At 38.4% G+C, this 288358-nt stretch overlaps 3 protein-coding genes and 2 long non-coding RNA genes across 12 annotated transcripts; 3 read left to right on the forward strand and 2 right to left on the reverse strand.

The window, feature by feature from the left end:
* The first annotated feature begins 18248 nt into the window (after positions 1-18248).
* Positions 18249-87960, forward strand: SCEL (sciellin). Of its 6 annotated transcripts, none has more exons than XM_010409900.4 (19): positions 18249-18483; positions 39722-39910; positions 46020-46095; positions 49756-49873; positions 50493-50555; positions 50863-50931; positions 56238-56306; positions 58025-58090; positions 59285-59350; positions 61383-61415; positions 62668-62739; positions 73995-74054; positions 75669-75725; positions 76730-76789; positions 78355-78444; positions 81841-81915; positions 82764-82872; positions 85141-85243; positions 86294-87960. In XM_010409900.4, exons 3-19 carry the CDS (start codon positions 46053-46055, stop codon positions 86308-86310), a joined length of 1170 nt encoding a protein of 389 aa, XP_010408202.3. In that variant the 5' UTR covers positions 18249-18483; positions 39722-39910; positions 46020-46052; the 3' UTR covers positions 86311-87960. The 6 variants fall into 6 exon arrangements, with proteins under 6 accessions (XP_010408202.3, XP_019147708.3, XP_019147709.3 ...); XM_019292162.3 differs by having other exon boundaries at positions 18250-18483; positions 50860-50931; XM_010409897.4 differs by having other exon boundaries at positions 18250-18483; positions 39800-39910; positions 50860-50931.
* Positions 87961-98369: 10409 nt separating this feature from the next.
* On the forward strand, positions 98370-150087 carry SLAIN1 (SLAIN motif family member 1). The gene is given in 8 exon segments (XM_039551720.1): positions 98370-98819; positions 98822-98900; positions 101979-102118; positions 130460-130609; positions 132687-133025; positions 142606-142770; positions 144709-145000; positions 148989-150087. Coding segments are annotated over 8 exon segments (1611 nt in total). The 5' UTR covers positions 98370-98449; the 3' UTR covers positions 149065-150087.
* Positions 150088-156799: 6712 nt separating this feature from the next.
* On the reverse strand, positions 156800-178845 carry LOC120410042. Of its 3 annotated transcripts, none has more exons than XR_005601964.1 (3): positions 178622-178845; positions 167914-168002; positions 156800-157547 (listed from the first exon to the last, which is right to left on the reverse strand). It is a non-coding gene; the product is annotated as an uncharacterized LOC120410042 (long non-coding RNA). The 3 variants fall into 3 exon arrangements; XR_005601969.1 differs by lacking the exons at positions 156800-157547; positions 167914-168002 and adding exons at positions 172922-173668; positions 173785-177686; XR_005601967.1 differs by lacking the exon at positions 178622-178845 and having other exon boundaries at positions 167914-168088.
* A 3872-nt stretch (positions 178846-182717) lies between these two features.
* On the forward strand, positions 182718-204263 carry LOC120410032. The gene is made up of 2 exons (XR_005601959.1): positions 182718-196064; positions 203235-204263. It is a non-coding gene; the product is annotated as an uncharacterized LOC120410032 (long non-coding RNA).
* Positions 204264-207080: 2817 nt separating this feature from the next.
* EDNRB (endothelin receptor type B) lies at positions 207081-225043 on the reverse strand. The gene is made up of 8 exons (XM_039551794.1): positions 224801-225043; positions 224080-224553; positions 214518-214630; positions 214147-214351; positions 213653-213802; positions 212609-212742; positions 211943-212051; positions 207081-210433 (listed from the first exon to the last, which is right to left on the reverse strand). The coding sequence occupies exons 2-8, from the start codon at positions 224506-224508 to the stop codon at positions 210302-210304; spliced, it is 1272 nt and encodes a 423-aa protein (XP_039407728.1). The 5' UTR covers positions 224509-224553; positions 224801-225043; the 3' UTR covers positions 207081-210301.
* Between the last annotated feature and the right edge of the window lie 63315 nt (positions 225044-288358).

Here is a 288358-nt window from a genome sequence, read left to right on the forward strand (position 1 = left end):
TAAAACTGTTACAATCACTACCCCATTTGGTTTCAGTGTCACAACTCAGTGTTACAGCTCGAGAGAGAGAGTCCAAGGAATGATGATTTACAAAGCTGAAAATTCATTTGAATGTTCACCAAAAATTACTTTGTAGCCTTTTCACTTGCTGCTTTCCTGTTTCAGATTCTGTTTTAGGGTACAATCCAACCTGAATGCATTAAGGACAGACTATTTTCCCCACTCAATTCACCTTTTCAAATTTTGAGCACAGACTCCACTCCAGAAATGAGCAGCCCAACCGTATTTTTCACTAATCTAAGAAAAGGCAATGCCTGAAGCAGCTGCAAAGATCAATGAGGGAGCTTTGGAGAGATAACTAACATAAAAATTTCAGCTATGGAAAGGAATGAAGCTATTGAAGAGGGAAAAACTCAGACTAAGGAACCAGAGACCTCTAAAACAAAGGTTCAGCTCCAATTCCATTGAAAATACATTAAAGTAATCATGATTTTTCTGTAGGCTACAAAGAAAGCTTAGGTTTCAGTCTGCTACTTTGTAGATAAAAGTCACTCCTCCATATATAAATAATCAAATATCTTAAGAAAGGTGAATATTTTGCAATATTTTGGCATTCTCCCTCCTCCATGTGTAGATTGATTTTTCCCACCTTTTTTTGACCCATCACCTGATAGTGTCTCGTTTTATCCATTGGATGGATAAGAGATAATACTGCTGTGATGGTTAATCACTTGCAGTCAAGGATAAAAATATTACAGTGGAGCTGGATGAGTTAAATTTAATGGGTGTGTAACTGACAGGCATGTACAGGACAAGCACTTTTATTACGAACTTCTCAGTGCCACTCAGTTCACAGTGTGCTCCACAAATATTGGCAAGGAAATATGTCATGTGCCAGGGAATGAGTAATAGAGATTTGTGTGAAATATGGATGCCAGAGAATGTCTAATTATAGCTCATGAAAGACAAAACAATAACCAATAACAAACCCCAACACACTCATTCCCTCAAACCAAAAGTGGATTAATGATTTTTGCAGACAAGTGACAATACTAATAGTCACCGCAATTCCTATGTGGTCAAGAACCCATGGGTAAAGAAGTGGCCTAAATCTGTGGAAAAGAGGTTCTTGTCATGACAGAATGCAGGATGAAATCATCTTTACTTGTGCAAAAGGCATTCCAGCATCTTAAATATAAAACTGTGTGTTAAGCTATGTTGGAATCCGGGAAGGAGCAGCTTTTCCCCAACTAAAAAAAAAAAATCTGACTTGTACTTCCAACGTTCAAAATAAGGCAGCAGATGGAGTTGCTAGGAGACAGAAGGCAAAGAACAAGAGCCTGAATGTGCTCTAGTGTCTCTACACAATAGCAAAGAGTATATGAAATGAGCTGGAGCTTTAGATCTCACCATCAGCTAGGACTGTTACAAGTGATGAAATGCAGTCGTTGCACTAACCAGGTAAATGTTAAATCTGAACAATTTTAATAAGAGGATCTATGAGAATTATATTATGTGATATTTAATGCTGCTCTGCAGGCAATCCTTGTAACCACCGAATTACAGTATCATTCAGGTAGGAGGGACCTTGGGAGATCTAGCTCAACCTCCTGCTTAAATCATGACCAGCTCTGAGGTCAGACCAGGATGCTCAGGGATTTATCCAGTCATCTCTTCCATGAATGGAGATGGCATAACCCCTCTGCACAACCTGCTCCTCCTGACAGCACTCATGGGAGGAAAGGCTTTCCTCATATCCTCTCTGAACCACTCTGGTATTAATTTGTGCCTGCTGCCTCTCAGCCTCACACCTCTCACCATGGCTCCCTCTCTTTACCGACAACCCTGCAGATACTGGTGGCTTCTGTCATGTCCCTCCAGAGACATCTCTTCTCCTCACTGAACAAGCCCCAATCCCACAGACTCTCTTCATGGGACAAATGGTCCAGTCACAATCATCCTGGCTGCCTCTGCTGAACTTATCCCTGTTTTACTGCTGCTTCCTGTGATGCCATGAAGATTTTTTGCCTTTTCTTCTATACCCCTGTTATACCTTTTTACAACTTCTGTATTCCTAGTGCTTTTTCCCTACATTCTTGGACTTGTTTGTCAAGCTGAGAGACTAAACATTTTAGAAGCTTCGTAGCTAGGGATCAGTGTGCCCCAGACACCAAGGTCCCCTCCAGAACACATTCTGTAAACTAAGATAGAACCATCCAGGGGAAGGCTCCTTGGGGAGGGGGGCTCACCTGAGCCTCTCATTGGGGAATCTTTGATAGATATGTTAATTAGTAAGACCTGTAATGTTATAACTGATGTTGGGGGGGGGGGGGGAACACACAGAGATAGACTCAGTGGGGTGCATCTCGATGCATATGACCTGGACGTGTACACCTAAGGATCCTTAAAATAAATACCGAGGTAAAATCCCTTTTCCCCTTCTAACCATGTATGACTCTTGATTTTAAGACCAGGAAAAGGCATCACCTCTACTGAAGGCCTGAAACTGGACACTATTATTCATGTGACCTAAGAAATGCTGGCTCTTCTCTTGTTAATACAATTTTGGATGATGTCAGCCATCTTTGGCATCTTTTGCCAAGGTGCACCACTGGCTTGTGTGTGACTCATGCCTAATTTTGAACCCACCAATACAGGAGGTCAGCAATAGCCTTCTGCCACTCCAAGGATTTTTGTTGACTAGACAATATAGGTGCAAGGTAATAGTGCAAGGTAGAAAGAGTAATAGGGTCATGTGCAGTGTTGAAGAAATGTGAAGGGAAAGTAAGGGCTGGCTGAGAAGTTGTCTCGGGAAAGATGAAATGGATGAGGAATGAAAGAAGTGTCAGTAGACTTTGATTGTAGGACACTTCAAGCAAGAAAGATTTAGTAATAAATAATTTTCTTGTAGAAGAATCCCAGGTAGTTTGACCACCACTGGATAAGAAACCGTCATGAAATGGGCTTTGTAAAATAGATTAGAGAACGAGTTTAGAACAAAGATATTAAAATATCCATTGAATGCTTGAGTTCTTCATCTACTTCTTTATGATAATTATAATAATTGTTGAAAAAAAAGAAAAAAATCTATCCAGTTATAGAAAAATACTTATATTTAATAATATAAGAAGAAAAGAGTTTATCAATTATAGTATTATGAGGTCATCAGATTTTGAGACAGATGTCTGTAGAACAAAGAAATATGGTGAGCAATACCTAAGTCAGTACTTAATTGGTTCTATGAGTGGAGAAAAATTGCTAAAGAAAAATGTTTGCTGGAAAAAAACACTGGGTAAAAGGAATAAAGTAGTATAGTTCTATGTGAATTTCAATAAACTACTTGAATAACTATCATTTATTGCTTTAAATATTTATTCCAAAAACAATTTGCAATGAATTGTCACTTAACTTGGAAAATAACTCATGGAACTACAAAGACTGACACTTTTGAGCAATTTATTGAATGTACATGTCTACTAGTCCTCCACAGAGTTCAGAGTTATCATCTAATCATAGTTGTTAACAATCAAAAAAATTTCCCAAACCTTAAACTATATGCTTGTGTTCTTATGCAATAGGGTGTTGCACATAATCACAGAGCTGACATAAAGAAGGGCAAAACCCCCACCCTAATTAAAAATAAAAGCAGATAAAAATAACAGAATTGTTTACAGATCCTAAAAAATGCAGGTAATAAGGCATTTGGACAGAACCACAAGAAGGACAGAAAATAGAAACAGGCACTGGGGTGAAAGTACACAATGAATCAGGGAGGAGTCACCAAACAAGAAAAAGTTGGCTGTACATGCAGGAGTCTGTACAGAGCATGAAGCCCTGGGGCAATGCTGGTTAACCAAACCTGATCTACAGCATTCAGCACAGGCTCTATCAGTGGTTAAAATAAAAGAAACAGACAACACCTCCCACAAAAAATAGGCAAGTAAGTAAAGTAAGTAGGGCATTCAGTGCATGATTGGCTGATACTAATTCTCAAGCTGAGACTTAGTAGGAAATGAGCTTCAAATAAGCTTCAGTAGTTGGCATAATCAGACTTTTATCAGTTGCAACTTCTCTGGGTTTGGCTTGCACACAACCGCTGTCTGAAAGGATCCAACAGGGAAAGGATGATTGTATCTGTTCTGGTCCCACCACCTGCTCTAAGGATGGATTCCCACTTCTCCAGTCAGCGAATTGTGTTCTACAACTTGATGCATGCCCCCTCGAGCAGCCTGGCCCTATCTATAGCACTTGGATATCACAGATGCAGCAGTTATCCCTTGCAGCCACTTACTCCCAGGCATCTTAAACACTGGTGTATTTGTGCAGGATGCCAAGGGTGTGTTTGCATAAGGAGTTATGTATTATGACAGCTCGCTGCCTGCTAGGAAGGAGTTTGAAGGCTGGGCCAGGTGTAGGTGATGGGAACTGGCTTGCTTCTGCCCATAATGCTTATTGGAGCAGGCCATGAGATGGTTTTATCATTGAGTCAGTTCCAGGTTTTAGCTGGGTGGATACTAAGTCGCTCCATGAAGGATCCAGCATGTGCACGTGGGCAATAGGAGCAGGCCCAACTGACAGCTCAGATGTACCCAGAACTCATATTTGCCAGGTACTTTAACTCAGTCTTACCACATGGCAACCCTTCAGAGTGAAAACAGGCACATCTCATCGAGGAAAACAAATGTTCACAGTCTTCACTGCAGTATGGAAACCTTCTTTCTCCTAATTTTCAAGTCTCCTCATCTCATCCAGAGTACTATAAATATTTACAAGGTTTTCCCATGTGCCTACAGAATGTAAATACTGAACTCGCAGAGAAATAATTTAACAAGATTCAGACCCAGGACATGCCTTTTTAATATCAGTATAAAAATAGCTGATAATATTCCCAATCTTATTATCCAGGGACATTATATCTGTGGCAGAATTTCTAGGATGAAATTAGATAAGAAAAAACATGAACTGAGTGGTGAGACCACTCTGCAGTGTCAGCATGCTTTGTGGACAGAACAAGCTCCCTGAGTGCTCAACACTCAGGTTGAAGGTTCACCAAGTTAGATCTGAGGGGAAGAACAAGGCTCTGCACCTTCTTTGTGTCTTGGCTGAAGGAAAGGAAGGAGGGAGCAGAATGCAAAGGATGGACTAAAACTTCCCTCAGTGCACTGCGGTTCAAGAGTTCCTTGATGCCTTTGCAGCTGTGCAAAGGTGGTGTAGGTTTTCCATTACTCTCCTGAGGGTAACAGTGGTTCTCTGCAATGAGCTGGCATTTAAAGCCAGACTGACTGGCACTTCATGGTATGGCACCACCAAGCCATGTACAGCATCTGAATTGGCACAGTGTGTGCTCTGTGAGACTTTCTGTGCCTTGCTTCTTTTTACAAAGCCTTTTTCTACTTGTGATACACTGCTAAAAGTCTCTTCCTGAAGACAGTTCTTTTCCTTCAGAGTGGGACACTCTTCATTTTAAAGGTTGAAATCATAACATGGAGTTGTTCTGTTTGCTTTTTTTTTAATAATTTCAGCACATGCACATGCATTAAAAAACTAAGACTCAGATCACTATGCTGAGGGAGAGCTCAACCCCACCTTCTCAACATCCTGGATAAATCCTTTCTCTACCAGGCTACTTCGGGTTCAAATGCTCCTTGCTTCTGTTTCTGGAGCCGTGCCACTATACGATATGCCAGTTGTTCGTTTCTCTGTGTGACTCCTAGCCTCATGGTTAGATTACCTTTTCAGAGAAGGCAGATGTGGATTTGAGCCTCCATCAGGTTCAGGAGAAAAGGAGGAATACATCCCAGGTCCTGGTGAGTGTCCTATTATTTGTATAATTTGACACAGAGTGGGTAACACCTTCATCATGTTTGCCTTTGGAAGTACATAAAAAAAATTACAAAGTTCATTTGCTGTTTTTATGGAACCTCACTTTATTGCAGTTTGTCTTATTTTTAGATCAAGTACTGGATTGGGGTCTTTGTGGAGGTGAAGCAGATGGAAGGAATCAGGTTGGTGTGATGCTTGGGATATGTATGGGAAGTCAATCCTCATAAAGCAAATTAAAACCAAACAAGGTGATTGGTGAGTCTATGTGATTTTGGGGGTAGGGAGCATAAAGCAGACTTGCTCTTGCAGCATTGGATACAGAGCCACAAATTTGTTCCCAATACTGCTTCCAGCCCGGGCCCTCTTAGGTAGAAAGAAAACGGATCAGTTCTGAAGGATGTCTCTGTTTGCCTTTCATTTCACATGCACATCTCTGGTGTGTCTGTGGCACTTGGCACACTGTAGTCTTTCATCATTCCACAACTTGGCTTCCTGTGGTGTGAAATCATTAGCTGTCAAACTTGCCAGGATTAGCTCAGCTCTGTGATGCAGTGGGGAGACGTCCCTGTAGAGTTCAAAAGCAGTGCTGCCACCTAGACAGCAGATGCCATGTCAAGCGGCACTGGCAAACTAGGATATGGACTTTTCTCTCCTCTGACCATCTTAGCACAACACTCAAGATATCTCTATTATATTGTCCATTTCTTGTGATCTTGCTGGAAACAAAATCTACATTCCTTAAATTTGTGTATTGTATATGTTGTTGTCATGAGTTGTTATATGGGTGTGGCAGTTTAATGAAGATGTGGTGAGGAAACAACTATTTCATAAGGCAGTAAGAAATGCTGTAAGATGATCTTCTGTCTTTCATTGGAATCTAGTGTGTTATTTATCAGTGAAAATGCCATTGCAGAACAGGTTCATACAGGAAATGAAACTTCAGTGAAAGTAGATGTCAGATAAAATCAACATTCAATTTAGCTCACTCTGTGTAAAAGGAAAATATCCACAGGCTCAGGGACATGCAAAATCTTTTCTGGTTTGGGGCTTAAATTAACACCTAACTGAAATGGCTGTCCATATGCTTTAGTGATTCAGTGTACCAAAACTAAATTTATCTTCTAATTAAATGAAATAGTCAAAACCTAGCATTTAACCTGTCTTAATGAATTCCTAAAGAAGGGGCAGTGTTTAATAGCCTCTTTTGACTTAGTTGTGGTAAGGATGATAAAGGAAAGGAATTTAAAACTAGTGACTCTAAATGAGGGTTTTTTTTCATTTATAAGTGCAATTGAAGTAATCCTTATTTGTTTCAAAGTAATTTTGAAGGTGATGGAAACAGGTTTTTAACCAGGCCAATTGGATAATCTCAAAAAGGGGTAATGATATAAAATTACCACTCCCTCCTCCAACACAAAGCAATTATTAAAATTTGTTAGCCTGACTGCTTGGGATTTCATGTGACTTCTTACTGCAGAGGCAGTGAACCTTACCAGCAAATTCCAATTAATAAAGAGGGCTTATTTTTGCTGCTGTACTTGATGGTCAGCTTTGTCTAAAGATAGAAAATCCATTTGAAAAGATTATAAAGCATGGTGATTCAGTAGATGTGCACTTGCTCCTTTCCACTGAGCTTGATTAGCCTTTTATACCTCACAATAGTTTGTCTAAAAAAATTGGCAAATTTGAGGGAGTTTAGCATTTTGCATTTACAACAAAAGCCCCTGATATGGAAAGCCCATCTTGATTTGCTGTAATGCCAATAGCTCCCAAAGCCATGAAATATAGTTTACCAAGATACAAAGGAACACAAAAATTCTTGAAAATATTGAACACATCTGCAAACACTGAGGAATAATAATAAAAAAAAACATTGGACATTTAATGCCAAAAATGTGCTGGGAGGAGCCTATTTCTCCCCTCTTCTCTGAACAGCATATCCATTCACTCCATCTGCTTTCCTCCCTACTCAAATCAACATTATTGCCCTACAGGATATAAGCTGTTTTTTCACCTCTCTAGGTCTCTTGGCCATTCCACAAGTGATATTAGTGTTAGGAGTCATACTGATTTCATCCCAGTCCTAGTAGAAAACACCACAGCTTTTGTCTCATCAACACATGGAATACAAAGGGTTTCCCTGTGCTTACATATTCAGCTTTGCCAGGATCCATGCTTCAATCGTCTCTGGCCAGCTGGCATGGACTAGTCTTGTTCTTACGACTGAAGGCTCATAAACAAGCTTGCTACATCCCAGCTATTTATTGGGAAACAGTGCATGGCTTTTTTAAACTCTGGGCCTATGTTTAGGATTTGTTTGGGAACTGGTCAGGGCCTGAACCATACCAGGGATTGTTTCACTTCTTTAACAAGAGAAGGCAAAATCACAATGTCAGCATCGGTCAGCCAACAGAGACATAACCAGGTGGACATTTTAAGATCTTCCTGGATCTCTTTCTGGATCCACAGTCTCCTCTGGAGCTGGTGGGGCACCTACTTGTGGGGAATCTTAATTTCTCTCCTCCCAGCACAGGCAGTGGCAGTACAAGTGCAGAGGGGACCCCTCAAAAAATATTTCTTCAGTATCCTTGTCCTGTCTGTGAAAAAGGGAGCCTGGCTTTTGTTGTACAGGTACAGTGTTGCTTCTTTTGTACAGACAGTGGCTTTATTGTCTGTCCCTTTTGGGAAATCAAAAATTTCCCAGGAGTCAGAGACTGAAAATTTTTATTCAGCAGGGAAAACAGCACGGCAGAGGGGTTAAAGTTTAGAAGATTCATTTCAACTAACACCTTTGAAAATCTGGCAAAATCGTATGTGTTTTCTAGTAAAAGATACTATTTCCTTTATTTCAGAAAGAGCAGGTTAACAGCCTGATATTTCCAACCCAATGCAAAGAGATCCTTAAGAGAGCTGAGGTGGCACTTTACTTAAGTCCCACGCAAATCTGACTCTCTGAGATTTATTTCTGTCAACTGACAGCCACAAACTCCAAATCGTGAAACTGAAGTGTAAAAAAAATCTCTTTCCTGTATTGCAGAATAGATTGCATAATATTAAGCTTTCAAGATTTCTATTCCTAATTTTATTGTAGCCTTTTTTTTTTTTTAAGTTTTTGTCACACAGCAAGAAGGGCAGAGTTGCCACATCCTTGCATCTTGTGATGAGGTATGTAGGTCAGCTGAGTCCTAGTGTGAAAAAGAAAACAAAGCATTTCCAGTTTATGCCAAACACTTCTCCTAATTGTAGCACATTTAATTCATCATGGGACTGTCAGATTTCAGGCAATAGAATAAACGGGCTTTCAGAGATGCTGATGGCTCCAAGTGTGACCCTTTTTTTATTGAAACAGTTTTTAGTTCTGTTTGTTTGTTACAGAGTATTTTCCTCAGTGTTGTTTTTATGCTGAACTGAGACTTGGCAATGTTCTCCTTTGGAATGTTACACTGTCATGTAAGGTCAAAAGGGAAAATGCCAGTCGGTGTTTCCCAGTGATTGTACACATGTAACATTATGTCCTTTCACTGAACTCAGTTTTTATTTCTGAGAAATAACTGTTATTTTAGCTTGCACCACCGCAGATATTATTAGTCATAAACATATGCAGCTGCTTATGTCTTATGCTCCATAGTCAAAGAAAAATACCTATTAACCTTGTCATAAAATATTATCAATTCTAACTTTTCAGAACCAATCTTCCTTCCTTCCTTCCTTCCTTCCTTCCTTCCTTCCTGCCTTCCTGCCTTCCTCCCTGCCTGCCTGCCTTTCTTCCTGCCTTCCTCCCTCCCTTCCTCCTCTCATATTGGATTTTTCTGGGGGAATGGGCAGATAGGGAGGAGTGTAATAGCAAGGCCTAGACCTTGGACAAAGCTTTGGCAGTGACTGCCTGTATAACTGGTTCAAGTAGAGCTCTCTCATGCCTTTTGCTTCTAAAATAGAGATGAAAAATTTTACTTTTATCTGTAAATTCTTTAAGGAGTATCTGTATACAAATCTATTATTGCCTCTGCTAGAATGCCTCCAAGTAGTGTTTAGAAGCTTTTAGAAGAGAGGATTGGATCAATTCATTCTTTGACTTATTTTGAATCTCAGCCTTTTGAATGACAGAAATGCAATGCCCATTACCTTGGAGATGGACACATCTGCAAATCTGTTAAGTAACAGAGTACTGCTTGCACAAGCTGTAATTTAAAGGTTGAAAAACCTTGCATCATCCCTGAAATATAAAACCACGGATGCTCAGTTTTCCAACACTGCATTTTACAAAGATCTAAGCCAACTCCTTAAGCAAGCCCTTATGTAGTCCTGCTCAGTCCTTTTGAAGGGAAACTCAGTGTATCTTCTTTATTTCAGTATTAATTTGTCTGAATAGAGACAAATTAAAAACTAAGAATATATCTCTCTTGTTCTGTTTGATTACTGGAATGTCAGTAGGAAAGGAATCTTCTTCATTACAAAATAATCTCCCTTTCACACATGACCTAGTCTGAGCACATTTTTAACCACTTTGCACTTTCCTGGTGCTATATTGCCATAGGTCTCTAGCTGCAACAGCCTGTTGGTTTATATCAGAGGTGAGATGTCATAGGACTCTAACTCCCTATGATAATTGTGAGGGTTTTAATTCTTTCTGAAATGTCCTTTAAATCCTATTAGAGAGGGAGGTCCAGCTACAAAATCGAATCACACATCTCAATTCTTGACAAATGATCTTGGTGTGATTACTCCTGGCATTCATTTACTGTAGGAATGTCATTAACCACAAATACAGGAGGCTTATTTTTTTTATTATGTTAAGGTACTATGTTTATACCAAGCAAACCCACCAGTGAGTTTCAGTGAAGCGCAATGCACTCGGGATGGGCAGGTATGGCCCAGTAAATAGCCCTGTATACACGCCAGCTCTGGTCCTACAAGCAATAGGTCTGTGTTAGCATGGCAATGGCCCAGGGTAAGTACTGCTACCTCTGAGGAAGGGCTAATTCCCCTAAGTGTAGTGCTACATTGACACTGCATTATATTGCAATTAGTCTAAACCAAGCTGAAATACATTTACACAGTGATGCATTTCAGATACATGCACACCCAGATACATGCAGCAGATAGAAACTGCTCATCTCCAAAAGTGTAGTTACACTACAGTGTTGGTGAGCCTTGTGTTTATCCCAGGTTCCAACACCTTGTATTGCAGACAGACTTGTCTGATGTGGAGCAGAGTGGTTCCTGCTGGGGGTGGGTGATATAACTGAGAACTGCTTTGCACTGGAGTACACATTATATAAAATGGATATAGTCCTGTCTATACCCCAGCCCTGCAATACAGGAGCCTTCATGCTTTGGCTGGGGTAAGGAAGACAGATAAACCATGTCCACCCCACATTATAAAAACACTATCCTTTGTTTGAAAGATTCCTGGATCAAACACCCATTTCTGCATGATGTGGCCATTTCAATTTTCCCTCCTTTGCTAAAAATAATCAATTTTTTATTTAGGTACCAGTGTGAGGTGGGTGGTTAGAAATATCTTGATTATTGAACAACTTGCAAATGGAATACAAATAACTTTCATTGATTTGGATGGCAAAAGCTAGGCCTCTGACTTCCGAAATTTAGCTTAAAACTGGAAATCAGCTCCCTTGTTGCTACATTTTGCAGTGAAGTCATAATTGTGCATTTGACATTAGTCTGTTGCCATGGATAGTAGGAATCAGGGTAGGATGTGATGACATTAAAAGGTCACTTCAATCTCTAATAGCTGTGGTTCTGGAAATGACTAATGGCATTGTGCAGCTACAAATGTAGAGCTGGAGCAACATGATGAACTGTAACTGACTTGTATAAGCATAAATACCTCTGAGACTTAGAAGAAAGGATGACAGAACCCTATTAAAAAGTGAATGGACTTATTTTTTATTTTGTTCCTTTCTGAGAGAGATTGCATACCTGGTCATTGGAGAGCGTCATTTCATTGGTACAAAAATGTAACAGCAAACTGGGTGTATCAATAAATGTTATTTCTGGTATAAATCTATGATTGTATTTAAACAATTAACTCTAGGTAATTATTTACAGGGGATTTACTGGGACTTGGATTCTCAGCTGATCACAGGAAATAAGGGAAAATGTTTATTTTCAGAAGGAGATATTTGAAGTGTCTAACTGAAACCACAGAGTTCCTGCTTGATTTGGAACAGTTGGGCTTGATCTGGCAGAAGAACATGACCGAGTAATTCTGAATTGTTAACACAGTCCTGGCGGTTATGTCAGAAAATCTTTAGGGGAGGGGAAGGAGATGGAGCACAGATTTCTACTACAGCAAAAACTATTAAAACCAAAAGAAACAGAATATGAAAATCCTAAAGGCTATTTTGTAGAACTTCTGTGATGCTCTAATATAAACTTTTTATTTACTCATGCAGCTCATCAGGAAATAAAAAAAAAATTATTTAAAAAAAACCCCAAATACAAAGTCTTCCCACCATCCCTCTCCCTTATGTTTTATATTTTCTTCTACTTCCTTTCCCTTCCCTTCTCTTCCCTTTCTCCCTCCTTTGCTTCCTCCCTTCTTTCCTTCCTTCCCTAAATTTTAAAAGTGAGGGCATTCTAGATCTGTCTTTCTATTAAGCTGGCTGTTTCAGCACTTAGTTGTGTAACCATTTTCTATCTGTGATGTGTTTATTAACTATCCGGTGTTGCCACATGTTTCATTGCACATTTTGCATTCCTGAGAACTGTTTGTAGATGGTTTCCTGTGTTTGCAAATCTGGGCAGTCCAGCCCAAGCTGGCATTCACTGCTGCTGAGAAAACGTGGTATCTCCTGGCCATTTGCAGAGGCAGTTGCTCTTTGCCTGCACCAGGAGAATAACCAAAGGAAGTAAATCCTTTCTTTAATCTCAAGTGCAGAGGTAATTCTTCTCCAATAAAAAGTTTCCTTCTGAGGGTGCAGAACTGCACCACTGGAGCATCTGTCTTGTGTCTTGGCACATGCTAGACATGATCAAAGCAGCAGCTTTTGTTTAAAGAAATAGGAAAGTAGGGTTGCAGAACATCCAGAGATGGGTATATCACCACAAAGCAAGGAAGAATTGCAAGAGCCAAACTATATTAAATGGGCTTTTTTTGGCAGTTTGCTAGTGTGCAAAATAACAAGTTATATCAGGGGACACGGTTGTGGAACAGTTTAGTCAACAGATATTCTCCCCATTTTTCTCCTCCCACAAATTCCTTGTATAGATTTTGGGCATGTAGATTTTTTTTGGCATCCATTTTTCAGTTCTGTAGATAATCAGTCCAGACCTTAAAATAATGTTGCTATTTTCCATGACAATGAGAAGAAGCATTTTTTTACCAATATTTTTCGTTACTCGTGAGACAAATTTAAACTCTGCTATTAAATGACAATGAATAAACCTAGGCATCTGTTCATAAGAAAAAAATTCTCAAAATGAAGCAGATTTCATTCATACTAGTTCTACTTTTATGCAAACATAACATTGAATCAAGCAAAGTATTTCCATAGTATTTCTTTAAACCATTAATTAATTTTATATCATCAGTACAGAGAAGGCAGACATTCTTTCTCAATACACAAATAATCATTGAAATACATATTTTAGGCACCTGTTTTTTTTCTGGAACTTGAGCTCTCAAGTGTTGCATGTGAGTAATTATCAGTATCGGTGATCTCCACATGATTTTTTAATGCCTTGCTAAAAAGCGCTGATGTAACTGCCCAGAACCGTTTTCCTTTTTATACAGGGAGAAGAAAATCCCAAGCACTGTCATCATCAGCTGGCTTGTGTCCAGTAATTCCAATAATTTAAGTGATCAAGAACTGGGCATTAACTTCTCTTATATGTCAGGAGAGCAGGTAATAAAACACAACCAATCAGTCAAAGTGTAGCAGCTCTTTACTCTGTACTCGTGGGAGGAGAGGGTGAGATCACTGGCTCTGCGAAGCTGAAGTAAGTGACCAGCTGACTTCTTTGTTTGCTCGCCTGCGTGCTCTCCTCTGGCAAAGCAAGAGACAGGCACTGCTCCCCGCTACTTCATGAATAAGGGGCTTTCCCATGGAGCCCCTCTGCACAATGAAGCTCAGAGATCTGGTGACAGTTTGTGTCTCCATAATTTCATTTTTTCTTACACCACACCTGAAGAAAGAAACAGGTTAATTAATGAGAAGAGTGATGCACAGCTTTAATTCTCATTGTTATGACTCTGAGCAAGGCCCCACGAGAACACTGAAGTAATTACGTTACATTTCCTTCTGGTTTAGCTACCAGGCCTGGATTTGTTCACAGAAGATTTTACAAGAATTTTTTTGCCGTCTTTAAGACTGGCATTCACCCTTTATGTCTTGGAATAGTTTAGGATGTGTCATTTCAATTCTGAAGAACAGATTCAGGCATTTATTGCTAAGAGACCTCCTATGAAAGAAACGATCGTACCTCCTGGGAGTTTTAAAATTTTTTCTCTTAAAGTTTAATGTGTCCATACTGCATTGTAATGGGCTACTTGATTTTGTGATTTCTTATTCAGGACCCAAAGCAGTCTATTTCAATTTACACATAATATGCATCTTTATAATTTGAGTTCAGTCTTCTTTAGAGCCATAGAAGGCACAGTACAGTAGGTTAACACAAAATGCTATGAACTGAATTCTTAAAATACAAGCCACACTTCTATATATTGTGTGTAATAAGACAGGATTTCCTTTTTCTTGTGCCAAATATGCTCTCATTTAAAGCACAGCTATGAGAAGATGTGTTATCAGTCAAAATTCAGCTTGGTTTTGGATTGTTAATCTAAAAACAATCTAAATGAATTAATCTAAATAAAACAATGAAAGAGGAGTTGTGTCTACTTGTAACTGGAAGTCTGTTGTGATTTCCTCAGTACTTTGAGGAAAACACCAGTCAAGGAGGATTCCTCAATTGCTCCCTTCATTTCAGATAGAAAGGAAAGTATATTAAAGTATGTCCAGTTAAAAACTGCAGAGAGGGGCTTAATACACTGTGGTTACTCAGAATTAAGATTAAAATGCTGCTTGATAGCCCCTGGCTTTTTTTAGTAGCAATTATTCTGAGTGCATGATAATACTTGTAAGTGACTGTGTGTGCTTTAAGCTCTTCACTCCTTGATATGCTCTTGAACTTGTGCCATTTTGGAAGGGCACTAAATCAAAGGTTTTGATGTGGTGAGACAGGACTGACGTTATAAAATTAACATGTCCTGATTACTACCCAAGAAACACAGACTCCCAGACAGTGTACGCTTTTAGAGTTACACTCATCGTTAACTGACATTAAATACACTCTTGTCTTATTAAAATGCTATTAGGGCTGTGACTTAATGATTCACTGTGATTTTATGATAGCCTGTGCTAAATATTTTAAGAAATTTTTAGTTATTAACTAGTTCAGTAGAAAAGGATTGTATTGGCCTAATATATTATTGTATAAGCGGTGTTTTCAGTACTGTTCACTGAGTATTGTCAGATACTGGTCTATTTGGTTGTATAATATCACTATGGTTTATCATATGCAAGACTCATTAATAATAAAGTCATTCAGTCCATTAATCCGTTTAAATAACCTAAGAGAAATTTGATGTAGAGACTGAATTAAACACAAGTATGGTCATGCACATGCACACCTGTGTATACAGAGCTCATAATGAATTACTTTCAGAACATTTTAGTTACAAAGATGGAGACCAGCATCCAAAAGCTAAGCAAGACATATAGATAAACTACTTTTTGCTTTAGGTAAGTCTTCAACTTCTAAAAGTGTCTTACAAGGAGCTCTGCATCTAAGATGCTTACATTTTAATCAAGTGCTGTCAAACTTTTTGATGACTAAGAGAGAGATTACACTATAGCTGTTTACTCAAAGAATCCAATGGCAAATAAATTTTACAGTGTTAAAGGATGATGGAAATGATCTGAGAACCATTTGAGAATTCTTTCATGTGCTGCCAGTTTGACGGCCTAATTTGAGTAATGAGCAAATTTTGCTATGCCTTGTATATGGATTCTGCAAATACCTGGGTTTCAGATTTAGCATCACTGCAAGAATCCAGGTTTCTATTATCTGTGATAAATGTATATTACACTGTCAGATAAATTATATTATCCACTTTATCTTAAAAAAATGCATTCTAATATAAACAAAATTCAGAGTGGTTATTGGCTTTTATAGGATGCCAGTGGCCTTTATAGAATGCCAGAGCAAAGATCAAAAGGTTCTTTGTGATCCTAAAATATTATAGGAAAAAATGCACAGATTCATAAATGGATAAGTAGATGATATAAGTAGCCCCTTATGGAGGAATCCTGACATTGCTGGAGTCAGTCTTCTTCTTTCTTTCCGTCTTCATTTATCTTTGAACTTTCTTAACAAAAATTTTGAAAACTGTGTTTATGTCTGTGTGTTCAGCTTACTGGAGACAGCGGGATAAGGCAGAGACTGCAAAGAATATAGCCAGGTATGTCTGCTTCTGTCTGTGACCAGCTTACTTCTAAACATTTGAAATACAAATTCCCGATGTCCTCTCCTGCAAAAGCACAGTAGCAGTTTGTCTGTTGAACGTGTTCCTTTAACATTTCATATATGCAATTCCATTTTCACTGTGTCAATTAGCTTCAGTGAATGAATACAGCATAGTGCTGGTCAGCTGCTGTGAGGAATGACACAACTCTTGGTTCTTAATTAAAATAATTAAGAACAATTTATTAGAAGGACAATCAGTAAAAAAAAATTGCAAGTACAAAATAATTAGGGATCCAAGAGAATTAAAGCCAAAAAACTGTGTCCGCAGAGATTAAAGACTGGTCGGCCGAACCAGCTCAAAGTCCTCAATGCAGAGAACCTGCAATGCTGGGGTGAGTTCAGTTAATCAGAAATAAAGGTAATTAACATTGTCTCTGCAGAGAAATAAAGGCCTGTGCTCCCAGCATTGGGCTTCCCCAGCACCTAGTCTGACGTGAATGGCACCTCTGATCTGCTTTCCAGCAGTTTTATAGAGTCTGGGTCCCACCCATGACTGCCCACTGCCCAGCCTCCATGGTCTTGGATGATTGGTGGAGTCTTGAGGTGAGGTAATCTCAGTCTGCCAATGGCTCGCTGTTGTCTAGGGGAAAGATGTTATCGGCTCCAAAGGTGGGAAAAGTCCTCATTAAAATTCCAGGTTGCCATTATGCTGAGTTGTAGGCCAACGGCCAGGTTCTAAAAATAGCTCTCTGCCAGTTAGAAGATCTGCTTTTTGGCAAAGTTCAAAACTCACTTAAAACTTACAAAGGTTAAGAACACTTGGTAAAAGGTCTAAAACTGGGTTATAAATATTTCAGAGAACTCTTAAAAACGGGGTAATTAACTTGGACACATACAGGAATTAAGACATCGTGGGTTTTTACACTTTTTAGGGACTAAAGAGGGAAACAAACTGGTGGAACTTTTATTAACAAGGGATTTTTAAGGAGGAATCATGTAAAACACTAATCAGGGGAATAACTTGGGAACTTAATAACTCTCAGCTGGGTTGAGGGTAATTTGAATAAGCAATAATTAAACAATTAACAATTAAAAGTTAAAACACTTAATATGCAAAGGCTAACACTCAATCTGATATATGACACCTGCTTAAAATCCAGTCTGTCTGCAGAAGATATTCTACGCTGCCAAGACTTGTGTGATACGTGTGATATTACACGCAGGAAAGCAATTGCTATCCTCCTGATGTGTAGCATAAAGACATACTCGAAAGAACTCAGCTGAATAACTCTTGCTTTACAGCAGTTATTCACCCAGAAAAAAAAATTAAATGTGTGAATATTCCAGATTACAGTATTAGTTGGAATTTTACTTGATCAAAACAAAGTAGAATATAAAGGCAGCCTATTTGAGGAAAGAGTGGAAACAAGACAGGGAAATTTATCATGAGGGGTTTTCTGGTAGAGGAGACTGGCTCTAGATGGAGAAGATTTAAAGAAGTGGACAGAACAGCACAATGGAGAGGAAAAAAATGGGTTCTGTGGGAAGTCTCCTCCAAAATCTGCACTGTCTTGAGGCAATGCCATTACTCTGTTGAGATTGATGAGATTTTTCTCTTGGCTTTACAGCAGCCAGGATCTCACTCCTGATGCTTATCACTTGTGCTTGACCTTTCAGGCAAGGAAGTCATTGCAATTTACAGTACCTCAAAAAAGAACCTTTGCCATATGACTATTGGGCAGAGTATGAAGACAGTCTTTATGTGTCAGAAAGGCAGAGTTATGCTTAATTCACCTGAAGTGCATCAAAGTCAGATTTCTGTATCAGATCACTCTGTTTACAGAGCAGGAGGAAAGCTGGGCATGTCTGGATTTATCCCACATGTTGACTCACAGCTATCCTATTGAGAGCCAAAACCACTCCTAGTAACACTTCCAGTCACTAACAGCAACTGCCAGCCAGCAAAAGTAGATAACAAGAGGTAAACTTTCAGTCTGCTTTAGCCTGAAACTTGAATCTTGGTGGAAAAGGGATTTTATCTGTTGGACGTAGTAACTGGAGGCACATCAGGCATCCTCTATTCAGTGGTCAAGTCTTCAAAGGATTTGAGAGCAGTGGAAGTTCTTGCATCTGGAAAGCTCTCCTGAGCTACACTCTTCAGTGCCAAAATTGGTAAGTCCATGTTGTAGCAATAAGCTTACCTGAGGAACTTGAAATGGGAATTAAATTGAAATTAAAAAAAGAAACATCTGTGCTTGACTTGCAGTGTTTTCCATATAATCTCTGTTTAATTTACAAGTAGAATTTCTCCTGTACTCCTGCCATGTGTAATGTGGGCTCTGATTATCCTGAAAAGTCTTTCTTCTTATTTCAGCACCATCAAGAAACTCTTCAGCCATGTAGCTAGACTACTAAAAAGTTCCATTGACACAAAATCCAGTGCCTAAATACTTAGCAGAGTTGGAATAATAGGATAAATTGAATGCATGCCAGTATCTTCTGACACAATTTCAAGCAGAGATGTTATTGAACCTCTTAAGGATGTGTTTAACAATACCTGTATTCATCACCTTTTAATTGTAAATGAAGTATGAGTGACACTGTTTTATTATATTGCAAGGAGATTTTCATGCTATTTAACATGTGTCTTCTCCTCTAAAAGATGACCATAATTATAAGGATTGGGATGACCACCTCATAAGGGAAAAAGGACTAAGCTAGACACTACTTGTCCTATGGAATTTATTTATTTTTTAAACAATTTTCAAAAATCTTTGCAGAAATATATAGTATCCCACTGATAGGTTTAATTTATTGGCAACTGGCACTGAATTCCTCAAAACCTTTCCACCACCAAAGGTTTTACTTTACAATTGCATTTATATCTTGGCCTATCTAACCTTCATTGTACATATCATGCACAAACTTCCTTCAGGAATGTGGACAGTAGGTTTATGCACCTATCTGATACTGGGTCTTTGAGCTGAGCTTAGCATATGTTCCTATTGAATTTAGAAATTGTGCTTGTAGTCATTAATTCTAACTTATTGAATATATTTACCCAGTAGATAGAAAGTTATATTTTCTTGGATCTGGAACAATAGTCTAAGTTACCCCCAAGCTTCAACAGGTTTCAAGTTTGGTTCAGATTTTGACTTGCATTCCACCAGAATGAATACTTGCTCTGGCATCTGAGCTGATTGACTAAGTCACCTCAGGCAGTTGAAATCTACTTCAATTCGTAAAATTGGCCTGAGATATGAATGTCTGTCCTCTCCTCGGTTACAAAGTGGGCATAGATGTGAACTTGGGCAAACATGCATAATGAAATTGAACAACTTATTGGTAATCAACAACGTTTTAGCTAAAAAAAAAAAAATAGAAGAATTTAGAAGAAATGAAAATGTTGCAGGAAACAGGGTAGCAGTCACAAATGAAACAGCATGCCATGAGCTCTAAATAAAACTAGAGACGTCCCTTCATATTGTATCAGCTTCTTAACCCAGACTTTTCAAGCTCTGCAGACAGTACTGAAAGGGTGAGGGATGCCTAGGTCAGACTCTTTTGAAGCTGCATAAATCATGACTATATCCTATCAAATGGATGGTCTTACACTATTGATCATTTCTTGGAAGTAAGATGAGAAGGCCTGGATGTCCCACCCTGACCATGAATGCTTGGACCAGCACTGCTGTTGTGTGTCTCACTTCTGCTTTGTGATTTCCAATGTAATGCCACATAATTCCTCCTCATTTCTGTGGGCTTTTGCTGGAGTTGCATTCTGCATATGGACTTTTCTGGAGCAAATTTTTCCACAAGCAACATAATATGGCTACCATCCAAAGCTAAATATCATTCCAGTTCTCTTTCCTGAGATGAAAAAAAAAAAAAAAAAGAATTATGATAAACAGGCTCCTAGTACTGGGTGATGAAAGGAGCAAAATTAGGGTAACTTTTCTAGCTCTGATTTTCTTTTTGCATAAGCAAGTGAAAGAAAAACATTACATTTCTATTTTCACTATTTTATTTGCTTAGAATCTGTAACAAGGAAATGGCAGCAGACAAAAGCAGCATTATATGTTCAACATAAAATTTTGCAAAACTGCAATAGAAATAGAGGGAAGATTGCTATGTGTCTAATTCAGGTACTAATTTTCATGGAAATATTTGAAGAGTAGCCAACAGAAGTGTATCCAAGCACTCTGAATAAAGGTATCCCAAAATTTAAATCAAGAAAATTAAAAATCAATTTTAAGAAGACTAAGGATAAAATTTTCTCTTATTCTTGTGTGAAAGAAGTGAGAATGATAGAAGTCCCTCAACATAATGAAGTGTATTTTAGCTGCCATTCCTCCTTTCTGGGATCTCAGTCGTGTGTGCTGAGAAAAGCTCTTCCATTTGTTGTGCTGAAGGGTTGCTAACTGTCTTATTTTCATTGCTCTGTTTCCACCTAGTGCTCAAAGTGCACATTGCACCAAGCTGTACGTATGTTCTAGAATCCAGAACTGCAAATCGGTGTCGCTCTCCGTTTTCAGGGAATCTGCAGTACAAATAAGCAAGTGTAAGATTAATTATCAATTTCATAAAAAGCACCAGTTCCCAGAATAAAGCGTATCAGGTGTCTCCATGGTCTTTGCTGCACGATCTGTTCAGAAACAAGAGTGTCAGTTATTTGGTTTTACTCTTAGAATCCCTCTTGTGGATGCATTTTTTGTGGTAGTTCTCTTGTTAACTGAAGACAAATGAATGCATGTGAATAAAAAGGAACACCCATAGTAACTGAGAGACATTCATTACTCTCACAGGCACAAGTGTGTGCTCAGGATGAAGTCTAGAAAGGGATAGCTAAGACACCTGGAAGCTCTGAGGTGGACTATCATCCAGATACTTTCCTCATATAGCTCAGGTTATAAAATACCTTTCACATTTTATAACAATCATAGCATTTTGGTAACACAACTGGAGGATTCAAAAACTTGATTGTACCGCAGGATGAAAAAAAGGAGAGATTTTGTAATGGACTATGAAATTTGTATTTTTTTCAGGAGGTTGAAAAGAGCTAAAGACACAACTTGTGGATTTACCTTGCCAAATGTAGCAAGAGGCTTATGGACAGATACAGGCATACACAGACAGGACAAGTGATGTTTTTAATTGCTTTCAGCTTCTGAGACAAAATTTTTATGGTATATAGACTTATAAATATCAAAATAGCTAAATAACACTTAGTTGTACCACAGGCACCATCTGAAAAACACAGTATGGTTATTTCTCCTGGTGTCTGATGTGTAGGAAGAAGGAACCTCCTGTTCCACAATTTGTAGTTTGAACATTTTCTTTAGGAAAATGATGCGAGCTCCTGCTTTTCCCTTGAGCTTTCTCTTTGAGCGTGTGCAAAATATGAACAAGTTAATGCCCAGACTAAGAAACTGCAATGTCCTTGGCTTAGGAGCGTGTAATAATCGCTGGTCTACCAGGTAGGAGCAGCACAACTGTGGCCACCTTTTCCTGGATAAAAGCAGGGTAGCAATCACAAATGAAGCAACTTGTCATAAACTCTGAATAAAACAAGACAGACCCCTTTGAACTACACCACCTGTGATAACATTTATTTTATAATAAAGCTTCTGCAGCTTCTCTGGTTTATTAAGTGCCCCGCACTGACTGCTGCATTAGGCCACCCTGAAAACCTGTATTGGACCAAACTCCATCCGGATATTGGTCACCCAGTTTAGATGTGAGGCAGATACCAAGCTGTTTGCTCCAAGCCATGCAGATACCTCTACAGAGGCATATGTGTATGTCAGTAGGGAACCCCGAATACAATGGCCTGCCTATGGAATTTACATTTTTCTAGGTAGAGGCAACAGGTGGGCTGAAGTTTTTTTACAGTTCTAGTTTTAGATTTAAATTTCACTTTACAGATCAATTTTTTTAACCTTTCAAGAGACTAAGAGCATAGGACTGTATAGGTCAGCATTTTCTAGCAGAACCTCCTTGTTAAAATACCGTATTTTTTTTACCACTTTGAACATTGCTATGAACTCTGAGCTACAGAATGGCTCAAGCCTACACCAGTTTTTGTTATGCAACCTTCTTTCTTGAATAGTAAAATCAAAATTTATTTACAGTCAAATTCTCCTTATTCGTGAAATAATATTAATTAAATGGTGCTTTTGATGGAGAATGAATGGGTAGGTGTAAGTGAACAGCATTATTTTATTATACTATCTGTTGCTACCTGAGCTCCCCATTCCTGAAAGAGAGTTTCCTGCATTGAAGCATAGATTTGGTTTGATTTGAGTCCATAAATCAGCTGGCAGGAAATGTAAACTAGGGAAGGGATTGCTGTGGATCTAACTCTACAGTACAGAAAGCAGTCCTTGAAGAGGGCAGGGTCTGTCTGTGGGGTCTGTGAGAAAGTCCCACCCATCTGGAAACAGCTGCTCTTGTCTTGGATCATGGTAAGGTGAGAGGCTGTTTTATTCTCTACGGTTGCCCAGACAGGTGAAGACTATCTGAGTCTTTGTATTATTTCAGACAGTGTGCCTTTCCAAGGGGATGGAACATAGGACTTTGTTACAAGAGAAAAAAGTACTGCCTGTGTCTGAAAGCAACTATAAACTGTTGCAAGCAGAATAATTTTTTTTTTTTTAAAGTATGGGAAGCCTCAGTATTATCCAATATAATTAAAATTAGTACATTTACTTCTAAATAATTATTTTTAATAATATGTTTAGTATTTCTTGTCTTATCATCCTTCAAGGAACTGCTCTTGGCAAAATAAAAGCTTATTTCCTTGGAGGACTGTATTTATGTAAATACTTAATAGATTGTGATTAAATTAAATTAGTACTGTGTATCCTCTTCAGACTTGTCTATATAGTCCTGTCCTGTGATCTTTGCACTGAGTGTTTGGATGAGAATATGTGGGGGTTTTTTTGGGAGAGAGTGTGGAAAATTAAATCAACTAAATAAATTATCACACTTAAAAGTGAGGGGTAACCCTGCTTCAATATTTGTAACGTTTCACTGGCAATATCATAGTTTGAATCACTCTTTTTTCTTGCAAAGGCTGTCAGGAAGAAGGGCACTTCTGCTTTTAATGTTTTCCTTTATAGAGGCATGGACACACTAGATTAGACCCACACACCATCCAGGCCAGTAATTTGTTTCTGACAGAGCCCAGAGGGAGATGCCTCAGAGGAAGGTGCAAGGACCTGCAGTCAGAAGCAAGGGCACTGCTGTCCTTCTAATATTAAAGTAGTAAATCTGTCCATGCAGCTTGAGCAGCCTCCTGAAGATTCCAGTGGTGCCAGAAATAATGAATAAACCCTTCACAGATTTTTCTGTCTATTGCACTGAGTGATTCTGAACTATGGCAGTGGTTCTCAAGTCTGATCCTTCTTTGAAGCTCCAGTGTAACAAAATGGAATGGCTGCTGTGACTTGGAGGCACTGCATGGGGCTGGGAGGCAGGGGCTACAACAGCAGGGGCAGATACCAATCCAAGACCTATAACCATTCACAGCTGAACATGCCTAAGCATGTTTACTGAAAATCCCTATCTGCTGAGAGAGGTGAGCAGATATTTCCTTGTGACTGTTACAAGGGAGTAATCTAACCTCTTGTGTTTGGTGCTGCTTTGTCACAATTTCAGAACTTGCAGTTGTCTTGGTCTTACTCTCAAGTTACTCCCTGAATATATGGGTAGGACTTTCAAAGGTCTCAACAATAAAATTAAAGAAGTGTGAGGGAGGTCAGACATAACCAGAGGATATGTGACCTCACCACGCCAGTGACGTGTCTGCCACTTACACTCAAAGCTGAGTCAGGCCATCTCTGCCTGCTTTAAATAATGCATGGAGCCAGAGATCCTTGATTATGGAGCCACCTGAAATTCCCTTTCCCTTTGTGCAGTCACCTAGGAGTGGTCAGTGCAGAATTACTGAGGGCAGGGATTGTCTTACATCTGGCTTGCAGGTGCCTTATTCTGAGCTCTGTCCATCTGGAACCTGAGACAGGTGTGTGTTCACCACTGTTTCCTCAAAGTACTGACTGAGGACCACTCCATTAATTACAAATTGATGAGAAAGTAATACAGGGGACATGTGGCCACCTTGGGATCAGAGACTCTGCATGAATAACCCAGGGGCCAGAACTGGGACTCCTCCTGATTGTATGGTGGCACACTTTTCAGGACAACCATAGAGAAAGCTTGCCATGTGGAACTTTAATTTTGTACATGACCATATTTAAGCTCAGTAAACTAATATTTATATTACACATACATTAAATTTACTGTAGAATTAAAACACATAAAGTAGTGCTTCAAGTTTCACTCATCTGCATACTATCTATGAAGTCTGCTTCTACTGTGTGGTCATATATTTACCTGAATGCATATTCTGTACCTTGTTGATAAATCAAAGCAGTTGAGTATTTTACCTTCCATAGTACTACTGCTAATGAGATACAGTACATCTGTACTCAGATTAGCTTGGATGTTCATCACTGAGCAACATCTGTAGTATTTACACAAAACTACAAGTGATTAAATACCTCAGTGGAAATATTGCAATATAACATGCCTATTTTTATGTTCCTCTCCTTTGCTTCTAATACATATTTATGCTTATATTTAAACATCTTCCTGTATATGAATTTTGGAATTTGGGCTTCTAATATACTTTCTTTCTGCAAACTTTTTAGTAGTAATTTCTGTCACAACAGAAGAATGAAAATAAATCAGTACATTTTAGTAATTACAAGAAATTATTTAGAAGGCAGAAATGGAGATGGTTTACATTTCATTGACTTTATAATTATAGAGTTGCCAATGTATGGGTGATCACCTCCTTCCTTCTTGTTTGTTATTAAATGAAGGGTTCAAGGAAGCCCTTAATTTTTTTCTACATGGTTGTCAGAGGTGGGATGTAGCAAGAATAGGAGAAAATGAGGAAGGAAACAGGTTAATGCTGTCACATGAAAAGAAATGTATATAATTAAAGAGAGAAAGCACGGGCTTCTTTTCAAAGTTATTAATTCTGTCTTGGTCTTCCCTCTGGGGTAGTAGCAATTTATATGGTGTACATGCGGCTTAGGGAGAAGAGAAATTGTCTTTCATCACAAGAAGCAGGACGGTCTGTGCTTTAGATGGTTGAATCTAATCTAGTAAAGCCACTAGTGCTGTGTGCCAGGGCTTAGTACTGGGGCTAAAGCTGTTCTCCATATTCATTAGTGATCTGGGCAAAGGAGCACAGTGCACCTTCAGCAGGTTCGCAGATGATACAAACTGGGCAGACTGGCTGGTGTGCCATGTGGTTGTGCCCCATTCAGAGTGACTGTGACAAGCTGGAGAACAGGGCAGGGAGGAATCTCCTCAACTTCAACAGTAAAGGCAAACCCTTATATCTGTGGAGGAAGAACCCCAAGCACCAGTACATGCTGGGGGCCCACTGGCTGAAAAGTTGCTTTGCTTAAAAGGTCCTTGGAGTGAAAGTTGTCAGGAAATGGAAAACCAGATGACCGTGAGCTACTAACACACCTTTCATGGCAAAAAGGCAGCAGCTTCCTGGGCTACATTAGTAAGAGCATTGCCAGCAAGATGAAGAGGATCCTTTCTCTCTCAGCACGGGTGAGGCCACATCTGGAATACTGCGTCCGGTTCTGGATTACCCAGTAAAAAAATGATATGGTTTACTGCAGCAAGTCCAGTGCAGTGATGATTAAAGTACTGAAGCACATCTGAAGACTTTGGAGGTCAGATGGCTTCTTTAAAACCTAAAGCGATAATAGTTCCTGTCATTCAAATCCTCAAATTTTACCCTTCCCAGCAGTGTCTGAAAGATATCAAAGACCATTGATATGAAAACAAATGTTGATATCAGAAAAAGTTACTCCATATGGAAAAGGACATGAATTGGTAATAATTAGCAAATTACCCATATATACCAAATGATGTTTTTACTAACCTTTCCCATATGTATGCATGCAGAGATCTGAACAACGTGTGATTTGTAGATGAGAGAAAAGCTAATGCAGTACTTCAAGAAACTTTGGAGACCCTCAGAAGGGCCATAGATGGTTTCTTCTAAGTGTTAGAAAGTCCTTTTAATTGAAATCCTGTGGGAGACCTCTTGTGTTAAAAACACTGTAGCTGTTAGGGCAGTGAAATTACTAATAACTATCACTAATAACAATATGACTGAATTTACAGAGAGGTTAAAATACTGGTTTTAAGGTGTTAATTGTCCTTTTGTTTCAATAGTTGTTAAATTAAGGTGCTAACTTGAAAGAGCTGGTTTCCTGTCTGATATAAACCACCCAAACACACTGTGGCAATGGAATGTTCTTGGCCTACCTTGAATATTTTTTTTCTCCACATGCTTTACTTCATTTCTTTTGATTATGAGAGTTGCAGTGAATTAAATCTTGATGTTTGGTGATCTGACCAAGGCTAAGGGATTGGAGAGCATGGCCAAGGGCAGGACAGGCCAGGAACAACTGTTACTTTTGGTGGAAATGTAGTACTAGATTAGTTTAAACTGATAAAGAAACCGCACCCTTGCTGTTCACTGCAAAACCTATTGTCAACACCCATTTACTGGATCACTGCACTGTACAGTTAGATAAATGACAGAGATACTGATTCAGGACAATCTCTGTGGTGTTCCCTGAACATGTAGTCCCTGCAGTGAGGAGGCTGACCTTGCAAAACCCTGAGAAACAATTGTATTGAGAGGCTATAACTGCACTTACCCTCATGCATGAACTTCTGAGTGTTGCTTGTTTGTGGCACTGTCTTCAAATCACTTGGTTCCCTTGTTTGCAACTCAGCAACCCTCTTTTCTTATCCTCTGTGTTTGCCTTTATTTGCTCCTTCTGCAGCATAATTCAGATGTTAATCTGAGTGTTTTTCTGTCCAAACAGAAGCCATGTGGATGGAATAGCTGACATGCCGTGCATTGTTCATGGCATAGTTCTCATGCAACATCACTGCTCATCCTGTCTCTCTTCATTTGATTGCAGTTTTTCTAAAGAGTACAATATCCAGGCAAAGAATTTTCTATTTTTTACACAAACATGTCTACCACTGCTTAAAACCAGTGGGATACATTAACCTTCATTTACAAGGATACTGTTCTTGAAACCCTTTGTGAACACTGCCATGGAGGATTTGCTTTGTCAGTATATGAAATCAGACTGATTTTTGACTTTTGAGATCCTGTCCTGCTTACTTCCATTTTCTCTTTGACATATTTTTCCTTCATTCTTATTTCAAAATGCCTTCAGTTACTTTGATACCTGCTTCCAAATATCAGTGTCCCTCTGCTCTCTGTCTTCCAAAGAGCAGCACTTGCATGTCCGAACTCCACTCTGCCTTTTCATAGACTAAATGTTGTTCTGGCAAACAGTGATCTGTGTGCATGTCATGGCGCTCCCTTATTACCTTTGGAAGGGGGAATTTAAAAGATATATTTACTCAAATAACTAAATACTGAAGAGGCTTCCTGGGAAGAGGTCATGACATGAGGCCTGCCAGAGTTCAAGAAATGTTTGGACAATGCACTCAGGCGCAGGGTGTGGTTCTTGAGGATGTCCCATGCAGGGCCAGGAGCTGGACTCAATGATCCTGTTGTTCCCCTCCCAGTCAGGATATTCTATGATTCTACTGGACCTTTTGGCATTGAATGTTTTTATTTTACAAAATTTTGAATAGCACTGTTAGTACTATAGTATAATGCCACAGGAGAGATAAATAAAATTAACAGATTTACCAGCTTTAGGAAGAAAAATTGTTTTCAAAATGTTGCCTAGAGAATAAGGTTGAATCCTTCCAAACAAAGACTTCAGTGTTGTTTGCAATAATGGCAAATAGTTGTTCATATATACAGAATTTTGTATATATATTCCTCTCAGCTATACTAATCAAGGTATTGAAATGGATATTCCAGACATCTCTTGTGAAATCTGTTCAAGAAATTTTGCTCTCATTTTCAGCTGGAATTATCTGTAGTTCCAGTAGCATATGCAGAAAAAGGAAATACCTACTAGGTCTCCCAGGCTCAAAACCAGTGCTATGTGTATAAAAGATTTAAAATTACATCCATGCTCCATGCAGAACTTCTGAGAAAAAAAAAAGATTCGGGTTCAAAATCATGTGACTTTTCCAAGGTTCCTGGGAACTTCCAGCCCAGACTTTATACTGGGGAGTGAGTTTCAGACCTTGAAGTGGTGGTCCCAGCAACACTAGCAAATAACTATTGTACAACTCTGAGAAGAGAAATTGTTTGATCCAGAAGCTGCTTGTCCTCACCACAGCTATTTTTTGCAGAAACCCACAAGATTTTGCTGGCTGAATTCAATGGCTTGTGTATTGAGCTCTCCAAGGAGTGCAAAGAGCAGCAGTTCTGGCAGTTTCATTTCCCCTCTGATGGCAAAAATAAATAAAAAAGAGAGAGCAACACTGTGACACATAACTGCTACACTGGATTTTGTGGTATTGCTTAAACAGAGAGTCAGCGTGCAGCTCAGCTGTTTGTAACCACAGAAACAGAAAATGTTATTTGGAAGGAGGGGGGATGTACACCAAACCTATTATGTCTCAAACCTGACAGTGTTTCTTTAAAATGTTCTTAAACCTGTTTAACACACCCCGACTTTTCACCACTCCCTGGGAACATGCACCACTTACAGCAACTTGTAAATCAAGAAAAACCAAACCCAGCAATTTATTCTCCAGTGTGCACTGGATATTTTCACACACCCAGCTTGGCCATATAATTAAGTTACAACAAAGCTCACTAGCTCGGATCTTTCTGCTTCAACCTAAAATGAGTTCAGCACTGTGAGTTTAGAAGTCTCAAATATTCTGGAGCAGAATTGCATACTTAAAAATTGTATTAAGAAAACTAAGAAAATATTTAGAATTCGAAGGTTGTGATTTATGCACAACGCTATGAGGTTCTGTTCACAGATTCATAGAAGATGCCAAAACTCATTTATATTGTTTTATCTGAAGGTCAGGGATCTGAACAGAGTGAATATAGCACCTACAAGTAAAGCAGTTAAACCCCAAAATTCAAGACTTGCTGTTGCTATAGCTAGAGGGTTCAAATACAGAAAAACATGACATATTCTTTCTAAGAATAAAAGGAATATTTCATTTGTACCCATAAATGAAAGGGATGGAACTGTCAGGAAAGCACTGTTTTTTTGGGTTTTTTTTTCTCTCTTCTCTCATCTTATAATTTCTCTGTGTGGCAGACTCCTACATGGCCAGATTATAGTTTTCTAGTCACATTTTTTGTGTAAGTGGCCACAGTGCAGCAGGGGAGCACATTTTTATAGATGTAGTACTGTTGAGGCTGCAGAATGAGCTTTGCAGCTTGAATTTTGTCCAGACAGAGGGGAAAAAAAATCTGTATCCTCGTTTCCTTTTCCTTTTAATTTGACAAGAAGCCATTGCTTTCCGCAAGAGGAAAAAATTATTTGAAATCCTGCCATTACATGGAATTCATCTGACATGTATAGGTATCTACACTGTAGATGCCTAGATCTGACTTGTCATTTTTAGACTTCCTTTCATAACAGTGGAGAGAAATAGCAACTTCCACAGCCCAAGCCTCTGACCTACTTTAATCTGTATTTGTGTGAGATTACATTAGGGGTGTTTTGAGTGATAAATTTAGAGATAAGAGCCTAGCTTTTGATGTAGCCTAGCTTTTTTTTGCTAAATAGGGCCTGTGATGGAAAGTCTCACCCACCTCTGAGGAAACAAGTGTTTGAAAATAGATGTCACTGGTTTGGCGTCTCCTTCATTGAGTAGAATTCAAATTATTTACTTACACATTAATTGGCGTTTAGCTCTCTCAGGCTAATAGCCTGCATGGAGACCCAGAGCAGCCTACACCTGAAATTACTGGGTTCTTCACATTATGCTCTTACTGCACCATGGCAGGATCTGGAACCTGAGGAACTTATTTGGGCCTCTGTGATTACATCCAGATAATTATAATACTTCTGTTCTGATCCTTTCCCTTGTAATATCATCCAAATTTTTTAAAAATCATCCCGTTTCAAAGCCCAGCCTTGTTTTCATTTCACTTAAAAACAGCAACAAAAAGAAATGAAAAAAACTTCAGTTAAATTCTTCTTCATGTACTGAACATTAAAACTCATGTAAAAGTTTTTTCTGCCAACATTCTTTCCAAAGTACTCACAATTTGGAAAACAATTTTTAGAACAATTTAATTTACTCAAAATAAAATGGAAGGAGAAGTTGATATTTAAAATGTACTAACTTCCACACCATTGCAACTGTCTATTGGCCAGTTTATAATAAGGGAAAAGTATTTTGAAAAGGCAAGAAGAAAGCTCAGTGGTTTCTTCAGCTTCTCAGCTCATAAGGCCCTGTTTGCAGATGTGTTAATTTAGGAAATGTATTCTCCTTTCCTTCACATAGTTTGTGATTGAAATATGCACCTGAATTTTATTCCTTGGAAGATGCTTGGAAATGCACTAAACCTTCTACTTCTGTGGATAAAGGAGAACAACAAGACAGCTGAATTCTTTTCCAGGGAAGCTGGAAGGGGAATGTGGAGGGCTGATGCCATTTCTGTGATACCATTTTCAATTTTACTCCTGCAGATGACATACATTTCAACACATATCATAAATCTGCTTTGCTATTTTTTCTGTTATTTGAACAGGTGAGCAATTTTATTGGATTGCAAAGGTATTTATTAGTAAGGAAAGGGTCTTAAACATGTACTAACAAAGTAAAATTCTCTCCATGTTTACATATATGCATACTCTCCACATTTGTCCTGTAAATAGAGAAGAAAGTCATTCTGAAGAAAGTGACAGTGCTGAATGACTCTCAGCTCAGGGGCTGAATGAAAACCCCTTCACTAAGGCTTATTTCAATACCTAACAAATCAACATTCCACAGAAAAATGGTATCACTTTGATTGTATTGCTAATTGTTTGCATTATCATCAAAGAATTAGGAAATAATTTTAATGCAATTTTAGTTATGTGCCTTATACAAATTTTGTTCATAGGGTCATAACATGACAGTGGCAGTCCTTGGTCAGCCCAGTACTCTGTCTCCAACTCTCTGTTGCCAAAAGCGAATCTTCAGGAAAGAGTGGAAGAGCAGGGAAAGCGTTTAAGTTGCTTTCCCTAAGTGTCCTTACAGTCTCTATCAATTTGCTTGTCAGGCTCTTCTTTAGCCCAATGGAGTTTCTGCTTGTTTAGTAGCTATCAACATATTTCTTTTCCACAAGCTTGTGTCTCACTGAGTTATTTGATGTATGGGTACACACACATGCCTATGTAAGTACATACATGCATACACACACACACCACACACACACACGTACACGTTTTTAAGTTCAACCCCATCCTTTCTGATTCCCATTTTTGGTCTTTGTCTTATTTTTGCAGTTATTGATTTTAGAACACATTTTCTAACAACTCTTCTAAAATAAGCTGTTTTGTGCTAATTATACCACAGCCAGCATCTTCCAGGAACAGGGAAAACCCTTCCTTTCTTCCATGCCCATATTCAGCTTTGATGTGGATAGAGAACAGGATCTGGATAGAGAATAGGATCACAATCTGTAATGTTTGGCTAGCATGCACAGCAGTTAAGTGTGCTGATAACACCAGTATGGAATGTACGTGTCAAAGGAAGATTTAATTAAATAGGTAGGATATTGTTTCATTGGGTTGTTTTGATTGGTATGAAATTTCCATGTAGGTTTTCAAATGACAATCAAGTTCTCAGACAACTAATTTGATCCAAATAATAAAAGAAAGAATTTCAAGAGAAGACTGCTTAGCCCTAGCGGAAAATCCAAGCACAATACCAGGGCAAGGAGAAGAAAACCAGTCTATCAGATAAGTGTAATGTGAACTTCCTCACATGGATATCGTTCTGTGGGGCAGATAAATCTCCTTATCTCTGCCATAAAAAAGTACAGCCTGTGGGGGTTGTCTCCTATGTATTTACAGTGCCCAAGACCAATTAAATGCTGTAAGAAAATTTCTGACAAGGAGCAGGAAAAAACTTTCCTCCTTTTAACATTGCCTCTTCTAATGTCTTTTAAAGACAGGATTTTTCCTGAGATCAGCACTGTTTGTTCTTTCCCAGAGCTCTCTCACTGGGGATTTGATAGAAATATTACAAAGTTATTCTTTAATGAAGAAAGCACATCTAGTCATAATTCTCACACTCCCTCTACTACTATTGGGCGTAATTTGGTTGTCATTTCTTTAGCCACCTGTGTGAATGTTCTTTGTCAATTCAGATACTGGTAACAAATTAACTATTTATCAACAAATAGTTGTTTTTTTAAGCTATTTGTCAATAACATAATCTACAAAACTGGCTACAGCCATTCAGCTGGTACCACACAGATGTCATTTGACTTAGATTTTCAGCACAATTTTCCTTAAATAACTGATTTCATCAGTAACCAATAAAACTAGTAACTGTGTTCTTTAGCTAGGGCAGTAATGGCAGTGGTGTAAGACCAAAACCCTAAAGTTTAGCATGTTATTGGCCAGACTTTCAGGGACTTCTGAAATGTATTTCACTTATTTGCAGACTAAAGAGCTATTCAAATTGTGGGAAAATCAGGCCCGCTAACATTGAAGACTGTGTATCTCCATGAAATGTATTGGCACCTGCTATGAACAGAAGACACTGCTCAGACATCTTCTGTGGCAACTAGATGATGTGAAAAGGTTTAGACATTTTGCATACTATTTATGGCATTTTTTCTTCCTCCTTTAGTTTATGAACTTTGCCACACCCTTCGGGAGAACAATGGGCTGCAAATATGTCTGCATTGTGACTAAGGTTTTCTTAGCATTCAAAAAATGCATATGAAAAAGCTCTGACAGTGCTCCTTCCTGTATTCAGAAAGGCGTGGTTAAAAGATTGCATGCCTTACTTTAACCAGTCGAATGGTCTTCCCCAGTAACAGCAACCTACAATAACTAAAGGAAATGGCTTGGCTGGCAAAAGTTAATCCATAAAACACAACATTATCTCTGGTACATTGCTGTACTCACTCTGACAGTAACTTAATCTAGTGAAAGTGTTTTTAAGTTCTTCTGCCTCTGCACAAAAGCTGTTGCTACATAGTATTAAAAAATAACTCTCATGCCTGCCTATTTTAATCATCCAAGTGATGAAATACTGAGAAGTTACAACATAAAAAGAAAAATGAGAATTCCATACATAATATCTAAATATTAATTTTGCCAATGGTGAGGCCAGTATTTGTATACCATAGTAGAAGGACTGTAGCATTATTTTCTCTCTAGTGAATATTTAAACTGTCAGGAGGTAGAAAACTCCAGGTAATTGTGTTCCCTCACCCAAAAAATGATAGCTCAGTGGTTAGGGTAGCCTGCTGGTAGAAGTAGGCTGTTGTCAAAAGGAGGAATGATTTGAACTTGGGTTTAGTCATAGCCTAAGTGACCTTTCCAGCTGGCAAGGTATTGCTTTCTTGTTCTGTTCTTTGAATGAGTGAAGTGTGTTTAAGGAGTTAAAAGAGCACAGCTGCCTGTCTCAGCATTGTAAGACCACTGAAGAAACTTGCCATAAGATAAGCCACCACAGTGGGCACAGAAGGGAGGAATTTGAGACAGGAAGGCCCTAATTCCAGGCCTGGCAGAGGCAATATCTGGTTAGCACATCCTGGTTAATGGATCTGGACAAAAATTCTCACCATGGCAAACTGTGTGAAAAAAGCAATAGTTCATATGCATATCACTGGTCAAACAAAGGTCACCCCAATTATGGGACAGATGGCATCTGCAACCAACAATGGCCACCAAGGCCCCCCAGATATGTCTCCGTAGATACCTGGAACTTGGGCTGTATAAAGGTGGTACTATTGTCTGAGTATTGAAGGATAAATTACTTGTCTGTAGAACTTGCTAAAGTTTAGGGCTTGACATACTTCAGTGATCTCAGGCCTCAGGGGAGCTTAACAAAGCTTGTGAAGAAAAATGTATCACTGATCGTGGACAAAAAGAATGCAGAGTTTACAGGCTACAAGGACATTTGGCAGAACTTCCAAGATAAGAAGGAACTAATAAATGCAATTCATGTGGGGCGATCACGACCACTGACTCACAATCCACTGACCCAAGAAACCCACCACATCAAAAGAAGATAAAGACTGAGTATGCAGACTAAATAGCTCTAGAGTTGAGGGAATCATTTAACCAACAGAAGATAGAATACTAACTAATAAGAGATGTATAAATGAAAATTTTGAACAAGCCCGGGACGCCCATCTCTCTCTCTCTCTCTCTCTCTATCTCTTCCCTCTTTTCTATTTCTTTCTATCTTTCTACCTCACACTCAGTTTAAAAATAAATCTGTATTATTGACCTGGGCATATGGTCTCTCTCATTTGTACCTAAACTTGGGCAGAGGCATCTCTTAATCATCGAATTTTAACAGCATGAGCCTTGCATGTGGATTAAGCAGAGGAATCATTTTTGAGCATGAAGGAAAGAACAAAGTTGTTACAAAGGACGCCAGGCACTTGGCACTGCCAGTAGTTGCCCTTTGCAAGGCAGCCCAGGACATTACTCATCTACCTTTAAAACCCATATCCTAGTAGGAGCAAGGAAGCCCATGAAGAAAGGGGCTTTCCATCTCGCATTAGATATTTTATTTTGAGGTGTCTATCTAGGAGCAGGAGGACTAGAATCTTCAGGGAAAATTATAATGTTATAATAACCTGCCCATGGAAAAAAGTCATACTTCTATTTCTCCCTCTCCTCTGTGTTGCAGTCATGAATGCTGCTAGGATTCCTACAGCCATTTTTAACCTGGTTCTGAGTCACATATACCTCTTGGTAAGGGTGTACCCACAGGCAATATATTATCTTGGTTAATTATTTTGACCAGAGTGAAAAGCAACCCTGTATAAAGAGGTAGCACAGGTCCCAACCATCAGCTTATTTTATGTAGGGCTGGACTGGGAATTTAGGGAGGAGCAGGCCATGTGTTAGTCACCTTCAAGAGGAAGGTGTCACCCTATGCATGAGCATCACTTCCTTTTCTATTCGCTGCAATGGGTTCTTTTTTTGTACAAGAGGCCCCTTCCCTTTTGACTTAATGTGTTAGAACTGCTGCCTACATATATAGGTGAGCTTAGACTAAGCTTAAGCGAGAAAAATGTACAGGTGGCATAGATGTGCAACCCACCTCCCAGATAAAGATTACATTAACTAGCTGTGTTGGTCTGCTAAATGCTGCCTTGCAGCTGGGCACTATCCACTGCCAGCACCTATCTATATGTTTCAGTGTTTATTTGTAGTCATTTTTGACGCGAGATCTATTGAACATAATTAACTTTGGAGAAATCAGGGCCAATGAAAAGGACCATATTGGTGAACTAAGTAGGAGTAGGATATGGGCCTAAGCAACATCCTCTGTTTGTCCATATTATTATCATGCACAGTCCTTGACAAAATATTGTTCATGCCAATTATCTGTCTCTGAAAAAAGACTTGGGCATGAACAGATCCCTCTGTTACAAGCTCTGGACTGCTTTCAGTAGGAGTGTGGATGAGGCCACACAGGTTTTTTTGAAAAGCAGCTTTAGTGATATAGGTACAGAACATGATGTGCTGCTTGTCCTCAGGCCAGATACTGGGTTTTGGTATGTTTCATTTAATAGCATAAATGTAGCTGCTTTATCCTGTCTTGAATGAAAAAAAATTGAACATTACTTGCTAGACTGCCTTCAATCTTCTGGACATACCAGTTATTGAATCTTATAACCCGTAACACTGTAGTTAACCAATCCTACTTGGAAAGTCTGAAGTATTACAGGACTTCTCTTTTGGAGGACTGAGTGTATGAAAAAATGTATTCAGTAATGTATTCCTCCCTTTTTGGGAGGAGTCACAGAATCATATTTGTCCAAAAAGTTGTCTTGTGAGTCACTGCTCATTCCCAACTCTCTGTTGTGAATCTATGTGAAAGCTTGATAGAGCTAGGCTACATTATTTTATTTTCATGATGCTGTCTTAGAAACCTTAATAAAGATGTTGAGGTAGCACAATATTTTGCGGTATGTTTTGTACTGAAAAATGGAAAACCAACAAAAATTGACAAGAAAATCATGTAGAGGAAAATGCATTTTACTAGCAATCAAGGGACATAGACTTTTTAGAAAAGTGTATGAGCTGAAGCTAAGAACACTGAACACAATCATCTTGTTCAGAAAACGATGCGAGTTGGGGAGTATGATAATTTATTGCCACTGTAGGGTGCTATAAACATTTGACTTTAATAACACTGAATAAGCCATCCAAATCTAAATTATGGCACTTCTGAAATACTTATGTTCAGTTTTCTCCCAGTGCTACACTATTTTAAAAGTCAACATCCCCTACTGGCAGTTTCTTAGCAGACATGGTGAGAATTCCTTGGATGGCAAATAAGCCTCCATTGTTGATGAGGTATTTAAAAAGAGCCTGCTTGAAATGTCCTCCAAACTGTGTTAAAAATCTAAGCTGCAAGAGACAGTGGCCTCTGATTACTGATCACTAATTTGTCCCTATTGCTGGTTATTAATAAATGATAAAGAGGATTTAACGTTGGGAGGAATTCTAAGATATTTCTTTCTTTCTATCATAAATCATGACAGGCCACACACTCTCTAAAATCAAGCTATCAGAATGATTTTGATGGGGTTATATCCAGTTATATAAGCCTAGGATATTGCCATTTATGTTAGTATCTTTTTTCAGAGAACTTCCTCTTTTTCTTGAGAGAATGATAAGCAAAAGCAGAGCATTTACTTAAGTCCCAGGAAGCAGATTATTGATAGATAGATATGAAACTAGTTACTGTCAGCTACAAGGCACCTTACTGGTTGAACTAAAAAGAAAAATTTGAAAAATCCTTGAAATGTGATAAATCAATAGTAGTACATGACCCAGTGCAATGATTAGCTGAATTACGTGCTTCAATTGATAGTCATTGGTTGTCAATACAACTTGCTTGTATTTTTGCATTGCTCTTTTCTGACACTGCGAAAAAATCTGTGTCTAGACTACTGTCTGTCTGTGCTTCAGCTTGGATGTTTTCTTAAGAGCAAGAAAGGTAGTAAGGGCGATACAACTAAGTTCTGAAATAGTCTGAGAAATTAAATTTCACTATATTTCACTTCTGTTCTTCCTTCAATTAAATACGGACCTTATACTAGAGAATTACAAGAAAGCTGAAACCTGACAGCAGAACAGTTCACACACTCTGACCATTGCTGGATTTGTGTTACTTGTTATACTGAGATCCAGAGGCAAAGTCTGAGTTCCTCTGAATTTCTGAAAGCTGAATTTCTTCAGAGTATGGGAAGTTTTTTCATGGAAAATAGTTATGGGTCATTTTCACTGTATGAAACATGTTTATGCTGAAACTGTTTGATTTCTGATACACAGCACTGCATCATATATTCTTTATTCATTATGAACAATGCTTGCATGTGGTTACAATACAGAAAATGAGACAGAATGTTTAGTAGTAAGTCAGATTTGCTTTAGTCTAAAAAGAGTTTAAATGTTTTTTTCCAGCTTTGAAAAATTAAGTAATCAGCATAGCTAACACCAAAAATTCACCAACCAATGAATATACTGGTTGTTGCAGACCAGTCACTAAAAGACAGCTGGCCTGCTTTATTCCTAGGCTGAGGTCAGTACCACTGCTGGAATTCCACATGTATGCATTTTCCTGTAGACTGTCTATTCTGTCACACCAGACGCCAAAGCCTCAGCAAGGACTGCCTTAGAATAAGCCTTGGGCTTATTTTGGGTAGCAGAACTGGCTTGCTCTGCCCCATAGTTTCTTTTCTGTGTTCAAAGGCCATAACTACAGGAAAATACCAATTTAATTTCTCCAGACTGTATTGTTTGCATCTCTATTTGTGTTTCTCAAACACTTTGGCTAAAGAAGGCAGTGCTGTGAGACAAGCGTATCTCTGATTTAGAAGTGGAACTTGTCTGATTGAACGTAAAACAACAACAAATTCATACCATATAACACCTGAATTGTGAAAGAAAAATGTTTCAAAAAACAAAATATTCCTAATCTCAGGTGTTATTATAAATCAAAGCTAGATGTCCACTTCAAGTTAAAGTGTATGTAGATTTTTTAAAGCTAATTCCCATTTAATGCTAGTTCTTCATTTCTTATGAGGAAAGAAAGACATCTGTTTCATATGAGAGGCAACTAAATTCTCAATATGTCTGTAAAGAGATGTATTCACAAAAGTTTCTTCTTTTAAGATAAACACGTAGTACCTGAAAGTCACAGGACTGCTGTAAGTATTTTTGACTTTAAGAGACACAGAATTTGAGATGTACAAAATCTAGAAGTGTTTGCTTTCTTGTATTCCTTAATGCTGAGATTTGTGGTACTTAATAGTTTATACGTGGTATTTTCTTTGCTGCTCTGCTTCGTCAGCTGTATTTTATCAGATAGAACCGATGGGTAGAGAATAGCTTCATGCTACTAAGTACCACGCCTATGAAAATGTAAACATCAACAAAAATACAGATTATTACTAAGTTAATTCATGTCAGTTTGCTTTGTTTGCGTTCAAAGAAATTCTTAATTTTCACAAAAGACAAGGTTGCCCAGCATCTTGCTAAATGACCTCTTACACATTTCATTACAAAAGTTCCCCAAATATAAAATAAGGTGGACTTGTATAAGATACATTAAAACCAGCTTCTGTATCTTAAACAGAAGCATGGAGCTGTATACAGTATTGCTATAAGAAAAGTATAGATTTCATACTCCTGTATTTACTAATAGTAAGGCAGCTCTTAGCCTATAGACAAACTTATTTGCAGCCATTTTAAAGAAAGAAAAGTGAACACAAGTTCTCCCCTCCTTTGTTTATTGCTGGCAGTACTGACAGAGAATGCAAATGCGCAGAGATAAGAGAGACTTGCAACAAAATCTCCTGTGGGAGGGATTTCCCCCCAGATCTTTTGCCTCTGCCTATATACTCAAATGGTGAAAATATTTAATGCAGATCAGATCCCAGTGTGTGTTCCCGACTTAACACTTCTGCAGAACTTTTCTCTGTTGAAATATGACGTTACTTCGTGTTTGCCCATGTAAATACCTGCAACTCTGTAACTGAGAGGCAGCCCTATATCTCTGCAACACGTATTTCAGTAGAAAATCCAAATGACTGTAGTATATTTTTCCAAATGGTAATTGCTTGGTTTTCTGTTTCAAGGTCTGTGAAGGCAGTTCATTTTGTGAAACCCAACCCTACTGCACTTGAAAAGAACAGCAAGCACAGAAAGATAACAACTCACCCGTTCTCTTAATTGATCTGGTATTTCTACAGGGTGCCACCCTTTTCCACACCTCCTACCTCCTCCTTAAGTGACTCAGCCTCTGAAGGAGAAACCTCCTTACTTTTCAGGCAGCTGGATGGGGAAGAACAGTTCAGCTCTCAGTCTGCTTTGATTGTGCTTCCTCCAGGTTGACTAACCACACTGAGCCACGCTAGGACACTGACTTCTACCATACCTGGGTAAGGACGTTTATTGTTCTGGTTTTATATACCATGGAGGGAAGCTCCTACATTTTCAGACGTTCTGTGATTTCTTAATGTCCAGTTTATGATGCCACTTCAAAGGATCTGATTTTCAAGAAGTATGGAGAACTTTACTATGAAATTGCAGCTCTGAAAATTTTACAGTTTAGGTGTTTAGAGTCCCTGGACATTTCTGACGACTTCTGTCAATGCCATCTTAATTTCTTCATTGTTTATATTATATTCCTAATTGTATTTTATTCTAGTGATAATTTGCTGTTGATAAACTCACTGTTCAGACCACTTTTCATGAATGGCTGTTTTAATGTAATTTTTGCTCTTTGATTCATTTTATTGTTTATTTATTTTCTTTATTTGGAATTTTTATCCCAAATTAATGAGTATTTGCTCCTTCCTTATTTTCTTGAATTTTCTTTAAGTTTATTACTTTGGAAAAAAAACCCAAAACAACAGTTTCCTTTAATTTTCACCTTTGCAAAAATACCCATTCTACTTTAATACAAGGACTTACCTATACAATGACCTGAACCCATGTATAAACAGGAAGGGTTGTTCATCAGAGATCGAGTGAATTGAATGACAGAGCTGAATAAAGAAAATTAAAATTATCACCCCCTTTTCTACACTCTATTGAAAAAAACCCTAGCATTTAAAACTGATCACGTATTTCTAATTTGAAAATACACACAAATTTGGATTGTGACTTAGCTGATTTTACATTAGTGACAGTTCCAAAGCTTCTTTCAAAACAGAATCTCCTCCGCCCACATCTTGAAAAACCAGTTTTGAGAGCTCTTTCAGCTACAAATACATGAATGATTGCTGTCATACATTCATGTGTTTTCTAGTCCTACCTTGCCTATTTTCTCTTTTACAGAAATACGCGTTATTTCTGTTTTCTGTCTGAACTATTTTCTGTGTTATTAATTCTGTGGGCAAAACAGTAGAGTAAAATATTCATTTAAACACAAGGTATTATTTCCAGAAGTTCATAAATGTATTATATGTCTATTGCTCTGATATGTAACTCTTGGAAAAAAAAAATCTGTCTAGGAACATATTTCTGTGATTCTTTAATGTCTGTAAAATAAATGTAGTAATTTTTAAATGTAGTTTTCAATAAAAGGACAAAAATACTAACTAATTGCCAAACAAACAGAATCATGTTACTTGTGGAAATTGTGTAGGGAAGAAATTAGAGCCTCAGTTATACATATAGATCTGCACCTGACAGAAAGGATCTTTAAGGCTATTTGAAGAGATCATATTCTTGTCTGTAATAACAAGTTTGGATATGTGAAGGATTGTACAGCCTTGAATGGTTCTGGCTGTGGTGGTGATTTGCAAAACAGCCTTTATCTACAATCAATAAATTCTTATTTGCGTGTAAGTATAGGTAGGCCCATCTGACAGCCCAGTCACAGCACTACTGTTGTCTGAGGATTGAAAGGATGGATATGGACAACAGAAAAATTGGTATTGACTTCCAAACCAGAAAGATTTTACCTCACACACTTACAGGTGCCTGTCTAGAAGAACAGCTGCAATGATGTGTGTCCCTGGTGCCTTAGTTACAGGGCTTGGAAATCTTTATCCTGTATCGAGTCAGAATTACTTTATTCAGTTGCTTGCTCACACTTACTATATTCAAGAGAAATGATGGAGAAAATAATGAAGTTTGCTGACTTGAAAGTTGTTAACTGAAAGCAGGGAGATACTGTTGTGTGTTTCCTAACTGTGATTAAAACCAAATGTGCTTTTCTTCAAACCGTCATGTTACCTACATTCAGCTCACCTAAATGAAAGATAAGCCACATATAGAATTAACATTAAGAGTTACAAAACAAAAAGTAGAGCTGAAGTAAATCTTCAGTTCTAATGGAATAATTCTAAAATTTGAGCTCTGGTTACTCAAAAAATACTGACTATTCATCTTACTTCAGAGCAGAACAGTTCTTCAAGAAGATGAAATTTTGGTGGCAAGCTTCGTATTTAGGATAAAGAAAGAACAAAGTATAAACCTATTTTCTTTTTCACATGGCAAATATTAGAAGCTTTCAAAAAGCTGAAACTTGAAGGACATGTAGCAAACAGTAGCCAGCAAGCTGTGACTGTGTAGAGCCACATATGAAACCTCTTTGTTCCAGCTGGTGTTTCATGGGGACATACCAATCTCAGCAACTTCTCTACAATTCAGGCTGGTTTAGCAATACACCACAAGAAGTTGGATGACAGGAAAATTCTGAAACATTCCTTTTTTAAAATCAGTTGTTCAGCTACCACTTTTTGTGTCACCCAGTTCATTAATAATAGCGGGAAATTTGACATTTTAGGCATTTGCATTTCGCAATGCTTTATATAAAAAAGCTCAGCATAAAAACAAATATTTTGACTTTTAAGAGAAGAAGGTGTATCTCTCTCGACACTCCTTCAACATTTACTATGTTGAATTCCTTATTTTACAGTGTGATGATAATGCAGAGGCCTCCTGCCTCTAAGCTATGTAAATTAATATTGCTTATTAAAAGAAAAATACATATCAACTGACTAGTTATTAATAAGGTCCTAATCACTGTCATAGCTTCAAGCCAAAGCACAAAGATGTTTTTTGGTTGTAACTAGTTCAGTCTGATGAGGAAAACATGAACCTTACAGGAAATGCTTCTATTATTATGTATTTTTTTAAATACAGCAATGCATATGTGTGAAGCCTAATCACATAGACAGCTACAGCCAAGAGCAGGAGAAGGAAGGCGAAAGGACTGTGATGGAGGAATGGGTGTGTTCAGATGATCTGAAAACTAGAAGGTCTGGCTTTCAGAATTTAAGGCAGGCCTGAGACTGCTGATCAGTCACTACAGGAGATGAAAAGGAGATGTAGATGTGTAAATATAGGTATCTGTGATGAAAACAGTGTTGGAGACTTGTGCTGCTTTTGGAGTAATTGCTTGCCAGATGGACTGGCAAGAAATTAGATGGACTTTTGACTTTCCCTGAAGTCATGTCTGAAGTTTTTTTTTGAATTTCTTTGGGATTATGTTTGGATTTCCCCCAGAATGTTTGAGGGTCTGAATCTAGGACTGGCATGTCTTAAAACCATTTGGGAGCTGCTCACTGGACTGGCCAGGGCAGTTTTAATTTTTGCTTAGAGTTTCCTGACGCTGTTTTTAAATTCAAATTACACTGGAGTTGCATTCCTGTTTGTTTTTGTTTTGCATTCCAGCTGAGTTGTTTTGCTTCAGTGGTTGAGATCTTATTAAGAATGTCTGAACATAATTTACTATTACTACAGCATAGTATAGAAAGCTCTAACTCTGCTTCGCACAATTTCATTTGCCAAGTTAAAAACTTTTTTTTATCTCCCTATGGTCTGAAGATGAGTGTTCACTGACCTGTGTGAATAATGTGACAGTTCCAGATCTTTATGAGCTGATATTTTTAAACTAATGTGATCCTCATAATCTCTTGTCCACTCCCCTTTTCAAATACACAGATACACACACGGTTCACACTAGGGAAGACCTAGTAAAAATGCTTTGATGAGCTGTATTCTGCCTCTTTATGCAAGATTCGTTTCATTTCTAAGATCCTAAAATTTAAATCTTACTCTGATGATTCTCGATTGTCTGTGCTACAGATTAAAGTAAGATTTTTTTTTTTTAAAATTTGCATTTTAAATTTTAATGAATTAATCTTCGATATGCAACTTGAAAGCTCAGAGGCAAGAAGCAAGCCTTAAGGACAAAATGGCAGTATTTTGTAGGACTAAAATGCCTGGGTTTAAAATTTCGGAATCCCTGGCACATTTTCAGTGCTGATTGTAAAAGGGAGTGTACCTGTTTCTAATATTTACTTAGGCATATTACTTTTGCATTGGGAGACTATGCAGCAGTTTATTCTGAATGCTCTACACATGTGCAACAGAAATATTTTTTGCCCTAAAAACATTAAAAAATGAATATAGGATGAGAAAAAACACAGTTTTAATTAAATGTTTGAGGATGAAAGAAGCACACTTGCTGGACCCTCTCATAGATACAAGAGGAGTTGCAAACCTCTTTATAGTCACTTTTTATTTGGTTTAATTTTCACAAAAGAAGTCTCCTTTTTCAAAGTTTTATGATTCATTTCCCTTAGCAAATGGCTTTAGAAGTACTTAATAGAAAATAAATGCAAAATCCTTTTATACAAACTACTACTTCTTCTTGAGATGAAGAAGTGCCAGTTCCCAGTGCTTGTAAAATGTACTGAAATATCAAACCTTCGATCATCCTGGGACTGACTACATCAGATGTCCAGCTGTACCTAAGCTGAAAAAGTAAATCAGAGACCTCTCTATCATCCTGGGATGATGGAGTTCAGGAAAATTTCAATATCAGGATTGCTTGATAACCTAACTGAACAGTTTCTAGGGAATTCAGTTCACATATGCTTAAAAGCTTATATAAGTATTTTTAAAAGGTATTTTATAACCTATTGCAAAATAACTAAGGCTCACCATAGCCCCAAGCATATTTTTATTGTGTGGGAACCAGCTCCAGCAGTCACATGTTTTCTACACACACTGTGCCAATGCCTGCTTGATACCAACAACTAAGGTAAAAAAAAAAAAGGAATGAGGGTAGGAGCCTTTCAAAATGCCAGAATTTTAAACTCTAATGAATATTTGGAATTTCACAACTGCTTAAGATACATGCAGACTTTTGGACTCCAATATTAGTTTTGTATTTATATTTTTACTTTCTAAAAAATCTGTAGTTATTTACATCCAGATTTTGGGTTACTGCTTCTTTTTGTTTGTTTGCTTGTTTGTTAGTGTTGGGGTGTTTTTTGGGTGCCTTTTTTTGTTTTTTTTTTTGGGGGGGTGTGTTGGAAATTTTTTGTTTGTTTGTGTTTTTAACATCATAAGCTTTTTTTAGTAATTGTTTGGCAGTAAAAGCATAGAAAAGAAAAATCTGCTCTAGTGCAATCCTCTGTGGCATCCACAATGTTTTATTGTCAGTATAAGCATTATTCTTAAGCTTTTGCCAGAGTCCAAAATCATCTTCACTTTCCATCAGTAAAGAAAGAGCCACAAGCTCCAGTGTCAATCTACTCTATTTTAGGTGTGTGAGCAATACACTTTACGTCTGCAAAAAGAAAAAAATGTTCTCTGTATCATCCAGAGAACCAGGAATGTTTCTGATTTTTAAGGACTGCTTCTGTCACAGAAACAGTTTTCTGGTGCTTCTGTAAATTTTAGCATCCTGACAGTGGAACTGGTTGTGAGCTTTCCAGCACAACATTGTTTTCTTGGAAAATGCTGCTTTACAAGAAGGAATCCATTTGCTAAAGAGGGTCAGTTTTGGCCAAACTCTTAAGTCAATGTTAGCATTTGGGGCTTTTTTTAACTTAAGGGAGAATTTTCTGTCATCAAAATGTCATTATGTTCTGCTTGATGCTTTCTCTAGGAAAGCTGGTATTCACAATCCAGTTTCAAAGCAAAACATGAAATCTTTTGAGTGGCTCAAGTCCCAAATAATAAATTTTTTTTTTAATTATCAGTCTTGGAGGCTTTTAACCTGATTTGAGGTAAGGGAAGAAGTCAGTGACTGGAAAACTGTTGCAGAGCAGCAGAACTGCTTCTGTCTTGACCCCCTGTGATATCTGCTGGCCACAATCCGTGAGACCAAGAAGCAGGGCTGGATGAGTTCACCTGTGCTCCAGGTGCTGTGCCAGGGACTGATACCATCTCCCTGTTAAGCTCATCACCCCAACCCATTCTTCAGTACTCTGTCTTGCCCGCTGAAGGCTCTTACCACACCAAGTGTTCTTGGAAGAGCTCCCAACAGGGAAGGGGCAGTGTGACAAGGCAGAGGGGCAGGGCAGGAATGCACACAGTCATCACCAGGCAGGCAAAAGCCACCACCGTGCCCCAGATTCGGCCTGAGAAGGGCTGCTGCTGGCCCTAAGCCATTCCACCCTGTCAGGCTAAACTTGTGCAAGGAGGTGATTGAAGCAGACAACAAAGTTGACCTGTCTTTGGGGCTGATTCCTGGTATCGCTGTCAACCCTCACTTCCTTTTTTTGTCACGTTTTCTTTTAGATTCCCGCAGAAGGACAACATCCTACAGAGCAAATGTCAGCCTTCAGCATACGAAAACAGTCTCCTAATCAAAGCGGTAATACTGAGTCTCCTCCATTTCCTGCTCCCGGGGCACTTGGAGGCTGAGGCACAGCCTCCCTCCTGTCCAGGCCTCGCCATGGCCCTGGCACAGCTCCCTCACAGGGGAGGAGGGTGATTCGGGCCACTGCGACCCGTTTCAGATGCCAAACTATTGGTGTTGTGCACAAAATGGGGCTGGCAGGGATTCAGACCAGAACATCCCACTGGGCAGTGGAGTGTGGTCGAGTGGGGAGCTGGGTGGTGCGGGGCAAGGTGGTGTGGTTGTCATGGAGAACTCACAGGAGCAAGGGGCTGCAAGGGCAGTGGGAAGATCCACTGGTCTCAGCGCCGTCTCTTTGACTTGCGCAGGGAAAATGAGGAGAAATTGAGGAAATCTAGAATGGGGGAAGGGGAGAGAAAAGCTGTTTAGTCATTGTCTGATGGGATGGTTTGCTCCTCTAGAGGAATAAAACTAGAGGACTGCTGGAATTTGCTTTCTGTACAGAGAAATGTCCAGAGGCAAACTAGAAACATGATGAAATTTTCCATTTCCCTGAACCTCAAAAACATTTCTATAGACTGAAAGGTTTTTGAGATGCATGAGGACCTGGTTTGGGTGGGATATACCAGGCTTACAAAATTGGTGTTGCTACTTCAGGGAGCTGCTTGGCTCTGCTGTATTGAGGACATAAATTTTTATTGTCAAATTGAGACAGGGATGAGCTGCATCTGCCTGTGCTCATGTGACCTAATCTGTTGTATCAGATCTATGTTTAATTTTTTAGCTGAAGCTTGGGAGAAAATTCATAGGCCAGAAACGAGTACTCTTCTGCAAGCCCAGGGCCTCAGGCATTAGCAGAGTGCTTGCAATGTTTCTTGAGAAGAAAACAATATCTATTCCTTGTCTACCACCTTTATAAGAGGTTTCATGAGACCTTCTTTGCACTTAGCAGTTTAAAAAACCATGATATCTGAGAAATCCAAGTGATTTTTGGGTAGGTGATATCAGTTTTCCTAAAGTACTATTGGTAAAAAAGACAATATGGCACATGTACAGTTAATTTTAATAGTTGGATATATACCAAGTACTTCTTGATTATACAGAAATGCTTATGTGATGTTCATATTACTGAAGAATTTTTCTTCAAGATTCAGAGGAGGTAATGGCTGATAGTAGAGCAGAGAGTAAAATATGTTGCAGACAGTTGAAAGCATCTTTGGCTAAAACTATTAGGATGAAAAAAATGCTGGAATAATTTCCCCCCCTTTAGCTGCCATCAAGTATCCTTGCTGAAGAGAAGCTTTCTCTTTGGCATGCATAAACTTGAGCTCACGTTTTTCCTACTTCTGAAAAACTAACTTTTCCTTTGTTTTTTTTTTAACAATACAAATAATTGTACCAAATTAAAAATCTTTAAATATTTATGAGAAATGAGAAAAGGTACACATTTTTAGAGAAGATGCAGTTTATATAGTCTTGTTTTCTAATTGAAATTATCTCCATTCTTGACAGTGACCATGAGACAAAGTTATTGTTTAAAGTGGTGAAGGTCTTTCCTCTTTTCAGTTTGCAAGAAGTGTTTATTTTAATAGATAATCTAATGAACCACTGGAGCTATTCAGACAAGCCTGGGATGCCTTCATTTTTTTTTAAGAAGTCTTTAAAGTCAGATTTGAATAAATATTTTTAAGAGAAGAGCTAGCTCAATAGGCAGTGAACAGGCTGATGCAGAAGTCATGCAGTGAGGATAGATTAGTTTTTGTTAATCTACCATGAATGTCAGCTCATTCTTACAAGCAACATTTTTCATGTCCCTGGTCATTTGTCAAATGGCTGGATCTATGCTGCTTAAAAAGAAGAAAGGCAAACCTGGGCATCAAGGCCAAAAGATGGAAGCACACATGCGTGCTATCACAGCCATGGCTTCTAAAACATTTATCACTTTTCTAGCACCTCAGTCTTGGAGAGAGCAAGTCCAACACAGAACCAGAGAACATTTGCAACTAGGCAAACGTCAGTGATGAGTCCAAACCTTTCATTCCTTCTCTTTCACTTGGCAGTATAGGGAATTGAAACAGGCACAGTTTGAATTACAGACAGATACATATACATTCTTAGACTGAATTTTATCTTTGCACATCAGTGTCTACTTTTACAAGAAAAATGTATTTAAAAATTCACTCTTGGCCATTGTCGCTTAAGATAAATGTTTTGGTGCTCTATTATGATTTGGTCTTCCACTCACTGTAGCCATTTGTCATTTTTTAATGTTATCACTATGGGTGAAGTTCTTGTATTAAAAGCAAGAAGTACATTTTCTTATAAATCAGAGCAGAATTCCAAAACACAGCTCTGACTAATGACGTATTACTGACTGAATGTGTTTTCTGTGGAGCGTGTTCTTTCTACACACAATTTTTACAGTCTAATTACTGCACACCAGATAGTGATGTCTCCTGAAATTTGGTGTCTCCTTTTGCGTGAATCTTCAGAGTGTGAGGAATTAATGGAGAAAACGGTGAGGGTCTTTAGAGGAAAACACAAGATCCTCTGTATTTTTCAATTTTTTTGATTAATTGGTTGTATTAACAAGGATTTTACATATTTAATTTTTCACCTTCTCTTCTCTGGATAAAATTTGGGGCAAATATAGAAATTAAAAAATGGAATTCATATTTGCTCTGAACTTCTAGCTTTTCATTTTAATAGGTCATGTTAAAATATCACATCAATATTTCTTCTCACCTCAAATAAGCTGATGATATGAAACTCAGGTAAACTGAGAATACTGAACAATAGTCGTTGCATATTTTTGCTAGCAAAAAGGGCCAAAATCCTCATGAAACAAACCAAAGGAGATAAATGTCAGCTTTCTAATACAGGGAAGAATCCATATTCTCCGAAATCAAGTGAAAATCATATTGTTACTTCCCTAGTACACTAAATATCAGCCTTGTTGGACAATGATATTTTAGGATGTTTTCAGAAGTAAATAAGTGTTTGTTCAGCATGTCAGTCTGTCTCTCCCAACAACCTTTGAAACCATACACCAATTTTAGTTAAATTTGATGTAAAGGTATAAATCTTAAAGATATTGCTTTTATTAAAGTTCCGTAAAACTAAGTAACTGACTAGAAGAGAAATTCTGTTCATTTAGCCTTTCAGGAAAAAGCTTTAGAGGGAGTCTGACTCTTTGTGAAACATGAAAATCCACATATTTTGGGCTGGTTGTAATTGGAGAGCCATGTGGTCAACTCAAGATTAGCCTTCCTTCAAAATTTGCATCTTGTCACGCATCTGCAAATACAAAACCCACAGACAACACCCCAGGAAATTTGGTGTCAGGATTCATTAGTTTGACTTTCCTGGGATTACTGTGGTATGCAAATTTCATAATTCCTTTATCAGATCTGTGATATGTGTTTTCATTAGAAATAGGCAAAGCAGTTTAATATTAAGGATGAAACTGAATTTAGTTTACTATGCTGGGCTTCTGCAGGCCCTTCAAAGTTGAAGCCACAACCTTTTTAAGAAGCAATCTGCACTAAACAGGTTATGATAACTGAAAATTCAATCTGTATTAAACTTTTATGTATTTCAACCTATGTAATAGTACTTTAGGTTTCCAAAGTTTTTCCACATGTTAATTTTCACAACATTTCTCTGCATTTGCAGATAAGAAGAGCCCCTCTGTTGCAATTAAAAGCAGACAACAGGCTACTCATGATATTAATAAACGACGGACCCTTTTGCAAGATAACAGCTGGATAAAGAAGAGGCCTGAGGAGGAAAGGTAAGAAAAATATGAAATGCATTTCTTCCATATTTAGTTCAGTATGCCATGTACCTTTGCATGGAGCATCTACTTTTGCATGGATGGTATCAACCAGAACTAGGGGAATTCAATCAAATAACTCTTATTTATTTATCTTGATGAGGTATTGGTTGCCTTTTGGAAGTATTAGTTTGCTGAATATTCACTGACTGTTTTTCATTGGGACTTTTGAGTGCTGAGTATTTGATAAGGTTTTGCTCTACAAGTAAAATCGCACATTTCACGTATCTAGGTTGCAAGACTATGATCTGACTTTTTCTAAGCAAGAAGATTATAAATCTGGGCAAGTTCTTTTAAGGAGCTTAAGTCAGAATCAGTTTAAATTTAATGTAAACTAGGACTTAAATTACAGCAGAAACAATGTCTTGAGACTATGTTATCATTATCTGGCCCATGAGCAGCATGTAGGAAGAGATAATTCTTACTGCAAAATGTCTGGAGTCTTCTACTGCAGAGTTCTGCAGCTGGTGCAATTACAGTGGTAGTGGACAGCTGTGAAATCTGATTGAAGACCGAAATCTTTTGCCAAGGAAAAGTGATCTCGTTTTAACACTCACTGTTTTTCTTTTGCTTGAAGTGCTGATGAAAACTACGGAAGGGCTGTCCTTAACCAATACAAATCCCAAGATAGCCTACACAGGTATGGTAGAGTATCTGTACGCCTTTCTAATGATACCAAAGAAAACTTGGTATCCTTTTACTATATCCTGTATATAGCAAGAGCTTGCTTTGTTCAGTTTTAGTCTATTCATATTTTCACTGTAAATCAGACTCCAGTGTCAATAATTGATCACTGCAGTGGATCCAGGGTTAGATCTGTTGACACCTGGATGGTCTAAAACCCTGTATGATACTTTATCTGAGACATAAATACTGTTTTATTAATGATGAGTTTTTTAATATAACCAGTAACCAAAGTGGCATTTCTAAATTTTTTATTCCAGCAGTAGCACAAATGAAAAGGAAGATCAGAAAGCTGTACTTGGACGATACAGATCTGATACCACCTTGGACAGGTAGGGCTTTTTTTCTGGATGTATTGTGTGTTGTGATTGTCATACCTGTGAGAGGTCTTAAAAATGAAAGCATGAATGAAGTCAGTGTTTTTTTAAAGTTTTTGTATTCATTAAGCATCTAAGTAAAAGACTTTGAATGATTTTTGCATGAATTTTCAATGAGACAAATGAAAATATGATTTGAGAAAAGGTTCTTTTGATATCATCTTCTTTTTTTGTACCTGTTTCTGTATATTCCTTTCCTCATAAATGTAAGTATCTTTCCACAGATGATAACCACTCCTCCCCAATTTCCTCCTTTTCAAACTCAAAACCAAAGTCATTATCTCCAACAGCTAAGCACAACATGGCTAAACCCATAGTTCTTTGCAAATACTGTGATCAGTACCAATATTGGAGTTGTGGTTGTCATACAGGTGCTTAATTTGAATGTTCTGTTCAGCCTTGACCTCTGCTGGGTGAAGACATGACCATGCTTGTGTTTGCAGATTCTTTGTGTTGCATCTTCAAAATCCAGCCACCATTAACATCTGCTATCCAGAACATGCTGAGGCTGTGAGAGCCAGCACTTAAACGCACACTGTGGGAAAAGTGCACTTTGTTTAGTTGGGTTTTAGCACTGTGCTATTTCATTTCATGATCCTTACTTCTCTTGTAAGAAACAATGCAAAATTGTTACATAAAATGTACTTTCTCCGCAGGAGTTTGAAAAAGAATAGGCTAGAGACCTGTGCACTATCATCACCCTGCCTATCCGACAGCCAGTGAATGCTGCTGTATTTGTTCAATCATCATGAGGAAGCCACTCTATAACTTCAATTCACCTGTTGCTCTTCTCTGTATATTTTCTATTTCTATATTAGTCTTTTTGGTCTGGGAATCGAAATCTCCATGTAGCTATTTAAGATGGGTGCACACCTTGTATGTACACAGAGGAGTAATAACAATGATTTCTATTTCATTTGCAATTCTTCCCCTTGTACTTCATAACATTGAGTTTGCTCTTTTGAGTCCTGCTAAGAATTGAGTTTTAATTTTCACAACATTATCTATATAATTCCAAGATTTCTTTTCCGTGTGATAATTGCTGGTTCAGAGATCAATTGTTTCTCTTGGCAGGCATTACTTTGCATCTAAGAAAAGTGAATGTCATCTGCCATTTTAGAAATCTGACATGTTAGCAGATGACTTCTGAAAAGCTTTGCCATTTGTTTTGGCTACCATTAAGTTATAGCATTGGCAAGCAACTTCATCTCACTCTCCTCTTTTCCAGATAATTCATGAACACATGGAAGAACATAGGTCTTGTACATATCTCTCCTTCCACTTTGGAAACTTGCCATTTATTTCAAACTTTTGTTTCCTACATTTTAAGCAGTTATTTCTCTATTACCCATGGGAGATCAGTTTACTTAAGAGCTCTTAAAGCAGACTTCTATGAAGCTTTTTGGAAATTCAAGTAGCATATATCAGCTATGTCACGCTTACTCACATGGCCACTCACTTCAAAACAATTTTAAAATTTGATTTTCATGCCTCAAACCCTGATTACTAATTTAGAAGTCACAGGACAATTCCAGTTTCTACAGTGTCACTGAGGAACACTGGTTTTTTGTACTTGATATCTTTTTGGTTTATGCTGAGATACTAAAGTATCTGAATTATTTGAGGTTGTAAGCTGACTATCTTTGTGTTTTCATATACACAAATATCTAACATAAAGGGTTCTTAATATGCAACTGATGACAGAGTATACCAAAAAAGGAATTTAGGTGTAAATATAGACTTCTGAAAACTAATGCGGAACATGCCATAAAGGGAGTGAATAATGATGCTTCTGCCTTGAAATTACCACAGTGAGGAAGCTGCAGTCAAGTTGTTTATATTCCTCAGTCATCAATAGTCTTTACAAAACCGGAATACAGCCATTCCAGGATTAATTTGTGCACACCTATCACCAGCAGGCAGTTTTATAAGGGGTGACCACATGTTCTGCAACTCCTCAAATTTGCGACCTAAGATATAAAAGGCTGTGGTGATGTATCTTCTCTTAGTACCTTTTTTGTAGTTGAATTTGGTACTTCTGCTTCCTCTGTGAAGGACGTTCTCCACTTGGTATAATTCTCTTATTTTCTTATAAATGATTCCTGACAAGCATAGCCATATGCTGGAAGTCTCCAAGCTTAGAACTGACCAGTTTGCAGAACACCTATATGGTTTATCTGCCTGTGTGGAAAAAACACTTCGGTTTTTTTGTAGAAAAACCCTGAAGGACTGCTCCTAGTAGATGCTTCTAGAGACGAATTACCTTGGTACTGGAGATCTCTCAGATCTGTTTACAGCAATTACAAGTCATCTTGTGTTTACAGTATTATGTCATGTTGCTTATATGGAAAATCATTTCTGCCTAGATAAATTTCTGGAAAATGACCTTCTTCTATCCTGCAAATGGTCCTAGGGAGTTACCTGTTTTCAAACTGGATACTAGAACATCTTTTCACAATTCTGCTGTGCATGTCTTCTGGCCAGTAGTATTCCAATAGGAATACTGTAGTATTCCAAGAGGAAAGGATTTAAGGAATCTGGCTCTATCTAGATAAATATATATTCAATATCTAATTTTCAAAATGACAAAATAATAATTGAAATATGAATTAATAAAATCTTTGAGGACTATAGGAATAATTTTGAGCTCTTCATTGCATGTGTAAATGTGCAAATAATAACATATCTAAAAGCCATATTATGTGCAGCTTTTTGCTTCTTGGATACTGCTATAACCATGTCAAAAAAGGTATTTTTTGATATGAATTTTGCCTAACCCAATGGCTACAAAATTTGAACACCATTTTCCATTTTAAAAATCTGGGAGAGATGTTGCAGATAACTACATGGAATTTCACCATTGGCTGCAAGCACAAGAAAGTGCTAAACATATTAAGTTGTTTTCAGAAAGCCATAGATTGATGGCAGTAGATGCACGTGTACTTGTACTGGCATGTAGATCTACACTATTTCCAACTAAGACAGCAACTGCATTGTGCAGATGATCACAGACAGCCTTTCTGGATGGGTGGAAAAAAATTATTTATCCTTTTATTTCTCACTCATTATTAGCAACTAACCAAACATTTGACAAAAGGTGGGAGAAAATTTACAAGTCAGGTAGTGATGACAATTACATTGCTATTTTTCCATGTACTAAGTCCAGAATAGCTTCCAGAAACACTAAGTCCTAACTGCATCTAGAGCAATTAGATCTGGATAGATGGGACTGAAGCAAATGACATATTTTCATTGTTTATTTATTATTTATTAATAATCTAATACTTTGGAATGATAGAAATTACTAGGAAAGGATCAGAGAGCAAACCAGAAACCGCTGCAGTGTGTGGTATGAACCTGCTTTCCACGTCTTGAACACTGCATGCATCATTTCACTTATGTGAAGAAACTACAATAGAAACAGGAGAAGAAATTAAAGAGGGAAGTGAGAAAGGATGGAATAACTCTCATGTAAAATGTCTGAAAAGACAAAAATTCCTCAGCTTGGGAAAGAATAATATAGGGAAACGGTAGTGGAAGAATATTTTCTGCTTGTTGCACTGCTAGAATGAGGAGATACTCTATAAATGTTTGGATAATGAATTAAGGGGGGAAAAAAAGCTATAGAAGAGAGAGAGAGAAAGAAAGAAAAGGGAGAAAAACCATTTATTTTTCCTTTAATGCATACATTAATTATAGGAGTCACTAGCACAGGACACTGTGGAGGCCAGAAATTTAAATTGGTTCAGATAAACACTACATGTTTAAATGGCCCACTGATCCAGGGGTGTCTGTTGTAGACAGTGTTGTGGTTGTGAACAGAGGGTATTCTTTGATTCCTTATCAGAAGCTTGAAATTTATACAAGGAGAAGTTAACATAATACTTACCTTTCTTCCACTTTTTATTTAAAGCTTCTGCTACACTGGGCAGCAAGGGAGTAGGATGCCAGATAGAACCTTTAAGGCTTTAAAATGAGAAAATACAAAACTATGTAAAGCATTGTGCTGGAATTTTGAAAACATGTGATGAAATGTGAAAGAAATGCTGGTTCATTGGCGAGCGGGGAATGAGAAGGAATGCTCGGGTTTGCATCTGCAGCAATGCCAGCAGGTTTAGCGAGACCTCTAGTGATCTTCCCTGCAACTGTAGCTGCTGTCACAGTCACGAGCTGCCCTGACAGGAGAGGATTCTTTGCAAAATTGCAGTTGAGATTTGCAAAAGACACAGAGCACACGCTGGTGCAGATTGTGTCCCAGGATTCCCTGGAAGGCTTTTCATTAAATACAACTGTATTCTGTGCTGCTTGAAGGCAGGATACAAAATGTTTTATATGTAACATCGGATTATAGTTCTAGGATTAATTATTTTGCATCTGTAGCTTCAGTTTATGGATGGGAATAGATAAAAAAAATACATGTAAGTTGTAGCTCAGGATGTGTTTCAGCTGATTGAATCAAATATTTAAGACAACCCTGTCTTAGCTTAGTATTTATCCTCTATTTCAATGTACATCACTTTATATTTAAGCTTTTCAGAGTCCCCCTGTTCTTACTAAAGAATATTCCATATATAGGAAGAAATCTGGAATAAAAGAAGAACCTAACTGCTTCAGCTATGATAGCTACATGGTGTATTTCTGTGAAAATTTTGAAGGGTTTTAGGCAGTAACTGTAGAATCCATAAAGGGCTTGAAAAATCATGTGTTTGTTTCTTCATGTAAATTTCATGGCTTAATGAAATCAGTTCAAGCACAAATAATCTAACTTTGTTGATAGAAGTTATTCCCGTAGGTCAGCACCATGCCTTGCTAGGGATTTTGCACCAGATTATTTTCACATCACATGGATCTATGAAATCTGTAAATAAAACAAGACCGTTGCATCTCTCCAGGGATGGTGAGGCAGAGGAAAAGGCAATAGCTCTGTGTGTGCTGCTTGACTGAACATTGCTTTCTTTCTAGTATTCTGACCTAATTCAAAGGAGTTGTAATAAATGTTTAGCAACAGTGAAGTTTAATGCAGTATTATTGTTTGAACATCATCTTTGAAAACTCTTTTTTAGTGAGCTACTTAGAGTCTTCAGATAATAATGCACTAAAGGGATATAATTTCAGCTTCTGTTCTCTACCTATTTTGATACTGGGATATTTTTAATCAGTACACAGGCCAAAATGATACTCTGTCTTTTGATTTTATTGAAAATGGATTTTAAAAAAATTTATAGAGTGTGTATTATAAATAATTTCTGTGTTTCCAACAGAATTCCAGCTGGAAATGATACTGATAAAGTAAATAAGTCCCCAACTCTCAATCATAAGCAAAACAACAGGTACGAATTCCAGAAACGTTATAATCTAACTATTATGTATTATAATTTATCAGGTATTATTTACCATGCATTATCATCTAAGTGTTATATACTATCATAACTTTAGAATTCATGTACATACCAAGATTATATAGAGAAATTATTTGTATTGGATATGGCCTAGTGTAGGCTTCATTTGGCCACGTGACCTCTGGAATGTAGGCATATATCTAGATTATCACAGGCTCTTTTTATAGCTGGTGAGGAGAAAAACATATTTTCTTTAGAATAAGAGGAATTTTGCTTGAAGAAGCCTATTTCTCCACACAGATTAAAAGGGAGACTAGTTCAGATTACACATTTACTCAGCATAATGATTATTTAATAATTACAGTATTTTAAATACAAAAAAGAAGAGAATAAGAGTATTTTGAAAAGTGTGGGTATGTTTTAGAGCTCTAGATTTCTCTGCATAAAATCTACCAAATACAACACATAGTTCTGAGGAAGGATACATGAAAAAAATCTATTTAATGCTTTCAGTGGAAAATGCCATTGTACATTGCCAGTGGAAAACTTGAGAACCAAAACATAAAAAAATTTTTTTGATAGGATAGATTATTTTTCCAGTGGAAACCTTTTCTTTTGTCAGAAGGCCAGTCTTTTGTTTAAAACAGTTTTAATTTAAAGCAAGTTAGCACAACATTGTTGATACATTGTTAAAAAAGTTGCTATGATTTGGAGGTGGCCACTTATATAGGTAATATGATTCCACAACACTGAAAAATTATTTTCTAAAAAACTTACACTTATTACCTGATTGCTTCCCTTCATTTAAGAAGGGAAAGTCAGAAGAACTCGGCCACCATATGTGTAAATGCAAAGGGACAAATGCATCGCTTTGTGCCTTCATCAATGTCAGTAGAGTTCTGTCAGTACTAAATTACACAGATCATAGTTGCTAGAGAGCACAGCAATTACAAGTCATCTTGTGGAGAGTTGTGATATTACTCTGAAGAGCAAATCAGTATCTCTGGCATTTACAGTTCAACGGAGGTCACTCAAATTATAATTTTGCACCATTATGTTGTAAATCATAGTGATGATGACACATGAAGCCTCATATAAATTGGATTTTATGGGGTTTGTTCTGGAGATGGTTTTTTAACAGACCAACAATTAGTTCTGAAGTGGGACTTGAGAGACTTAAATTGTATATATTTTTTCCTGCCAGAGAGCAAAATGATTTGTAAAGTGCTATTCTTCAATTACTGTTATTATGAATTGCCAATTACTATCATTAAGAATTGCAGAGGATAAGACAATAACTTTTTGATAAATTTTATGACAAATTACTGGCTTGGATTTTATATAGGTTAGTTTTACAAACATATAGCATAAAGCATTTTATTTGAGCAAGAAACATAAAATATAAAGTATGAAAATGAAAGATATTATTATTATAGTGTTTGGAGACTAAAGTGTAGGTACAGAAGTCAAGATTCTAAGAAGTCAGAAATTTGGACGTCAAGTAAAAATGCAGCTGTCTAAACATCAGAACCCTTTAAGGTCTCCCACATCTTGTGTCCTTTGGGGTATATAAACATAGTTATAGCATTTACCGTACACATTTGTATCATTCTGATAGTAGAAACACGATTTCTTATAATTTATTTTTTTTATAATTTAAAATGATACTCTTTTTCAAGATTAACTCACTAAGTATATTTCCTTAACAGACAGTCTTGGGCTCCTAATGCAGCATCCACAAACACTGCAGCTACTTCTCCAATCAAGAAAAAAAGGTATTCATTACCACCACTGCTTGGTTGCCAGAGGGTATATAGCACTGTATTAAGCCTCAGTAATATATCACAATTACATTAAAAAATTACCAACTTCCTCCTCCAGCACACTCAAACTCCTCAGCAAACTTCAAGAATTAAACTTTTACATCCTCTGTCTTTTTCCATGGGATTTAAAAGTTTTATCTCTGTAGACCCAGTTTTGTGAGCCTGGTGGACATGGCACAATGGCTAACTCTTGGCTGCAGCTCCTAACTCAGCTGGTGTACTCATTTTCAATGTCCAGATTTAAAGCACTGTAGCTCACTGTAATTGTGAAATCTCTGATGCCAAACTTGACCCTGTACTGTTGCAGTGCATATGAATCACGCAGTTTTCTGAACGATACACAGCTACCTTTAAAAATCTGGATTTCAGATAGCATTATCTGGGCAAAAATAAAAACAGGGTGTAGAACTAAGTACATTTTTAATTTAAAATGTACTGCTGGTGATAGCCATATTTTTCTGCATCCTTCCCAGCTGAAAATTCTGTTCATTTGTGATATTTTATTTCATATTTCATGCATAAAAAATGTGATCAGTAGAATAATGAATGTAGAAATTAAAATGTCATCATATTTATATTAACATATAGACCTGTTTGTTTGGTGGAAGTTTATGGTGTTTTCAATCCAGGCTCTTGAAAGATATGGAAGGCCATCAATGAATTGTACTGCTTCTGGTGTAATTGTTTTTACTTCACAAACAATTGCTGGATTGATAGTTTTGAGGGTAAAAAAAAAACCCACAATAAAAAAAAGGAACTGAAAGTGCTTGGGCTGTTTATGTGACCTCTAATAGCCTGATTGTATTTCTTGTGTTGATAATTGACACGCTTTCCTTTGTGCATTTTATCTGGTTGTTCTTTACATGAATGATCCATTTATCTGTACCCCTCAGATTGCAGAAAAAACCACCTAGACTCACAGAATACATTTTTCACAATAAATAAAATTACTGTAGTATTTCCTATTCCATTCAGTTTTCTGTAAAAAATGGTCTAAAAAGTATCAACATGCAGTCTTTGAAAATACTGATAATTTAAGAAAAGTTCCAGGTATTTTTATATACTTCTTTTCTAATATTCACAGTATGCTGTTCAGCCCCAGAGCATTAAAATAACACTGAAAATTTTATTTATTAAAATGTACAGGCAGTCTTGGATGCCTCCCCCAGTTTCAAGTAGTAAGACCCCGACAGAAGCAGAGGAAAGCAAACGGTGTGTATCAGTGATCGCTGGTTGTTTCCTGACTCTTGGCTAGATCTAATTTTGGGAGCAAGAAAGCAGGGCAGTTCTTTGATCTACTGAGTGTGATGCATAGGATGCCCTGCAAAGAGCTCTTGTTTGGGCTCTTTGCAGCCTGATGCCCAGCAAGCATTGACTAGGGCCTGAGTATATGAAGTGCCAGAAACTTGAGGTTACATTAAGTGGTCCCAGATTTTTTCTGTCACGCATGCATTCTTTCTCCATGGTTTCACTTTGACAATTCCAGTTAATTCTCCTCAAGGCAAACATGTTGTAGAGAGACTGGCCATAAGGGCAGGGATCTGTTGCTGCCATTTGGGTTCACGGTCAGGCCCTTGGCCCTTTTGGGTATCAGCCTGAGCAAAACCTCAAAATCTACTAAGTTCCCTGTCAGCAAAGTATCCAAGAAATAGTTTAGAACAAAAAATCAGACTAAAGTTACTTGCAGATGCATGTTTAGTGTTTATTTCTGAAGTCATGATTGTTTCCTGGCAGAATAGAAAGAGAACAGGGAATGTTTCTTGTGCTCTTACCTAAAAGCAGAATATGGATGGTTTCAAATATTAATAAATAAACCTTCATGATATTCTCTGCTAATGTCCACTATTTGCTGCAGCATGGCCTTCTGCTTCCCTAGTTTTAATCTGGGAAGTTTCCAGTGTGAGCCTCATGTGCAGCAATGATGAAAATTAAATGAAACAGAAATGAATGGATATGCTGTGATGTTAGGTACAAGCCTTGGTAGACTATTGCCCAGGGAATTTATGGGATGTATGGCACTGGAAGACTTAAAACCAAGTTTAGCAATTATTTTAAATCTTATTCTGTGTTTACTACCCTCTATCTGTTTGGCCAAGATTCACTCTCCACCCAGCAGAAAGATGGCTCTTAGATGTTAAAGTTTATTTTCTTTGAAGTCAGTCTTTATTAGATGTTCTCAATGTGCCAACTGAGAAGAATTTATCTGGCTTCATTTCAGTATCTTGCTAAGATGATGGTAATTTTGAAAGAATAGGATAATGCTCTACATGGCATCCATCCAGCTTCCAATAGCAAGCTGGAATTCCTTTATTCTTCTCAACACTAATTATCCAGTTACTCCTCCAGTCTCACAGTTCAGAGAAGACTGAAAACAGGCATATTCTTTCTGAAGCTCTTATGACTCTTCCTGGATCCTCTAACAATGCTGTCATCAAGAACAGCTGGTAAAAAAGTGATGGGCATTTAATGATTACTTGGTTTATGTTTTAAAAGTCCTTTGAAGATGTGAAAGCTATTTAAAATTGTGAATATTACTGTAACTAAAAATAGTTATCAAAGGAAAGCCTTTTACTTGCCTGTGAGTTTCAGGAAATAAAGTGCCATGCATAGATGCTAATAAGCACAGTTTCTAAAGGTCACTACCAGTCTTAAAGACTGAGCAAAGAGCTATGTCAGCTATGTCTTTTCTTCAAATTTGAGAATGGCTGACTGATCTGCTATCCTCAGGAAGGGAGTGCAGCAATCCAATACGTGGGCTTTCTTGGTCAGGGTTAGTTATATACTTTTGTGATTCTGAGATGTGATTCTAGTCTTCCATAGTTAAACATGATATATAAACTTCCAGAGTTCTTTGGAACTCTGGAACTCAGTTCCCACTTGATTAAACACACTTTACAGAACACTTAAAGAAATTGCAGTTGGAGCTAAGATTATAAGCAGCTCACCGTATTTGAGTTTTACGGTTGTGAATTGTGTGCTGAAAACAAAAGACTATTAATCAAAGTGATTAACTGGAGAATGTTAACTGAAGATTTATTGTCTTAGTAACATAAAGAATATAGTTTGAATTTAGTATTATGCTACTTGAGTTAAAAACATATTCTGCCTTTTAAAGAAAAAAATATTATCTTGGAAGGAAGGGAAAGTAAAAGTAATTGCTGTTGATTGATCTAAATCTTGCAAAGTGCTTCAATACTTGCATTTTGCTACTTGGTTTCTGAAATGTTTACTCTTCTTTCTCTAGAACCTCTTCAGAAAATTCAGAGGCTCCAACAACGTATGTCTGTCTTACTTTGCTTCTTAGTAGATTTAGAAATGTACCACACTCCTTTGCATAAACCTTGATTATTATTTTACATTTATTTATAATACAAACTATATATAATTCACCTGTGAGGGTTCCTCTATAGATGACATGCAGAAGTGCATGAAGATTTCCTTCCTGGCAGAAATGCAATTATTTGCATATATATTAGAACATTTCATTGGATATTTACTCAAATTGAAAAAACATTAAACTGCATAAATGTTAAAAACTACCTCGCAATTTTAGTTCCAAAGTTATATATGTTGATAATGCAAATACTCTTTTATATGCAACTGATACTCTAAAGTCTGTGAGAGAGTGTGAGCTACATGAAGAAAAAGTGTTAAATCAAGAAGCTCTGCACGTGGAAAGGCTTGTAATAGAAGCATTAACTTAAGATGAATTGATGGAAAGTACTCTAAACTTATTCAAGTGACTGAAAAGGTTGCTCTAATTTTAGAAAATAAATTCATTAAATTCATTAATTAAATGTACATTTCACATGGTCTAAATTAAGAAAAGGTTACTTAACCAACCTGCGATTTCATGACTTATAATTAAGACAGCTATGCAACATGTCATGCTTTAGTTGCCATACGAACAGAAAAATTCTATAAAAGGAGCAGGTAACCCTCATCAACTCTATCTGGCACCTTCTCCCTTTCTTATAATTATTCATAATTTTAGTATTCCTGTAGTGATCAATTTGATTGTTCACATAAACAAAGAAAAATAGGAAACTGTAAATGTTTGCTTATTTAGCTTTTAAAAAACCAGTGCTTTGCTAGTTAAATAAAAGTTTTGTCTTTATAGATAAGATTTGTTTATCAGGTAAGAGAAAAGGTTTTTCAACTTTTTTTACTGCTAAAGTAATTTTTGAACAGTAAAGAAACTCCACTTTATTACTATATCCATACTAGCAAAACAGCTAGTCTTGTCATATTAGTTTTCCAAAAAGGTCAGTTGATGTGGTAATCTAGTGAACTAAAGCATTACATTTCTTGTTTTATATATGTATAATTCTTTATACACATATTATATGTATTTTTTTATAGTATTTAAAGAAAAAAAAACCAGAAAAAATTCTCAAAGACAATGCAAACTCACTGTGGTTACACCTGAAAGAAATATAGTATCTACAATAATAAATCATTTAAGTGATACAATGTGTTTTCAAGTATCTTCTTGTGCCTTAAGTATGTTTTCACCGTTCCTGTTGCAGGGCTGCCCTTTCATCAGAACAGGTGACCCGTCAGAAATCCAAGTCTGATGTGGACGATCAGGCTACAGCAAGGTAACATGGACAGTATAATCAAAACAATGTTTTGATAAGAATTGATTAATGTGATATTAAGTACTCAATTTGCTTTATTTCTATATTTGATGGCTCGTTTGGACATGGTGTTTGATTAATGCAGGACTTATCCAGTCCTAATGAATCGCCTAGAAGTACAAACTCTGAGTTCCCTCTCATTGACTTGCTAAGTTATCTCAGATGTTTCATTTTTTAATCTTTTAGTCTATCCAGCCTGCATCTTAAAAAGCAGCATATAGGTAGTTGCTGCAAATGTTTGGAAAGAGAAAAATCGGGGTAGTATGGATTATACAGTGTATTTTCTTTGCTCTTCAAGACATTGTAGGGTGAAGTAGTAACTACACTTTATTATATATAAAAAAAAACCCCAATTTGTGCACTGTAGTGTTAGCATTTTGAATGGTGAAAACCCAACATCTACCCTTTAGGATGACAAAATTAGTATGTTTCAACAGATGGACTTGTTTTTGAGGGATGAGTTAGATGGCATATGTACTAATCTTTGAAAGTCTGCAGAATACCATAAAAATCATTGGTGGAAAAGATATAGAAATTTTAAATTTTTTTTAACTAAAATTTCAGCAAATTGTAAGGTTCTGTGCTGACAGAGATGTTATCTTTTTCAAAGTAATCAGCAATAACTACCCCATCCCTGGAAGTGTTACAGGCCAGGTTGGATAGGGCTCTAAGCAACCTGGTCTAGTGGAAGATGCACCTGCCCATGGGAAAGGGATTGGAACGGGATGATTTTTAAGGTCCCTTCCAACCCAAGGACATTCTATGACTTTATGATTCTATAAACAAAAAATTTTACTCTGTGTCCTTGACCAGAGTAAAAAGCCTGAATATGCAATTAAAAATTGAATTAAATTAGAAACAGATTTCTAGATATGCACTGAGAATTAAAATAGCTCATTTGCAGTTTCTATGTGGAAATATTAAATGGAGCAGACATTAAAATTAAATTAGCTAATTTTATTTAATTTGATACATAAAGTTCAGTTTTGTGAGGTCTGAAGTTCCAGTCTGTACTATTTTGAATCCTGTTCCCCTCCCCCAAAGCCCTCAAAATGTAAAACCAGTACAAAATGACTAAGAAAACATCCAAAAGATGTCTGACAGTGTAATCCCTAGGAAAAGGGGGAAAAAAAGCAATGTTTCAGAGAAACATTTTCCTGTCGACGAATGTGACAGATCTTAGAGAATTAAATACGCCCAGTATTAACTAGGGAAGTCACGGCCATTCTTCACTGCTAGGGGCTTCTTAAGGTCTGACTTAATCCTCACCCTCAATCAGTTCACATTCATCATCCCTTGGTTGCTCTCATTACCATATCAAGCTCTGTATTCCTGTCCCTTCATTGGTGAAGAGCTGGAGGAATATTTTACTGGTCTGCAAGTTTCTATGGCAACACTGCACTGCTATTTGTGTCAGTATATAAACTGTAAGTAGTCTGTAATCTTAGTGGGCAAAATTTAGGCCTCTCTACTGCTGCTATAATTCCTTTACATTTGGCTGGTGCTTCAGATGTCATCCATCTGCTGCTGATGGGTTAGCTTCACAAAACTACAGATTTTTGTTACATTTTCGCTAACCAGAAATGTGTTAATCAGCTGCCAGCAAAAGTTCCCTTTTGCTATTAAAGATTTCACATAAATACTACATTTTTGGCAAAAATGGTTGTGTCATACAGGGTAAGTAAACAGTTACATGAAGAGTCTACATAGTAACATCAATTAGTATTAGAATATGATTTTAAATTGCATCCTTTAGTTACCTATATTTTTACTTGGAGTAGAAAGATTTTCAAGTCATGCTTTTAAAGTCAGACTTAACTGATTACTTGTCTTTCATTCAGGATTCTGATAGGGATGTTAAAGGAATAATGAATTAATTTCAGTATAAAATAAGTGGAAAACGGCAATTGGCTTTCTAACAAACTGGTCAGTGATAAACAAAAATCTTTCAGAAGGGATTAACCTGGAAAGGATGTCAGATACTCTCTTTTGGCTAAAATTGTAAAAAATAAACCAAACCCAATTATTGTATTTCTTTTAAGGACAACAGTTAGATCTGGCATCCAAACACAGTGTGTGTGTGTATATGTATACCTATCTCACCTCTGAAGCATGGACATATGGACCTTCACCTGTTGGATATGATTAAGAGAATGGAATAGGCATCTCATGATGGAATAGGGCATCTATAGATACTCTAGGCAGCATAAGTAGGCTAGGACACAGAAAAAGTAAAGATAACTACTGCCTAATAATTGTGCATCTTTCAGAGCATAACAGGTCAAATCAGCTCTCTTGGTATCTCACAAATGCAGCAGCAGATGAGCACTACACTGGATACGTACAGAGACATTTTTCTGATTTCCTCAATGGGGGGGGCCTTTTATTCATTGCTTATCAAGTCGTTTTTGTGCTTTTTTCCACATCAGTGAAGATGGGAGATTCGCACACTGCATTTTTCCATTCCATAATTGTAGTAACTATTAAATGCAGGTGTTTAAAAACTGGCATTTTTAAAAGGACAGTATTCTGCAGAAAATCACGTTAAACCACTTCAAACGTTCTGAGGGTGTTTTACACAGTTTCAGTCAGGCTTTCATTAATGATTACAGTTAGTATTAAAAACATCTGTGTTTCTATAAAAAGGCTTTTATAATGGGGTTCACTTGTATTGAACTACACATCGTTACAGAAAGTAATGGTATTTGGCATAGTGAGCAACATTTACCAGGGCATTTACAAAGTTATTACCACCAAAGGATGCAGAATAATCAAAAAGCCATATTTCCATAAGTTCATAAACTGCAGAACTAATGAATTTATCTTTTATTTTTCATAGATATATCAGAATTAATTCATGTTAGACATACCTGAGGAAAAGCTTTTGAGGGGATAGTAACAGGGGCTATACAAGAGATTAGAGACAGATCTCACTCAGCTCTTAAGGCATCTGTAGTGAGATTGGTACCAGGGAAAGACTATTAGTCTGTAGGGGCAAAGGGCGTACTGCAGAAGCCCTTATATAAGTATGTCTTTTTTGGTATGCCAGCTACAGAAGTTATCTTGAAGAAAATATTTCAGCTGTATATTTGCAAGTATGTGGGTGAGAGAGGCAAATTCTAGGGAACAGAAGGGACTAGAATAAATTTTTCTGGCATAATTAAGAGAATCCTATATTCTGTACGTGTTTTTCCCCTAGTGTACAGTGTGACTCACTATTATTACTCCTGTCAGGTAGTAGAAAATTCAGACAATGCTCTAAATCTGTGTTTACTATGTTCCTTTTTAATGATACTCCTATTTGACCCAAGATGTGTTCCCAGCTCTCATTGCAACAGATTGTGAAAGAACAACACATTAATTATCTGTGCTTAAACTAACTGTTGTAATATGATCTCACATTTCCATGTCTATCAACATCCAGGAACTTTGAAAGTGGAAAAAATACTAGATCCAGGTTTTTTTTTTTTAAGTCATTAAAAAAAAAAAAAAATAGTGAATTACTATTGACTTGGAATTTTCCAAACCAATGGAATTAAAACCATGATGTCAGGTCTCCTAAATGACCATTTATTGACAAAACCTTTCTTGTTCTAGAGCTACGTAAAGCACAAAACTGAAAGAACATGTAGGTGCATTTTGCAACATTGGCTAGATATGTGTTCTTGTTAGACTGCCATCCCTGGAAGTATACAAGGCCAGGTTGGATGGAGCTCTGAGCAACCTGGTCTAGTGAAAGTTGTCCCTGCCCATGGCACAGGGGTTGGAACTGGATGATCTTTTAGGTCCAGCCCAAACCATTCTATGGGTCTATGAGATAGGCGATTCCAAAGAGCCACTAGAAATATTCAAAGGAATTCTCTTAGGTGGGACTAAAGTTTAGATGGCAAAAATTTAAGGCATGGCTCCTGCCTGAGTAATTTCTGTGTGAATATTCTTTTGGGATGTCTTCTATTTGCTCTGACTTTTTAGCTAGACCATCTGGAGACCTCTAAAATTTTCTGGAGCACACCTGTGTGCCTCAAAAATCGTTGGAAGCAAGGATACTGAACAGAACTCATATAAGCACACCCATCATTCACTAGCTTGCTTTTGCTACAATGACAATTGTTTCTTTATGGTAAAGTGAAGTGGCTTTACACTTTCTAAATTGCTTTTGATAGAATAAATCAATACAGTAATTTTTAATTTTTTAAAATTTTTTTATTTCAGCAGAAGGTCCTTCCAAGTGACAGGCTCCTTCTGTCTCTCAATTTTGATAGATTTGGCATTCACTGTAATGCTGGTTTGCAGCTTTTCTGCCTGTTGATACAAATGATTCACTGTTGCACAGCTTCTGTGAAGAGATTCAAGCACATTATTCCTAACTGAAATGTTAATACAGTGTTTCCAGGGTCATACGTATCCTTCCAGAAAAATGGAATAAGTTGTCTTTTTCCAGTGATCTTTCCCAGTCTATCTCATATAAAACATTCTGATCAACAGCTTCTTCCTCTGTATTTAACTCCAAAATCCTCTGGGCTAAGCATTACGCTGGTTTTGGCACAGTATGAATTGGCTTTCACAGTTGACTGCATTGCTCTTCTGTTCCCTACCCTCAGAGGTTATTGATGAAAGGTCTGAGTGAGGGCTCCTGGCACTGATTAATGAGCATAACAATGTGGAAGGAAATACACCCTGCTCCAGGATAAATGCCAGTCTTTCCTCAAAAAATTCCTTTATTCATTCTCAGTTATACTGGTCAAAACCTGATACAAGGACAGTAAAACAGCCATAACATCAGATCAAAATTCAGCTGGGCCCATGATGTTAAACTTTACCCAGTAAGATGCCTGACACATTTAATATACTCTAGACCAACTCTTTTAGTTCAGAGTTGGAAGGTCCACTTGGCAATTGGTTGTTTTTGTCTTGTCCTGTGCTGACATGACTAGTTCAGAAATGTCCTTATGGTTTTAGCCAGACTTTCTTAGAGAGGTCTTTGTGTATTCCATCATGTCAGAAGAAGCTGTCGATCGGAATTCTTTGTAGGTCAAGTGGGAGAGATCACTGAGGAAAGGACATCAGATGCAACTTTTTTGGTATCACATTTGAAAGTGTTCTATATATCTTATTATCTATTAGAAAAAGAGAGTCCTCCCAGTAGTTTTTATAATTCTGGTCAGTGCTTTTAATCAGAAAACCAATGCAGATCTGTTAAAAACACTATGCATGACTCCTTTAACAGAGCTGCTTCTGGATTGCTCATGATTATGTTGATGATGACAGAGTGACTAGATTCAAAACCTCACTGAGTATGCCTGGATTTGACATCAAGTGGCCCAGTCATTAAAGGCATTCCAGCAAGTCTGAAATATGCATGGTCCTTCAGACTTCTAGTCCATATTATAACACTTACAATATTGGTGCTTGGGTATTATGTCAACTGTTGGTGTATCAGCAAAGATGGATGATGAAATTCTAGGGAACAAGGCAAGAATGCCTTCAAGAATTAGGGAATATTTGGAACTGGATAGAAGCTCAGGACTTTAACAGATTAGGTAAATATTCACTGAATAATGAGGCAGTCGTGGGCTCATACTCTACTACCTCATCCTTGAGGTTCAAGAGCTTAGCTGGGGTCTGTTTAAAATTTCGTTATTCACTCCCACAATTTCACTTCAGCACTAAGGACAGTCAGAAAAATGTGATCAAACTTTTTAAGATCTATTTTTATTGATGCTTTCTTCATTGCCTTCAGAATTTGAGAATACAAATATTAGAAAGATTTTCATTGCTTTCTCTAAAGAATAACATCACTAAAGCTTTTTTGCCAGTGTGATTCATGTTTCCTGCTTCTATGCCATTGGAACTTTACCTGAATGTTTTCAAGATTAAAAAAAAAAACCCCAAGAAATCAGAAAGAACTATGAGATGTGCATGAATGTGTGGATCGGATTCATTTGTGTTTTCCATTTTGATGGTGATCTGACTTGGCACCAGTTACACCAGAATTTCAGAACCACTATCCACTGAAATAAGTGAGATTCACAATAATCACAAGCATAAATCACAGAACAGAAGGACTGAAAAGTATTAGATCTCTATCTCAAGCTGAGTTAGAAATCAAATGCAGACTGAAAAGCAAAGCGAAATGTAGACAATTCAATTTCTCTAACTTTTTGATACAGAGCATAAAAGGAAAAAAAAAATCACACTTTGTGATTATATATGACATTCATTTTTCTACTTTTAAAGATTGCTTACTGAAAATGTCCACAGATCTTTCTTACATTAAATCAACAAAGGCATGAGGTATCTAACGTTAATAGAATCAGGTATTGCCAAAGACACTGTTCCATAAAGAAGGAACATTTGCTGATATTGATATAGGATCAGAGATATTAAGCTTTTGAAATTTAGCTGATTTCTGAAGAGCTTGTCACACAAGCCTTATATAATTTCCCTTTCTGTTTGTGTCTGAGAGGCATAGGGGTCCAAGATATAGGAGAATAGGAATTCCTGGTTAAACTGAGCCATAAATTTTGCATGCAGCCTGCCTTGACAGCTTTTTTTAAACCGATTTTAGTTACGTTTTTTGCTAGTCTTTTATTCTGCTGGACTGTCTTCATTAGTTGTCAGATTTCTAATCCTATTTTACACAAGCAGCTAGAGGCAAAATAGCAGACAGCAGCAGCAAAGTTCCTGGCTGACAAGCCTATAGCATGAGGCCCTCAGTGGCCCAGTTGCACATGTGTTTTTCTATCCTTCAGGGAGGGGCTTAATTTGGATTCACAATGCTATTTTGAGCATTTTTCTGCAAATATGTTGTTAAAGTCAGAATAGGCGCTTTTTTTTTCAGCAGGTGGTCACTTACAAACAGAAAAGTAAATTAATCAATAGAATTGTCTTCCATACTTTAACAATAACAACAAGCGTACCTAGGTCTTAATCCAAATCTTAATGTTTCTATTTTATAAATTAATTAATTTTCTCCAGTACCTGAGATCCTTTTGTACAATATGTGATACAAAATTTTCTGTACTGCCATTCCAAATATTTTTATGTAGAATACAAAAATACATGTTAGTTATTCTGAGTTAGGTGCTCCTAAAAACTTCAGTCATGTCCTGAGTTTTTTATTAAAATATTTCATCCTATTGAATTGTGAGCAAACTATATATTCTCCTCCTGGCAGGCTGTCTGACCTACCTCATTCTCATCCATTTCAAAAACATTCACTCTAGGCAGAGTGTTCACAGGATTTAATGGCTGTCTCAGAAAATACTATACTTGGAGGTGGCATCCTTTGGAATGACCTATGAAAAATGTCAACATCCATTACAGGCCACCTACCATATTTGAAAGATATTTCCCCTATATTGTCTAAATTGCTTTGTATAGAAGTTTTATGCTGCTGTTTTCCATCATCATCTATGTTTTAAAAAGTTGTTGACAAATGTAAGAAGTATGAATTCAATTCAGCCAGCCTTGGACACCAAAACAGTTTATTTTTTCAAGTGAAAATTAATACTTGCAACTGGAAATCCTTCTCCACAGGAGCCTTTCACTGCATCTGATACTCTGATATTCAAAAAGCTTTTTTAATGTATGAATATAGGTTAGTGTTTTTCTACTTTAATACTTGTCACCTCTTTTAGAAGTATTAAAAATGATCTAAGTTATATTGTTGATTTTTAACACAGTAACAACTCTCAAATGAAACCTAACCTGTAATTCCGTTTAGGTTCTGTAATGCAGATCTACTCTAATTTTTAATGTGAGGCTGGATTATGTTCTAATACCAACACTGGTTGATAGCACTGTGTGCTAATGCTAAAGTAAACGTAGCTTTGCTAACAAAGAGAGATTTAAAAAGTCAGCAAAAGTATGCCACGAGCACAATCAGATAAATTCTGAGTTATGCACCCTGTCATGCAGTTTTTCCTATCTTACATTTTGTCCTTTTATAAATAACAGCTCTTTAACTTTAGTTGCTAATAACCTGAACTATGCTCGAACCAGTAGCTTGCAGTAGTGTATCCTATGTCCTCTGCTTTTCACTAAGGCAGCCACCTCAAGGCAAAGAACTTGCTGGATGTCAGTCCTGGTTACTTGCTGCAGTCATGTCAGGATGTTTCATGAGGCTGAAAGTTTGAGAAATGTTACCAGTACAACAAATTAGTATCTTCCAAGGTTCTCTTTTACAGAACTTTTGTTTCATATGAGCCATAACCTTTAGCTGAACAGGTCAGTCTGCTTGTATTTTTGTGTGGAAATCTGCAGCTGCAATTGTTTCTGTTCACTTATTAGGACACTTCAGAGTTCATGTTCTGTGAATCAGGCTGTAGATGATAAGGAGTGCACTAGTAGCCTCACCTAGGTAACAAGTAAAATCTTCCCTGCAAGCCAGTCAGTGCACTGGGGTGCTCAAAGCACCGACAAGAACAAAATAACGTGGCAGGAAGTAACAAAATGCTGTCAGCTGCAAAGTCATGATGATTTAAAGATTACAGAGGGGAACCCACTCATCTATCCTTTGAGTTGCACCAAGGATTAATGTGGGCCAGTACATGCATTTCTGAAGGAATAGGTCTTAAATTACTGGAAATTTCTTTCCCCCAGTATTTCCAATCAGGCAGTAGGTCAAGTTTGAACTATTTTAGATAACTCCTCATTATTTTTTTGAAAACTGTGCGAAGTGAACAAAGCAATTTAAGGTAAAAGAAATCTGAAGTTACGTGGAAAGAGTGTTAAAATACATGTGAAAACTTAAAAAGAACATGTTTTAGAACCAGAATCTTTCCTGCTCATCTCAAAGGAGCTTCTTCCCCCCCCTTTTGACAGAAAGTTGCTGCCTACAAGAACAAATATATGGGTGATATAACTTTTCAGTGTTCTAAAATAAATCTCTACAGCATTATTCATTCAATTATGTAGTATTTGATACTACAAAGATTAAGACAGAAAGTTCTAGTATTTGGGCCTTGTTGTGGGAGCATATTTTATCTGCGTTGTATTGGACTGTTTTGGTAAGAAGGCTTCTTCGAGTAATGTATCTAATTCTGAGAGAAATACTCACAGAAATTATTAAAAAATACAAAACTTAAAACTGAAAAAAAGTGAACAGAATATTTTATATCTACACTATGAGTAAAAATTTCAAATATATCTCTATTACTGAGCTAAATCTCATTAAAAGCATATTGGAATTTGGTTCTCCAAATGCTTAGACGCCTTTGACAATCAGACATAGGAAAGTACAGACACAGTGGCCTGCAGGGCACAGCTTTGCTACTGTCAGAGCTTTTCCATTGCTCCACGCTGGGAAAGTCAGCAGAAGTCAGCAGAAAGGCTACTGATAACTGTGCTGAGTAAACTGCATATAAGCCTGTGATTGCAGCCGGAATGAATAGGAGCCCCAGATCTGCTTTCTATGTTTTGGGTGAATATACAATGCTGAGGCTGATGTATATGTGCAGGTTGCACAGCACATAAAGATCATAACTGAGATAGCTGCAATTTCAAAGCTTCGGTAGACTTTGTAGAAGACTTTAAATGAACATTTAAAATACCTCTAAGAACAGAAACGAATGGAGGATGCAAGAGACAAGAATAATAATGCTTATTTTACTCAAGCCAGACACATGCACAACTGTTTTTTTTGGCTTTTTTTTAATAAAAGTCGCAAAAATATCAATTAAGTAACTACCTGAGCTCTTATTTACACTTACTATAATTTTAGTGTTGCTACCTTCACGTAGGGAGGAAGCAAGTTGCCATCCAGTTCACCAAGGAAAGGATATTTTTGGATAACTGCAAGGCTTCCGTTTCTGAAGGAATACTCTGAAAAGTGATAAATCTGTGATGATATAAAGAGAATTTCCAAAACTATATAATTTATTAATGACTGGTACGGAATTCTAGCTAAATGACAGTAGACTCTCTTTACGCTGAACTGTTTAATTCCTAAACAAATGGAGATCTTGATAATCTTATCAAAGAGAGCCCCAAATCTGATAAACATGATCAAGAAGAAACCTGAAAGGCTACCTTTATCTTTCATGGAGATGTTGTTTCATGACAGAGCAGGTCAGAATAAAAAGTCAGTAAAGAAACATACTGCTATTCATAAGGAAACATAAAGAACATTGTTGATTGCCAGGTTATAGAACAGGTCCTATAGGAGGTCATATAATCAAAGGCATCGTTCTTTCCCCATTGCTTGCTTTTGAGAAGTAAACTTACCATTTTTTGTAGCGAGTTAATGTTATTAGATGCTAGCTTTTTAAGCAAAGCTGCTGGAAAAATTTCAGTAGAGGAGTTTGCATTTTGAAAATGCATTTTCACAGAAATGAAATGCTTTACAGAAATGTTAACACCAGTACAATCCTTTGAAGGAAAATAAAGGTACTCAAAGAAACACTCCATGTTTTGCCTTGATACTACTAAAAGTTCAAAAGTTCATTTAAAAAGTATGAAATACCTTAATTTAAATTTCTATTTTTAATAGTTGCATTACATTAATATATTTTTAGTATTAGTATATTGAAAAAGGGAAAATTAATTTACCAGACAGATCTAATTCAAGGAAGATTTTTTTTCTTACATCAGATAGTAATGATAAATCACATTCTATCTCTTGTGTGGAAGTGCAAGAATCAGTGGGTGTAACTAGATCTCAGCATCCCTCAGTTTAAACATTAAATTTCTTGTGAGAAGGGAGAGTTTATTTGGGAAGGACCTGGTCTAGACAGCCTACCAAATAGACAAAAGAACTTTTTTTTTAATTTATACAGAAAGACCTAGACCATAATTACTTTTTAGTTAAGATACGATTCACGCACATATTGGCAGTACTTGGTTCATTGTACTATGTGGTTAAGATTTTTTGTTATATCATAACATCTTAGAGGTCAGGCACTCTTTGAAGTTGTCCACAATGCAAGTTCAGCAGGAATTATCCTTTTTGACATAAGTACTAGGTATAACTTCTTGCTTCCAAAACATAATTTGGTGCTTTTATTCCAGAAAGAGTATGTGCTTAATGTGCATATGGTGGGCATATTTCTGTATCTATACCTTTGAATTACTAAAATGATGGTCATCAGTTCAATTTTTTCTTTCACAAAAAATTTGTCAATTATAACTTTTTCTAAAATGAGTATTTAATTTGACTAATTGACAGCTGGCTATACTAATTGTAATTTGATCTGGGTTTTGTTCTGTCTCTGAAGGAACCAAGACCTCGATAACCTCAGCAAAGAGAATCCAAGTTCTTTCACAAGTGACAAGGAGTAAGTCTTCAAAGTTCCTCAGGCCGTACTTTTCTAAGGCAGTGAGTAGTTTGCAACTATGAGAATGTCAGGAAAGGTAATGTTGCTAATCTGTAAAAAGTTTATAGATTAATAAGTAGCATTCCTTATACAGAAAGATGAATATAAAAAAATACAGATTAATTCACTGGCATGTGCACTACCAGCTGAACAAGTACTACCTGTGGCAAACTTTCATACATGCCCTATGTGCTCCCACAATTAAACAGTTGCTGAAATATTCTGATACGGTTAGAGAAGGGGCAGTAAACAAAATACTGTAGAACTCATGGATGGTAAGTGTTGCCCAGCAAGATGTAACAAAGCATTTCAATCAGCAAGGGAAGTGATCCATAGAGAACAGCTTGAACTTTCTTTTCTGAATAGTGTGTCAGTTCAATGAGTTTCAAGCCAAGTTTCTGGAGGTCTGCAAGCAGCCCTCCAGCACAGAGAAAGGGATGAACTGGGGGGGTACTGTGCTACTAAGAGCTGTGTAATATTTGTCATACTGAGCACTCATATTCTACAGATAAATTTCAAGAACCGTGTTCTAAACAGTAACAGCACATAAATGTTGCCAACCTGTGCCCATCTATTTTGCAGTAGACAATCTTACATATATGCATACATGTACATATAGATGTACACTTAGCACTAAACTCTGACTTAAGTATCTTTTTTTTTTAAACGTTCATTCACAGAGAACTTATTAGGATAGAGTCCAAGGCTTTGAGACACTACTGAATTTTAGGAGTATCCAAAATTTTAAGCCTATCATGGATTGAAGTGACCAAATAATGAATTTCACAGAGCTAACTTGGCCTTTTGTTTTGCTCTCTACTTCTATTCAAAGAGAATCATGGGGCTTTTCTTACAGTAGTTACGGTGTTTTTCGTAAGTCATTCCATTTTCTAATTCATTGAACCATTTTAAAATAGTAAGGAAAACAGAAGAAAACCCTACCCTCTAGTTTAACTGTATTTATGAAATCAAAGAAAATGTTTCCTTTGTGTAAAATATGTGAATCTTCAGATACTGACATTTTCAACATACAGACATGATCAGTGCATTCATTGTTACACAGAGGTAATTTCTTGTCATTCCAGACACAAAATTTTGGACATTTGGCCATATATTTAGGTGTTATCTTAAGAAGCTAAAGTTTCTTAGTTTAAATTAAAAATCATTTTTTCAAATAAATGATGCAAACATGGATTAAGTAGCTTGGAATCTGCAAATTAATTCCAAATTCTTTGAAAGTTCATGTTTCTTCTTCACTGTCTTCATTGGCAAAGAACAATCTTAAACCATGGCATTGATACAATTTTAGAAAGCATTTTTATTTTCTTGGATATACTAGATAATACTTTTTATAAATAAAGAAATAAATAGTACAGAACTTTATCTTGCTAGGGGAAAATTACAAACATTTTTTCTTCAATAACATATGTGTTTGCAAATTTTGAACATAAAATTAACTAACAATTTACTTTTTTCTTTTAAATGGGTGCATAAATATATTTCTTTCTTTTACGACATTTTATCCCTTCCTAGACAGGGGGAATATCTTAACAGTTCTATTTGGATTTCTTTCAGAGGAAAAGACCTTCCTGATTTTACTGGAAAAAATACTGCTGATCAGGAAAATAAGAGGCAAGCCTGTCATAATCTTTCCCTTATACACTTATAAAATATTTATGATTGATTGGATATTAGCATTAATAGGTACTGTTCCATAAAAATCATTAGATTTTTATTTATTTTCAAATGAGAACCACAGTGACCTTTTTTCAAACTTAAACGATTTGTCAGTGGGTAATATCTTTTATTATAGAGCATTTAATATGCAATATTAATGTAAAATTCTATTTTATATACATATGTTGACATATGAAATGTGTTATATTAAATAAGCTTTTTGTGGAGCCAATGATTGATGAGTTATTGGTATAAATGTGGCCATATAGACCTAGAGATTGTATACAACCCTAGATAACAGCAGTTGGAAGAGGGATTTGGGCTGGATATGGTAACAAAGCAAGGGACACACTTTGGCAGCCATTTCCATGGCTCATGGTACTGATGCCTGAACTGCATCAAAGTCTGTTTCTCAAGTTAAAATGACAGAGCCACAGTCAGTTTGGAAGATGTAGGCAGGACCTTCACCTGTAGTATGGCACCACAATGTGACACAGTGGTCATAAGCTGAAACAAGACATTCTGACTGGATGTATGGATGGCTGTCCAGCAGTGGAGCAGCTTGCTTGGAGAGGTTGTGCCATCTCTCTCCTTGAAGGTTCTCAAGACCCAACTAGAGGAATACCTGAGAAACCTGGTCTGACCTCAGTGCTGCCCCTGCTTGGAGCAGAAGGTTGGACTAGAGAGCTCCTGAAGTCCCTGAATTCCAGCCTGAATTATCCTGCAATACTATAATGGACTTGACATTTTTGAGTCATTTGTAATTCTTTTGCAGTGTCACATTGGAAAGAAAATGAAAAATATTAAAGCCTGAACAGATGACTACTCATTGTAGTCAGGAGTCTTACCTGAGAAATGCATACAATTTGTTCTTCTTCAACGTAAATAATTCAGTCCATTTAATATGTTTAGATTAAATTAAATACTTCTATTAATTCTGAAGTTTTTCTCACTTTCAGAGAGGAGGACCATGGTGATCACACTGAAGTAAAGTCTGCTGATGACCAAAGTAAAAAGTGGTGAGACTCAATTCATAGTTCTCTCTAAAGATTAATGATCAAATATCAAGACATGTCGCTGTTTAGGAGTATCAGAAAATGTGAATTCCTAATATAAGCAAACAGAATTTGCCCAATGTGAGATATTTCATTATTTCTAAATTGTTTATTTTTATAAATAATAAATAATTTATAATTGATTATTTCTAAAATGTGCCTGATTAACCAAATATAACAATAAAGCTGCATGTATTTTGATAAGAAATGACTCAAGCCTATAATCTTTCACGGAGAATGAAAATGACTAGTGACAAGATCCTCCGAAGTATTTTTGTGTTTATCTAAGTGTTCCGTGAATTCAGTTGCTGGCATCTCAAACAAATATAAGTAAATGAATTCCCAGTATAAAAGCTTTACTGCTACTAAATTTCATTATTTACAAAAGGTAGGATCCATTTTGGTCAATTAAAGTGATATTAGTATTATGTTTTTAGGTACCAATCTGATGGTATCTTTTTTGAGTCTTCCATTTAGTTTTATATGCACATGAAGAGGAAGAAAATAACTATCTGTATACATAGGCAGTTTTACTATTTTTTATTAGAAAGTATTTTTATCCCAGCAATTCTACTTGACAGTCTGACCAGGGAAGCATCTCCAGTGAAAGAGTTTCTTTCAGTTCTGACAGGGGCCTGCTCCATCAGGAGTTGGGCACAATGGAGGTGCTGCTTCTTGCAGCACTGCTCTGCATATAAAGCACAACAAGCACTGAGCGAGGGGCGTTCAGCAGAGCCTCAGTTCTTGGCAAGCTCGCTGAAATAATCAAGCTGCAGCCCACACATCCAGAGTTAAGGCATATAATGATCATGTTGTTCCAGAATATAACCTTTGGCAGAACCAAACAAGAGCAGCCTTTGTCTGAGCTGCTTTGTAAAATCATCAAAAACATTATTAGCACGTATACCTTAAATCCCATAATTTGTATGACAAGGTCTATTTTTATGTTTGTTTGCCTGACATGTTTTGTGGCAGGGAAAACTGCAGGAGGCAAGGTTTCTCTTGCTTGATCGTAGTCCTGCTTTTTGAAACAAGTCTACATATCTGTTTAGTTGGTCATTTCTAAAAACATAACTGTAGAATATCCAACAAAAGAAAATTTGGAACTAAAATATAGTAAGCCTAAGAATACAACATTATGGAATACTGAAAAGAAAATGTGGAATGCTATCAACGACTGAGACATTATTGCGCAGTTGAAAACCCCAGTGGGCACTTTGAGGAAACTAGAGTTCAATTAAAGTTAGATGAAGTTTCCAATATGAATATATATCAATATATCAGCATAAACTGGAAGACTTAAAATTACAGGTCAGTGACTGCATTACTTTTCACCAGCAACAATTTAACAAAAATAAGATAAATTTCTTTTACCAACAATTTAACAAAAATAAGATAAATTTCTTTTACCTACTTGTTCTAGTCCAAGCTTCTGCATTCATGACTTAGTGTAAATTAAAACTATGTAGCTGAAAATGATTTCTAAAAAGTGTTTCTTTTCTTGTTGTGTGGATTCTTTTTTATTTTAGGATAATTGAGAAAGCATATGAAAACCCTCCAAGGGCTCCAAATAATCTCCCAGAAACAAACTACTCTAGTAACAGTGAAAGAAAGACCAGGTACTGTGGACAATGAATTAAGTAGTGTAATGTCTAAAGTGTCATTTCTTGGAAAAAAATTAATAAAAAACTTTTTTATGCAAGAAATTTAGGGTATGCTTGGAAGCTCACATTGGTCTCTGGAAACATGCCAGCCCCTTTCCAAATCTGCTTCCAGGATCCCAGGCACAGAAGGTCACAAATCCTAACTCTAGTGCACAGAGTGGGGAGCACAAGACACACCCTGAGTAGCTCTAGAAATGTAGCTGAAACATAAAATTTAGGACAGCAGCTAGGCCGGAATTCTTATATAATCAATAGAAAAAAGGCATTTCCTGAATGCTCTTATTTCTTATGAACTTGTTTCTTTGTGAGACTGTAAGGAAAACATTACACTCTTCACTCAAGTGCCTTATTAAGTTCCTAAACCTTTATGGGACAAATCTGAACCCATGTATCATCAACCTAATCACTGAAACTGTGGCATGGGATTCTGACTTTTGACCAAGATCAAACTGTTTTAAAAAACATTTTTCTTGCAATGCTCATGCTCTAGCTGGATTCTGCCTCTACAAACCCACATACTGCAAATCTGAGTGAAAAATGTGACGTAGGGATATTTAATAGAACTAGTTGAACACCCGGTCTGTTGGTAACAGGAAATAATTGAAATAAAAGAAATTATATCTTGTTCTTTAAGGTCAAAATTACTTTCAAGAAATATGACAACAAAAAATACAACATATAGTTCTGGAATGAAAGACCATTTTGGATTAGGAAAACCTCTCTTCTGTATCAATCCACTCATCTATATGGATTAATTAGGTGTTAATGTAGGAAGGATTGTTTAAAGACATAACCTATACGTTGTATTGCTGTATAACAGTTGCGAACTGCCTGAGTCAGGGCTGATGACTCAGCAGGGAGAGGAGAAATCTTCTACTGAGCCTTACTGACAGGGAAAGTAAAAGTCACAGTGTGGTACTTTATGGAACCTATGGTCAATGTCCCCATCCTTATCCTTATGCACACCTGATCCTTACTGTGGACATAAATGGGCCCGGAATCTTTAATCCCTGATATTCTTAATTTGCTGTAGGAGGTTAGAGTACAATTGAAATTTGTGTATTCTGAAAATTCGCCATGACCTTGAAGGAAAATCCCATAAACTGACTGAGAATAAAAGCAAAGCCAAAGAGCATACAATTTAAAATTAAAAATGAATATTCAACAGGAAAATTATTTAGCATTTTTCAGAATTTTGCGCACATACAGGCTCTGAGTTACAATATTCTCTTTATCTTTGAAAGTCAAAATAGAGAACAGTAATAGAAGAATGGCAGGACAAAGTGCTGAAATTTGCAATGTTACCTTACAGTTGACAGAATGTATACCCTCTACCTGAAGTTCTAATCCAAATTTAATTCATGAAAACTTATTAAATGAATGGTCTTTGTAGGTTATTCTTTCAGGTTTTATGCAGTAGGTTTATTGTTACAGAGGGTTTATTGTTAAGTAGGTTGCTGTATGAACAAGTCACACCATAGCAAGTAAAGGAGTGACTGATACGAACGGAAAGAAGGGACGTGATCAGATGCACAGTTCTCAGGCTATACTGGGACTCGGTTTTCACTTGGTGTCTCGTCAAGCTGTCAGACTATGCATTTATTTAAATGTTCGCAGTTTTCTTACTATTTCAGTTGACAAGGTTAGAAACTGATGCTTTGGAAATGTTTTTGCTGTAGCTTCAACATTTTTTGTTTTATACACTCCAGTTATGGTTTTTTTTCCTAAGCTGTGGTTATATATATGTTTGTGTATTTCAACCATAATACCCCAGTCAGTTAGTAAAGTCCAAGGGATGCTCTTCTCTATAGGAGGACACTCAAGGAAAGTATTTTTCTCTATACAACTTCCCGTAACATAGCGTTACTTTCAGGCATGCAGCATGCAGATACCCATATTAAATTGAGTGTGCAATGCCTGAGATTCTGCAGTTAAATACAACAAGTTAAATAGAAGATTTGGGAAAAATAAGCTTAACAACAAAAAAAGAAGCACAGGCTCATACTTTGCGGGAGTAGAGAAATTATACGCCTATGCCACTTTTCACTGTAGCAAGAAACTTTAGGCAATTGCACGACCAGTATACCCCACCCTGTGACATGTGTTGTGCACATTCTTGGTTAAGAGAATTTCTCAGCCAGAGAAACCCTTTCAAAAGGTGATCACTTAGCTTTAGTTTGCATTCCTACTTAGTAAGCTTACTTTCATCTCACCTGAAATGTAAATGACATCAAATGTTCATTTGATGAGATACATCCTCTGTGGTGAGCAAACCCAGGTTTGTTACATTCTGATTAAATAAAAAGCCTATTTTTATGTTCTATGAAACATTAATAAAACGTTTATCATTTCAGCTTATCAGTAACTGTGCAATTTAAAGACATTTCTGGTGTTGCACAGAAATCAAATAAGACATGTACTTTACAAAATACAGGTATGTAGAAAAGAGTATCTGAGCTTCGTAAGACCTTACACATGTTATCAATCTGTTATATTTCCCTGAAAAAAACCCAGTGTTTGGTAAATACATGATTATAAACAATTCCTCCTAACATTGCAGAACATTATTCTAGAGTGATATGAATCATGTAATAATTACTATATACCTTAAGAATTTCTGGAGAATAGGATAAATAAATCAATTCAGAAATCTTCAAAACATGTATGGCAATATTACTTCTTCAACTGTCGCATATATGTCCATCCCTTCCATGGAAACAAAACTGACACTTAAGTAACTTGGAAAATGGGACTTTTAGAAATGGAAGATTTAACTTCCCTGATAATTAAAGTCAGTATGTTCCTTTCTACTCTGATATAAGGAACAATACAGTTACTGTAGTGAACACAAATCACACATTGAACAGCCTGTGCTACAAAAGACCCTCTCTCTAATTCTAGGGACATGTTGTAATTTTGTTTGGCTGTTTGACAGCTCTTTGAGGACAAGTGAAAGAAGCAGAGGAAAATGAAAAAATGTAGTCTGTCACCATTTTCTGATATGTATCATTTAGGCTGAGATATCAGCACAGGAAACCCAATACTGTTATGCAAATTCTGCTCAATGGGCTTGTGGATTTAATTTTGAAATGTTAAGAATCATTCAAAAATAGACCACAGTCTAAGGACGCTACATTACTAATATTACTATATTACTAATTTACACTTTTTATTTGATATCTTATTCTTGATGGTTGTAAAAAAAACCAGAAAAAGAACTCATCACAAAGTATGATTTTTTTTTTACAAGCATGTTGTCTTAGTTTATTTTGCATATTAACATCAGTGTAGTGAAACCTTTAAGAAAATGTAGTACTGTATAGTGATTGCTATGCACTCTCTGCTTCACAGCAAATTATCATATGGTGCCTATGAAGAAAATATAACTGGAAATACTATCAAAACTGTTTATTCTACTTCTGATCGGTAAGTACACATTAATAACATCGTAGAGTACCAAAGGACACCGACATTTACATAAGCATTCAAGTCTTCAGACAAAAGAGCACAGTGGAAGTCACCATCATGAGACAGCTTTTCATACAAAGCTCTCTTTCAGTGAGATCTTGCCATCAAATCATTACCACAGTTCAGCAGCCTAATATTATGTTAGGCTTGTCACAGCTGACATTTTAAAATATCTATAGAAACAAGAACCAATGCCTTAAGTGACAGACTAGGCTTTGTGATTCTGTAGGTTTCTATCTCAGGCAGCCGCTTACTCTGCAAAATTTCCTTCCTTTGTAAGGATGGTCTCTGTAATGACCAAATTTATGTACAAATGTGGAGGAATAAGTTCACATGACAGTGCTGTTGAAAACTATTTTCACACCAGTAAGATTCAGGATATTTGCTCAGTCTGTTATAACTTACCTCATGGGGAAAAATAAGTAAAATTAAACCTGGAAATACCAAATCAGAAAATCTTGTATGCTTTCCAACATAAGGATGAGGAACTCTGGGGATGATTAAATATTAGTACAGTGGTTTGTCACTGACAGGAAAGGAGCAAGACCCATTGATTTTGTAATGCTAAACCAACACCAACAGTTATATCCAGATAAAGCAGAGAGTAATGCCACCATCACAGGAGCATGTGTATGACACCTGTCAACTAGAATGGAAAAAATACAGAAATGACATTTTTCCACTAATGGCCATTGTACAGTTATACAAATGTCTTTCCCACGCAGTGTGCTAACCTTACCAATTTTCTGCTTGAGATTTCAATAGCAGCTCTTTTTCTGACAGCTGATGTTATATTATACACACAGGAGTATAATTGGAAAAGATATATGTACATACTGCAGGAAGCCCTTGGGCATAGATGCCAAAATGATCTTAGATGCCTTGCAAATTTACTGTCACTCGACTTGCTTCAAGGTAAGAAGATTTCACCTGCTACCAAGAAATATAATTCGATTGTAATACCTGCATTATAGTACACATATAATAAGAGATTATTTAGGCCTTAGGCCTTCTCCACCTGTGAGAATAAGAAGGCTTGAGACTGGAGGAGAAGGTTAATGTAGGAAATACTAATTTCTCCATTTCCCACTCTTCCCTACACAATCCCTTCCTTTTTCTTTCTATCGCCCGGTCTCCTTCTCCCTCTACTCTCCTTCCCCTTGCCTCTCCTCCCTTGCAACCATAAGCAGGATAAAGGATGTAGCTGAATGTATTCTTAGAGTCCTACATGTTTTCAAGCCTTCAGGTCTGATACAATGAATTATATCAACTTACACTTTCTTCATACTGTAAAATTTTATTCAGTTTTTAATGAAATTTTGTAAATGTTCTTCATTGACATCTAAAACAGTCTTAATTATTAAAAAGTAGGCAATTTTTTCCTATTTCCATTAGGAATGAAAGCACAAAATAAATTTTTTTTTGTTTGCAATTCCAAACCCTAAGCCTCAGCCTAAAATTTGCTCTTAAGCTTTTCTCAGGGTATGCCTGGCAGTGCTCAGTCCCATAGTCTGTCTTCTTTCTGCCTCATTTGTCCTATTTCTGCTTGCATCTACACACAGAGTTTGTTGTTCTAACAAACAATACTTGGCAAAATCACTGCATTAGCATAGCTCATATTTCTGCCCAGTCCTGCACAGCTTTTACTTCTGCTTCTGACAGCAGTTCTCATCCCTATTTACCACATGAAAAGTAACACAAATCAGAATACAGCAGTAACGTTGCACTTCACATGTATGAAGCTGCACGTGCTTTTTGTTTACTGTGGACTTTCTGAGGTCTGTGAGCACTAGAAAAGCAATTTCTTCATGGGAACCACTATGTAATACCTCCTCCATACTATTATTACAAGTAAATATAAACTCCAGTCTGCTTCCATTTTCTTTAGACAGATCAACCCACATAAAGAAGAATGGGCTTTTCATTAGTTAGGAATAGTAACATGTTGGCAGTAGCTGAATTATCTGTTAAATATTTATGCTTATTTTTTAAACTATACATTTTTTTGTTACCTACTATCAACTGGGGACCTGTCTGGCCAGGAATATTCAGCTTAATTTTTGTATAACTAAAAACTTATGAAAGCATTGGCAAAAAAATTAGACAATTGATGTAGGTCTGTGGTTCATGCTTGTAGTTATGTATTTAGCTAAGTAGTGCAGTTTGTCATCATTAATATTCATTTAGTTCCTTACAAATACCCTGTGTCCATTAGAGATTTGCACACAGCTGACAGCAGTACACCATCTTCATTTCCTTTTAAAGGTATATACCAAAAGTGTAAAAATTCTAGCTAATATTGGTGATCAAAGCTTTGAAGACATGGCCATCCTTTTGCTGATTTGAACAAAGAAATATAAAATGAGTGAAGACAGCAGTTTATTTCAATAGCACCATAATACTAATGCTGATTTTTACTTACGAGTGGATAAAATAGCCGAAGAAACCAGAATTTACTGTTCTTTTATTAGATTTAAATACATACATAAATAAATAATATTATCTGGGCATCAAGATCCTAGTTTCTGTATCAAATTACTATGCTCCTTGATCCATTGTAGGCTTTCTTTGTGATCTTGGTAAGGCAGCCTCTGTGTGTATCTGTGTATTTTCATATGTGAAACATGGGCAATGCTCCTCGACCTCAAAAACTAGCTTTTTTTGAGGCATTTGTGAAAGCAGTGTCCAGATACTGCAAGAATGGGAGACCTGGTTAAGATAAAGCGACACAAAATATTTTGAAATAAGCAGGTTTAGATTCTTTAAGAGCTACTCTGAGTTGGATCTTTATGTGTGATCTTGCTTCTTTTACTCAGTGAAGAAAGAAAAGGATCTCAAAATGTTGATTCATCTTCTTGTAGGATAAACCCCTAAGCTAAGAAAGAGCAAGTACCCTTTGGAATTTCTGAGTAAAGGACAGGATTATTGAGTATAATGAGTACCTAGGCAACCAGTTGAGACATTGGTATCTGATTTTTTAGATGTCTAAAGATGAGACAGTCAGATACCTAACTTCCTGTTCTCTGAAACTACTCTTTCAGAGATCATTTTTTATCCTGTAGTACTCATAACCCCTATTCTGGTCTGGGGCTGCTTGTTTCCTAAAGGAAAGCATGCTGGGTATGAGTATTAGAGAAATTTTTCATTTTACTTTTTCTTCATTCTTTTACTGGTGTGTTGAAGTGCGAAGTATGTAAGAGACCTCTGGAAGATCTAAAAGCTGGAGACAGCATTTGGATTTACAAACAAACTGTGCACTGTGAGCCTTGCTATTCCAAAGTTAAAGGTAAGGCACAAGACATAAAATACTGAATGTAGGAAAAACAATTTAGTGAACTTCATTCAGATGACTTCAATATATGACAACACAGCTGTTGCTTTTGCTCATTTGTGTGAACTTAAACTTTTTCAAAGTATACAGTTCAGTAAGTCTGGGTGCTTAGGATGATATCCAACCCCAGGACCTAGACACAATTATGTTGTATCTGTGAGGGAGATCTTGGTCTCATTGCAAGTTCATCTCTTCAGGTATCACTGCAGAGTTGTACCTATGCAATCAGTAGAGACACCTGGAGTGAGGCAACAGCACCTTGCCCTGGAAGTGAGAATAAATTGCAAGGCCATGTGAGAATCAGATTGTTCTATTGAAATGAATAAGACAGGGTTCAGAGGTATTTTCACCTAGTGGAGTAATTGTGACCAGTAGAGAGAAGATACAAAATCCATGAAATCATAACAAAAATATTGCACTGTGATTGTGATTCTTAACTTTGTGAGGAGCAAAGTGAGCAAAAAAATGTGCAAGGCAGGGAAAAATAAACATTTTGTTTTATTAATTTTTCTAGAAGTTGCTAGATTTTAAGTCTTCTCTCTTCATGGCAATCATTATTTCATAATACAATAAATCAGTACCTCTGTACCAAATTAAGGCAAACAGAGATGTAGATGAAATGCTCTGATAAGCTGGTTTTCAACTATGTAATTCTGAGATAAGATCATGTTAACTAACTAAAATTATATTAAAAATTTGTTTTCTGAAAATAGTTTGTATTATTAAGCCATTGCAAAATCTGATGGGAATGGCGAATTTTGCAGCTAATCAGATTAGAAAGTTAATAAGGCATGGTAACAGTTATAACACTGTAGAAAGACATACCAAGGGTCTGTATACTAAGCATAAAAAATTGACATGTCCTATTTTATGAAATTACAAGATAAACAGTCGTACTTCAGTAGACATTCTAAAAAAGAAAAAAAAATTCTAAAGTTTCCTTGTAGGACATTTAGAGTATACTGCTTTGCTTGGCATCTCTGACCAATCTTTTCTCTCTTGCAGAAAAATGGATCTACTAATTTTGACATACAGAACGCATGATAAAGAAGTTACTGTTGTTTAGTTAATTGTACTGGCCTGTTAATTCAAAACACTGTGGGAAATTATTCACTTTTACTTCTGGGAGTTTTCTAAATGAAGTCCTACTGCATGGTTATCAAAGGAATTAATTTAACGAGAATTTAGATGCACTTTCATACACACATTGCAGGAAGCAAAACAAGATATTGGTCAGTATATTTATCAGATCTGTGAAATCACAAAATCGTACGTAAAATCAATGATAAATTACTGAAATTTTCTGAATGTCAGGACACTCCTACATATTTTGAAGGGGTTTCATACATGTTTTGAAGGGTATGTATTTTCTTTTGTGAAAACATATCTCCTCCAATATAAAGATCTGTTGGCTTACTATAGCATGAACGGGATTCATCTCGTCAAGATTAGCTATTTAGAAGTCAGCAATTCAGTTTAAACTAGTGTTTTCATGAAGAGGGATGTGGGTTCATACTCCACCTTCAAGGAGAGACATCAACCTCCAGAGGAAGGTTCCTCTCAAGTAACTTAAATTATAAGTTTGAAATGAAACAAATTATCTTTGGAAAATGCATCTCTATTACTGCAGGAGGATTCTAGACAAAAATTGATAGAGGGTTTTAAGTAGAACAACCCCACTCCATGTTTGTAATTTTGGTAACTATTTTATCATCATTTTTTTAAGAAGTGCACACTTAATAGTTGACATGAAATAATGAAATACATACTTTGCATGATATTATGCTGTATTTGTCTTTCCTACTTTATTAAATTGACTATCTAAACACTTTGGATGGATTCATCTCGCCTAAATTTATATATCTACAGTGTAGACTTTTGTTTCTGAGTAACTTGATCTATTCTGTCTTATATAGAGAAGCAGACATTTTTAGGAAGCAATTCAATTGGTCAGATTGCAAACGTCCATTTTACTGTGACGTTAACCCTGTATGAATGTACATCTTACTTCCACAGTTTGCAAAGGAACCTGGAATGAAGAGCTCAGATTTCTAGACATCTACACTAGGTCAGATACACTCCTTCCTTTGAGACTACAGTGAAAGTATTTTCCTTTTGGAGAGTATATGTGTATACAAGTATAGAAATCAAAAGAAGAATTCATGCTTTGTTGTAATATGTTGCCGAAAATAATCAATAGTTCAGTAGCTTACTGGACAGACGAAGGTATTGACTACTAGTCTTTGTCATGAGATGCTTAGAAGATTATGGTTATTCAGAACTGATTTTTCTGCCTTACATCTCAGTTTAAAAGGACTTCCTGGATATGACCATGACAGAGTTAGTGTTTGGAGGCTACTGGACCTAGGCAAGAGCTTAGAAGCATGCGAAGTATTAAAGCCATAGATTAATAATGGTGAGTGGCTGTCCCAGTCAAATTCTCTCTCCATGACTGCACATTTCATAGTGGAGGCAGGAGGTATGGATGTCAGTGTAATTTAAACCATTGGGCCTGCAGCTGGATAAGGATGTAATCGATCTTGTCTGGCTTAAAGGATGTTCAGACTGATTATGCAATGGAGACATGAGACAGTAGATATTTTGTTTTGTTAATTTTATGAATACCTTATGAATTAATGTCAATAGCTCAAATAAATCTGTAGTTATTGATATTTTTTTTCTGGTGTGTGTCTCTTGCTGATGACATATCCTAGTTAAACTGTATTTGTTATAACCCTGTGTTTTACCAGGAAACAATGATATTTGCACAACAAGGTGAAAAAAGTAGTGGCAAAATTTTAATGTCACAAATTCGGTCCTTTTGAGAGACCAACAGTTATTGCTAAAGCCCAGTTACAATAGAAGATGTTAGACATTCATTTGAGCCAGCACATTAGAATCTAGGACTTCCTAGTGTTTGAGGGGATGAGAGATTTTAGTTCACTCCCCTAGAGACCAGGAGCTCTGGATGAAAATATCTGCTACTTAAATGCTCACTGACAGAGAAGTAGCAATAAGAAACAATAAATAATAATTCTGTGCTCATTAAGTCATTTTACCATGTGGTTTTTTGTTAGTTTTTATTGTATGTTGTAAATTGGCTAAGAAGAAACACCAGGTTTGTGATTTACCATATAAAATCTGGCATAGCAGTACTCATTAAGAAAAATCATATTAACATCTCAATACCAATGTATCAAAACTTAAATGTTTTTTGTCCTTTTTGCATATCATTAGTCTGTGGTGTTTCATTTCCCTTTGACTAGTCCTTCCATGAAACAATTCAAATGAAGAGTTTGCTGGCAGCTGTTTTAATGAACGTGTTATTTTCAATAATGCATTAAATTAGACTGAAAAGCTGTATTGAGAGATGATGTACTAAATTATGTGGGGGTTTGTGATTCATCAGGCCCATTTTTTTCAGTGTGTAATGGATACTTCATTTTACAAAGCTGGGGCATTGCTCTACCAGGAGAGGAATCAGCAATCAGAGGAAAGGAGTGAAATAATGCATATAATGCAAATTGATGCATTTAAATATGTAGATTGCTTCAAAGCTACTGATATTTACAAGAACAAGGAATGTCATAAGAACATCTTTGCTGTGTTAATATATTCTGTTGTATCCTGTGTAGGTTCTCAGAGAACACTCAGCCTGAGCATCCCTCCCTATCAGTGCTTGACACAGGGTGACAAACATCTGTAACACTGTCCTCTCATCCTCTTCCTCTTGAAATAAACATCCCTGTCAGTTTGACAAGACGTACTCTCTGTTACTTCACAGTCTCCTTAGCTAGGCTTGTAAAGAACATCAAATGGATCTCGCATTTATTCCGTAGGTCACCTCTATTCCTTGCTTCTTTGCATAGGGATGTGTGTAGTGTTGGGATAGCTTCAGGTGTTCAGTATGTTTATTCAGAACAATAAGGTCAGAACTCTGCTACTCCACTTGCCCTCCCTGATATTTGGTATTTTAACACAATCCTGTTGTTTAGAATTAAAAATACCCACTTTCTTGGTTGGTTTTACTTTCTGACCATACTTGCATATTGCTCATTGTAGCTACTCTGATACACCAGGAGGTGCTTTCAGTCTAGTTGACACCAGATTACAAGGGACAAATGTCTCCTTTTCTTCCTTCTGCTGCACCAAAACACTTCATTTTTCTTCACAGCAGCAGAGACATCCATCATTCCATAAAGCCAAAACATAAAGAGACCTAATATTTAGGTAGGTTTGATGTGCTGAAGTCTGAATAGCTCTGTTTAGCTGCTTAATTGATGCAGAACAACTGAGTTCTTAAACTGATAAGGTATTTCTTTCTTTGACTTCAAAAGCCTTCTGTTTTGCGCTTTGCCTGCTCTGAGCAACTCGGCTCTAATATCCTACACCAGTAAAACTAGGACTTACAAACATTCCTTGCATTTCAGGGAGAAGAATCTGCAGATACTCTCAAAATATGTTTGGCACAATCATACCTTCTTGGACATCGCAGTAACTACCACCTTTTAAAACCTTGGAGATGGTGTTCTCCTCGGAACATGTGAACTGGGCCCAGAAATTGGGTGTGCCAACTTCAATTTCTCCCCCAACATACCTAAGCAGGTTGTGTAACACAGTAGAACAGCTGGGTGTGTGGGATAAACAAGATGTTCCCGGCAGTCTTTTTGCCGTGTTCCCTGCCCAGTGCAGCGTGGATCCTTATGGCTCATGTTCCACTGGATAGCCGCACTGCTTGCACATTCATTACATGCTTATTGATAACTCAGGAATGACTACTGAATAAAAAATACATAGTCCTGGGAGCAAAAACCAAATCCTGGAACTTCACCATCTCATCCAAGTGGTCTAATTCATAATGAAAAGCCATATGAATGATTAGAGGGGTTGTCTACACTCAGATTTGGCTTGAGTAGGACAGTGAGGGAGTGGAATTTTGAGGGGGATTTCATCTCAAGACTATTACTAATACATCTTCATATGATGATCTCTTCTTAGTCTCGGTATCTTCTTTGTCTTTCCAGCCTCTGAGCTCTTTTGGACAGGAACTCTCTCCTGTTTCTGCAGTGTCCAGCATGGCAGTGGCCTCTGGGTGGTACTGCTGTACCTATGAGTGATCCAAGAAAAATTCAGTTTACCTCCCTTTCCAAGCAAGCTGCTTGAAAATGGCATATTTTTTCATGGGGTTTTGTAAGTGTGTCAGTTATAAATTGACAACGACAGTCTTGTAGGCTGTGCCAGGACTTGAAAGCGACTGTTTTTGTCCTGTTAGAATCAATATCTGAATATAATCATGCCAAAAGCACTTGTCTGAGTCTTGGCATTACTGTGCAGTCATCAGACATCTGTTTAGGGAGCTTAGACAGCTATTGTGGTCAAAACAATTGGCAGCCAACATTTTAAAACTACCTACTCAGGAAAAAAGAAGACACAATCAGTTCTGAAAAGAAAGGACAAAATTTTTCTGGCATTCAAGCCATTTTTCCACATGTTCAAATACTAAAAGAAGCAGAAAAGGGAGAAAATATTATGAAAGAGATGAAAGTATTATGCAAATAAGTCAATTAAGGAATTCTTAAATTAATAGTGTTGTTGTAAATAATGGTACCATTGAAATTAATAGTCAAACTTGACTGTAAGATGAACATTCCAGAAAACATTGGTCTGTCTTCATATTTTCTGGTTCCTCCAGGGAGTTTCCACCCACGGAACTTTGAATTATATTATCCCTGTATGTAGCTCAAATCTTGGAATTAAGAAAGAGAACCCAGCTAACCATATTTGTAACATTGTAATTTCAAATAGCCAAATATTTAAACAATATTTGGGATATCTACAGAAGTATATGACTGATCATGCATTTGGACACTGTTTTTATCTGTTTTCACAATTGAGAATGCATTTGAGCATTGACTTTATCCATTTGCCCCAGTGATATACGTGAAAGTAACAGTAAAGCCTTTTGTAGCAAAACACCAGTTTTCTCACAGCAGAATTCTGTCTGGGAACAAGCATACCAATTTTGACATGACTGACATCTGCAGAAAGCTGCAGGAGGAAAGCCAGGAAGGAACAGTATTTCTTCTGCCTCTTCCACTCTAGTGAGAGATGTCCCAGATACCCAGTCAGAGGAGGGCACATACTCGGAGAACTGTGGTTTCTGGGATTTCATTCGGAGACCACCTTAAAAACTCCCCTGCCTTCTAATTCAGAATCAGAATCTCCTCAGTAGGAACATAAATGAAACAGGGAGCGAAGATAGTAGGGGCTTTGCTTCCCATAATGAAATTGGAACAAACACAAGGAAAAGATCTAGCTAAGAAGAATACACTCTTTTTGTAATACCACAATTCATACACCCTTCATCAATCCAGTGAATGTACTCAAGAAATACCTTTGCTGTACTGCATTTCTTCTATTTCCAGATTGCCCCAGAAAGGGCTGATTTTAGACCAGCCCTCCCCCAGCCCTGGAAGTGTGTCTGACACTGACTGCACATCTCCAGGACGGACAAAAGGGACCCAGAGGGAGAAAGACTGATAGATCCATCACCACCTGTGATAGAGCCCTCACTGCCTGGACCCAGGAGTTCTGGTATTTTTATCTCAGTTTTATGCCAGTCTAGTGATGTTACAGGGAAGATCTTGAGTACCCTACAAGTTATACAGTTTATGGAACAGAGGGTCTAGAAAAAAGTTTGGACTAAGGTTTTCTAACTGCACCTAAATTACCGTCTAGGTATCTCAGCCATTTTATCGTATCTTTTGTGATTGAGTGGGTTATAGATAGTGCAAGGACACGTTTTTACGTGCTAGGCTTTTTTTTTTTAATCCCATCTGAGAGTAAAAAAATAAAAATAAATTACACGGGCTTTTCTGGATATTCAGCAAAGATTCTTGCCTGGCCAAACTGAAACTGGATGAAAGTTCAGTTACTTATTTTTAAACCATTCCCTATCTAAAAATCTAACACACCCACTTTGACTCAAGAAAAGCCTTTCAAGCAACTGCAAATTTTCTTTTGACGTGGTGCCACTCAGATGTGCTATCTCAAGCACAATTCTCAATTACTGCTGGACTGAGGGGTTTTTGTATTACTTAATTTTTCCTACATACATCACATAACCAAAGCTAAGCATATTGCTGTTTATTTTTTTAAGATGATAACTTCTAAACCACTTTGCAACATCATAAAGCCTTCAGTCTGTTTGTGTATACTTACTAATATTTTGCAAACTGTAAAAATCACTTATGTATCCACATGATGGACTTGCTGACATGGATCATAATTTTTTCCCCCTTTTTTGCAAAGTTGATGAATTTCTTGAATCTCTTTCCCCTACTATATGCAAATAGACAAAAGTAAAGATGACAGAAGATGAAGAAAAGGAACAAAAAAAGGAAAAAATAATAATCAGGATTAGTTGAACCCTTTAGTATATTCACGTCATCATGAAATACGGCATTTTTCCTGAATCAACTGCCACTGTTCCCTGAAAGTAAGTCAAGCTGAAATCTGGAGTCTTGGTAGAAGGTGTGTCGTGGATTTTTAGCCTCCTGGAGAGAAGCTGCATTTCTTTCATTGCGATCTTCAGTACTTCACACTCAAACAGCCTTTCAAAAACTTTACTCCTACATTATCAGCTCATTTATTAACAACCTTGAACACCACATCTCGCCCTCAACCTCCTCTTTCTTATTCATCAGTGGTAAACTAAATTATACTCTCCAATATACTTGTATACTGGAGACAATGTAAATATTCAAACTTCTTTGAAAGTCTAATTAGTCTTTGTTATCGATGAAGACTCATTAGGAAGAAACCCATCCTGATTTGCAAGATTCAGGCTGATGCTTTCAGTTTATAAGAAAGGGAAGGAATGGGAAGGGGGGGAGGGAGGGCTAAAGCATTTGAAAGTCAGAGTGATTTGATAACAATCAAATAACAACCCAATGAACATGAGCTGTCATGGATAACTCTGTCTAGATGGATCTACAAACTAACAGACCCTAAGCTTAATTCATAGACAGTATCTTTGGATACCATAAGCACTGGTTTTCTGGAGCAATTTGAGGTCACTGAAATGATGACATTTTGGATTTGTTCCTATAGTAAATCCATTCTAATGGTGATTACAATGTACTTCAATTTAATATTAATTAAATAAAGAAAAAGCCTGAAGGAACCATGGTAGTTCAGAGAAGGAAACAGTATAAAAAAAGAGAAAGTCAATTAGCCTGAAATTAGCAACAGCTAGGAAGTCAAAATGTTTGCAAGAGACATTGAGAATGAAGAATCCATGTTGTAACTTCAGGAAAATGTTTAATTGCTCAAATAATGCAGAGTAAATGTATAACTTTAACAACACAAAATTGCTAAGTCTAGGTAGTACCTATGCAAAAACTCTATGGCAGCTCAAGTGTGACATTGTTGAAGTTCTCACATTTACTCTACTGTTCAAAGCAGGATTGGTGCCAAATTGGAAGCATCGGCTGGGACACCAGCCTTGAAAAAAAACCATGAAAACTGCTCTGGGGAACTACATTTCAGTTAGTCTTGTTCTTTTATCAAGCCAATTTGTAAAAATTAGAATAAATAAGAGAATACAGAAGCATCTGGATATGTATGACACATTGGAGGAGAGTCCACACAGATTTTTTAAAGCAGGTCATGCTCATGAATATATGAGTGTTTCCAAAGAAGCCAATATGTTTTTGGTGAAGCTGATTTCTTTAACTAAGAACATTTGGCTTTATAAGAAAACATGGAGTGAGAATAGAAAGAAAACAATGGGTTAGAAAATTCCGTTTTAGTTATGGAGCGAGACAGGAAACAATGGGAGCTTTGGCCCGACTTCTGCGGGGATAAGGCTATATAAATTAGGGCTTGTCAGCTGGGAAGAGAAGTATCTGAGTTTTATATAGCCATGAACGACAAAGAGAAGCTGAATAGAGAATGATTAATCATTCTGGCTTTCTCAGAAAACCAGAACTAAGGGACACCCAATTAAATTACTAAGCAGCAGATTTAAAGTAGATAATAAGAAGTAGTTTTCCTAACAATACATTATTAAATTGCAGCTCTAATTGCCACAGGGTGTTGTAGAGCCCTAATGTTTAAACGGTTTCAAAATGGGTCTCAGCAAATGGAATATTATTACACATTGGTCGCTATCAAAATTAAATGATCCAGATGTCCTGATTCAATGACTTCTGAAAGATGGAAAATATCCCTCAATATTTTTCTCACTTCTGAGATATCTTTCTTACAAAGCTACTATCAGCCCTTGCTAAAGGCAGAATACTGGATAGGATGGACTTCTGCTAGCATGACAGTGGCTCTATTTTTATAAAACCACTTTTACAGTCATTTTTCAGACTGGAACTGCACTTTAAAATAATCTCACTAGACTTGGAGTTTACTGTCCGTGCTCTGACCTTATTGTTACACATCTTTTGTATAGCCCAGACTGGATTACTGCAATTAATTCTTTACTAGCTTGCCTGAAGGGCAGATCCAGCCTGCAGCTATTGCAGAATAAAGCAACAAGCTTATTACCAGAAAAGAGCAGATGGGATTTGTGAACTTCCTGCTTCTTTGTTCTCTGCATTGGCAGCCTATTAGAAACTACACTGATTCAGAAATTCCTACTATAGGATACTGTGTAAGTAGCATCCTATAGTATATTTCTACTGATTTGGGGCATATGACTTCTCAAGTCCAGGAGTAACAGGTTTCATGGGCACATTAGGATGTTTGGGGTTGGTGTTAAAAACATTTTATCAATGCCTTAAAAAAAGAATGGAACCTTCAAGTCTTCAGTGTGGTTTGTAAAGCGCTGATGAAGTTCTGGGTTGATCAAACTCATCAGCTATTGCTGGGATACTGAATGGAAATCATTTACAATTTACAAAAAATGTCAATACTGGGAGGAGTATAATTTCTGTTTAAAAACCCAAACAATTAGGTTAACTATTTAAATGACTAGTACGCTCAAATCATCTTCCCACTAGACAAACAGACCTGCATGAAAACCACGGGACAGTGTATTCATCAACACACATTTTACCTGCCAGCAATTCTGTGTGAAGCTATATTATTAGTGGAATTATGTGTTAATGAAATTACAAGTACACTTAAAATAGAGCAACAAATACAACACAGTCAAATGCATTTTTACCCTTTACTAAATCCACTTGTACAGAAAATGCCTGGAAAAAAGACAGGGTCTCTCCCACTGACTGTGAGCATGGTAGCTGAAGCATGCGCAACTTTAAGCTGCTTTCTACCCATCCTACTGGGTATCAGGCTTAAAGCAGTCCCAGTCAAATAACAGCCAATCTCTGGATCGTTTTCTTGGCAATGAGATGTCTATGATCAATTCATTTGTCTGGAAGAGCATTTGTACCCATGCTAAGGCATGATGCCTGGTCCTAAGATTTTTCTCTTTGACAACTGAGTTCTGAAATGAATGACTGCATGCAACATTTGTGTAGGTGGCACAAACAGTAGAGGGCATTTGAAAATTTGCAACTACCTGTACTCATAACTGAGGACAAGCATTCCCATGGTGACTCTTCAGATCCTGTGCTGCGATGCTACATGCTCTACCGTGTCTTCAAATGTGGCTCCTGATGTATCTTCAAATTGGTGTCTGCATCAAGATATTTTTAATGATGCAATATCCAGTCCACACACATTCCTGTTCTGACAACTTAAAACTTCAGATACCCATTTACTGGGTTTTTTTGCCAGTCCACTAAATGACTTTGCATCCTTAGTTCATATTTTAAAAAAATTAATTCCTCCATTTTGAATCTCTTCTGAGTGTTTCACAGAATCATCAAGGTTGGAAGAGACCTTCAAGACCATCTAGTCCACCATCAATCTGGCACCACTATAATCACTCCTAAATATCCCCAACTGCCACATCCAGACACCTCTTGCATGCTTCCAGAGACAGTGACTCCACCACCTACGTGGGCAGCTTATTGCAGTGCCTAACTACTCTTTCAGTGGAAAAAAAATTTATGATCTATAACTGAACCTCTACTGCCTCGTTGCATCCTCCAGCACTGATAGTATCATAAACTTCTTGGCTTCTTTTTTTAGTCTATACTAGTGATCTATAATAAACTGAGTATTACATATGCTGCCAATTCATCTTTTTGTATCATTTTGCAATCTTACTGGATTAACAGTGCACTTCTATGAATCAAGGCTAGTACCATTATTAGTGATGACAAACTGAGAGGTATGCATTTTGCCTGGGACTAAACATGTAGAAGATCAGTTCTTTTTCACTTGTGGGAATAAAGATTACACCTATCTGTAGTAGTAAAAACTGGATTCTGTTACTCACTCTAATAAAACATGGCAGAATTAAGGCCAGATGGTTTTTACACTCTCAACATTTTTCCCCTTCTCCCTTCCAAAGGAACAGAGGAGACACAATTGAAGTTTGGATTAAGTACTGTCTGGTTGCAAAGTAGTACACTGGGAGCTGTATTTACTCTCTTCATTGACAGAAGTTACATCATCTGGAAGTCAATGCTTTGTGCTCCATTCTAGCTTCCCTTCTAGTCATTCTTATGGGACTGGTTGTTACTACTTATGCTGCAAAAGTGCTTGAAAGACTGACAAACAACAGTGCTGTTGTCCTGTGCACATGCAGAAGAAAGCTTCCAGATCATAAACAAAAGAGGAAATGGTGACAGGCTGATGATTTCAAAGTTGATTTATGCCCTGAACAGAGAAACCTGAGACAGCAACAAAGCACGGTGAAGGTAGCAGTGGCTGGTAGTGCCACTGCTCTGCCTAAAGGTGATGCTCAAAAATTGGGTAGTAACTAACCAATAGCTATTATTAGTGGGTAGCTGAGCAACTCAGACTCACAGAATCATTTAGGATGACAAAGACATCTAAGATCACTGTCTGTTAACCCAGCACTGCCACCCAGCACATGCTAAACCATCCCCAAGTGCCACATCTACACATCTTTTAAATACTTCCAGGATGGTGACTCAACCACTTCCCTGGGCAGCCTGTTCTAATGCTTGACGACATTTTTGATGAAGAAATATTTTATGATACCTCATCTTAGCCTATCTATCTAAACCTGGCCTGACTTCATGGAGATTTGTTCCCGATTTCGTATCAGAGCTGTAGGAGGCTTAGGACTGTGGCTTAGAAGGTTTTCCCTTATAGCCGCAGCTAGAGGAAATGAACTCAACGAGGGTTGTGTGATGCCTGAGCTGTCTTGAGCAACACTGAATCTCTGCTCACCTCCTAGGTGACAAGAAGAGACACAAGCAATGGCTTCTTACAGTGCTGGGCGATGAAAGACAACGCAAGAACACTACCGTGAGTGAACATTATTCATCTCTCTCTCAAAGATCTGCAAGCTACAAGCCCACCTATGTAACTAGATTGTGTTAAGGAAGACATTTCAATACGAGGGCATCTTTCACCTCAGGGGTTCTCCTACACATAACCAGTACATAGTTACGTAGCTTTCTACAATGCTCGGTTCAGTCTTTGCTTCACCACCAACGCAACTTCAAACACGTCTCTTTCCTCGCTTTGCGCCCAAAGTCCCGGCATCAGCATGTTTCAAACCTACAAACGGCGGCTTTTGGCTGAATTAGCTCCTTTCAAGCCCAACAAAGGCTCTATTTGTGATTCCCATTCCCTTCACAGTCTCAATCTGCATAATTACAACCCTGACACCACCAGGCTCTAATTACACGGCTCACGAGAGGCGCGGCGCCCTGGGCCGGATCCAGCCCGCGGGCGGGGCGGGCGGGACGCGCTGGGGTGCAGTGGGGGAAAGGCACTTTTGTTTAAACACCCGGGGGTCCCCCTCGGCGGTGCCCCCCGCCGCCCTTCCCCGGGGCTGGGTAGCGGGGGCAGCGGGCGGCTCTTTGTTCCCGCTGAGCGCGTGTGCGCGGCGCTCGGGCTGCCGGAGTGGGAGGGGATCCCGCCCTCGCCGTCGTTAACGGAAGGCGCAGGAGCGGCGGCGGAGCGGGGCCGGGCGGCGCAGGGCCGGGCCCCCGGCGCTGCGAGCGGCGCTCCCCGGCGCTCCCGCCTTTCCCGGGGGCCGGGCGCTGCCCTCCGGCGGCGCGGCGGAGCAGGTGCTGGCGGCGGCAGCGGGCCGGCAGGATGGAGGCTGCCTTACTGAAGCCGGCGATGATGGCGGAGGTGAAAGGGAGCGGCGCTGGCTCTGCCGTCAGCGCCGAGCTGGAGGTGAAGAAGCTCCAGGAGCTGGTGCGGAAGCTGGAGAAGCAGAACGAGCAGCTCCGCAGCCGTGCTGCCGCCGCCGCGGTGGCCACCAGCCCGCCCAGCCCGCACCTGCTGCTGGCTCCACCGCCGGCCTCGGGCGGGCTGCGCCCCGCCAGCCCCCCCATCGCGGGCCCGCCGTGCATGCCCAGCCCGGTGCCCACCCTGCTGTGCACGCCGGAGCCCCTCGCCTACTTCAAGCCGTCGCCCGGGCCGTCGGCGACGGGCGGCGGCGGGCAGGAAGGCGGCGGAGGTCGGGGACGGCAGCCACGGTGTTGGACGAGGTGGCGGTGCTGGAGCTGGAGGACGGCTGCGGAGAGGACGAGGATACATGGTACATGCGGCTCGGCCCTGCCCTGTCCCCCCGCCCCGCGGGTCGGTCGCCCCCCGGCCGGGTCTCCTGCAGCGATCTCCCGGCTCTGATTAGCATTAGCCCCCAAATCCACTTGATCTCCCTGCTTAGACTGAAATCTGCTTGCTTTTTTCCCCTTTTTTTTTTTTTTTCCTCCTTTCTCCACTCCCGCTCCAAACCGTGCCGCCCTGCCGAGGGAAGGGCCCCGTGTGCGGGACGCGGCTCAGATCGGGGCTTCACCGCCCGGCTTGCCTGGGGCATCGCGCCGTCCGTGGGGAACAGTGCTGGTTTTACTCCCCGAGGAAAATCGTTCAGATCTCAGCCTAGTTTCAGCCTCGTGTTTACATAAGGAATTAAAAATAGCGGAATTTCGTTGCGGGAAAGCCTTGATCTGAGCAGCGCTGCCTCGTCATGCTAAAATCTCTGCCAAATTGTCTCCCATCTTCAGGGATTTGGGAGGGCTTTTGTCTTTAGACGTTGATCTAAATTGTGTATCTTAGGCGCCCACGTAGCTCCAAAAGGCACGGCAGGGTGCTAGTAAATGGAATAAACGGGAAATTAATAGCGAATGAATAAAGCAAAAAATAAAATCGACATGATCGAATGGTTAGTCCCGTAAAAACAAACAGAAGGGGAGGTTGTAAGGTAGAGATATTAGAGCTAGCGCCTCAAAACCTGTTTCAGCAACGTGGACGAACATTGTAGGGACAGTGCTGGAATACTATCTTGGCTGTATAACCATGTGGAACGTCATTGATCCTCAATTGTTTTGAAGTGTCAGTAGCAATATATAGATCACCTTTATTTAAATAGTATCTGTAGAGTACCTGTCTTAAGCTTCCATGTGGCTTTATTTTTTATGAGGTTAGTTTTTGAATCAAGCTAAAGTTAATGTTGGATGAAAATAAAATGCAGTATAAAGAAGCTGAGATGTGTTCAAACATCCTTAATTTTGGTAGAAGATAAGGTGATCAAAAATCAGTCTAAATGTTAGAAATATTTGTGCTTCATGGTACACAATACTGTGTTTCTGAAAATGGCTTTGGAGAATCATGTACAAATTGTGTGGAAAATTTTGTTGCTTCATTGTGTATGTGGTTGGTCTGTGCAGGACTGGTTTGGGCTTGTCAGTCCAGACTTAAGCAAATTTTGCATTGTTTCCAACTCGTAGCTTTCCTAGCATTAAGGAATATCAAATTTGTTTGATACTGCCCCGTTAAACAAAATGCTTTCCTTGTTTACGTTTTAAGGTGGTAGTCACTCGTCCATCGTTGCATTATGTGCTGTAGTAAAATTTCCAATTTGATTTTCTCCCTGGGAGCAATCCTAGATTTGGGTGCCAGAATTTACCTTTATGTCACACATGTATGTGTCCACAGGCAGAATTTAATGACAGGGATTTCTTAACAAATTTATTCCACTAAGAGTGAGTTGTTTTAGCTGTTGTTTCTTAGTTCAAGGATAAATCTCTGTCATTGTCCATGAAAGGTCAGGCGTGTGATACCACTTGCTTGGGGCTTTTTTGTTATCTCAGTCTTTAAAGCAAACTGCTATCTGGAAAGGCAAAGCCTTCAGTGTATATCCTAGTTGTTGATTAGTAATTTTAGGCCTTAAATACCTTTGGTTTTTTGTGTTTTACTTTTTTGTTGTTTTGTTGTTGTTTTGTTTTGTTACCTGCAGTTACAAAAAACCCCAAAACCAACTAACCCTGTGGAACTGTAGACAAGTCAAACTACTTCGTAGTGTTCAGCTTTTTACAGGAAGGTCTGATCATCGGTCATATGTTTAGCTTTTGAAGCGCTTCTGCAGGTTAACAGGAAGCCTGAAAGCTTTTCTTTCCTTTGCTTTTTGGTTTTCTCAGTATCACTTTTTAAATGTGTGGTCAGGCACCGCAGGAAGTCTGGGGAAATGAGTCCTCTTCTCAGAGCAATTCAATAGTTGATCTCTGCTGGGATTGCCAAGAGAGATAGATAGCAATCACAGTGAGGATATTTATTCCGTGTGAACTGAATGACAGTGCTGATTGACTTCAAAAGCAAAAAAAAAACTCCGTGGAGCAGACACTGGAGAGGGGTTGCTCTGGTGGGACTTGGATAGCTCTTGAGACAAAACCATGAAGGTGAAAGGCTGCTGCTACCTGTTAGTGACCCCCTGAGGGGCAAAATCTTGTTCAGTTTTTGGTCTTGCCTTTCCCTCCTGCTTTGTGCAGGCCAAATCCCTATGCAGTCTGTGGAGTGTTTTTCTGGTGCCTTGAGAATCTGCCTCTGGCTGTCCCTAGCCGCCTGTCTCGGAGATGGTCAGGGCAGGGAGCTGCGGGTCACCTCCAGCAGACAAGAATAGTTTGCTTCCTGGAAGATTTGCACTCTCCCAGGTGAATTGGCATCTGCTGTGCCTGCTAATCTGCCACAGTGACAACAGCAACCCAGGTCTCAGCCTCAAGAATTCTCCCAAGAAATCTGCTTTGAAACCTGGTTTCCTAACGTGCAACTTATCAGTTCCCAACTCTTGTCTGAGAATAATGCACGTACATTAGATTTTCTTGCATATGTGCATTTTTTTTCTTTTCTGCTGGTGTTGAGTATTGAAAATGGATTTTCATTGTTTCTCATCAAATGTTTTTTAATCATTATGAATATGACTTGAACAACGTCTGGTTCATCTGGGTGAAGATAAAATCAGATACTGAAATTACGTAGATTTCCAGTGAAGATAAGTATAGGAAAAAGCAAGAGTACCTTTGGTGTGTGTATAGCACCTAACACATTTCAGCTTTGGGCAGTGCTGAAATTCAGACAATGGAAGATTTTAGTGTGACATCTACTTGAACTTTGGACATGCCAGACCGGTAGAGTTAATATTTTGCCACCTACTTTTCTGAGGAGGGAAGAAAGAAAACTAATGTAAACTCTTCTACTTCAGAATGTATTTTTTTAATTAGATATCCTCTTGCAGGGCTTTGCATGTTATGAATTATTAGTGAGCTAATAGGAAAGTGAGCTTACAAAAGCAGGCTTTCAAGCGCTGTGTATCTTGCTGATACTTCTGTGTATTTTGGTTAAGGTTGTACGTCTTGCCTACCAAGACTCACACTCCTCCAGAGAAATCACTGAGTCCTCTGCAGTGGTGCAGGCGTGTTCTGGATCATCCAACTCCAGAGATAGAAGCTGCAAAACGTTCCCTATGCTTTAGATTGGAGCAAGGTAATACTATTTTGTTAATTTCTTGTTAGGAGGTTGTCATTTTTGGTCTGGTGTCCCACTCGTCTTTGGTGTTTTCACAATTTAGGAGGCTTTACACATGGCAGACGTGCATTTTCCTCATATGTGTGCAAGTCTTCCTTCGTTACATAAATGCTAACAAATGTTTGAATTTTTTCATGCAGTTTTTAAAGTATTTGCCTCCTTTGTTAGCTTTTTTTTTCTTCTGCACAGCTTGTTCTAACTTGTCAGTTTTCATCCATGGCTTAAAATAGAGGACCTCCTGGTAAGGAAATATTGGTGCTAACTTTACTATTGGCATATCTGTTCAGGTTTGAAGAAGGATGCTTTTTGTTTTTTGTAAAGTCAAATTTATCATGGGCTACAAATCTTTAAAGGCATATTTATCAGCATCTAATATAGTGTCAGTACTTTGCTAAGTATAGCACACACCAAAAAGAGGTGTAACTTGACTGTAGTGCTGTTTTGTTGGCCTCTGGGTAATCTCAGGTACTGGAATCCATCTGATGGCTGTTTAGTGCTGGGAACTTGAAGAATTATCTCTGTGCGCACTGACTTTTGTTTTAAGTAAATACCAGACAGCAGTCTTCTTACTTTCTTACCATCTGGGGTCCAATTAAGATTGTATTAAGTGTTGTTGAGGAAAGCAATTAAGGGAGGATATTAAGGTTTATAACTCACAAGGAAAGAAGAAGAAAATGAACAATAAAGGAAGATGACAGAAGAAGGAATAAAGCTAATGACAGCATGAAAATATGGCTGTATAAGTTAGCTACAGCTATCATTAAGAGAGATTATGTTCCTGTATGCTTTGGAGGATATGGGTAGCTGTGGATAAGTCTTATCCAAAATCAGGCTTTTAAATGAATCAGGTTCTGAAGGCATCTGCCTCTTTGCATTGACTCTAAAAGATGCTACAATGATTATTGCTCTAGAAATACTTAGCTGAACTTATTTGCCTCAAGTTACATGGGGCAAGCTGTGGTTCCTATATTTGTAATCATGCCATCTAGTTTTAGGGTGGACTTTGCCTTGTTAATTGGTGTCATAGGTTAGCAAGCATAGTCCTGGAAGGGATGTCCTTGCTAAGGGGTGCTTACAGTTTCCTCTGGGAACTGATAGAACCTATCAGCTGGCCAGTTTGAATATGGACAATTCTCTAAGCCACTTAAAGTTGTGACCACCTCTGAGATCCACATTTAAGAATAGGCAAACTCCCCCTCCAAGCTCTCTCTCGTTTCCGGCGCTGGGACAGGTGGCTGCGGGACCCGAGCAGGGCCCAGTGGGCCACGGCCATCCTGAAGCCATGGACCTGTTCCAGCCATGGAACCCCCCCCACTGCCTTGCCGTGGGCAGCCGGAGCGGCTCGGCTCTCCCCCCTCTCCACTGCGATAAGAAAAATTCAACATTCCAGCTGCAAAGCTGCAAGGCCGAGGTGAGATTAACCCTTTTTATTGCTGTGAAGAGCTGAAAACCTGAGGGAAGAGAGAGAGGAGATGCTTAAAGCTGAAATTCTGTTGTGAAGCTATGATATATCAGAGTATCCTGTTGTAATTTCATGAAGATATGGGGGGTGGAGTGTTCAACTCGTGAGCAAAAGCACCTGCGTTGAGATAGGCAGATGCTGACGCCGCTGTAATTTCATGAGAAGTTTGGACAGGGAGAGATGAACCAGATGAGGACTTTTGCTCCAAACGGGAAAGGAGAAAACCTCAGTCCCTAGAGATGAACCAGATGAGGACTTTTGCTCCAAATGGGAAAGGAGAAAACCTCAGTTCCTAGAGATGCTCCCAGAGATAGTCCTAACGATGAAGATGATGAAGACCCTTTGCTCCCAGGGAAGGAGAAGGGCCTCTGTTTTTGTTTCTGAATGGCTCAACCTTAAAATTGTACCCCAAAAAACTTCAAGAGTGGACCCTCGAAAGCAGTTGCGGGAAAAGCTGCAAGTCGGGGGAAAGGACTCACACGCAGGCAGAGAGACTCCTCTTCCTAAATGGACTGAACAATATTTGGAAGTGGGCGGCTGTCTCGTTGTGATAATGTTTTCATAGCATGAGCAAGAAGAGACTTCTCTTTCTAAATGGACTGAACAAGGTTATTATGGAAGTGGTAAACAGACTGAACATCTTAAGGGTTGTCTTTGAACATTGTCAGTGGGAGAGGGGAGGAAGGTGGGGGGAGGAGGAGAGTTCTGAAGGTGGTATAATTTTTTTTTTTTTTCCCTCTTTTAGGTCTGTTAATAAACTTCTTTATATTCTTTCAAGTTTGGTGCCTGCCTTGCATTTCTCCTAATTCTTATCTCACAGCAGATAAACAGTAATGAGTATTTTGGACCAAACCACTACAACTGCGTATCTGAGTTCAGGTGTCTGTAGGGTGAGCTGAGTATCGTGCTTGACCATCTATGGAAGTTCTGTCTGTAGAGTCAGGGGAGCTGCTCAGGTGACAAGGTGTAGGTGTTGACTGTAGAATGAATTTAGTAGCTCTCTTGAGTCCACTGACAGTAATGGGTGCTTGGCACTCAACCCCATGTGGTTACCTGAAGGTACATCTGTGTGGGGTCCTTCATCCAACAGTGGAGAGCAATCTTGTGTAGAAGCTCTGTTTGGATTGCCCCACATAGGTATTCAGTGCTATTTGAGATGGCCTGTTACCCTGGTTTCTATTCAGGACAGATGCAGACCTTCCAAAGGTCTGTGCTTCTACTGTCCTTTAATGATATCTTGGCCTCCCCAGAGGCCTCTCAGGTGGGCAGGCACATCTGAGTGTGGACAATTGAGTCAAGCCTGTAATGTCAGTGGAGAAAAGCAAGAGGACTGTACGACCTGGTTTTTTTTCCCTTACAAGGGTTTATTTAAATTGAATAGGAAATAAAGGTTTCAAATTTAAGTCACTCTAGGGTTATCAGTTGAGTTTCTCTCTCTGCAGAAGTCACAGCAAGTGACATATGTCACTGAGTTATGTTGACAATGAGTTAGTCTGATCCATATGTTCTACTCATGGCAATTGGCTCATGAATTTCCTGAGGTCTGTAGAAAGTTTCTGAGAAATTATATGCCATAAATAAAACCTATTATGGGAGCAGTATGTTCAGGGAGGGAATAGACTTGTGTTTATACTACAGCAATTCTTTGGTAAAATTGCTTTAATTAATAATTCAGTGTAGACTTGATTAATACTCGTATGTCTAAGTATTTTCCTTTAGCACCTGTACCTTTACAAGTAATACATAATAAGCAAATGTCATCCTTCTTATTCTTACATTTTTAGAAGTTGATTTCACAATATTTATTTATTCCTTAGTTTTTCAACCAGATGTGAGACTTTTGTAAGAATCTAATAATTTGGTTTTCGAAGTACAGCAAACTTTCTGTAACCTGACTTTCTTGTGTTTTGTTTTGCAGTGCACTCAATCAGTAATATACATGTATAAATATATACACATAATTCATCCAGATTTTATAAGTGACTTAGTAAGAATGGCATTCTTCTTTTCTGGTACTAAAGTTTCAAACTTAGTACTTGTAAGTCAAATGGTGTTTTCCCCTTTTAGCCATATGCCTTGCAAGGGCATTTTCAAGATATTTTGAAATCTAGTTGTGCCTCTTCCTGCTTGGCCCTGAATCAATGGTTAGCACTGAAGTACTTGAGAACTATTAAATGCATAGTCAAAAAACATTTATAGTGTACCAGAGTGTGATTTCTGAAATGGCTTATTGGTAGAATTCGCTCACTGCATGGTGCATTAGCCAAAAATTAAACCAGTTTAGTTATCTTGGGTCTTTAGACACCATAGTGCACATGGAAATAAAAAGCAGCAAAAATTGATTTTTGACTGCTAAGTCAGCATATCTGAATAAGTTCATGCACAGAGAAGAGCTGTGAGCCAAAACAAGTAAAAGTTTTGCCAGTCTATTTTTGAGTTGTAACAAATTCCTGTTCTCTTACTAAGATTTTGAATCCTGCCCTCATTTATTCCTGCTTGTGTGAATTTTTCTTACTACATTAAATCCTGATTTTCATAAAAGTTTTCATTTGTTTTTTGAAATATCCCAGCATTAGGGTGTCTCATAACAAGGCTAACTGCCAAAGCAGTCCAAGGCAATAAAATAGTCCAATGGGTACTTGGTCTTTCAGGCCAGAAAATCACTTGAATTGGGGGTATTCTCTTCTCACTTTGCTGCACTCACCAGCCTGTTTCTTTTCTAGTGAAAATGACTGTTTTGAGTATTTCATGGTGGATGTTAAGAATTCTTCTTGGCATAAATCCTTAAGGTTTATTATAAGCACGGAGGTGGTCTCCAGCAGGTGGTTCTTCTGTGAACCGCTGTGGGAACTTGGGCAAGCTTCTCAACATTCCTCTGGTCTACCGCTAAGTAGGTAAAGCTTTTATAATGTTTATAATGAACTAGGCTTATTACAAACCCTGTTTCTGTGGATTAAGCATGCTAGCTTTAAGGAGGATGAAAGTTAAATGTAACCTCCTACGGTAAGATCTTTGCTTGGAATCGTTCCTGTTTTCTGTGAACAGTTACGGTCTTGAGGTAATATTTGTTTGTTGTTTGTTTCAGTTGTTTTAGCTCAGTGGGCTGGCCTGGATCACATCTTTCTTCTTGCTCTTTGTCAATTATCTTTTGTTTGAAACATGTCTGGTTTGTTAGGCTTAACAGCAGTTCTCTCACTATTGTAGGGTCAGTTTCCTTGCTGTGTGGATTTTAATCTTGCTGCCTATTTTATTTTTTTAGGTTAATTTAAATGAACAGGGCCACCTAACAGTCTTAATGGTGTGGTAGAGCCTCTTCTGTGTTTTTTGGCAGTAGTTGAAGATGTTAGGACATGTATTAAGTTCAGTGACCAGAGAGATGTGACATGTAAGCTTCCTAGCTGATGTAGATGGGTATAACCCTTCTGAAACTGATGAGACAGTGGTGATTGACACCCTGGCTGAAGATACACTGCATAACTTCACCTCTGCAAAAAGCTGTGAAGCGGGCGGATGGGTAAACGGAGGACTTAAGAGGCTTAGGAAGGAGTCAGTCTGTAGGAGCTCAGCTTTTATGCAGGGCTTCAAAGCATAACTCATCCAATTCTGCCTTCCAGAGAGGAATCTCCACTTGCTTGGGGAATATGAAATGTTGGCTAGATTCAGAGTTTGGCTTAGATGAGTTCTTACTCAGAAATACCATTTCAGATGTTTAGAAACAGTAGACAACTGAAGTCTGTAGGTTTTGCAGTTGGCTGCAGTAGTTTAAAGAGTAAAACTCTTGTTTCTTAAATTATTATTGTGCTTCAGGATGGATGCTGTTATATCATCTGTGGATGATAAGTTATGTTGTGATACAGATCCATTGCAGTTTCTCTCCATTGCTTATGATTCCACAAAACAAAGATTGTCATTAGTGTTACTGTGCTGGATCCCATTACAATAGCACTGTATTCTTTTTTTCTGTTAAAAAAAAAATCTGGTAGGTTATAGCTGGTAGGACCCCAGGGAGGAGGTTTTATCTGGATGTGTAACTTGTGGCTTATGCAAGAAGAGGCAGTGTTCTGTCACCTTATTCTAACTCTCTTGCAATTTCTATGGGTTCATAGTGAAATAATGTAGTTTGGAGTCTTTAAGATACGGAATACACTCTGTCAACTGTTTAAAAACCTCTGTCATAGGGAACTTCTTTGCTGTAGTCTGTTAACACCAGAAACAAGCAGAAAGTGCTGTAATTGAACAACAGTTTTTATCTTGTATACTTGAGCTGGATCCAGTGCTGAACCAAGGGCAAGGTGGCTTTTTCTATTTTTTTTTTTCTGAAGTAGATTTATTAGGTTTAATTTTATTTGCTGTCCATTGATGGATCAGATATGTACGTTGTGATACTCAGTACTGGATTAACAAAATTTCATTTAGCTTTCTTGCTCATATATAATGCAGGTTAGTTCTATGTAAATTGCTTTTGAGGCAGGAAATAATAATGTGCAGAAGCTTGCGGATGATTGTTGCTTCCATCATAAATAAAATGTCTAAAACTCTAGAAGGAATAAAAAAAGTGGCATGAGAAGTTTGGTTCCTTTTTGTGTATGTTTCTGATAATAAAAAATGATAAGCAACCATAGCTCTTATCCACATCTTAGCACCTTTTGAGGAATGGTCTCGAAGGCCAGGCTGTTTAGGCATCTTCTGCTGCAGTACAAGCTTAGTGCTTGGAGTGCACCTATGCATGCACAGCCGTTACTTCCTGGTAGATTTCATTTATTTGAAGTAACTTGTTATAGCAGCTGCATAATTCCAAGCACTTCTTAGAGGTTTTACAAATGCTGATACCACTGGATTTTCTAGCACAGCTGCTGGAGATTTTTGTATTTCAATTTGGAAGAACTCAGGTTTGATACTCTACTTGCATTTCAAACACAGTATTTCTCTCTGCCGCTGTAACATTGCTACTCTGCAAATACACTTGAAGATAGAAGTGTTTGGTTTAAAACCCTTATGGCAACAAATGCGTAGAAGATCAGACACTTTTGATTAACTTCAGAGATATGTGTTGCCTTTCTACTACAGCTCTTTCAGTATGATTTCTGCCTTTTATTAAATTACATTATACATACTATTTAAGAATTTAATTTCATATTTGGGGATTGATTGTTGTGCAGCTCATAATTATTTGCTTAGAATAGAGTTCTGGTTATTGTTACACTTGCAAGAGGAAGCTGAATTCTGAAATGTCTGTAGAGAGGTGGTGTTAGGTCTTGCCTCAGTTGAGAAAACACCTATCCCATTTTAGAGTGTGTGTTTTTTTAATCCATGCTGACTACTGAGCTAGCATTATCATCTCATCATGAGTGGTTAAACAGCTAGAAACACTGTTAAATTTCACCTGAGGATTTCAGTAGGCTGATTCTTATTTAAAATAACTTACACTCACAATATAAGTTCAAAGTAATGCAGTGTGTGTCTAAAAGCAGTCGAAGTAGCATCAACACTGTTCTATGCTAAAAGTACAGGCACATTTAGTGTTACCCAGCAGAGTACTAATCACTGGGTTGGTTTCTGAAGTATGCAACTTCTTTCCTGTATAGAAATTAAAAAGAAACCTAGGTTTTAATATTTGACTTGAGGGCATTTGAAAGCTTATTATCCTCTGGAGATATTTTTGCTATTTGAAAGGAGTATCTTTTCAAAACTGGACTGTTCTGGATGCTGTCATTTCATTTTTGCTTCTAATAGTCTTAGGTGTCTTGCTCACTGTTTGTTAGTCCCCACATTATTGTTACAGCTTTTGTCTTTCATGTTGTCTTTCTTCCACAGTCTGTTTTTGGTATCTGCAGAAGAGAGCTGGGAATAACATTTCAGAATGCAGACAAGTGTGATATGTAGAGGTAGCACTGCTTCTTGACTAAAACATTTATTTCTGTATTTTCACTTTCAGGGAGTACTTTGGTTCTTGTCTTCATAATATTGCATCTTTTGGGAGGCTTTTGTTCACACTGTGATGTGTGTTTTTTTATGTGTTTTTATGCCGTGACCCTTAAGTGTCTTCTGATTGGTTACTTCTGGGATATAGTCTACAGTCCTGTAAATGTGTCAGGCAGTCCTCCTTGGCAACTGACCTTGGTTTTAATATACTAGAAGAAAATTGATTATTTGCACTTGCTTTCCTAAGTGTTCCACATTCAGCATCTCTGTTCATATTTCATAGAAATAAGATGTTTACATCAATAATTTGCTTTTACCTAAGGGTTTATGCAACAGTTCTTGTAATAAAATTCTTTTGACTCTACTCGATAATGAAATGTAGTCAGTAAGCTCTAATCTGAATACTTATGGGGCACAGGCATTCACAGATTTTTCTTGATTTTTTTTTTTTTTTTTTATGTTGCAGGACAGAAGATGATAGAGACATAGGAGTTTCTAAAAATAAAATTCCTGTGTGTTCTATTTTTTTTTCCCTTCATGACATTCCTTTAAAATACTGTTTTCTTAATTTTACTTCTGAAATTGGGATACTCTTGTAAAATTTTTAATTACAGAAAATGTTTTCTTGGGGAGTATTTACCCTTGGTGAAGTCACTAAGCCTTTCTAAAAGTCTTCTGCATGTGGGTTTACCAAACACAGTAATGGAATGCTTCATTGAAAGCTTCACACTTACAAAGTCTGAGGGGAAAAAAGTAGTAAAAGTATGCCTGTTGGACAAAAAAAAAAAAAAAAAAAAATCTTTGTCAGAAAAAAATACTTACAATCTAGGTGGTTCCTGTTTTGAAAAAAGATTTGCAGCATTTAAAGACTACCTTTTTGGTAATTTTAAAGGAATTAAGTCACTGCAGGAAGTTCTTGAATGTTTTATACTATGATTGGAGTATTTGGCTATAAGAGGTTATGAGGTAACAATTTTTAAAATAACATTGAGCTGGTAGCATAGGCATTTCTTTGTTTTACCTATGTTATATATTTTTAAATCTATTCTGTTGTGTAACCAAGACTAAAGAGGTACGGGATCATGTTCACTGGTGAATTTGGACCACCATTACCACTTCTACAATGTAAAGTACCTGTTAACCAAGGCTACATGGCTGGCTGAGCTCAGACTGACCCCTTTTCATAACACTAGAGAAATCTGTATGACAACACCATTCTGGGAGAGCTTTTTGCTTGAAAATGGTGGCTGTTTGCTGAGCATAGTCAACCCTGTGTGCCCCTCTAATGCAGAGGGGGTCACTGCACTTGTAGTCTGACTTGGAACAAACAAGTTCTCCTACTTTTGGGAACACGTCAGCTTCTTTGTATTCACTTGTCTTTTCCCATTAGGTAGTACCAAGTACAAGTGTTGGTTTTGCTGCCTGCCCTATATTAATTCAGGGTGAGGGGACTTGAAGTTCACAATTCTAAAATGGTTACTCAGGGAGTTAGAGGTGAAGATACCCTCATGCAGTCAGAAAAATTCCTCTGTAAAAGTTGATGAGTTGTGTCCTCTGCTGCATGGGAGAGATCAGTTGCTTTTTCTTAGTTTTGTCTGCAGTTGATGAAGGACAGATTGTTTCTGAGTTAAGTACAATAAGGATTTGTAAGAGCTCTTTTTGATACTAAATGTTACATGCAATTTCACTGAACATTAGTCATTTAAGTTAGGTATCTGTGAGAAACTATCTGTCCACTGATTCTGAAGAAGCCAGGGGCAGTCCACCCAACCATTCTTAAACAGTTGTGCGAGCTGAGTCTGGAGATACTAATTTCTCTCCACTAATTGGGAAAAAAAACCTTGGAGTACTTAGCATCAGAGGGATTTAGATTATTACATAAAAAGCAGTATTTGTATTTTTAACAAGTTTTGAATACCCTCTGCATTTTGCAAGAATAGCCCTGGTGCCTTTAATTCAGAGATGGTTTCTCACCGGCCCTTCAATCATGGCACTTCAGACCTTGTTTGTAATCATTTGTTTAGAAGCTAAGCTCATTCTCCAAAATGAGGACACAGGATGCTTGGGGATTTTTTTGTGTTTTCACATACTAGTAGCTATCTGTATCTTTCTATGAAAGGCACAAAAATTTTGTGCCATATTCCAATCACTGGTGAAATGGTGTAAATTCTATTGTTGTGTTTGCTAGTCTTAAGTTAGATACATGGGATATTGCTTAGTGTTGCAGCTGTATCACAGAGGAACATCTGTATGATTGATTCTTCCTTGGAAATACATTTTGTGTCTCAATTTCCATCTCCAGACATGGAGCTATTTCTCTTGTGTCTGACTGTAAGGACCTTGTTGTTGGGTCTCAGGTATTTATGAGAATTCACAGAACACATAATGGTCCAGATTTGTTCCACCTAATCTTAGTCTCATGGCTAAAAAATAAATAGTTTAGGGTTCAATCACTTTGACTGTGATTCATTGGTCTTAGGGTGGTAGGCATAATTGGACATGCTTTTGCATCCTTGAGGTATCTGGGTGGGCAGATGGGTATGACACAGGATGTGCACAATAGCCTCACTTAACTGGACCAGCTGGAGCACCTAAAATGTCATTACATTCTGGTTTTAGATGGCTGAATCATGCCCTTGCTGTTTTGTGCTGAAGGATGGGTTCTGCTCCAGACTGTAGGTGTTTAAATGAGGCTGTCTGCAAGTAGACCCTTCTGTGTGTATGGGTGCATTGTTTTGTCTTTTCTGTTTAGAATTGCTTTTTACATGTGAGAAAATTCAATATGCACTTTATATTAATGCTGTCATGTCATAGAAAAGTTACCAGCACACAAGAAAGTAAGTGCAAGATCACTCACATGGTAAAAGTGTGCTAGTGCAAGTTGACTTTAAGTAGTATTAGTTACTTGCCACTTCATTTAAAATCACTTCAAAATCATGTAGAGATTTGTGTCAGAAGTTACAGTAAGCTCTTAGGGCTAGGGACTTTTTAATAAAAGAGTAGAGTTGAGTAGTAAGTCTGTAGAATTTGCATCTGACTGATACCATATTTTTTTTAATTATTATTTTGTTTTATTTTAAAGTTAGTTGGCACTTGATGTATTTGTGGCTTTTGTTTTTGGCAATTTTTTCTTCATAACATGTTTGAAGTCCGTTGCAGGTGCAGGGCAGGGTTTTGTGGCCTGTGGTGTGGGTGATAGCAACTGAGTCATCTGTTGTGTTGTTGCCTTCCGCTGCAGAGGACTTGACTCAGCATCCTAACATCCTAATGTCCTTTCTTCCTAAAAGTCCAGCATGTCCTTCAAGCAGCTCAGTGGAATGCTAGCAAACCTTCTCCGTGTTCTTTGTTCCTTCTTCCTAGCCCATAAGAAAGGGGGATACAGAATGGTTTGCAGGCCAGGATGAAATAGGGCAAAGTGGAGTGACAGAATCTTGGCTGCAGCCCGTTCCTTCATGGTATCATCAGTTTTCTTTTTTGTCATCTCTGCTTCATGTATTGCAGTTGTATAGACAGTGTTCAGACTGCTTCATGGTTGTTTCTTACTGTCTTTTGAAACACTGGGTGTGAAATAACTTCACTATGGTCACAAATAGATCTTTATTTATAAATAAAAAACCAAATCTCCATTTGTAAGTAAGCACAGATGTGCTTGTTGTGTTGGACATAGTCCAAAAAATATTTTACTTGTTCCTGGTTTATGTGGGTGCTGATAAATCTGGTATAATTATTTGAAGAAATAAAATGTTTCTTTATAGAGAAGCTTGAAGAAACATTTCAAACTATATTGTGGAATCCCATTTCTGCTTACTGTGAACATGACAGGTTCTGGTGACGGAAACACGTAAAAAGTGCTGCAGAGTACCTTTTATCCTGAACAGTAAGACAGGGGCAGATGGTGCTTCTGCAGTTAGTGTGCTTTTGACTCCTGTCTGTGTGCCATTCTCATGCTTTCCCTGTTGTACCGTGCTCTTGGGTGGTACTACACTCTTCTCCTCTGCCACCTTGTCCCTGTTGTTTGTTAGTGAGGAGCAAAGAATGCCTTTTTGTTGAATGCTTGTACAATTCTTGGTGCAGTGTAGGTACATCTGGAAGGTACTCACAAGGCAAAGTTTACTTAAGGAGTCTCCCTTGATACCTGAAATCACCGCAGGGAAGCTTAAATGTAGGAATGTGCTCTGAGTTAGTGTCAGGAGACATTGGTCTTTCTCAAGGGAATCTGAAGAGGCTGATCTGCTTAGCTTAAAAACTGTTGCAGAAGCCCTAACCCCCATGGCAGTAATGATAATGGTATATATATATCAAACATCTATGTGTCACTTTACCCATTTTCCTATTTGTAATTTTTTGGTTAGTGCTTCTTAATTAAACTCAAGATTGATGTTGAACCTTAATTCTGTGTGAGAATATATATTCTGAATATGTTACTATATTTGGCAGTGAATTAAACCTCTATTACAACTTTCCTTAATCATAAACTTTCATGAATTTTTTCCTATTAGGTGTTTTAGAAGTATGAAAAATCTGTTTCACAGTAGCTTTTGTTTAAGTGTTTTGTCCCTTTTCTCTGCTTTTGGTATTAGTGTTAACAGTTTCTCATGATAATCACATAACTGTGACACCTGCTATATTTATCCAAAAGCCACAGGGTTCCTGGAGAGTAAGTGCTGCATTTGACCTCAATTTGAGCCAAAGATTTAGCTTTTTCAGTCTGACTCAATATAGGCAGCAGATATACTTGAACAAAGAAAAGGGAGTGTGGCATCTTGGAATGGTGTTGGAGTCAGAAACTGTAAATTGAGCTCTCAGGCAAAAGGCTCCTGCCAGAAATTTAACCTGTGAATACAGATGGCAAGTAGATACAATTGTAGGGGGAGCTACAATGTTTTTATGGGTGTTTCTGGGACGCAGGGGAGTTTTGGGACTAAGCAGTAATGTTAGGAAAAGTGCAATTTAGGGTAAATATTGAACTAATTTTATCTTTTCTGTGGTATCATGAATGATCAAGAGAGTTACATCCTAACAGACACATATTTGAATTCTACCTGGTATATAATAAAGACCCTACACCGTTAGGAGAAGAATGGGAAGTTGTCCTTCTGTGAGTCTGTTGTAAACAGAATGAATCCCTCCCCCTTTATGCTTCTCTGTTTGCTGATGATAATGCAACAAAGAAAAAAAGAATTATGTATGCTACCAGAAAATTTAAATTTAGGAAATGTAATTATATATTTTTAACTGTATTTTCCCTTCAGCAATTTGTTCAGAGCAGAAATACACCTTTGATTCAAATTGTTGCTAATATTTCTGATTAGGAGTATAGCACATGTCCACTTAGGAGAGCTATTATTAACTGGAGTTACCCTCTCTGAAGAGTCCACTAACCCGTACATAATAGCATTTTTTTTAGTTTACCTCTAGTACCATGTATAGACTAAATGAATAGCAGATTTTCAGCATGAGATTACCTTGTGTAGTAGCTGAGCTCTGATCTGTGAGGAGCGTTAACTAATCCCTGTTCTTTAAATCACACAGGGAAGCCTTGCTCCTCATCCTAGAGGAACCCCCTAAGCATGGACTTAGAGAGTGAAAGGGCAAAGGCACCCTTCATCTTCGTTCATTTTGTCAATGGCAGTTGAGCTCTTCTTGAAATATATTCAACATTTTTTAAAAATAAAATTGTTTATACTGTGATTGAATGTTTGTCCTTATTGTTACATAGTTGTGATTTGATGTTAATTTGTTTTTCTGCAATGGTACTGTTACTATTGTCTTCTTCTATCATTTATTCAACTCCTGAGATCAAAGCTGCAGAAGGGAATTCTGTCCAGTAGAGTTCTCTGGGATTGCTGTGATTGACTCAGCAATGACTCAGCACCTACCAATACAAAGAATCAGAATTACAAAGCAGCTGTTATTTTCTAAGGACTGAAAACATTTCTAAAAGAGTGGATGCATTGCTATCAGTGGGGTTTTAAATCTGCTCTTGGCTGATTGAAGTGGGGATGTCTAATGTACAGCTGTAAGAGAGTGGGGAGATGTATTTCTGCACTAAAAAAAGCCTGATTAGGTTAACTGGCTTTGAAAACAGGTCTCCTTCTCAGGCTGAATTTAAGAAAATACTGTACAGCTCATAATTTTTTTGCTATGTAGAAGGTAGCTTGCTGATGAGAGAGAAGCTTCTCATGTTCTTCGTAGCTTTGAAGGGTATGGAACATACGCAGGCACACAGGAGACCTCACACCTTCTTGTTGTGTTACCAAAACATAAGTAGACCCTAAGAGTTGATCCTGTCAATGCACACAGCCTGTCTACACCCTGCAGAGCATGCCAAACAGCTCCAATACATCCACACAGCGCAGTACTGCATGGATAATATACATTGGTATAGCTGTCACTGGGATCCAACTTAAATGAATATCATGACATTCATTCATGTCATATTTTGACTTTCAGGTTTCTAATTACCATATCTGTCTCTCATATCTGTCTCTGTTAAACATTGTTAAACATGCTGTAAGTGCTGCCAAGACAAGGGTCATACTACTTTATTTAAGCCATCTTAAACTTCAGGCTTGAAATCCTTGATTAGTTGAAAAATAACAACATCTACATAGCCTGAGATCTGTCTTCCTCCAGTGACAGAGAGCAGCATCCTTGGTTAGGACTGGAGGTCACATTTGAATATTGTACACTAGTTGAGCCAAATACAGATCACAGTTTCTTAAAGATGGAGAATATGCTGTGTTTTGCCAAATACTATTCTTCTCTCTCCTCCTCTGTGGCTGAAATTCAGGTTGGCTTCCATACTGTAACTCTCATAAGAAACTCTCTCATAAGAATTTTTAATCATCGAGGAAAATGAATTTCCAGCTTTTACTTACCCTGTGGTATAATGGAATGAATTCTCTGGAAAACAGGCTTTCTACAACTTCAGAACTAACCTGAGACAAGAATCAAGTGTCTCCAGTTTTATGGCACAAAGGAAGGTAACTAAATAAACTCCGTTTTAAAAATCTTTTGTAATTATGTCTAACATACTAGATAGAAGTAGTAGAAAACTTACAATAGTAGAAATATAGTAAGAAAAAAGACCATGTTGATCCAAAGCCTACTGCAGTCACTGGAAGTCTTTAATTTACCTGGGGTTTGTGCATTGCCTTTATGTTCCTTAAGGTATTTTGCCTACTAATTGTATGATTTTGGGGATGAGTGTCAAACAACTTTGAGACGAGTCTTCTGCTTTGTATTTGAGGTCAAAAATATGATAATCTGAGATTTGGTATGCCACCTGACTGAAAATACAGTAATTTTATGCTCTAGATTTGGCTGGCAGTGATCAGTACAAACTATTTCAGTCTCTGGAGTTTGATGCACTATATTTAGAGATATTGCTCGAGGAGGACTTTGCAAAACTTGCCTAGACACCACAGGGTTCTTCTGACTCACATAACAGAGCTACATGTGGTATTCCTGCTGTTTGTACAAGGGAAGGTCAGGTCTCTGCTGAAGATGTGAATGTGGCATAGTTTTGTTCTTCAAGAATGTGAAAAGATGTAAATCCATGACCTGCTTTGGCTAAAGTCCCTGGTACGTGCATAAATTTGTTCTGGGAAGTTCTCCTTGTATTAATACAGCCCGTGTAGTTCACGGCAATGCTTGTAGAGTGTTCTTTAAAGAACAGCTTTGCTCAGTGGTGTGTCGTTTACAGATGTTATTCTAATTATTGGCAAAATACCCCTTCAACAGGCTTACTCGGTTTTTGTATTAAGGACTCCAAAGAATTGAGTGGGTGTGTGGAATAGACTGGTTAGGGGAAATAAGTATCTTTTAGCTGCAAGGCAGATGCCTGAGAGAAGCAGCATTGTCGTAAGTACTAGTTCAATGAGTAATCTGACAGAGAACTAGCAAAAAAGTAATTTAGCAGCTTTTACTGCAACTGAAAAAAATTGTCACTACAGCCAACATGGCAAGTACATGGGTGGATGAAGCCAAGCCCTCTGAATAGGGGACATTAAACTGCTTCTCCTTCCTCTTGGTGTGGTGAGGCAAACTCCTCATATAAGGATAGCCCCAAGGGCCAGAGCTGTCTGGCTGGGGAAGAGGAGGACCTCTTACAAAAGTCACATAACCAGTATATGTACCAGGTGGATTGGTAGCTTGAAAGCCTGCTTCTGAATAATACATAAACATGTCCAAAGAAGCAGCAGGTCAGATTTCTCGCAGTCAACTTTACCACTAGATATGTTTTAGGATGATGAGGGGCTTATTTAAGTGCACAGGTTTATGATTGTTAGCCTAGATTAGAGCAAACCCTCCCACTCCAACATACATTATTCATTGTGTGTATGATACTATGTTTCTCTTGTCATTGATCCAGAATCTTGGCTATCAAGAGTTGTGAGTTAGTGGGCTCAGCATGCCCCAGGGGATGTGCCCAGGAAGGGTTGTAGAGCTGGAGCTCTCCTGTTCCTTTCTGTTAAGTGGTTTGAAGTCTTGCAAAATAACTATTTAGCTAGTCTCCATCTCAAAGTGGAAGGAATTTCTGTCTTTTTTTAATGTCTTGATCAGGGCCTGACTTTAGATTTTAAACTTTCTTTGTCTCTGTACACCAGACCTGAAAATCAGTGACAACCTTACAAAACAACCTGATTTCTGGTGAGGTTGCCAAGATTGTGCCACTTTCCTTCTCCATGAGGATATGTCATTGATCCAGTTACAGTTAAAGGCACCTCTCTGTGAGATGATGACAGTACGACAGTTTTGAGCCAGAGAAAACAGATCTGCCTATGTCCTCATACTTCTGGGTAATGGCCATGACCCACAGAACTGTGGTGGTAATAAATCTAGAATGGTGGCTATCAAACTTCTGGTAACCAGTGTTTTACTGTGTGAGCTGCATCCTGGGCGAGCATCTCTGCTGAAGATGCTGCAAGTCTTGAATTACGGCAGCTGCAGAGTTGATGCCTGCAGCCACATACTCCATCTGCAGGCATTCCCTTGACTGTTTCAGACTTAGAAAGGGTATGTCATACTGATCTGCAAAGCAAATCTCCACTGCATTTAAAAGGTACGAACTATATGGCAAAGGTTGCTAGTGCTCTGCAAGCAAGTAGGCAGTGAAGAGATGTCCTGAGATCCAGACACACTGTCTCTCAGACCTGAGAGATGCTACAGACCCAAGAGCCAGCATTTAAAGGAAAAGACCTTTTTCTGTTTAAAATGTACCTGTTTTTATGATTTGTGGACTGTTGTGGCAAACGGAACAATTAAACAAGTTCTGATTGCAAAATACTCTTCCCAGAATACTCTGTGGGATTTTGCTCTATCACACTGTCACTGAAATACAAACAAAGCGTTTACCAAAGGTAACAAATTCAAGAGGGAAAACCAGGTTAGGATGAGTTTCATGGTGTTTATGCGATGAGTATGAGAGTTTGGATTTTGCTTATGTTGATGTTATGGTAACGTGTGTGTGTGTGTAATCAATGATAGACCTGTGTTTTATTAAGGAAAATACAAACTGTCACAAATTGTGCAGGTGAAAATTATTCCCTTTTGGATTAACAGGCAGTGAGTAAAATGTGATTCATGATGATCACAATGCTCCAGCAATGTTAAAATTGTATATATGTCATGACTTCTGACACAGCTCTACTTAAATCTTAGTGCTATAGACTGCAATAGAATGTCTTTGTGAAGACACCCTTTCCACATTAGAGTAAAGCCACAACTCCTAAGTTAGTGTGGTGTGGAGCTTTTGGCAAGCTTATTTCAACAGATTAGTTATCCTCACCAGACTGGGTGCAGCTGGCTGCTTGCAAAGGTATGCTGATTGTGGAAGAGATATTAGTTTCTTGCCACAGTCCTTCCTTCACCTGGCTGATGCATTAGCCTCTTCAGAGCTTCGTCAGAGCTCTTCTTTTGTGCCTACAGGAATTGCTGCCCCTTCACATCTGCTAGCTGAGATTATTAGATGATAACTTTCCTGCCCATTTCAGTCAGTACCTGCTGGGTAAACCTAACCAGAGACCTGAAAATTTACAGCCAGAACCAGTGGAGGCAGGAGGTCTGTCCAGCTGGCACAGGAAGAGTTGGAGGAAGATGTTTCAGTGGCCTTGGGTGCATTGTCTGCATGTCATGGTGGTAGATCTTTACCCAGTGAGTGACATTGTGAGGTAGTTACCATTTTTCTCCCTTATTTGTTGCTAATTGTTAAAATACAATGAAAATGCTGTTGTTTTACTCTGCACTGTGTGAGGAAGTGACTGATGTCGGACATTTGAGTTCATCTCACGGGCCCTTACACGCATCTTGGAGGCTGTTCTCTGATGTGTGTTTCTTTTGGTGGCAATGCTACTTCAGCAGTCCCACCTTCCTGCTGCTCTTCTCCACTTCTCATCTCTCCCTTAAATGTGATGATACAACTGAGCTTCATCTTCCTGGTAAAGGGGATTGAGAAACTCTTCCCTTGTTTAAAAAAATTAATTATCATAAAGGTACCCTTTCAACTGGAACTGCTGCTGAGAAAGTCGTTCAATGAGTATCTACAAGCTGTTTCAGTAGGATGTATGTAAGCATTGCGGTGCTCTACTGCTGCAAGAGTTGTCTTTTTCAGTTGCTTAGAAAAAGTGAAAACTGAATGCAGTCTTTGAACTCTGTTTTTAAGCTCTGTTTATTGTTCTCTGTAATGAATGCAGTCAGAGTGAGTTCTGTTTGAATATATGCAGAGCTCTGTATTGAAGCCAGACACACAGGGCTGCCATTGTGTGCAGAGCAGACAAAGGGGCACAGCTCATGTCCTTTGCAAGCAGAGGTGAGATGAATAATGCCCTCTCCTTCCTCTTAGAAATAAATAGTGTCCTGAGGTGACTAGGCCAGCCATCAATGTCTGTACGTGTGAGCATCTTCATTGCGTCTGGGACATAGGATGCAGCATCCTAAAGCACCATAAACAGATACTGGAAGAGAGAGAATATGGGGAAGTAGCTTATATGCCTGCCCTGACACCATCCCAGCTGTATATCCAGTTCAGTGACTGACAGAACCAGATGTGAACTCTGAATTATATGTGATTTATTAACCTTTGGTGGATTCTTCTTTTGTGAGTTTGTGTAGTCTTCCCATGTTAATTTTTGCATTCACAATGCCCTTTGGTAAGAATCCTGTGTTTTTGAAGGCTCTTAATGCCTTATTTGAAGTGGGGTAAACACTCTTCTTAATGAATGAAATACTAATAGTTTGGTAGAGGAATCTGGGGCTATATCTCCGGGTTACTCTAATAATACATGACAATGAGTATTCTGTTCAGAAAGGTCTGTCTTACTTGAAACAAGCTGCAATGTGAGCTGCTCATGTATGCTCATGGATTCTGGTCAGTCCACCAAATAGAATGAAAATACATCAGATTGACGTTTTTTATATAGAAATGGGGAGCTGGGGAGGGAACAGAGATTTGGGCCCTAGGTCGTGCCTAAGGCTTAGTATTACAGTATTTGGCTGAGTTCTCAAAAGAGGGAAGCTGGGAAGCCAAGTTTGGCTGTTAGCTCTAATCAGAAAATTTGCTTTTGGACGTGTGTGTGCAGAGAGAGTTGTGCATGTGGGAGGAAAATGGATGCTGTTGCATTTTTCACAAGGCCCCTGTGCTTGTCTGTTTTACATAGGTGTACAGTAAAGGGTTTGCCTTAAAAAAAGAGCCAAGTTAAAAAAACCGAACAAAACAAAAAAGACCCACAACCCAACCCTCCAAAGCACGTAGTTAAAATGTAGTATCCTTTTTTGAGATTTGTAGGAAGTAGCTTATACCTCTCAATTCCATGTCCTTTCTGGTCTTTTGAATTCTTTGATGTCATAAAATCATTTTTGTGACAAAATTGGGTCAAAGAATGGTGGTTGGAGTTTCCGTGCTCTTCAGCATGCTGCAGCTGGACAGTGCTGTGGTTGTTTTTTCAACATTCAATGTGTTCAAAACCAATTTTCAGGTCAGCCTTTCACTGGAATACATCAAAGTACAGTAGTTACACATTTACCTTTGAAACTTCCCTGCTCACACCGATAGGTAATCACTGGCACAACTGGACTATGTCATGCAAAGGATTAGTCCTGAATCTTAAATTTAAATTTTTGTCACCAATAGCAGCATGCCAGACACCACTGCCGATTGCATTACTTGCTGTGCTAGCTAAAAGTTATAGAAACTGCTGCTATTTAGACAGGCTTTCTGATTGCACCTTTAAAAGAGGTCTGTGCTGGTTTTGCTGGGGCAGCCCTTGAGGTATATGTTGTAGCTCTATGTATCAAGCAGTTCTATACTGATACATACCAACTGAACTGCTTTCTCATTCTATGCTAGTATTAGATCTTTTAAATATAATTTTTCAGAAGGAGATGTGCTTCTTGTGAATGAATTGGGAAACAAACTTTTCAGGTACTCCCAGTTTTCTCGTATTTTTAAAACTGAAGTTCTCACATACTCTTAAAGTTGCTTTTCTGTTTTCCTAGGCTTAGAGGCAAGTAGACAGTCTTTATTAATTTTCTCAGCTCCTCCTAATTTATTGGTGTTTGTCCATGACGTGCATTGCCCCTGGCTGGACGCCAGATGCCCATGAAGACTATGCTATCATTCTCCTCCTCAACTGCACAGGGGAGAGAGAATACAATGAAAGGATTGTGGGTCAAGATGAGGGCAGGGAGAGATCAGTCACCAGTTAGCATCATGGGCAAACCAGACTCGACCTGGGGAAAAATTTATTTTATTACCAATCAAATCAGAGTACAGTAATGATAAATAAAACCAAATCTTAAAACACCTTCCCCCCACCTCTCAATTCTTCTGACTCTTGAAAGAACTCACCTTGTGCAGTCTATACTTGGGAAGTTTCTGTTCTCATTGCAGTTGGGGATGAGGGAGTGCTGTGCCTCTCGTGATGGAGAAATCAACAGACAGAAATGACAAACAAGCCTCAAGCATTTTTTGAGCTCTGTGTGACAGGGCAGAGAAATAGTTTTGGGCAGTGACAGTTTCACTGTGACTGCAAACGTGCATTAAGCATATGAGGTGTGACTGTGCCTGATGGCAAAATTTTCTGCCGCTAGTAGGATGGCTGACTGAGCTACAGCTGTGGTTAGGAAATATAACTGGAATAAGCTGATGGGATGACCAAAGCTGATGGCTATGGGAGACTGGAACTAGGAGAGTGCTGCTTGAAAAATCAAGAAGTTTGCTGTGTAATATTCAACAAGATGGGAAAATGGACATGCCCCAAACTAACTTCCAGATTTAACAGGTACAGCTCAATGCTCTTTACTCAGAGTTACTAGAACTGAAAACATTGTTGTCTTAAGCCCATATTTTACAATCTTGTAAATTGTAAACCCATAATTCTTTCAAAAATGTGAATTTTTAGGACTTAAAATTGCAAAGGAAAGCTTTGAAGCACTGTGTTTTGATAAACTGTGGGAGGTGTTACAGTCCTTCTGAGCACGGAAGCTGAATGCCTCACCCCGTGAAGCAGACCAAAGGATTGCACGTACTTCTGAGGTCCATGTGTTCGGGAGCTACTGAAATACAGATTCTCTTTCTTTGAAAACCTGGCTCCCTGAAGATCTGTTACAGGATAGGGCAGCACAGTATTGGTTCCCAGTAAGTATCTAGCACCTGTCTTCTACCTGGTTCTGCTTCAAGTTCTTACAGGAGCTCTGAGTTTTCAAGTGACTCACGTAAATCTCCACAGAGTAGTGGGAACCTGTGTTTCCTGCTTCTTGAGCCAGTGTCCCAATAACAGCACTAATCAATGGGTAGTGGGGAATACCTTCATGTTTTCCTCTGTCAGTCTTTTCAGGCATATTAGACACTTAGCTATTCCCAGATGTGTATCTGACTGCAGGAGTAGTTTTCAAACTCTGAATTGCTTTTTTACAGGAACCAAAAGTGAAGGTTAAATACCCATCTTTGGGAGGGAGATAGTAGATATACCTCACTGAGGTGATGCCTCTTAGCTGGCTTAGGCATTCTTTTCTATGGTAAAGAGAGAGTTTTGAATTCTTCCTAGTACTCCTGATTTTCTCCTGTGATCAGCTAAATGCTTCTGTTTTCCATATAGGTCTCTGTATTTATGGTATCTCCCATGAGAGATATCTTTAAGTGTGGCTGCTACGTAGCCACACATATGCAGAATGCACCAGGGAAGTGGTTTGGGTTTTCTGCTCTATGGCAGGAAAGTATTTGCAGTACTGTGGATTGACAGTATTGTAAATGTTCCTTCAGTGCTGGCTTGAAAGAGGATTTTGTTCAGGCTATGTAATTAGAACCCATATTTCAAATGTCTGCATGTATGAAATATAATTTGCTTTCAGCTTGAGCTTAAAATGTATTTTTGACTTTGGCCCTGGAGATCTGTACAAAACTTAAGCTAACTTGAGTGGATAAACAAGCCAGATAATGCTTCATATAATTTAGCATGTTTAGTCAGTAGTACAACACTGATATATATTATTTTTACTGTTTTCTGTATTAACAGCAAAAGAGTACTTTTTATTTGTGTTGCTTAGAGTGGAAGTAAGTTCTTGTTCTGGCAAACTGAGCTCGCTGAGTTCCATGATGGAGTTATGAAAGTAGAAGGTGTTTATAATGTGCGTGTACTTGATTTGGTTTCTTGGAAACCCTGATAGCCTTAGCTAATAGAATCCACAGAATCACAGAATGGCTCAACGTGGCAGGGACCACAGTGGGTCATCTGGTCCAACCTCTGTGCTCAAGCAGGGTCATCCTATAACACATTGCATTGGGTTGTGTCCATATGGCTTTCAAGTATCTCCAGTGAGGGAGACTCCGCAACGTCTCTGGGCAACCTCTTCCAGTGCTTGGTCACCCACATGTCCTAGATATATCACATCTGATGTTCTAGGTGTATCTGATTCCTCAGGTAGAGGTCCTGTGCTTGAACTGTCCCTGATTACATCAGTATAACCCCCTCAAAATTAAAACAACATAACGAGGATCTCTGCCAATTTTTACCTTGTGTTCCAGGTGATGAACATTTCCACTAATTTAAATGGCAAATTTCATCTTCCCTTTCAAAAACATGCTTCTGTATATGTTTAGGAAGTTCTTTTACTTTATATAGCTTAAATGAGGAACTAATTTTAGGATGGGAATTGCTTTAAAGATGGTACAGCATCCTGTGGTTTTGCAGGGTGGGCCGCTCTTTTTGAGCAGTGCAGTTCTGTAGATGTTCATTTGTTCAGGCTTTCCTGTGAAATTTTCTAGCAGTTCTTACTAAATACTGATAATTCACAGGAGTCATGATGGTGAGTATTTTTATTTTTTAATTAGTTGCTCATATTTTCCTATATGAGTTACTATTTTCATCTGTTTTAGCCTTTTGATAGCTCCAGGAATGTTATAAAAATAAGGTCTTAATTAATTTTTAAACCTTCAGTTCTGTTAGTAAATATTTTAAAGATCTGAGCAGTCTCACTTGTTGCTGATTTTATTTTTTGCAGGAAAGGTTTTGATTGCTTACTTAAATGGTCAGTTTGAAAAGTCCTTTTTTAACATACTAGAGTAGGTACTGTGTAACACAGTGCATTATCAGCAGTCTGTTTTCTAAGAATTTACCAAAACCAAGGAAATCACACCCAAAAAGTTGGACACTTCTAATAACTGTAGACTTAAGATGACTGGGACAATTTATTTTATTACAATATTTGTTCCACCGCTTTAATACTTCAAGAAGTCAAATTGAAAGCATTTACCTCTTTGCTGTCAGTAAATGAAATGGATTTTTTTGCTTCTTTTCTCTTGATGGAAACAGATGCCCCTGTTTTCCTTTCCATGGCCGAATCTCTTCCTTCCTTCAGTGCATCTTCACTGTAAGTTACTCAGAGCAGGATTATCTATGTTTCTATTCAACTGCTAAGATTAGAAATTTTGTTTTTAAAGGGTACCCAATCATCTTCATCTGCAGGCAACTGGCACTGGGGCTTTAAGAAGCAGCTACAAATACTGTAAAATTCAGAGCTTAACAGCTGGTATTTTAAACTTAAAATAAAGGTCTTAAAAACATTGTCTCATCAGTGCGTAGTAGACTGGTGCTTATCATGCTAACCAGGACAGTCTAAGATTCAGTTTGGAGGAAAATAACTATTCTAAAATGACTATCCATTGCACAATTTTGGGATTTAACAAATTTTACATGAGTTTACGTATTTGCCTACATGTCTGTAGCACTCGCTTCCTACGTACCTTTTTATGGTTTTGGCATTAGCACAAGACTTCAGTAAGTCTAATTTTGATGTCTTTGTTAGTATGGTAAAGTAGTCAATTTGTACATTGATATTTCCATTTGAAATATAATGAAAACCATTTTCTGTATTTGATCCTAAACAATGGATTTAACCGCATGCCTCAAAAGTATCCATCCTTTCCTGATGCTTAAACTACAAAGCTCTGTTTTGGGCACAGTGACAGAAATTTGTAGAATTGTGAATATTTTACATTGGTATCCCTAGAGATTTAGTATATATAGAGGTTAGTGTAGATAGAGCTTCTTGGCCTCTTCCATCCACCTTTCCCTGAGAACACATGTCATTTGAAAGAGGAGTTTGAAATCTGGTTGGCCATAAATACTCATTGTATTCTTGGTGTGGGTTCTTGCTTTCATAGTCACGATAACCGTTGCCTTGTGCTCCGTGGGCCAGCTCACAGCAGTTATTGTAGAGGGTAATGAATGATGTTTATTTATACTGTGTGCCTGACCACATCTGGGGGTGAGAACATGCTGGCAGCTAATTGGCCTGGCAAGTGATCAGGCTGCTACAAAGCAGTAGCTTGTGCTAGGCAGGAAAATGAAATCGCAAGGAGCTGTCATCCCTTGCTCTTATTGATGGTTCCTGGTGGACATGACAGACATTAGCTGTGGATGTGATACTGAGATCTACTCTTGTCGTATGCATTTCTTTCAGTGAATGCCTCAGATCAATTTGCTGTTACTAACACCTTGTGAATTAATCTCATCCCCAGGGATTTGTGTTAATTGCTAGTTTGTAGAGTTGTGTCCATCTGTATTTGCTCTCCTTTTTGTCCTGAGACACTTGAATGCTTCACTTTAGAACTGATCACTTTAAGGGCAAAGAATCCAGGCGGGAAGTCTGTGTTGTGTGGCTTGGCATCGAGCAATTTCCTGAAAGTGGTGCTGGTGCTGCCTTTAAAGATCTCAGAATTTTGGGTTTCCTTGAGCTTGAAGGAGCTAGAATCACCAAAAATGAGAGAATTGCAATAATTCTTCGATGACGGGACAGCAAAGAATACTGTTTGAATTTTTATATGTTACTAATGTGTACTTAGCTACCTTCCTCAGAGCTTGAGCCCTGCAGGTACTCCCTGTCCCCAGCAGACTGCTTTGTGCCTGTGCTGTAACCAGGCAGTTGTCTTCACTCCAAGCTTAGCAGCGCTTATGGGAAGAGTTGAAAAGGCTTGTACTCCTTACAAACCCAGGATACATTTAAGTGAGTCAAAGCAAAAGGAATAGTTTGGATTGGTGACAAACTGGTTACTCCAAAAGGTTGTGAAGATGTGACTGACAGCCCGCCAAGACATCTTTCCCTGCTGTTCCCATGGCTGCTTGGAATTGATGTTAGCAAGGAGGAGGAATAAAGTTTTTGTGTCCTGCTAAATCGTTTTGGTGGTAGTGAGGTTTGAAAACAGAAAACTTGAGTATTTTTTGAGTAGCTGTTAGTGTGTAAAATGACCAGATGAACAGGTCCAAATAACACAGCAGATTGTGGTTTTAAGTAGCCATGTGATGGAGAATGGCTTTATTTTTTTATGCCATTGGTTTCAAAGCTAAGTATAAGTATGTTCCTGGCTCCCCCTCTTGTGTCACTGTACTTAACATCTGTGAGTACAAAATAGATTCTATTATAAAAACCCAATACTGTCATATGTTTTTCATCTTTCCTTGTATCTGTATGAGTTCTCTGAAATTTATATATTTTAAAATTTCCCTTTTTCTTAAAACAATTTTATTACTAATATTTATTTATTTTTGGAAGAGCTTGGGAATGTTGTTTATTTTACTTTTTCAAGGTATGTAAAATAGGCAAAACAAAGGATAGTTGTATTAATATTTTTACTGGATGAGCTAAGAAAAGGTAAATAAATGTAAATTAAATAAGCCTTTAGCTTTATTTTTGCCTACTTTGAGCACTTTCTGATATTGCTTAGAAGACCAGGTGCCTTGCAAGCTTTTTGTAAACAATATGTAGAAAAAGGGATACCTTGTTTTGTTACTCCAGAAACAATGAAAAAAGAAAAAAAAAAAAAGTGCTTATGCAATCAGGAATTTTATGCTGTAAAAAGAGAAGGGAAAATATGGTAGCTTAAAAGCTTGATATGGGATTACAGTTGTTTTTAGCTCTTCATGGTTAAGCGTCTTTTACTACTGTGTCTCTTAACTCCCATAACTGATACTTTTGTTGGTAATTGAATTGTGTGATGATTGATTGCCATTAACAATTCCTTGAAGAGCACTACAAATTTCGTTTTTGTTTCTCTTCTAACTGTAGCAGTTTTTACTTCCTCTATTATTTGTGTGTTGTCACCCAGTGATGTATGTGATGAATAAATACCAAAAAAGGTATATACATAGAAAATAGTAAACAGATATATTTGCTGAAAAACTTCTTGGAGCTCACTTCTACATGTAAAAGACTATGATGATACTCTGATTTGCTGTGGAATATTCACCATTATTTTGCTTTTGTAATAAGTAAAAAACGTATGATGAACAGATTAAGATGAGATGCTTTTTCTCTCTAACGGTACTGTTCTATTAATAACTGTAAATCTTGTTTTTTCCCCTCCTCCCTCACACCTGTAACAGCTAGCCGATGGCGGAACCTCTTCTCTACACCTGTCTCCTTGGCTTTCCCCTATAGTCCTGTTGCAAGACTCACCCCATATACCAATGGCTTTAATAGTCCCAGCTTCTCTAAAACCTCCAGTAAAGCAATACTAACACCCGAACGGACAGGTAATGCTTATCTTTTTATTGATTTACAGTGCTTACAAAAATGCTTGATTTAATCTAATCCTGCTAGCATTTAACAGCAGTACACTTTTTGGATGATTGTCTATGAACTCGCATGTCCGAGGGAGATTGTTGCGTTTTTTTTAAATGACCTAAAATATGGCTGTTAACTATAGGTGTTATGCAGCATGTTATGGGAAAGTGATGCTAGTAGATATAACTAATGAGTCACCCAATAGTACAGTTGTGACTGTATCAACTTAAACAGTCCCCAGCTTTGTTGCTCATTTCTGCCCCATGGTGCCCCTTCCTTGCGTCTGCAGAAACATACATGCAGCTGTGTAATGAAATTGCAACGAGAATTTCTCTATGATAAAAAGAGCTGGCAAATCTATGCCTGTTTTCATACTAGTCTTGTTGCTAATGTTTAAGATTTATTTTTTTTTCTACTGATTTTCAGGGAACACACAAGTCCTAGGAAAGCTGGAAACTTTCTGTGGTCTGTAAATTGCAGGGATTTGCATTTTCCTTCTTCACAACAGATATCAGGAGTCAGTTTGTATCTATGACTTCTCTTAAACTGCAGTGGTAGTGGAGAAAATAATCTTCTGGGGGAGAGGCATTAACATTTTATTGCTGGCTGGAGCAGGCATGGGCTGAGGATGTCAGCATCAGTATCCCACCAATCTGCATGCAGTGTTCCTTACGATGCATGAAATCACTGCAGAAAGCCCTGTTTTAAGGGATATGGGCACTGTGGGTGAGATACAGCTCGAGACAGCGCCTGCTGTAGCTGTCTGCATGTGAGTGAAATGTACTCCCTATTCAGTGGGATGAAGCCTAGTTCCTAAATGAACTCATGCTGTTTGAGATAGCCTCAGGTACCTTGTCTAGCTTCCCAGTGCTGCTCCAAAAGAGCACAGCTGTTACTACCTCTGCGGAACCTCAGGGACTGCTGTAACTTGCACATTTAAGAAAGAAAGCAAACACATTTACTCCATACAATCCTTCCAAAGCAAAGTAATCCCCTGCCTGTCCTTTTCTTTTGGAGATATTAGAAAATAGCTGAATTTAGGATGAATTTTAGGTGGCTGCTTTCAGCAGTGCAAGAGGATGCAAACACACCTGTGATACAAGCACAACTGGTGACCCATAGTCACAGCAATTCTTGCCCTGCAGGGTGTGGGTCTCTGGTGGTCCAGAGGATATTAGAAAATTATTTACTGTTTTAGTTGATTTAGGGATTTTTCTTTAAAGTTGGACAACAACTAGTTTATGCAACTGATTGCAAATTAGTTTATATTTCACTATCGCACACGGGGAAAAAGTAGAATCCAGAGCCTTTCCAAAAGATAGCTCTGTGAAGGAAGGAATGCTTTCTCTGTTGCATAATGTTCAATCTTAATTGTTACTGTCATTGATTTATATGATAATTATAAACAGTTTAAAAAAAGAACAGTACAATTAGCTAAACGGCTCTGACACAGCATCTGAGTACTGAGCAGAAGTTGGTGACACATACCCACTTGTTTTTCAAAACAGGGTAGGGAGAACCACAGTGCCACAAGAGAGATGCAAATGCCGATGTGGTTAGACTACACTAACAAATCTGAGCTGTATCAGAACAGTATTGGGTAAATTATTCATTGTCTAGGCTATGCAATGCTATTTTGGGAACAAGCCGAGGAATGATCCATTCCTACACTTAATACTTCTCATGAATATCAAAGCTCTTTGCTAATTGTTACTGAATTGAACTACACTTCTGAAAGTTTTTATGTGCTATTCAGAAAATGTTTTCAGGTATTGTAATGTAAAGAGCAGGTGATTCTGAATGAAAGCTGGCCAGACATATTTGTAGCCTAAAGTGTATGTTTTCTTACATAGGGTACATTTCTAGGAGTTCCCCTTTGAGTCCACAGTCATCCATAGACAGTGAACTGAGCACTTCAGAGCTGGAAGATGATTCCATTTCCATGGGATACAAGCTGCAGGACCTCACTGATGTTCAGATCATGGCTCGTCTACAGGAGGAGAGTAGGTGGTGCTTTTTTTGGTTTTCATAATAGTCTGAGGAAGATTTCCCATAACAGTTAAAACTGCTCCAGTCTGGTCTCCCGTCAAATGGTTCTTTTTTAAACGGTGTTATCTCTTGAGTGGCAGGTGGAAAGACTCTTCACCTGCACGGAGAAGGTGTGCACGTTGTTGGGTTAAGGTTAGTCTGAACTGGTACTGGATTTCAAAATTTGATGTTTATATTTTTCTGAATATAAATTGAAATAAAATTATTTCTGGAGAGGGAAGATGCTGAAGCATTGTTCTCATACGTGCATTTCAAGAGAAAGGTAAAAATAAGCAGCTCTCTTGGCTTCTTTTGCCTCCACTTCAATTTTCTTAAATTGTCAGGTGAGTTTTGAAATTAAATGCCCCTTAAATACTGAATTGGGGCCTTTAAATTTAATATCTTGGTTTAAAACTACTGATAATGCACAAATCTGAGCCTAGAGTCTTCTTTGAGATAGATTATAGTTTAGCTTAATAGTAGTTTCTGTAAAATTTCTTTATTAATAAATAAAGGGCATTTGACTTAGAGGTCACTGAGACAGTAAGTGGAGTATCTGTTTCGCATCCTGTTAGTGACAAGTGAGATATCAAGGAGGAAGTGATGAGATTAGAAGCAAGAGAAATTCATAGATGGGGCCTGAATGAAAATGCCAAGTAATAAGTGATTATATAAAACAAAAATAACAAAATGGGAAGAAAAAATCAGAGCTGTGGTCTGGCTGAAGCCACCAGACTGAGCAGGCAGAGTGATCACCTGTCAACAGGAGAACTTGCGGAGTATCTAGTGGCACACATCATGTTCTGCAGCGAAATTAACAAGTGTTCTAATTTTAAAAAGCAAAAAAATATATGACTGTCAAAGATACAAAGGATTGCATTACTTAAATGACAGCTGTGCTCATCTTTTTTAGAGTAAGGTTTAAAAAGTACTTTGGGTACTTAGCTCTTTAAAGAATCAGGGCATTGGCAGACTGGAAAGAAAAATGCTGGTTTTTCTTCTATTCTGTGTCAGGTGCAGTGGTTGTATCTCATCCTTGTAGCAGCAGCTGGTGGGGAATGTTTGAGCATGTGACAGTTGTTGACCACTTAATCCCGTGGAAGGTGGCAGTTCTATACGTGCACGCAGGCACGCTCTCTTCACAGCCAGAAATAGAAACTCCCACTCGAGGAGGGGGTGAGGAAGCATATTAAGAAGCTTCCATTATGAGGCAAAGACATCTGTTAAAGCTGAGGGCTTCTTGTAAGTCTAGGAAGGTTGTTATCTGCAGCTACTGTCAGATAATTACTTGGCTCCTGGAAGTGCAATGTTTTTTCCTTAGCTGCTGTGCATTTGGAGAAAGGAGGCATGTGCAAGGGATGTGAATGCTTCCCTCTCGCTTGACCTGGAGCAAACAGGCTCTTACAGGGTAGTGCTAATAGCGAGATGGTTTTCAAAACCTGGCATTCTGAGAATAGGGTGGTAGGATTGTGTACCTGTGTAAAATACAGTTGTGTTACCACTAGGCCTTGTCCATGATACTGGATGCTATCAGGAACCAATTCTTGTTCAGGGAGATTGGAGAGCCAGAAGATCTAGATGGGTTGTAAGTTTAACAAATGTCATTGTAAACATTTTTGTTGCATGAATACAAAAGTTTAATATCAATAGCTTGGAAAACTAATGTGAGTGCAATTCCTCTAATTAAGAGTATTGAGAAGTTAAAAACTTAGTACCCATGTGGTCTTTTTATTGGCAGAGAAATAGGTACCTCCTGAGGGTGGTTCATCTTAAGAAAGGCATCTAAGATGTCTTTTGGAGACTCCTGTATTCTTTTTTAGTATTAAAAAGATTTTGAGGGAAAGAATTCAGACTTAGATGCCTGAAAGGTAGATCAGATGCCTGAAAGGTAGATGAGATGAATCCTACGTCAGATCTTCAGCCTAATTACATTTTAAATCCAATTCTTGCTGTAAAATTGTCTGCTTACCTGCTTCGTTTTCAAGATTGAAGTGCATATTAAGAGTTAATCACTTAGCAGAAGCTGAATCATCCTCCTCTTGGAATTTACAGGCCTTAGGCAAGACTATGCTTCAACTTCAGCATCTGTGTCAAGGCACACTTCCAGTGTTTCTCTGCATGCGGGAAAAAAAGGGACATGCAGTGACCAGGAGTATGATCACTATAGTCTTGAGGATGAGGAAGAGTTTGACCACCTTCCACCTCCACAGCCACGTCTGACTCGCTGCTCCCCCTTCCAGAGAGGGATTCCTCACTCACAGACTTTCTCCAGTATCCGGGACTGCAGGAGGAGCCCTACGTCCCCACAATTCCCTACAAATACTTATCAGCAGCCCTTCTACTCTCCTCAAGCCCAAACTCCAGAGCAGCAACCAAATAGGATTAATGGAGGTGGGTTGCATGCTTTTCTGAGAAGTGGTCTTTTCTCTGCCAAGTGCCAGTGCCATTTTAAAGATGAATTGTACATAAATTGTGACAAATAGTTTAAGCTTGTGTAAATGATTAAGATATGTTAACTGTTAACTGTTAAGCAGTTTTCTACAAAATGTAATCTGTCATCACCTGGTCATGAAAGCTGTTGCTTTAGTCTGTTTTAAAATGCTGCAAAGTTGACCACAAATGAAGAAAGAAACAGGAAGTAAAGAAGAGCATGTTTTAGCAGGCTAATAGTCGGTTAGAAGAACCTCTGGGGCTTTCAAGCTTGATGTACACATGTCCATTGTGGATGCAGTAAAATACAGATCAGGGTTTTCAGATTTTCATTTTCTTTCTTATTCCTGAGTTTGCTGTTAATGCAGCTGTGCTGTGAGGGGTGCTTATGACACCTTGCTTCTGTTCCAGATCTTATAGGGGCTGATTGTTAAAGTAGTTGGAGATAATGTCACTCCCAAACTATCCTGAGACATTGCTGCTTTTTCGTACTGCATTTGAGATATGTTCTAGGGTCTGGAACATTTGTCTCTCAGTGCTTACTCACTGTTTAAATTACCCTCCATTATTGCTGTTTACTTCTTTTCTTTCCTTACTATAATCACAATTTTCTTCTTTCTGCTGCATTTTACTTTCCTATACCTTGGGTCTTCCCCCCAAGTTAATTCTAAACAGTCCATTTCCAGCCAGGGTTTTGTATGTAACATTACAGATTACAGCTCACACTTGGGCAAGGAAATAAATGTGTTGTTCAAAACAACATATAGTTGCTATTTTTGGTGCTACAGGTATATGCATGTTGCTTTTCTGAAAAATGAGACATGACAGGTTGGTGCCCAAACCATTTCTATTCAAAGTAAGCCATGGCATGGAAGTATAATTGACAAGTGGCAGTATAGAAGGAGAGGTGATGTTAACAGAGGGTAGAGCAGCGTGGGTGTCTGTTAGTACAGCATTTGTGCCGTATTAATTTTAATGTTGCTTTTCTTGTCAGGGAGGTACAAGAATGGGACAGTAATGCTGGGCTTGCGGAAATGTTGGGAGATAGAAAGGAAGGCTTTGGGGCATTTTTGTTCAGGAATAAGAGAATGATGTGTTGTTGCCATGCTTTTATGTGGCTCCCAAAGTGTTTTAAATAATTTTTTCATGTTTCAAGTCAATGGAAGTTAAGCATTGGATTTCCTGCATGGAAAGGCATGGATATTTCATGTCAGTGGAACTTAAGCACTGGATTTCCTGCATGGAATGGCATGGAAACCTTTAAGGCACTAAAAACACTAGACTCCTAGTTTATTAACTACAAAGTGTATAAATGTAAAACACCACCAATTTTATTACCTGGTTGACGTTTTTCTCAAGAACTCTGAGGATAATGTGTTTGGCATCACCCAGAAGTTGGACATGTGACTGCAGTTACCTGTTTGCAGGAATGACAAACAGTGCTATAATAGTCACTGTCTTTAGAAGGGAATTATCTCCTCAGCTTCCACACCTTCAGCCTCTAACACATGCAGCTCTGATCCATGTAAGTGGCAAATACCGATGGTGAGAAACATTTTACTTTGGCTGTGTTTTTTGGCAGACAAGGAGATAAGGAGTCAAGTGTTCACTGTATTGAGTATGTCTTCGTAGTATTACAACATCCTCTTATTAGCACATACCTTCTTGGCAACAATTTCATTGTCTCTCAAGAATTCCTACACGTTGAAATGGAGGTAGACTCCAAAACAAGAATTTGTCTGAAGCTCTCTGTGATGGATGATGTGTTCCACACTGTTAGTTTACCCAGCCAGTTGAGAAGGAGGGGTGTGAAAGATGGAAGAACTGAACTTTCAGTTTCTGCCTTCAGTATATGTGGAAAGCATGATCCATAATTAATAATTGTCAAAAATACCATGTGCTGTGCTGACTTGGTCATTCCAACAGTCTTCCCAAATCTTTATTCCTCTGTCTTCCCCCAGAGAGATCACTTACGTTCTTGTATGTGCAGTCAAGGGTCTGGCCCCTGCTTCATCTGGTCATTCACAGAGCTCTTCTTAAAAGAAGAATAAGCAGCAAGTAACTGCTGAATTTTGACACTCAGTCTGGGGTAAAAAACCCAGTATTTAGCTTTGACACAATATTCCCTCAAACTAGTCCATGTATTAGCTTAATTACAATTTTTTGCCTTTAGGCAAATAGTTTGAGGGATGCTGCCCTACTTGCTTTTCGTAATGTTTGGTATGGTACTCTAGTTGAGGTACCTAATTACCTGCCCTGTAAAAAATATACTGAAGGTGTGATAAACCTGGAAAACTCTAATAATAATTACTCTAGGAGTATAATATTGGTTGCCTGATGAGAAGCACCTACATTTAAATGCTGAGATGTGGATGCCCACCTCTGTATGAAGGGTCTAATTCAGCTGCCCACATATAGCTACATGAGGTACTTTGATGCACCTTGGCTTCACCATCACCCTGTGTCAGTGCTGTTTAGATTCCATAAACAACCCAGGATCTCTGAGGTGGCATGAGGTACCTTCACATAGGCACTGACCTGTGCACCAGATGTCTGGTCTCTTAAGTATAGCCAAAGGTCTGCTTGTTCTCCATCCACAGGGTTCCATTTTAGGTAGCAGATTTCTGTTGCTCTGGTGATCTTCTGCCTTTTCTGGGGTTGAGAATAGTCTCTCAGGTGTTTTCCAGCTGTGTTGGAAGCTATGCTTTTGAGCTCATACATTGTTCTTGGCAGTGTATTGTAGCAAAGTGCTGCCCTTGCTGTAAAATTGACACACGGCCCTGTTTTAAATTGCTGTACATCTATTTGAAGATAAAATTACATACTTCTGGACCACACTACACCATGTAGCCCCCACTCTCAGGTCCAGGTTCTTTATCTCGCCTTAACCCACTCATGTCTGAATGAATGGTGCCAGTCATATTTACTGCCAGTCCCCAACAGCTTGCTGTACTGGATGGCTCCTGGTAAACGCTATCAAAAATGGCAGGTGTGTGCCAATCTAAATATGTTTAGATGTGAAATATGTTGCAATATGTTTAAAGTGTATCTGGGGCCACTTGTAGCATGGGCTGTAGGTGTACCTGTTGTTACCTTTTAAACAGCATTTTCACAGCCACTGTCTGTAGAGTCTGTGTATTATCTTTGCTTTCTAGTAGGTTTTATTGCCAGTTCTGGCAAGAATATAGTAATAGATAAGCTTTGTGTGAAATTTTGTTTTCCTTGTTTAATTACACTCTCTTCCTAAATCAGCTGAATTTTCTGTAATGATGAGTTACATCAGAAGAGTTCCATTTGTAAACTTTTTAAGGTATTCTGATTTTCAGGGATTTTTTAATTGGTTGGTGGGTCAGAAATAGTTAATTTAAAGAAGATCTGAAAGAGACAGGAGGTGAACACCTCTTGAGTACCGGTTGTAATTAGCTGAAGTGAATTTGTCTAGTTAGTGTGTGTTTTATACTTTAATAAAGCCTTTAACATGTTTGCAGTGGAAAGATTTTTGCTTACATCTCTCTCCCCGTAGTCTAATTTGAAGAAGTTATTGGTTAGCAACTTAAAACACTGCTAACTATTAATATCAAGAATACTTTATATATAGTAATTTTCATATAAGAAATACCACCGAAAGTCATAAAACCAAGCTGGTTTCTGCTTTATATTGTCCATAAATATACATTCTTTTAGTTACTTTGATGCAAAAGTACCTGCTGCCACTTTAACTTTTTAAAAATATATTTTATTTTTCTTCAGTAATTTTATTAATTTTTAATAGCTGTTAGTATTTTTGCCCTTTATACTTCCGATTTTCTGAAACCACAGGTAATGGTTAACTATAGTGCTGTGAAATGATCCAGAGTAATCAAAATCCAGGATAGACAAGATACTGAAAATAGGATTAATTTTCTTGTGTTCAGGCCCACTTTCCCTATCTTGAGAGCAGCTTGCTCACAACCTTTTATCCTGGCACCCTTTATTTTATGTGCATTTTAAGGTGTACATTTTTATGATACGTGAAAATTGGAAACTTTGTACTTTGGACAAATTATTCCAGGTAAAGAAGGAGTTTATTATAATACAGTGAGAAGGTGGATGAATAATACGTGGTTCATGGTGTAGCAATGCATTCAATCTGGTTAATCTTAATAAATATTTTCCATTAGCTTTTCATGTTGATTTTTAGCTTGGTTTTTAGCTAAGTTTTTAAGTTGGTTTATACCTTCATAAACAGGCCACAGATGCCATTCACTTGAAAAACTTTGCTTTTATTTTCCAGAAATTAATAGTTATGAGTTACTTTCTTGCCTACACTTTGAAAATATTATGGACATCATTGGCTGTTGCCTCAGTTTGAAAGCTGCAAATGTGGTTTCTGTTTGTTGTTTGGGTTTTCCAAGCAAACTCCAGACACCATAGAAGAGCAGCATTTCAAGGGCAGTACAGTGTGTTTAGATATGGGTTCAGCATAGACTTATGAAGTGTTTTCTGCTCAGAACCTCTCTTGCTTGGTAAGAAAGGAAAAATTCTCTCTAGGAAATTGTTGCAGAATTTATGACAGAAAATGAGGAAAATAATCTTAACGTTGCCACCTTTGCATTATATTGAGGATAGTGATCAGTGGGGAACTCATAGAAGGCTAGTGGAAAAATCTTTAATCGGCTCTTAACTATTTGTGGTGAGAGACATATTCCTGTGAAGCCAGGACGAGGTAAAGTAGTAATTCTGAATAAAATGTAGGTATTGACAATACTGAGAATGGCATCACTCACTTACCTGAAGGACTTGCTTTAGTCTGTATTTGTGTTTTTACACACTGATGTCTCTGCTGTATCAGCTGATGATTCCACAGACCTTTAAAAAGACCCTTGTGTATTTGGGATGTCACAAATGTTATAATTATAACAAATATAATGCAGATACTCATCTCAAGTCTTCACAGATGAGGAAGAGAAATTAATCCAGTGAAGTGAAGTTGTAATAGAGTCTACAAGTTTAAGGATTTCAGAATGCACTCTGAATGTCTACATAATATTAAAATCAAGAAGCATGGGTTTTTTCCTTATGGTTTTACCCTGACTTTACAATACAGATGAGGCAGAATTGAATTTGCAGGATTTGTGTGAAGGATTTAAATATGTGTAAGGAACTGCTAACATAGCTCAAACAGTGATACAGATTTCTCTGAGACACAAATAATTGTGATTCATTGTATCACACTCCTGCACTTTTGGTGAGGTTTGGGAGTCCTTTTGTTCAAATAAAACACTGACAACACTTGCAGAGAATAACAGTGAAGGAATAAATGTGTTTTAAGACACTTCACTGTACAGTCTACATAAGCCCTCCTTGTAAGGAGAACCTCATTGGATGAGACATTTTGGCAGATAGAAGATGATACTGACCAAGGACTGCTGCAGAAGTCCCCATCTGGCCTCCCACCAAGAATGTACCTCTTCTGAGGTAGCTTTGCTCCGAGGACAAGGTCTGCTTGTGTGCTACATGGAATTAATCTTCGGCTGGTGATAGTAGTAGGTCAGGGAAAGGGAAAAAAAGGAGCAGTGGAACAGGGACGGCCACCAATGGTGAGGGGATCAGAAGACACAAGGCAGGTGCTGCCTGTTCTGGTGTCCTGCCGGAAGGAAGCTGGACCACTGATCCCGAGCTGACTTCAGAGAAGAAATAGTATCAGTGGAAGAACTTCCTGGCAAAAAATCAGAACTGAAGCAGCTGGGTGAGAGGCGAACTGCTGTCTTCACTGTAATTTTGTGCAATGTTTGACAAAGAAGGGACACTTTTTCCTGCTTTTTGACCTGTTTTTAGCAGTAGTGAATATGATCTGTGCTGTGGGGTGGCCTTTTCATGCCCATTTTCAGTTGAGGGCAGAGGATCCTGTATTTCTCAATTCCCAGCTTTTCTTGTGCTGTAGAGGCAATGGGCTAATTCAGCATGGATGCCACATATGGAGGAAAGTGTAAACATGCAGTAGGCAATTTTTGATGTTTCATTCTACTGCAGGTATGTGAAAGGGCAGTGTATGCTGCCTAGAGAAAGATCATGAAATGACAAGCACATGTGTATATGCATAATTTATTCTTAGAAGGTGGTAATAACCAGGAGCTGATTATTAACTCCCCTTGCATGACCTATCCTTGAATTTTCTTCACACTTACAAATACCTCAAGAAGTCAATGGCTGTAGGTCATGATATTTTATCTCGGAGAAGGCTGGGGAAGGCAAAGATACATATGTGATGTTTTATATGGCTGCATTCTACTTAAACACCCTATTCATTTCAACCTAAATTATAGTTGAGACTCAGTAGTGGGTCACAGTAATAACTGTGGATGCTGTTAGAGATCGAGTCCAGTTGACTGATGACCACCTTGCCAACTAGACCATGGCATCAAGCGCCACACCCAGTAATTTCTTGAACGGGTGTAGGTCCTTTGAAGTCCCATACTGGTGTTACTATCCACATCTTCCTAACAAAACAAACTGCAAGCAACTGATGATTTTTATAGGTTTGCCACTGAAGCAAATTAGTGCAGAAGAGGTAGCAGAAACTGTAGCAAATTCCAGCATTCATCACAAACAGGACTACATGAGCAAATGAATTCTCAGCTGAGAATACATCTCTACTCCTTTACTTCTCCTCTCTATTCGTTTTCTCATCAGTCTTAGGAGAGCAAAGAGGTCTGAAAAGGAAAGCAGCTTGGAAAAATATTTTTGTTTTCTTCTCGTATTTTCCAGCAAGTTCATATCTAGTCACATCTCAGTGGCCTGAAATAATATTAAAATCATATAATTCCCACCTTCTGCTTCCATATATTAAGCTCGCAAGAGCCAGTGTTTCATGTACAAACAAAACATCTGTAAGACTATTTCTGCTGTTCTTAGGAGGGAAGCAGGTGACAGAACAAACTTCAAGAAGGAGATGAAAGAGGATGCATCATCCAAGGAGATGAAAGCTGCAAATGCCATCAAGGCGAACATTTCTGGGTTTTCCCCCAAACACAAAACTGACCTGGTATTTTCATTGCTTTTCAGGGCCATTTATCTCAGCAGACACAAGGACCCATCAAAGAAGTAACGCAACTGCTTGATGGATGAGAATTTACAGGTGCAGCAGGAATCTGCTGCCTGAGGACTGAATGAATCAGCAGCAGAGCAAACTGCTGGAACAAGAAGGGACTAATGAACAGGAGGCATGTGGCCACCCAAGACATGGAGGAAATCCAAGCTACTTCTGTACCTATTTTTCTGCTATTGTAGCTGCATCCACTGGACAGTTCAAGGCACAAATAATGCTGGGGTGGCTGATGCAGACCCTGAGTGGAAGACCATGTAGAGTCCAAAGATACTAAATGATACTAAAAAAAGCGATTTTATGCAGTGCCATCTTCCCTACCACCATCCTGCTCAAGCTCTTTTTCCTCAAGTTCTGTAATGTTGAATTAGGATTTCACCTAGGACTTTGAAAGGGTAGGCTAGGACTCCAGAATTAACAGTAGCTACAGACATTCCATATTCATGATTTTTTTGCCTCTCTTGGCCAAGGATTGCATTACAGGGTGACAGTTCCCTCTTCAGTTTGCAAAATTCTTGACTATTTTAGAAATAGATACATACGGTAGCTGTATGGGTGCTATTGTTTGCATCCCCAGGACAGTTTAGGAAGCCTGATAACTGTTCTATCATTGTTACATCACTGATATTAATACTTAGTACCTGGCTGCACCACAGTGGTAATCCCTTTGCTAATGTTCATGGCTGTACCATTGAGAGTTTTGGTCTGCCACTGTCAGTAATTAGTCACTGAAGCACAATTCTGACTCGTTTAATGAAAGATCGTCCATACAGTAGTTCTTTATTAGGATTTGACTGTACTCTAGTTTCCAGGGATTCAAACCTTACATTTCCTTTTCCTGGTGGAGATAGATACAGCCTTTCTCTGACACAGGTTGCTGGAGTTATGTAGGCATCACATGTGTTGAAGTTACTGTTAGTGAGTCCTAAGAACTTGTATAGGTAGAACTGTACTGTCACATCTTATTACTTTCCACTTGTTAGCAGCTTTAAGGATTAGAGGAGCTAATGATGGTGCTAAATAGGTTGTGTATTTATGTGGACTGATCAACAGAGATTTCTAAATAAATCTGTTGTTTCTGTGAACTGAACTTGCCCTGTATGAGCCAGGAGGTCGACCCATGCCAGCAGTTCCAGGCAGGGTGCTGTGTTGTTCCTATGCATAAAACCAAAACATCAGTCTGGAAATGCCCTGCTCTCTGTGGGAGAGAGCAGTTGTAGCTGCTGTTACAAGACAAGCATAGCTGTGCTTTCTGTTGCAGTGTAAGAGCAGAGGGCAGGCAACTGCCAGCCAGTGGGACCTATGTCAGGAACAGCAGCTGGTGGCCTCTGTGCTGGCCATGCTATGAGGAGGGACATAGCCACCTCTGCAGGGCGCAGCGCTTGTTTCTGAACCTGGCCAAGAGGCAAACCTTGGTGATGTTGTCAGTGACAGTTTAATAAATACCCACTGTTTTCCCACAGTGGTGCTTTACTGAAGTCTGTCACGTCACAGGATCGGGTCCTTCAGTCTGTGCCTTTTTGCCAGTCTCTTCTGATTGTACAAAACTGAGTCATCTCCCTTTGGCCCAACGGCAGAAGAGACCAAAAGAGTTTTCCCTTAGACTACCTGATGGTGTTACGGTTGGGAAGCTGCCTTGAGATGTCAGGAAGGTTTTGGTTTCTTTCTTCAAATGCACTGGTGTGAGTGGGGTTGCAGACGTCCTTTGACCTCTTAGACACTTGCCTTAGCTGTTGTACCCCCCCCCCAAAATATTTGGCGCATTTGCAGCTTGCTTTTTGTGAAAAGCCCTACAAAAAAGCCTATTCTGAAAATGCCTATTAAATCAGATACCACAAGTGAAGTAGGAGGGAGAAGCACCAGATTTGAAAATTCTTACATCAACCCAGGGCTTCAAGCAACTGAACAGCATCAAGACTTTGCAGGTTTTGCACGTGGCTGCCTGCAGAAACTTAACATGCTAACAAGGTTAGGTTCGGAATGGAGTTATTTAGCATCTTATTGGCACCTGAAGGCAAGACTTCAGTCATTTAGGATGGATTTATCTTACCTGTCTTTAGACATCCACAGAATAAATAGCTGTGTCTGACTGCCAGTGCAGACTTGCTTTTGTATTCACTGCAAAGAAACAGGCACATTTAGGGCATGGTTCACCTGACCTACTTTACACATCTATGTGAAACTCATCATTATTCATTGTTTAAATCCTTGCAGTTCCGAAGCTGTACTGCCTGTTGGTGTCTTTAAAATTGTGAATAATCATGCTGTTACAGTAGTCATAATGGTTCAGTTTGAAGGCTGTCAATAACATACTCATGTTCTTCTGGTAAAGCAAAACCTCTCATTTTATTGAAATAGTTTGTTATAATTCTGATTTTCTACAGAAATTACATGGAGGTGGCTTGTGTTCTTTGGAAATTCTGACCTGATTATGGATGTTGTCTCCTTTTGCTCCAGACAAACTCCGCAGAAGCATGCCTAACCTCACTCGGATGCCAAGTACCCCCACCATTAGCAGTACTGCTGGCTTTGCTGGTTCTCCTGTCACTGTGAGGAATAGTCAGAGCTTTGACTCCAATTTGCATGGAGCCAGTAATGGGATTTCAAGGATGCAGTCGTGTAGTAAGTACCTGTGTGTGTTCTTTGGCTGCGTGCAAGGGATCGATAAAGCAGTAGAATACATGTCCCGGTCACTGACCCTTTGTTCTATGAAAAATTAAAAGCAAACTGTTCTTTTGCACCAGATTTTAATACACCTCAGGATTTTCAAAGTTTCCATTTTGGAAAGCAAGTTCTGCCAGTCTTGTTATTGAGAATTTCTTCACTTTTTTTTCCTTTGCCCATTCATCTTGTGCCAGCATTAAAACTGAATTTTTTATAAGTAGTAGTGTTGTAGAAACACGAAAAATGCAATTAATTCATGTGAGATGACATTTTTAGTTTTGATACTACAATTGAAAACTGCTTTTCTTGGTAATTTATACAATGCTGGTTGTACAGTACACTGTATAAACATTGTCTTAAAATACATGACCTCTCTCCTACTGAAGTTGAGCCACTTTCTTCTGAGGAAATGCAGTAAACAGAGGGTTATATTCTCAAGTATAATATACTTGTTGAGTGGGGGAATTTAAATTGCTCTGTAACTGGTTTAATTTAAGTGACTTCTTGATGAGGGGATGGAGGGGGTATTGATCTAGTAGATGAATCATGTAGAACTTGAGCAAGATAGATCAAGATCCAAACCCATCTTTTTTAGCACTGTAGCTGAGGTTCTCTGAGTGGAAATAGGAAAAGTGGATGTTACTGGACACAGGCAGAAGAAAAGAGGAAAAAAGAATTTGGGAAGAAAGGATTTAACTTATGCTCTCCATTTCTTGTGAGATTTTGAAGGGAGAAGTTGGCAAAAACTTTTCCTTTGGGTGTTTTTCTTTCAAATTTGAGCAGAAGTTACAAATGTCTTCAAAACAATTAAATTGCCTCTTTTCTGAAAAATATTCTTGACTGATGGTTTTATTTTACTGTATTTTGTCCTGCTTGTACAGGAGAATGGAAACAGTTCAGATTCCCACATGGATTTTCATGGTTGTGCATTGAGAGTTTAATTTTATTTAATATTTTAGAAATATCTATTTATTTGCGTGTTCATGCTCTTATATATGGGTGTGTTTATAAAATTCCATTTTCCTGAAATACTCTTTTAAAAAACTATTTATGATAAGCAGCTGTGCTGGAGTATTTCAGGAGCTATGTTATAACTGTTTCATAACAATATATTGCCAGTATAATCTGAGTCACTCCCTTGCAGTTTTTCCTGTGTCTTTGAATGGTTTAAAGATACTCTTTTTTCAAAGACTTGAAAAAGGGTTGCTCTAAATGTAGTGTCTTAGTTTATATGCTTCAGGCTTTTGACAGTTTGCTTTTGATACGTGGACTTGGAAAGTGATGCATGCCAAATGTACACCAGAGGGCAGGATTGGGTAGAAAAATCTGTATATAAAGCTTCTGGAGCTCATAGCATTGATTTAAAATTATAGTTTGCATAACATCAGCCTTTGAATATGCTGTTACATTCAAGACCTTTTATAGCCTTTTTATTGTTTTTATGCACAAAGCTTAAACTTCTGTGATGCTTCATAATGCTTTAATGCAATGTTGCTTGAACAAGATGTGGTTGTTACAGGCCATCTTACAAAAATCAAAATCATCTAACAGTGACTAATTTATACCTTCAGCAGTTTCTCCAGTTTAAAGCTCTAAGTGTGTAGATGGATTTAATGTGCTTATAATGGCTAATTTAATCTCTGTGGGGAGAAAGAAGGATCAATATGGACTGGGATTTTTTTTAGGGATGGGGGTGGAATGGGATATTTTAGTTCAGTGCACTGTTACTCGATACAGTATTGGATCCAAGAGGTTTTTCAGCAGTTTGTAATCAGGAAGTAAATTGCGTAATGATGTGTTTATCTTTATTCAGATCTATCTAGAAATGAGCATAACTACCTGGTGTTATTTGTTGCATAGTGACCTTGTTACTTCCTTTTCCATCACTCTTCACAGTTCCATCACCAGGACAGCTTCAACACCGAGTTCACAGTGTGGGACATTTTCCAGTGTCTGTCAGACAGCCTCTCAAAGCTACTGCCTACGTAAGCCCAACTGTACAAGGGAGTAGTAACAACAGCAGTATTCCAGTGTCCAGCAACTCGCAGCTGTATTCCAACACTGGGATCCCAATGCCAAACAAGACTGCTGGTCAAGGCATTGTAGGGCGCAGTGCTCTTCCAAGACCGTCGCTGGCCGTCAATGGGAGTGGCATTCCCAGAAGTAAAATTGCACAGCCGGTTCGAAGGTGAGGGTTCAACGGGCCTCAGTCTCTATGTGGATGGCTTAGGCTTAAATTGTGGAATTTTTTTACCTCCTGAATATGAAGCTATAAAACATAAGTTTCTGTCTCCCAGTGCTGAGCCACTGAATGGGTCAAGATTGCTTGCCAGAAGTAGTGATGGACAATGCATGCTGGTAGCCCCTGGTAAACTGTGATAATGGATAGTGTGTAGTCACATGTAAATAGGAATGGCTTGCCACCTGTCAGTAAGAAATCCAAACAAATGGAAACCTCATATCATTAACTGATGTGTCTTACCTTCTCCCAGACTTTTGCCTACTGCTATTTCAGTGTCACAGCATGAGCAAGTCTTAGAGTGCTCAGATAGAAAGAGCTGTGTCCCTGTTGTTGTAAATGGGAGTAGTCTGTACAAATGCAAGTCGTACCATTACAGCATTGGGAGGAAGGAAATATCCTGGATAGTACAGTCTTGGAACATCTTTTCAATTCCAGCTGGGAGACAATAGGCACACAGGGAATCCTAGAATATCACATAGTTGCAATAAGCTGTACTGTTAAGCAAATGCATTTTTTTGCATGGAAAAAAATGATAAATTCATCTTCAAATTAATTACTTTAAAATCAAACAATAAAATAAGCTTGATGCAAGAGATTGTGTTTTAATCACCTTGTAATAGCTGGGAGTTAAACTCTTAGCTGCATGTTCTGTAATTAATAGGAATTAAGTCTTTTCAAGGATAAACTTCTCTCAACTTGAGTTAACTCCACCAGCTATTTCTTCCCATTGCAAACATCCCTCGTCTTGTGAGGGCCTGCTGTGTGACCACCTCATTGTCTGCTGGATGAACTGTCACTGTTTAGCTCTCATCATTTTTGTACTTTTCACTACATACTGGCTAGATCCAGAATAAGTTCAATTGTTCACATTCTGTCTTTGGTTGAGCTACTTGGGGATTATACTGATGTGACTGACAACAGATTTTGACCAACTGTGGTGAAACTTTGATAAAGAGCCGTCAGGTTTCTTCTTTGATGAAGACTGTACCATGAGATTTCTATTATAGCTTTCTTTACTCTCAGCTGGATCTCTCTCAGTTAGAGTTCTTTATAGCTGAGGGTTTTCTTTCCTTTTTTCTTTTTCCTTTCCTTCACTTCATGTTCTTCTCCAGAGCTCTTAAATCTTTCATAGCAACATGTGAGGAAGCCTTTCTGGGTCATGAAGACCAGTCCCTTGCTATTTTGTAACTTCTCATACAACAGACAGTATTAAAGAAAAACAGAATTAAGAGGTTTCAGTGGGAGGGTGAGACACTGTACTCTCAACAGTGTTTTTATTAGAAGCTGATTCAAATTAGTAACAAAGCTATTTACAGTCCAGAAAGTCTGGGCTCCTGTCTCCTTTCCTTCAAATGTACTTTAGCAGCATCCTATGCCATAGAGCCAAACCAGTGATAGTTTGAAGATGGATGATCTTTGCACTGTGGGAATGAAGAGTTCACAGGACTTGAAAAGCAAAGCTCAGTCAAAAAGACTGGAGCTCAGCCTCCAGTTCTTTAACACCCTTGTTTAATTTTATTGATTCATTAGGAAAAATACAGGCAATTTCAGTTCGTACAGACTTTTCTTGGAAGGAATTCACTTGTCAGTTTTTTTCACTGTGTTAATTTCTAATGAATGGTATTAGATTATGAATGATTATTAGTTTGAGTCTAGCTTCTTTCACACTTAAATAGTGTTTTTAGTCATGACCTGATTAAAAATAGAACAGGTATGTTGGTTTTTTTTAAATAAATCAGATGTTCAGGGAGAAGTGCGCACTCAGAGCAAATCTGTCTTCCTACCTTTGGCCAGACTGTTAAGTAGCCAAGTTAGTGGTATTTTAGTACTTAAAATAGGTTCTTAGACACAGTATATTGGGGTTCCGTTATGGAACTTCAGTATTTACTGCATAGGATAAAACACTGGCTGAGGGAATGCTTTTAATATTTTTTAATATAAAATTAAAATAGCCAAGATAAATAATTTGGCTAAATGTTAACTGCTTTTCTCCTTATCCTCCAAGATTCAAGCAGTGTAAAGAAACTGTGATGGTACAATCCATCTCTTCTTAGCCTTAGAAGTCAGACAGCACCTTTTTCTTTCTCCTGTTGAGTGGATCCACACAACCCTCAGCCCTTTCCAACTCCAATCTCAGGGCTTCTTGCAGACCCCACCTTCCAGTTCTCTGTGTTTTAGCCTTATGCAGTGTGAGGGGCAGTGGGGGCACCTTCCCTTAGGGCAGGGTGAGCAGGGAGCCGAGTGGGACAGCTGGGCTGCCCCGAAGTGCCCAGCCTAGAGCAGCGCTGATGGTGATCAGGGTCAGGCAACACTCCCAGTTTCCAGACAAGTCCACAGTGGTGAGGCAGGTTCCAGCTAAAGCCAGAAAGTCAGTCAGCAGCTCAGGGTCTGGATCATGCCACACACCACACACAACTGTGGCAGGAATGTAAGCATACCTGTGGAGCCAGGGCTTGCTTGTTCCTGCTGCCTTGCACTGGAGCCAGTCACTGCTATCCAGCTGGTGATGGAAAAGTAGAAATGCACTACAATCCCTCCAAAACTCTGTTGTCTCAAACAGTGTAATGTGATACCTACAGCTTGTGCTTGTTTGAAATGGTTTTCAGTGCTGGCACATTTTTCTGTCAGTGCCCTGTAGCAGAGATTCACCTCTGAATACATAGCAGTATTAGAATTATTTTCAAGTTAGCTAATTATTCTCCTTTTTTTGCCCTGATTTGGGGTTTTTTTGAACATTATTAAACATACTTGCTTCTTTTTTTTTCTGGAAACAAAGCAGCAGTTGCAGAAAATAGCAGAGGCAGATTATGTTCTTAGTCACAAGTAACTGGATTTGTATCAAAGATAAGTGATGCTGCACCAAAGTGGAGCTGCACAAAAGCAGCTTGGCTGAATCTAAGTTTAACCAACTATTTTTATTTAAGTAGTGTTTTTGCTACTTAAAAAGCAGTTGTAGCAGAGAGTTGGAGCTGCTCTGAGAGTTGACTGGCTGCCTGCTTCACAAGATACCTCTGCCTTTTTACAGTAAAAAGCATTTGGAAGGGAAAGGAGGCATAAGTAACTTACTGCAAAAGCAGAGTAGTGTGAAAACAAGGCTTGAGATCTGCTTTTATATGTAATAGTTTCACAAAATTGAAACATTTTTTTCAGCAAATTGTGGTGTGACAAAATTACGTCACATGTGGCAAATCAGAGATAGCGCCTGCTGTGTTACCAGTGAACTGGCAGTTAGATCAAGTCACGTGGTTGTTTTTCCTTTTTGTAGTTTTACTTGAAATGGTTGCCTCAGTAGTAGCTGGAGGGTTTGGATAATGGTCAGGAAGTATTTTAGAAGTCCTCATTGATGAGTGGGAGATGCAGCCCAGGTGTGAGGGTGGGGACACAGAGGATGGTGAGTTCCTGTCAGGAGTCATAGTGCTTGAACTGGTGGCTCTGGAAACACATTGTCACATGTCCTGGAAAGAGGGTCTGGAGCAGAATTCAGTGGAGTTCTTCAACTGATAAAATTCGTCGCTGTTTGCACAGTATTTTTATAAACTGCTGGTTTTTCATGCTTGCTGAGCACGATAGCTTTCTGGAAAGTGTTTCCCATTAGATCTCCGCTGCCTATAGTGACAAAAATATGTTTTTATTGTCTTTAGCCCTGAAAAACCAAATCTTGCTGTTTAGAGGCATCTCATGCATGATTACAATTATTCTCTGAATTCCTTTTTACAAATCTTTCATGCTCTTCTCACTGGAAGTGGCCTTAATTTCACCATAGATCTTTACATATGCATTTATGTGTAGCCAGAAATATACCAGAGTGATATCTCTGAGCAAGCCCCAAAGCCGTTGTCACTGCAGAAGTAAATTATGTCTTTTACCTTGATCTTTCACAGGAGATATGACTTCATTTTCCTTTCTTTTTTCCCCTGTCACTTGGTTAATACAGTTTCCTTCAGCCTCCAAAGCCACTGTCGTCACTGAGCACGATGCGGGATGGGAACTGGAGAGACGGCTGCTATTGATGAAGGTTGCCCCTCAACAGTGGAAAACACAGTGTGAATTTCATTACCCAGCTGGCTGGGTAACAATGATTTGGAAAAGGAGGGTCATGCAGTATTATTTTGCCCAGGATCTTAATCTGTAACCATCTACAATGCCATGTCATTTTTAAAAAATGAGCATCTTATCAAATACTAATGTTGCACTTAATCAGTTACCTGAACAGCTGCATTGTTATCAGACTAACAATGGCAGTGTTGGCATTTGGAACTGAAGAAAGTATTACATGTGTGAAAAATACCAGAATATTTCCTTGGAAGGAACTAGGAGATTTTCCTTTTGGGCAGCTTTGCCGTACTGAAGTTCTGAGATAATTTATTCAGTGTAAAGGCATCCTGCATTTTATTTGGAATTTTGGGGTACTTATGTATGTGCTTGAATTTTTTTCTAGTGTTTTCAATACATTTTATTTTGTATACTTAAGTTCATTTAAACTTGCCTGAACCTTGAACTACAGAGAGATAATTTAACTTTTTCTGTGCCATAAATAATATTTTTGGGGTAATGTACTTTTTTAGCTCTAGGAACATATCTTAGAAAATCTTACCATTGGCAATACCAAGCAGTATATTTATGTTGCAGAAGCACAAAAAAAAAAGGTAGCATTCACTGGAAATTGTCATCCAGCTGGGTCAGCATGGTTTTTGTTGGTCTATCACCATGTGTTGAATTGTTAATTTATTGTCATAGTGTTTTGTATTTAAAATGGCAGCATAAATCACGTTGCACTTACAAAGGTACAATGATCATTAAAACTACTGTTGATTTTCAGTACTTTATTACAAAGAATAAAATTGTAATGTTTTATTAACAGTTGCTTATGGAAAATGAGTTTTAATGCAAATCTTTTTGATAGATCTTTTACAAAATCCAGTTGCACTAATCAATGCTTTCTTATAATGGCATATGACTTAATATTTGATTACAACTGTGTATACTGCTGTTTTGGAATGTTTCAGGAAATAAAGAATCTATTTCAGCAATAATGCTCTTCTTCAGTGTGCAATGTAAACATTGTCAGAATTTTGCTACTCACATCGTCTTAGCTCCTGAAGTTTTTACTTAGTTTTTGTAAAGACTGTGCTGGATTTTTGCAAATAGTAACTGAATTACCTGAAAAAAAAAACTTAATTGCGTTAGAAGGCCATGGTATGCCTAGAAGACAAATATATATTATTTTCAAATCAATCTTAGTATGATCTTAAGAGACTTTTTCAATTTCATGTTGAAAGTGTGCTAGTGCAAATGTGACTTGCAGTTGGAAACAGAATTGTGTACCATTCACTGTGGCTATGAATTTGCTCTCAGTTTTGCTCCACAGTTGCTTGAGGACCTGCTTTTCTAAAAAGGGAAAGGTAAAATAAAAAGCAAAGGGAAAGTATTTAGTGGTGAGTAAAACTTTCATTACACTGAGAAGCGATGTGTACTAGTGCAGTAGGATCCCTGCACAGCATAGCATTGTTTAATAGAGATAGACAGTTAATTTTTCACAGTGAAGTTCTTTCAATACAGTTAAAATCCTTTTTTTTTTTTCTTTTTTTTTCTAAAAGAGCAGAGCTGTTGAAGAAGGTATCAAGAATACTCAAAAAAAGAAATTACCTCTGCACAGGTAAGTATTTAAGCAGGAGTATGCCAGACTCAAATTGTTCATTAGAAGCTTTAATTGGAAGAAATTACTTCTAGTTAAATAAGTCAGTCATTTGTGGGCAATATCTGGTAGTGGTGGGGTTCAGAGGCAGCGTGGGGGTGCTTTGCCTTTGGTCTGTGAGAAGGAGTTCCTGCAGCTCTCATGGCTTCTGATGCTAGGGATCCAGCATGATCTCCTTCATAAAAGATTGATGGAGGCCCATGGCAGTAGTTTCTCATTGATGATAGCCCTGGCCTGAGCTGTCTGTTCAATCTGTTCCCGTAGTGCCAGGATTTTACCACTGTTCCTACATTATCTGGGACACCACAGCACCACATTATTTTCAGTTTTTGAAGTAGGTTGCAGCTGTTGGATCTAATACTGAGTTGTACACAGGAGGGCAGTATATACTTGGAAAATATTTTCTTTTTGGTAGCTAAAGCTCTTCTGTTTTCCTCTGAAAAGATTACGAGCTCTTTGAGAAGATGCAGTTGTTTTTCGCTTTTTAATGACCCTATTCCCTTGTAATACATCATGTTAGGATTTGGTAACCTTACAGCTTTTCTCTTCTAAGTGTTTTTGTCAAGTATCTGTCACATTGGATGCCGTCAAGCTCTAGGAGGAAACCCGAGGTGGGAGCAGCTGGATCTGAGAATCAACAGAATCCCATTCGTTTCAACCATGGGCTGTGGTACTGCTGCTGTTCACCTGTAGCTGGTGGAGCTGGGCCTTTCCCCTCAAATTTGCATCAGTGAACCAGAGTACTGCTGCACAGTGTAACATACTTCACCACAGTCTCAGTGGGAGCAAACTGGGCAGAATATGCAGCCCAACATCACTTCTGCCAGGCTCAATTTCGTGAGAGGGCAATGGAAAACAGTTATCTTTAAAAATATAGACTCAAACTTACTTTTCACAAGAAAAAAATAATTTCTAAATGTAAGGGAGCATTTGAAAACTCTTTGGGTCTTTTCTTTTGGTCCATAAATGCAAATCCTACTCCTGCCTCCTTGTTGCTGCATCCCAAAAACGACCTACCTCCTTCAGTCCAAACTGTAATCTTGGGCTCACCTCTTGAGCAACTGGATGAACCATGTCAACCTTTTTCTGAACGGTCTTTTCCCCTCTCTTTAGTCACTGGGGCTAAAACCTCTGCGTTTGCAGTCTTTGAGCCCCAAAATCTGGGGCACTGTCTTTGACTTTTCCACAAGCTGATATTCTGGGTAAGTCACATTTCTTTTTTTCACCCCTACATATGAAGTTCATCCATTGCCTCCTCACCTGAAGTAGTCTTGGGCCTTGTAGTGGCTTCAGTATGTGAAATCTGTCCAAACTAAAACCGGTAAGATAGTTTTTTATCTCTTCCTGCTTTGACAATGTCACTTCTTTGACCACTTCATGTGTATTGCTACTGATACTCCCCTCTCTGTTGAAAAGAATTGTGACCTAGTTTTACTCTTCTACAAAGCCATGGACACTATCCCATCCCCACTATTAGTTTCTCACTGTGTGTTGATGTGAATTCCCATATGATGGCAGCCTGTATTGTGCCTGCTGCAAGCAAAGCACCTGCTAGCTCCTGTGTTGTCCCTCACTGTAGGGGATCCCTGGGCATCTCCATTTTTTAATTCACCTTCAAATCCTTCTTAAAAGGTTTTTTTCTTTGGCACAGTACCACTCAAAGCAGGACAACAGTTAAATTGCCAGTGTTGTCATCTTCTGCTTTTAGGCACAGCATTCTTAGTTTGGTTATTGCTGTACCTAAACTGCAAGCTGTTGGAGACCTAGACTGCTGTCTTTTTCCTGTGGGTTTTCAAGGCATGAAGCCCAGCAGGATTTCAGGCCCACCAATTACAACTAATATAGCCTCTATACTAATACTAAAAATTAGCATTTTCACACAGAAAACACTATTTAAATATCCACAGTGAATGATCGGTGAGATTTCATAATTAAAAATATTCGGGGCAGTAGCACAATCACTCTTGAAAGCAGATTTGTGGTGTTTAATCCTCAGGCATGATTTACTAATTCAGAATTTCTGGTTAAAAAGGAAGTGACAGAGCCTGGGTGACTTTCCCTGTCACTGTTAAGGTGAAAGGGATATGTTCTGGCTAGTCTGATTTAATTTTCTTTTTCCCATTTGACCAGCCCATCTTTTCCCCCTCATCAGTATTTCTACCTCTTGCACTCCCCAGATTCACACCTTTCTTATAACCTCTTTCAGTGGTTACACATGCTCTTGTGGCTCATGTGGCTCGTGTGGCTGGTGCAGTTCTTGACCGTCCACGTGCAGATTCCCACCCTGCTAATATGTTCCTCACTCTCTTGCCTGGGGAGCAGGTCCTCAGTACATCTTCTGTCTCTGTAACTGAGACTCCCAGCTCTTACCTGCCAAGGTAAGCACTTACACTTAATCTGAATTACTGTCTGTGGAATAGGGGTCACACCTTTGCACTAGCTTGTGACCAGGCTGCCCGGTTGTTGCAAGGGGAGTTCACAGGATTATCTTTGACCTAAAGAGGCCCAAGAGATTGTTTCCACATGTGCAGTTCAACAATACATACAAAGTATCTCATGGTAGGAAGGGAGGGATTAGATAAGGTTATTCTTGAAACCTCATTCCTCTTTTAAATAAGCCATTTTCTATAAGCCATAATTATTTAGATGACTTAAGCGTTATGAATCCCTTACCAATAAACAAACCAGAGTCCTTTGGTGCCCGAATGTTAGTTTTGGTATAATCACGGAATGGTTTTGTTTGGAGGGGGGATTAAAGACTATCTAGTTCCAACACCCCCCACCACAGGCAGGGACACCTTTCACTAGGCCAGGTATTTCACAGCCCTGTCCAACCTGGCCTTGAACATTTCCACAGATGGGGCATCCACAGCTTCTCTGGGCAACCTGTTCCAGTGTCTCACCACACTCAGAGTAAAGAATTTCTTCCTAGCATCTAATCTAAATCTGCCCTCTTTCAGTTTGAAGCCATTCCCCCTTGTCCTATCCCTACATGCTCTTGTAAACAGTCTCCAGCTTTCTTGTAGGCTCCGTTCATGTACTGGAAGGCCACAGTTAGGTTACTCTGAAGCCTTTTCTTCTGCAGCCTGAACAATCCCAATTTTCTCAGCCTTTCCTCATGGGATTTGGTCCATCCCTCTAATCATCCTAGTGTCCCTCCTCTGGACTCCAGCCGGTTCATGTCCTTCCTGTGTTGGGGACCTCAGAGCTGGATGCAGTGTTCCAGGTGGGGTCTCACCAGAGCAGAGCAGAGGGGCAGAATCCCCTCCCTTGGCTTGCTGGCCACACTGCTTTGGATGCAGCCCAGGACACATTTTGTTTTCTGGTGTTTGGTCAAAGGTTGGATTCAATCATCTTGGAGGACTTTTCAAACCTTAATGATTCTGATTGCATGATTCTTGCTTAATTTCTTTAAAGAATTAAACACATTTCTTAATTCATGCATTACCTTGAGCAGGTTATGGAATGATAACAGGCATCGATACAGACATATAAAAGCAGCTGGTAGTCTTGTTTTCCACTGGTTCATGTGAATGGACAGATGTATAGATTTGGCTGTGTGAACCATGGTAAGAAGTTTGGACGATGAATGGTGGTTGAACTTTAAACTTTTTGCAGAGAACTACTTCAAAAGTGAATCTTTTGATGTGAATCTATCTTGACTTTAGCAGTGAAGAGAGAAGCTTGGTATCTAACACAGTCAAAAGGGGTGCACATTCCCAGATGCAGGTGTCAAAATTGTATGAAACTACAGTCAGACAGTAGATAATGTTCACACACTATTAAGTGACTCATACTTGAAAAAAAAATGTGACAAATACACAAAATGAAGGCAACTCTGTTAGGTGTTTGCTGCTTCTCAATTCAGCCTTCTTTGTAGAGGGGTTGACCATCTGAAAGAGATTGAGCTGTTCAAGTTGTTCTTGTGGCTGGGCAGGAAAAAACCCCTTGTGGCTCCTAAGTGTGGAGTAGACTTGGCCATGCTGTGTGGATCTGCAGTAGCCTTGTTGTTTTCCAGGAGCACAGATGCCCGCTGCACACCTGGCACCCAGATGCAGCCTTGGCTGCCCACTGCCTTCTGTGAAGGTACCAGAGAGGGGACATTCCTTGCTTGCTAAGATTGAATGCTTAAAAGAGTCTTGTTACTGGGGCAGAGTGCAACTACACAATGATAGTCAAACATGTTATTTTTGTTCTGTGAGCATAGCTAAAAGATAATGTTTTGCCTTTTCAGACATGATCTTCTGCTCTGTAGTGTTCTTTTCCTTTGCTCATGCATTTATTGCTGAACTTTCCTATTTTGACTAATTTTTTTTTAGTTAGAAGAATTAAAATTTTTTCTGTGTTAAAAAAATATGAAATAATATTTCTTCTTTGTTTCTGTTCACTTGTTGCCCCTGAGATTTCTGTTGTTCCCCATGAAAAATAAAATATTCCTTTGTCTTTGTGGCCAGACATATAGAAAGAATGAGCCTGTGGCCAAATTCCCAAACTGAGCTCTAGCAATCCAGCCAACCCTTAATACTTTGCAGTCTGCACGCAAATGTTACTAAACAAGGTATATTATCTGTATCCAAGACTGAACTTTTCAATAATGTAAGCAGCAGATAACATGATGGGGATGTCAACTACAATACACCTAAACTGAAATTTTTGGAACCGTTTTTTTTGCAGTAATAGAAAACAGAAAAGGTACTGATAATGTTTCTTTTGCTTTTCAACCCTTCCTGCAGGAGGTTATACTAACTTTGTTTTTGGAACCCTTGATACATGCTTTTTCCTTTCTTATGGTTTTCATTGAGCCAATACAAATGTGTTGAATTCAATTTTAGGAAAATGTTTAATGAATACTGACCTCTTTAGGAGACTTACATTGTTTTTAAAACTGAGATATTCTGATGCTAGCATACCGTTTCTGTACATACTGCTAATATCCCATTCAGTTCCTTTAAAATGTAAATAATTGAAATGAAAGTTCAGGAACTCAGAAGAAAAAAATTATTTAGAAGACGTGATATTTTTTAAGCCAAAAAAAAAAATAAAAATGTATTTTGATTTAATCCATGTTTATCTAGGCAGTCACTGACTGCAGTAAATTATGCAGCTCTGAGTAGGTATATACATATTCAGCAGAAAGGATTTTTCTCTATGTGAGAAGGAAAAAAGCATCAGACAAAAAGGTGTAGCTGTATCAATGGCTTGCTCATCACTCAGTCTGAATTAAAATTAAACAACCTACTTCTGCCTTACAAAAAGGAACACTTTTAGCACCTGGTCTTTTCAATCAATGTGAAACAGCATTGGAGATATAAAATGGACCCCATCCCACTTAATTTACAGATGCAACTACTTGGGTTGGTGCAGCTGGGCTCAACTATTTTAATTATGCTCTCATCTTGTTGGTGTAACTGCAGCCTGATCCAGGAGTTATGTGAGTGTTAGTGGCACTTATCTTGCTTCTGAAGACATCTTATTACTTTGGCTCATCCCGTGCAGACGGAGATCTGTGGCTGGGTGGGTTGGGTGGAGGGAGACCATGCATCTGCCTTACCTAGTTCAGTCCTATCAGCGTGGTAGGTGATAGCTGATAACAAATCTGTGTCTTTTTTATCCAGCCCTGTGGTTTGTGTATGAGCTGCGTGATCCTCTTTGATGAGGAGCCAAATGTAATTATGCACAGTCTGTCAACATGGGCACGTTTTTCTGAAGCACTGAGTACTTCCAGCCCCAACTGCATCTAGTTAAAGTGGTAAGACTTTTAGCACCTCTGGAATTAGACAGTGGGGAAAAAATTATCTTGCTGATACTGTCTTACTAAGGTCCCATTTATAATGAAGTTTCATTACTGTGTTTTCACAGGTCAGTATCTTAGATTTTACTCAGAAAGCAGTTTACACAATGGCATTGAGTGGAACTGGCTTGGAATAAAATTCACTGTCTGGGCATGGTTAATTTGTACTTTTGTGGAATTCCAAACTCAGTGCACAGAACATTCTGTTAAAAACAGTGGTTAAGATTGTTTTGCGTTGTCAATGATCCGTTTTCCAAAGGAAACAGGAAGAAATGTGCTATTTATTTGGCAAGCTATTCCAGACAACTGGGATGATAATTTTCCCTGGCACACAATCTCCTTATACAGAATTGAGTGTAAATGCCAATATTGATTGAACAGTATCAGGTATTCATTAAAATCCAAGTTAACTTTAAAATGTAGCACAGCCAAAACTACCCTTCAGGGACATTAACGTAATGGAGGACTCCATTGTGGAAAGCCTTAGCATCATTCCCAAGAGTAGACTTTCTGCCTCCATATAGTCTAAACCAACAGTTTGCTCAAGAAATTCATGTCTTGCTTCAAAATATAAATTACAGGTGCATGTGGGGTTTACATAAGCACAAACATATTTTCAAGAAAGATAGGGACGTGGCAATCTTGGAGTGTTTCAGCAGTGTTTTGGAACATAAACTGCTGAAAAGAGCCTTGTTTCCGTCTGCATCATTTTGTAGCCTCACTCGATATCCTGTCTACTTTATATCCTTAGTGTGAACAATATATGATAAGATGAAAGGCAGTTTACATAAAAGCAGGCCATCTCCTTGAAGAGAGCTTATGAAGTACATCTTCTGTGTATTCCTTTAATCCTTTGTGAAGCAGTAAACGGCAGCTTTGCCCTCTGTTTTGAAACTTTTCCTTAATTCCACGGGTTAAGTTTGTTGTGAAATAGTTTGGGGTTTTTTTCCCCTTTCCTCTGTGTGGAAAAAAGATACGGGAAAAACTGTCTCGTGGCATGTGTTAGCCTGCGGATAGAATCACAAAACAGTAGAAATGAATGCATTTTCTTGAAACCTCAGTAGTACCAGAAAACCTGCCTGACATGCTCGCACTTGAGTAATGGGATTAAATGTGCTCTGGTAGTGTCTGTGGGCTGGGAGCAACTTGGACTTCATGGAATGAAGCCAAAAAGCCTTGTCCAAAGCAGCTGGCAATCTAAGTGAGGGCAGTGCCTAAGCTCTGTGCGCCTTGTCATGTGAATAAAGCTCTTCCAGCTGGAAGTGAATTGCAGAACCAATTCCAAAACAGGAACAGTCAGGACAGTAAACTGAAAATCAGAAAACCTGGATTGTCTTTCCCAAACATTTTCTTTAAAGCTGATATTTTTTGTGTTCTTTCATAATTGAGTTTCTCCTTATACAGTTCTTGTTTTAACAAACTTACCATGTACTCGTAGAGTTACTGTTTAGGTTTTATGGGAACTACAGTAAAGCTAATAATTTTTGATTCTATTGAACACAGGTAGCAATGAAGAAAAGCAGTGGAATAACAGAACTGTATAATTCAAATTTGAAAATAAAATCCTGTACAGATATGTGCTGTCTAAATGGGATTCTTTTGTGTTACCGATGCATTTAGTCAATGAGCAAAGTCTGTGTAGCAAGTTTAGGAATCCATAAGGAAATAATTATGTACAGCTTGTTAAATTTTGTTTTTTGTTCTGTGTGCTGATGAAGGTTTGTATTTTCATGTCATGCAACAAAATAGGACAAATACAAGCGACAGGAAAGGAGAGAAAGGTAATTGAAGTACTTCAAGCAATACTTGTTTGAAGACAAGGAGACTTCCATAGGAGGCACTGATCTGTCATGTGCATCAACAGTCAAAAAGCCACAACTGGGAGCCACTTTATCATCCCCATGCTGTTTCCTTTGAGCTGTAAGTGGAGAGCTCACTTAAAAGATCTCCAGAGACGTTAAAAGCACTATTAAGTGCTACTCATCCTTAATCTCACACATACTGATTCTTGTCCTGAGGGACAGTGGATTTTCCTGGGATGCTGGAGAGACAAGATGATAGAGGTATGACCTGTATTCAGGTAGCAGAAAATGGAGGAAATATAAATGTCCTCTAGTGTCCACTCTTACATGTGCTGGCTGCAAATCCAGCTGTCAAGACGTAGGAGAAGAAGGAGGGAGAATGGTAGAAAACTGAGACAGTTGTGGTTCATCTGTATTTGTTTTTATATTACATTGTATTGAGGTGGTTCACAAAAGTAATAGGGAACCAGAGCATCTGGGCTAGAACACTTGATGTTCTGATAGTATGTATTGGTTATGCATGCACTGTCCTTTCCATCACAATCCAAACGCTTCAGTATTTTGTGGGTTACAATAGCTAAACAAAAATACCCTCCTGTTTTCTGATATTCAGGGCAGTCAGTGTTATTGCAGGACTGGACCTGTTCAACTGCTGTTGGTCAGGAGGTAAAACTGGATCAAGTCAAGAACAGGTCCCTGCCTTGAAAAGTCTGAAAAGCAAGGGGAAAAAAGTACTATAATACTAAACAAAACAAACCCATGTGTACTTTTATAGAGCAAATCAGATATGGCTTAGTTTGTTTGTACTTGAAAGGGAAAAGTCTCTGGCAACTTTCTTTCTCATTTTTTGGATTTGCCACAGGAGCTGGTCTTGAAGTATTAGTTCTGAGATTAAGGACCCTGAGCCAGCAACCACATGACTGTGGTCATCCGTGAGCTGATGTTGACCCCTTAAAGGGGAAGGGAAGAGCAGGAATGATAGCATCTATGATGACTTGACAAACAGCAGAGGAAAAAGAACATGGTTCTGTTATTCAGTGTTATGGAATCCTGTGGCACTTTTTTTTCCTTGGTTGTGAGGTTCTGTCCTGACTGGTCTCTTAATCACTTCTAAGCAGTTCCAACCAGGAAGCTTCTGTTCTTCATCTAAATTTGCATCAGCAGAGGCTTAATGAGAGATTAAGTCTAAGCCTGGTGAAAACCTGTAAAAGAAAAATGCTCCATGGAGGAGTGTAGGGGTGGATCCGATTGTGGAGGTGGGTGCCTACATGGTACAAAATGGGATGTCTACCTTTGGCATTCCTGTCCTAGTTGGTAATCCAAAATACTAAGTCAAAGTAAGGAAGCATCCTAATTGCTAAGGGAAAGCGAAACACCTCAGAGGAGTGCTCCCATTAGGGCTAACTAATAAAAAATTCTAATTAAATCCTTCCCTTTTTCTAGACTGCAGGTGCTTGAATTAAGTTTTCGACAGAGATGACTGCTCACTTGCGATTCACAACCACAAATCCTTTAATGAGGGTTGACACCCACATATGTTCTTTAAAGAGATGTTTATGCTGCTAATTAAAAAGGGGCCATGAGTCAATCCCTGGCCTCAAAGCCAAGTGGCACAAACTGGCTCAAGGCTGCACAGTTGAGGCTTCCTCTGGAACTAAATTTGTCTTGGACAGAGTTACCTGAAGCAGGAAAAAGGAATCAGGGTGTGAACTAAGATTTAAATATTGTGCATTATTTGTGGGCCTGCTGCTTAACCCAAATTCTGTCTCTCTTATTTAGCAGTAAAGTTATGCTTTGTGAGACTTGGAGAGAACTACCAGCCTTAATTGAGAGCCTCCAAGACAACAACTCTCTATACAGCCATCAATGGTTGCAATGCTTTCTGAAGAAGTGGGAGACCTGGTTTACAGGTTCCGAAGGAGTGCCACTGCCATGAAATTCCTTCAAACTCTCCTGTTAAACTGGACAGAAAATACTACTGGAAGCTTCAGGGCAGAGAAGGAGAATAACTTTGCATAACTTTGAGTGCTAATAGTTAAGGGAAAGGAAACACTCTCTTGGTTGGGTTTGGTTTGATTGGTTGCTTTTCTCCTGGGACTATTTCTGTAGAGGAAGCAGTTCTTAAATACAGGAATTACTATGCAGTTTAAATGTCTACGGTTCCTTTTATTGGCTCTATTTCTGAAAGAAAAAAAAAGCTTGGAAAAATCCCCAAAGAGGTTACTGTAAAGCAGTCATGACAAATGTAGGTACAAGATGTAGATGCAGGCTGTGTATATTATCACAGAAAGGATTGTGTTCAGCGGGAGAATCTGAAATGCATCTGTTGTAATATAGCCCTTTTCACTGCTTTTCTCTGGAAGAGGCTGCAGCTGTTAGATGTACTCAGCACTGCAAACCTTTATGCAGGTGGTAGTTACTAGCATCAGCAGACAGAACTTGTGGTTTCTGCCTGTTTGGGTTTTTTCCTGAACATGGCTTACAAAATTTGTAATGATTATTTCAAAATGTGATGAGAAGAGGGGAGACCACGGAGGGGAAAATTAGAAGTCTTAAAATCCTCATATTAATTGCCTCAGTGTTTTGTTGCTATACTTTAAGCTGTATGCCAAACAAACACACTTCTTTTTATTGCTCTGCAGATATGAACGGGAACATGATAGCCAAGGTCAAATGCATCCATCCATAAATATTTTGCAAATACTTTTATGGAGTACTTCTTTAAAAAGGTTGTGCTCAGTTTTCAGAGGCTTTCAGTGTACATTGGTTTTGAAAAGTTTCCAGAAAAAAAAAAGTCTGCAGTTCGTGTGTCCTGGAAGAAATCAAGGAACATTTTACTCCTTGAAATGATGGAAAGTCACCACCAAATCAAGCCTAATGCAATCACGCTCCTGCTGAGCACTGGTTTGTCATTCTGCATAATCACAGTTCTCTCTTTTGACCAGAGCTGTGTGTCAGCCAAAATACCAGTTGAATGTTTCAACAGCCAAAAACCAATAGAGAACTGAAAAGCTTTTCTTTTTGTTCTCTGTGGTTCTGACACCACCACCAGCACTGATAGGACATTGGGAAACTTTTTGTTTCTGAAAAGTAGAAGTTTCACAAGTAGAAGGAAATGGAATTAATGCTGCAACTGAAAATAGTATGGTGCAATAAAATTCCTCAGTTTCCAGGGGTTCCTATTTGAATTAAATAAATAGAAACTGGATCCATATTGCCCACCATCCTAGAGCCTCCAGTGTTTGGGGTGTCTTTCATGACTGGCTTGGTCTCCTCAATCCTGGGTGGGGCTTTACATATTGGGGGGAACACACAACATCACTGGGGTGACAATTACAGAGGTGGTTGTAGAAGAGCATCTCTGCCCAGTAAAGTGCTCCAATTCAGTTGATAGAATTCAATAAAGGGTTTAAGGCTATTTAAAGCAGTACTACTCTAGCTTTTTTTTTCATTTGGCTTGGCTTAGTATGCTTTGCTTTGCTTTTATGAGTCTCTGTTGATTAAAATCTTTCCTGTTTTCTACACGTTTAGCCACTTATCTTACCACTGATCTCTGTGTTTAGCTGAATCTCTGGGAAGTTACCTAGTAATGATTTGAGGTGCTCAGGAGAGAGAAAAATACAAGAATTCTTCCCTCATAAAGTTTTCTTTTACTAATTGTCCTCCTCACTGGCAAAAATATGTGCCTTGTTTCTCACTTGAGTAATGTAAAAGTCATGGACTATCATTTTTATCATTTAGGCAGAAGAGTTCAGGGAGTTTTATGTCATGTGCTGCAACAAAGACAAGTTAATACAAATTGTCAGGCTTACCAAAAAAGGTAGGAGGCAAAACTTCAGAAATTAATTGTAAAATTCCAGTAACTAGAAAGACGAAGAAAGTGAGTGTCCAGCTTGATATATCTGATAGATTTCTTCTAGTAGCAAGAACTGGCAAACTAGGAGAATTGTGAATTGCTCTGAGATTGTCATATGGCATGTCCTAACATAATCAAACATTCTTTGCAGTATTAAACTTCCATAGTTCAAACCATTTTATCAGACACATGCAAACTTGATTTGCCAATAACAAGGGAAACAACCCTAAGGATATGATTTTGATGTATTTGAGTGCTGTTTCAGCTTTCATTCTCAGGTATTGGTAGAAACATTACTGCTTTTGCTGTAGATGAGCAAGGCTCTTTAACCTCTCCAGATACCAGGGAAATGAACACTGTGAAAATACAGTTGCAAAAATAGTTTAGAGAGCTTGTACTCTGTGAAATGAACATTAAATAGATATTGTTTCACTGCACACAGGGGACATGGAGTTCTGTTTTGAAGCCTCAGAAACCGCCCTATCTGATTGTTTTGATAACTGCAGTTGGAAGAAACTGACTGAGAAAGCTCTTTAAACAACATTGCTCCTCTTCAGGAAAGTATGAAAACAGGTTCCTAACATTGATTGCAATGTATATTTAATAAACACTTAATTGAAAACTCTATATGGGCTCTTATGACTATGAAGATCCAAAGCACTCATGCATTAATTTCCAGTTCTCAAACGTTTTTAAAATGCTACTTAAAAACTGAGGCCCATATATTTTACTGAGCTACATCCAGTAAGTTCAGCAGGCTTCAATGAAGCTGCCATTCTGAGGATCTCATTCTGTGTATCCTAGTGGTTCTGAAATAAAATTTCATTTTCTAAGATGGAATTGTGGCTCTTCATTGATAGCTCTTCTTTCCATTTTCTTCTGTCCCAGAGAACCAAATACTCATGCTGTGAGAAAGCCTCAGTGTACTTTATTATAAACAATGATTAGTTAAGCTTTTTAGCAGCCATTCAAGGGAGAACAGTGGCAGTTCTTAACATTTTACAAAAGAGGTCGAAGGTACAGATGGTAATGTCTAAGTCTCATGCAAGTCTCATGAGTTTCAGGTTTGTGCCAAGTGCTCTGCCTTCTGGAAAAGCAGCATTCACATCAGAGGTCACCATCAAACAGTCACAGTGTCTACCTGTACATAGATCAAAAACCTACGCTCAAGAAATGTTCAGTCATCACTGGCATGTGTGCTACGCTAGTGTATGGCTTTTTCAGAACTAAAAGTAACTGTAGAACATTTTTCTAGAAGTCCCAAATTTTCTTTTACAGATAGAAGTTTGCTTAATCACATGCTGGCTTCATTTTAAGCTATTAAAATGAATTTTGGAGCTGAAGTGCTACAACAGTGTGTATGTAACTTAATCATCATAGTGGAAAAAAGGATGCCAGCAGCTCCTGTGGCTTCTGAGTATGTGAATGTGCATGGCTCTAAATCTTCATTCCACTTGGTAGCAAGAGTGCAGATTTATACTGGCTAGGCCCTCAAAATCATGCAGACATGTGAAGACTGTAGAACCTCTTGTTTTTTGATGTACAAAGCTTTGTTTTGTCCAGTATTTGTTGCTAGTTTCATGATGGGGAGAAAATCCATCCCTGTGCTGACAAGGCAGCACAGCTGGGTCAGTTTTGCTCCTTGTTACAATTACTGAATGCAAAAACTCCTAAATGGGGATATTTGCACAGCTGTCTAAAATACTGAAATATCTTCCCTCTTCCTCGAAGGAAATATAAGTGTATCAACAGATACATTCTAAAACCATTTTAAAACCCAGAACTGGAAACAAAACTTTTTTTAACTTGAATGACAAGAACTTGCTTGAACGTACCAGGATTTTTTTGGTTGGGTTTTGTGTGTGTGTGTGTGTGTGTGTATGTTTTGGGTTTTGGAGGTTTTTTTTGCTATTGTGAACTATAGAAATTAGATTTCAAAATTATTATAGAATATAAAAGACAAAAGACAAGGTTGGATGAGCTTGTGAGCAATCTGGTCTAATGGAAGGTGTCCCTGCCCATGGAAAAGGGGTTGGAAATAAATTATCTTTAAGGTCCCTTCCAACCCAAGCCAGTTTATATTTCTAAGATATACCACCAAATAATATTTATATACTCTGAATGCATGCACAAGGTCACCTACAATCTTCTTGTTCATCTTATGGAACCTGTTTCTTTCTAGAAAAATCTTTTGGACCAAAAGAAGATTATTGTTTTTTTGGAAAAAAAAAGAAGTTGGCATAAATGATTTCTATTACGTATCAGAACCTGTGTATTCTGTAAATCACCATCCCCAATTTTAAGTGGATTTTGAAAGAAACAGCAAGACTTTGCAAGTTATCTTCTCACAGCCCAAGGGGAAAGCTCCCTCCCTTCCTTTCACACCAGCTATTCTTGACTGCTAAATTGTCTTCCTGCTTCCTCCCTCTTAGATTTCATGTTTAAAGCTGCAGAAAGTTAAGATAAACAGAAGTTGTCACACTAACATATGACTCAGTAATACTGCATAGTTTTGTAGTTTGTTTTGTTTTTGGTTGGGTTTTTTGGATTTTTTTTTCACTAGAACTAGGACTGCTAGTGCTGCACAGGGTAATTGTGTTTTAAAAAAAATATGAGCAGCTGTCTGTGGATGCTTTAATTAGAATGGATTTCCTCATAAGAGATCTTTATAGTCTCACTCTTAAAGTAGATGGCTGTCATAATTCCCAGTTTGACAAGCTACACATGATTCTCAAGTTTCACTACCTTCCTTATAGCTTACATTTATATGGTTTTTCAAATGATCCAAAAGCTGTTATATATGTATGTATGCTACCACAGAAGAGTGAGCAGTCTGCTGCTGGCAAAGTATAAAAGAAAAAAGGTCTAGTTTTATGATCTGTGTCCCAGGATCTCAAATGTCCACTCAGAATAAACAGGAACTTTTAAAGCTTTGTGCATGACGCACCCCCCCTGAGCACTGGTAAACTGCACTGCGTCTTGTTTGCCCAGAGGACAGAAGGGAGAGTAAATATTCTCAAGTTTGAAAGTTCTGATTCTGAGATAATAGGGTACTTTACCACCTAACATGTAAAATACATACCTCCTTCCCCTTTGAATAGGTAAATTCCCGGCGTAGGGAAAATAAAAGCTACAGGGTTTGTAGGGTTGTGGTATTCCCCTCACTTCAATGGTTTTGCAGATGGTGAAATTTGCCTCAATGTATGTCTGCAAATCTTTCATACTTGGTGAATTAAATCACATTTCCTTTAGGACAGGGAGTATCTTGTCAAACATCTGAGCAGAATGAACCATATTGACTCAAAATTATGTATACCCAAATGATACCCAAGTGGCTCTAATGCAACATGGTTAATCCTGAGCAGTAATAGCCAAAGTATACATGGATTTTAAGGCACCTAAGAAATGCTGCTCAATACTGAGTGCCACTAAGACACACTCAGAAACCAGAAACACTGTGGTGTGTCATTCCTTAATTCCAGCGTAATGAGTACTCTTATAAAAAAAAGAAAAAGGGACTTGCTTTGTTTTTTTTTTAATTTTGGTTTCATCTTCAACAAAGCTTGTCTGCCCTCCTGTTGACTCAGTATTTTGGAGGGTTTTTCTTTACTATATTAAGGGGAACTCATTTTTTAATTCTAAGTGTATCTTTCCCATTTACTGGCTATCACAAATGATTTTTCATTTACTCTAGAATTTTTTTTACAAGTTCTCTTGCATCTGTGCATTTTTGCTTTACTGAAAACCAGTACACTAGTGCATTCAGTGCACTCTCTTCCATTTCTTTGAGAAAGAGTTTTACTTAGAAAATGACTTACTGATTTCTCTTTCCTTCTTAATCCCACTTTTCTTTCCTCTTTGTCTTGTGCAGGTGACTTAGATTTGGAGCACCGGAGCACTGCTCTTCCAAAGCTGGAGAGAAGTTGTAGCACAGTGCAGGAAGGAGGACTGCAGGTGCCTGTGTCAGGTCTGTGTTCCTCTTTCCTGAATTCTGTCGCCATTTCTATACCATGCAGTGGGGCTCTTCTACTGTCTCTCTGTCCACGGCATCCCTCCGGAACATTAAATAATTGTATCCCTGTGTTCATGCTGCTTCTGCTTATGTCCCTTCCTGACAAGCATTTCTCTGTACTGACTACTGAATTTGAGGTTGAGGAAATCTATATACAAGTGCAATCCTGAATTCATGTATGGATGGGTGTGTTGCTTGTTGATGGAGGAAGACAACCCAGTCAGCTGGAAAAAGTTCTTTAAATTAAAAGGTCATTATTTGCATTGACTTACTAAGGGTTTTATATGGTCTCATTTGCCCTTGAAAAATCTCTGTAACAATGGTAAATTGTTGTGGAAATGTTCTTGACTTTTGTGCTGCAGGTCTAATCTGAGTGTATTCAGCCCACAAAATCAAAGGAGTTACTCTGATTTCCATGGGTTGCTTATGTGCTTTATTTTGGAGCAATGATCTAGCCACAGCAGTGTCCTTTTTTATTCTCTTGGGCTGTGGCACTGGAAAGCTCTCTCAGTAGGGTTGCACTGAAAAGACCACCTGGGAAACTCAGCTAGAGCAAAACATAGCTGCTCAGTTTGCTGGACAAGGATCCTCTAAAGGAAGACCTAACACAGTGCTCACAGTTACCTCAGTTCTTTCAAGTTTGGTTAGAAGTGAGGAAGAATGTACTTTACAGAAGTGCCCATTGATATCTGGGATGTCTTTTGGATGGCCTGCTGCCTGCTCATAGTGGGCATTGTTCAAAATTCTTGAACTGCTGTACCTGTTCTGGACACAGGCTTTGGACAAGGGAACTCACTGATGGATCTGTGTCTTTTCTTTGTAATAGAAACGTGATCAGGACTTACAGTTCTGCTAAAACATTACAGATGATTTTTAGTTTAGCACAAGCAACATGTTCAGCATTTGCAATGCCTTCTATATACATTACTATTGGATGTGAATAGCCTAGAGTTTACAAGAAACACAGGAAGAGAGGAAATTCATTGGTGAAGATAACTGGGAGCTTATTATCATTACTTCCATGTCTTCTAAGGTTTCTTGAGTACTATTTGTTTTCATTATTTTCAAGTATTTTACATGAAACAGTAGCTAAATTACACAAAAGAATCTCAAAAGCCAACAAAGGCAATTTGCCAATTTCAAAACACAAAGTGTAGGAAGGAAAACCCTTCCAGGTTTTAGAAGGTAGCTAGATGACTGCTAGTATAGTGAGAAAACCACAGCAGCGCTGAAAAACTAAATACAGTAAAGGTTTCCATCAGTATTAGCCTGTCCAGTTCTCCAGACCAGGTGTGAATTGCTTCCTCAGTGCTTTGACCTAAATCTGTCAATATGATCAGCTTGCTGGTGGAAATGCAAACCCATTTTAGCAGTTGCCAACAGTAACATCTGAACAGCATGATGGCATAATCTGTCCAGTCAGTATGAGACAGAGTTTCCAGCAGCAGATCTGGCTACACTGAAATGAAATTTGCTAGTTTGAATACAAAAGGGGCCTTTCTCTTTTGTTTGATTTGTATGTTTGCCCACTGTATATGCCTGGTTTTTCGTTACTTTCATGTATTCACAGTTCAGCACCAGTAAAGGCATAAAACAGTTCAAACAAGTAATAAAACAAGAAAGCGGTTTGGTTGATTTATTAATCTAAGTGGAGATAAAAACTGTCAAGGGCAACTGATAGAGAACAACTTTGTTGTACACACCACTTGCTCCTGCTGGGCCCACTGCCTTTCCCACTCCTTCAGTGCCATTACACATGCATTGATGTTGCTCTGTCATCTGTTCTTTGTTTCTGAAATACAAAAAATATTTCAGCCCAAAATAAAATTTCTAAAGAGATGATGTATTTAAACTAGCCTTAGCCACCCCAAAGTTAGGCATCTCCTTCAAGCTATCCCATACACGATTTCCCCATATTCAACAAAGAAAGATAAGATTCTCTTTGGAGCAATTTTTCTTTCACCAAGACCTTAATTCAGGTTGGCTTCCCTGTGGAAGTGTCAGTCTCTCCATTAAAGCAGAGAGGCCCAGGCAACTAGATCACAGTCTGCAATGAGAGAATCCTGTCCCCTATCATGTCCTATAACCTCTGGGATGGTTGCAAAGAGTATTACCCATGCTTTCAAGATTCCTGCTAGTGGAACATTAGGATAGATATTAAATGAATTAAAACACACTTTGGTTGACAAAACTAAGGTGCATGTCTTCCAAACACTGCTTCTCTTCTCAGTGACAGCTACTGAAGGCGTCACTTACTTTAAACGTGTGAGCACAGGTTTAAAATAAGTGATTTGATGCCATTTGATACGTGCCCATGGGCAACTTCGGAAAGACTTAAATGGCACTGCAAGATGAACTTTCTCTCTCTTCTTTGTGCACGTACTCACGTGTAATGTTTATAGCACTTGTGTAGTAAACATTTTGTCTGAAGCACCCTGATTGCTAAGTAACTCTAGACATTGAAGCAAATATGATGAACAGTAACTGCTCAAGTAACCACTGGAGATTGTGCAGAAATAAAATGCTGATAGGCAACCGGGGAGGCACCCATCACACTAATTATGTAGGAATAAGACATTTGTCCTCAGGGCTTTTTTTATTTCATCACTTTCTTGCTTTCTCTCTGCAAATTATATTTCTTATCCTTAAATGTCAATTTGTCTTCCCTTACAGCTGTTCTCATCCACTACACAAGTATGCTTCTCCATGGTTGCGGCTCACAAATTGTTTACTTCTGATTCCTGGAGTTATAGGAGCCACTTGTTTCCCCAGTAGTTAAAGTCATTCACATTTAGTGCATTCCTAAACAGATATAAATGTTGAATAAATCATCTCATGCTGATGTGTTGTGGCTTTGCAAAGTAACAGCTATGTACAAGAAGCAGTACTCTCTTAACAGATAACAGAGAAGAAAATCAGGTTGCCTGTCTTTTGTCTTTATTACAAAAAAAATAAAAAGTTTTCTGGAAACTGAGTTTTCATTTTTACTAGAATCCAGTACAAAAAAGCTATTACCTATTCCATAATTTTTTTAGAGGGTGAGCCAGGACAATAAAGAGGTATAAATTTTGTATTTATGTTAGTAATATCCTAGGAAATTATGCAAGATTTAATTTTTTGGTTTTTAATAGAGAGAGTTTTTTCAAGAATTTTAAGATGTTACCTTGAAATTCAAGGCTTGACACTAATCAAACTAAGTACCTCAGCCTGATATCAGTACATTTACTTTGGTTTTGCTATGATGTATGCAAAATAAGTACAGGTACATCCACAAGAGATTCTTGGCATTAACTTCACCATTTTGCTTTATGTTAGAAGTATGATTTGTATTTTTTTTTCTTGGAGGTATTCTCATGGAAGTCAGGCATCTAACTACAGAATCTAGAATATGAATTTCATCTCCTTATTTAGTTAATAGAGGGAAATACTTAGCAGGAGGGTAATTCAGTCTTTCTGTAATGCTTACTTCTCTCCATTGACTACAGCATCAGATATTTACACTTCTGTCTCAATTCCTCACCCAAATATTAATAACTACAAGGGATGAATCCTGGCTCTATTATTGTACATTCAGGTTTTATGTTAAATGATGCCTTCTGACAATGTGCTGGATCTAATGCAGACAAAGGATGTCCAGATGAGGAAATGGAAAGCGTAGCAGTTATCATATGCTTTGAAAACTCAGAGAATTCAATGCAACCAGTAGCAGGTAGGATTTGAGAAAGAGAGAGCTTGCAGAAATACTTTGCATTATCCATAATGTTGCTACAGAGGAAAGAGCTGTTGATTAAAAGACTCCGTGAATCACACTGAATAATTTTTAGGAAGCAGAGAAACAAAATCAAACAAACTCTCTATCCTAAAATAGTTCCAAGGTGCAAGGATGGCCCTTGAGATTTAACTTGCAGTAACGAAAACCAATAGATTTTTCAGCATGGTAGGAAAGAATGAGGACTGAGTGATTTTTAGAGCAAAGACAGTGCTGGAATTTTAACTCTTCTCTAGGAGACTGGCTATAGAAAATGGAAACACTTGGCACTTAGGTAAAGCAATTCAAAAAAACTTAACCTGGAAAAGGTGCCAAGATGTAAAAGAAAGGTCTAACACCAGCTTTCCTGGAGATTAACACAACATGTTAATTATCCAATGGAAGAGTGATTTTTGCTCTGATTTTTTTTATAAAACTGATCTTTACTGTGAAATCCACGATTTTCCAGTCCACTTGTTTTGGTTTTCATGGTGTTTTTCCATGAAGGTGAGGAAGCTTTGAGCTACTTTCAGTGTACAAACATACATGATTATCCTGTCCTTGTTTACCTCTCCTTTGTGATATAACACATCACAAAACCCATCTTAGTAAGAATGAGTTCCTTACATGAAATTTCTTATCACACGTCTTGCTGTTTGGTGTTGTGGAGTTTTTATTTTGAGTGTGTTTTAACATTAATTCTGCAGAAAATTAATTTCCTTCTGAAATACATACTCTTCATTGACAGACTTGAGCTTTGGAAACTGCAGTCTGCCCTGGCCCAAGACCAAGTTCTTTGGGGTGAGATTATACCTGGAGAGTACCTGCACCGGTCATGCTGTAAGGCCAAGGAAAACATGAAGGGTAAACAGCAGTACAGGAGCTTTTGTGAGTTGGTAATCAATCATTACTGATACATGGAAGCACTGAAACGTAGCTGGAAACTGTAAGCTTGGTATTAAAAAGAGTTTTCTCTCTCCAAGATGAGTCACAGATAGGAAATGACATTGTTCCTTTCCTTGTTTTCTCTCCCAAGATGAGATAGTAATTTTTAAGATAGTTTACCTGTCTCTGCATATGCACAAAGACTAGGCTGAACTTTACTAACTGAAGTTGACTTTAGGATTTTTCAAATGGGAAGAGTTAATTCTCCAGCTGCTAAGTCACCACCATGCCACAGTCAGATCACCCACTGTGAGATTTTTGTATCAGCTTTGATACCGGAGCTACCTGCTATTCTTTCTTTATGCTCGGTAGAGAGAAGCAGGCATTTGTTCATCTCATCTAAAAATTGAAATGTGAAAACCAGTTCAGGTGTCTAAACATACTTGCTCCATAAGGTGTCTTGAGCCATCCACATGAGACTGGTAGGTAAAGTACCAGCACTTGTGGGAGACCTGTGCTCTTCCCCAGTAGAAAGCAGGAGGCCCAGCATGATGCCCTGTTGTAGTTAAGCTGTTGAATTAAGTCCTGTATTCTCAAGTTTTCACCACTTAAACCATTTAGGAGTGGGATTTAGTACCAGACTGTAGATGCCTGAATGTAATGCTTGCAAATGAATTGCATGTCTAAGCTCCCATTAAAATCAAAGCACATTTAATTACTACTGTCAGTAGTGTCTGGAGAGCTAAGATGTCATTTAACAGAAATTTTTCAGAAAAATAGATTGCTGATTATAATGGGTTTTGATCTGACTTGTAGAAGCCAAATTCTTCTATTAACAGGCATCTGGTGGCATTTTAGTTGAGAGCAGTGGAATTATTTATCAAGAGAACTTTTCCAATCGGTGTACAGTTGCCTTGCATTAACGTAATTGATTCAGTACCAGCTAGAGTAATGTGACTATGTTAAAACTAAATAACAGTTACTTGGGGTTTATTTAGCTCAGAAACCCTTTTTTCATGCTCACTTCATTCTCATTTGTTAGAATTTTATGTGGTAGGTTTTAATGAGTATATGTTTATACATTTTAGGATGTTTATATTAAGTTATGCAGCACCTGCAGCAATTTTGCAGGACAGACATAGCCTGTACATCAATTTATTTTTACTACTAGTCATATGGTATTCTGTGACATGACAGTACACCTCATACGTGTGTTGTAGAAAGGTAATGCCTGAAGGTGTGATAAAAATATTATTTAAAAACATCTCTAGATCATGTTTCTAAGAGACTTTTGCATGAGGAAAATTATTTTTCTGTCACAGAGGGCAATTAATAACATCTGTAAGAAGTATGACCAACACGGTAGAGTGGTTTGGGTTTTATTTTTTAAATGGCTATGTTCCCATGTCCAAAAGAAAATACAACTGGGAACAACAGGGACAGCTGACCATTCATGTAACATAATACCTCTAGCAGCTTTGGTCCAGGAATATGCTTTATCACAGGCTAGAAGTCCTTTGGATGCTCTATAGTTCCTGGAGCATTTTTTAAATCTGCATTAAACCTAAAGAACATGAGTATAGCACAGGCTTTGATGTGAAAACTCAGTCCCTTCCTTGCCTTGGCAGAAGAGACAGTGACTCTTAAAGAGAAGTGACTCTTAAACAGACATTAGCCCGATAAACAAACCCTCCATCAAAAAGGGGATCTGGAGAGACAAATACAGTAGGATCTGTCCAAATCACCCCTGGGCAGGGTGGCTGACAGTCTTGAGATCCCTAATCATAAGGCCCTTCTAAAGACCTGTTAGCACCATCCCTGCTAACAGCTAGACTCAGGAACTTTTGTGTTGGTGTCAGCTTCTGGGAACTACTTGCAGAAGATTCCCTGTGACTTTGTTGTACATCCTGTGAATGGTGCAGCACACTGCCTGCAGAGGAGTAAACTGTGATGCAAGGCTGGTGTGACAGCCTTAGTTAAAAGTCGTGTTCATGTATCCCTGTACAGGTAAGAGCTTGGAATAACCAAAGGTTTCTGAGGAGCAATCCTCAAACAGTTAGCAGAGATACCTCCTCTATTCTGTGCTAGTTGAGTGACTTCTTGCTGCAGAAAAAAAGAGAGCTGGGGAAGAAGCTCAGGCACTATACCCAAGATGGTCTACACCATTTAATTCCTCGTTCATTCCCTGTCTTTCTTTTGGGCTGCTTCAGCCAGCCATCTCCAAGACATGCTTCTAGGAGATTAGTCCTAAGCCAGTTTGAGGTAAGCATGCTGGTGCCAGCCAAAGTGACACCCTTTCTTGAGCAGTTTGTGGTCAACAGGTAAACAGGTAACCTCAGGGTTTGTGGTAATAGAGAGAGATCCTTTTTGATCATCACTTTCCAAGATGAACTCCTTAAAGGTAAGATTTCATACACCACAGTTTATTTTCCAAGCTAAAACTTAACAACAGTAGTCTTTTTCTCAGGCCTTATTGGCAGCAGAAAAGGCTGCTAGAAGTTTCTTTACTAAAAGAGATTTGAATATTCATCTAGAAACCTGCGAAAATAAACATATTTTGTCTGGAAAAATACTTCTCTAGATATTTGTGATGAACCGAACAAATTAATAGATTAAACAGTGCTAAACATATCGAAAGGAGGGAAGGAGGAAGGGGAGGAGGGGAAACAAAGAAGCAGAAACAATGTACATCTTCTTTCCTCAAGTACGCAGCTTCCAGTTTGAGTCCAAGAACTTCAGAGCTGTTTACTTGCTTCTTACTTTTGGTTGTATCTCAGTCACTGTTGAGCCATCCAGGTTTAAAGGCCAAGGCTCTATTGTATCTCCTAGTTTAGGATGAAGCATTAGGAGGCCTTTTAGTGGAGTTGCAGTTACATAATATTTTTGGGTTTAGTATTAATTTTTAAATAGATATACAACATGAAATGAACATAAAACATACCTAAGAATGTTCCTTTGCTCATTCCTCCATATTCCACACTTTCCCCTCTATGCCAGCAAGGAGGGACAATCTAAGAGATCTTCCATGCATGCAGAGCATGATCTTCTTTGCTCAAAACACTTAATATATTCATCCTTAAGGTACACGTATAGGGCTTGCTTCCAAATATTTGCAATGAACCTACTACATAAACTGGTTATCATGCGCTGAGGTATTTTTGACTAGTCTCTGAGGTGACAGGTCTCTTTTGAAATATCATAACTGTTGCTAATTGGAAATTGTAAGTAGTTTATTTAGATACTATAAAGGACCTGGGGTTTAGTTGTCCTATTTGTTGTAACATCTGCCCAATTATGACTAGAAAAGAAAAAAAAAGCACTGAATGACTCTTACATCTTCTCCTGAAACTGGAGGCAGCAGCATTTGCCTACTGATGTCATTCTCAGAAGCATGTGAACAACAGTATCATAGTCCATCTCTGTCTAGCCACAGTGTAAGTAGGAAAAGGTGGGAAACTGGGGAAATTTGGTCAATTGTCATATGATTAGAGTGCATGGCATGAGGCAATTTTGATTGGACTTTGTGCTCCTCCATCTCCTTTGTGTTCTGATCAATAGTTTCCATCACGTGCATATACGGTGCTTTGAGTCAGGTGATTAATCATATTGCATATAGCTGTATTTATACTTCCACAAATCTCTGACATCTACTTCTATCATCAGTAAAAGTGTTAGAATTCTCCTTGTCAAACAAATACCTACATGTGGCAACCTGTATTAAGTTGTTATATCCTGTAATTTAATTGTAGTAAACTTCTTCACAAGTCACTTGGATAACGACTAAGGGCACACTAGCAGTAACTAGTCTATACCCAAACTTCACAAAATACTGCTTCTGAGTAAACTTAGTCCAGAAAAAGAAAAAAAGTACATCTATTTTCTTGGCCAATCTAAACAAATCTAAGTCTATGTTGCTCCAAAGGAACAATTTTTCCTGTGCCACCAATAGGCGCTCTTTTGCTTGACTTGGCTTATTCTTCTGGAATATATAACACATCTTGAAAGTTTTCTCAATATCTCTGTTCAGCTGAGCCAATAGAAAGCATTTCTGGTTCTCTTCGGTTTTTCAGTCCTTAAATGACCTCTACGGTCTTTTATACAAGCAAGAGTGCAAAAATGTTTTTTTTTTTGTCCAAAATTCCGTCTGAGTCTGAAATTCTCTCTCACAGGATGGGTGAGACCACCCTCTGCTAATTGTATTTGTAATTTTTTAAAAGTCTTATCCTCAGCTTGTACTCAGCCTTGCTGTGTACTCTGCATAGGCAAGTGATGCTTAAAGATTTCTGTGAAGTTGTATAACTTTCCAAACTGAGAAGTATGGACTAGGAATTGCTAAGGCTGTGTCTAGGTGATCAGGGTTAGAAGTGCATCTAGGACTGAGATGATGGAGAGGCGCAGCTTTCCTAGCTTACCATGGAATGAAGGCAGAAGTTACTCTGCTTAAACAGACTGTCATGTAGACATCTGGGAGTACATCACTGACAGTAAATTGAACGGAGCTTAAACATCTTGCTTCCTTCATCATACTGGTTTTAAAACCTACAAAAGAAGCAGCAGATCTGAGCCAGCCAAAGAGTAAAGCTGATAGAGCCACTGCAGAAACTGTGGAAGCTGAAAGCATTAAAACAGTGATGACTTTAAAAGCTTATTTCTGCTGTCTTAACTCCATATAGCCTGTTGTCCATACAGGTTTGCCATTTGCTCTCACCAATTTTCTCCTATCCTTTTGTTTTTCCACCTATGTAATTCTTCTCAGAACTCCACTGGAAAGATTTAAGCAACAAATAAAGCCAATAATAGCAATGCTAACAGAGATAATATTTGCTACTACCACATTGTTTGCTGTGCTTGTATGTTCTTCCTTTCTTCTGCCCTTTGTCTGTCTAGTGTATTTTCTAAGTTCTGTGGTCCTGATATATTCTCTGATTGCATATTTATACAATTGTGGTAAAGTCCATGTTTCTTAATGGTTCTTAAAGCACAGTATAAGCTTCTATTAGATCTGCACAGTATATGCATACCAAATATATGCATTTCAAAATCAAACTTTGAGAGGGAAAGTACAGAGTCAGAGATTGTGATGACAAAGGGAAACAGAATTTTGCTCTGTATTGGATGAGAGAAAATTGGTTTTTTGATATGTGTTCTTGTGTTTGGATACACATGGTTACACTATTTGGTCTTGAAAGATAGACTACAGAAGAGGGTTTCATGTGTAAGTCTACAGATATCTGCATTCTCCTTTGAAATTTAGTCCAAGATGTAGACTGCCATTAAAAAATTGTGGTCTCGTGCTACACATATTATTTATCAGAATGTATCTTGTGTAGTGAATGATTTACCACAAAGAAAAATGCTGTACATAAAAAGTAATTTGAAAATTAGTCCATGCTATTTATTATATATATTCTATTTTTCACGTATGTAGTGAAGTCAGAGAGAAGGATGGTACGTCCGGACTCTGAAGAACTTTCAAGCTTTATATTGTACTATCACAATCACTAGCAATGATTTCATTTGGACTTCACTTTGGTCTTCTAAGTTAGGTGATTATTTTTTCTCCTATGGTTGAGTGTGGTGGTATTCCAGCATAGATGTATGTTAGAATCCCTGAATCAAAGAGTAGTTTAAGTTGGAAGAGACCTCTTAATGTTCTTTGATATAACACTCTGCTTGAAGCAGTGTCAGCTTAGATCAGGTTGCTCAGGATTTTGTCCACTTGGGTTTTAAATACCTCCAGTTCTCTGTATGTCAGAGAGAGGCACTTAACCTCTTATTTGGACCTGTTAAGTAATTTGTCCATTGGTGTGGCTCCTGATTTCTTATTGGCAGTGTTATGCTTTTGACTGGGAAGAATATTTCAGGTTTGTTCACACTGCCTTTGTCGGAGGAAAGATGTCTAGCAGAGGATGAGCAGACCTTGGCAAGATGGATCCCTCTTGTCTCCAATGCTCTCAGACAAGGCTCTTTTGATGGTGACACAACCCTTTATCTCACTTTGTCAGGAGGGCAGCCACAGACTTTGTTGCTGAGGAACAACCACAGCATTATATTTTAGACTTGGGATGCTCAAAGCACCTCCAAAACTTGAAGTTAGGAATGGGAACATATAAGTTCTTTGTGGGGAGCTCATTCATGCCTTGCAGCAGCAACATGGCATCATCAGAACCTTTCTGTCATGGACTGGAAGTGGTCCTGGGGGAGCTGTCCACCCCAAAATAGTTTGGAGAAAGTTAACTCAGCAGGCTCAGAGGAAAGGTAAGGCAAGACCCTTCTCTTGGCCTCTCTATTGTAGGCTCTTGGCCTTTCTGAAGCAGTAAGTGCATCTTTTCCCTGTGAATATAAGAAACTAAAGGGACACTTTCCCTCAGATTTCCCAGTGCTAAGACCTACAACTCTGTGAATCAGTAGAGGCATCACTCCCTGATCCTGCAGGGCATTGATGATAGTGAGGAGATTCATTAATGTCATGACTTGTGCTTGTCCACTTATCCCTGGGGCCCTCACCACCATGGTTACCAACATCTGGAGGCAAATCATGTGGGATGTTGCACAGCTGGGCTCTGGGTAGTCTGGAGATACTGAGACACAAACCTATCTCTTGGACTCTAGCACCCCTGCATAGGGTGTGCCTTGAGCACATGGGATCATAGGCATGTAGGATAGTTAATTCTCCATCAAAGATTTTGTGCATATTTTGGAAATATTGAAACTTCCCTCAAATTCCAGCCTCTTTTTTTTTGGCTTTAGATGATGTTTGCTGAATTTGAAATGGTGAAACCATGAGTGTTGATCTCCTCTTGGCTCCAGCTGCCGCTTCTTTAAATGCTGTTTGGCACCATTCTGTTCAGCAAAGGATACAAACAAGACAAGTGCCTCACAATCTAACACAAGAATGTTTTGGAGCATGTTGCCAAGGTTCAGGCATGTTGTTTTGGTCTATAGCATGAGAATCAGGAAGGGCACATGAGGCCATGAAGCCTTCAGACTGAAGAAACCAAATCTGATAGGATTTATTTTTATGTTTCATATATGAACAAAACTTTGGCATTTATTTTTTTCCAGTTCATGCTTGCACTTTTTGTTTAAGGCTCCAGCCCTTCCGACACCACCCTACAAGGAATATTGGATGATAAACAACATGCATGTGGCCAGGAAGATCAATAGACTATGACTGGAATGTGAAACATGGGATATAGCAATGCAACAGTAAAGATAGGACACTATTTGTAATTAGGCAGTAGCCAGGACTACTCTATATTCAGTGCTCTTCTAAAAGGACAGAAAACACAAATCCTGTTCCAAAATTATCTGAGAAAAGAACTGAGATAGGGGTATGAAAAGATATGAAAATAAGATGGAGCTATGACACAATATTATCCAGCATAACAAACATGCAAGATATATCCCTGATTATGTAAGAGAATGAGGAAAATTTCCTAGTATTGAATCCACCCCATGTACTAAAGAGAACATCCTTTTTTTCAGGCAGTCAGGCAGTGGAAGAAGACAAGTGAGCATTTCAAGCTACTATCAGTGCAGAAGCACTGGCCAGTAAATCAAAAACTTTGAGAACTTTTCTGCAGGAGCATGATCTGTTATGGCAAAAAAAGCACACTTCAAATGAAAAAGTAATAGTAGCAACACATGTCAGTGATAAATACAAGACAGAGAAAATATAGAAAGGCTGAGCTGTGAAGAATCAGGAAAATTAATGTTGGTGTTCATGCCATAAAAAATTTATTTAAAAGGCTTGGAGAAGACAGGAAAAAACTTACCTGATTTCAAGTGGTTAACTTCAACATTTAATGAATATTAGTCCAGGAAACCCCAACTCCCTTTGCAAGAGCCATTAGTAGAGTGAATTGCTGTCAAAATCCAGCCTCTAATACCAAAAAGTGTTAACTTATCTGCTTCAACCAACAAATAAATCAAACTACAAAAAGATTTTCCAGCTACTGTTTTTTTGGAATGACTCCCAAATATATTAATGGCATGAGTTCCTTCAACTTGAGTCTTTTGGAAAGGCTCCAAATAAAGCTAATGACACAAAGTTCTTTCAACTAGTCTCTTTTGGAATGTGTCCCCATAATATTATTGTGATTCCCTCAACTCATTCATCTTTGTAACATCATAGTAATTACGCATTCATTTTCCTATATATTGAACTGCCTTTCTTTGTAATAAAGTAACATTTTAGGTAATTAAACAGCATTTTGATTTAAACTATATTCTATATTAATATATGCAGTGTTTACAGCCAAACATAGAGAACTGAATTAGTAAAACAAAAATTTCATTAAACTGAAAAACTGAAATTTCAGACACAGTATATGTCTTAATGAGCAACTCTATTGTCCTGGGCTGACATTATGAAGCTGCTTCATTCCTTAACCATCTGCTCAAGGCCCAAGGACGCTGTGCCTGTAAGACGGACCCGGGGTGGGGCCTCAGGACCCGAGTGCGGGGCAGTTGAACGGCTCAGCCCAAGGGCTCAGGGGCTCTGGGGCTCAGCAGGGCTCGGGAGGGAGTGTGCCAGGAGCACTGTGCTGCTTTTTTGTTTTTCCTTTGTGTTCCAGCTAGCTGGGAAAAGTTTCTGTTGGTTTTTCTTGTTCTTTTTTCCCTTTCCTTCCCCTTGCCTCACTACCTCCCTTCCATCCTTGCCGGTCCAGGGAGCCTGCAGGGCGGCCCCGGCAGGCCCGCGGGGTGGCCCCGGCTGGTCCAAGCCCACATGTCTGTTCCCTCTCTGGGAATTTGTTGTATTTTGAGGGTTTTTTTATCCCGTTCTACCCTGTTTTGTTTGTGTGTTAAGGAACAGTTTGTTCTTTTCCACTCTCACTTCTTGTGACCCATTTGTCTCATTGACAGAGGAAAAGGGGAGGCCCTTTTCCCTTCAAAGAAGACACTCACTCTGGAGTGTTTCCTCCTGAAGTTTTGTCTCAAAAACCAAGACATCTGTTATAGGAATTCAGGTATGCAGAATGTGATGCAAAGACTTCTTTCATAATTTACCCAGTTGAGTTGTCAAGCTAATTCACGTAACAAAATAGTCTGGCTTTTTTGTGTGGCTACATGGAAAAGAGTCATAAAAGACAATATATCTTTTAACCATTTAAAAGTTCTTATCTCTGAAATGCTTATGTTGTTATTCTTTGATGTATTTTTTCATGGCACAATGAAGTTGAATCTTTTGGTGTCATCCAGACTGAGTAAGTTGTGGTTTACTGCAGACAATGGTAACTTGCCTCTTTATACTCCTTAAATTATACCTGCTGAGAACAGACTGCTTGTCTATCTGAATCACTTTTACGACTTCAATGAAACACTGCCGACTGACCCAGGCCAGGTTTTTCCTAAACATTTACTTGCTCTGATTGCTCTGCTCTAGTGTGGGGTCCTCCACAGGCCACTGTCCCTTCATGGGCATATCCACACTGGCACAGGCTTATCCATGGGCTTCAGTCCTCTGGCAAGTAGTGCTTCCTCTGAGTGCATCTCCCCCAATGCCCCTCAAAATGTCCCCTTCTGTGTCCCTCCTCCTGTATCTGCACGTGTCCCCTCCTGTGCCTCCTCTTGGGTCTCCTTACATGCAGTTTGGGCATCTGGCAGCTCCTGTCCTTTCCTAAATATGTCTGAGCAGAGCTACTGTGTGTTCCTCTGACCAGCTGAGGTTTTGGCACAGGTTGTATTGGCTGTTGAGCTGGCTGGAACTGTTATTGTACAGGATAGTTCATGGCCTTCTCCCAGACAAGTCACTCCTGTAGCCTTCTGCTACCCAAACCTTGCCAGTTATGCCCACTACACCTTCCCAGAATGGATTTTGGCCTAATTCTGCTCTTTCGTACACACACACACATGCTCACATATACATACACACCCAGTTCTTCTTGGCAAAGCAGTTCCTGCTCACACAGATGTCTGACATAACTGTGGGCACTGAAGTCACCCAAAATGCACTGCCTTGGTCCTGCTGGCCACACTATTTCTGACACAGGCCAGGATGCCATGGATGCCATAGGCCTTCTTTGCCTCCTGTGCACACTGCCAGCTGATGATCAGCTACTGTCAGCTGGCATTCCCAAGTCCTTTTCTGCCAGGCACCTTTGTGGCCACTCTGCCTGGAGCTCTGCAAGGGGTTGTTGTGACCCAAGTGAAGGTCCTAGGACCCGGCCTTTTTGAACCCCGTACAATTGGCCTCGGCCCCTCAATTCAGCCTTTTCAGATTCCTCAGCAAAGCCTTCCTGCATTGCAGCAGATAAACATTCCCACCCAACTTGGTGTCATTTGTGAACTTACTGAAGATGCCCTCAATCCCTTCATTCAGATCACTGATAAACATTTTAAACAGGACTGGCCCCAAAACTGAACCCTGGAGAACACCACTTGTGACCAACCACCAACTGGATTTAACACCATTCACCACAACCCTTTGAGCTCATCCAGCCAGCCAGAATATCCATCCAATAAGGATGAAGGTTCCCTTTTTTTTGGTCACATATTTATAAAAACATTTTTAATTGTCTTTTATGGCAGTAACCGGATTAAATTCTAGTTAGGCTTTGGGCCATAAAATTTTCTGCCTGCATAGCCTCACAACCTCCATGTCTAGACTTAGTTGTTTTTGCCAGCTGTATGTAATTCAGTGGTATGGACTTCCAAATAAGGTATTTTATTAGTTGGAAGGCTTAGATTGTTTAGAAACATGGAAAATACATGTAGGGCTTTTAACTTTGAGGTCATTGGTTTGAGCTTGGTCCAGCCTGATAAGAAACCAAAAACATTAATTCTGTATGTTCTCATGCAACTCTTCCAAACAAGTATTTCCTAAAGTATAAGAGGGAGGTCATTGCTGTTATTTTTCCTTCTTTTTCCTGCCTTCCCTTCTGAGTTCAAACTTGAACACTTCCTGGTAGGATGATCTGCTTTGGCTTTTTGAAGAAATGCAGCAGTGAATGTTCTTCTGTTGAAAGTATTTCTTGTTCCCACCTACATATTGTATATGAATAATACTTTGTGATTACCTAGTTGACTTCACTAGATGGCCTTTCTGCTAGATGTTTTTCACTGTGAACACCCTCTTGTCCAGGCCATATGTTCTGGGTTTATTTCACATAAATTCAGGTATTGAGTCGAATCACATAATTTAAGGGAGGGTTTCTCTAAGCCCTATCATGTGGAAGAGAGAAAAGCACCAGGTCAGCATATCTGGAGTTTTATGTGAACCACTTTATCTTCAATAGCAACACATTTGCGCAATTTTGCTTAATACATTTTGAGAACTGGTATAATTTGGGATAATGCTTAGGTGCAGAAAGGCACACTCAGTGTCAGATTAGAATGTTCACACTGAAATTTGACATGTATTCAGCTGGATTCAGGTTGAGTTTTGATGCCAAGATTCAAAAGAAAAATTAAGGATGTCTGCAACAGATAGCTGATGACCCTTGGAAACCTCTAATTCTACTAGACTTGCAGTGCAGGCTTCCCTAAGAACTGAAAACTCAGGATCCTATGTAATCACAAAAGTTTCCCAATCTATACCTGTGGGAACCTGAACTCCTGGAGGCTGATTTACTGTGATCAGGCTGGTTAGCATACCTGGGGAGCACTATTTTGTTGCAGCGGGGATTACTGCAACAAGCATATTTCAAACCAGGAGTCCCGTGGAAACGAAGTATATATGGACAGATTCATGGTAGATGTTTCAGAGATGTTTATTTCTCCAGCTGCATGGCCGGGGCTCTGCTCAGGAACCCTGCAGTCACGGGACCTGCGGGTCCTTGGCCACCCCGGGGAACACAAACCAACCAATGGGGAATGAGGCTGACCAGGGGCAGGGAAACCCCGTGTCTCCCCGCCAGGGCCCATCTCCCAGGGCTCCATGGCAGGGGGAGGGACCCCAACACTATTTCACTTGAAAACACACAAAGAAGGTGATGGCACTGCATAAAGACTGTTTGAGGCTGAAGATATCTTTGGGGTTTGGGTCCTTTGTCACTGGCACTACTGCCAGCTTCTTATGCTTCTGGTGGCTTCCTCTCCCTTCACTGTTGCAATCCTGGGTTAAACACCAGTATAGGGATGAACTGCAGCTTTCGTATTAGCTACATGCATATTCAGGCTGTCAGATTTTCTAAGATGACTGTATAGTGAATGGCATTACAGAGGTAACTGTCCTTATATTTTCTACTGTTTTTCTGGATCCTTCATTTTTGATACCTATTGCACTATGGATGTTGTTTTTCATTTACAGTAGGCCATATTCTTTAATAGATACCTAAGGGTGTATTTCATGGTTACTGCCACAGTGATTGCTGTATATTCTCCTTGTTTCTAAAATAAATACTGTACACAAGTCCCATTTTAGAAAAACCATTCTCTCGGCTCCCAAACACCATTTAGACCAGTTAAACCTTCCACCACTGCTTTGATCAAGGTCTTGCTTAATTTTGAATCAATTTTTTCCAGCTGATACCTGAAATACCAGTACTGGGGGTAACCAGCTACTCAAACTGCTTGTGAACCCTAATCAATAAAATGTTCAAGGAGGAGACTGGCAGCAGTATCTAGGTTTTCAGCTCCATTTTTTTCATGGTCAGCAAGCAGCATAGACACATTGCTGATGTGAGTTGATGCTGATCTCTCTTAGTCCAACTTGTATCTCCATATTGCTCAGTCTCTCTGAAGCAGCTGAGTGTGTCTGCACTACTGTTTTCCTAAGACCTTGTGAAGGCATTGGCTTTATACTTCATAAAAATGCCCACAGTGTTCAGCTGGCCTCCTTTTGTCAGTTTAGGAGCCAAGTGGAGGGGAAGCAGAGTGAGGAAGAGAAGAACTCCCTTAGTGTCCGAGCAGTCGAGTGAAAGGGGTGTGTGTTACTTGCAACTGCCACCAACAATAGGGTACTGTTGGTGTTACCAGAGTCTGTGATATTTTCAGAGACCTGAAAATGACATTTTATTTTGGCATAGAAGCAGAAATTTGTCCTTTGAATTGCTTGTACTTTCCCACATTGCAAATATTGCTGATACAAAGAGGGAATGATCAGCTTCTCGTGGGATTTGCAACCATTTATAGAGAATCCACATAAATTTGCTTGTGAGATTTCCAGAATTGGTGGTGCCCTGCATGCAGCTGTGGGAAAGATGGGGTGGGCTTGAACTGTACATGGGAGAATGGCATCAAAAGCCCTGCCTGTGCAGTAGCCTTAGGCTGTTTTATAACCCAGTTAGAGCACTGCTTTAGATGATTGTAATATGTGTCAGTACCTGTCATGGCTTGATCTCACACAGTGAAGATTTTGAGCTATTTTAACCCTGATCACAATTCTGAGCAGTTACTGCATTCTATAGCATTACTTCCATGTGCATAAGCATTCAACTTTACATCTGTATAGGTGGCATAGCAAATTGTTTACCCTGATTCCTGATTGAGATGATCTCACATGTATAGTGTTTCAAATGCTCTTTTTGTAATCAAGTCTTCTTCCCCTCCATGCCCACATGGAATACGGTGTTGAGTATGTAACATTGCCAAATTGCATTTTTCAGCTGGAACTGGCTGACAACACTCATTTTTCAGAACTGTAAGCTGTACCTCTCAGTCACAAAATAATCTTCACATGTATATAAGAGCATAGGAATGGTTCAGACAGAGTCTGTCTAGCACAGTACCCTGCCCTAGCAGTGTCCATGTCTGGACATGTAAGGAAGGAAAAATTGGGCAAAATTTTGTCAGTTTCTAATACACCTTCTATGATGAAGGCATCAAAGCTTTACACAATATTTATTCAAGGTGTGAATGAATGATGGATTTAAACAATGACATAAAGGTTTTCCTGCTCTGTTTGGTTATCCTTTCCTAGTGTTTGCTAATATTCTAGTTGGTTTTTGAACACTGAGTTGGTGCTTTCACAGTGCTATCTAGCCTAAACCTTTCTGCAGAACCTTTCTGCAGAATCCTTCTGCAGAATCCTTCTGCAGAATCCATCAGCCCATTTAATATGTAACCACCCGTTTTACATGTGATACCAGATCTGTTTTTCCACATGGTTTTCCCCATGACTTCACATTTACCGACATAGAATTCCACCTACCATTTTACTGCTCAGTCACTTAGGATGCTGCTCTTTCCTACACTACCTTGAATGACTTAATATCATCCACAGGCTTCACCATGGCACTCTTTGCCAGGCTGTTTACAAAACATCTTGCACTGCACACACATGGCCAAATTTGTGCTGGTTCTGAGACTGTTACACTCCTTGAACTGAGGAGGTTGCTCAAACCTATCCAATAGCTGGAAGAACTTTACCTGTAGGGAGGGAGTGTCCTCTAATTACTTGTTCGCTGTGAACTAAACCAGCAGATCTGCACTGCACTGTTCTTGATATGGAAGATTTAGAGGCTCTAAGAAAAAGATAGGTTAGATACCTATTCCTGGATAGGCTGCACATCAGGAATCTTATCTTTAAACTTCAGCATTCAGATGCTCTTAAAATATCTTAGGCTGAGACCTCTGGACTGTCGAGAAGTTTTTTAGGGGAGTTTTTTAGTATATCAGTATGATGTGTGTAGCACTGGCTTGACAGTTTTTGTTGTGAAGTTCCTTTTCATATTTGTGTGTCTTTGGTTTTCATCATCCCTTTATGAAATTTTGAACCAACAGAAATTTTCACAGAAACCTAAATGGCCACGATGGAAAAATCTACAACTTCCTGCCCTGAGCAGCAGTGCTGAAGAGTTGTGTATGATTCATACTGGACATGGTCCCAAATTCATCAAAAATATTACTGGAATTGCAAAAGTGGCAAGTCATTGTGGGGGCCTGGACCCTGCCAAATGCTGAACTGAGGAAGCTGCAGCTCAGCTAGCGTTGAGTCAGCTCGACTTTGCTGTCATCAGCAGAGCATTCCCATTTTACACCAGCTGACAGCCCCATCACAGCTATCAGTTTGCAGACCCAAATGCGATGGGATTAGAAGCAATCACCGTAAATTACTGCTTTGTGCAGAACAATCGGGGGGCTCAGCAACGGATGTGCATAGGTGGCATGGAAAGAATTAGGCAGCAGAGACAAAAAAGTAAAAATGATGGAAAAACAATGATCATATCAAATTATCAAGATAATATATCTTACTGAGGTTTACTTTCCTTTGTTGAACAGTAGTTGGTTTTACAAAAATGTTGTCTGGCATGCAGGAATATTCACCATCTCGTTAGCTGATTTGATTCTTTGCAGGGAGAGATTATTCCGTCTGCCTTGTTTGAATTCATTTTCTATTCAGTATGGAAACAGTCACCCTAGATCTGGGTTAATCCATCTTCTGGTGGACATCGTGAAATCTGAATGAACCGAAAAAAGAACAAATTGCAGCGGGTATGTAACAAGCCCCTCTTCTTTCTGTTAAACCTCTGTTAATAACGTGTGAAGGAGTGACAACAAAGAGCTTCTGTCCTCTTTATAAAAGACCCTTAAGGGCAGAGGCAGGCTGTAAGAAACTATTCTTTTGCTAATGATAGCTGAATTACTGAGAATGCTCAGTGTTAAAACCCCACGAAAAGGATCTTGTACATGGAAAGGAAGTATTTCCTTGGATGACTTGCTAATGACTGTCAAACATTTGCAGCCATCACACAAAAGGAAGCATTGTGAAGACAAGGCACAAGCAACCTACTGCTACCCCTGTGGTTACATTTGCCAGTAGCTGTGAGCTGTAAGCACTCGAGTAGTCCCACAAATTAAAAATTTACTCCTGATTCTGAATTTTCTTTACTTCACTCTTCCTACTTGTTTCTTTTCTTTATTCTTTTTTTTTTTTTTTTGAGCCTCAAGGGTGGCTTGCTTGATTTTACTAGAAAGGTCTTTGAGCCTTTCAACCACATACAACTCTTTCTGAGTTATAGAAAAGACTTTTTCATACCAAGTTTTTCACTTGTTCAATATCCTTAGGTTTCTCTCCTCAGCTCAAAACATACTCATTAATATATGTGCTATGTGTAAAACATAGTGACTTGAAGAATATTCTTGCTCATAGCTATACATCTTGTATGTGACTTAAAGGTTAACTTTTCCTGTGTTTTAACATGTAGTCCAGTGTCTAGCTTACAAGGGGCAATTTAGTCCTAATCACATATTTTTTGTACTTTCAGAAAATCCACCAAAAAGGTGATCTCCCTGTATTCAATTTTAACTAGTATTTTGTGGTTTGGGTTTTTTCCCTCAAATACAAGGCAGAAAAACAACAAAAGGATTCATGGTTCAATAATTGCATTATGTATAACAAAGGAACATCATCACAATGTCCACAACCAAACTCTCATAATAGTAATTTTTTATAGCAGTCATATTTTGGCAATAGCACAGAGAATTAACAGCTAATTTGTGAGGAGGAAAGATCACTCATGCAGCTCATGCTGCATGCTAGACTCAGACAGGTGTTACACACTTTTCAGCACTGGGATAGCATCAAGGGACAGATTTTTGGGGTGGAACTCCTATAACAACAAAATACTTAGAAATGAGGCAATATTTCTTATGATGGTTTAAATACTGAAAGCTATGCGTACATTAAGTTTTCTTTTTGTTCAGTTGCTTTTTTACCCTTAGTATAACTTTATTAGTAAAGCTCTGTGGGCAAAATTTTAGGCATGGATATGGTCTATGATGGAAAATTTTTCTGTCAGTTTGGTGTCTCAGCTGAGCTGGGGGAAAAAAATCCCACACCCTAAACGCATTTATCTGTCCACACAATATGGAGCTCTAATCTTGGCTTAGCAAGCATCATTAAAGCAGGCGTGGTGGAGACACTGTGGAAAAACACCTTCAGTATTTTGTTTTGCTGAAATAGCTCTGCTAGCAGAGCAAATTCACAGAACCTCTTCAGTGGAGAGAAACAGGTTAATAGTACAGCTAATTATGAAGCATTCACTGCAGGAAAAGTGAATATAGACTATATTACTATTCAAGGATATGTGCCTTGAAAAGCAACATGCCTAAAAGCACTAAAGAATTTCAGTGAACAAATTATCTATGTGCTCCTGACATCCTCCTGTGATTAAAAGGGTAAATGCAAGCCTTGAATGTATGGACTGCAAATTGTTAGAGAGGATTTGCATCAAATACTAAAGAAATGATGGAGTTCTACCAGAGCTGGAATAATACATTTAGTAATAAGGATAATTAATGATAGCAATAACCTAACAAGATGTGTGATGATATCTCTGTAATTCAAAATATGTATATAAAACCAGTTGTTTTTAGCTAAAATATGTATTTGAGTTTAAGGAAAAAATTACTTTTCGAAACCAGCATGTTATGCTCCTTGCATCTAGCCTTAGAAATGGAACTGAACACCATCACAGTAGAGGTGGATTACCTACTTTCCAGGCTTAAAGGGTACCTCTCACAGGTTTAAAAAAGTCCCCTGTAAGGAGTGAGATATCTGCCTTAATTATAGATGCCTAAACATGAGATATCTGAGTTATCTGCTCAACCAGTATGATCAACAGCAAGAAATAAGCATCAGAAGAATGCTGTTCATCTCAGCTGAAAACATATATGTAAGACAGATCAGATAAACTGCCCTCTGCAGATGACGTTTTTGTACTGTGAAGAGAGAACTTGAAGGAGTAGCTTCCAATATTTAGGCAAGTTTATTAATGCAGATGAATCCCTTCAGAGGTGTAGATTTGGCAAAGCAAAGGGCTTCAAGATTTTTTTCTTTAGCTTTTCTTAAAGTATACAAGATATGCTACTCCCAATAGAAAAGACACAAAGAAGTATTTTTTCACAGTAAATTGCACAGATTGCTATCATTCACCTCCCATTGCAGCAATATCTACATCACGAACCCACATTCATAATTTTCTGTCTGTGAATGACACAAAGGACAGAGACACTGAGGATTAAAGGCTTGATTTAAATCCCATTAAAATGGGAGAGACTTGCATTGACTTTAATGGGATGTAGATTGAATGCAGAGGAGGCTGAATGTTGAACTGCTGTCAGGCTTGAAGTACGGGGGGTATTAAAGGGCAAACTAATAATGTTTCTGTTAAATGTTAAGTACCCATTCTTCAGAGAGACTTGCCAAACTGGTCATTCAGTCTCTTTCAGGATGACTCAAGTGACTCAGTAAGCAATAAACAAAATTATTAAGGTAATTGCTACTTGTCTTCATGTCTTCCAATCTTTGTTACATTCCAATAAAGTAAGATAGTGTTTACTAGGATGTGTTTACTAGATACTATTAACAATTTATTTCATATGATAGTTTTTACCATCTGATACTGTCAAGGAATCTGTCTTCTATTGATGCATTATTTGATCCATTTACAGGCCAATGAGGACATGTAGGGCTACATTAAGGCTACCAGTTTTGGTACCTGTGACTCCTGTGGACTGCAAGCCCTTATATATCTGGAAAGTCCTTAGATACCTGCACAAAATAACAATAAAGCCTTCTGCAGTTGATAGGTGCCTATGCTCCACTGAGCACATGGACAACACTTGGTTCACTTCTCCATGTGAACAGAGGCAGGACATGGAGCTCATGAAATAGGAAATGGGAGCTTTGTTTTTTGAGTCCTTCTTTTTATAAGGAGCTTTGAATCCTGAGCTGCTATTTTATATAACCTCTGCCAAAATAAAGATGCAGGGATGGTCCTCATTTTCTGTTAAAGATGAATCTCCACGCAGGGATGAAGGGACGAGGCAATGGGCACAAACTCAAACATCAGGAAACACTATTCTTATTGTGAGGAAGACTGAGCACTGGAACAGATTTCTCACAGAGGGGCAACCAGCTGTAGATGGTCTTGCTTGAGCAGGGGTGGTGGACCTGATGACTTCCAGGGTCCCTTCCAACCTTAACCATTCTGTGATTCTGTGATGAATGGCAGTGTCTGTGAGGTAATGGGGGTGTCAACCAGGTCCCTGCTTCTGAATCCTTGTGAGAAGAGAAATTTGTGGACAGGCATCCTGGCTTCAGCTCAGTTCTGATAGGACTGCTCAACCACTTTTTATTAATAAAGGGATTACACCAGGGCTTGATGCAAGCACCACAACACAAACTTGTCTGGGGAGCACTTGTATCCCTGATCTAGGGAATGTCCTAGGAATGTGGGTATTCCTTGTGTCCTGGGTATGGGGTGGGGTATCCACAACTTCGAGCAAGCTGTTTCAGTGCCTCATCACCCTCAGAGTAAACCCAATAGCTAATCTCAGTCTACCTTCTTTCAGTTTGAAATGTGAAAGTAAAGATGAGACATGCTGCAAATGGGACATATTCTCAGTGAACCTCCTGTGCAGCTGATCTCTAGTCATGCTGCAAACAAATCCAGGTTATGTAGACAGGAGATCAGGATATTATTCAGGATTTCCACACTGATATTAGATGAATATTCTAAATTCTCTTAAAACTACCATAATTAAGTTTCCAGGCAGAAAATGAAGCCGTGTGGAAGCAACATGGCCATTGATAACTATGCGTATTTTCAGGAATTCTGAGGAACAGTAAAGATCCTGTAGAATTCTCCATTGGCTGCCTGGACCAGGCAAAAGATGTGTGGAAAGTATAGCCTGGGAAGTAATGGTCCTCTGCCGTGGAGTAGGAATGTTTCCTGCTTGCCTGTGGTCTGCTCTCTTGGTGAAAGACCAGATGCCAACACAGATAGAGCATTGCTGGTTTTACCAGCACGGTGATAAGAGTGTAGTTTCCCTTGGTTGCTGAGGCTGGATTTTCCCAGAGGTTTTGTGTGATGTTCTGCAGAAATGTGCACAGATATGGATGGATTACATTTGGAATTTGGGACTGGAAACACCCATTATATCATATTCTCAAATTAAGTTAATTAATCTATTTAAAAGAGCTCAAAGAACCTGTATACCAAGAGGTCATAATGTTCTCCACTGTTCTTGTAAAAATTTAAAACATTATATAAATTTATTAAAAGAAAAAGATCCCACGTGCAATTCTAGGTTTGAAATTTAAGACGTTTTATTGTTTGGTTTGCTTTAGAGATAATACATGGTACTGGAAATTAAACTGAATTTAAACATTTCTGTAGATGCCCAAAATATTACACACACAACCTCCCCCTTGACACATTTTAGAAAACATTCTAAGTGCAGAAGAAAAAAAATTACATAAGTACATTGACAGAAATCCCAGACTTGCAAAGCAATCTATCACATGACATTCAGGTAGACTGTTTTATTTACAGTTTGTTTTAAGAAAAGTAAAAGGTTTTTTCCATCCTCAGTTTTAGGTTTGTGTGTATCTCTGCCAATGTTAACCTTGTTGTATCTTTGCTATCTATGCCACCCTAAAAACCTGAATGTAGAACTAATTCCTAGCCTGTCTCACAAGTTGCAGCTTAATGAGTTTTTTCTCTTTTCATATATAACAAGAAATACAAATAGCAATCCAAAATAATTTTTGTGAATTAAATACTTCTGCTGACTTGCAGTGACCTTACCATCCTTGTTCTAAATAGAGAATTGAACAGATCCTATTTAGTCTCAGACAGCAAATCCAGCTTTTTTGTGATGAATTTTGAAATGTGTTTGTGAGGCATTCTTTCTGGTGAAGAAAGACAGATTTCATTTGGAGTTTTTTTCTTTACATTCAGGGCTTTGCATAATTTTGTAAGAAAGGAAAATCATGAAAGCACTCAGTGCTCATGCTAGCTGGTGACTATTTCATGTCAAATGCAGACATTGGAGTAGGAATGAGAAGCCCACATTTGTGAGTGAGTGCCCTAATTGCTGGAGAGGAGTAATCAGCTTTCTGCTCCTTTCCAGACTAATCAATCTTGGCCTCACTTTTGATTTATGTATAGTAGAACAGATGAGCATCAGGGATGGATAAGCTTTGCTTCTTGACATAAACAGCCTGCAGCCTGATGTCTGGTACACATTTTGGAGGCAAGAAAAGGTAAACTTTTTTTTTTTTTTGAATAGTAAATACCATTTTTTTGCATAGCAAATACCCTAGTTCTGAATTTTAGAAGGAAGGTGGTCATGATCGGTGTATTCTTCATGGAGTTTATGCCTTAGAAGTGTGTTTTGTGTGCACAGAGTGTACCTGCCAGACTGGGTTTCTTGGAAAACAAGCATAATTTAAAATCCCAATTATGTATAAACATGAAATATATGCTGAGCTGCTCAGCTGTGCCAAAATTGTAGCCATCTGTAGCTTAGATGCAGACTGTCATAGGAGGTTGACATCACAGGTGCAGATGTGAGACAGTATCCAAAATTTCACTGCCCATGTAGAGTTGTTAGTTGGGTCAATAACTACAGGGGGGAGGGTGGCTGGGGAGGGGATCTGTGGGAGATGACCCAGAGTCCTCAGGGAGGTGTCTCACCATGGATTATACTGAGTGCATCAGCTATGGCACACAAGAGGACCCTGGGGAGAGCAGGCAGGACATCTCCAGCTGTTCCAGTCACTGGTGTTTAGGGAACTGAAAGCCTCCACTCAGGCCTTAGCAAGGCTGATACCATTAATCTGCTCTTTGGTTCCTGGTTCCTAGCATACCTCAATGTACCACGTTATGCTATGGATACAAAACCATGGATCTAGGTTTGGCCCTTAGTCTTTGGTCTTGTAAGATATTTTCACAGCTTCTTAAAACAAATGGCTTAAACCCCCCTGATCTTAATCCAATTTTTCCTGTGTCTAAAATGAGTTATGTTCTGAAGACTTCCTGCAACAATACACAGGCCTAGTCTGACTTGTTCTTCCTCTTTCAATTTTTCTTTTAAGTATCCTAAATGATGGTTGTCACTAGAACCAGGAATCCAGACACATTGACATCAAAAACAATTGTAGTATGTATGTGGCAACAAGGGTGGGGGGAAGAGTGGAAGGAAGAGGAGCACTTTGAAGATGTCATGATAACTCAGGCATGTTTAGATTCAGTAAGTAGGTGTGCCTTTTTCTGTATCCTGCTCATCTGCAGAGTAGGATGTTTGAAGAGAGGGAAAAATGAAATGTTATTTCCAGTAAAGGGGAGGAGACTTAACAATGGCAAAATCATTATGAAAAAAAAAACGGTGGAGGGAACATTAGAATTTTTAGCCAGAAAATAACTGGGAAGAAAAGTGTGTGTATTTGAAATAAAGATGAAAATTGCTGCCTTTTTTGTTTTCCAAAACACTGATGTTTATAATTTATTTGTGACTGAATTTTATAAAACTGTTGCAGTAAATACAAGGCTGGAACTGAATAATATTTTCACCTATTTTTTTTGTTATTTGCCAGCAAAATAATTGAAATTACATGCAAATTCAACCTATATTTGCAACTAACAAAATTTGCTTGTTTAGTTGGAAACAGATAGATGGACTCTGTACATCTCTTAGTACTTTGGCGGAGGTATCTCACAGGACCCATGTGCTGAGGTGGCCTCCGGTGTATCCCACAACCAGGGGACCAGTCATTAAGCCTCCCTCAAATTTTACCTCCTGTGCCTCATGGTCTTGACAAACTGAGAGCCATGATGGAGGTGCACCAGCAAGGGTTTAGTGAAGACTCTACATCATGTCTGCTAAGAGTATGGGAGAAACCGTTCCCCAAGTGGCTATCAACCACAAAACTGGCAGCTGTGATCAATAGGACACACCACTCAGTGAAGCATTTTTAGCAACAGGGCAATGGCACATTAAAGGCTAGGAGCTGTGATTTTGCACAATGACAAGACCCATGTGTAACTGCAGAGAGTTTCTTCCAGCTCTACTATTCTTCAACCTTTCCAAGCCTGCTGGCAAGGTGAGGACAACCAGAAATCACCAAAAGCACTGCTGGAGTGCTTGTACTCTTCGCTCCAGGAGTACAGATATCCAGTAGGAGTGCAAGGAGGGGATACAACTAGTTCAAGAGCAGTTAGTAACTACAAGAGTAGTTTATATTTTGCAGAGGTTTTCAGGGCTTTATCCATTAAAAAAAATTTAAAAAGTACTTCTGCTTTTTTTTCCCCCTGAAAGTTAAGGATTTATCCCATAATCCAGATCATTAAGCTGCAACTTCAACATAATACCCTTGTCTGAGATGATCTTGACTTTTGCCACTCATTTGGCTGACAACCCATGTTTGGAATATTATCAGAACTTACCAGAACTTTTCATTCTCACATGTGAAGAACTGAAGTATTTAAGAGACAATGAAACAGTGTTAATAAAAGATATTGAGAGAAAGTATCAAAATACCCCAGATATCTAGAGGTATATAAAATATTTAAAATATCAGCATGAATTTAAAATTATTTTTTCAACAATTGCACATATATATATATATATATATATATGAATATAAAGTTGTGTGCCGGAGATAGGGGTTCTGCCACATAACTTGAAAAACATTCACTTTGATATGTGCCAGATCAACCTTTCCTAATTTTGCTCTAAGTATTGCCCATTTGAGCCTGGTTTGAAGACAGATTCACCAAGTTTCAGTGGTCTGTTTCCCTCCAGCTCTTTGTTACCCCCTCAATGCTATTTACAACCCTATATCCAGCCCTAAAGCAATTTGTGAGTACTTCTTAACTAATTTCAGGAAAAATTGATCGGATTCATTTCTTTAGTTTAAGCAGTTTACCTGGTTGCTTTGTCTGAAGTGGATTAGGAAACCCTAATATAAACTGTTCTTCTAGCAGAATTGTAGAAATGCTGAAACCTTTGGCAGTGGCTTCCGCAGCAAGACTTCACTCAAAGGAGCAGGGCAGGGCAGTGATCTCCAGGGACAACTCCTCAAAGCACAAGAGGACCATCCGGATGTGCAGGAAACAGCAGGTGTGGCAGGCAGCCAACTTGGCTGAACAGGGAACTCATTGCTGAGCTCAAACACAAAATGGTAATACACAGAAAATGGAAGTGGGGTCACCTAAGGAGTATGGAAATTGTAGTTTGAGCTTGAAGGGGTGAAGTCATGAAAACCCAAATCTGGCTGGAGTTTAAACTGATGAGTGATAGGAAAGGTAACGAGAGGGACTTCTATAAGTACATTGAGAGAAAAAGGAAAACCAACAAAAATACTGATCTGCGGCTGAATAGGACAGATGACTTAACGGTGAAGTCTGAGTGACTTGGTTCTTACTGGCAAGGTCTGCTTTCCAGCTTCCCAAATCTCTGTGGCAGAGTCTGGGGTGAGAGAAATGTTACCTGTAGTAGGGTGTGTTGGAATTAGAGACCACTTAAACAAATCGGACATATGCATTCTGTCCAGCCCCACGGACAGAATGCATGAAAGATTGCTGAGGGAGCTGCTGTGTGGCATTGGGATGCTCTTCAGCATGGTCTTTGAAAAGTGGTAGAGAGTGCAGGAGGTTCCTGGAGATGTGACAAAGACAAATGCCATGTACACCTCCAGAAAGTGCAAGGAAGAGGATCTGGGAGACTACAGACCAGTCAATCTCACTTCAATCTGTGGGGAAGTTATAGAGCAAATCCTCTTGGAAACCTTTTCCAGGTATGTGGAGGAAAAGAATGTGATTTATCAAGGGTAAATCATGCCTAGCCGAGTCTGATTGCCTTCTATAATAAAATGACTGGGTGTGTGGACAAAAGGAAAGCAGTGGGTGTCCACAAATCCTGAAAAAAAGTGGAAGGGATCACTGGAAGTACTGGCATGTAGACAAGAGGCTTATAAAAAGACAAAAGAAAATGTATTACATAACTTTTCTAAAACATATTGCTTTTTATTTTTTAAATACATGAAATTATTTGACAGATTTAATCTACGAGAAAACATGAAGGGTTTTAGTTTGCTAAATTTATTATTTAGTGATGAGTAAGTGCCTATGTTTCAGTTTATTCTTCATTTTCTTATCAGCTGATTGCCAAATCATCGTAGTAGACAGTAACAGTTTACACTGGAGGTATTCTGTTCTAAGGATCTCAGAGTTTCTGTATAGGCACATCGTTTTTTTAAAGTAAAACATTTCAGGTTTAACAAAAGCTGCTGTTTTAGGTTAGGGGAGTATATTTCCACCTGGCCTCTGCTCTGCCATGAAGCTGATGCTGAGAAAGCACGTTGGCATGGAAGGCTAACGGGAAGAACACCAGAGCCACACATCAAAAGAACAACTGGGATTTGTAACCGTTGAATTCATGTTTGCAGAGGTGCTACAGGAAGTGTTTGTGCTGGCAGCCTAGATGTGTGGAGCCAAGAAAAAGAATGGAATGATACTCTGCCCTTTCCTGGGATCAGACAACAGAGTAAGTTTTAGCCTTCATATTTGTGTCCAAAGACGCACACTAAAGTTTCTACTCACCACAGCCAGAGAAAAAGCAAACCAAATACTGTATGAGGGATTTTTCTTTTTATTTTGTGGCTTCCTCTCATTGCCTCAAAGTAGGCAATAAATGTAAAAAAATATAAAACACATTTTAAGTGTGCACAAATAATACATATTATTAAAAAGACTACCAAGGACTGCAACTAACTTTAAATAGATTTTTTTTTTCATATCTGACGCTGGTCTTTGGTATGCTGCTATGAAGATATAGCTGTTGAGTGCTATGTGAGTTTAACTCTTCAGTGATAGCAAAGCTTTCCTATATGTCTTTTGCCTGCTGACATTAGGGTGGTACTGCTGTGTGGTGATGGGGATGCTTTCACTGCTTTCTGTACAAGGTAATGGTAACTAGATCTTTCTGAGATTGTTTTCTCCCTTTAAACCTGTGCTGGTCCATTGCCAGATAGCTGAAGTGGCAGGATGCCTGATTCATCTGAGAGCAGCAGTGTTGGGGCCCTCCCCCTGCCATGTGGTCCTGGGAGAGGGGCCCTGGGGGGGAGGCATGGTGTTTCCCTGCCCCTGGTCAGCCTCATTCCCCACTGGTTGTTTTGTGTTCCCCTGCACGGGCAAGGACCCTGGGGTCCCGTGATTGCCGCAGTTCCTCGGCAGAGCCCGGCCATGCAGCTGGAGAAATAAACATCTCTGAAACAGCTATCAAGAATTGGTCCATATCTATTTTGTTTCCACGGGCCTCGTTGTCTGATACACACGTTGCTGTTTCCCCACTGTAACATAGCAGCCTTTGCTATTCAGTCTGCATCTCTTATTTGTATGCACAGTACTGATTCTTATCACTCAATGTGATACAGATACCAGTTAGAAGAAAAAATATGAAAAGAAATATTAATAACTAGGACTTGCTTCGAAATGTGTTACTAGAAGTTGAAAAAGCTGCACTATCCCAAAGAAAACAGTGTTGTATCTAAGAAAATAAGCAGTTTTGATGTACAAGAAATCAGAGCAGAACAAATAATAAAAAAGAAGACATATTTATGAGTGGTATCAGAGATATATTTATGAGTGGTGTCACTGAACAGCATAGAAGTCAGCAAATAAAAAAAACTAATGGAAAAAGATTATAGAATGGAAGAGTAACCGTCTGGGTTAAAGATATTTTCTGAGTAGATCCAAACAAAACCAATACTTACAATAATAAAGGCAGGATGACCCTAATAGAAATGCAATGACTGACATAAAGAAGGCAGAAGCATTCCGTAAGTGCTTCAGTTCCTTGATACGGACTGGGGAGAAAAAAGAATTATGTCTTCCTGTTGGATGATGCTGATCTAATATCCTCCAGTGGTGCTAAGCATAGCTAGCAGGTGCATGACATCATGTGATTTTAAGTTAGCAGTTCCAGTAACCTTGCAACCAAACCCTTATCAAGATTAATGTTGAGATTAGTGTAAAGAACCTCTGGTTGCTTTTCAAGAAGCCTTGGAATTTCCAGAGAACTGCAGAGAAGTTAACACTGTGCCATTATTTTAGAACAGAAAATGGATAAAAGCCCAGAGCTGAATAATGCAGGTCTGGCAGTCAGAGCAGTGTATTAGGACAAATAATGGATCAGTATACATACACAAATTAAAAATATTAAGATATATTAATATAATTAATTTCAGTCAATAAAATTGAGAGAAATATATCTTGGCCAAGTTACCGAATATTTTGGGTGAAGATCCAAGTTTGGTTGGAGAACTGAGAAACTTCTGGTAGAGTTTTGACTGGGTACTGTGTGAGATTTTCTTTAATACACCACAGAAAAACAGGTCAATGTAGCACACATTATGATGAAGCAAAACTCTTTCTCTCCAAATATAATTGTAAATAAGAGTGTATCTGTGTCTTGTTTGATTAACTGTGTTTTCCATGACGTGCCAGGGGGAGAATTTTTGCTCTATGTCATTGAGCATTTTTACCAATAACTGGCCAAAAAGACATCGCATTCTGTCTGACAAAATTTGGTGATGACACAAGATTACAGGAGTGAAAAATTTCTAAGAAGATAGTGATCAGCAAAAAAGAGTATCCAGGGACACTGTGTAAGCAAGAATAGGAAAAAAAAAAGACATTTCTGTACAGCCAAATAGGAGATCTGTCATACAGGAATAGAAACATAAGCCATAAAAACAGGAGAAAGGACTTTGCTGTGAAATAGAGATTCTGAAGAGGACGTTATTGAGACCACATGGGAAAAAAAGGGCAAATACTACCCGTAGGTGTATCCACTGGAAAGAAGTGGAAGGTTACAGCCTTGCCACTTTTGGCAGAGAAGCAATTGCTACTGGAATAGAGTGTCCAGTTCTAGTGCTCAGAATTCATGATGGATGTGAATAATTTGGAGAAGGGTCAACGAAAAGCCATGAGAATATTAAGGACCTGGAAAGTCTCCAGCAGTGCAATCTCAGCTTATCAACATGATGACTTAAGGATAACTGGTCACAGTACACAAAACAGGACAAATAGCAAAGAGCTGTTCAGTCCAGCAGTCAGAGGTCTGACAATCTCCTCTGTCAAAAAGGTGAAGCTAAAAACTCAAATACAACTTAAGGCACTTTTTTCTTAACAATCCATTAAGTTAATGGCTATATTCACTTGCTGAAGCAGTGTGGTATCACTGGTAATTTTTTACTCTAGATTGGGTGTGTCTCTAAAGGCAAGTTTACTTATTGTGAAGCAGAAATAACCCTGTGAGACCTGTGCACTCTGTCACTGATGGGATCAGACTGTCTATTTGAGCCCTTCTGCTCTTTTTATATGCCTGCATGCATATGTGCTCTGAGAGAGCTGGTTATCTGCATGGCATGACCCAGGGATGATGCTACCTTAGATCTGATAAGCAGTACAGCAGTGTTATTCTGGTGATGAGCTCTGGCTAATTAACCGTGTCACGCACAAGGGCCAGTCAATCATCTGTGGTAATGTGACTATGCTGCTTCCCTTTGTGGAGCTGGCTCTATGCAGTCCAGGGTTGTGCAGCTGTTTGATGTATGTACAGTTCAATATAGACCCTAAGAACGTATGTTTTCATGTACTAAAAAAATGGTCACAATAAAGTGCTTCTCTCTTTAATGAAGGTAAAGTCATTACTGTAACCTGTATTGTGGTATTTTAAACTCTTGTATGTATCTGGACACCAGATATAGCTGAGACATTACAGGGTGTCTGTTTCCCTCTGCATATTAGCCACATTATGACACATTATTCCTGGTTTTCTTAGATGTTTTTTGGCTCTGATGTCCCTACATCATTTAACGAGAAACATTGGACAGAGGACTTATTGTGACATTATTCATACTGAGAAGAGGAAATAGATGATGAGGAAATGAATAACTCTTCTGTGAAAAACTGTGAAATGACAAAAATCTAATGGAGACATTTTCACAGTTGTTTGTAACTGTTTATCGTATCAGTCAGTAGGCGAGTCATTGCACCAGAACCTCTCTTTGTTTACTCCAGATAAATATTTGCAACACACAAGCAATTATTTGTATTACTGGGTCTCATCCCTGGAATCTTCCGGAGACATTCTCTGATTCCATGATACCTGTGTGGGCTAGGGGTGTATATTATATACTCTGCCTTTAACAAGGGTTTCCTACATTTTGTAGTCACTTGGAACTTTACAACATCTTTCTAAAAAGGCTTCCCTAAACCAACAATGTCAATACACAAATATATGATGAAAACTCAAAATTAATATTATAGCATTCTCGCTACATGCAAGCACAGAAACACTTAAATAATCTGAAAAATAAATAGGAATTACACAAAAAATAGGTGAGAAGGTTGAGGATGGATCCCTTCCCTTCCCTTCCCTTCCCTTCCCTTCCCTTCCCTTCCCTTCCCTTCCCACAGCTCCTTTGAATACTATTCAGTTCGGCACTGAGGATCCTCTCCCTTTCACACAAACAAGAAGCCATTTCTTCAGGCCCAGAACCTCCAGCTGACTGTGCTCAAAGTAGTAGCCACGGACCAATTCTGCTTATCTTCTGCTTCAGAGGAAGGGATATCCCAGAAAACAGCTCCTTAGAAGAAGTGTCTTGCTGGGATAGTCATGGTGGCCACAGGATTGTTTCCATTCCTTCCTTTTGTCTGACAATCCATGTTGCCCAAACTCAGAGTGGGAAGGTAGCTTCAGCAGAAGGCACCACAGAATCACCTGGATACAGCACGAACAGGGACGGAAAGAAGGCTCTGCTCAAGAGATCTGTGTATTCAATGGTGGCTTGAGCAATGATGTGTTTGATTTACATGAGATAGAAATAAGGGCTAGCTTAGAGGTTGGACTTCAACTTGACCTTGTCTCATGTAATGTCCTCATGAACACCCTGAAGAATATTTATCTAAAAAGTAATCACTCTAAGGTTGTTTGGAACTCAAACTGTTTTAAAACCATTCTTAAGCAGGAGCTACCTCTGTCAAGCTGGTAGATCATTTCAAGTAAGACTTTGCAAGAATCATTTGTGCGTGTGGTTCTGTTCTGCACTTTTGGGCTGTTTATACACAGTGTACACTTAAAGAATTGAGTAAGAAATAAGAGTCTGGGAGCAGTCTGGCAGATGGCACTAGAATTCAAAACTGTCTTGATGAATCAGAGACCACTAAGGTGGTCTGTAACCATCAGTGTGAAACTGTAAAGGTGAGTCGTATATGCTGCTACAAGAAGCAAAGATCAGATGAACGTGTAAAGATAATTTAAAGTTTTTATGATTGTAAAAAGAGAAAAATCTCATTCTGGGACACACTGAAAGGAGACTCATATGTATGATAAATATTTTGTAGAGTTCCAGTGTGAGATAACTTTGATTTTAATATCTTTCAAATACTGTGCAGTAGTTTGTCAGTATCTATCAGGTGCCTATTACAGCAAAATGTCACAATCTTAAGTACTTACGCTGCAGTTGCAGCTGAAAATCTATAATCCTGTCTTACATAGAAGTCTGGTGTTCTTTAATGTGCTGCATATTTTCAGGAGTAATGTAAAAGTATATTGATATGAATGAGGTAAAGGAACTGACAAGCCTTGTCAAGTAGGGAGCATTGAAGAGACAATTACTAATCGAGCGGACAGTGTGTTCCCTCCTCCGGTTTAATTGCTATTAAGGAATGCATCTCCTTATATTCATTAACTGTACTTGACATCTGTATATATGTGATGTGTGTTCCACAACTTCCTTCTTGCTTTTCAAGAAGTGCAACAAAATCAAAGGTTTCTGAACAACAGAATTACTGCTTCAACATCACTCGAAATGCATACAATTGTTTATGGGACAAAAGGGAGGAGAGTGTATACATTATCACTAGTGTTGCCTTACAAATAAGACATGCCTTTGCTTCTCACCCTCCAAAAGATGCACTAGGTTCATCTTATTTAATCAAGTTATAGGAAAAAAACTATTCAGAAAAAGAAATGCTTGAGAGATCAGGGCTTTATATTTCCTATACAATGAAATAATAATGCAGTGAGAGGCACCATCATAACTTAATCCCTGTTGAAGGATATAAAAGGGTAGACAAACCCCAGATAGTCTACAGAAAGAAGACACGCAGGCTTTGAATATTTAAACTAAAATGTAAACATACTTGCCTGGTATTATTAGCACTATACCTGATATGCATTTGCCCACACTAAACTAAACTAAACTAAACTAAACTAAACTAAACTAAACTAAACTAAACTAAACTAAACTAAACTTTCTAAGAAGGTTCAAAACATCTTTGTCTGGCAAACATCCATTGATTTCAGCTGTCCAGCTATCTCACAATGAAGTCTGTTTCGGTGTAAGAGAAGCTTTCCAAAATATCCACTGAATACCAGCAGGTGTTTATACACTTTAATGATATCCTCCTGAGCCTCTTTTCTCGAGGGTATGGGGTCCTATTTCTCTCAACCTCTCTTTATCTGTCAAATCCTCCAAAAGTGCATTTAAGTAATTAGATACTTTAAAGCAAATATTGCCAGTTCTTTGTTGATTCTTTCAAACAAGTATATTGGAGAGGCACTGGAAAGGGACTATTTACAAGGATACGTAGTGATAGAAGCAGGGGGTACAGCTTTAAACTGAAACTATGGGTTTAGACCAGATATTAGGAAGAAATTCTTTATGGTGAGGGTGGTGAGGCACTGGAACAGTTTGCTGTGAGAAGCTGTGGATGGCCCATCCCTCAAAGTGTTCCAGGCCAGGTTGGATGGGGCTTTCAGCAACCTGGTCAAGTGGAAAGTGTTTCTGCCTAGTGCTGTTTCCTTCCAACCCAAACCAGTCTATGAAATTTCTGAATATAAGCAAGCAACTCTTTTTTTTTTTTAATACAGGAAATAAATGATGATGAACTTGTTCTACTTGTACAGTCTAATGGTTCAAACACTGAATCTCACCTTTCTAAGTATTTAACCCTTGCTTAGGATTCACCTGACAGCAGACTGACACTAGCTCAGTCTACCCAAGATTTGAGTTAAATAGAAGTTAGTCTGTTTTGCTCTGGAAGCAGCGCAACTACTTCAGCCCAAGCTTGGAGAACACTGATCTCTGCAGCTCATGGCTTTCTACACTCAACCTTGTAGACATCCTTAATGCCTATTCAAATATTTGAGCACTATTTAATGAATTCCAGATCATAATAAATCTCTCCAACTATACAAATAAATCATACACAAAGATTTAAAAGCCTTTTAAAACGTTTATAAAACTTAACAAAGTCAGTAAAAAAAGGGGTGATTTAGATCCACTTAAACTTGAGTCGACATATGCTTAAAGAAACTTTAAGATACTGATTTTACATTTAAATTTCACTTTTCATTCTGAAACACTCACAAATATTCTACAAACTGACAACAGATTCGGGAGGCTCCTACTTTCTAGCATGGAAATGCAGTCACCTCCAGCACAAGACAGAGCAGATGTCTCCATACAGAGTGTGAAAGTGAAGAGTGGGGCAGGATGCTCTGCTAACCCATGCTGCAACTGGCGGGAAGTGAGAGGAACAGAGGAAACAGATTGTAATTATTTAATTTGGAATTTGGCCAGGAGACCATGGCTGGCATTCCTGTTCTTTTGTAAGAGTGACATGAAATGTCATTTTACTGCAGGTTTTGCAACTCATTGGGAAGACTGGAGTAAGGATGGCCAGACCTTGAAGAGTTGGAAAATTTGGTTACTTCTAGCTGAAAGCTGTAAGCTCTTCAGGCAAAAGCACAGTAGAAGTCACAGCAGATCACACATGCTATATACTTCTTGTATTTTTACTCCCAACTATACCTTCTCTAGTTTTTTCAGCATCTTTTATATTGTGACCAATATCCTGACTTATGTAATATATGTATATTTGTGTACAGACACAAAAGTAAAAATGCATATATGCATAGATATGTTTATAGAGTAATTTAAAGGCATTTGACTTGCATACTATTAGAATATAAATTTATTCTTTTTCGGTCAACTAAAAATAAGTTGTTGAATTCTTGCATAAACTGAGTGCATATGTAAACAAATATTAAATGGCCTCACCTATTTGTGACATATTGTTCTTCCTCTGAAGACATTTGTAAGTGATGTATCTCAACTTCAGTATGAACGCTTTTATAAAGATCTAATACTTCCAAAATACTAAATAATGGGTTGTAAATATAAAGAAGCTTGCCATATTCTCTGGCTATTTGTTCTTTAACATCAAATTTGGGCAAACAAATTTAACAAGAGAATTTTAGTATTTAGGTTGACAGGAAGTGTCTTCATAACCTATGTGGAGGTCCTTGAAGCAGAGCATTATTGTCATGGGTCATTTCACAATCTGCTTCCATCTCCTATAAAAATATAAAGTTCTGAAATTTTTGAAAAGTATCTTTTCTGTTGTCATTAAATGGCCATAAAAGTTACACCATTCACTGCTATGAATTACTTAAATTATAAATTATTAAAAGGACAAAATTTTTATAATATTCCTAACCAATTCTCTTTGAATTTATGAATACCACGTAATAAATGTTTATTCGTAGTTTCATTACATGTCACAGTTTAGCCATTCAGTGTGAGTAGTACATGATTTGTCAGCATTTCAAACTTTTATTACTATAAACTGATATCCACATCAGAAAACAATAAAAATATTTCCATCAGTGCTCAGTGGTCTTTATTATTCATGCTAATGAACATAAAAGTTTAAAAATGCCATAGACTAGTCCAGTGGTTAGGCAGACATTCATTGCTTGCATGAGTGACACACACAGTTTACATTACTCATATTATGGCATGAACTAATGAAAAATTGTCTCCAAATATATGAAAATCCCCTTAAAATTCAAAATATGAGATTAAAGTGATAGGACACATTAAAAGTGGTGTGTTTGTGGTTTTTTTAAAGACAGTGGGCTACATTTTGTTCAGACTGTTACGGTTTTTCAAAAATTCTTTATTTCATTGAAAACTTTTTCAGATAAAACTCACGCAAAGCATTCTGTATACCACACAAATTATATTACATAATATGAAATATATTTCATTTGTATATTTACAAGTATAAATATGTAAATACATATGTATTCTTATCTATGTACTCATATAAATACACATCAAAAGTGTATGCACCTGGTTACTGCATGTGTTCAGTATTTGACTACAGCAGATGTGAACCTTTCATGCTATATCTATGCTAGTTCCTTGAGACCAGTGGGGCCAAATTTGTAGGACGTGCTACTTGCTGTAGGTGCATTCCAGGAAGAAGCTTCCTGCATCTTTGGCAAGATCCAGTCTGGTCCTGTGAACACCCATTAGCAATTATGATGCTTGTTCCAGTTTAGTTTAATTAAAAAACAAACAACCAACCAAAAAACCAGTTTCCTTTACATCTGCCATTTCACTTGCAGCTCCAAGTAAAACTTACCAAATCCACCAGTTTTGGTTTTGTTAACTTGGCATGTTTCTCTCCTGCTCCTGCAAAGGCTGCATGCATTAAACCCATTTATCTGGGGAAGATGTGAGCTTCTTTGGGATTTGTCATTATTCTTTTTCCCGATAGCTTCAAAGGAGAGCCATCATCTGACTCCCTTGGTTTCACCATTGATCTGTTTCTTCGGGGTAATCCAGCTTGTACCCTCTTCAGGGTAATCCACACAAACTTTGGGAAATGAATTATCATGAAAATTTAAAAAGGCAGCAAATGCTTCCCCTCATCCCACTCACCCAAGAGCAAAACAAATTGAAGCAGCTTCTGGAGGATGTGGTTTGTGATGGAGGTCTGGTTACCCTAACTCCTTATCAGTGTGTCCTTTCAGGTTTTACTGGGTTTCAGGATTTGACTCCCACTTTTTTCCAAAGCCTCTAGGGTGGCTACAGAGGATGCAAAGTTTTATAGCAACACTGAAGATATCTACTGATGGGTATCATATAGATATTGATGTGTCTGGCTACTTGCCACCTTGTACTTTAAAACTCCTTTCAGATACTTCCTCCCACAATCAGGACATCCTTGGATTGTCACAATGATTTAATGAAGGTTTAGGATACTGATCACTAAGGTAAAATAGTAATTTCTGAAGGTTTTACTTTACATTACAGTAAATTTTTCTTACTGATAGTAAGAAAAAGGGGTGGGGGGGGGTGTGGTGCCTTTTCACTGGTGACACTGAGCTTTGGGACCTCCTACACAGCTAAATGACAGTATGTAGGAAGACTGACAAGACCAAAGAGATGTCACGGTTTTATTTAATGACTGCACTTTTAAGTCCTTTTGTCTGCCTTGGTCTTCTGAAGTGTTCAGCAACTTGGCTTAGAAACTTGAACCCAAGAGCACAGCATGTACATGGAGAACTCCATTGCCTTTTTGAGCAGAGTACAAGTCTGTGGTGGTCAGAGCAGCAGGCTGCAGGAGAGTGCAATAAAATGTGAACCACTCTGTGGACCAGAGCCAGCCACAGGTTACCAGTTGGACCATCCTGCCCCACCAACACCAGAGTGCCAAATCTGCCCTGCTCAAGAGTGGTCAGAGTAAGTCAGTGTTTGAAGAATGCAAGATATATGTACATGCACGATGTTGGGAAAGCTCCAGCATGTTTAGAAAACTGACAACAAGCTGCAGCTCTGGCATACCTGTAGAAGGCTGTAAGATCTTAAAAGAAATATGCAAAAAGTGTTTCCTCATAACGAGTGGTTGGTGAAGACCTTGGACCACAGGGATAAAGGGAAAGGAAGTGAAGAGGCCATGAGAGATACTGAGTAGAACATTTACTTACAAGGGATCTCATTGCTACAGGTGCTTCTCTTCCAGGCACAGGAAACTTGAAACTATGTGCTAAAGGTCCTGGGACCATGAAAAAAGACAAATCTATGTGGATGCAGCAGGCCACCAAGTAAACGGAAGGAAACTTAAGTATTTGGAACAAAACCAGCAGTAGCATCAAACACACTTTGGGATGTACATGTACCACAAGCAAATAAAGTCATATATTTGACCAGTTGAGGCATATTTAGCCCAATACAGTTTTCCACTGCTTCAAGAAAGGTAAATTAAAATATGCACAAAATTACACTGTCAGCACACAAAGGGATGATGGTTTTCATGTAACATATTCCAGCACTGAGTGCATACACTTCTAAATTAATGAACTAAAAGCTTCTTGCCTTTTATTTGTGATGTCCCAAACACAAGAGAATTTTTGACTATATAAGGGTGTGTAGAGAAGAGATTGCGACTGACATTCTGAGCAAAAACAAGCAGAGCAAAGATAGGAATGATTGTTCCAATAAACATCAGACAATTTTGCAATGCATATGCAAGTCTGAACTCTCTCCAATTTTCAAACAGCTATATAAAACCATCCCACCCAAAAGCTTTGATATTTAGATTAGGATTGCTTGCTTCTTTTTACATCAATGTCACTGTTTTACAATTAAATGGGACCCCCTAGGAGAAAAAAGGTCAGACATCTTTTTGAAACAAATCAAAATTACAAATATTTTATTGGTAATTTAGAATGTTTACTCTGCTTGAACTACAGAAGTTGCTATTTTAAGTGATCACAGAAAATGAAATACAGAATTATTTTACACAGCTATACAGAACAATTAAAAAAATTCCTTTAAACATTATTTCAGTACATACAACATTCTCTTGCTAAGCCAGCTGTGTCTCGATCAAGAGCTGTTTGGGACACTGAAATGTCACAGCTCACAGCAGACACTCCACAACCAACAACTTTTGCATTTGATTCTCTGAGGTGTAGTACCAGTGTTTCAGTTCAGTTTAGGCTGAATTCAGAGCAGCTGGGGAACTAAAATCTAACTGCTGTCTGAAGGCCAAAACACAGAGTTGTGATGTAGTCTCTTATAAGTTGTTTTTTTCACCTTGAGCCATTCTGTGTGAACTCTTCAGACCACTGGGACAGATAACTCTTACTGTCACACCACTCTGGGCAAGCACTCCTATAAAGATGCCTGTGTCTCTGTGCAATTGTTCTGTGACCTGTGACCCCATTTGAGGATTAGAGAGCCTTAGACTGGATGTTTTTCCCCACAAGCTGATTTTACCCTCTTTTCCTATGTTTTCTAATCGATTCCTGAAAAAAAAAATGAATGTAGCTTTTTTGGTTGTTGTTCAAAGTAGCAAATGTCAGATTTTTTAAAGAGCTATGTTAGGCCCTAATTCTGCTTGAACTGAATTGAATGGTTAAATGTTTACTGATTTCAGTGAGTGGAGGAAAAGACCTGTACTGAGGATTTCAGAAAACACTTGTGTGGAGTATTAAGGGATTTAATATATATTCTGTATAAGAACAGAAGTTTTGAAATTTTTTATTATAGGAAATGAAAGCTTCAATAAAAATAGTGCTTTGAATAATACTGAAAAAATGACAAAGAGTGTACTAATATTTATATATGAGCCCAAAAAAGGGACAGTATATATGGTCTTTATTTGAAAACCTGAATATCTGACTTAGCAGGACTTAACAAAGAATTAGTCCAGGAAAAAATGAAAAGTATGTTACACAGTCGCCAATACAACAGCTATATTTTAAATAAAAATAATAATATACATGTACAATATTGTAATGATATAACTTGAGGAAAATAACACTGATCAGTATCAAATCTAGGATTTCACTGATTATTCATCCTTAACAGATGAAATGCATTTCACAGAAATAGATGCAGGTAGGCTGACAGGAAGTGATATTCATGGCTTACTGTGAGAAAGTTACCATGAAAATTAAGGTAAAAATGTAAAGAAGGAAACTTAAAATAGATTTATATTTATAAAAGTTCAGCATTATAGCAGCTGAGTGGATGTGCTGCAGCAAGACAGTAACAGCAACCTTACGGTAGACAACACACACGCTTGCACACACACTCACACACAAACACACACGTGCTCATGCTCAAATGCATGTGCAGAGGTCCTCCTCAGCTTGATTATACAAGCATTCACTTACCAGCTTTTGATGGGGGCAACACCAGGAATGGGGCTCACCACCCAGTTTTTAGCTGTCTGCAAGGTAGCTGTAGCTACCTAAAGTCAGAAACCTATCTAAGGTAACATCAGCTGAACATTTTAATGGAAGCTGTTTTCATCCTGAGCACATTTAAGGCACTTTTGTAAAATATTGGAAGTTAATCAAGACTGGAAAATAAAAAGGTAAAAATCCTTACATGTGAGATCTGGAAATTTAAAATAAAAAAATTCCTGAGTTTTGATAAATAATTTTATTATAATAAAATACCAAGCCTTTTGAAAACATGTCTTTCATAAAAGCATGTTTGCATATATGACAATTTTTCTTGAAAAACTCATGCCTTAGTGCATGAAATATAAGTCTTTGGGGAGATCTGTAACAAATTAATAGGAAATGAAAAGTCAAAGAATAACCTGTCTTGTATATACAAAATATGCATTGCTCCTGGCAACACACATCATGTTTACTACAGGCATCTTTATCTTTTTCTGTTCTTACAGGGTCCTGCCCATATCTTAATACTTTACAATTAATTACATTTCACTACACTATTTACAGAAGCAGAAACTAATCACACATCTTCTTATGCCCATAAATATTGAACTACGGAAGTAGAATATATTTTAAAATAGTATGAAGATGAGTAAGCTACATAGTACTGTTCTCTAGAAGTACAGTTCATGAATTATTTTCTTTATGAAGATTTAAATCTAAATGAAGATAGAAAGTTCAAATTCTCTCTTTTAACCTTGGTTACATTTTTCCCCACCTGCTATTTCTAAAAAATTTTGCCCTAAGATGGTATTTGGATTGCAAAAACAGTTGGAAATCGTCACAAAAGTATCTCCAGTAAAGAACCATCAAGATCTGGAATGCCCACATTTACACAAGATACAATCCATTTGTTTTCAGCTAAAAAGAGCTGAAATAACGGCTGTTGTCTGTATGTTTCTAGTAGTATTAATTTTTTGCTTTTGGTGTGTTTTTCTCTCCTTTGCTATCAGTAAACACAAATACTCACACCCAAAGTGCTGCCAAATGCACTGAAGACGCACAGTGGCTACAGAAAGGAATTTATAGAGCCCTAGGGAGGTTCCTTCTAGCAATACTAGGTAAAAACAATCATCAAAGTAAAATGCACTTTTGACTTTACTGCATCCTTTAATATTTTCAGTAGCTACCTCTATAATATACCTGATAAAAATTCTACTTTTTAACATTTAGATTTCTATTACAAAGTATTTCATGTTTTATTTAAAAAAACCTCACAATAGTGATGGTGGTTAATTTGCTTTAGAAAAGATAATACATTGAGTTACATATAATAATGGCTTTGATCCAATTAACTTTATATTATGCTGCTTAATAATTACTGTGACTTCAGTTCCTACAACTGTTACAGAGAATACAAACGATCGCTTAATGTACAGGAAGTGGGGATCATTTGGAAGTGCTGATTCAGAAGTATTCAAGTGCTAACAATGACTTGTTCTTTCTATGCCTTTCTTCATGTTCCATAAATGATGATTTCATAAATGTCCGTGATTTTCAACATGACACAGTTTTAGGGCAATTTTCTTTAATGTTCTTTTTTTTTGTGCAAATACAAAACTAGATTTTTCTGGATGTTACCATCTTGTTAAAAGTAATCGCCACTTTTACTTAAAAAGGCACCAGCATTAATGTAAGAGAATATACCTTTTATGCTTGTTTTACGAAGAGCTGTACTTGTTACTGGAGCGGAAATTATCATATCCGTGATCATTAGCTTTGAACTTTAAACAGGACTGCCTTTCCTCCAGGGACAACAGATCTTTGGATTGGCACCAGCAGCACAAGCACGACTGTTAAAATAAAAGAAATAAACACTTCACATGACTTTGTTTTTGCACATGTGGCAAAATGCACTGAAAAGCTGCCCTTCCTCAAGGGTACAGTAGGAAATGGCAAATGTGCAAGCTGCTGTTTTGGGATTACAGCGTAAAGCAAAGAAATGGGGTTCAAGTCTGAGTTGCTCAAATGGCCCCATTAGCAACCTTACTGCTGGAGTACAGTAAGAGTTCTACTGAGTAGTTATATATAGTAACAGCCACACACATACCCCTTCAAATCTGGTCCGCAATTCTAAATGCATCTGAAAATAAAAGTATGACTCCTTGTTGTCCTTTCTCTGATTATCTTTCTTGGGGAAAAAATGTATTCACATCTGTGCTTTCTAAGAAAGATGCTGCTATTTAGCTCATTGTTCTGAGGTGGAAAAAAGAGAAGTCAGTAGAAGAAGGTGAAAACCTACATACAACTCATGCATTTACTAGCTGTACTGCAGACCTTCTTCGCATGCTCCTCTCTGGCCTTTGGGTGCTGGAAGTCCCTTCCTCATACTCACTTACTTCCAAGCTCAGGGTGCTGGAGATCTCTTATGTGCTCTCAGCTCCAGTGACTCTTTCAGGGAGCCAGCAGCATAGACAGGGAAGACAAGACCAACACCTCTGCAAGCTGTGCTGTCACAATTATGTGGGAAATACATTAACACTACTACATGTAGAGCTGACTGGCTTCTGACTGAAAGATGTTTTCCTCTTGCTAGTAAGGAATTTAAACAGCCAGACAATAACCCTAGCTGTGGCCAGTGGTTAAATGCTTGGCAAGAAAAGAAAAATCTAAGAATTTGCCATTGGCAATGTAAGGACTCCGATACAGTGTCTGAAGATGGTAAGGGTTCACAAAAAATGCCCAAATCGTGGTATTTTCCAAGCAGACATGAAGGCTGAAGGACTGGTGGGCTGCAAACCCTATGCAATCCAGAGCCTGAAATCCTGTGTGGAGAATTAGTGCCCAGCTCTACTCACTCAGACCAAGCCAGAACTATGACCAGGTCTGTCTCATAAAACATCGGCGCTGGAAAGGGACAAGTACAGATTTACACCCTCTGCCTTACATGACTGATTGAAGTGCTCAGTCAGGATGAGAGAGCCCAGGGTCAGCACCCTCCCTGTCAGGATGCAGAGGATATGGCTACGTGAATCTCTGCAGCACAGGCGAGTCTGCTTCGTCAGTGCTCTGGAAGTAGCTGGGTGCCAGCTTCAGTCAGGAAGTGATGTAGCACTGATTAGCATGGTCCCCAGAGGGTTTATTGTACATTCTGCTCTTTTGCTTTCTCTTTTTGTTCCCATCAAACCTTAATTCCTTCCAATGGAGCTTCAGCAGGAGAGGGAGAGAAAATTTACCATAGCCCAATTAAAACTTAAAGTAAAATTTAATGACCGTTTAAAACACTTTGTGCATGTTAAGGAATTAATTTTACTGCTGACATAATCTCTTAACCAAAGGAGAAGCTGCCAGCAGCCACTTACCTTAAAGCAGTTTTGGAATCTTTTGCTCACCAAATACAGAGCTATTGGATTGATGCAGGAATTCAGTGAAGCCATATTAATACCAATGTAGTCCATCACGAGAAAAAAGCTGTGTGGGAATTAAAGTGAGACACTTCTCATTTGCTTTGAAAAGGCTTAGTAGAGGTTTACAACTATGAAAATTGGACTCAGCTTCACTCAAACAAGACTAGCTATTAAATGTAATGGTAATGGGGCTTAAACCAACAGGATTAACTCATGGACGTAACAGTTATACTCAACAATGAAGTCTGAAGCAGAACACCATTCTTGTGAAAGTAATTTCAGAAGACTCAACCATCTTAACTTTTGGAAGAAGATGTTCACAAGGTTGTTTTTGCACTAATTGAATCCTAGCTGTTCTGTTGAAAGGGAAAATAGGGACAGAAATTCCCCTTCTATTCTCATAGCACCACATGACAGGACAGTCCCAAAAAGGATCAAAAGGACGGTGGGGAAAAGAGAGGGAATTCCTCACAATTTTCTGTGTCTGCTATTGGAGTGAAACCGGAGGGTCCCAGATGAAGAAGCAGGGACAACTCTAGATGCACAGAGTAAGCTAGCTCAATAGGAAATGCTTATGGAGAATGACCACAATGTACAGGCATTTTATTTTTGTATTCTCACCTTAAAAGTTCACATCTGTTGGGGTCCTTCTGATCATAAATAGTGAGTTTCAAGATTCTGCTTAAGTGAAGTGGGAGCCAACACAAGGCAAAAACAAGTACCAGACAGAACACAGTTTTGGCCACCTCACGTCTCTGAGAAAGAAAATTGGACAGAAGAGTGTTATAGTTTTCCCTTTTCTCTCTCTCTCTGGATTGTTGTTGTCTTCTAATATCCAAATGTTCAATAAACACAATAAAAAAGCTTATCAAAATAGGACTTAGGAAAACATCAAATAGCTTATTTTCTCGGAATATGCACTTAATCTTTTCTATTGTTTTATATGTCTTGCATTGATTCAATATAACTCATTTCAAGAAGTATGAGTGATAATATGAAAAACATTAATTTAAGCAATAATTTAAATTAAAATTAAGAATGTAATTGTCTCCCCTATCACTTTAAAATACCAGCTTATTTTCAAATGCATTTCCTTGTGCTTTGATCTCAGGTCTTACTTTAAATGCCCCAAGAGATTCTAATTACAGCTCTAAACAGGTAAGAGGAAAGGAGCACAAATATACATTATAGAACAAACACAGTTTAATTCTAGTGATGTCTGATGTTTGTGTCTGGTGCACTAGTAACTTGGAATGTATGCTAGAATATGTTTTGTTCTGCTAACATATACTGCTAACCTCACTAGGGTTCAGCAAGAACTTGCTTCAAAATAATTAACAGTTTTGTAGCACCACCTTCTAGACTAGAGCATGACTTCAGTTTGTACTACAAAATAGCCAACTCTCATTGTAAAGAAGAAATAAACCCTATAAAACGTGAAAAAATTAAAACCAAACAAGAAAGAAACAATTTTGTGATTGTCAGTTAAAACCTCAGGTTTCTGATACATACATATGTATATGAGTTCAGCAGCACCACTGCTAGGAAAGTTCTCTTTGCTTTTAATCCAGAGTCATACAAGAACAGAATGATGTGGCTGGAAAATCAATAAAGTTATTAGTTATCCTGTCTACAGTTAGAGAGTGGACAGGGATAATTTTTTACCTGTTTTAAGTGGTCATTTAAAGCAATCTGCATCCCACTTTTCTTTCGCAACATCTCGCAAGTCATGAGAGTATAGAAAAATGCTGTGATAGCCAGCGGCAAACAGAAGTAAAAGCTGAACAGCCACCAGTCTTTAGCTTGCTTGTAAAACTGTAAAGAAAAAAGCAAAGCAAAAACATAGTTAGGAGTTAAATGCTGAGCATTTTGCTAAGTGTGCTGTAACTGATTGGTCAGCCTGTCCTGAAAAGCATCTCTGTAAGGTGTACGTGACAGATGAGAAAAAAGGACAAGACAGCAAGATGTTCAAAGCCCACAAAAAGTCAAGGATTTCTGAATGCTCTTCTTTGAACCAATATGCTTCAGAAATGTCAGTAATTCATTTGAACATTATATTCACCTACAAGTCACATACACCTGTGCACATTACAATCCACACAACACTGCAAAGGTCCAAGGAACTCTTCCAAGAGATTTTATAAACGTTAGTGACTTACCATCATAAAGGATGTTTTCTGCATGGGGTGAAGCAAGCAGATTCTAAGATACCTTCCCCTGTACTCCATCGTAATCATGTCAAATGCAATAGCTTCTGGAACAGCCAGTATCACTGATATGACCCAGATCAGGACAATTTCCACAGCAGTCCACTTTGGCACTCCAATTCCTTTAATGCGACTCCAAGAAGCGACTGCTCGGTACCTGGAGCAACAGCACATATTTACAAATTAAAAATATGAGAAAACCCACCTGGTTTAACTGGCTTAAATTCCTTTCTTTTCATTGTATCAGCTGAGTGGAAAGGTGAATTTGAGCCAATGCCCATATAGAAAAGAAATTAGAGACTTCAATGAAAAATGGGTCTCACCTATCTATACTGAGGGCACACAAACTCAGCACTGTGATGCCCACCGACGCCTTTTGAATGAAGGGCACTAATTTGCACATTTCGACACCAAAGGGCCAGTCCTCTGCAAGTAGCTGTGAAAAGAAAACAATTATTAAAAAAAAAATAATTCCCAATGCTGAAACATGGAGTTCTGTCTTGACTGTTTTCCACCAGTCTTGTCCTATGAAGACAGGGTGAATGGGGTTTTTTCAGACTGGAGAAGAGAAGGCTCCAGACTTTGTAGCAACTTTTCAGTACCTAAAAGGGGCATGAAAGAAGGCTGGAGAGAGACTTTTTACAAGGGCATTTAGTGATAGAACAAAGGGGGAATGGCTTTAATCTGAGATGTTGTGAATGCCCCATCTCTGTAGGTGTTCCAGGCCAGGCTGGACAGGGCATTGAGCAACCTGGTCCACTGAAAGGTGTCCCTGCCCATGTCATGGGGGTTGAACCTAGACAATCTCTAAAGTTCAAGTCAAACCATTTTATGATTCTATGCAAAACTTAGTCAAGAAGAACCTTTTCATGAAAGAGTCCCTGAGGTGTGTGTCCTAAAAGCTAGACAGCAGCTTTGTAGTCACTCCCTGGTGGGATGAGGGTATCAATTAACTCTTAGTCCTGCCTCCTTAAGCTCTGCACACTCCACTCCTTTTGCTTCTAACTTCATCACCTTAGTGTTTACAGTAAAAAATGACAGAACAGGTGAGGATCTTTCTCTTCTTTGAATTGTCTTTATCTGCCTTGAGTTGCTTTTCTTACATGTTCCAAACAACGCATCCTTGACCAGAAATACAGAAAATTACTTGAGGCTGTTCAGAACAGGGACAAAGCCAGTAGGTGTGTATCTGGGGTGAGGTTTATTTGAAGTTTAGTGTCTAGGCTCCATCAGCTGAGAAGTCAGGCAACACTGGAGAGAAATGTATCCCTCACAGTTTCTAGTTGACCATCTGAAAACAAATGAAAGGACCCACTGGACACTCGGGAGCACAGACAGATAGTTTGATCTAAATGTTTTGCAGCAAGTAAAGACAGATCAGATGAATCCTTCACTAAAGGTCTTTATTGACCAGTTTTCCAATATTCTGTATAAAAATACCAAAAGGACTATCTGCACATTCAGCATACCTGTAAGTGCTCAGGAAGAGATAAAGCAGCAGAATGAATTTCAGGTTGGCTCGCTTACAGTTTGAATCATACACTTTAATGGAAATCTTGTCACATCCCCAGCTGCACATTTTATCTGATTTAGGGGAAAAGATTTACTGGACACAGAAAGCACCTTCCTCACAGCTGATTCTATGAATAGACAAACATCTGTAGCCTCAGTTTATCAACATTTAACCTTTGAAATCTGCTGTGAGGTTCTTTAGTGGTCAAATACACCACAGCAGCAGCCAAATCTTCCAGTTTTCATTAAAACAACATTCTCCACAACAAGGGCTGTGCCAGGAAATAGACGCAATTGTTATATAGAAGAGTAAACTTTTGGAGTTTCTGTAATTAGTTAGATGATCTAAGTCCATCTCTGTTTTTCATAACTTTCTTCAAATGAGCTCTTTGGAATCTGTTGCAGAGAGCTACAAAATGGAAAAGGAAGAATGAGGACGACCCAAAAGAGTCTGGAAAATCTTTCCCTTGGCTCAGGTCTCTTCAAACAACTCATTTAACAGGGTTGTAAGAATAGAAGAAATAGCTCATCATACTGTGTGGATGTTTCTAGGAACCAGTAAGGCTACAAAGCCTCTAAGGAGAGTTCTGGACAGGCTGGATTGATGGGCCAAGGGTGTGAGGTTCAACAAGACTTGGGTCACAACAGCCCCATGCAGCACTATAGGCAGGAAGAGTGGCTGGGAAGTGGCTGGAAAGATCTGTCAGAAAACGACCTGCTAGTCAATACCTGGCTGAACATGAGCCATCAGTGTGCCCAGCTGGCCAAGAAGGCCAATGGCATCCTGGCCTGTGTCAGAAGGGCCAGGGCAGTGCTTGTCCTCCTGTACTTGGCACTGGTGAGGCCACACCTCAAGTGCTGTGTCCAGTTCTGGGCCCCTCACTACAACAAAGACACCAAGGTGCTGCAGTCTGTTCAGAGAAGGGCAACGAAGCTGGTGAAGGGTCTGGAGAATAAGTTGCATGAGGAGCAACTGAGGGAGCTGGGACTGTTTAGTCTGGAGAAAAAGAGACGTGTTGTTCTTTACAACTGCCTGAAAGGAGGCTGTAATAAAGTGGGGCTTGGCCTCTTCTCCAAGTAAGAAGCAACAGGAGAAGAGGTAATGCCTCAAGTTGTACTAGGGGAGGGTTTACATTGGGTACAAAAAATTTCACTGAAAGGGCTGCTCAGGGAAGTGTTAAAAAAAGATGTACATGTGGCTCTTGGGGACATGGTTTAGGGATGAACACAGTGGTGCAAGGTTGATGGTTGGACTTGATGATGTTAGAGATCTTTGCCAACCTTAATGATTCCATGATTCCACAATTGAAGGTAGCCACAGTTTCCTGCTCACATTGGTTTGGTTCAGCAAAGTCCTTATGCAAACATACATGTCCATCTAAGGGTAAACACTTACTTGGTCCATGAGAGTTTTTTGAAGAGTTCTGATATAATTTAAGTATAATTTTATCTGAACGCAAAGGATGTTAAGAACATTTCATGACCATGGACTTTTGGAAATCCTATGAAGTGCCCACCAGTATTTTCAGATACCAGTATATCTCCAAATACCTGCTTTAGCCATGTGCTGTAATGGAATCTTTAAAAGAACAGCAGTAGACAAACTGCAACATGGCCCAGGTTTCTATTTCTTCAATGAATCTTCTCAACTAAGACAATAAATATAATGCCTCTACAGAAATGAAGCAGAGAAATAAATTCTAAGGATTTATGCTTCTCAAGAATTTTATAGAAAGTAATAAAGCAGAGGGAGTAGGGATGAGGTTGTAATAACTATACAGTATATTTTGCTTATGTGATGTGGGAAAATAACATAATCTGTAATTAAAGTATTTTCTGTAAAGCCTCTCCCTGACACTTCTGAATTGCTGTAAGAGGGTGACAGTAATAATCTACTATGAAAACTGTAATGTGAATAATTACATGTGTTCTATCTGTACACTCTACAGAACTCAATGACACCTGGACTAATTTAATTTATATCAGTCAGGCAGTGAATCTCCAGCCTTTCACATCTATTTGCTATAGAAATCAAGGACTGGGTAGCAAGTACATTGTATACTTATTTATGGTGCCTACTGTACATTGTACATGTGTGTATATTAGACCAAACAGAACTCATTAAAAAAGCACTTTGAAGTAAGATATTCTTTTCTTTGTAACAGAAATGCAGAACTTTGGTCAAGTCTCTATTGGCAGATTCTGTTGAAAACTTTTATTTACATCTAGCTGGTGTGAGTACAAGACACTCCCTGTCTCTCTTCCCTAAAATCACAGCAGTTCAGCCACATGTTGTAGATTTTGCTGAACTAATACTTATCTCTCAGGTGCAGATGGTCATACCTGTGATCCAAGCTGACTGGATTTGAGCCAGCTCCAGTTTGGGATTATAGAGGCACGGCACATGACTGAATGCAGACTACTGAGAGAAAGGGTGCATTAGCTTCAGTTTATCAAAACATAAAAACATTCATTCAGCGAGCTTATATCAGGGCAGAATGGACATGCAGCTGTCTGCACTGGATTGCAAGAACATGTGCTTTATGTCTTGCAGCTGATGTATTGTGAAATTTGAGCATTTTAATGCATGAGTCACAAGTCTCCCTATCATGGTATTGCAAGTGGTTAATGATATGCTTTACACCAAAAGCTTGAAAACATTAAGGAAAAAAAGAATGTTTTGATTGCTGAACTATGTTTCCTTGATGTTTCTGTTTGTTCCCTGTATTGCCATCCCCTTCAAATAAGGCCTTAAAGTACAGTGAAGATCTAATGTCAAGTATTTGGAGTATCACCTTTGTGGACAGGAGCAATGATAATTCTTAGTGAAGTACAGATGTAGCCTATTGCAATTTTGTATGAGTGAAATGATTCTCTTATGATTCATAATAGGGTAGCTGTAAAAAAGATTGTAATTTTACAAATAACAAATGACCTGGAGCCATGAGAGGAGATACTGCCAAGTGGCAGCAAAGAGAAAAATGATGTTGTGTTTTCGTAAGTAAGATGCCAAGAGTAGTCTACCACTGGCTGTATTCTGAGTGACCTTTCCAATGTTTTCTAGTCACTTTTTTTACACAGGCAAAGTTCTAATTGCTGAGCAGCAGAGTTTAAGTGTTTAAGATGAAACAGAACAAACAGAAAGGGAAGACACTGCAGAATGAAGTGAAATCATACTTGAAAGAGCCAACACATCTGATACTCTCCTAGCCAACCCTTTCTCAGACCAGACAGATCTGATCCTAAACTGATGTGCAAGCTGCAGAGCTATGAAAGTAGCCCCAAGAGATGCTGTGACTCACACAGACACACCTGTGAATGACAATTCCCCCTCTGCTTCCTCTTAGTTGTGCAAGAACTGGAAGATGTTCTCAATCTGCTGCTGGAACAAGCATAGCACACTGCTCTAGGGCTCAGCTGCTGTGGTCCCCAGCCAGAAGGCTGATACCTGGCTCCAGCCCACTGCTGCTGATGGGCTGCAGTTGGGCAGGAAGAAGCAGCAAAGCATGCGAATATTCCTGTTAGTGTTCCAGTCCCGAGCAGTGAATGCACATGGGAAATGCAGAGCAGGAATTTGTGCTTCCGCTAAGCTGTGCGTTCACAGCAAGTCTCGTTCACAGGACACTGGACTTGATTTTCATCCTTATAAACGGCAGGTACAAGAGAAACCAGACATGCAACTCTACACCTAATTCACAAGCAACAGTCTTTCAGTTTATCTCTGAAATGACTGGTAGATTTTCACCTGATTTATTTTTTTGACACGGGGAGGTCATGCAGATATTTTATAGGAGCAAGCATTTTTCAAAACAGAAAATTTGCCCAGGAAATTTAGGTTATGGTCAGGGATAAGTCAGACAACATTACAAACTTATTAATATTTAGCAATAATTGTGTCAGGGTGAGGATCTCCCCTCTAGACAAGAAAATATATTTCCTGCTTTCAAGCTCAGCTAGAGATGCTTTACTGATCTATCCAATAAGCAGAGTAAAATCTTAATATGCGCCATGCAATTACTTTCTTTACTTGTGTCTTTATTATAACTACTGCTTAGAAACTTAATTAAAAAAAAAATTAAGATAAAGTAATTTTATACAGTCATCTTGAAAATGACAGAAACCTCGTAATGTGCTGTCAAAGTAAAAAAATTCTGCAGTTTCACAACCCCAGTGAAAGGACTGCATCAAAAGTAACCACTTGGAAAGCCATGCTGCTGTCAGATTGGGATGCATAAACACAGGGTAGAAGAAAAAGCCAAAACAGGTGAAAACTTGCTTTGAAATTTGTCACATGCATCTTTTAAGTGAATGTATACACAACAAATGTATACCTACTGAAAAAACCTACTTTAAATTTACAAATCTATACTAGCATAATCTAACTTACTTCAGTTTGGAGATCCACCATGAAAACTATGTATATGTACTTTTAACAGCATTCAGACATTTCCACTACTCCATATACTTGACTTTAGAGTAGACTGTTCCCATCTAAATACAGAACAAAATTACCCCTCCTCGCCATTGCCCGTAGAATCCAGACAGGCTCCTCCACTGGACGATTCAGATCTTTCTTAAGTGCCTATACACTGCACTTGTTCATCATAAAGTGTTCTTAGGCAAGACAGACTTCTAGTTTAATATGGTCAGAGATAATAAACTTTGTGTAAGAAATTCTGAGATGAACATTGCGAGATCTCCAGTAAGTGGTTCAGATGTTGAAAGAAAGGCAATAATGCATTTCTCCCAATAAAATGTCTACTATTTAACATCAGAAGAACCAGTGACAAGAGTTCTAACATGGAATAATGAGACTCCTTTCTAAAGACAAGCACCTTGATTTAGAAAGTTAGGAAGACGCTGGCTTTATCACAATGCATGGCCTACAAGTACTTGCATAGTAAGTCACAAATAAATTTCCATGGAAATCTTTTCCAGAGCCTTTTTCAGAGAATAGATGGATTGAAAAAGGAGCCAGTTTGTGTCTGCATGGTATATAGAGTCCCTAATCTGGTCTTTCTTGTATTTCCAGTGCTTGATAATGCCATGTTATGTTAAGCTTAATTTTTATGTAATCCCTAAATTACATTCCTGAAAATAAATCAGTGCCTGAAAAGCTGACTCTGGCCCTTGATTACCGGCTTGGATAAAGACCAGATTTTTTTCTTTCCCTGGAAATTTTTTTCTCTGCACTTCCATTGTGCTCTGAGAAAAAGGAACCCATGACAATATTGCCAGGTAGGCATTCTTCCTCAGACATTTGTTGGTAGTTCGATTTCAGAATGCCACACAATAATGTGCAGAGCCTAGATTGCTCCCCTTGTTAAAAATCCACTGGGACATGACAATAAATTGGATTTAATATACAGGAATAAATATCACAAAATAAGAGAGAGATGTTGTTTGTGTATCAGAAGAGACAGCATATTACTGTGTGATTTGATTAAGGCTTTTTAAGTCTATGAGAGGCAAAGCTAGTGCAAGCTTGGAATTTCCAGTCCTGATGTTTTGGTGTCTTGCACAACAGGACTTAACAACTTTATTTACTTGGGAAAGTCAGCATAAGCTGTCCAGAGACTGCAGACCTGTATTTTCAGGTGTACAAGCTGCCACTGCCTTGTCTTCCAAAATTTAAGTGCAGACAAGGACATAAAAAGCTCACTGAGCACCTACTCTATCCTTCTGCTCCTTAATTGATGTTTCTGGCCTCAAATTAACAAAGACATGCTTACTTAGTCAGTTTAGTGGAGCAGCATAGGATCACCTGCACATCCAATTAGTAGCAATTTTGCAAAGTATCTACACTGCCAAAACATTACATACTGCAGAATGATTGTCTCAGACTTTCCTCTGTTTCCCATTCTGCAGCCCAGAGATCCAGGCAAAGCCAGACCATTCACCAGGACTCAGAATGCGAAAAAGGTCTGCCAGGTTCTACATGCTGGAACTGAACACCCCTCAAGCCCTCATTTCATACTCAGTTTCCTGACTGTGTGACAGATTCTGATACTTGCCATTTTCTACTGAACGTATGGCATGATAATCCAATTTAGGAAGTGCAATGGACTAATTAGCATCTTATGCATTGGACTGCATTTGCCTCCCTGTCTAGATAACACCTGTTTTTCTTTCCATGCCCTTGATTTAGAAGATGTCAATTTTCATTTGTGCACTTTTTCAGCTACTTATGTATTCACTTAAATAGTCACAGGGGACATCTTCCGCAGTCATCCCTTTTAATACCTAATAAAAAGCTTCTTCTAGTGCAGCTTTTGAATTGTCTCCTACAGATCCATCTGGAAAGCATTCACAGACACTTTCACACTTTCTAGGGCAAGTGTTGGGGAAAGAACTGCTGGCATTTTATTAACGTGAGAAATTCTCTCACACTCTTTTTCATGCAGCTGCCTTACTGAGGATCTGGTAGCAAATTCTGAATCTGGAGCTCTTTCATCCTGTCTTAAATTGTTTCAAACTGCAAGTTACAATTGCTAAGTATACTTGATTTACTGAGGAAGCCTTTGCTTCTTCTACTGCTGAGTAACGGAAGCCAATTTTTTATCACGTTGTATGTATTCTCTGTGTTGCTCTGGAATGAAATGGGTTGTAGAGTTGATAAAAAATTATCATCAACTCAAACTGCCCACAAAATTTTGATTAAATAAACACAATATCTAATAGGTGGGGTTTTGTTTGTTTTTTGTTTGGTTTAACTTGCATTTATTCAAAAGTTGTGTCTTAAAATAGCAAATATTTCACTCATTATTATACGGGATAATATAAAATGATTATGAGCTCTTCAAAAAGATGAGTGGCAGTGTGAGAGATTTAGCACCTGGGAGCTATTGCACAACTCCTAGCATTATCAATAGCACAATAAAAATCCCATACTTGCAGCTGGTGTAATATTTATTGGTTAGCAATCTGACCCTTTATTCCTCCTGCTCCAGCCTACTCATAATGATATACTTGGTGACATTCAATCAAGATAAGAACTGAGGTATATTACTGCATCTTAACATTACTTTTGAAATAGTATCACAGACATTGCAAACTCTTCTGATGAGCAGCTGTTATTGATTTTGTCTTTTTGATTTTTCTGAGAACAGAAGAAAAAAATCTTTTTGCTCAATACATTTTTTTACAGAAACATATTTTAAAAGCTGTTGTTTTCTGAATTCCACCTTCATTCAAAAGAGCACACTCCTCTCTCAAGTATTAAGAGAGTGTATAGTATAAAAATCACTGAAACTTCAAATCTAAGAACTCTTATGTAATCCAAATTAACTGGAATTTAACACAATGATGACATTCCCTGCTTTGTAATACCTAAATACTTTAAAAGGATAAAGAGAGAAGATTCTCTCATTTCAGCAGCTTCTGGGAGTAATTATTATGGACTCAAAATCTGTCCCTTCAACGTATCTTTCTAAAAGTACAAGTAACAACCCCTAGTTTACAATCATGCATACAAAGTGAAGAGAAGGTGATAGATAAAGACTCTTCTATTCACTTTATGAAGTCACTGATGGGTGCTCAGGGATCCAGACTGTAAACTTTCAAAGCAGAAGGAGCTCTGTTATTTCCAGTACACCTCCAAAGAGTGCGAGATTACAACTAGAGGCTGGATTCAACTGCCCAACTAATTCCTAAGGACAAATGGATGGCACAAGCTGGGTAAAGAAAAACAGCGGTTGTATTCCCCTCCGTGGCAAGGCTTATCAAGTCAAAACACAGACTACTGAAGCTGCAAGAGGAGCAGGTGTGGCTCATTCCCTCTCGGCTGCCCCTGCTGCAACACTGGCAAAGGGAGGGAAAGGGTTCACAGCTCGGGAAAGCATCGTGCCTCCTAACCAAGAGATGTATTAAACCGTTCAGCTGAACGATCTTGGTTCCTCCTGGAAAAGCCCCCGTGCCAAAAGGGACTTTACAGACCCATGTGAAGAAGTATCATGACCAAGCTTGCCGCAGCTGAGCACAAGGGACCAAATGGTACCCACAGGAGAGGGTCTTCTGTGCCTCCCCTCTATTCCTCGACTAACCCACTGAACATTTATCTATTACATTTACTTCCTTTATCCCTGCGACAGCACCTGTTTCCAGGTGATTATCAGAGCTTGGCCGCTCTGCCTCATTCCCAGCCTGGAACGCTGAGAGGGATGGGACTGAAGACAGAGGGTGCCATCTGCGACCACATCTGACCAAAATACCACCCTCCGGCAGGGTTTTGGCGTGAGGTGAAGTCCACGGGTGTCTCCCAACCAGGCAGGGACGCATCTCCCCTCGGCGGGGACGGGTATCTGCGGGGGCTGGAAAGGAGCACCGAGGGGTGACCGCCGCACCCCCGCGCCCGCTACCCCGGCCCCTCCTCACCTTGTAGACATTGATGGGGATGTCAATGATGATGTGGAGCAGGTCGCCCAAAGCCAAGCTGGCGATGAGAATGTTGGGGCCGTTCCTCATGCACTTGTTCTTGTAGATGATCCGCAGCAGCGTGGAGTTGCCGATGATGCCCAGGACGAAGACCAGGCAGGACACGACCGTGTTGATGTACTTAAAAGTCTCCTTGATCTCCGTCTGCCCCGTGCACATGGGGGGCGAAGCCGGGCGCGGCCGCCCGCCAGCCGCCCCCGCGCCCTTGGGCAGCGCGGCCGGGCGGGACGCGTTGTGCTCGGGGGTCGCGGCCGTCGGGGGCGCGGCGGCCGCGCTCTGCCTGCCCGGGCCCGGCCGGAGCAGGGAGCCGTCGTCCTCGGCGGCGGCGCGGCAGCTGAGGAGCAGCAGGAGGACGAGGAGGGCGGGCATGGTTGTGCGGCACGGCAGATTGCCCCCGCCGCCGTCAGCGCCGACCTGCGCGGAGAGAGGGGACAGGGCGTCAGCTGCGGGGACACCGTGCCCCGCCGCTCGCCGCCCCGGGGCCAGGGACGGGGCCGGGGCGCTGCCTTCCCCCGGGCGGTGGGCAGGCTCCGCGGGCGGCTCAGCCGGCAGAGCAGCGCCGGGCCGAAAACCTGTGCGGCGGCGGCCGGGGCCAGCAGCCCACTCCGGCCGGACCTGCTCGGTGTGGCCCCGCTCTGTGTCCCGCTCGTCTCCCCCTCACCTCGCCGAGCGGAGCCGAGCCGATCCTCCCCGCCCGCCGGCCAGGCAAGGCAAACACGCTCCGCCGGCTGTCGCCGCGCTCCGCGTCCCGGCTGCGCGTCCCCGCCCGGGCCCGGCTGCCGCCGCTCGCCAGCGATGGGCGCTCCGCTCGAGGGACGGGCGCTTGCGGCAGAGCCCGCTGTCCGTCAGCCGCGCACCAGACCCCGTGGCTAAAGTCGCACCGGCGGCGCAGGCCCCCCCTTTTCTAAAACATTCAACCGCATCTGGCCCATCAGTCACAGCCAGACCCCACCCGCGTCCTCCTCCCCCAGCGCAGCCCGGCCCAGCCCCCCCGCCCGCCGGCCTCCCGGAGCCACCCGGAGCCTCCCGGAGCCTCCCATCACCCCTGTCAGGAGTCCCGCCCGGCCGAAGGGCGCACCGTATCTGCACAGTATGCACCCAGTACCGACCAGGCTGTGTGCCCTGCGACCTCCCCCTTGTCTTGTACCAGGCTGACTTGGCAGCCTAAAGAAGCACCTTTGCGGGATTTGAAACAATTTTTCAGGAGGGTTGTTACAAGATGTATGGGCATTGCTGGAGGACAATTGGGAGGAAGAGGGGCACTTCCCCGCTGTCCTGCCCGAGGCTCACTCCCAGTAGCTGAGTACGGGGTACTCCCCCCTGCAGAGGCCCCCTTGCACAGCCCGAGGGGCTCACACGCTGGAGAAACTGCCTGTGCAACGTCTACGAGTTTAGTGCCACGTTTTAAAGCGCTTCACAAAACCTTTCCTACATCAGAAATAGTATTTTGACTGCTCTGAAGTTGCAGTTCGGTTACCTGGTTGGTCGCCGCTTTGGGCAGCCTTAGCAAGGCGCCTGATCTCAGTGAACTCGTTTCAGTCGTTGCACCCTTCAGTGAAGCGTAAGGAAAGGAGGAAAGTGATTTGTAAAGGATTTTGTGGAGACTAAGAACAACCTCTGCAGTTTGGAGACAATTGCATGTCTAACTAAAGAGTTGAATTTAAAGCTGCTTTTCAGCATCTCTGTCCATCTCCCTGATGTTTTTTCCCTTAAATCATGCTGGATGCTAAATCTTGGATATATACATGCTTTGTTACAGAAGCAACCTGCTCACCTACATTATTGACATACCAATATGGGAAAACACTGAAAACCATATGCTTTTTTTCAAAAATTGGTGATCTGTTTTATCGCATCTTTCCAGCATCTCCTGCTAACATATCCTTGTGCTACTGTAGCAGACAGCCTTTTCTTGTCCTCATTTAGCTTCCTTTGCACATCTCCATCTTTGTTTAAAAGACTGCTTTATTAAACACCTTTCCATTTAATCATTCTTGATAATTTTCCTAATTTATGTCACAGTGATTTTTCTTCCCATTTTAAATTACAGTACTTGTGGGATAAAGCCATTAAAGTAACTTCTAAACTGTACAAGGGTACCTGGAGGCTGATTGCACTCCAGCTGCAATAATGATCTTTCCAAGTTCAGGCTTTTCAAGACTGTGCTTTGCAGTGTGATTCATTTTTAAACACCATGGCTGATTCCTCTTCCAAAGATAAAAGTATGGACATTGAATTCAATATTATATTCTGAGCCCTGGGGATTTAAACAGTCTTTTCAGTTTTCACATTTGCATTTTCTCAATTTCCAATTCAGCAATCTAAGTGAACACTGTTTAGCTAAATGCAATATTGATTTAGAAACTCTTGCCAATTAACACAACATTAATCTCAAAATGCTTTTGTACTTGCAAGGTTCCAGCTAAGTCTCAAAGGCTTCTATGCTGATCCTGGCGATCAAGAAATATATTGCAACTACATTGAGATATGTTTGCTAACATTTTTATTATCACAACTTCATAAGACATGTTTGCTACTGGTGGCAGCTCCATTGCTGCCACTTACTTCAGCTCCAGAAGTTTTAGGAACAGCAATTTAGTTTCTGAAATGCTTAATGTTAGTACATACAAACTTAGTATATACGGAACTTTGGGCAGGTGCTGATACCTGAAGCACATTACTCTTTAATATTGCACAAAATAAGTTTACATGACAAAGCATCTAAGCTGCTTCTGGCTGCAACTAGCTAAATTTATCACCCTTTTTTTGTTTCTAGTATTTTATCAGATATTTGAGGAATTAAACCCAGCATATGCTGTGGTATAAGTCTGCTTTAATTAACGAAAATTAAAGGAAAACACAGTTTCACGTATATTTAGGTGAGGATTAAGATAATACTCTATTAAATACCAAGGCTATATCAGATATCTCAGCAAATTAACTGTAATTTGAATGGAGATCAACTAAAAAGGTTAATCTAGACTGCAACAAGACAAAAACATCTGTAAATATAATTAACGTGTGCCCTTTAAGTGGCCTCTGCTAATTAACCTATGAAAGAAATTCCTTACTGAACTGTATGGAATACATTATAAATACATTATATAAGATTATGCAAGCTGCTGCTTTTTTATTTTTTTTCCCCCTTTCTGGGAAGCAGAAATACTCCTTGTCCTTTGGAAAGTTCACTTTTGTACAAAGCAGGGAAAGCTGGACCCCAGTCTAAAAGGTCCTCTAAAGTGTCTGTTACTCATTTTATTGTATTCTGCACTTCCACTCCATTTCATCCCACCAGCTATTAATGATTATATGACTTGTAGCCAGTCACTCTTTTAATTATGTCAGATGCAACATTGCCATCCACGACCGATAATGTTCTGACTTTTCTTTTTTTCTAATTTGGAATATTATATACAAAGTAAAAAGATTGGATAACTTGTAATCATCACCAGGATGATTTTTAACAACAGAAAGACTTTAAATATTATCATGTTATATGTAATATAAATCATGAGAAGTGGTCACAATTATGGCATCAAAAAGTCCTTTAATTAACAAGCTCATGAGAAACACTGAAGGATAGTATATTTTAATTCATGTAATACTTATTGAATCAATGAGAATTTTGTTATGAGTGTGCAGGTACTTTTGCAAATTCCATTAATTTTCTGTTTATGTTGTTCAGCAACTAAAGCAGCCTTAGAAGTCTGCTCCATCAGGCCTGCTTTTCTTTTCACTGAGTCTGGTGGAAATTTGCCCACTAACTGGGGCAAGTCTGGGATGAATAGAAAGAATAGCTGTCTCAGTGTGAGCCACTTATTAGATGCATGAGTTGAATTAAAGTCAGAAAATAGTCTTCTGTGTTACAGAAGCTACCATAGAAACATTACCAATGGCAATTTTGAAAGAATCAATTTGAGAAACTCAGATATTAGGATATTGCAGTTTTGTAACTGCATATGTTCATATACTGGACAGATGACAAAGAAGAGTGACGTTATCTGTCTCATTTTTTTTCTTAGTCTAAACATGCAAAAATATGGAATTCTTTTTAGTATGTGTAGCTATGCTTTGTCTCCTTTTCTACAAAGCTAAGCAACTTCTGTAAATAATAGTCTTGGTGATCAACTGCAGTGTATTGACATTATACCTAATTCTAGAAACAATGAAACAAAATTTATTTTATCATAAAAAGTTATCATAAAACTCTACCAGTAGATAGCACAAATTAAACATGAAGTTTGGATGCACATACCTGTTTTAATGTAGATTACATTGTATATGATTGCAAGATGCAAACCAATGAAAGACAATCAAATTTGTACTAAGAAGAAAACATTTGTCTGTCTCTTATAGTCTTTTTTTTATAAGAGTTTGAGGATTTTTATATGGAATTAAGTTCAAGGCTTTGAGTCAGACTTGATAACTGATTTTTTTTTCCCATCTAGCTCTAAGATTAAAACCCATATGCCACTTAGTAAAATTTATTCCCTTCATCCTTCCTATTCAGCAGCAGCAAAGGAAATCACAAGGTAAATTACAGTTCTGAAACTGATATAGCAGCATGTAATTAAATTGAGGTATAGAATATACTAAATCACTGTCTATTAAGGGAAAAGTTACTGAAATGGGTTTGGGGAAGTAGCTGCAGGTTTGAAAGAATAGTGTTTCTGAATTTTGTGGAAATGATTAAAACTGTTTTGTTGTTTTGTTTTTTTTTCCCCATGATACTTCAATAGAAAAAAAATGAGCAAATTTACTTTTAAATACCAGCTGTAATACGAGTTTGGATCAGAATCTCCCAGGAAGCCTAAATAAGATCAGTTGTTATTAAAAAAAGTACATGTTTCAGCTGCTGTGATATACAATGTATGCATTTATTCAAGAGAGGTGATAACTGACCATACATTGTTTATGTTGTTACACAAAGATCACCCAGGCGAGCTTTATAAGTCTGGATTAAAATAATTTCCAGACAAAATGTCTGACGTCAACAAGAGGTGCAGTGATTCACTCATCCATGCTTTTCTGCAAGAGTGGCCATTTAATACAAACACTGCATTCATCTGGCTAGAGCAAATCTGCCACAACATTCTGGCTTTAAAATGTACTGATAAGATGCACACTAATAAAATCATTCAGTTAAGAATCCCCAGAATAAGGATATCCATGCTGTGAAGTAAAAGGGAGAATTCATGTGCCAGAGAGCTGGCTGTCCACAGGCTTCTTGTTTGCTTCATGTTTGGCTCCACACAGGATGGTTCCACCTAGCTACAAAATCAAATCTGGTACTGTGGCGCCAGGCCTAAGTGGTGAAGAAAGTTGGTTCTTGCCACAAGGCACTGGGGTTCCTCCTGGGCAGTAATGTGGCTGTACTTCCTAACAACTAAAATAGTCCCGGGTATCCTCTGCCTGCATTGGAGAGGGAGACACTTCCATTTCTAAGGCGAGAGTTGTTCCCTTGAGGAGACTTAATGATCTTAAGGGTCTTTTCCAACCTAAGTGATTCCATGATTCCGCAACTTTCACCAAACTGCAGAGAAAGACTCAGGGGAATAATCAAGAGATAGTGTTTAGATGCCATATACCCAAGAGGTAGGAGTACTGTTTATGTGATTGACTGGAAGGTACTCAAATGCTCAGAGATCTTGAAAAGTCTCTCTACAATTTATGTGATGACCTTGGGCTCTAAGATTTTCTCTAATAAGATATAAAATATCTCACCTGTGTAAGTAGGTCCTTACTGATCAGACCTTTGAAGAAGCTCTTCACTTTTATTTCAGACAAATGTTGGATTGAGAATGAAAACAGTTCATGGCCATTTTCTCAATTTTGGATGTTAGCCATGGAAATATCTTTGTAGCTCATCAGCTCTCAATTCAGAGAAAATCAGAGCACTGTCTTCTGCAGGCCAGCAAAGACTGAAGCTGGCTATTAACTTTTAGGAAGTTCCTAACACTACTGCTTCCACTGGACACCACATTTTTGGGAGGAGGTATTTGATAGGCCAAGATCTAATAAATTGAAGCCACACTCTTTCGAATCAGTGCAGCCGCCTGATGAGGTGGCTAGTTTAAGTACATTTTTCAAAGTGTTGCTGAAGGATTTGTATTCTATGTAGACATTCTGTAGCTGCTATAGATGCATGTCTTCTCAGGACATTAACAAACACAGCCCCTAATATGTTGAAAACAGGCGTGTGTTATTGTTACCTTGCGCATTTTGCAACAAAATCTAGCCTCTACCATTTAAAAATGTTGTAATGGAGTAATACCTTCTCCTTTTACATGGTAAAGGCTCAAACTGTTACACATCTATATTTAGTGCTAGAAGATTGTATGCTGTCAACAAAGGCAAAACAGGAATTCTGTCTCCAGATCCTGTTTTATTTATAGAAGGTGGTTTCTGGAAGAAGCCTCAACATCTGACTTTTTTATTGATGTTCCTGGGTTCAAAAACTTTTCCCCATTACAATATTTCAACAGACTGAGGAATCTGGGCTTAAAGGCCTAAGTGGGTCCCTTTGTTTAGGTGCATGGTCACTATTAAAATAATCCTTTAACATAACCCCTACAGGTACTGACCAGCAATCTCAAAGTCCCCCATAAAAGACAGACCACTCTGTGCTGCACGATGGACTCTTTTCTTAGTTTGCTGTCCTTTTTTCTCCCAAATACACCGCAGTTGTTTTGTTTTTCTGGAATTCCATTTTGGTTTGATTTTGTGTGATGTTTTCTCCTGCTGTCTTTGGTCCTTCGGTTGAGTAGGTTTGGTAGCCACAGATACTATCATCAGAGTCACATAAGGGTTGAGGTTGGAAAGGACTTGTGGAGGTCATAATTTTTGTGTCTCTTTGCTGCTGTCTCTCCAGCCACTCTGTGCCTCTTTTAGACTGAGGAGCCTGGAACTCTGGTACCCAGCTGGCACAAACATGAATTTGGTACACTCGATCCACTTGCAGCCATTAACAGAACATTACCTCACTTGTTTCTGAGTTCACAGATCTACAGCAAGGTTCTGTAGATGCTCTAGTAGCCCAGTCACATATTTGCTCTTAGATAACGCACCATTCTCTGAAATGGACTTCTTTGCTCCTAACAGCAATCTATTTTTTATCACCAGGAAATGGAGTATTCTTGTTTCAAAGCTACTTCCTGCTCAAAAATACATTTTGATTTCTCCAGGGAAAAGTTATCCCTAACCTGTTTTTAGCTCTCTCCCATCCTTGACCTTTAGGTACCATTTTGTTGCAACCTCCCCTTCATGACCCTTCTTTCTCTGTTTTGCTAGAGAAGCATACCTGTTTCTCTTTCTCTTAAGCTTCCAGGCCAGTGAAATCATATTCTCCTCAATATCAGTCAGAAATTAACTCCTTAAACTCTTTCCATCACTTTTTTAAGCTGGATACTTTCTGCTACTGCCACTCATTTTTTTCAAGTAAAATACCATGGCACAATTTCAGTGCACACTTCATTTCCCCCTAGTTATCATGAGGTACAAATGTAGTCTTCAAGCTCCTGCTCTATCTCTATTCCATTGTTTACTCTTCTCTACAGCTACTTCACTTTTCCCTGATCTTTTTGTTATTGTTTTTTGGTTGCTTTCTTTTAAAAAAATTATTATTTTTATCACCCTGTCATTGAAATCCGGCTGCTGGCATATCTTTTCCTGTAATAGCTGATATACTTTCTGAAGCCTTGAGCACATCTATTGAAATCTTACCATAGAAGAACTTGAACTTTACTGGAAGACACAGCCACAGAATACCATTTCTTCTCAAGGCAATCCTCTGGTTTCCTCTCCAACTCTCCTGCTTCAAAGCTTCTGAATATGACATGAATGTAATACCCGGAGAGACCTTTGTATTCACAGATTCTCAGCAAAACAGCATGACTCAGATATCTGTTTTGACAAAACTGATATTCAAACATTGCTGCTATCATCTCCTGTACCTTCATAGGTGAAATCTGTTGACATTTCTTCTACTGTTTCATTTTTTACCTCTGGGAATGTGATCTTGCTCCCTTACTGTTTGCAGAAGCTGATACCTCGTCTCCTTCATAATGCCAGTACTTTCCTACAGATGTATTTTTAGTCTTTTTACTGTAACTGAATAAGGGTTGTGATTCTGTAGTAAGCGGGCAGAATAAAGTGTGTTCGATTCTGTGCTGAAATTTCAACTTCAGATTTCAGAGAGACTATTCTAACAGATGAGGAGTTCTTAGAAAACCTATTCCAACCTTACCTGCAGTCCGCATGACTCTATCTTGCTAAAGGCTCTTTGTAAGCGGGGAATAAATTCCCCAGGGTTTTTCACCTGCAGATAATGATAATGTCCTTAAATTAAATAAATATTCAGCATCTTGAAAATGACAAGTAGATGTTGTGGTTTCCAAGATTCTTCTGCGTCATTCTCACCATTCCAGGTTTGTACTGTTCATTTCTCATTCTCCACCATGCCAGTTTCCTGGTGACCTACAAATCCAACTCCAGCCCATCTTTGTCTTCCTGTGCTCATTAATCTGCACAACAGATCAAATCATTTGGGGATTTACTCCCATGCCCTGTGTTTCTCTTTTCTGGTGTGGCTGACATTCGTATGCAGCTGTCTTTCAGAATGGGACCAGGTAAAATGTGCAAAGTAACTGAACAGTAATTCACAGTACTGTATTACCTCATGTTAGCTGAACTGTGCATTCAGTTTGTGTTAGCAAATGCAGCTCTGGGCACTTTTTGGAATTAATTTTAACCTGCTAGAAACTCAGTCTATCTCCATTTCTATTTTTTTTTTTTTTTTTTTTGGTTTCTAGTCAGGACTGAAATTGTGCAATAACTATCTTGCACTTGGTTCTTCATCACTTCTTTTTCTGGCTAGTGGTTGAAGAAGAATATTAAATGACAATGAAGAAAAGTAAGTGCAAATATCGCATATTCCAAAAGCGTCATTCTAATTTGGGCAAAATGTCAAAGAGGATTTCAGTATATCTGAGCCATTTCCCCTATTTCTGTTCATAGTTAGCAGAATGAGCTAGCTCCTATTATGTTAAAAATAAAGTACGAAAGTTGTAATTTTAGGTTAAATATAAAAGAATGATAACCCATTAGCCCATGTTCTCATACAGATTCCTTGCCTACCTACTCTAATGACGTGAATGAGAATCATTGCTTCATCTATTTTTAAACAGAGAATGCTCTTGCAAACAAGACACTTTATTGTGAACTTCCTGGTTAAATACAAGTTACATCCCTCAGATATGGTTCTTGTGCATTTAGATTGATGCAAGCATTCCTTTGAATCACTTGACTGAAAGCATTTCTTTCATAACTGTGTTATGCCAGAAGTCCAGATGCAAAGAGCAAAAAGCCATGAGAACTAGGGCAAAGATAAGGTGCCATAACATTTAGGAATGCAACTGTAATTTTCTCCATTGTATAACAGCTTTTGTAGTAACATCCAATTTGCCAAAAGTATCTTGTCAGTACAATGGTAAAAATGTTAAAATTAATTCCTTCTGAATTTGAACCCTTTTTATGGACTGATAATACAGATAGGCAGATTTACTGCTGCTTATTGATGGCATGAGGCAGTTGGGGTTAGTTAACACTGTTATGCTTCAGACCAATAATGAGCCTGCCAAGGTATCTCCATGCTTACCCTCACTATTAATAAAAGCCATGCTCCACTCCCTTTCTCATCATTCTTTTTGCAGCTGCTATTTTAAGCAACCCCTTTGCCCCTTTTAATATTTTAAACCCCAGCAGGCTCAATAGGTGAAACATGAAACTGGTATATATATTTCTTGCATCTGGAATAAAAGGGAACAGCCAGAGAATCAGACTCCTTCCCTAATTTTTCATGTTAGCTGTAAATGTGTAATCAGTGGTTCCTACCACATATCAGCAGCTAAGTGATCACAGAATCACAGAATATGCTGAGTTGGAAGGGACCCACAGGGATCATGGAGTCCAACTCCTGGTCCTGCACAGGACCATCCCCAAGAGTCACACCATGTGCCCGAGAGCGTTGTCCAGATGCTTCTTGAGCTCAGACAGGCTTGGTGTGTGTGACAACTTCCCTGGAGAGCCTCTTCCAGTGCCCAAACACCCTCTGGGTGGAGAAATATTTTCTAAAACCCAACCTGAACCTCCCCTGACATAACTTCAAGCCATTCTCTCAGATACTGATAATATGTTCCTAAGAATGTTCATCAACCATCATTTCTGAGGGCTTCATGTCCCGTTTACTGCCTCCCCCTTGGCAGGTGACTTGTTTTGTGAGCATGCCAGCCCATTGAACACCAAGAACAGTTATGGACCTAAATGTTATTGTGCAAGAGCAAGTTTTAGGAAATGGGAAAGTGTAATTCCATATAATTCTAATTAGCTGATGGATGGATGGGTTAAATTCACCACTCTTGAGAGGACCCCCACAGAGCAGTGTGACTGTGCCAGCTAGAGCTGGCCTAGATAATGCCTGGGTGTGCTCTGGATGGGATAATGCATGATAGAGACTGTTCCAGTAAAGAATCTGGGCACTTTTTTTTGGTGCATATAGGATGGGATGGGTTATAGGGAAGAGGGTTTAGATGTGTGCAAGTAAGTTACAGCATGCCACTGAACCCTGGGTTCCTGGTTAATTCTATTTACCGATACAGACATGTCCTGCAAGTTCCAGGGAAGCCTTGAAGACAGAGTTACAGTGGACCTTGGAATTACCTTTTGCCAGCAAGGAGTGACACACAGTTAGTGAGTCACTACCCCAAATGTAAGCAAAGCTCCCAGAGAGTCAGAGCTGGAACCACTTGTAATTCAGATAGCAGAGCAGATGAGCAGCTGATGGAAAACTGTCATCTGGCAAAACAATGGAGCATTTCAGTCTGAAAAAGGGAATTGCAGCTGTGGAACAGGGAAAAAGAAGCCTTCCCCTTCTAAAGCTAGGTGAGACCTAAGTAGCCTAATGAGTCTCTGCAGGTTGGCCATAGTATGTCTGAAGAGCACTGTGTTAATTCTCATAGAGTAGGAGGCAAATAAGACCTTCATCAATGACTAGACTATGGCAGATGTTTTCTGGATAAATGAAGCTCTGTTTTTCCTGATCTCCTTTCTTACCCACAAAAAGTGTGCTGGAGGCTGTACTCTGCATTAAAGTAGTTTCCAAGCTAGATATCTGCAAGATAGATGCTGAACCTGAAGCAGCTTTTATAAGATTTCTTTGCATGAATAAAATCAGTTGTCTCTGAAGGTGATTAATTGCATCTGGACATTAGGGTATAAGATTGCTCAGAGTATTTGTCTTCTGGGTAATCTATTATTCTCTCTCCTTTGGGTCTGGTGAGAGTATAGTGACTAACTCAGATTTAATTTTCAATATTTTAGCTGTTTAAAACTAGATGAGGTGAAACTTAGTGTCTGAGTTTTAGCTCAAAGAAGGTTTAGGATAGGTTAAATAGGTTAAAAATAAAAGCTTATTCCTACATCTGTTTATTGAGTTTATTGGGAATCCTTAAATTTGTCTGTGTCTTGTCACATAAACTTTAGATACATTCAAGGACAAATGATGTCATATTGTCTCTTTTATCATTTATTCCTCATCTTAACATCTGTTTCCTAACCAATTATTTCTCCATGTGTAACATTATTCACCACTTAAACCACCAGCAAATTTGGATCACTTTTTCTAGACAATGGCTGGGAGAATGTTCCATACCATTTCCATTTCTAAAATCCCAGTTAGAGTAACACATATTTTGATTCAAATGGGTTAATATTAATGATCAGGATGAAACATTTCCTTTATCTCTATTTTTGGCTTAGGGAATTGGCCATAAGCTCAGACCAAAACAAACTTTTCCTTGACATTGATTCAGATGTTTTGAACATAATCCTTCACTTTGGGAAATCAGTAATAGCGCTCCCATTGGTCTTCTGGAGGGACAGAGAGAGTCATTCATAATAAATATATTTGGTGAATTCAATTATCTTAAAGTTAAAAACAGTGATACCAAAATAAATAAATTCACATCAGTCAGTTATTTTTCTGGACAAAATCCAGGTGTAATAAATATGCCATGAGCAAAGGACAGAGGGTACTCTGCATTACTGAAGAGACGTCGACACCCTAACTTTTTTGTGCTTAAAAATAAAAACCAATATTTTCTGATAAATGGAAATTTTTTGTATGAATCATCAAAATGATTAAATCTATTGAGACTATCTGAAAATCTAAAGAAAATTTCTGTGCAAAGAGTAAGTTGACTGAATTTGATGGCCTAGGCTTTATCGACTATGCTCAAATAGCACTTGAATACAAGTTTTGACCTGAGAACATCACATTCTCGTACAAGTTGTTTGATAAATATCAGTGTCAAAATTTGAACTGGTTCAGTTCCAACTAATGTATGAAGTTAAATGAGTCATTTTTGTTTGGAGTTTATTTTTCCCTGAACCCATATATTCAATGGGAAAAGATCGACATATGCAGACTGTGATTTGGACCATATGAAACCTGAAGGACCTGTATCTCCTGTTGGCAAGAAAGGAAACTTAGAGCAATAATGCATTTGAGTTAGATGTCTCTTTCATCATATGTTACTAGAAAACTAAGAATTATGAAAATGTAAGCTTATACATTCTTCTGCGTCTGCCAATATTTTTGTTAGAGTAGCCCTTGATGTGGTTTAACTAGAAATAGCCACCTACATAGGCTGCACCAGTGAAGTTAAATGGGTAGAATTTGTCTGAGACAAATATTTCCTTCCCCTTTCCCTTTCCCTTTCCCTTTCCCTTCCCCTTCCCCTTCCCCTTCCCCTTCCCCTTCCCCTTCCCCTTTCCCTTCCCCTTCCCCTCCCCTCCCCTTTTTAGAAAAAGCTGAGAGAAAATTACTTACTGGCATTTGCTAGGATAGGAAAAAAGCACTTCACTTGAGGTTCTGCTGTCATTAGCTCACTTTAACAGAGTCGTGGCAGAAAGGAGGGGAAGATATTAGGAAGGAAATGATGAATAGATGTTTTTGCAAAGTTTGACACACCACCATTTTGGACTGGCTGAAAACTTTAAAAAAATGCTATAACAGTACATTGTGGTTATTTTTTAATAAAAAAAAAATAAAGTGGAACATGTTTCACTTTTCCACTGCAATTTCTGCCATCACATAGTTTGTTGCTTATATTGATTTATTACAAGTCTCTATAACTCTGTGCTTTTCTAAAGAAAAAAAAAGAAAATAAAATAATTTTTTTAAACTATACATCAGTGTTTGTGAATGTCCCCAGATATGATAACCTTAGGCATATGTTGTAGATTTTCATCTCAAGCAACTGATTCCCAAAGTACAATGACAGGAATTCAAGTTAGTAAGTAACAGGGCCTTTATTTCCCCAGAGATACAAGTGTGGAAGTCAAGGGAAATACAATGACGTTGTTAATGTTTTATTTATAACCGTTGGTAGTCCCACCCTTGGCTACATTGTCTGAGCTGCTACTTTTATTTTCATAAAAAGCACGACAGGCAATTTCTATTTTATACAGTTGATTTATTTCTACACGTGTGAGGAGGAAAAAACCATTTTTATTGGCTGTTTGTGATCTATTAAAAGAATCTTGTCATAATAATTTATGCCTTAAAACACTTTGATTAGGTGAGCTAGATTAATTGGATAAATTTTGAAGGTGTAAGATTCTGGGCATTCCTTTTCATCTCACAAACGCTGATCTAACTTTAACCATTACTTCTGTGCTGATAAATACTCTAAAGTTGCAAAGGTGTTAGGGACTTCAAGAAGCCATCACAGGATTTTACTTGCTTTAACATAACTGCCAGTTGTTTAGTATAATTCCTGATATTTTATGAAAGAACTTCTTTTGTAAAAAAGAAGTGAGATTATAGGAAGCACAGCTTGAATCATAGTTCATAGTGCCTTTTCAAAAATCAAACCAATTAAATCTATTTATCATTTTTTAAAATGGCTACAGGGCATAACTTGCTGAAGAATTAGATATGCATCTGTCAGTATATTTTAAGAAATTACAACATTCATGTATTTTTGGCACAGTCACAGTTAGGAAGTATTTGAGAGAAACTCATGCCATGAGGTTGTCATGAAATACAACTTATTAAGTTCAAACAACATTTAAATATTTGGACATCTGTTTGTTTATCCAAGCTTTCCAAAATTTGCCCATGATTTTCTGTATGAAAACACTTCATTAAGTACTTAGCCAGTTACCAAGTCTGAAGTGAATGCAATCTGACAGAAACTTCACAAATCTTTTTAATGTGTTTTTAAATATCCAACTAAAGTAACCTGAAGTCAATTAATAGGAAGTTGTGTGATTCAGCTGCTAATCAAGTAAACTGTTATTTGGAAAAGTAACAGAACAGGGTTTTGCTTTTAAGGTGTTTTGCAGATCAAGCAAGGTGTTTCACTTCCAAGACTGCTTAAAATAAAGCAAATCTTCAGGTTTCATCTCAAAGGACTCCTGTGAGCTCCTCTGAGATGAACTTATGCCAATATTATGAAATACGGCTGTCTCCTGAACTGATACATGAATGAAGGCCTGGAAAATTTCTATGAATGGTATCAGAGGATGAGTATTTAAAAAGTAACTAGGAAGTTGTAAAAAGTGTTTAAGGTATTTTAGATCATGCAGATAGAGACTTCAGACATCCCTACAGATATCCAGGACTGAAAACAGGAAGATCCTGTCTGAAAAGGAGTCAAAAACCAACCTTAATAAAAGAGCTTCTTAAGAGCTGTGGAGCAAAAGGGAAGACTATATGCTACAAAGTGAAGAATTATTTGGACTTTTCTTTTCTTCATGAGGTAATAATGAACCCTGAAGGAAATAGAATTTGGCTTTACCAGAGAATGAAGTTATTAAGGAGAAGAGGGATTCTGAAACAGCTGCTGCATTTGATGGTAGGTAAGTCTCACTGCTACAGAGACCTGGTGTGGCCACACGCCAGAGATATTTGGGGGGAAGCTCTTAGTGGATTTGGTAAAGCTTCCAGGCTGTTTAATAGGGACCAAATCACAAAGACAGAAGTGTAACATAAATGGGGCAAATATTCTATGTTTGATGTGAGTTTTGTTCTGGATTATCATGCAGAAGTCCAATCAGTCTGGCTGTGTCTTGACTTGCTCTCAGCTATCAGAAAAAGCAAATGTACAGCTGAATTTTAGCAGGGTTATGTAGCAAAATGTGTGGTAAACAGGATAGGATGAAGAGCTATGATAAGATGTAGTCTGAGATATCTTGTCTTACTAACTATTTGAATTTAGGTGAATTCCCTATTCTGTCCATTTTTTTTTCATAGCCGATTCCATATCATCCTTCCTTTGAAAGTCTTACCTTCTTTCCTTTGAAAGAATTTTTTATGGCATTGAAGATTACACTACCACAGAATGACAGAAAAGCTGAAATTGGAAAGGACCTCTGGAGATCATCTGGTCCACTCCCTTGCTAAACAGGTCCATGTACAGCTGGTTGTCCAGGACCATGTCCAGGTGACTTAAATATCTCCAGGGTTAGAGATTCCACAATCTCCCTGAGCAACCTGGGCCAAGGCTCAGCCACCCTTACAGTAAAATGTGTGTCCTGATACTCAGATGGAACAGGCAAAGATACAGGGAATGATCTGGATTGCACACTTGCAGTGTTTGGAGGTAGTTAAGGACAAGCCTAAGTGACATGATGCAATCTCATTTCATCTGGTTGTGCAGTTTTCCTGTGTGCTGGGGATAAGGCTGAGAATAAGATTTCTACCCTTCACAGAGACTAGAAAATAAAAGGCTTTTTTAGGCAGTTAGTAGGAAATTACTATCTGAATTAGAATTAAGTTTAGTTTCAATTTATGCAGATGTGTTGACAGAGTGGAATAGATGGGAATTATACAGATCCCAGTAAAATACATTTATGCTGTCACTGCAGATATAAGACCTTAGTAGGCACCTTTTGCCACATGGTGCAGGGTCTGTGCAGCAATAATCAATTTGCCATCAGAGGAAAAGTCATAGAGTTTTTTAACCTGCTGAGATCACATTGCTTTTTGCTTGATACATTTTCATGGAAACCTTTTCTTCCACTACCAATAATGCCAGTGTTCCCTTACCTTTTTACTGTCCAGATCATGCTAAAATTGAACAATAGTTGTCTAGGGGATTTGATTATCCACCACATTACTGATGATCTTTTAAGTGTAACATTTGATTAGTTTGTTATGCAATACACTATGTGTCAGTGGTTTCTTTCTGTTTCCACTTCTGAATTTCTAAATATATTTGATTCAGTTGTGCTTTCTTATTGTACTAAGCCTTTTTTTTTTCTCCTGGCTGGGACTGAAATGTAGAAAATAACATAAGAATTATGAGCCCAAAATAATTAGATAATGACAATTTCCAAAGCAAGAAGGGCATGTTAGAATGTGTTCTATGTAAAACGCTGGTGATGCCCTGTGCTCCATACTCTGCCCTTCAAAAGTGATTTGGGTTCTTTGTGAGACACCCAGGGTCTTAGTTACCCAGGTGAAACCTTAAAAATATTTTTCTCTCTCTTCAATAAGAGGGGAGAAAAAGTGCTTCCATTATCTTCCGATAATAAATCCTGAATAGTTGCTTGTTCTAGAAGTGCAATATACATTAACTTTAGAGGTTCCATATAAGTTTTTTTTTCCCCATCAAAGTATCATACAGGCAGACTTGATCTGCCAATATGGTGATCACTGTTCCTGACCCAGTAGGATGGTTAAACAAATACTCTAGTGGATTCTGGTCTGAATTTCCCTTGACTAAGGCCAGCCCTAAGGCAGGGCTAGGTCATTATATTACTGATGAGCCCATATCAAGGCATATAAACAAGTGGTGCTGTCTTAGCCAAAAACAAGACAAGCAAAAGAACAAATGAGCAGCTAGTAATCTGATCCAAAATGTCCCTCATCAGTGTGAAATACTGAATACCCTAGTGTTTTTAATTATATATCACTTACTGTTTTGAATAAACAAACTCCAAAAGGTAGCGATAATCCAAAACCAGACCACATGAGTATTTGGAACCATCTTTGTGACAAGCTGTAACTTGTTCCAGGAGAGAAAAAATAGTAAATCATTCTTAATTTGTGTTGTTTTGATTTGTCCCTCTTGACATCATTCCTTTTAAGATGCTTAAGTATAATCCTTCCTTGTTTTTTCTGCCCATACTAGTCTCACTTTCAAGGGACCACTAAGACAAGAAGAAGCTTCTGTAAGGGATTGATTGTCTGATAAGAGTCAAGACCATGTCATGGCTGGATAACAAAACAATGATGTTTTTATCCAACTTTCCTTCAAGACTTTAAAGAAGAATTGATAGGAACTTGCCAGGACAATCCTGAGGCAAACTGCCTGAGGTTTTTGTGCTTTGGCCTGCCATGCACATTGCTTTTGTTATTGCACTGAAAGAGCAGGGCTTACTGGCTACTGACTGCTCATAAGCCAGTGAAAAACAGACAAATTTGGGGCTTGGTGAAACTGTCTGCTATGTTTCTCAAGAAGGTGTAGCCAGCTCGTATGTCATAATCTAACTTAAAAAAAAGCTCATGTCCTGCTAGTGGATGGAAGCAGTTAGGCATTTCTCAGGAAAGTGATTTTCATTAGAAAACTGCAGTTGAAATCAAAAGTCTTTTGAGAAATATGCTGCATTTGATAAAGATTTCCAAAGAAAAGACTTCTCAAAGCTAAGACAGAGCCATTTTTGGCATGGGTTTTGGCATGCAGCATGAGCAATTCTGTTTTGTCCAAGATATTTAAACGAGGTCAGTTCATCAGCATTTGTCTTGCTCCTTTGAAATTACTACTTTGAAAGAACTCCTAACTTTGGAAAGCTGGGTCACACAGAAGCTGGTTTCCTAGGGCTGTGTGACCAGTTCTATCCTTATTTTTGTAGGTACCTGACATAAGAGAAGGAAGGAAAAAGAGGAAGCAAGGAAAAAGAGGAAAAAAGGTGATGTAGGTACATTGAGAACTAGATCAAAACTCAGGAACTATGTAGGTAATGGAGAGTTTAAGCTGAAATGAAATGCACATAAATAAAAGTTCACACCACACAACTTGAAAAAATCAAATGCCATAGAAAATTCACTCTGACTTTCATGTTTCCAACTACACCCAGGTTTACTCAGTTTTGAGCAGAGCTGAGTGTCTGATCCTAACTGAGTTGCAATCTGGATAGTGAATATTCCTTTGCCTGTGTTCCCTGATAGGCCCAATAGATCTAGTGTATTCTGGGCATGTACAATACACACAGACAGGTTTGGCTGACACTTTTTTTTTAAAATGACAGCCCAGGGCTTTGTAATTATACTTTTTACACAACAACTCAATGGGCTTTGGCACCATCTGCCAGAATTTTTCTGTGATCAATTCATGCAGTCACTGAGTAAACTGGAAACAGGAATGGGAAATTTAGCCTCTTCTTCTGACACTGCTTCTGACTATTTAACTAGACCATCATTCTCCTCAGCATGCTTTTCCTTTTTGGCCTGAATGTTTGTCTGCACAGAATAGAAGCATCTTTTTTACAGATCACTTTTTTTTCATAGGAGTACAAGTAGCAGAAGGAAAGATTTAATCTTGGAAGAGCAGCACTCTGAGTTCATGCTGGCACAATGACACAGTAGGTGCCTTGATTCATTCTCTGCCTTGCTGCCTAGCTTAGAGCCCATTTTAACAATGACTGAAATACAAAACTGGCATGCCAATTCCAAAATGTATTTTCCCTGCCTAAAGCTGGGAAGTTTTTTAAGGAAATTATAACTCCCTTCCAAAGCAGAGGGCAACCAGTTGCCAAACACTGAACTTTTTTAACCAGTGCTTTTCAAAAGAAATGTCATATTTCTGGTTTAAATAGGTTTTTAAGTTCATTATTATAGTTCAGAAGATTTCAGATATATTAGAAATTTTTTTAGCCTGTCAGCTTAGGGTAATTATTCTTTTTAAATGCTAACTAAATGCTGGGATAACAGCTTGAAAATGGTCACAGAAAAGAAATGTTTTGTACCTGTCAGAACTGACTGTGATTGCTTGGGTTTGGGTTTTTTTTTTCTGTTTTGTTTTGTATTTTTCGTTTCAAATTGTCTCACAGTTTGGCAAGTCTTGCTTTAAGATGCACTACACTATTATTATTACTATTATTGCAATTATACACTACTGTAACTATTATTAATATTATTATTCCAAACAAGACTAGACCCATCAGAGAAAACAAAGCTGGACCTAAGTGGTTTTTCCTTTTGTATGTTTTGCAGCTTTACAGACTTGTGAGGTAGCTGGAATGGGATTTTTTCCATATTAAGGAAGATGTGATGTGTAGAGGAGGAAAGAATGAGAAAGAGAAAAAAGGGAGAGAGGCAGAGAAGGGTGAAAGCCCCAGCGGAGTGAAGGAACATAATATGGAGTATAGTTTTACATATGATTATCATAGAGACATATTCATTTGTGATGTGAGAGTCTAAAGAGGAACATCTGAAAGCTCTGCAGTGTTTGCGATGCCAGGTTTAAGTGAGAACTCTTGGAGGAACTGCATTACGAATGCGTACTGAATTAAATAACCCTTAAAAGGAGGGTTCCCACCCAAATTCTGTCCTCAGCCACAAGTCCAGAAGATGTTAAATGTTCAGAACTTGAGAATCGCCCAGTGGAAGGCCACCAGACTGCTCAGGAGGACCAGCACACTTGCACTTTGGGAAAAGCCTGAGGGATGTGGGCTTGTTCAGCCTGGATAGGGGATAGTTGTGGGGGGATCTAACAGCAGTGCCCTTGTACAGGGCACTCATCAGGAGACAGAGACTGGTTCTTTAAGGAGATGCATGGCAGGTGAACAAGAAACTACAGTGGTACATTGGAACAGAAGAGCTACAAAGTCGTACAAAGCAAAAATAAACCACCACCCAGATACCTTGAGATTGTCAAGCAGTGTAGCAGGTTGCCCAGAGAGGCTGTGTTGTCTCTGTCAGGTTGTCAAACCCCCAGCCCTGAGCAATCTGATCTGACCTGAGAACTAGCCCTGCACTGAGCAGCAGCTTGGACTAGAGACCTGCCAAGGTCCCTTTCCACCTCAATAGTACTGTGAACATGTTATCCTATGGCTGCTTCCCAAATGCCAACACCACTGTTACAGGTGAAATATGGTAATGTACATTTAATCAGAAAGTTGTCTGAGAATGCAAATAATTGTTGTACTGAATGGGAACTGAGATACTGCATCATGTATGATTTCTAGGACTTCCTTCCTCCTTTTCTCAGTAGGCGTTTTATTTTCTAACTTGCAAACAAGACACCTCCAGTGGCTGGATTTTACACATCACAGATTACAACTTCTCCTGCAGTAAACCCTCAGAAGAGCTTCACACACAAAGGCAGTTGTGCCACCTGACCTGAGCACCAGTCCCAGCTGTTTTATGATCTAGTATAGGTTTAGCCTCTGGGCATCATCATTTGCTGTATGGTTGCATGCTCAGGGCCAGGGCACGCATAGGTGGGCTCTTCACCCACGTGGCAGGCATATGAACATGGGATACTCTGAAAGCAAAGCATGTTCCCATGCTGCTTTTAAGATGCTTATATTAAACACAGATAGCCACAGTTATAACACCAAGGGCTGAAATTCTTGACAGCACTTAATTAGCTTCATAACAGTCAGGAAAACATGCAGGCTTACAGGGAAAAAGCTGACCATATCCTCAGAGCTTTGTGAAATCAGGCCATTGCATTATACCAATCTCTAGTTCCCTCTCTTTCAGACTACTCTGAGAAAGCATATGGTGCTAAGTTATCACTGTAAAATACGTATGAAATACATTTTCTGTGGAAGAAGAACAGAATATACACAAAAGAAATCTGTAATTCTCAAAAGTTTTTACGAGCAGGGCCCCTTTATGGCCTCATTTGCCTCTACGTAACCTTTGATTGCCTAACTAGCTTTAATTGCTGGCTCTATTTGAAGTCCTGCTGGGCTGGAGAGTTAAGTGACAAATATAGTAGCTGTCTCCCAGTATAAATAGTCTCTCTTGTGCCCTAGATTACTTGACTTGCTGCTGACTATATGTTGGCATGTTGCATTTGATTTCTTGAGAATTTTTTTTCATATATATGTAGGTAATTTGATCCACTTATTTATTTAAAGCAACTAAAGCTGTTATGCATGATTTAAGAAAAACAGAATTAGATTCTTGCTCTTTCCCTTCACATTAAGCAAAACAATATAAGGGCCATAGTTTTAAGAGTCATGCGTTTATAAGTCATTCCCTGGTCACAGGAGCACTCATACCATCATAATGTCTCAGGAGCCATTTGTGTACTCTCAAAGTTTTCTTTGGAATAGAATGGCACACAAAAGAAGCAATTTAATTTTTTTTTTTTTTTGAGTAACAGCAGCATCCTTGTCAAATGTAATGGATGAGCAATTACTATTTCATTTAGTCTGACTATGGAACCAGACATAGTCAGGAATGTGAGGTTAAAGAGACTTTTATGTGTTTCCATGTCTTGCTAAAGAAAGAAAGTCTCTTACGTTCATCAGCCTTTACATCTTCTATGTGGATTTTTTGTATCCTGTAAGCCCTGCTTCAGATCTGACTTACAACTTTGGGTTAATAGTGAAATTTTATCTTCCTGACTGTTTCTTATTTACTTCTGGTTTTCCTGTTGATAAAACAGCAGTAAATGCTTCATTTACTTTCTTCAAAATTCTTCAAAATAAAAGGGAAGTAAGAAAGGGAAGAAACCTATTCCTCCTAGAAAAACTTGTAGAAAATTTTCTTCCTCTACAATTTCTAAATGATCCAAAATATATTTACAAAACAAAGCAAAAAAACCTGAATGATTGAATTCCTGTACATTTCTTCCAGGAACATTATACTTGTACATACTACTCTAGTAAACTCCATTTAACTACTCAGCTGAGCTGGGCTTATATTGCTTTGCTCAAACTGTGCCAAGCAGCCTGGAGAACTGGCTGCTTGAATCAGGAGAATCATTCCATCTACATGCTATAAAGTCAGTGAATGTTCTGTAACTCTCTTCCCTGGGTGTCTTGGAATGTTATTACTTGGCACAGTTTAAAAATACCACTTGAAAAAGAAAAAAAGAAGTGTGATTTAGGGCCAGATTCACTGACACATTCCAGTTGCTTTGTGCTTGTCTGGTGATAGAAAACAGCAGTAAACTAACAAGCTAAAGTGGATTTATGATTGCTTTGCATATCTGACATGGCATGGGGCTATTACAGCATACCAGAGGGAGTGCTCTCTTCCTTAGTGATGGGCTGGAGATAAAGGGAAAGGGTGTTTGTTCTTGCTTAGAACAGAATTCCTGGTGATATGAAATAAAATCATAAATGCCCTCATATATTCATGGTATTTTAGTATTGATTAAATTGTCTTCACCTGCTAATTACTGGCGGTTATTAAGACAGCAGAAATGTCCCTTTGAGACTAAAATGGCAATGAACACCCTGATACAAGAAATGTTTGAAAACATTTTTAAGCAAAGATTGTGTGTGTATATCACATAGTAAACTGCATATGGTATGGGCTTCATATCCTTCCTGTTCACATAACTCTAACTGATCCAGCCTAAATGAGAAAGTCCATTGTTATCAAGAAGGAATGTCACCAACGTCATGCAGAGCAAATACATTTGAGTATGTCTGTCTGACATGTGACATAAAAGGTTTCACTGAGCCCCAGCAGCGTGAATTGCACAGTGGAGGGCCTTTGTCATCTCAGTTGAGGAATGCCTTAGACGTTCAGTTGGCCTTGGCATCTCTGACACAGCGATAAGTGCGTGCACCCGTTATTTAGAAAATGAAGACCTTGTTTGTTTTGCCAGGGCAATGACTTGGGTGTTCATGGTCTAAGAAATGCAGTCAGATTTCCCTCATTAAGGTTTTTCTTCCCTGCATTTGGAGTATTTTCCTTGAGACAGTGTCACTGCTAATTGAGAACCATAGATTTATATATTAAGAACTTTATACTCTGAAATATGGCTTTTGTGTGATGCTTGTATAGTCCCCTGTGAAACAACCAAGTTGTAGGACTCTGTTGAGATATGGAGAGCTATTCTTCTGGCAGCTGGATGGAGTGAATCTACCAGCTGGGAATGTATTACATTGAAATATTTCTCAAAGTAGAGGGGACTGTAAAGAAAGACTAAGTCATTCTGTGTGGGGCCAAACTGAACTTGCCACGTAAGAGAGCCATATGTACTCAGGAAAGGTGTAAGCATGAATGATACCTGCGTGAGACTGATGCTGTGTGAGAGCTGCAATCAAAGCAAGAAGGAGAAGAGGATGCGACTACAGGCTCAGCTCCTTCTGTGTCTGTATGCTGGCAGACACAAAGATATATTTCTGACATTGGTGCTAGTCACATAATTCCTGGCTGGATGGCATGCCCAGCTCTTCCCCCAAACAAGTTGTTCAAGTGAGGGCTTGAATATGAGCCAGTATCTCCAGATGAAATGCAGAAAAGTTGTATTTTTCTGGTGGCTGTCTCCACTAGTAACTAAAATCAAATCAACTTTAGACCCTGAGACTCTAGTTAGATTACAACTATCCTTAGAAAAGCCTCAGTTGTCAGACTGTGGTTTTTCTGGCATCTTACAAGAAAGTCTAATTCAACATTTAAATAGGTAATTATAATATTGTTCCTAGAAAACAGTGCAAATTTAAAGTTTAGTTGACAAGTATTATTTAATCAACAGTTCTTGGAGGAAAATATAAATACCTCTTATCTCTGATGAAAATATAAATAGAAATATCTCAGCATTGTGAAATAGTTGAATGGTATGATGTACATAAACATCCACAGCATTTTTTGGCCTGTTTTTCAAGACCTCCTCTGTCTTGTCAGAATGCTCAGGGTGATATATCAGCAGTCTGAATTAGAATAGATTGCTGTTGCAGATCACAAAATTTCATTATGGTAGAACTTTAATCTGAGATAAACTTGAATGTCTCTGATGGGAAAATAAGTGACCACCAAAGCAGCCTGGCCACCCAGGCCAGGGTTGATGTGGTTACAGATACTTTGTTGAAAGCCAGATGTAATGAAATTCATTCTTAATTCTCCTTGTGTCAGATAAGCTTGTTGTGAAAAATTTTTTCAGACTCAGATATTTAACAGATATTCTACATATTTTCCAGATACTCTATCTATTGTGGTCTCTTTCTTCATCTTTCTCCCTCTTTAATCTTGTAAACACATGTATCTTTACAGTTTCAACCATTTATGCATCAGTCTTGCCTTTCCTGTTCCCTGATTTGTCACCATATCAACTTTGTCACTGTGTCCATAATATCTAGTAGACAACTGACTGCAAAGTAGCTGCTAAAGATGATATTGGTGGCCAATAACATAATTCTGCCTGTAAGTGCAGCTTTTATGAGAAACATGTTCCAATGCTGCATATTAGCAAGGGTTGCAAACAAAGCAGGGTTGCAGCTCAAAGCTACGGCTATTTCAAATATGGTCCTGAGTCTGGGAAATCATGTATTGCTTTTTTCCCATTAAACATATGATATTTCATTAGTAGTAGAGAAGTAAAAGGTAAATTGCAGTCTGGATCCTTGCAGGAAGAATGGCTAAGTGGATGATGAAAGGAGTTAATCTCTGCATGTCAAAAGCCAGCTGGAGTAGATTTCAGCTTCAATATAATGTGCAATTCTGACCGAAATACCTGGAAGATCCATTACTTTAAATTAAGAATTTCAACAGTGAATGTGGCCAAGCCATGCATAAACAAGTTTTTAATGTGAGATTCAGAACGTGGAAGATAATGGGCCAGTTATACCTGTCTCATCTGAAGTGGGCAATCCTGACTGCTTCACTGGGGCTATTCATGTGTGCAAGGATTACTGGAAAGAACAAAGGCTTCTAGGATCGTGCTCAACTCTGGTTTCAAGTCAGCAGAGACATCGACCCTGCTGCATATTTTGATTGACAATTCAACCACCTTTTTGCTGGAACAAAAATGACTTTAACATCATATGCTGCTTATCAAACATTTAAAAACGGTAAATTAGGATCCATGGGAATGACTAGAAATCACAGGCATAAACCAAAATTTTTATTTTTTTAATTCTGTGTTTCATATGGCTGCTTTATTTTGAGTTTACCAAAACAGTACCATTTTCTAAGCCTTCTTTTTGCTAGAGAAGGGTTAAGCATTTCCTTGAGAATATCACCACAAGGCATACAACTAGCTCTTTGTGAGCAAGACCAGGTTCTGTAAATGCAGTCACTGAGAGATGGCCTGAGTAAAGTGTGGGGAGAAGGATAGGGGAGGCACAAGTGGCTTGAAAAGGGATAGGTAATCTGCAGGACCAGGCTTCCCTCTTCCTGCTTCTCAGTTCAAGGCACAGGCTTGAGGCTTGCTCAGCCCATATGTTCCAGGCCATAGAGATAAAGAAGTTTACCCAAGCTCTCATTGAGTAAACCACATCATTCTGGGAGCTTTTTTGTTTCCCTGAACCTCCCAGTACTCAGCCTGCGGCAAATTAACTCACACCACGCATAGCGTAGCGCTGCGCTTAATCATGCAATTGAGACCATGGAGGAAGAGAACACAGGAAACCTTTATTTTTCTACAGAACTGATACAGTACAGGCAGAGTCTGCACAATAATGCTTCATTTACTGCCTTTCTCTTGTTATTTACCTCCTGGTGACCTAGCAGAAGCAGAGGTCACTTAGCTGTATAGTTGCTCTGAGTTCTGAAGCAACTGTAGGAGACTTCCAGTTTTTCATTGTATTCCCACAGTTTATCATGGCTCTGCAATATGAATCTCTGCAGTGTTCTGAGAGAAGGAGAGATTGTCTAGAAGAACTGCCACTGCCCTCCCTCATCATCACACAGATTGGCTCTTTTCACATCTGCAACTACATAAAGGAAGACAGAAATGATAAAAAAAATCTTCCAGGGCAGATTGACATAATGCAAAATAGTTACAGAATTTCTGCCTACCTCAGAATCAGTTTAATGCTGAATCATTAATCCTGATCGGAGGATCGTCATGATACCTGTGAGATGCATTGGTTCAGAACATTTTTATTTCATATTATCCACTGAAAAATGTACCTCAGGAAATTTTAAAAAGCTTTTTCTCTGTAAAGGCTTCTACAGGAAGTTACTATGTTTTGTGGGTTGGATGATTAAGGCATGGATGATTAAGTCAGCCTGACTAAGAAATCATATTCATATTTCAGTTTTCTTCCTTTCCAGAGTGTGTTTGGGCTGAATTTTATCTGTGGATACATTAACTGTACATTATCACCCATCTGTATTTTTTCTGGCTGTTTCTCAAAGGGCATCTGATGAGTCAGACTGTTTTTTTCTAGTGGGCCCTTCACCTGCTAGAGACAAGAATCTTGAATGGAGGCAAAGAAAAATCTCTATGTTTTGTTTTTGTTTTTTTTTTTTCCCTACCATTTTGTATTTTAGTTTACATTTGTAACTTCTCCATTTGGATTTCTGTTTCAGAGCACACTTCCGTGTTTTGCAGTCTCTATTTCCATGAAATAGCTACCACAGTCTTAAACATGATGCAAGTGTGGTTTACATTGCCAAGAACATAACTTCTCAAGAACCCCTGGATCTTGGCCACAAGGCTAACTTTGTGCTTCTGTTTAGTGTGAACTAAGCAAGCATCTCCATGTAAGACCTAGGTGCAGTTTAGGAGATAGTTGTCTTCAGGTATTGCTCCCTGTGTGGAGGTGCCATGCTTGACTTCCCATGTGTCAGAGGTCCTCACATATTCCCCAGGAATCCCCCCAGCTCAGAAGTCCTTGACAGACACTTGTGCACTCCAGGACGTGTAAAATGCACCCTCAGTTCCTTGTTACCTAATGGTTGTTGTGGCAGGCTGCGATTCAGGAATTGCATTGTGAGGAAAGAATGGCAAAAGATAGCAATTCTCAGGATCTTCTGATGGTGAACTCAATAAAATACAGTGAATTATTCTTATTTACTCTTTTGCATAACCACTAATTTCACACTGATTGCTGCTGGCTGTATACTCTTGTCCCATGCAGCAAAACTATTACACCCTAAGTAGCCCCATTCATCATGCTCTTATTAACCTAAGTCCTTTTCCAGGTTTACATGAAAACATCTGGTTCTCTGCATGGTTGACACATAAACATCTGGTCCTCTGCGTGGCTGAGCACTGGATTTGGCTGGAGCCTTTAACAGAGCTCCACTGATTTAAATGTACATAGGACTCAAAATCACTTTGGAATAATTTTCACCATGATCCTTTTATTCTGACTGTCATATGAATTCTTATTTAGTCTTGAGAGACTCAAGGTGGTTCTTTTGGAAGTGTAGGTTTCTTAGATCTGTGTCCTACTCATTTTACATACACTGAGTTTGATTCACTTCTCAGATATATAAATTTATCATTAATGTAAATGCATTGCCTTTCCTAGTTCTTTTTTGGAAGCATTCTGGGACAAGAGAGTGCATAATCTGCCCTTCTGGTGATTGATTCTATGGTATTCAATCTAAAGCTTGTAAAAGTGAAAAAGAAAAAAATAAAAAATAATAAAGAGTTATAATGTCAGATGTGTTTCAGGTGAAAAATGATTCCAAATTAAAATCATCTTGCTTAAAGGCCTGAATGTTAATTAAGCCATTTATGTTTATTTAGCAGAAGGACAGAGGTAAGATAGCTGAGTCTTTCAAGGTTTTGGCTGTGTTACGTGAGTATACAACAGTATACAAAATTATGTAAACTAGTTATTTGCAATAGACCAAACATTTATTTGTCTGTCATGTAAGAATTTGTCTGGTTTTCAGGGCAGAAATATAAGACCAAATCTATGCTTTTGCACTATATTAAGGTTCCTACCTAAGAATATTAAATTTCAGTTTCCCATTCTTAAATATCTTTGCTTCAAGCTGCATAGTCTAATGAACATATTAGATAGAATGAATGAGGGATAAAGATTATTCATGATATGACATAAATGCAAATAATTTTTACATTTGCATTTTTCAACTTGCACTTAATTCAACAAGGGCTCAAGAGTGTTTCTGTGTCTTTTAAAGCTACTTTTTTTCAGTACTACTTTCCATGATTATAAAGTAGAGTGGGCTGATTTCCCTACCTTCCAAGTTTCATAGCATTGCAGTGGTGATACTCCTGTCCAGCCTTCTACCAACAATTCAGATGCACTGGAAACTCTGACATTAGTTAGTGAATTGGTTTAATTTCAACTCCAGGTTCAGTTGCTCAAATATATGTGCCTACATTAAAAAAATCCACATACAATGCAACTTCCCACAATAATCTGTGATGTCCATAAAGGCAGTATTGAGGCTTTCAGCACATCTAACATAAGAGGTTACTTGCTGATAGGTGACTAATGTAATTTTAGACTCAGAGAAGTATCAAACTGCTGCTTCAGAGGAGCATTAAGTCTCTCAGATGTCCTCACATACCTTGCCTGACTTGTGAAGGTTTATAAAATACCTGAAGGAGTCTCAAATGTCATAGCTACCTTTAGCTAAATGAATTTCCATCAGGATGCCTACTCTAGGATGCATCCAGTAGCTCTCCAGACTACATCTGACACAATGCAGTTGCTTAAATATCTGTATTTGGTGCCATTTCAGACAGCCCAAGGTAAGTCTCCCATGTGGTCTCCAGCTGCTTTTGTGGAAAATCACAGATCTCCCATCAGTCTCCAGCCACATGCATCAGATGTGTACAGATATTTTAGCATCCTTGGAATGTTAAATGGCACTTGACGCTTCTGTTCATGGAAGTATATTATGTCTGTGTATTGGCCAAGGCCTTGTCTAGAATATTCTACTTGTCCTTTTGCTGTTACTTAGAAGGGTCTAAATGCCATGTAGGTTCTGTCTCATATCTCTCAGCTCTATGTGCGATCTTAGCTGCCCTTGGATGTTAGAGAAGATACCACCCTTTTATGTTTAGGCAATTAAATTGAACACTGTGTCTATAATGTCAGATTAGATTCATAGTTCACAGGTGCAATGTGATATTCACCTCATTTTGCATGCTTGAATATGTAACACAGTCCTACCCACAGACATGTTCATACCAATTGTATGATGCTGAGGGCTGCACAAACAGCTGTAAATCTTCTCCCACCATACAGCATCAATTATACCTTCTGTGTATATCTTTACTGAGAGTTAGTCAAGGTGTTCTTGATAAACAATAAATACTGTGTTGTATAGAGTACTTGTAACAGTATTGCTAAGCACTTCTTAGCTTCTTTCTATTATTAGCTGCTGGAGCAGAACAGGAAATTTATTAGAATTCTTAGTGTCTTGTCACGCTGCTTTTCAATGACTAGTCTCAGTACACATTATTTCCTGCATTTTGCCTCATGATTCTTCTGTGGTTCTGCTCCATGTTCTGTTTTGACTTGGCAATTTGCTAGAAACAGTCCCTGATAAAACAAGTAGTGTAATAGGACTCAGAGCTTAGTCTGAAATGGTTTATAAAATAAAAAGTAATGAATCCAAATATTTACATGGTGTGATTTGCATGACTAACTTGTTGAACTTCTGGCTGCACCTGAAGAACAAGTTTTTTTAATGTGATATGATTACAGATTTTATGCCAAACTGTGTTCTCTGGTACATAAGAATAGGTCCTAATGAAACCTGTGGGAGTTATGTACATGTATCCGAGTGTAAAATCTGACTCCAGGATTTGGTAAGTAGTTCCTCATTTTAATGACATGTCTGGAAATTTGATTCCATCTTGGCAGTGACTCCTCATTTTACTTTTTCCTTGCATCCTCTTTATGCAGTTTCTTCCATTTATATTGCTATAGAAAACATTCTGAAAATTGGTCAGTGATTCCAAAGAAAATTGAGTCTATGGATTTGAGTTTAGCAAGAAGAGTTTGGAGAACACAGATTACACCAATTAGGGAGTGTGTGTAGGCAAAAAGAAAATTGTTCTATGAATATAAATTATTTCACTGGGCACCAGGCATAAATAAGACTTTATTTCGTTGCTTCTGGGTTGAAATCTCACATTTTTTCTTACTCTTGTGGGGCATTATTTCTATTTCATGCTCTGGCTGGTCTCAACATTGAGTGCCGAATTATTAAATACTCCTAAGTACTTGTGTAACTATACAACTGAGAAATCAGAAAGGAAATATTCTTTGTTATCTCTGGCAAACTCTTGCCTAAAAGCTTTGGATTATTCATTATATAAGAGGATTTTTTTTTTTAAGAGCATGCTTCTATTGAAGCACCCAGGAATATATTTTTATGTTCTCCAGTATACCTATATGAAATCTGTAAAGCAGTTAGGATGTACACATTCTGTAATTTGAGTTCGCATGTGCACACTCATCTTCTCATGTTCCCCCATGTATTTACAAAAATGGACATGTACAAAGACTAGATATACCAGTAAGTATATAATACATGTATTAGGTATGTTGTGTATTGGTCTTATAAACATATAGGTGATTTGACTTACCTTGCCTACTTTAAACCTCACTGAAATTAGACATCTAATATGAAGTGAGAATCTAGGCTTCTTTATAGTCAGTGGAAAAGTTATTTGCAGAAGATTTGTCCAAGACTACTTGCAAAAATTGTCCTTTTCATGTTTACTGGTGATAGAGGGAGCTTTCTTCATGTCTAACACTTGCTGTGCACCTAGATAGAGTAAGCTGAGAAGGATCCTGTTCAAGTGTACTTAATAAAAAAAAAAAAAAAGAGACCATTCTATCAGTTTCATTAAAAAAAGAGGTCAAGATCCAATTTCTATGCAATAATATTTTTCTTTACAAAGATCGTTCTGGTCTTACACGGATTACGGCAGTTGTTTGGTGCTCAGCTTGACTGGGCTTCTTATTTCTTCATAAAATGAAGGATTAGCAGATGTGCTGGTGGGAACAACAGAAGCTGCCAGAATTTCTCTCTGCTGGAGCAGCTGACTTAGTATTGGCTACGGTATGATTTTTTTTTTTTTTTTAAATTCTCTAGTTCAGACACAGGCCAGATGTGTACCAGTTCTAGAGTTAATAAAAATTATCTTCATTGCACTGTGTGTTTTTTAAGAGATTGACAAAGACATAGATAATTTGATCTTTTCATTATACATGTCTTTTAGAATTCAGAGTTGGCATAAATGTCTCTAGACTCTTCTATGCTTGTGGAATAATATAAGCAAATTAATGTAAAGGAGAAACCAGGTAATTCCCTCACCTTCCCAGACTAAAAGCAGAGACAAAACAACCCCTCATTTGTTATGAAATCCAGTTGAAGTGTATTTAAGAGTTCTATTAGCATTCTGCATAGAGACTACTGAATGAGTAAACTATTAAAATAATTTTTTTACTTGACATCAAAAATCATTAATTTAAGAGCTGCAGCATGTTATTTTTCTCTTCTTGGTCACTGGCTTTCCATGAAGTACAGGGAATTCCTTAATCTCTGATTAGTAATTTTTTCAAAGGAGGAATAATATGTGTTGGGGATATGCTATATTGAATATCTAGTGAGATCCTCACTCTTTTCCATTGTGGGTACTTTAAAACATTTGTCTGAGCAGAATGACTGAATTATTACTCTTCATAAAGTAGCAACAGAAAAAAAGAAAAATCATTTTTTTAGTCTGCTTTGATTTCATACTTGTATTAATAGAGCAACAAATCACAGTCCATTTATTTGTTCTCATTTCTGCCAGAGCTATTATTTAGTTATTTTAAATTATCTGTATCCTAGTCCACACTTCAAAGTAGGGGGATCATTTCTTATACTTTATGAATGTATAAACTTAAAAGAACTGCTAACTTCCTTTGATATTTATATCTATCTTTACATTTCCCTTCATCCAATAAAGCTTGAGCCCCCAACTAAAGGCTTCATTGCCTAAATTGTCTGTGAAAGGATAATGTTTCTGGTGCACATCATGCAAAGATGTGCAGAGTCTTTTGGCTTTTTTTGGTCCTCACAAACGTTTCAACGTGCAAAGAGTTTCTCATTTTGATTTGTGATGTGTCAGGTTCAGTGCTAAAGTTTTTGCTAGCCAGTACACTTATATATATTGTATTCCAAGAGGAACATTATAGGCATATGACTTGACAGAGAAGAGGCTAGAGATGTCTTGGAATTTTTCCAATATCCTTTGCTAGGTTTCTAAAGTGAAAGAAAAAAAAAATCAGATTTTTAAGATTGTAAGTATAAAGAGACAAAAATTATACTGTTAGGAAGGTAGCGTAAGGCACAGATGGACCTTTCCCACCATCCTCTTATTTCATCATCTTTTTAGGCCCATTTTCAGGGAAACCATTGATGGTTAACATGAAGGAAACAATCATTAGTGCTGAATATGTGTTACTCGTCTAAAACCACACATACAGTCTTCAAATACATTTATTTGTATGTGGTCATATGTTTATATATTTGTATATATATTTGTAGTCATCTCACTGATGCAAGCATGGCTGAAGTTATGTAGTTTTCGCACACCAGGCATTGACTTGAAGGAAGTTATCATGAAGCAGGTGGTTCTCTCAGGTCTTTTAACGGGGATGGATTCACGTCTCAAAGATCTCAGCCCAATCCTAGGAAGTGAAGGTGAACCAGCTCCATGCAAACACTCTTCAGCAAGGACAACTCTTGGTCGCTGCCATCCAGATGGATACAGCTGGAGCAGGTGATGGGGGTTTGGACCAGAGTTCCTTTCTAACCTTGACCATTCTGATTCTGTGAAGTGATAGTTTACATTCTGCACTGGAAACTACCAGCTAGAATACTTTTTACCTAGGAAATAGAGGACATTGATTATTACCAATATAGTACCTTCCGACCTATTAGAGAATTTTCAGGCAAAAGCTATATTATGTTGTATGATTTAATTATATTACATTGTATTGCAACACTATGCAATCAATATTATATGATAATGAAATGCTGAATTCTGTACTAAGTATTTCAGAGACTGATTTTAGCAAATCTAGTAAAAAATCTAGATTGTATCTAGAATCTAGTAGAGAAGATTCCCAAAGGCTCCTGAAGGGAGCTAGGAGACTTTGAAACACTCATTAAGGGAAGAGTCTTTACCAAATGCTGGTTCTTTATTCAGCCTAGGTATCACTGTGTTCCTAAACTCAGTTTAAGACCTCAGTGTGAAAAGTGCAATTACCATAGTGCATTACTACTAATACCTGTATACTTAGATACCTATGTTTTAAACTACTCAGTATTTAGCTGCAGTTCAGCAGAAAAATGATAGGAATGTCACTGGAAAAACTGAATCACTTAGTAGGAAAGGGAAGGAGGAAATAAGAAATTTAAAACCAATAGGTATCTTAGCAGAAGAGAAAAACACACAGGTGTAGGAATCTCGGATTTAGTCTTTTAAAAGATATGTGAGTGTTTTTATGACAGGCTATGAAATATGTGTCTAATTTGAAATCACATCTTGCCCCATCCAACCTTGACCTTGAATGTTTCCAGGGATGAGGAATCTACCACCTCTCTGGGCAACTTGTCCCAGTGTTTCATCACTCTCTTTTTTAACTGTTAAAAAACATCTTTCTTATATCTAATCTAAATTGACGGTCCTTCAGTTTAAAACCATTATCCCTTCTCCTATTGCAGAGGCCCTGTTATGAAATACATGGAAAACTTAAAATTATACATGCCTGAAGCTAAAAAAAAATAAATCTAAGTGGAAACTTCAGTGCTGCTGACCATTTGAGGTATGTCTAGACCACATGGGATCACACAGGGATTTCAGCTTTGGTTCTGAATGTGTTCGTAGTTCTCCCTGACAGCCTAGTTCAAAAGAAAGCTGGTAGCTTAAGTCCTGGAAGCAGTCTTGCATGACATTGTGCCCAGGCTAGCCACAGCTGTGGACTCTGCAGTTAATTATCTCCACAGATATCTGGCTGGCACAGCCCATGGTTTTTTCAGTCCTGACACTTCTTGGTTAGAGCTTGCACAATATAAAACTCTCCTTCGGGAGTTTTTATCATCATTGCTATACTTATTAGTAAGAGAATCTGGTGCTCTGAGTTTTTTGCCAGACATTGTACAAAGTATGAAGCACTTTACAGGCCATAAAATGATGTATGTGAATTCTCTAAGAAAACTTAAAAATGCTTTTTTTTTTTTTTTCCTTTTTTTTTCAGATCTTTATTTAGCATGACTGGAATTTTTTACTTCCCTAAAGCTCTCATTCCCTCAGAATTGAGGAAGCTGATGAAATGTGGTCCAGAAGTATGATTGATTATATTTTTTTGTTCTTTTATGTGATGAATTAAGCTTGCACAATCTTTTACTTTGCCTTTCATTCTGGAAGTGTTTCAAGATAGTACTTTTGCCAAGTTACCTGATAAGAACTTAGATTATTTAGTGGCTGAAGGAATTGATAAAAATGTGAACTATAGATATATGTCCCTCAAACTCCTCGCTGTTACAAAGGCAACACTAATGAAAAAATCTGAATTGAAAAACTTTTTCCTTGTTTGTCCTTGATTTGTCAGCACTTGAATGAAGGTGCAGTGGTCGAGGGTACAAGTAAAGGCCATAGACTGACTGAACACTCTGGCAAAAGACTATGGAAAAGGAAATGCCAAAATAACGTCAGCACAGAAAAAAAGTGACAGGAGAATTGATATGTTTTCCTGAATTACTTGCAGGTTTAGTAGTGGGTTAGAAAATGTCAAAACACAGGAAGAAGAACCTGTATAAACAAGTGTGGAGTCAATTATCAAGACATGACAGAAGTCTGAGATGAAAGGACAGGGCCCAGTGAGCCACCAACATTTAAACGTTGACTTAAAATTTAAATATTCAAGAAACTATTAAAATTTAAGTTTAATTGACTTCTACTCAGGAAGGTCCAGGAGTGACAGAGGACACTTACATAAACAGATTCAGCTATCTAGCAAGACACTATGGGACAGCAGCAGATGTGTACTCTTTGTTAATAGTTTGGATGTATTTTTCCTGTGGATAAATATATCTTTCATTTTAATAGTTCATTTCCAAACAGGAATAATAATATGTATTCAAAGCCCAGATGTTTCACAGGGAAAAAAATCCCTTAACCCTTCAAATTGTGAAAGCCACTTGAATGCAAAACAGCTGTAGATGGTATCTAGTTGGTTTAGGTAGAGATGGAGTGCACAGTCACCTGATTTCCATTTCATCTATAGTCAACAGTTTTCAAAGACTGCTTAATGCTTAATATGATGACTTTGATTAGGTGCCTCCCTACTAAGATGGAATATTTCTAGGGTGCTTAAAGGAAGTCAATGTTGACTGCTTAAAAGTTCTTGAGGAATGTCCTTTAAACACTGCCAACAAATGGATTGTGATCCAGGATTAGGTATACAGGCAACTGAACTCTAAAAATGTTCTAAAATGCTAGCACTGTTTTTTCAGAAATGGTGTGTAATAATTAAGAAATCTGAACAGTAATAAAGGAATTAGATAACATTTGACTTGATTTAGTCTGAGTGGGGTATTAAATCCTCATCTCCAAAATGCTGGAGCGTGTCCTGATTATCAGGCCATAAGGTATAGCAGGTGACCCTTTCTTGAAGCAGGATTATGTCACTTCAGTAAATATATGTTGTCTTTTGGGAGCCTAGTGCTAAGAGGAGAGAGTGTCCTTATTGATATTTCTTAGTTCCTTGGAATTTTGGGTGCTGGCTTACAACATGGACAATGTTTCTCTCCCTAGGTGCAGTTCCAAACATATTCATCACACTGCAAAAAAATAGAAATTACAGTCCTCTGATGGGCTGCTGTTATGCGAATGAGGCTCTTACATTGAATATTTCAGCTCTCTGACAGAAGCAGAGGTTTAATTGAAATGGAGGCAATGGAGGAAGTGCCTGTGTTCAGGCAAAAGAAATGCCTCTATTGGGAAAAGAGCTTTCCTTTGTGCTGGTCTTCGCATGTACTTTAAAATCTCCAATAACTATTGTAGGAAATTTGGACTGGTGTGTTAGGTGACCTGGATCATTCTCTGAAGCTATACACCTGCAATTTCTGTTAAATATTATTAAACTGAGTAGGATGGCTTCCACATGTAATTTAACCTGCAACAGACTGAGGAGTAAGCAAATGTCAAAACCATTTAAAAGAATTGGTATGGACTGCTGCACAGTAATTCTCATATTCCTTATACCACTCTCTTTATAATATTTCATCAAAATCCTCTTAAGAACACCGATCTGATAATATGTTTCTTTGCTTAGGTCTCAGTTCTGGATTTTCAACCTCTGATTACAGCTTCCACAGAAACCTCTATTATTAGTGTGTCTTGGTTTAGCTCTTAAGTCTGCCAGGCTTGTCATGGTTAGAATGCAAAGATATATGGTCCACCTATATGTACTAATCTGACCTTATTCCATACTACCTAAATAGCCACTGCTATTAGGGGCAATGTGAGCTTTTATTGTGCCTCCTCTTTCCAGTTTAAGGGTTGGGGGAGTCTAAGCTTCCTCTAAAAATGATCTACTATCAGAACACTACTATCTTCTCAGACAAAGTTTTTGACAGGCTATATGATCAGCTTTGGCTTGGTTGTTTAACTAACTCAGGAATTTTGATCTCTTTAGGGAATGCTAGAATACCCTCCAAATCCATCTCTACAGAGTCCACTCCTGGAGGAGCAGTTACTAGACTGAAGCCCAGCAAGTCTGACTGTCTTTCCTTGCTAATTACCATTTTATTTGTTCGTATATAGAATTTCTGTGCTATCCCAATAAAGGACATCTCTCAGTCTTACTACTTTTATGTTGGTTTATGCCAAGTTTCATAAGAAATTTCCTTTTCAAAAGTACATTTCAGTGGGAAATATGTCTTGTGTGTTGGATTTAATATAAAGCATGCTGCTATTAACGCTCTTAATTTTGTATGTTTTTGCAATGTTAAGCCATGTATTCTCAGCAGCATTTCATAAAGCTATGCAGAACTTGTTAGACTTCATGTATTAATACGTTTGTAAGGCAAAAAGACAATGCAATAACAAGGATCAACAAATTTATTATCTATCAGAAGAGGAAATTTCTGGCAAACTTGTTTTCTTGTTTCTGAATATAGCAAAACAAAACAAAACTTTTCAAATAGACACTGGACTCTATTTCCACGAAATATACATCTGTTCTACTTCTTAGAGAAAAGTTGTTCTTGTGGGTAACAAGGAAACCTTAAACCTTGTACCAAATTCAACATAAACCAAGGAAATTTAAACACCATGAAAAATTTGTGTCTATTTTAGAAATGATGTAAATGTATAAATTAGACATCCAGGGTATTAACTCCACTGAAACAAATAACAAATATCTTGACATGAGTATGAGGCAGGACTTAACCCACTTATAATCTGGTCAAAAAATAGATGCCTGTGATAAACTGCAGACAACCTTGGATTCATATTTCATTCAGCTGAGTGCAAAAAGAACATAATTTGCAAAAAAATATATGGGAAGAAACTAACAGTCAAGTGTGGAAGATAAGGAGACTTTCCAGCTATCCAGACTTTTATTAGCCTTTTTTTCTCCTCCCTTTCTTTATTTTCCACTCTCTTAAATAGTACTGAATTTTGTTGCCCACTGCTTGCCAGGTTCACCACGAATCCACTGATCAGTTTGTTCCTTAGCCGTACTACATGTGGTTTACACCATTTATTATATTATTGCTGAACCTGATAAAAAATGATAAAAAATATATTGCATGACACATAGTTACCCAGAATTCATTGTTATAGGGAGATACCTAGATCTATTTAATCATAAGTAGGAGCACAAGAATTCTACTAATAGTGCCATCTGAACTTTAATTTACTTGACCAACATCTGTGTAATCAAGGTCAGGATCGGGGCAGAAGCTACAATGCAGTATTGCAAATGCTATTTATGAGGTTTCTGGCTCTTGTGCTCTGGGCACTGCTGGAATGTTCCCTCTTAGTTCTTCTATTTGAGAGATCTTCAGGTGTGGAATGGCAAATTTAGCAACTAAATATGAAGAGCATACTAAGTTACTGGTCAGGAGATTACAGTCTTCCATTAGTCCTTTTTGCAGAAAATACCCAAAGCCAAGGCAATGGTTTAAAAAGCATACCTGGGAACTGGCAGGCAGTGAATTAATACCCAATTCTTTTACCAGCTTGAACATTTGCAGTTCTAAGCGTGTTAATACCAAGACACTGCATGAATGTTAAACTGGATTAAATATATAATGATTTAATGGGGAGATAAAGCAGATTAATCCTTTCTCTGAATCAGGGGATTCAAACACCTTGCTCTATTCCCACAATATTTGAGATTATCCTAACAGAGTGTTACAGCAAAAGCGCTTTTCAAAATGTGAGTTAGATTTGGATGAAGATTTTATAGCACAGCATGAATATCGTTATTTCCTGTGTGATATTTTGTGCCTCTGTCCTTGCTGTGCACTAAGGAAAGCTTGTTCTCTTATGGTAAGTTTGGCAACACTGAAACAATATAAAAAGAATATAAAATGGAAGAGCTTAAATTGGGATCTGGATAATGCATGACTTTTATGTCACTGTTATTGCAATTTACACTATTCAGAGGTTTTGAATGCACTTATTTGGAGATTTGTTTTTGATTGAAGGGTTGACATAGAAAATCCTGAGGAAAGCAACCTATTTCAGGGGTTTATTACACATAAATTTCAATATTTCAATTTTTATAACTTTGAATTTTAATTAATTGTAAAATAATGGGGTTTTTTCCAAGTTAAGAGAAGGACACATTTTGATCATTTTTTCATCTGTGTGAAATGTGTTGTTCAAGTAAGTTTTCAACCAAAGTATATCTAAGGTAAGATCATGCTTTTGAACAGTCTGCTTCAGACTCCTCTTTGCATCCTAACTACCAGCCTGGTATGTGATACTGGGGATTTGCTTAGTAAGTGTTTAACAATCACCAGCCATTATGTTTGCTTGGTGAACAGTGCATTTAGTTAAAAACCCCCACTGCTTAAGTTAACCCTTCTCTGGATTTTGGCTGGCCTGTGACCAGGTCTGCGTAAAAAGCCTGTTTTACAATTTAATTTGCAGATCCAAATTTTTTCCATTCAGCTTTTAAAAATGAATTTATTTAGTTCATTACAGTGGATTACAGCTTGTCAAAGTAATTGCATTCATTTCTTTGTTTACTGTTTCTCCCTTTGATAGGGGATACTTTATTGAAGGGAATGATGGTAAATATCATCACTGTTGCAAACTATTAACCTCGAAGCCTGAGGCAAAGTCAAAGAAATAAAATGCACTAGCACATTTGTCATTTGACATTAAAACCAGTGAGGAAACAGTAAAACATTAAATTACCTATTCTCAGTCACAGGGCAGTCACAATCCTTAGTTATGCAAAAACTTGACCAACTGATTTTCACAAGATACCTTCTCACAGAGTCCCAACCATAACATAAAGATAGCTTTAATAGTTGTTATTTTTATTATTTTCTGCATAGTAGTTTTTATCTTCAAATCTATTGTAGTAGACAACTACATCTTAGAGACAACTTATAAATGTTCTCCATTATCTTTATAATATCAAAGGAGAACATTAATTTTGTGGGACTGCTGCAACGCACAAATGTAGGTCTTCCTAGAATTAATTTCACGTTATCAGCATTTTTTTCATACTTTTACTTTTTTATCCAACTTTAAAAGATTTTAATCCATATTCTCAATGTAGTTATAGAGCTAACCAGCTGAAAACCTTTATCTCTTCTTCATATATCCTGTTGCCAGACTCTGTTTTTTAAATGTCATATTTTTGCCAGGTGCATAAGACATTTGTCCATTGCCAAACTGATGGGCTTTAAAATCAGTGCATTGTTACGTTTCAAGGAAAATTTAACATCACTGAAAGTCCCAATGATCTCTCTAAGACTTAGACCACAGCAAAGTGTTTTATGAGGTACTAGACCAGATTTGCTCCACTAAAAAGTCATATGTCATACTTCAGACATAAATTCTCCTGTCCAACATTTGAAAGACCCAATCTAACCAAGACTTAAGGAAACATTTCTTCGCTGAAAGGGTGTACGGGCTTTGGAACAAGTTGCTGAGGGAAGTGGTGAAATCACCTTCCCTGGAAGTGTTAAAAAAAGATAAGAATTGTACACATTTCAAGTAATGATTTTATTTTTTTAAATAAATCGTTGATCTAAATGTAAATAAAAAGTTTTTTCAAGATGTTTTCAAATATTTATGTTCCTTTCTTTAGGTGACTTCTGGGTCATGGCATCCAGTGTTCTGCATTTAATACCTTTGACATATTCAATTAAACATGGTTTAAAAGAATCACTGTCATGAATGATCATAAATATGGCTTAATGAGAATCGTATTTCCTTTAGAAGAAATCAATTGTGGAAATAAAAGAAAATTAGCAAAGTAGACCTGATGCACTTTATCATAATCTGAAAGTACAGACAAAGAAAGTGTGATTCAGACAGGAAGAAGCAACAGAACTAGATGAGGAATCTTTTCCATTTAAAATTATAATCTCTCAAAATAAATAAAAACCAAACATACTTATTTTTTTAAATGAAACTGATGAATATGTCTACCTATGATGGAATTTTTGGGATAAACTATAGTAATCTTGTAGCCTGGTATTTATGATATTCTACACAAGGTACTTGGCTAGGACTTCATGCAAGATTTCCCGCATAAGTTTTCTAGCCACAAAACTGTAGATTTAAATTTTTGTGTTATGTGACACAAAAGGGACTTTTTAAACTTATCTAAACATGGGGAACAAGAAACCAACAAAAGAAATCAAATGTTTGCATTTTAAGGAATACATTTCTGAGGTATCTAAACTGAAGCCACACCAACCAGTCAGTAAAACTAGAGCCTTATACCTACAGTGGTGACACCCTAATCCATTGTTTATATTGGATGTGTACATATTTTCTGCATCTTTCTTAGACTTTAAAATATATTTTTCTAAACCTCTCCACCACTGTGCAGAAGAGGAGAGCAAAAAAGTCTTCCAAGCTTAAAGCTTTTTGAGTGCGAAAACATTTTCTTTATCAAAGGAACATTTAACATTATACTAAAATAAATATAATTAAAGGCAATTTGATATTTAAAAAATGTTATTATGTAAAAAACAGAATGCAAAAATCCCCCCAACCCCGAATATAAGTAATATGTTTGTTTCTTGGAATTGAAAGAATCTGCCTGAAAATACCAGGTTTAAGGCCTTGATATCCAGGTAGATCTTGGGCAGGGTTAAAAATTTATTGCCTTTGTTGATTACAGGAAGAGCTGTAGAATGTCACTGCCAAGAGTCCACAGTTTCATGAAGATTGCTGGAGGTGACTGACTCCATGCTCCTGTTTCTTTTGCTGTCAGTCAGAATCAAATTTTTAGCACCTACGAAGGTGAACTTGGTGAACTTGGGCTGTCATAAAAGGCTTTGCTTTTTCCTGAAAAAAACCCCTTCTTTTACACTTAGAAAGAGTTGTGGGAAAATGATTTGGTCTCTGCTTCTTAAATTAAATTCCAGCTTCGGTCCCATGTTTACATTGGCCTGTGTCTGCAACTGATGGGGTTTCTATGGTTTTACCATATCTGGCCCTCATAGCTTGCCTTACAGAAGTTTAAGATATCAGATGTGCTTGGGCTTGTCTGCTTTTTGAGTAGACAGATGTCTTTTAGGTACCTGTGCCTACAATTTGTATCTGGCAAGTATTATTAATGTAGGCATGTTTCAAACTCTGCCACTGTTCTTAGAACTGGTTAAGAAAACACATGTTGTTGGACAGCTGTTACCAATAACTCAGAAAAAATACCTTAAACATTAGTTGTAATTTCTCGGCAAGCATGAAAGGACTGAGGTGAGGAAAATGGGTAACTTGTTTTATGGTGATGTTGTACAGGAGATGATAGGCTTACTCAGACATTAACACTTATTAAAGTGACTATTAAATTACAAGGAATCTAGGCCATTTTGCATCTCAATAAGAATATCTGCAAAACCCCCCTTGAATTCCCTTGAGTGCAGTATATTGTGCCTTTAAACTTTTTAATTTGAACTAATTTTCAAATCTTCCTGTGACCAACTACTACAAAGATGAATTAATGAAATGGGCCCTGACAGGGTGGTTTAGTGCAGCCCTCTTTAGTACAGATTTGGCCTAAATACATTTCAAGCTACTGCTGATCAGAAACCAGTTATTAAGCACTAAGTTTCAGGACAGTGCCTGGTAGTTAGGGAACCTTTCTGTGTGTTTCATTTTACATACAAAGCTCACATTGTCTTTAGAATAGAGTATCAAAAAGGGGGTTTGTCTCATGACTCCTTTGACATCTCTTGTTCCCTTCTGCCCCGTACCAGTTTCTGTGTCGTGTACACTTAATTGAACACTGTTCTCTGAAAAGCAGTTAAAGCCCAATTTGACTTGTTGCTGAGCAAGATGATAAGACCTCTGGCTGTCAGCATGGTCAAAGATCAATCTTTACCCCATAGACGGCTTACTTCAGCTTCATAATTTATTCTGCTGAAAGCTCCTCTGAGAACATGGCACACTTTGCAGCTGTTGGTGGCCCTCCCCAGTTGTAACTGTTCTGGAGAAAAGACAAAAATGCAGTTGTATTATGGCTATTCCTGGAGTTCTTAGTCCTATGTGACAAAACAAGTGTTTACTTCTTTAATTTTTAATTTTTTTTGGATTTAAGCTGGTATAAGATATCATGTATACTTAAGTTTTTATGTGCAGTTAAAGAAATCAAAGAAACATCACTTCTGCTAAACCCTCCACTGAAAGACTCTGTTTTCTTTCAATTGCATATAAGTGAAATAGGGTCTGAAAGACCATTTACATGTAAAAATTCAATTAGCCTGTGACACTTCTTTATGGCACTAAGAGAGAGCAAGCAATAAACCATCTGTGGGCAAAGAATGGCTATAGTATAAAGTGCAGACAATAACTGTGAATTGTCCAGTCATTCCTAGCAAAATGCCTTGAGTCTAGAATTCTCCATAAATAAAGGAGCTATAGAATCTATCACAGATGGAAAAAGTATATTAAGTCATCAGTGGCACATGCTGAAATTGCCTTTTGCTGCAGCTTTTCCAGAACTTTGTCCTAACATATTCTGCTATCTTGGTCATTAAACTTCAGCTGTTCTTCTCAAGACACAGTCCCAGAATATAAGATGTTCACTCTAATCAAGAGCTGGTAACTTCCTACTAACAACCTGAATGTATATTTTCATTGCCTTTCTGAGTTATCGAGCACTGAAAATTACCCAGTTACTGATATAAATATGTCAAACTTTGTTATATTTGAGTCATTTGCTATGGATGACTGAAGTTCAGGCCATGCCTTTTCAAGCTTTGCCTGTTTGTGTGTTATGTCTGAGGAAGTTTGTGATGCAACTCTGAGTAACTGCATCTGCACAAAGAAATACTGAACTAGGAAAACCAGGATGGTTACTCAAAGTTTGTTTTACTACCCAAAACCAAAGACACAGAATTTTGTTTTGGCTGAGTCAAAGCTTTCAATAGACACTTACTGTTTTGTTTTTTTTTTTTTTTGTTTGGTTTCCACTCAAAACAGTAACAGAGCATCAAAACTGAATTTTATGAAGTAACCATATTGATAATTTGTGCATTTAAATATTCATAGTTGTTCACGTTGAAATTTTTATTGGTTTCACCATTGATTTAAAAAAAGTTAAATTATGTTATAGGTCAAGATTATTATGTGATTTGGAGAAAATAATTTTCTTGTGAGAATGAAGTTTCAGTCTTGAGCTTTAACATTTTGTTTTGTGCACACATTTTAATGCACATTAGTTCATGTTTCCTTTTTTACTCACTCTTGACTGTTAAAATATTAGTGCCAGCAGCAGCAGAGCAGTGTGAACTTCCTTCCTTTTGTCCTGATGTAATTGATACTAGACAGTGCAGTGACAAATAAATACAACTAAAGGAAGAATGAATAGGAAGAAGTAGATTTTCATTTTTTGGCTAGATTTTAGTGTCCTTTTACATATGCTGGAGTGATTGGTATGTTCTACAAAGGAAAAAAACCTGTGGGCATTTTCATTGTAGTAAAAATAGGTACTACATACTAGGAGAAAAAGAAGTATTTCTGCCTGTCTTTTGCATAAAAGAAGTTGAACAAAGAGCCAACTGGAGGCTTCAAAGCTGAAATTTCCAGAAAAACTAGCTTCCTGGTTTTAGCATTAATTTGAAATATAATCCTTGACTATGAAAGAGTGTTGCCCTTTATCCTTTAATACAGAAACTCTGAACTTCTGGAGTTTTTTATGTGTAACTGCTTTGAATAAGGTTTTAAAAATAGATTCTGCATCTTGCATGGTTTTGTTTGTTGTCATGCCTCATGTATACTTTTTTTTGGCATTGCCATTGTGGAATTTCAAAGGAGACCTATAATTGTTTTTCAGTATCAACATCTAAAAGTTTCAGGACAACTTTCCTGGAGTAGGGTTTTCACCCAGTATTCTTAGCCAGATTTTCCATTTCTGCATGATTCGGTCAAATTACCCATGCCCTTGCTCTCCACCCCTTTATGTTGATTATCTACCATGGAACTGCATCGCCCTGAGAGCCTGTGTTGCTTTTGTCCAGTGTTTAGTTTCGAACAAACATGTCAGTGTGAAAATTTTTGTGCCTCATTCCAGTTAAATGCTTTAGTCATAGAAACATATTTTATGACATATTTTTATGCTTTCAGGTATGCTAATCAGCTCCCTGTGCCATTAGGATTCAGTGCTGCACACAGAGAAAAAGCTTTATTTCTTCTACTGAAAAGTAGTTATGAGATTCATAAGGCTGTTATTCACGGTTAAGCCCTGTGCAAATGGAGACAGAAGAGAAGAAACCTCTTTGTTGGGGCTATTTATCATGGGCTGGGGAATTTTCCCCCAAGCAGTACTCAAATAATTTTGCTCAGATTGTGGGCATTTCTGTGTAACCAGGTTGCAGGCTACACAGTGAGTCTCTAATCCCTGAAACAATGTGAGGTCAATCATGTCCCTGCACACAAAGTAAGCATGAGACAGTGAAGAGCATTCTAAAAACAATTGTGGGGTGTTTTTAGTGATTAACATGGAGAACATATAAAGAAATAATACCCTGAATCATGTTTTAAGTATTGCTATGAATGGAAGATAATGGCCTCAGTTTAACACAGTGTTTGAACATATGAATTTAGAGATGGGGGCATATTTAATTTTTCATCAGAGATAATTGCTCAGTCACAATTGTTCTGTGGATTAAAGACCTTTGTAAGTTATTGTTCAGCTAAAGATATCCTTCAACTCTACTTTTTAGGAAGTAAAGTTTTATAAAGACTTTCAAAAGTGGTAATAAACTCAATAAGAAAGATGGGTTTTGGCACAGCAGAAAACATGGAGCAGATTTTATCGTAGTGTGTAAATGATAGATAGATAAGGTAAATCCAAAAGCAGATTATATAGCTAGTAAAATTGTAAAAAATTGGGATTTATCACATTTTTGGCCAATAAAAGAACCAAACTAATTTTGTACATTAACAATTGCAAAGTTTAACTTTTTAAAATTTAAAAATATTATTAGAAAAAGTGCTCACTTCAAATACTGCAGATTAGAGAACAGTCTCAAGTATTCATTATATTGGTCAAGATTTGCATTTAAATTGTATTCCTACTTTTCTCAATATAATGTGCAAATATGTTTTTTCTTTATGAAAACTCGTTCAGTAAGCTTATCCTAAAGAAATTTTGTAATTATCATTTGGGTAATTGAAAGGAACACATTCTTTCAAATATTATAAGAAATAAAGGGCACGGGGACAAAAACTAGTTACTGAAAACAAAATAGTACTTTAAATTAACAAGAGTATACTTATATTGTCTTTTATTATGACATCAGATTTTACTGTGTCTAGTCCTTCTTGTACACAAACAATAGCAGCCTCTAGTCCCCAACCTCTTACTTAATGGTCTGCAGCTCAAAATTTTTCAAAGTGATCATAATGAAGTAATATAATTTTTTTTCTTCTATCTTTATTTTAAAAAGTCCAAATTAATCTTCCTTAGCCTCAGACATGTGCCTGAGATACAGCCACTGAGAAAGAATTAAGCTGTCCCTCAGTATAATGGTCCCATCCTAAAACAAGTAGGATAAATCATCTTTTAGAGAATTGTCTCTTTCTTTTTGTATTAGATGGAGTGTAGCCAAACACCTTTGCTAAAAAATGTCAGTTTCAGATGTTCAAAATCAAGAGACATGGATCTCTCTTGAACCTTGGACCTTGATTGGTTTCTGGGATATCTTCTAGAGGAATTTTAAAACAAAACTGCTTCTTGCTTGTAATGCCTTAGCTAAACACCTAAAGTCAGACTGTATTCCTATATTTGTGATTCTGCTTTTAAAGTTTCAACGTTAAACTAAGATTCTTTGCAGTTATTTCTGGTTACTGTTACATTGGTCATTGTTATTGATTATTCCATGATTAGAACTTTGCATTTTGATCTGAAGAAAATCTCCTATATCTGCCTAAATCTTTTTCTACAAGTTGAGAGTGTTTCTTACTTAGCTGTTAACATCTAATGTTTAATAACCGATTGTAAAGTTCTCCCCAGGATTAGAGGATTAGACCTGTTGCATGTGCTCCTGGTAAGGAGGAGGCTTTATTTATTCCTATTGTTTCTTGGTTTTGAATGAGTATCTGTTCAACAGTGCTTGACACTGCTAAGAACATGTGTATGGTTATGGGATAGAAATCATACACTTATTTGATTTATTCATATAATCATATATAATGATTATATGATTCATATAATCATACAATGATTTACGTTGGAAGTTCAACTGCCTCTGAAATAAATGTTCAAGGTGCTCCTACATTCTTGGACTATAATCACTTTACTGCCCAAGTGAGCATGCTGGTATTGGATCTTCAATATTATTACTGTAAAATATTCTTACTGGATAATATTTCTTAAAATAATCCTAATAAAAAAGTAATAATTATTGTCTGCAAAGTCTGCTATTATTTTTGTTACTATTTGACACATTCTTTTACTGTGTCTAGAACTACACAAAGAATTTAATAAAGATCTCATGTTGATTTCTATTTTTCAGGATTACATTAGTAGAAGTTGAAATTATGCCCCCTCTTCATTTACTCTTGGCATTTGGAAGATATGCCAGATACATTTGGCATCTGGAAGATATCTATCTACTGGAGTCTCATCTTGATACTTTTCAGTAAATCATGGTGAAATTGAGGAAGATTGGCTTTGGAAGAAAGCAGATGCAGCAAAATTTGTCACGATGTCACATTGCTCATTCCTTCAGACTATTCACCCCTTAACAGTATCAAAAATGCTGCTTGTAATAGTTTTTGACTGTTCTAATTTTATACCTGAAGCTGAACACATACCTGATTTGTTTTCTTTCTTGGACTATTATAGGAAAATTCTATCACCTACATTTTTCAAAGACTGGATATGAGAAAGCAGTCTAATGAGAGGCATAATTTTTTTACAATTATCTGGCCTCTGCTGACATGTGATAATACCTTCCTTTTCATGTTTTTATTTTTGAGCATCAGAATATGTGTGACACCATGAAGTCAGAACGGTATATGAGGTTTGTTGTCTGGGATTTTTTTTTTGGTTAGGCTTCAGTTTTTCATATGGAAAATTGGACCACCAAAAGGAAACACCTGGTTTTGTCTTGAACACCCACGCTTCTTCAGCTCGGCAATATTGTTCCACCATTTCCCACGTTTCCAGTTTGTAGAACACCAGCTGCACTTCAAGGTCAAGACTTTGCTAGGACTCAGAACACAACTTGTTGTTTAAAATAATTAAGACATGGATGGGCAGGCACACCGACTTCTAACATCATATAAAAGGAAAATGACAGCATGTGTGAAAATATCATTTCAACAGGATGAAGGAAGAGGTGTAAACAGATATATTCAATTTTAAATGTATTATTTATAGACATGTAAACCAGAACTACCTGAGTTTTTCTCACTGTTAAATGATATTGAGTAAATCATCATCAGCTGGTCAAAATTTCTCTGGAAAGTTATTACTGTAGATAAGACAATAACTCTATTATATGTGTTTCCACAAGCACTTTACAAAATGACACTGAACCGTGCCATAAATCAAATCCCTTCTGCTGGGAGAGAATTTTCTAAAAGTCCTTGCAAGGAGTTTCAAAGATAAACTGAGACTTTTCCTTGAGTTTCAATGCTGCTAGATAGTTGTTTATTAAGTCTTTATCAGAGGAACAGAGCCACTAGCGTGACCCAGGTACAGCATAGAGCACAGAAAGCAGGAGTGAAGTCTCTCTTTATCAAGATTTACACAGCCTTTTAAAGATAATTTAACCAATAGTTACTAAAAACGTACATTATTTTCACTTACCTACCAATTATTCAGTAACACGGGCAGGAACTGCGGAATTCTCTATCCAATCATTCCAAGCTACTTTTACTGCAGGACAGGAGTAGTAGAAGAAGGAGAAAAAGGTTTAGAGAACAACAACAATCCTCCATTTTGATATTTTTTACTCTTATCTATTTACTACAAAGAGAAGCCCAAAACCTCTAAATTTTTCACCCTGTGACAATCTTACATAATAGTCTATCACCTAATTCACACCACTGTATTTTCTAGTTCTTGTCTGATTGTTGGTAATTTTTTCCAAGGTTGGAGGTTAAAACAGTGTTGTTCAGGGGGGTAAGAACCCTTAAAAACAGGCAGAGAAATATTCTCGGCACTCTGGGTTCCCACACAAAAGGAAGCTGTTCTTTTTCCTACATGTAAAAGAAAACTGTCTTTATATGCAGTAATCTATATTAGGTAATGAGGTGTCAAAAATTACATGGAATTAGTAAAGAACAAATGTTGATATAATATCAGAGAGAAAAAACCGAACAGAACAAATGATCTAAAGTAGATATCTACCTTAGAGTTTTGTACTGCTGCCCAATTATCTGAATGCCTGAAACATAAATCAACAAGAAAAGCTGAGTCCGTTGCAAGTTTCCTGGTGATCCTGTCACAACCACACAACCTGCTTGGACTGGTTTGTTCTTTCTGTTTTCTTTTTTTGGGGCATTGATGTGAAAAGCTTTCTTGAATATCGAAGAATGACAGGACTTTGTGCAGATTCTCATATTACAGGTTTACCCTTAAGCAAAATAATTCTGTCTTTTGCAAAGTTTCACTATGATAAGCTTATCAGTTAGCCAAGCAAATTCTCTGAAAATTTAGGTTTTAGTCAATATATTTTCCGTAGTAAAAATATGGCTAAAATATTCAATGTAATAGTTGAATACTGATTTAGAATTATGCTATATATAACACATAGGTTTTATGTATTTTTTTAATCACACTACTTCTGTTACCCTCCAGAGCTGTCTACACTGGCTTAGACTAAAAATTCTTCAAAGCATTTTTATTATGGTTATATCTTCAAGTTTCTTTACCCAGAGAAATGTGAGAAATTTAAGTGAACTTGCCAGTATGTGAGATCATACACTTGCATAAATATGTATTTCATGTTTTCTATTTGAATTATTCTCTTCTGTCTTAAGTATGTAAAAGCCTGATTTATGCTACTTGCAGTTATTCTGCTGGACCTGCAACTTTCAATGTCAACTCATAAATTAAAAGATTGACATAACTGTGAAAGAAAAAAGACTTTCACAAGAAACTTTTCTGCCTGAGGTATTCACCAGGAAGAAAGAAATGGAGGACCAGCTCTGCTGTAGGTGTCTAGCCCATAGGTGGTTTAAGTTAGGTGAAACTAATCCTACTTCTAGTAACATCCAATATGCTTGCTTTCCTCACAGACCCAAGAATTTGGTATTCTTGGTTCCTCAGTCACTCTGAGTGTATAGGAAGAAGCTGAACCCTCCATTGTTATTCCGTAGTTTGGTACTTACGCTGTAACTTTTTCAAGCAAGAGAAGCAGGAGCGAATATTTTCCTCTCCAAGATTGGAGGGAAGAAATATATCTCCATTTCTTTCTTCCCGGTGAATACCTCAGGCAGAAAATTTTCTTGTGAAAGTCTTCTTTCTTCCAGAAAAAAACCCCTGTTGTCTAATTCCTTACGCTTAAAAGGAGGAATACAGAATCTAAGCACAAGGAAGGGTTTCAAGGCTGTGGAAACCCAGTTTCCTGGTGTTCTTTACACTAACTCAGGCATGATGTTTCTGAAGAGATTTCTGATTCACATCTATTTTGGTGTTTTCAACTGGTTATTTTAGAACAAAGTTTATAGTGAAACCCATCCCAAGAACTAACCTTTCCTTTATTGGGAGAAGCACTTAGGATGATGCATTTGGCTGTGAGATCTAGTGCCTAATGTTTCTGTTGGATATGTACCCAAATCCAGCAAGAATATGTTTCTAAATGAAGATCTGATGTCACACCAGATGCTTGGGAAGTAGAAACCCTAACCGATGAATTGATAAGTTCTAGGCTGTGATCTGAAACTTTTACAAAACGATGGAATGGTTTGGATTGGGAGGGACCTTAGATTTTAGTTCCATTTAGTTCCAAACCCCACTTCCACTAGACCAGGGTGCTCAAAGCCCCATCCAACCCATCCTTGCACACTGTCAGGCGTGGAGCATCCACAGCTTCTCTGGGCAACCTGTTCCAGTACCTTGCCACTGTCACAGTAAAGAATTTCTTCCTAATATCTCATCTAAACCTACTGTCTTTCAGTTTAAAACCATTACCTTGTGTTCTATCACTATGTGTCCCTGTCAAAAGTCCCACTCCAGCTTTCTTGTAGGCTCCCTTTATGTACTTTCTTCTTCTCCTTTAGGTGCTTTCTTCCCCCAACAATATTGTTGCCAGAGTGTCAGGGTGGTTGAAGCACACCTATGATTTCTTAGGCAGAGTAGATACTAGGGTGTCCTCATGACAATATGTCGTGTACAGTACACAATTTAACATAGCTCAGGGATATGTATTCAAAGGAAGTTTGAAATATTTGGCAGTCAGTGAATTTCTTTTTACAGGGATGAAAAAGGTTATTAGCTCATGTCTAATATAAATACTTGCACCTGGTAGCAGATCTCTATTATGGTAGCGTGCTAGTTAATGTCATTTAGGTAAATAAGGAAATTTCAGACCAAATATTTAGGTCAGAAATTATGGTGCCATTTATATCCCTATTTTTAACACATTGAAAACAATAATTAAAAAAACAGGATTTAATAGGCTTTAATAGGCAACGTAGGAAGCAAGAAAAAGGGATTTGAATAAGAGGCCCTCATTTCCTTAAGGGAACCATTTTTTCCCCCCTCTTCTCACTGGTATAAGCTAAGTAGCAATATAACCTATAGACCTTGCAGAAAGCATGACCTCTGGGCTCTGCAACCAAGGCTGGCCTACCTCATTTTGCAGTAACCACTACCTTATACCAGGTGATCTGCCCTGTTCACTGCCGTCTCCTCTATGGGTAGTTACAGAGAACTTTACAACAGAACTGCTATTGCCTAATTTCCAGAAAACTTTTGACTTCAGTATCCACTTCCTTGGTCATCTCCAGTGAGTATCTGCAACAATGAAGTCAATGAAACTGATTTAATTAGGTATTGGCACAAATGAAAATTTTACAGCTTCTTTTATAGATAAAAAGGGAAGGAAATAGGTATTCTGCACATTGAGATATTTACCTCAAATGAGGAGAAAATTGGCTTTCCTTTTTCAATATTCTGTGTGATAACAAAAGTCTTATCTTTCTGATGTGGATGAAAAATATTTTGAAGCTGGTCCCTTTACATATGCTGTAATTAAATTCAAAAGGAGCTATAATTCAGATTCACACATTTGAAAACCTCTAGCAAAAATGGGTGATTTCATTAGTTCACAGAAGATGTGCAAGGTGAAGTGTCAATTTAAAGTTAATGTCATATTAATTTGTGTACACATTAGAAGAATTCAGAGAAGTTCAGGCAAGATTTTACAAGGTAAAGCATAATTTTAAAATTAATTTTGTCCTTGAAGACATGTGATGCTGATTTGTGAAGGAGTAGAAACTCTATTCTCAAAATAGCTTGAAAACCTTATCAAGAAAGGATATTAGCAGCCTTCAATTTTAGCAAGTCTTTCCTCTCTCTTCTCCAGGTTTCCTTTATCATCTAACATTTGACCCATACTTATCAATATGTATTGTAAACTTTTAAAGCTTGTCAACAGTGAAAATACAGTTGTAATGTAGGTAGAGATAAATATAACCTCACAACTCCTTTCCCATGATCCACCCATAAGCAACTTGTTTGAGGTTTGTGGTTTCTTCCTCAGAGAAAGCTCCCTCATTGTCTTCAAAGAATGATTGATTCAGTGAGATGAACTAAGGACAAGAAGTCACGGGAGAGGTCTCTGCCCCAGTATCATGGCCTGGAAGAATGATGATAGGTTATCATTTCCCTTTTGTTGCAATGAATTCAGTTCATGGATATGCTACGGATAAACATCTAACAGGAACCAATCCGTTTTAGAATTGCTCTCAGACCTGGCAGGCAGAGAAGTCCCTGAGATTGTTATGAACCACACAACAGAAAGTCTGATGTGCATTTTAGCGTCTTAGGTAATATTTGAAGAATATGTCAAAATGTCATTTAATCAGGGTGTTGCAGAATAGATGAAAATTTAAGTTTTGACCTAGACTTTGATTAGCGAGGATTAATTGCCAGGGAAACATATTCTTTTTAGGGGGGTTGAATAAATATAAACCACAGTCCCTTTATCTCTTTTCTTTCAGGTTCCAGAAAGTACTGCTTTCTGCACTGAAGAAACCAGTCAAGATTAATGATTACAACAATATCTATAAAAATACACAAAAATGTGTTAATATTGTTATGATGAAATTACCATTTCTGAATATCTGATCAGATAGACTTTTCCCACCTTGTGACTTTTTCTGCTTATTTTGTTTTTCCTGTTCATTACCAGACTTGAAAACTGCTATTTCCTTCTGTTTCCCCCACAGTAAGCTGTTCGGAACTGATTTACAGTTCAGTACAGATGTGTTTTAGACCCATGATGAAATAGTGCTTTCTAAAATGTAGTTTAACATCTACATGAAGGCTGGTGACTGAGCTACAAATGAAAAAAGTACATGACTTAATGCAGCCTCCTGATCTTTGCCTTTAAAACGCCCTTTTGTTCTATAAGTTTCCATGTGGGAAGATTAGGAAGGATCAGTAAACAAAAATGTCTTTGCATGTCCTAAGAGATCTAAGTGCTCTGCTTGTAGAGTCAGCAACTTCCCATTGAGCTTCAAATAATCTGAAAGACATGAGTTCCTTCCACAGCATGAAAATTCTGGCTGGGGCAATGGGTATTGTCTTCTGATTCCTTACACTCTCAAACTCACAACAATGTGACTGGGCCACCTGGCTAGCGGGTGTTTTTGCCACTTTTGCTTCCTCAAAACCAATCATCAACTGCAAGTACTATGGCTCCTCATTCCGGGCATCACATTTCCTTAATAATACATATTTCCTTTATAATTTATAAAACATAGAAAATGCTTTGTAACAGATTCAAAGGCAGAAGAACTGTAGAACTGTGGAGAAATAAAGAAGAATTTGAAGGATTATGGATGATACATAAAGTGCAAGGGATGCTGTCCACAGACTATAATTTGGCTTTCTGGCTTTAAATTTTAAGGAGAACAGAGGCTATGGAAGAACATGCCATGGGTACATGGCTCACCCATTCTGTTTCTAGGAAATAATGTTATGAAGCATCTTCTGAAACATGAAACTTTGCGCAGAAGCACATTTATAAGTCTGATGCTGCAGCTTAGCCTTTGGCTAATGTGAGAATTTCAGGATCAGGCCTTGAGAAGACAATTTTATCATGGATTGATAAAAGTAAAGGCTTAATTTTCTACCTGTAGAGTCTCACACTATACACACTGCTAAGACAAGCAACTCTAAATAAAACAGAAGTCCAAAACCCCCAGGCTTATAAGGTCACTGAGATGAGCTATAAGACACACAGTGATGTTCAGTTCATAACACAGAAGCTTTGGAAGGAATTTGGATACTAATAACTGAGCTAATGATGGGACTGTTTATTCCAGCCATTTACAAACATAGGGGATTATACAATGCTCTGACATAATTTCTGCTAGCAGCTGGAAACCTCTGCTGAACATCTGTCTGAAGTGCTGTTCTCATAATTCTTTGCCAAAACTAGATGAATAAATTGAAACGAAATTCCAATTTTTACTTATCAAAACTTGTATTCTCTTTCAAGGCAAAATACTTTTGTGAAAACTCTTTCAACAATTCTTTGTGCCATTTCTATAGCCTTTAGTTACATTTTGTCCCATAAAAATGTAGAACACTGGAACATGTGTCACTGCGTCAGAAGATTAATGAAATCCATTTGCACTAGCTGTTATTTATATGTTGGCAGCTTGCTTTGAAATTATTGTTTGTTCTTCTCAGAAGCATGGACAATTCTAACCAGGGGCCTCAGTTTTGTAAGGGCAAAAATGGTGTGGGGACTAGTCCATAATCTTAACTTTCATTAATTATGAGGGTGAAATGGGAATGAAGTAGGAAAAATGTTTATCCCTTTCATTACACCTACCAGTGTAAGTAGAAAAGCAAGGTAACTAACTGAAGGAAAGATTCCCTTTCCCATAAATTGAATTTGCTTTGGCTAAGACTACCTTTAGACTACCTCCATTGATCTTACCTGTATCCTGAATATGACAAATAACACGAGAAACAATCTAGTTTTCCAGATGGAAAATGAAGACCTCTGGTACTGAACTGATTTTAATTATGTCCTGAGCGCTTAGCTTTGGGTTGATTTCTTCTAATTTACGTCAAAATAGGTTAAAAGAGTTGAACTCTGGAATTGTCTGTTTCTGCACACTGACTTGAGCAGCTTTGACTGACTACTTTGAATTTATACATGTTCCTATTATGTATGTTTCTAAATTTGAAACATCATATTCCCATGTTTAATCTCCATATTTCAGTTCAGTTGTAAAATAGGGATTATTAGGGTATAATATAAGCACATTTTTGTGTGTGAAGTTGTGTGTACAAAAGTTACACAAATTCATTTTCGGGGTAGCAAGTCCTGCAAAAACTCATGACAACTCAAATGTGAAGAGATGCAGTGGCCAAAAGACTCAGCTCTTTACAAGCCCTACGTAATTTCTTCTGAAGAAAATAATAATAAAGAAAACATCTATAAGGCTTTCCATGGTGGGAATGATTAATTTCCTTATAACTAAATAATGTAGAATTTTCATGCTATGTTTTTCAGATTCAGTAAAATCTGTTTTTCAGAATTGATTTTATCATCATTTATCCTACCATTAACACAGAAGCTGGAGAAATTAAACTATGTAAAATGGATATAAGTGACAGCAGAACTGGGATTGAGATTAACTCTGTGATTCTCTGTGATTTGACATACACCTCTCCCTCACGACAAATGACACTTTTGGTCATAGGAAAACCACATATCTCTTATATCAGAAGAAAACTCTTCATTCTTAACTGATAAGAACGTCCAGCTCTATGCAATAGGTTTTATATACACCCTGACCCAGTTGCTTTTTTTAAGTCTTTCATTTATAGGTCTTGTAAACTCAACTCTGTCTTCCAAATAAGCCATTAGGTCATCAGGCCACATAATTTATTAAAGTGCATTTTGTGAACAGGGAGTTCATCTGTGAGGATATTGTGTTTCCCAAGGAAGTTAGGAAGAAGTTTGCCAAAAAGGAACTAAGGTTAAAAATGCAACAGATCCATCCATTTCTCTTGAATTCCTCTAAAAGATATTTCTGAACAGATGTGAGATGGGAGTAGAAAGAAAACTTCCAGTGAAATGATGAAGTGAAGGGTACCAATGTAGGGAGTTGCATCTCTAAAATGAAAACTGCTTCAACTAGAATGCAAAAAAACCCCAAATCCTGGTACATAGTAGGCTAATGCACTAAAACACAAAACCCCAGATGCACGAGAGGATTCAGCCATTACAACTATTTAGTGTTCAATTTCCACACCTCAGCAGTTACCTAACTCTCCTATTACATGTGAGCCATTCTGAACTTGCTGGAGTGCTGTTGTCTTGGGATTGTTAGGCATCCCAGGGCATACCCAGGGTATGTCCTACAGCTGTCTTTGATAGGTAGGTCTCTCCTACTAGCTGCATCATCGTGCTTAGTACAGAAACCAGTATGTGAAAAGCATTAATTCCATTTTTTACTCAATAACTGACTCATTGGAGTGTTCACCTGAGCTGTAAGAGGTGTTTTTCCTTACAACTTCTGCATGAGTCAATCTGGACACAGCATCTCTAAAATTTGTGAATAAAAAAGGCTTGTGAGTGCTGATGGGTGGGGAAGGAACAGGGTCTCCTTAGCTCTTCTGCTGGATCTGTTTTTCTTTACATGGCAGTATTAAACATTCATTGGGCCAAAGAAACACTGAGAATTACCTTGCAACCTAATGACAGGGAAACTCAGCTGGCAGTGGGAGGACCTGTTTAAGAGTGCTTAGTCAAGTGCGACAGTTTTTACAAACCAGAGTATGTTCAACAGGGATGAACCTGGCTTCTGGGACTTTGACAACACCGGGGTCAGACCTTCCTTGTGAGATATCAGAGCTGGAAGGAAGCACAAAAGAAAATTTCATTTGTATTTCTTCATGTATCATATTCTTCACACATATCTAGTGAACATTAGGCTTTTGGGAGAATTGGAGAAGGCATCATAACTTCTTTCTACAATGCTGAATAGATTTATTAGAAAGGGCCGTATCAGGCATATATCTTGGAAGGACTTCCCAACACAAAATGCCAAACACAAGTAATAGTTTAACTTAATAAGAGTTGTAGAATCTGCTTTGCCTTTCATCCCAGAATTCATTACTGGCCAATATGATAGCTTAGATTGCTGTCTTCTCTGGGAAATCACCTTGTGTTCAACAGGCAACCCAGGCAAACATTAGAGCTGTGGATCATGCTAAGCAGCAAGATGCCTGGAATAGAGGGGCTGCAGTCTTTTTGGGGCATGGCTCCTGTGTGATTAAAAGCTGGGAAATGCTGTAGTCCCATTTCTCAGGGCTACCTTCAGAGAGGTTTTGAGCATACACTTTTAAGGCACCACGTTGTGAGCTCAAAGTGCTGTCCAGCTTGTTCAGTTGTAGGTACTGCTGCAATCTTGCAGACAGTAGTTGTTAGCCAAAAAACCAGTAATAGAGCGACCACTCGCTGCCCCATAATAATTACATGCTTAATGAGGCCTTAAATCCCCTTGTATTACAGCTGGGGTATTTTAATGGGAAATGGATAATGTCTCCACTGCCTTCAAACAGCTGACTATAGGGTGTAATTTTACAATTAGTGTAAGTTAATTCATGTCCCCACTGCAGCTATGAATGAATAGCACTGACTTTCCCTTAATGCTGGCCACACACTGTCACTCTTCTATGCTAGCAACAGTGTGACTTCATGGACAGTTTGATAGCTCCCTAATTTGACTCTGGGTTATTTTTCAATCAGAAAAACTTCCTTCTCCAGCTTCCAAAAGCTTATTTAATCATTTGGGCGGTGTGGTGGAAGAGGACGGGGTGCATGCCTGGAGTGACAAGGTATGCAAAGGCTGGTATTCCCTTATGTAAAAGCTTTTGCTTCTGCAGTGAGGATAAAATGATGATACAGCAGACATGATGGTTCTCTACAGTAGAAAAAGAAAAATCTTGTTTTTCTTATCTGTCCTTAGAGCCTATATCTGCAGGCACTCTCAACGTCAAACACTGATTCAGCAGAAATCTGATTATGTATCATCCAAAATCTGTACTTCTTGAGATGAGAATACTACGCAAAGAAAGCATCACAGAACCTTAATAATTTCTCAAAGTATTTGATATTATAGCCCTTGGAATAGAAGAAAAATCACTTTTGGTTATCTTTCAGCCTCAGTAAATTTAAACAAAAAGACAGAATATCAAATACTCTTTATCTTGTATACACAGTGGAACATGCCAGCTAATAACAAGAAACAGATCATGACCCTAGAGTAACTCACCTCATTTAGAGATAATGGAATACCATCAAATGTAAACAATTCAAAATGTAAGTGCAATGCAGACTTTGCCCGTCATGCTTAAGAGCAGATTAATTTTATAAAGCCATTTGGAGCAACCTTTGCTTCATATCATTTTGAACAGCTCAGCAGCATTAGAAATGCTTGATAACGTAAGTACTAAAATATTATTGCTACTTGTAACCAAACCCCTTGTCTGAACTTAATAGTAGCTTCATAGTTATCCAAATATTTATTAAGGTTGGGTTTGACAACTATTCTGTATGAAGTTGCTAAGATAAGGTTAGTTCAAGAAATTACTAAGATTCTTTGCCCATCTTTCTTCCTCTGGCTGCCGTGCAGTGCATTCCTTACTTGAAATTGATTTATTTTAGGATCAAATGATCAAAGATACCCCAAATCTGTGGGGATTGTGTTGTAAGTAAAATGAGTGGCATTCTTTGCATAAGCATTTTTGAATGGCAGAATGGTGGTAAGCATGGGAAGTTCTAAAAGGTGAGCTGTACTGCTGATGTACCTTCACAGTACTGCAACCAGATTAGCTTGGAATTTTTTTGAAAATAAATTAATGGAAACCACTCATTTGGAAAATAATTTTTCTATTCTTTGAGCACCTTGTTTTCACAACATTGACATATTTCCTACATGCTTTTCACACATACCCTTATTTGTCCCCTGAGTGGTTCAATCTTGCTTTGGTTGCTAATGATTCAGGATGGGGATTGGAATTTATTTGACAGTTTATCAGAAACTAAATTAACTGATTATTGAAAAATCACGTATTTGGACTATGGATTTTTCAGGGGATGTCAGTTCTATGACTATGTATTTCTACAGTGCACTGTAAACTCTAGTCTTCATATTAATACATTAATAGCAATGGCAAAAGTCATGTCTTTGTCACAAGCCACTAACATTCTTTTTTCTCTCTGTCCCCAGGTAAAGTTGACTCTGTAGTAGCAGTACCAAAACAAAATCATTATTCAGAATTCTCTAAGAGTGTGAAAGTCTCCTCACAGAGAGAACTGTATCGCTAGAAAGAGAATAAGTTAATCAAAACAATGTTTCCAATACTATACAAGTACCTAAATAATATAAAAATAGTAGAGACAGAATTCTGGGTAAGAAAGGTAGGTGGAAAATAAATAGTTTTACACGTTTTCAAAAAATGTGGGCAGTGTCAAAATATTGGTGTTAATTCCAGTCTAACTTTAAAGACCAATAACCATGAAAAGGGAATAGAAAAGAGAAAGAAAAAGGAAGGACAACTTTCCAACAATTGTGGAAGAACTTTTTAAAACCTAGAAGCTACTGACCTTCTGAGTACCTGCTGAATGCAGTGATACATAGAAGCCATAGTATATACATATCTATCTATCTATCTATCTATCGATCTATCTATCGATCTATCTATCTATCTTTTGGGTCATGTTGAAAAACCATGCATCTACTTTCCTGTGTTTATGTGTGTGAGAAAATGGAAGACAAAAGAGAAAGAGAGAGAAAAGACCAAGGAGAGTTCTTTTGCAAACTTGTTCAGTTGCCCTTGAAAACAAAAGCTCAACTCTTCTTCAAATATTTTAGCTACATCTCATGAAGAAGTATTATCTACCCTATCAGTTTCTCTAGGTCCACCCAGTTTATTCTGTTTTTACCAGTCTGTTAGGTACAGTCTAACAAATGAGAATACCCTTGCAGTACCAATTGAACCCCTCAATATGAATTTCCTTTGACATGGTGGTTCTAACTGGCATGTGAATGATGCGGTCCCTCAGGGAAAGCAGATATGACCCCGAGCTTACATTGTACACAGCGTAGTGAAACCCACCCAAATAAGTGGACATGGTGCATCAGAACAATTAACTGATGAAAAGGCACTTTTTAAAGATGTTCTAAGAACACTGGTTTTATTGTACAGGATTTGCAAAACTTGATAACCTTGTTCACATGCTCTGCTTCTGGAGCATTTGACTTTCAGAGGAATCTGAGTTGCTTCAGGGGGAAGAGAACCTGGGTTCCTGTGTAGGACCCTTGCTTTGGTCTGTGTGGTAACACTGTCAACATATGAAGCAAGTACATTCAATTAATGACTTCTGCTAAGAACTGGAGACCAAGGCACTGCCTGCTTGTTTAAAGACTGTAGGAAAAACACATCTGGAAGTCTGAAACAAGAAAGGAACTAGACACTACTTGCTTTGAGGTCTGTCAAGCTCTTTTCCTGTCTTTCCTTTCTCTTACGTTGTTTTTGCCTGAGTTGCCAGTTGGATGAGCAGGGTAATTAGGAGTGACACGAAGCCTGCGAATGTAGCCAAGTCCTGGAATCTGCTGCTGTTCGTGTAATGGAGGGAGGATACTGCCAGACAAGGAAAGTTATTTCCTGCATTTAATATCTGATCAGTCATTTGAAAAGTAAACATGACTGGAGGAATAACAACTGCTAGAAATAAACGTACCAGAAGAGAATGGTCCTGCTTCTTGTTTGGCAAACAGCTGCTATTCTTAGAAGACTTAAAGGTGAAAAAAATCCTAATAATACATTTATAATACTTAACTTAAGGGTACATGAGGTTTGAAAATTCTCTATGAACACTGAAAGTAATGAAAATTATCAGGATTACTAGCACCTGCAATTTTGGGAGCTTATTCAGCTACAAATTCTATCCAGATCCTTGTCAATGGCTTGCTCTTTGATATATCACTAAGACATTTGTATCAGTCACAACTTTTGGCATTCTATGCTGAAGAATAAAGGTATGCGTTATGTGAAATTCCCTGGGAAAGCGTCCAGAAGGATCCTCATTCAGGTCTTAACAAAAACTGATGAAAAACTAACTGTAAGTGTGGAATCTTTTTCACTGGCATGGGGTGCTCAACCGTGAACTAGTTGCCATGAACTTTTTGTTTTATTTTTTTTTTCAGTAGATGTGAGAAATGAGTGCTTTTAAAGTGATTTGTTTGATCTTAGATGTTTATTTTAGAATGTGATTAATTGCTTTCATGAGGTTCTTTCTAATGAATTGTAAGAGAGTTCAGTCTAACCATGAGGTATTTTGAGCTGGTTGGAAGGAACCTGACCCAAAGCAATCTTGTCAGAAAAGGGACCTAGGAATCAACTTTCTCCATTCTTAGTTCCCACTTAAAACCCCTTAAAAGTTACAGTATCACAATAATAGAGTTCACCAGTTCAGTGGAAGAGCAGTATTGGAAAGTTCCATTATTCTCTTGCCACGCCTTCTTGTGTTGTATACTCCCTTTCTTGAATTGATTAAACTTTTTAAACAAAGATGAAAGAGAAGAAGGGGAAGAGTCCCATCCAAGGGAATCTCAGAAGGTTTAACAACAACTGCAAGCTGCAACCCCTGTTATCAACACAGGCTAGGGGATGGAGAGCAGCCCTGCCAAGAAGGACTTGTGGGCACTGGTGGGTGAGAGGCTGGATGCGAGTCCAATCTTAATCAGTTCTGAATATGTCTTGAAGATCCATGGAGACAGAATATTCTCAGTTTATTGCCTGCTCACTGGCACAAAGTCTAGAGATAAAATGTGATCCTTTATTAACCCTGAGGAAAGGTTTGTAGTCTCAAGTCAAGCTAGAGATCTGGCAATATGCTATGAAGAGACAAGAAAACTAGGATTTTATAAGCTGACCTCAGGAATCATTAATATTGATACTTGATATTTTTTTCTCTCTCTGTTTTCATTGAAGCCCAAGATTATATATTGTCAGGGGCTTAGAAGAGGAAAAAAGAGTTCTACTGTAAAAAAGGGACTCCTTCATAAACAGAGATTGGTTCAGTCGTAGTGTGCACTTTTTCTCCTAGTAAAATCTGAATTCCTTGTGAAACTTTGAACATTCTTTATAGGCAAGTCATATCAATTGTATTTAGTTGTGTATATAAAAAGATCTGGTGCCTTTAAGCATATGTAAGGAAAGTCAATATTTCGGGACTTGCCAGAAATCCTATTCAAACAAAGGATTTATTCTTTAATAAAGTACCATGAACATGAGTGTCCAATTAATCCACGGAAGCAATGTTAACAACATGAGTGCAGTAAGACACAAAATATGGTAACACACAGGTACATGGCAGCTGCACAGTTGTTGTAAGTTATCCTATCTCACTTTGCTGCTGATGCCACTCATCTGCTTGTGGAACTAGTGTATAGGATTCTCATTCCATAAAAGACAAAATCAAGGAGCAAAATACAAACTGATTTTGAAGGACTCAATTCTCCTTGATTCTGCTATTCATATGGACTCTATTTTCCCAAGATGCCTCACTGGGTGAGTTTTAAGGCTGTGGAAGAGTAAAGCAGATGCACACCTGACCACAAAGACAGAACACCAAAAAGTCCAGTTAGTCCTGTGGCTACCTGACATAACCACTCAGAGCAAACAAGGGGTATTTTTTGCTTCATGTGGGTGTATGAGATCTAGTCAAGTTTAAGACCAGATTCTTCATGTCCAGCCAGCAAGACCTGTCTATTTTTCTTTGCTTCTCTCTTTTATGTTGGCCTTTATTAACTCCCTGTTAAATTTTTTTACCAAAGCTTTTCATCCATCACCTTCTTTGGATGAGTCCCTTATAACACAGCAGTATGACATATTCTGCTTACTGAAGTTTATAGAAATCTGTGGAAAAGCACTTGGCTCTTTCAGCTCTAATCCAATTTCTACTGAAGCTTGAGGCACAACTTTCATAGATTTGGTGCAGCTGGGTTGAATGCAGACTTAGATGACTTTACTTCATACTCTTGAAGAGGTCACAGGCAGACACTGTAGAAGCAGTAGAAAGCCCAGGTTTTTCCATTGGATAGAAGCAAATGGATGGTTGGCTGCTACCACATGGGAATTCTTTTGCAATCAGAGTGAGAAAAAGGAAAGAATTGACACATACCCCAGAAAAGAGAAAGATAAGTGTGGGAGAAGGGAGATAAAGAATAACAGTGGTGAAAGTACATGGAAAATAAAGACAACAGTGATTGCAGGGAAGAATGAATAATATTGACAGTGCTGCTAAGGTGCCCAGGACAGGTGGGAATTGTGCCACTGAACTCCATACAGTAAAACAGTGTAAAGAGGAAATAGGTCCATTATGGATAATGAGAGACAGCTCCACTGAGATCCTCCAGCTGCTTCTCACCACATCACTGATGCAAAGCAGATGGACCTTTCTCTGGAGCAGCTGGTTATGGCAGGATTAGAGCACCTTTTTGTCACTGGTGCAAATCTGCTCTTTGCTTCTACTTTCTGCACATAAACCATCCAAAAACAACCAAAAATAACTTCATAAGATGGCAACTGGTTAATGCAAGGTTGACTCTTTTGTGTTTTTGTGTTTCATTTTTAGCTGTATTTCATCAAATCCCCACAGATCTCAAGTGAGATAGGAGGAGAAGGAGGGAGACATGATCAATTTAAGAACAATTAGAGACATATTGCTTTATAAAGCAATCAAGTAAAGGGGAGCTTTAGGTGAGATTTTATCTAGAGAATTATCAGCAGTGTATGGAGTGTGGAGCACTTAGTAGGAAGCAATTCAAGTAACTGGCCTTTAGAAAGATTTGGTTTTGTTGTTTCATTGAATTACTGTCACAAATATTCTAGTTTAAATGCTTACTATTTATTTAACTGGATTTATTTTAAACTTCCAGTCTAGAATCAGATGTTCAAGCCAAGGCCCTTGTGAGGTAATTTCCCTGTCAGGAACTCCTGAGCTAATCCTAATCATCAAACAGAACTGCAGTACTGAGAGCGTGGAGAAGAGAATGCATCTTTGGAAAATGTTTCCTTGAGCAATTAGCTGAGAAACTGCCATGGAAAGTTCTCATCTCTGTTAAGTTTCTTTGACCCCATCTTTTCCTTCCAGATGTTCTGTCATGTTTGCTCTGACTGCATCTGCGCTGCTAAGTACAAGAGGGCCAGGAAATGAGTTCAAGCACTTTACCCCACTGTGCATCTGCTAGGCTGCACTCTGCTCTGCACAAGGCAAGGCAGATCTTGCCAAATTTCCAAGACTAATCAGCTCCACCAGGGTCTGCTCCTAAGCAGGGGATGTGCGTCAATTGATGCCACTTAGATCAGAGCACAGGCT

Source organism: Corvus cornix, chromosome 1 (assembly GCF_000738735.6).
Source record: "Corvus cornix cornix isolate S_Up_H32 chromosome 1, ASM73873v5, whole genome shotgun sequence".
Classification (NCBI taxonomy): Eukaryota; Metazoa; Chordata; class Aves; order Passeriformes; family Corvidae; genus Corvus; species Corvus cornix.

Coding starts and splice junctions, on each gene's coding strand:
- SCEL (XM_019292162.3), top strand. CDS start 46,053: ATGTCAGCCTTCAGCATACGAAAACAGTCTCCTAATCAAAGCG. Junction 46,096..49,755: donor ACAGTCTCCTAATCAAAGCG/GTAATACTGAGT, acceptor CTGCATTTGCAG/ATAAGAAGAGCCCCTCTGTT. Junction 82,873..85,140: donor GTCACTCGACTTGCTTCAAG/GTAAGAAGATTT, acceptor GGTGTGTTGAAG/TGCGAAGTATGTAAGAGACC.
- EDNRB (XM_039551794.1), bottom strand. CDS start 224,508: ATGCCCGCCCTCCTCGTCCTCCTGCTGCTCCTCAGCTGCCGCGCCGCC. Junction 214,352..214,517: donor TGTGCCCTCAGTATAGATAG/GTGAGACCCATT, acceptor CTGTTGCTCCAG/GTACCGAGCAGTCGCTTCTT. Junction 212,052..212,608: donor AACAGATGTGAACTTTTAAG/GTGAGAATACAA, acceptor ATTCCCACACAG/CTTTTTTCTCGTGATGGACT.